At 48.0% G+C, this 276,109-nt stretch overlaps 2 protein-coding genes, 11 non-coding genes and 1 pseudogene across 14 annotated transcripts; 3 read left to right on the top strand and 11 right to left on the bottom strand.

Moving 5' to 3' along the window:
* Window positions 1-22,944: 22,944 nt before the first annotated feature.
* On the bottom strand, window positions 22,945-23,016 carry TRNAG-UCC (transfer RNA glycine (anticodon UCC)). Its single transcript has one exon. It is a non-coding gene; the product is annotated as a tRNA-Gly (tRNA).
* A 123-nt stretch (window positions 23,017-23,139) lies between these two features.
* Window positions 23,140-23,211, bottom strand: TRNAG-UCC (transfer RNA glycine (anticodon UCC)). The gene has a single exon. It is a non-coding gene; the product is annotated as a tRNA-Gly (tRNA).
* A 124-nt stretch (window positions 23,212-23,335) lies between these two features.
* TRNAG-UCC (transfer RNA glycine (anticodon UCC)) lies at window positions 23,336-23,407 on the bottom strand. The gene has a single exon. It is a non-coding gene; the product is annotated as a tRNA-Gly (tRNA).
* Window positions 23,408-23,490: 83 nt separating this feature from the next.
* LOC149328724 (uncharacterized) lies at window positions 23,491-24,540 on the bottom strand (annotated as a pseudogene).
* Window positions 24,541-29,646: 5,106 nt separating this feature from the next.
* TRNAG-UCC (transfer RNA glycine (anticodon UCC)) lies at window positions 29,647-29,718 on the bottom strand. The gene has a single exon. It is a non-coding gene; the product is annotated as a tRNA-Gly (tRNA).
* A 123-nt stretch (window positions 29,719-29,841) lies between these two features.
* On the bottom strand, window positions 29,842-29,913 carry TRNAG-UCC (transfer RNA glycine (anticodon UCC)). The gene has a single exon. It is a non-coding gene; the product is annotated as a tRNA-Gly (tRNA).
* Window positions 29,914-30,038: 125 nt separating this feature from the next.
* On the bottom strand, window positions 30,039-30,110 carry TRNAG-UCC (transfer RNA glycine (anticodon UCC)). Its single transcript has one exon. It is a non-coding gene; the product is annotated as a tRNA-Gly (tRNA).
* A 125-nt stretch (window positions 30,111-30,235) lies between these two features.
* On the bottom strand, window positions 30,236-30,307 carry TRNAG-UCC (transfer RNA glycine (anticodon UCC)). Its single transcript has one exon. It is a non-coding gene; the product is annotated as a tRNA-Gly (tRNA).
* A 123-nt stretch (window positions 30,308-30,430) lies between these two features.
* On the bottom strand, window positions 30,431-30,502 carry TRNAG-UCC (transfer RNA glycine (anticodon UCC)). Its single transcript has one exon. It is a non-coding gene; the product is annotated as a tRNA-Gly (tRNA).
* A 121-nt stretch (window positions 30,503-30,623) lies between these two features.
* Window positions 30,624-30,695, bottom strand: TRNAG-UCC (transfer RNA glycine (anticodon UCC)). Its single transcript has one exon. It is a non-coding gene; the product is annotated as a tRNA-Gly (tRNA).
* Window positions 30,696-70,090: 39,395 nt separating this feature from the next.
* Window positions 70,091-255,112, bottom strand: mri (BTB/POZ domain-containing protein mrityu). The gene is made up of 10 exons (XM_089559681.1): window positions 255,022-255,112; window positions 235,099-235,221; window positions 110,942-111,037; window positions 82,753-83,070; window positions 81,697-81,799; window positions 81,132-81,252; window positions 80,605-80,702; window positions 80,102-80,201; window positions 79,073-79,183; window positions 70,091-77,550 (listed from the first exon to the last, which is right to left on the bottom strand). Exons 2-10 carry the CDS (start codon window positions 235,206-235,208, stop codon window positions 77,126-77,128), a joined length of 1,482 nt encoding a protein of 493 aa, XP_089415807.1. The 5' UTR covers window positions 235,209-235,221; window positions 255,022-255,112; the 3' UTR covers window positions 70,091-77,125.
* On the top strand, window positions 125,217-125,289 carry TRNAS-CGA (transfer RNA serine (anticodon CGA)). Its single transcript has one exon. It is a non-coding gene; the product is annotated as a tRNA-Ser (tRNA).
* TRNAS-CGA (transfer RNA serine (anticodon CGA)) lies at window positions 125,499-125,571 on the top strand. Its single transcript has one exon. It is a non-coding gene; the product is annotated as a tRNA-Ser (tRNA).
* Samtor (S-adenosylmethionine sensor upstream of TORC1) lies at window positions 254,621-271,614 on the top strand. Of its 2 annotated transcripts, XM_089559684.1 has the most exons (6): window positions 254,621-254,882; window positions 255,492-255,605; window positions 256,151-256,289; window positions 258,184-258,282; window positions 259,674-259,791; window positions 270,607-271,614. In XM_089559684.1, the coding sequence occupies exons 2-6, from the start codon at window positions 255,527-255,529 to the stop codon at window positions 271,579-271,581; spliced, it is 1,410 nt and encodes a 469-aa protein (XP_089415810.1). In that variant the 5' UTR covers window positions 254,621-254,882; window positions 255,492-255,526; the 3' UTR covers window positions 271,582-271,614. The 2 variants fall into 2 exon arrangements, with proteins under 2 accessions (XP_089415810.1, XP_089415809.1); XM_089559683.1 differs by lacking the exon at window positions 254,621-254,882 and having other exon boundaries at window positions 255,312-255,605.
* The last annotated feature ends 4,495 nt before the right edge of the window (window positions 271,615-276,109 follow it).

Genomic DNA, 276,109 nt, shown 5'->3' with positions numbered 1-276,109 from the left:
ACGAAAATTGAAAGTGAGGAGGATACTGAGGTGGCCCTGCAGCCCTTTTTATCAGAATATAATGTTCTCGTAACGCATGCTGTGGGCTTGTCGGCGGGTTGTTGGTTGTTTCTGCGCAAGACACTCCCCTGTTCGGGCTTGACCTATAATGTCGATAATGAGGGCCGGTTGATATGCTGCGATTTTCTTCTCTATGGAAAGCCATGGCGACTAATGAATGTCTATGCATTTAATACTGTGCCACAGCGCATTACTCTTTTTGAATGCATTGCCAGCTTACTGGACTGTGACCGGCACGTTGTGCTAATGGGTGACTTTAATTGTGTGTGCGACCCAGCTGATCGTGCCGGTCCTGATACACCCAGCGATAGGAGCGGTGATTTTTTGTCTGTTGTTACGGAAGATGCAGGGCTCATTGATACCGGAAGTTCATGTCCTGGTTTCCGCTTATTCACACGCATTCAGGGCCATTCTCACGCTCGCCTAGATCGAATTTATGCATCTTTTTCACTTGTCTCCAGAGGATTGGTCTGTGAGACTGTACCAGTTTCGTTCTCTGATCACTGCATGGTGGTTGCTCGCCTCGGAGGCAGTGTTTGTTCAAAATTTAGGCCGAAATGGGCGCTTTGGAAGCTGAACTCTTCAGTAATTAATGATGAAGAGTTTGTCATTCGTGTCCGCTCGCAACTGGAATCCTGTCTCTCGAGCAAGATGCCGTTGTTCGCCGCTTGGGAAATGTTTAAGCAAGACGTACGTGCTACAGCTATAGAAATTGGTTCCGTGCGGTCCTTTCACAGGAAACATCAGGAGCAGACACTCAGGAAAAATTTGTACAATCTGTATGAAATGGAATGCGAAGCACCTGGTTTATATACGGATGAATTAGCTAGTATCAAAAGTGAGTTACAACGATTTGATGCAGAACGTTACCGGGGTGCCCGTGTTCGATCTCGTACCAAGCGTGATCTGCAATGTGAGCACCCGACACGACAGGCTTTGCTTGATGAGCGCCGTCATGCGACTGCGAAGTTTATTTCGGGGATGATGTCCAATGGCAGACTAGTGTCCAGTACAAATGAGGTGATGACCGTATTTGTAGATTATTACACAGACTTGTTTAGTGCTTCACCTGATGTGCATAATTCGGAAATTTTGGCGTATTTCAGCACCTTAGTGAGCCCTTTATCAGAAGATGATTGTTCTGTCATTAGCGGCTCTTTCACGCAGGAAGAGGTGGAACATGCAATTGATCAGTTACCTGTCTCAAAAACGCCTGGTCCTGACGGCATTTCAAGCGAATTTTACAAGGCTTTTAAATCTATTCTCACTCCTGTCCTGCTGCGGGTTTTCACAGTGGGGCTGGATATAGGAGCCCTTCCTCAGTCTTTTACAAAAAGCCACACAGTCCTAATTCCGAAAACTACTGATGAAGGAAAACTGCGCTCCGTAGAAGGTTATCGGCCCATTACATTGGCAAATGTGGATTACAAAATTTTTGCTAAAGTCTTGTCAAATCGCCTGCAATTTGCAATGTCGGTACTCATTGGATCTCACCAGACTTGCGGTTTGAGAGGCCGCTCCATTCAAAGTAATGTGCACATTGCGCGGACAATACTTGAATATTCCTCCAGCTGTCATGAGCAGCTTGCCCTCCTTCAGATTGACCTTGCGAAAGCATTTGACCGCGTACGCCATTCATTTCTGTTTTCACTTCTAGAGCGTGCAAACGTGGGTTCTACTGTACTTAAAGGGGTGCAACTTTGCTACAGCAACTGTTCAACACGATTGATCATTAATGGCCAGCTCTCGAACCCTGTGCCAATCCGCTCTTCTGTGAAGCAAGGCTGTCCGATGTCTCCTCTGCTTTTTGCTCTTTACCTGGAACCGCTTTGTTTGAGTGTTTTGCGTAACAGTAATATCTATGGGTTCCCTATTTTGGGTAATGAAGTCAAATTGCTGGCATATGCTGACGACCTTGCATTTTTCTGCATTGACAAGCCCAGCATTGATAATGTGTTGTCCACAATCGATCAATTCGGCATCGTTTCTGGTGCTCAAATGAATCGCTCCAAAAGTTCTGGCCTATGGTTTGGTTCATGGGGCACAACTCCACCTCTGTACGCTGGCATAGAATGGTCTTGTGTGCCTCCTAAATATCTTGGCGTTCCACTTCATGCCTACAAATCCAGTGCCCATTACTGGAGAGAGCGAGTTCCGGCTGTTGAGCGTTACGCTCAGACGTTTGTACCGCATCGCCTCTCAATTTTTGGTCGAGCCCAGGCTTGCAACACCTTTCTGGCAACAAGAATTTATTACGTACTCCAGGTCCTTCACTGCGCCAGACATTACATACAGCGTTTCCATCGTATATTTGCGACGTTTATTTGGTCCTCCAAATTTGAGCCCATGCGGCGTGATAACCTTTTCAGGCCTGTTTGTGCAGGAGGCCTGGGCCTAGAGCACCTGTATGTGAGACAGTTGGTTGCCCGTTTCTTCTTTTTTCGCGCTTGTTCCCTTCCGATTATTAGAGCATTCTTGCAGGTTAACTTCATGACTCTACTTCCGAACTTAGTAGTTTCTTCCAATTTTACTGAACGACCCCGTTTACTAGGCTTTATGCAGGAAGTTTATGCCTCCGTGCGTTTTTTGACAGTTCGGTTTTCAAATGAGTACTTATACTCTGTTTCGCGCAAAAATCTGTACAGGGATTTGATATCCATGCTCTTCCCGCCCCCACTGTATCGTTCCGTCTACGTTGGGCTCATGGGTCATGATGTTTTAAAGCGAGTGCGTAAAATGCCAATTTCTCCTTGCACCAAAACATTTTTCTATAAATTACACACTGAAACTCTACCTGTCAAGACGTGGCTCGATAGGAAAAACATTTTTGTGTCTTCTGTAAACTGTCGCTTGTGCAATGTGCCTGAAACAATTGAACATTGTTTTATAGACTGCAAAGACGCGATTTTGTTTTGGGATGTGTTGCAAAGGACGCTGCAGAAAGATTTCCTCCTAAATTCCTACAGTGTGCGCTACCTTGTTGTTTCCCAACCTGACTCGAATCCTTATGATATGATTCTTCTGATTGGACTTCATAGTCTTTGGAAAACGCGCATGCAAGATCGCAACGTTGAACCTGTTGTTTCGCCCAGAATTCACTTTAGCCGAATGTTGCTGCAGGTAACGGACATTTACAAAAAATCGGACTTTGTACCGGATTGGTTTCCTCTCCTGATGCGCTGTATATCTTTACCGGCCTTTTAGTTATAATATGTTACTATTATGTTTCTGCCACGTAGCGCCTACCTAGGTGCTCTGTAAATAGTTGTTTTTGTGTGTGTATATACACACACACACATGTATATATATGCTTTGTATACAAAACCATGTAAATAAATACCATGAAAGAAAAAAAAAAAAAAAAAAAAAATCGCCGCTATGGCGCAGTGGATTAGAGGCTCGTGTTTCGTATGGAAGGTCGGCCGTTCGACTCCGCTCTCTGTACTGTAATTTTATTGTTTTTTTTAATTTCATTTCTTAATTTTTTTCCCTTTTAGGTCGCAAATCGTGACGCTTAGTGGCATATAACGCCGTTTAAGATTTTCAAAACATTTTCTGCATACTTTTACATACATTATTCACCGCGTTTCAAGCCTTGTGGCTGTACAGGCTGCAGTTGGCGAATACGCAGCCGAGGGTGCCAGTCTTGCGTGGTGCGGAGATAAAAAAAAATCTGATGGCATCGGGCTGCCGAGGACAGCACAGGTCATTGTCGTCTAAAGGATACAAAATTTTTGCAGATTGTGACCAAAATTGTTGTTTTAGGTATGTTCCTTTTACCGTCAGTAAATGAGCCAACATGGCGCAAGGGTGGTAAGTCCAAGCCTATATGCGCAGTCACCACGACAACTAAGAATATACAGCGTTAGGGAAATCACACGTGGGGTGCAGAAGAGCGATCAGGACATAGTGCGAACGAGGGACTGAAGCGGAGTCACGGACAACGTAGAGACAAATAAAGGTAAAACTTTTAAAGCTGTTTCCCGCTCCAGCGACAAGGAGCGTATGCTGATTCGGTTCAATATATAACCCGCCCATAGCACGAGCACACGTCCAACTGAAGCAGCCTGAGCCCTCAAGCAAGAGCAATCCAGTTACTAGAGCAGCCAGAATACTCCAGCCAAGCAAGCATCCAGCGCCACAGCACCCAAGAGGCTGCAACATCTATGCGCCGACGACCCATCGCCTCTTCCTTTCTTCCGCACTTCAGGTCCCGGTAGTGGGACCTTTGATGAAGAACTCAGTGGAAAGAGAAGTGGCTCCATAATAGCTAGACGCCCGAGACTCATTAGTCTTCAAAGCAAGAAGACAGCCGATCTGAGAGAAAGAATGTGAAACAGAAATAAAAGGGGGTCGAGATAACGACCTCGGAAGGCGCACTTGGTAGAGGCCCCGGCGGAAATAGCTTCCGCACTCCTTTCTTCGCCAGACTTCACCTGCATAGTAATGAACGAGCGCGTACGTAGGTAAGACTCTTCTTTCTGTTGCCGGTGCAAGCGAGCGCTTTGTTCCACCCTGTGAACGCATATACAGGTCGGCTGAAAGGACCCAAGTTTCAATGGTGTGGGCTTCACGACGGCTGGGTCAGAAACTACACTGCCTGGCGCCAAAACAAAAGCGAGGCCCTCGGTGCTTGGGGTGCCGGCGGAACGCCCCGAGGAAGTATGTAGAGAACAAATCGGTCGTCGGCCAAACATATACGTGTGCCGCAAAGCTAACAACAGCGCGCCCCATTTATCCCTTCACTCGCTTCTTCCACCTCATCTCAGGGAAAATGGCGCGCCGAAACCGGCGAGTTTATACATTCGGTGAGGTGTGAGAACACACCGCCGGAGAATGCGCGGAAGGCTCAACAAAGCGGGCCTCCGACGCGTATACCTCTTGAGCTGCGAAAGCAGCTAAAGCGCAGAGTTGTGGGGGCAGTCTTCCGTCAACAAACTAGCAAACACTTACGAGCGCTGCGTGTCTCTACTGTGTACCGGTATACACATTGGTGTTTTTCCATCACTTGGGAACCAACCAATAGAATGGGTACAAAAAGTTCCGAGAACTCATAAAAGGCACTCAAGAAGGATGACTGACATTCAGACTGATTTTCTGGTGAACGCAGATGAACACCACGCACCGTTCAACTTTTAATCGTTGTCTGTAGAACGCATGTTAGCACAAGGAAACAAGCCTAGGCGAGAGGCCCGAGAGAGCGGGGATGGCTAAGGTAGCTTGGACAGCTTACGATGCATTGAAATCAGCTAGGAACCAAGCAAAGTACCAAGCCATAGGTTATCCAGTGTCTATAGCAGCAGCTGATCGCACATGTGGTAAATTTATAACACCAAGTGTAGCAAACAATGCCTTCTTCACCTGGGGCTATAGAGCCATGCTCTGAGATTGCATATACCATTGTGCTAACGCAAGGTTTAAAGAACTATTGAATTCAAGTAAATATTATGCTGCTGACTTACTAAATTAAATAACTTTCTGGCGTATACCACATCAGCTGAATATCAGCGATGCATGTGCAGGGGCAGGTTCACGTCCCCACGCGTGCGACAGCGCATGTGAAGCAAGTACCCGGTTGGTTACGGCCTGTTCCAGAGCACCACGTATCCATTACGGTTCCCATAGCATTTTAAAAGTGCATCATAAGGAGCTATATTAAAATCACTAACTACCTTCCGTTTCAGTCAACCTCACGAGCGAGATGCATGCCACTGAACTGGGCGTATTGTCGCGAGCAAAAATATTAACCCAAATCACTGGCGATCAGAATTTGTATATCTCACCACGCGGCGCTGCGGTTCGCAGACCTGCTTATCCGGCCGTTTCCATGTTTGCAGCCTAGGGGGGTATGGCAGGAAGTAAGCTTTATCAAGCGTGCGCCGCCCGAGCGTCGAAGTGCCGACCCTACGTGACTGTGCATGCGGCATTTATTTTGTCTTTTGTCTTGAGCAAAGATGGCTTCTTTCTATTACTGTTTTTTTTTTATGTCCGCGATGGTTTGTCAGAAGGACCTCGCGGGAACAATAGATGATAGCGCTGCTTTTAGCCAGTAATAACCCTGCCACACGGCAAATTTAATGTCATTCTCATCGAATGACATTTGTACGACTTAGTGTCATTTTTTCTGCGCGCTGCTACACGGCAAAAACTAATGTCATTTGCAAATGATGGCGATTGCGATGGAAAGAGAGTACAGCCTACAAAAATTTCGATGTATGCTTCAGTACGTTGCAAAAAGTGTTGCTTTGCTAATGGGAACCAATTTTAAAATTTCATCCTCATTTCAAAAACGTGTTGATCACTGCTATCCACCACGAAACCAAGCCAAGCCAAACATCAGCCAGCGGCGGCAGGCAAATGGTAGACGTCATTTAGTGAAATAAAATGCTCTCTATGGTGAAATTAGACAGTATTAGCTGTGCGCCCGCAAAAGCTTTACGCATGCTACGGGCGCACCTTGCGCGCACTGCCGCCCGTCCTCACAACAGTTTTAGTTGGGAGCACGGTGGTTGGGAGTGACTAGCGTAGCGCGCGAGAAGCATAACACACTGTGGCGCCATCTAGATGACAGCAAGTCAAACCTCCTGAACTGAGCGCCGAAGAAACGTTTTTCTCTTTTATTAACGACAGTAATGAATGCATTGGAAGGCTAAGTTTTTTTTCTAAATGTAAATCAATTGGATGAAATGAAAATGTAGATTCTAGTGCAAAGTTGGAGAAACTTTGCTCGGGTAGGGTCGGGGTCGTTGCTATGACGACAGTGTACGCCGTACATAGTTAAGCCTAGCATCAAGAAATTCTGAAGTTTATCTCAAAAGCGACTAATATTTCAAACCTATATTGTTACGGAGGAATGAGAATGCACAAAATAAAAGCGAATACAACCGTTTAGAGCAAGCTATCGCGTCGAAAAATGCAGCGGCGACGCAGTATTCGGTCCGAAGCGGGCGAGCTGGGCGTCGCCATGTTGTGAATGTTAACCATGCAAGGCTGGTAGCGAGAGTGAGTTTTATTTTTTTCCAATTCTATTTGGCATTTTTATATACAGAAATGAACGACCGCACAATCATACGGACGCGGAAATACGAGGTCTGTTAGAAAAGTATCCCACTTGATTTTTTTTACGAACACCTCATGGATTTGAAACAAGCACGCTTGCACCAGCCTACCTTGAACCTTCGTGCGCATGCACAAATTTTTTCTCGCCTGCCGATAGCGTCAGTCACTGGCACGCAGCGTTTGAGTGAGGCAGTGCGCAGTGCTCTCGTCGGTTTTTTATTGCAAGGAAAATGGCGGAGCGACAGGAGCAGCGCTGCTGCATCAAATTTTGCCAGAAACTAGGCGACACCCAAGTGGAAACCATTCGGAATATTCAGACGGCTTTCGGTGACAGTGCTATGAGCAGCACACAGATTAATCAGTGGTACAATTGGTTTAAAGATGGCCGCACATCGGTGGAAAACGAGCCACGCTCCAATCGGCCATCAACATGCCAAAATGACCAGGTCATTGCCGAACTGAACGCTATGGTGATGCGGGACTGTCGCGTGACTATCCGAGAAATTGAGGAAGAAGTGGACATGAGCAATTTCTCCGCACATTCCATTATCACCGAAGATTTGGCCATGGAGAAAGTTGCGGCGAAATTCGTGCGGAAGCTGCTCACGGTGGAGCAAAAGCAGCTTCGTGTTGAAGTCTCACAGGACATGCTGGATTTCGCAAACAGTGACGCCGACTTCATCAACATCATAATCACTAGTGACGAGTCTTGAGTGTACAGGTACGACCCGGAAACCAGGTCCCAGTCGTCAGAGTGGAAGCATTCCACGTCACCTAGACTTAAGAAGGCCCGCCAATTGCGCAGCAATGTGAAAGTGATGCTGACTGCTTTCTTTGACACCCTCTGTGTGGCACACCACGCGTACGCACCCCACAAAGTCAACATTGAGCGAAAGAATACTACAGGGATGTCCTCCGTCGCCTGCGTAATGCTTTGCGACGCAAGAGGCCGAAGTTGAGGTCAACAGGAAATTGGCGCATCCATCACGACAATGCTCCTGCACATTCCTCGCACTAAATTAACACTTTTTTCGCGAAAAACCAGACTGCTGTAGTTCAACAGACTCCTTACTCTCCTGATATGGCCTCCTGTGACTTCTGGCTGTTTCCCAAAATCAAGAGGCCATTGAAAGGAGCGCGATTTTAGACAAGAGAGGACATTATGGCTGCAACGACAGCTGAGCTAAACTCCATTCCGAAAGGGGCCTTTTCGGAATACTTCCAACCATGGCAGCACCACTGGTAGAAGTTTGTGGAGTCCCAAGGAGACTGCTTTGAAGATTATTAGGTTTCCAACGCTCCAGATACGCCAGTTTTTTTCTTCAGCAAAAGGTCGGATACTTTTCTAACAGACCTCGTATTACAGTGCTGATGACGTTTCTGTAATTATGTTTTTCGGTGTATATTCTCACCAAGTCTCTGGTGTCGAGGGAACACATTAGCTCGGAGATCGCTGGCTAATGAGTTCTGTAAACTCATTCGGTACCTAATGTCGTTTTCATCGAATGACATTATATTTTCTCGTGTGGCAGCAAACTAATGTCATTTTGAACGAACGTCATTCGATGGGAATGACATTAAATTTGCCGTGTGGCAGGGGTATAAGTTTGCTGGTCCGTGACAGTCCGCTGAACACCCCTAATACTGTAGAATTGGAACGGCCTGGCACTCTTGTTATCAGCCGCCGCGGTGGCTCAGTGGTTATGGTGCTCGGCTGCTGACCCGAAAGACGCGGGATCGATCCCGGCCGCGGCGGTGGAATTTCTTAGGAGGAGAAATTCTAGAGGCCCGTGTACTGTGCGATGTCAGTGCACGTTAAAGAATCCCAGGTGGTCGAAATTTCCGGAGCCCTCCACTACGGCGTCTGTTAGCCTAAGTCGCTTTGGGACGTTAAACCCCATAATCCAAACCATAAACCAAACTCTTGTTATCAGTCTCTTCATCACCCGCAGCGCCACGCGTTGTCATTCCGGCACTCCGGTGTTCCGTCATGTGTGCTGATCTTTTTTACTCGCGACTGTACGCTTAAGTTTCTTCATTCCAGATTAGATCTTAAAGCAGGCACGAACAACGTGGTTTCGATAACTATATTTAATCCCAGCTCAGAATTACTACATGAACGAAGCTGCAGTCCTTATAGTTGTCTAACTCCGCAACATAAAAACGCGCAGCTATAGTACCAGCCGCAGGAACTTAACTTGGTGCGCAGGGCAAAAATTCGAACTTTATCAGCAATTCGTCGCATTACTTTCTTCGCTGCGCCACCTAAGAACCTGGGGAGAGAGCAAACTGAATCGATGGCATACAGCTTCGCGGCGGCCGTACAGTTTTTCCCGCATAGCAGCAATGCTGACGAACAATACGTCCCTTCCTGTGTTCCCTCCTCCTATTTTTCTAATGCATATATTACGCCAGAAGCATTTGCTCCTTTCAATCACGCCTCTGAAGCCTCAAACTTTTTTTCTGATGAGAAAGAGAAGCAGTATCAAAAAGTAATCGGAGACTCTAAAAAGCAAAAAAAGAAAACCTAAAACACTCCCTCCTGCCGACGTTTCCTGTCAGGTCCTGTCATCGCCCGCTCTGTAGCTTCCGAGGTCAGATCGATGGCGCATTCTAATGACGACACTAGTGGCGTTAACGAGGAGCTCCCGCTGTATCAATATCGAGCCGCGCGGCAAATCGATGCACAAGAAGGGAGTCCCTTGCTCGAAGACTCAAGTCGCCAGCGCCCAAGCAGGACGACCAAGAAGTCTTCATCTCCGCGAATCTCTTGAAAGAGCAATAAAAGTTTTCTCTCTCTCTCTCTCTCCTGGCTTTCCCTCTACCAGGTGTCCCAGCTAAATGTAACCAAGCTTTTAAAAAACACAGGATGTCCTAGCCGTCTGAAACCAAATGAGGGTTGTTTAGAGTCGCGTGATCTAGTCTGCAGTATTTTTTTCGTTCTTCAAGATTGACTAATTAGTTAAGCTTAATTAACTAACTTTTTAATTATTGACCTGAGGGACAAAGTGTCAGTGGAAAAGTTGTAGATCGCTTTGAGAAACGGCTCACTGAGACATTTGAAGCAAAGTGATATTTACGTAAAGTAGTTTTTTTACCGGTCTTTAAGCTTCCACATGACAACTGTGCCACTTCAACGTCCCAAGACGCGCCTTAAAGAATAAAATCCGTTTTTTCTGAAGTCCTCTCCTCGGTGAGACTTTGGGTGCACACTGGGGCAGAGAAGTGAGCGAGCAGCTGGTCACGTGATAACTTTCTTTTAAGGCCTATAAATGAAGCTACGTAAATCGTAATTTGACAGAAACAGCACTACTAGAGGTTTTTCGAGGCGATCTAAAACTTTTTATTGACACTTCTTCCTGAAGTCAAAATTAAAAAGTTAGCTAATTAAACTTAACTACTTAATTAACTTTTAAGGGCGAAAAAATACTCAAGACTAGGCTACGCGACTATCAACAACCCTCAATTTATTTCACTGGACTAGGACACTTCGCCTTTTTTAAAAGTTTGGTTACATTTAGCTGGGACAGCCGGTATATGTATTTAACCCTTTTTCTGCCTGCGAATATTTCTACATGCCTTATCTCTCGGGAACTTTCAACTTCTATGCTCGTGGACAAAATATTCGGAAGGAAATTCAACCCGACATGTCGGCCAGGAAGAAACTATATGCGCATCAGATATTTTTAAAAAATAACTTCTGCTCTCAAGCTGGTAGCCTTTATATTTTTTTTTCATTCTCTAATGAAAACTACTCGGTTATCGAGAAGTTTTATTGGAGCTCATAATAACCTCTACGAACTGTTGGCCAATAAAACACGAGACAGCGACCCTAACAAATGCACGGCATCGCATATGACAAGAATATCGGATTTGTATACTTGGAACCAGTCATCAAAAAAAAAAAAAGTAAACCTGTTCACAAAACAACCCTTCCCGTCCCGTTCAACCAATTATAAAGAAAAAAAACTAAAAAGAAGTGTGCATGACGCACACTCAGATCATGGTTTGTCTACAAAGTGTGCATAGACAAACTACGGCGCTAAGGGAAACACAAACAACAGGGAACAATACAAAGGAACGAAGCATCGTCGACCAAAGGAAAAAAAAATGCTGGGGCTTAGCTTTGGTTAAGCCTAGGTAATTCCGAAAGCAAGTGGTGTAACTTGTAACATCTTCGATATACATAGCCTCCATCAGGTTAAACGTTAACACATCACAAGAATCTTGACTCGCATCCGAAGTCTTCCATAGCTATACCGAAGAACCGGCGAGCAGGCGCTACTTTTCTCTACACCTGATAGCGCCTGGAAGTCTATGGATGACGTCATACCACACGCTGCAACACACATACATCACCGCAGCAAAGCCTGCAAAATCTTGCAACTTGTATAAGGTGAATCATTTGCCGCCGTTCGCAGGTGGTCGACCGGCCGCGAAGTTCTAGCTGCGGGGCGCTGAAGAGCCGACTTGGTGCCCCATCTCTCGCTCTCGTATGACGTCAGTAGTCACATGACCGACCACTGACCGTGAAGGGTAGGCTGCGGTACCGCGAAGAGGTGACACCTGGCGTAGTATTGCTTTCGCAATAAAATGTATAGAAACTTAAAGAGTTCACAGGCATGTAAAATACGGGACGACAGAAAGACAGGACGAACACATCAAAGGCATCAATTGTAGGCTGTTTTCAGCTGGCTTCTCTGAGTCGGTCGTCATGGCAGTCGCGGAAACGCTCCTCAAGAAAAGGAATCCCGGTAAGCGCACGTTTGCTGCAAAAGCATTGGATGGTCAGCAAAAGCCTGAAGTGGTACCGTACCTGCAAAAAGTATCCCACGACCTGAAAAAGGCGGCTAATCGGTTTGGCGTGCCGATGTTCTTTTCAGCCCCTAAGAAACTTGCTCAGCTGAGCCGCCGCATTACTTGCGAAGTTGGAAAAAGGGGCTGTCAAAAGAACCATGAAAAACGTTTTGTGCAGCGCGCTATGAACGTCGTGTACAAGATTCCCCTGTCATGTGGCAAAGTGCACACCGGCCAGACAGGGCGCTGTACAAACGATCGGCTCCGGGAGCATACAAAAGATATCTACAATAAGGAACGTACTAATCTGGTTGACCACTGCATTGCTTGCACCAATTGTGAGCCGCATTTCCTTAGCGTTTCAATCCTTGGCAGAAGTGCTCAAAAAACAACCCGTGAAACCTTGGAAGCTTTCTTTATCAGGAAAGGGGGACAGCACTGGATTACTGACACGTCTATCGTTTTGTATAATGCCGAGAAAAATTTCCTATCGCGTCTTATATGATTTCTTATGTAATTCAAAGTTCCTTGGTAGGTAGCGCTGGTGCAGGCCAGAAGCGTATTTATATGCCTCGTTCTCGCTTCAATAAAGCAGTTGTCAGTAGCGCCTTTGTTCGTCGTGTCTTTCTGTCGTCCCGTATTTTGCGCTAAAATATGCCTCTGAAGCCTGAACACCAACTAGCCCAACATTTAACCCTTTTGAAACTTAAAGAGGGACACAAATTGCGCGAAGGCGCTAACGTTACTTGAGGCAAAAAAAATCGCTCTCCTATGCAAGTAAGTTTGAGAATATAAAAGCGAAGATCTGAAAGCTTTTCAGGGCCCTTGACAGTATTCATATCTGTCTTTCATCATATGACTTTCATCAGATATGACTTTCATCATATCTGAACCGACCCGCCGAAGCCCTACTCTCCTCCCCTCGTTCCCCCCGTACACTTCTTTTCCTTGCCCCACGTTTAGAATTACGAAGGCGCGTGCCACGTGTTGTCGCAAACACAGTGTCGCGAGGCATTTTATATTTCGCGCTCCGCGTAATACAGTTCTACAAGTCAATCTCAGACAATAAGCACGAAACCTGTGGCGCCGCAAATAGCATTGTGCGTGAGCTATCGTTTCGTCCAATCGCCCAGAAAGAACTTTGTGAAAGCTCGCAGATGCAGACGCCGTTACCCCGGCAGTTACTGCCGCAGCGAGTGCAGATCAACCTCCTTCTCCCCAGTTAACCGCGTATCCCACTGACGTAACTCCAAGATTTTTATTGCTTTTCGTAATCCCAACGCCTGTTGCCCCACCAGCTTATTTGACTTTTGAGGTCAGACACATTGCGGGGGCTGGCATGCCTTAAATGTCCATTGGAGGAATCTAAAAGCGCAGCGAACTGTCCGTCTGCCGCTAGCGCGATTCGCGACTGAACGCTTTTGCTCAACCACCCAACCACCCACGCAGCCAGGTTTTATGGCCTGTCTAAATCGGAATAGCATGTCTGTGACCGCACTCAGACCAATTAGTGTCCAGCGCAGTCATAGTACTTTACCTTTTCTGCCATGTTGTCTCAGCGGTTATGATGCTAGGCTCCTGACCCGAAAGATTCGGGTTCGATCCAGTCCAAGGCGGTTGCGTTTCGATGGAGGCGAAATGCTAGACACCTCTGTACTGTGCTACGCTATTACGCGTTAAGGAACCCCAGGTGGGCGGAACTATCCGAAGCCGTCTGCTATGAAGTTCGTCATTGCTCGAGTTGCTTTACGACGCTAGACCCCATAAACCGAACCAAATCAAACCTTTTACCTTTTCTATACCGACATCTTAGAGTGGTTATTTCTTTTTGTTCAAGTCGTCAACGTTTTTTGGGCGCATTAAAATGAACACCGAGACCGACTCCATCAAATTCCCGCTTAACTAAAAGTCAGTTCTTTGGATTTGTGTGTTTCTGCTCACATCGGTTCACTACCAAACGACATGTTTACTTCTGAGTTGCGTGGATGTGGAAATGCGACACTTTTTCTCGCCAGTTCGTAAAAACCCGCGTCGTTCATAAATACTTCGAGAGAATTATAGACTGCATAAAAGCGCTAGATTTTAATGGCAACGTGACCTAGCTTCACATATCCGAAACGAAAACGAAGCATTGACGTCGCCGCCATTTTGTTGCGGAAAAAACCACTGGCGGCGACACTTCCATTCAACTTTTCTGTTCATATCTGGCTTATAAAATGCGCCATTTTCAGTCAGAGCAGCCCGCTTGCCGTAATAATGTGGTAATTATTCTATATAGGCTAAGTACAGCCCAGAAAATGCCCAGCGAAACTACAGGCGCTAGTTTTGTGATCCCCATCTCTGTCCCACTACTTCTTCTTCTTCTTCTTCACCTCTTTATAATGGCACTGTCCCACTATTTCTGTGCTCCTTTTTCTCCTTCTCAACTATTTCGGTAACTTTTTAAACAAGTTCCCCTCGTCTTCTCTGCTCCCGGAAAAATATATATCATCCCAAAATACGCCTTGAAGAGGCAGAAGTGCAAGACAACTTGCGTTAGTTCTTGAACACGAATGCTAAGAACCCGCCAGAAAGCCCAAAATGAATCGAGAGCCAACATTACGAACTCCTCACTGCTTCAAAGATCTGAACGAACACCACAGAAGCAGTCTCCATCAGAGACCTGATTACTAAGCAAGAAACAATAAAAGCAGCCCTCGCACTCGATACACTGCGAAATATTAACCCATCATTATCAGATGAACTACGTCCACTGGTAGACGAAGGTCTCATCCGCACTCGTGCAATTACCTTGTCCAGTGCCAGCTGCGCCCACCATGTCACCGCAAACCTCGTAATCAGACCTGCTAACCTGACTCTCTTCATCTCTTGCTACGTTTGCCTTTTCTTGCGATCAACTCCACTAACCTTAATGACTAACGTTTATCTTGCCTTCGGATTACATGTCCTGCCTAACCCCACTTCTCGATTTTCACTAGAGTATCTTACCTGGCGCTGGTTCTCTCGCCCCTTTCGCTCCTTTCTTACCTCTGGACTTAACGTACTTTTTCCATTCTATAGCTGACACCGCTGTGCTCAATTTGAGCTCGAGCCTTCTCGTCAGCCTCCCTTTCTCTGCCCCACAGTGGAGACTCGCATGACAAAACTGTCCTGTAGTTTTCTCTTGAGGGATTCTCGTAAGCTGCTATTTGTAACGTGAAAGTGCATGTAAAATACACTACACCCCGTTTTTAGTCTTCTGGGCCTTACTTAAAATTCGATTAGGTAAAATTCTATTAAAAGTCTCCAAGGTACTGGTTTAAAATAAAAGCAGCGAAGCAACGCGCGGAATTCACTCAGCCGCCAGTGTACGTGTGCATGATGTCCGTGGTTATCCACAGGCTTTCTAGGGAGTCCGCTTGGGAGCCAGCGACAAATAGATTCCTTTTTTCGCTTGTCGGGAGTACGAAACACCACTCTAGTTTATGTAGGCTTCGTTCGAGAGCAGTAAAACAGAGTTCTTTCTCTGGCTCCAATATATCCTGTCTATCTAGAAAAATGGGCATCCCTGGCTGCTTCTGGACGGCAAAAAACTCTGTGGACTTGTTGCTCTGCCGCTAACATGGACGTCACTGAACACCAGGAGACGCATGCACTGACGATTCCTGACCCGCTCATCTGATACAACTGCGTATAAAATATTTCCAATGCCTTTATCCACATTTTGTGCACATGGAATCGCCTGTTGTATCGGAAATATTACGCTATCAATCTCAGAAGGTATTGACGAAATTACTTCGAAACTATTAAAGGAATACTCGGCACGTCTCTGAAGCATACTTATCTTTACTGTTCGCTTAATCACTTCACACAGGAAACATACCCAGCTACTAGAAAGTGGCGAAGGTTGTTCCGTTCTTCAAATCAGGTAGCAAATAATCGTCCCTTAACTAACATCCCATTTCTTTCACTAGTGTACCATGCAAAATCATGCAGCAAGTCATATTTTCCCACAAGATGCTTTTTCTTGATTAGAACTATGTTTTCCATCACTCTCAGCATGGATTGCGTAAGGGTTTGTCCTGCTAAAAACAATCAGCCATTTTCGTTCATCATCTGCATATAAATCTTGATTCTAACCTTCAAATCGACGCAATCTTTCTCGACTTCGTTAAAGCCTTTCACAAAATAGTGCAGGGTTTGACGGAATACCCTCTGGCGAGGAGCAAACATAGTGTAAATAACAAACATACACTCGCCAACAAATTCTTCACAAGTGAACACGACGTTTCAAGGCCGGTGCGGGTCCCTCGATCACATAGAGCGCTTCATAGAACGACAGTGGCTAATGTACGGTTAAACTAGCGTAGTGAGCGATTATAGACTTCTGGCAGATTACCACGTGTTCTATTAAGAGCATGCTTTGTGCAATTTATATGGAATGATTCCAAAAGGATGTGCGATGATAGATACTTCATCCTAATCAAGGGGATGTCCTGTTGGTTTGGTTTGGTTTATGGGGTTTAACTTCCCAAAGCGACTAAGGCTATGAGAGACGCCGTAGTGGAGGGCTCCGGAAATTTCGACCACCTGGGGTTCTTTAACGTGCACTGACATCGCACAGTACACGGGCCTCTAGAATTTCTCCTCCAAAGAAATTCTAGCCGCCGCGGCCGGGATCGAACCCGCGTCTTTTGGGTCAGCAGCCGAGCACCATAGCCGCTGAGCCACCGCGGCGGCTGTCCTGTTGATGCGTTGTGTTCCGCGAAAGCATTACATGCACAGCGGCCGCTCATGTCGTCATTTTGACGTTCTTTGAGCCTTCGTCTCAAGTTTCCAGCCTGCCTTGCCACATGTCCGCTTTCTCTCTCGCCACGTCTCTTCACTCCAGTGTGAGCTGTGATCGCGATAATAGTTCAGGAGCACACACCAAGGTAGCGCGTTGGCAAGCGAGACCACTGCAGTCGCAAAAAAACTTTCGGTGTAATGTCTCAGTACCCGTGCAAAAATCCAGAGCTTTTCTCCCAGTTGACCTCACTTCCAGTCTGGTCACAGAACTCTTCGACAACTGTCGTAACTTCAAGAATGCTGTCTCTGTTCGTGAAAAAGGCTGCTATGTCGTCCGCGTATGCAAAGAGTTTGACATGCACGGATTGCAGCTTTAAACGCGTGACATAATCACTGTTGAGAATGGTCAGGCATAACGGCTCGAGATACATTGCAAAAAGCAGCGGAGAAAGCGGGCACCCTTGCCTCACCGACGAGCGGACTGTCAGGCTGCCAGTAAGTTCGCCATTAACTACGATACGCGTCGTACAGTTTGCGTAAGTCATTTTCACACCTTCTACGATTACACTACCGAGGTTTGAATGTTAAAAGAGTAGAAAACTGAGCTAGTTGGTTCATACTTCTTGGTGGGAACAGCCGAAATAACAAAACGCGGACACAGAAAGGAATACAGAGAACGTAGACGAAGCTGACTGTCAACTAAAATTTTATTGGAAAACTCGCACTTTTTGTTTCCTTGTCAAAATTAACTTGCTTCTATCTCCCGAGGGGTTCACTTAAGAAGGAAATCTCTTTTCTTGATAGAGAGATGGATGGTGTACTAACGCACTGCTGTCCTGTTTCCCGTATCGCCATTGCTTCAAGGATCTCACGTGTCACTTGGTCTGCATACCTTTCCATGACTTGAACTTCATGCAACTTGGGCTCACACTTGCGCGCTTTTTTTGCCTTTTTTGTTTCCTTTACAATCTCTGCAATGCAGGGCTAGATTGCTGCTTGGGGCACCTGATAGCGATGATGCATGTTCTCTTATCCTATCATTGAGGCACCTTCCCGTCTGCCCTACATATTGTTTGCCGCAGGCCAGAGGGATATTATAAACCACACCTTTAACACACTCGCTGAGTCTTGTTCGGGTGCGATCTGGCATTGCTGCTTCTTTTGCCTGTTGACTCGAGCACACATGCTACTTGCCTTGTTCGGTGCAGAGCAAACAACCCGGACCCGTGCCTCTTGCCAATCTTCATGAGGTTGTGGGTCAATCCATGAACGTACGGAACCATTGCTACTTTCTCCCTTTCATTGCCTTCTTCAGGTCCACCTTTTCTTCCTTGCACTCTTTTTACTTTCCGCAGCAAGCCTTCAGCTACGCTGCTGAGCATCGAAACGGGGTAGTCCGCATTTTTTAGCCTATCAATCTGCCGCCGAAAACTTCTCTCCATCTGATGCTCACACGATTTCTTTAGAGCTGACAGGAGAGCAGCACTCGAAATTGCCCTTTTCACGGTCTTTGAATGGCTTGACGAAAAAGGGAGAAACTATTTATTCGCCCTAGGCTCGTACCTCCAAAATAGGTGTCCGGGTTGGAATTCAAGGCGTAAGTCCAGGAATTGCAGCGAATCTTTGGCTGGAAGCTCGTAGGTGAATTTCAACTCTGGGCAGATATGGCGAAAGGTCTCCAGAACGCTATCCTTGAGTCGCTCAAAGTCTGTTAAATCCTCTGTTCTGCACAGAACCAAGAAATCATCCACATAACGAAAAATCCGTGTGATGCGATTTTCTTTCCCAGATTCTTGTATTCTCTTCTCGCATGCAGCCCGGTACAGGTCACTGAGTAGTGGTGCTACTTTAGAGCCGATGCTGACCCCTCTTTTTTGGACCAACAGGGAATCCTCAATCCTCATGAGCGACGATTGTAGAGCCAGGATAGGCGCGCAGCAGCTCTAGGAACCCTTCCACCGACACTCCGGCCGAGTTTTGAAATGAAACGACTCCCTGCTCTTCAATGGTTTCTCTAAGTATGGTCATCAGTTTCTTGTGCGGAATTGAATAATACATTTCTTCGATGTCAATCGAGAACCCGTACATTTCGGTCGTTTTGAACCTTTTTATCTCAGACGTTACTTCTTCCGACTTCCATATTCTAAAAGGATCTTCTACCCTCAACAGGGAAAGTTGCCTGAACAGGTGCGCTGAAACCAATTTCTGCCACGTGTCTGATTCTGAAACGATGGCGCGGAAGGGGGTGCCGATTTTGTGTGTTTTTGCGTAGAAAAACACCGACAAGGTGCAATTCTTGGTAGATTCTACCTTGGTATACAATCGGCTCATATTATTCTGTTCAAGAAGCACCTTGACCCTTCTTTTAGCTTCCTTCAGTTCTTTCTTCTCGACCTTGCGGAAATTCATGTTGATGGCTTCTAATGCTCTTGTGTTGTAGCTGCCGGAATCAAGCACTACAAAGGCGCCCTCTTTATCTGAAAGACATAACTTTAAGTTATTCTTCTTAAGCTATTTTACAGTCTTTTCAAAACTATGCTTAGTGTCCGCGTTCCTTCGAACGGGACAAGACGTCTACACCTTCAGCCACAACCCGGCTAGCGTTCTCTTCATTCGCTCTTCTTGCGACACGTCTGAAAATGGCGAGCTTCTCTGCGGCGTGAAATTTTGGGGGTAAGGCAAATTTTGGACCAAGTTCCAGTACTTTTTTTGAAGGACGTGAAAGCTGCACAGCTCCTATTGTAACCGCTGGGTTCTTGCTTGTCGTAGCATGCTTCTTCTGGCCTTGCAAACGTATTTTCAAACTCGGTAGGAACCAAACATTCCACATGTGCTCCGTGCTAAACCTAGCTCTGGCCAAATAAAAACGATGACATTTTTCGTCATATCAAAAAAGTTGACGGTCAGCTTCGTCTACGTTCTGTGTGTTCCTTTCTGTGTCCGCGTTTTGTTATTTCGGCTGTTCCCACCAAGGAGGTTTGAATGCTCTAGAATGGAGAAAAGAATGCCGTGTGAAACGCGATCGAACGCTTTTGCCAAGTCTAGCTGTAGCATAGCAACCTGACTTCCAAGCGCGTCAACACATTCCAGTATTGTTCTTGCCACATGTATATTTGTGGCAATGCTGCGACCTCTGATGCCACAGGTTTGGCGTGGTCCAACTAATTTTTCGATTATGCTCTGCAGCCTTTTGGATAGAACCTTCATGTACACCTTCTAATCGACGTTGGCGAGACTGATAGGTCTATAGGAACCGACCAACATTCGTTTTTTTTTTGTCATCAAACTTTGCAATAAGAACAATGTGTGAAGTAGTGAACGACAACGGGACCTTTTTTCGTTCATAAGCTTCAGTTATGACATTCAGTAAAAACTGAGAAGCTTGGTTTTTAAAAGATTTATAGAAGCCAGCGTTCAGCCCATCTGGCCCAGGAGATTTCCCAGACAGTAGGTCATCTATTACCGTCTCAATCTCTTCCAAAGTAATAGGCAGCTCAAGACGCTTCTTAACATCGTCCTCTAGAGTTGGCATCAGTCGTAAAAAATTCTCTTCAAAGCCTTCAGTGCGCTCGCGCTAATTACTAAGAAGCTCAAAAAAGTGCTCCGTAATAGCGCGCTGAATACCTCTAGACTCGTTGACAATGTCCGCCTCGTGTCTTATTTGCAAGATTTCCTTCTGGCAAGCGTAGCGCTTTTCATCTGATAGCGCTCGCTTCGTAGGTGCTTCGCCTGCCCATAATCTGTCGTTCCTTCAGCGTACGACCGCCGCTGACATTTGACGTCTTTTATTTGTTACGCTACTCCTTTCTATTGCTTTAATCTTCACTCGTTCTTTGAAACTTTCCCATTCGACTGCAACGCTGTCTTCAGGCGCAGCTAGCGCACTGTCAAAGTCTTTCGTAATTTCCTTCACAAAATCTTCGTCATCTAAATGATTTTTGTTCAGCTTCCATAGATGCCAGTTAAAGCGTGATTTTCTTCCTTTCATTCCAAAAGTCGCACTCACAAGGCAGTGATCACTAAACGACACTGGCTTTACGTCGTATCCATTGCCGAGCGGCACGATATCAACCGATACATACAACCTGTCTAATCTTGCATGACTATCGCGCTGAAAATGCGTGTATTCAGAACGGGTTACGGCGGAAAACATATTTCCAACGTCTTCCAAGGAAAAGTCGCGAACAAAGGTATTCAACAGTTCCGCACTCTTTTCCTACAATGGTCTACATTCACGCGGTCAGCAGCAGCACACAAACAGTTGAAGTCTCCCATTAGAATCAAAACCTTGTCACAACTCATGTAAGGCTCAATGTAAGAAAAAACAACTGACGATCACTTTCAACATTAGGGGCATAAACGCAAACAGCGCGCCAAAGTAAATTTGAAAATGAAAAATTGACAACCAAGAGACGACCACTTTCACATGCAAGTACAGGCTCTACTACACTTATACCTAAAGTATTACGAATAAAAAGAAGGCATCCACCTTATGCACCGACACGCCACACATCGAAGTTTGCGCGAAAAGATGACATGCGGTCGGTCTGTTCTTCAGAATCTACCTTTGACTCTTGCACAGCTGTTAAGTCTAGTTCATTATCAAGCAGCAAGCGATTAAGTTGGCATTGCCGCCTTCGTTCTTCCAGCCCTCTAACATTCAAAATTGCGACACGCAATGGGGTTCCTAGTTTAATAGCCATGCGATTAAGCAAAGAAGAAACGCAATCCACTCCACAAGACACCTACCTCCTCAGTCGTGCGTGCGGCTCTCCTTGTTCCGCTGCGTTTGCACGCATATGCGGCCTCCCAACGATGCGTCTGGAAGGGCTATAAGCCCCTTCCCCACAGCAGCAGAGTCCCAGATGAGAACACACTACGTCGGACGACGCACAACCAACACTCCTGCCAACGAAACACATCAAAACTACGAAGGTGGTTTCTCCACCTGCCGTGTCGCAACTCCAACGTTCGGCCGCCGCTTAAAAGACGGACGTCGAGTCTCCACTGTTTTTGACGGTGGCTCGTCGCTGCTAACTCCGGCCTGCGGCTTCTCGCCGATGCTTTCCTCGTGGGACCTTTCGCAGCGGTTAGGACAGCCACTTCATCGCCGACTTCCATAGCGTCGGTATTTCGCGACTGCACGCTGCCTGGGGCTTGGAGCGTATGTTGTGGCGTGTCCACCGTTCTATCATCACCACCATGTTGGGACTCGTGCTCTACTTTTGGAGTAGATCATCATCTATGAGTCGCCGCTGCGGAGGCGGATGTCGTCTTCCTTACTAGAGGCGTCAACGTAGGCCCATCTTTTCTCGCTGGTTGCCCTGTTGTTTTGGCAGCCTCTTCCGCGTCCGCCTCGTCCATCAGGTGCTCCGAAGCATCTACACGCTTCCAGGAACGGCGATACTCGCGTAAGAATGGGAGCACTGACTGTCTTCATGGCCAAACAGTCGGCAGGTTCCGCACCGCGGGACCTTACACTCTCGACGAATGTGCCCCGTACTTCGGCAACGAAGACCCAACGGAGGCCTTCCTGGAACCACGACGACCGCAAACTCACCACCGATCTTCAGTTTGTGCGGCAAGTCGTCAAGTTTAACCCCTGCTTTCAACTTCAGCGTGACAAACCTGGTGGTCGAGCCCTTCTCTGACACGCCGTACACGTGCCAGCGCTCCCGAGTAACTTCGGACACCTTTCCACGGCGCAAGCGCGACCCGCACATCCTTGTCTGGCACGCTGTGCAGCAGCCAGTGAAGCTTGAGGCGCACATCTTGGTTGACCGGGTCAATCACCAGGCAGCGGCGTTTCTTCACAAGCAGCTCAGCGACGCCTGCAATCTTCTTCATCGCGTCCGCATCCTTCAAAGTGATGGCCCAAACGTGGCTCATGCCATACGCCCACAAGGCGATAACGTCTGGGAGCAGTGAATGCTGAGCCAACGCGTCACGGAAATCTTCAACCCGACACGGGCGGGCACTAATATTCGTGTGCAAAAAAAAACTGTATTTAAAACAAAACGCCCTGTAGAGAGACTTGGCAGTACAACCTGATAGTCGTTTTCCTGTTCCATGGCCCTGTTACCGCGGCCAGACATGGCCGCTGAAGCCGCTCCTGCGGAGCCCTGCATCCTGCGTCCGTTCACTGGCGTGGCCGGAAACAGAATCCTAAGGTATGCCCACTCGCAGCAGCCGTTCATTGCATGCGATCTTCTATAACGCTACTTCGGGGTAGTCCAGGCGAGAAAATAAAAAAAGAAATGATGCGTCGGCCGGGAATCGAACCCGGGTCAACTGCTTGGAAGGCAGCTATGCTAACCACTATACCACCGACGCCCGACGAGTGCCCCACATTTTACGCCGGGTTTTACTCTATGCCCACTCGCAGCAGCCGTTCATAGCATGCGATCTTCTATAACGCTACTTCGGGGTAGTCAAGGCGAGAAAATAAAAAAATGATGCGTCGGCCGGGAATCGAACCCGGGTCAACTGCTTGGAAGGCAGCTATGCTAACCACTATACTACCGACGCCCGACGAGTGCCCCGCATTTTACGCCGGGTTTTACGCTATGCCCACTCGCAGCAGCCGTTCATAGCATGCGATCTTCTATAACGCTACTTCGGGGTAGTCAAGGCGAGAAAATAAAAAAAATGATGCGCCGGCCGGGAATCGAACCCGGGTCAACTGCTTGGAAGGCAGCTATGCTAACCACTATACCACCGACGCCTTTTTTTGTCTTTATTACCGGTGTCATGACACTCAATATACAGTCAAAACACACCAGCCTGACTTCGGTTGGCGGAATACAGTCAAAATTTCTTCAGACACACCATTCCTCCATATACATTAACCCACTTAGGGGGTTCGGGTAACGCCTGATAGACTTCTCTCCTGTAGACCATATGCTGTATAAAATTTTCGCGTACAGACCGAACATTAACATCTGCATGGCGGACTGCCATTCTGGTTTGCCACAGACTGTGGAGGCCCAGTAGCATGAACATATCAAAGGGAATGCCTTCATCACACTTGACTGGGAGAAACCGGATCCCGTATGGCGTTATTGGAAGTTGTTTCTTTAGAGTTCGCTGCAGTATGTCCCAATGGAATATAGGGTCCCAACAGTCAATAAATACGTGTTCAATAGTTTGTTTTTTTGCAGAGTAAGCAGTTAATTGTCCAGGGTTCAAATATCCCTTTCTGATCTAGCCATGCTTTTACGGGTAGTGTGTTCGTGTGCAGCTTAAAGAAAAATGATTTCACTGAAGGTCTTACCGGCATTTTTTTAACCCGTTTTAAAACGTTCTTTCCTGGGCCCCCACAGTAAACAGACCTGTACATTGGTGTCGGCAGTAGATTTTCAATTAAGTCTGCATACAGTTGCTTTTTTTGTAACAGAGCATAGGTAATCCATGGAAAACCTTGAATGCAACATGCGGAGGGAAATAACAATTTCATGGAAGTAACCAGTCACACGGCGACATCTTATATCACTTGTAGTCACAATAAATTCAGGAAGCCCTTTCGCAAGTCGAACTTGTATGACTGTGCGCAAAAAACTGTCGCTTTGGTCGCGCAGAAAAAAAGAAACGTGACACAATCTGCCTAATAAACAAATGAGAAAGACCCAGGCCTCCATCGCGGACTGAGCGGAAAAGGTTTGTACGACTCACCCTCTCCCAAGTTGAGCCCCATATGAACACAGCAAAAACCCGATGCATTTTCTGCACATTTGCGCGGTTCATACACAGCACTTGCAACACATACCAAACTTTGGCAATCAAGAACAAATTGCAAGCAGAGGCACGCGCAAACATTGAAAGGCCGCGACCCTGCCAGTTTCCCGTCCTCTCCTTCATTCTCTCCGTTGCATCACTCCAGTACCTTGCGGGTTCCTGATAGTGCTCGAATGGCACACCAAGATACGTCGTAGGTGTGCCTGTCCATGTCGTACAAGCAAACCTTTCTGGCATGATGTCCCAGTTACCATGCCATATACCAACACTTTTTTCCCAGTTTATCTCTGAGCCCGTCAGCTTACAGAAAGCCTTAGCGAGGTTGACCACTTCCAACACACTCTCGCGATCTTGACAGAATACGGCTATGTCGTCAGCGTACGCCAACAGTTTTACCTAAGTAGAATGCATTCTGAAACCTCGTATTGCTGTTTGACGAATCACTGCTAAACAAAAAGGTTCGACATATATAGCAAACAGAAGAGGAGACCGTGGACATCCTTGTCTTACTGAAGATTGCACTAGAACCCTTTCCGTTAGTGACTTATTTATTATGAGCTGGGTACAACAATCGTGATAGGCCATCATTACACTGTCTAAAATTGTGCTGCCTACATTTGCATGCTTCAATATGCAGAAGAGGACTTCGTGTGACTCTCTGTCGAAAGCTTTAGCCAAATCGAGTTGCAACATGGCAACTTGGCCGTCCATGTCGTCGCAGCATTCTAACACATTTCTGGCTACGTGAGTGTTCGTGAAGATTGCTTCCGCATGTTTGATGCGGCCCAACTAAGTGCTTGATCACACCTTGCACCCGCTTCGCGAGCACTTTCATAAACACTTTGTAATCGGTGTTCGTAAGGCTGATAGGCCTGTATGAACCTACTGACAGCAGCTTGTCACGATCATCCGTCTTAGGAATCAAGACGATATGAGCAGCTCTGAAGGACGGTGGCACCCGCCTTGTTTTATACGCCTCATTGATAACGCGATGCAACACACATGCTAGTTGATGGGCGAACGCTTTGTAAAATGTGGCTCCTAAGCCATCTGGTCCAGGGGACTTTCCTGCCGGCAGTTCGCCGATAGCGGCCTCGATTTTGCGGACACTTATCTCTTCCTCAAGACTGTCTCTGACGTCATCTGCTATCTTTGGCATACCAGTCATGAATTCCGTGATGAAAGTGTCGTTGACACGAGTAACGTTGCTAAACAACTCGCGATAATATTCCACGAACGCCTGCTCTATCTTTTCCTGCTCACCCGTCACCTCGTTCTTATAGCGGATCTGTTTGATTTCATTTTTTGATGCATACCTTTTCTCGTCAGTAAGAGTGCGTTTATTCGGTGCTTCCCCAAGCCATAATCGTTCGCCTCGCGCACGAATCATGGCTGCCTTATATCTTTCATTGTCTATCACCTCAAGTTCACTTTTGGTTATTCTTATTTCGTCTGCCACTTTTTCAGGCTCCAAACTTACAGCGTTTAACAAGTATTCTAGCTGGCGCTGCAGAGCTTTTTCATTCTTCATCTCATTTCGACGCTTGATGCTTGCTCTTTCAATCGCAGCCATTTTAACTTCATTTTTAAATTGTTCCCAGGCAGCCGAGTAATTTTCGGGCTCATCATTCACAAGCCGCCCTAGTTTTCCTTCAACTCCTTTAACAAAGGGTTCATCATTGAGCAATTTAGCGTTCAACTTCCACAGGTGCCAGTTAAATCGTGGCTGCTTTTGCTTATTGCCAGTGACGAAACTTACGAGGCTGTGATCAGAGAATGAAACGGGTATCACATTGTAGCTATTGCAGTGGGGGATTAGAGCTACGGACACGTAAACTCTGTCAAGCCTTGCTTGACTCCCTTGCTGGGCGTGAGTGAATTGTGGCCGCCCGCCGCTTGTTATTGTGTGACCTACATCCTCCAAGTTATAGTCATCCACCAAGGACCTAAGTAAGTCGGCGCTTCGATCATGTACGTAGGCCACTTCCGATCTATCCTCCGAAAAGCATACACAATTAAAGTCTCCCAGCAGAATAACATTTCTTTCACAAGACAGATACTGATTAAGTTGCTCAAAGAAATTACATCTCTCATTGACATTGTTGGGGGCATAGACACAAACCAGACGCCACTTTTCCCCCGTCAACGAAAAGTCCAAGACGACGAGGCGACCATTTTCAGACACAGTAATCATTTCCTCAATAATCCCCACACTTTTGCGTATCAATACAGCACAGCCGGCAGATCTTCCTACGGCATGGCATACACTGACATTATAACACGTTGTGAAAGGTGACACCATACGATCAGTCTGCTCTTGTTCTTCCACCTTTGTTTCTTGTACCGCAATTAGGTCTAGCTCGTTTTCCATGCAAAGGCGGCTAAGCTGGTATTGCCGTCGTCTTGCAGCTAAGCCTCTGACATTAATTGCCGCTATGCGTAGGGAAGAATTTAAGTTATTCGCCATTTTGAATCAAGTAAATCAAGCAGAAAGATACGAATGGTGTCATTACAAACATTACTGGCACTGTTCTATCAATTCTAAGGTGAAAAATTACAAAATGACACAGTATAACCAAGTCCAGTGAAATCTTCAACCGTACCTCGAATGTGTTGCTCGAAGTTTCCGTTGTTTCTTCCATTTCGAATCAGAAGAAATCCGGCACCTTCGACGTCACCAAGCTTGTCCGCTAAGTGGGCGTTACCGCCGAACTTCTATCCGGCGGGATGTTCGGTTTCGGGCGTAGCGTCGCCCGTCGCACCCTCGGCGTCTTTGGCGGGGGTTCATCGTTATTCGGCTCGTTTGGTTGTCCATCCTGGGTAGCTAACTCATCATGAGTTCTCTTCACCACCACACTTGTGCCTTTCTCGCTCGCGTCCATTGCCTCAGCATCGTCTGTTGGAATTGTTCCGCCGTGCGAGCTTAGAGAGCTTGCACCCGCAGACGCGTTCGACGTAGCGTGCTCCGGTTTAGAAGTAGTGGGAGACGCAGAATCACTGGCCTTGGCCTTGTGGTCATCTCCGGACTTCTGTTCTGGAGACTTCGCGTCCTCGCCACTCTTCTCCTCTGCTCTTTTCAAAGATTCCTCAACTTCGGCTTCATCCATCAACAGGTAAATTGTAAATTGGTTTTTTGAGGAAAGGAAATGGCGCAGTATCTGTCTCACGTATATCGGCGGACACCTGAACCGCGCCGTAAGGGAAGGGAGGAAGGTAGGAGTGAAAGAAGAAAGAGAGAAAGAGGTGCCGTAGTGGAGGTCTCCGGAATAATTTCGACCACCTGGCGATCTTTAACGTGCACTGACATCGCACAGCACACGGGCGCCTCTTGCGTTTCGCCTCCATCGAAACGCGGCCGCCGCGGTCGGGTTCGAACCCGGGTACTCCGGCTCGGTAGTCGAGCGCCTTACCACTGAGCCACCGCGGCGGGTATCCATCAACAGGTCGTTGACGTCTAATTCCCTCGTAGCTTTCTGCGTGACAGAGGCATATGTCTTCTCGCACTGCTCTTCTCCGTGGCCGTATCGGTGGCATAGTGCGCAGCGTGGCACGCGGCAGTCACGTCGAATGTGGCCGGTATTGCGACAGCGCAAGCATAGCGGGGCCCTGCCGGGCAGCGTGTTCGCCAAATGCAGCCGGTACAGCCAGCGATGACAGCGCCGCCCACCGGCAGGTAGCAGCCACATTAAGGCTGGTTATAAATATTCATTCAGAACGACGGCTTGACATCGCCGCTATGGCGCAGTGAAAGAAACACCGACCTTGGCAGTGAAATTACACCGTACACTATTAGATTTCTGCCTGTTGACAAAAGCTCTGTTGTGCCTTATGATCTGTTTATGTTAATGGGACTATTCAGTCTTTGGAAAAGCCGTATGATGGACAGACATGCCGAGCCACCAAGATCGTCCAAATCTGTGTTTCGTGAGCAGTGTGCTTTGGTGAGGAGTGTATATGCTGCACGCGAAGAACCTCCAAGCTGGCTGCCGTGCCTAGATGCATGTGTGTGCCTCCCTGGATTTTGATGTTTTGATGGGGATGCAGTGTTGAGTTAGGGCAATGGCGGGCTCCTATTAAGCAGCCCGGCAACTTGAGACGCGATCTAGTCTGATTGAAGTTTTCCTCCTTTCTACGGATGTTCTTCCATGCAATAAAGGAAAAAAAAAAAGCCGCTATGGCGCAGTGGATTAGAGCCACGTGTTGCGTATGGAAGGTCGGCCGTTCGACTCCGCTCTCTGTACTGTGATTTTATTGTTTTTTTAATTTCATTTTTTTTTCCTTTTTTTTCCTTTTAGGTCGCAAATCGTGATGCTTAGTGGCATATAACGCCGTTTAAGAGGATTTATTATCCCTTTTAGGTAAGCCGTTGTGACAATCTTCAGTCACCGTGATCAATTCACCGTGGTTTCAAGCCATGTGGCTGTACAGGCTGCAGTTGGCGAATACGCTGCCGGGCACCACCACAAGCGCCAGTTCACCTGCAACACGGATCTGATGTGGCAAGTCGTCCACCGTCACGCCCGTCTTCAAATTTAAGGCCACCAAGCGCGTCGAGAACGCTTTGTCTTGCACACCTTGAGCACGCCACCGTTCCCGGGAGACGTCCGTCACTCTTCCGTACGGCAAGAGCGCCACACGTATGTCGTCGTCCAGTACGTTGTGAAGCATCCAGTGAAGCTTGATACGCAAGGCTTGGTTGTTAGGGTCTATCACAACGCACCGCCTTTCCTTCACAATCAATTCCTTCAAAGCCAAAAGCTTTTGCACGCCGTCTCCGTTTTTGAAGGTTACAGCCCATACATGACTCATCTGATACGCCCCCAGGGCAATAACTTCAGACAGCAGGCCTAGGCCAGCCAGGGTGTCACGGAAGTCTTCCACACGATATGGCCTTTCACGCACATCGGCATGCAAAAAAAAAGTGTTTAAAACAACTCGCCCTGTAGGTAGCTGAGGCAAAAGCACTTGATAATCCCGGTCATCGGACCCAGAAATCCTGTTACCGCGGCCCTGCTGGGCCGCTGAAGCCGCTCCTACGGAGCCCATGACACACACGTCCGTTCGCTTCGACGTCCGGAAATGGAATCCACTATACCACCGACGCCCGACGAGTGCCCCGCATGTTACGCCGGGTTTTACGCAATGCCCACTCGCAGCAGCCGTTCATAGCATGCGATCTTCTATAACGCTACTTCGGGGTAGTCAAGGCGAGAAAATAAAAAAAAATGATGCGTCGGCCGGGAATCGAACCCAGGTCAACTGCTTGGAAGGCAGCTATGCTAACCACTATACCACCGACGCCCGACGAGTGCCCCGCATTTTACGCCGGGTTTTACGCTATGCCCACTCGCAGCAGCCGTTCATAGCATGCGATCTTCTATAACGCTACTTCGGGGTAGTCAAGGCGAGAAAATAAAAAAGTGATGCGTCGGCCGGGAATCGAACCCGGGTCAACTGCTTGGAAGGCAGCTATGCCAACTACTATACCACCGACGCCCGACGGGTACCCCGCATTTTACGCCGGGTTTTACGCTATGCCCACTAGAAGCAGCCGTTCATAGCATGCGATCTTCTATAACGCTACTTCGGGGTAGTCAAGGCGAGAAAATAAAAAAAAATGATGCGTCGGCCGGGAATCGAACCCGGGTCAACTGCTTGGAAGGCAGCTATGTTAAACACTATACCACCGACGCCCGACGGGTACCCCGTATTTTACGCCGGGTTTTACGCTATGCCCACTAGAAGCAGCCGTTCATAGCATGCGATCTTCTATAACGCTACTTCGGGGTAGTCAAGGCGAGAAAATAAAAAAAAATGATGCGTCGGCCGGGAATCGAACCCGGGTCAACTGCTTGGAAGGCAGCTATGCTAACCACTATACCACCGACGCCCGACGGGTACCCCGTATTTTACGCCGGGTTTTACGCTATGCCCACTAGAAGCAGCCGTTCATAGCATGCGATCTTCTATAACGCTACTTCGGGGTAGTCAAGGCGAGAAAATAAAAAAGTGATGCGTCGGCCGGGAATCGAACCCGGGTCAACTGCTTGGAAGGCAGCTATGCCAACTACTATACCACCGACGCCCGACGGGTACCCCGTATTTTACGCCGGGTTTTACGCTATGCCCACTAGAAGCAGCCGTTCATAGCATGCGATCTTCCATAACGCTACTTCGGGGTAGTCAAGGCGAGAAAAAAAAAATGATGCGTCGGCCGGGAATCGAACCCGGGTCAACTGCTTGGAAGGCAGCTATGCTAACCACTATACCACCGACTCCCGACGGGTACCCCGCATTTTACGCCATGTTTTACGCTATGCCCACTCGGAGCAGCCGTGTTTGCGGACGAGCAACAATAGGCGCATTGACCACCGCAGGCAGCCCGTCCACGCTGTTTCAACCCGACAGCGCAGCTGCATCGAGGTATAAATACAATGTACAATGACAAGCCGTGTTCCCTTTTGGAACGCGAGTGACAATAGGAATTACCTCGTGGCACGGCTTCCATTGACGAGGTACGCGGAAACTCTCGTTTGCTATAAATAATAAACGGAACGGAGGAATGCAATATGACCGCATAAAAGTACTGAGCGGAAAGAGGAAAGCATGACAATGACATTGAATGTTTAAGAGCGCGCTCTCCAGCATTCAATTTTATATACTACTACTTTGTTTGTCATGCATTTTTGTATTATTTGGATTACCTGGCGTTAATTTCACGTCAAACTTCTTTTCGTTTTATTTCTATGCTGTTTTTTTATGTTCAGATGCTTTTGTATGACCGCTTTACACCACTGCCTCTTCCTCCACTTATGTAATGTCCCGAACGGGATCTTTAAGGGTACAATAAACAGTGGTGATGATGATGGTGATGGGATTTTTTTCCCCCAACAGGCTAATATAATACTTGTTTGTCATTTACGGAGAAGCACTGAAAGATGCTACAAAAGCTAAATATTCCCCAGGGACAAATATTGTGTTCGCACTAAGAAAGGAAGTTGAATAGCAATAATGCGATTTGCCCGTAAGGCAAGCGGCGACTGGCTTGATCTCCGGGATAAGTAATATGTTGGGAGCAAAGAAGAGTTTACAAATATTAGGTTCCCTAGGCGTCGCACAAATTATGACGGGCCTAGCTTTCAGGATCAGCTGAAATTTACCCCCGAAAAGCAATGCTCCTTAGGCAAAATTATTTGCTGTTTGTTCGGTTTTGCTTGGAAAAGCAACAAGCAAGTCGATAAAACTTTTAAAGAAATTTTGTTAACACTATCATTGCTTTTGAAGCCTTAGAAAAACACAGTATGCGGCAGGATACTGTTTCCTCATATTGCTTCCGGAAGCAATGCACGTTATACTTCCCTGAGGTGCTGTCTGGCAAAAGTCATCAAAATTTAAAACTATAGGCCCCTTGTATTTTATTCTTAGCACAGGAATAAAGGCATTCCGCGTATAGAATAGTTTAGTTGAGAGTGTTGATTAGGAGCAAGACACATAAGTGGATGTTGGTGCCTTTTCCCGTGTATGCATCAAGTTAACTTCTTCTCTGCTGGAGGGGGTTAAAAAGTACCGCCATCTCCGAAATTAACCAACTAGAGACGTTAAACGCGTTTATTTCAAACTGGCGGGCTTCCCTCGTCTAGTATACATATAAATTTGCAACTCAGCTTACAGCAGCCAGCAGTTAGTGACTTATTATAATGGTTTGCTGTTTCACATTCCAGCAGCATTTTGTGCTAACCACCGCGGTTTGTACTTTCTCATTGTAGCATTCACGACTCGCTCTTTCGTTTCCATACAGTTGTTCAGTTGTCCCTTCTGTAACGGTGCAGGCAAATGTCATTGCTTATTTAGCTGTCGATTGCTAATGGAGTCGCAAGTCAGAGTTACGAATGGTAGAAAAAAGGACAACGATCTTAGAAATGTGTCCTTAAAAAATAAGGCCTTTTAAACTTTTCGGGCAGCAGCTAAATGTTCAACCATCCAGATATATAAGGTACGTTAACACACTAAAACGATAACCTAAGCGATAAACTAACACAATTCCATTATAGGGCTGTCAAGCGGAAATGGCGATCGCTGTTATATGTGGCCACCTTTAATATAACAAGATTAGTCAATTTTAGTTAGGTGACGGGAAGCCCGAAAAAAAATTATAAATGAAAATTCTCTCCCGCACCGTTTATAGCGCAACGGCCAACTTATAAATTAGTGATTTATAGACCATATCTTTTTTAATTACCTTTTGCTTCTGAGATTACTGTGCTACAGCTTTGCTTTCTGCGCTTACACATGAGTGAGCGCGATAGGTTTTAAGCTATTCGGTATCGTTGTGTATACTAAAGGTTACTTTTATTTTGCTTCATATTACAATGCCAGTTTTCGTTCTTTTACACGCAGTATTCAATCAGCCACCTGTGAGAGACGCGAATAGTAAATAACGCTGATCTAGAGTATTTCTGTCCATACTAATGTAGCTTGATGTTCGCATCCAGAAAAACTTTTCATAAGCTGCACGAAAGGTCTGCCCTGTCCGGATGTGCTTGCAATATTGACGCCCGTAACTGTTGAGGACCAGATGTTCACAGAAATATCTGATTATTGTGCGTTACATATATAGCTGTATAACCTCGTTAGCAGGTAAGATAACGCTAAAGCTTGTGATCACATGATAACTGATGTCAGGGCGCAGGAACTTCGGTTTTCATAAGCGCACTTGATTGATCTTTGGGAAATTTCAAGTAAAAAAAATATCGGACGTTTTAGCTCCTTGCCTTTTCTGACACTGGTATCTAATGGCGATAAAACTTCATTTCCTATTACTCTCAAGGGGGATCAGAAATAGTACGTCCTCCTACACCGAGAAGTGTGTATTTTAGTAGTTAAATGGTTGCGGCGAATAGCACTCGAAAGGAACTGTAAGTCTTACGTTCGTTCTTTTGTTGTATTATTGAAGAACAATGCTGAACGTGAGACTTAGCTGCAGTGAAAATCTGCCACTATCTATGCGCAGCGCCTCATCATTTTGTGGCTCTCAGGCCCAATTCAATTCAAGCCCAATTCAAGCAGATAGAAAGCAAGGAACGCCTTTGGGCCAGTTCTCTGTTGTCCGTATTGAACACGTACATTTTGACGGCTAAGCCCGAAGTTCGCTCTATTCTAAAACGTTTCCAAACACCCTAGCGAGCGGTTAAGAAGCCGAGCTTGTGGCTGCGGCTTCTAAGCCTAACCTAATGCGATCTCCTCATGATTATTCTGACTGCGCCCACTGCAGGGCAAAGACCTCTCCCATTTCTCTGCAGTTAACCATGTCATTTGCCAGCTGCGGCCACTGTATCCGCGCAAACATGACATGAATGAAACATGACCGCAAGAAAGTTTAGTTTGTGAGTTTAACCTCCCAAAGCTACTCAGGCTATGAGGGACGCCGTAGTGAAGGGCTCCGGAAATTTCGACCACCTGGGGTTCTTTAACGTGCACTGGCTCCGCACAGTACAGGGGCGTCTACAATTTCGTCTCCATCGAAATGCGACCGCCACGGCCGGGATCTAACCTTCCTCTTTCGGGTCAGCAGCCGAGCACCATAACCACTGAGTCACCGCGGCGGCCGTTCACGGGTTTCCTTTTACTCTGAGTAGTAATATCAAAAGTTATGAACAAATCATTCCAAAAATCTCTTCTGGAGCGAAAGCTCTACTACTCGATGTGCAACTCAATTTCGCCTGGCTCTGCGCGTTTGACCTTGAAGCCTGACCAAGGTCAGCACTATGCACACATCCCCAAGACTAACAATGTACGACTATGTTTTGCTGCCCATAGCCATGATATGTGTGTATGGTTCGGTCAAAGCTAATGACCACCAACTACATGACCGATGACCAGTGGTCACTTAACCTTTGACTTTGGCCTTTGACCTTGACCTTTACAGCTGAGATTCGCATCGCCAGATGTGACGGCATGTGGCGACATAGCAATGACGTCGCACCATTCTTCGCTACAAATACCACCGGATTCGCTTTCGCTCGTCCACTAAACTCAGCCAGGTTGAACCTCAGCCAATTTTTTAAAACAAAATGTAACTGTCTTATAAGTAATCGGCGTGACGAGTGCAAAGTAAATCTTTCACTAAATTATTTATGCACATAGAGCATAAAAAGTGTCAAGGTTTGATGTGTCGCGGCAGCTTGCACTCATTGTGAAATTCACCAAAAAAAAACAATGAGTGCACTGCCATAAGTCCTTGAACAAATATGAGCAATGGAATGAAGGATGATCGTCCCATATGTGCCGAGAGGAGGCTCACTCAGTAGAGTGTTATGAGAAAACAAAGGGGTGAAAAGATGTATAGGGAGGAGGGAACGGTTGTAGCATACCCTTGCACTGTTTATGCGCTGGTATTGTTCATTGGCGACGGATGTAACAAAAACCCTAAAGGCATGACCGACGGATAGAGAACACACTACTCTAAAAAGCAATGATCCGTTCACCTCAATTGTGCAGATTGAGTAAGCGAGTGTTAGAGAAAACAAATGCGTCCTAAATTGTAGCTTTGTATGCCAAGGATATCACAGCCTCTCGACGTAAAATCCGGGGCTCGGCGTTGAATTTGTGTGCACCCCCAGAACGGCCGTGCCCGATATTATGCCGGCCGCGTAAGAACATACTCAGCAGCAAGCTACATCGAGGGTTCTATGGATGGGGAGTTCTTTTGAGCAGCGGCGTTTTTTTTTCCCCCCAGCAATAGATAAAAATGCCGCCTAGCCGAGAAAATTGGTAATATTGTTAGTGACAAGCAACGTGTAATATGGAAGTATGGGGAGCGTGTCGTCATTGCAGGAGCAGTGCACGCCTGTATGCGTGCATAATGCATTGGGTTGTTTTGGTACAGTCCCCTTATTTTATTATTTTTACTGTTTACATAAGCCCTTGCGCTTCCTACGCATACTCAAAAACTTGTCTGATCTTTATTTGTGCATTAGTTGATACAACAGATTGTCTACCTTTTCCAGCAAGTGTCTATGCTGACGGGAGAAGAAAACTACAAATTCTAAAGGAAACAGTTTGTACAGCCTGTCAAAAGTAACCCGGCTTCATGGTTTGCTTCTCATTCGTATAGTAGAGCCCTTACGGCTTCCCTTAAGATCAAAAAGTTATTGGAAGGTGAGGACAATGGGTTTCGTTACTAATACAGAGATTTAGAGCTTGAGCATTGGCATAGTACATTTAATATACGACTGAGAAGAAAAACGTGCAGCCTGGTTACTTTTGACAAAGGCTGTACAGAACCACGAAGGCAGTGCCTCTGTTTGAACTCATTTATTTATTCCATTTTTTTAGAATAGTGGCTGGTGAGTCGCAATTGGCACATTTGCCACAGTCAGAAAGATAGCTATTTGTTGCACTTGAGTCTATGCTCCTCTTCTCTGTACATTTTGAAGTCTAGTTTCTTACTCGGAAGTGGCGTGAGGTCGTTTCACGTGCCTCCATATCTGTGACACCACAAGGTGGGCTTGGACGCGCTTAACAGTTTAGCGAATGTGCTGACATGGGAACTTAGCAGCTGCGCTTTAGAATGACCCAACTCCGACTTCGAAAGCATGGAGCAGGCGTTGTGTTCTCTTTTCTCTCCTGAGACAAAAAAAAAAGTGAGAAAGAATTTGAGAGACACTTATGTTCCGCCTTTAAGGGTGTGATGCGACAGAGCTAGTGGCTCCCTTCAGCGGTTTGCCTTCGCACAGAGTCAATGTTCTTTGTTCACATTGGCTCGTTTACCGCACTTATTGCAATAGCATGCACATTCTTGTCAATGAACTTTTCCACAAAGCCGTTTGCAATTATTATATTGATCTAATTATTATCTCACCAATTAACATGTCTCTAGTTTGCTCCTCTAATTACCACATTATTATACCACACATTCAGCCAACCCCACACACACATCACCCTGCATTCCACCTCAGACAATTCAACGTTCCTACGGGTCCTCTCTTTTAAATCAGATTAATATTGGTTCACTTCTTCTACAGGGATATTCATTTCTTACAAAAACTGTTCGAGGCGGTTGATTGTAAATGGTTCTCTCTCACACCCAGTCCGCATCTAGTCCTTTGTGAAACAATATTGCCCACTGTCACCGCTCCGGCGCGCTGTATGCTTGGAGCCACTTTGCGTAAGTGTTATAAACTGTAGAACCTTCACCGGTTTTCATATTATGGGCCACGAACTTGAGGTATTATCTTATGCAGATGACTGCGCTGATAAGACAAGCATCGATGAGGTAACCAATTTAACGGAAGACTTCGGTTCGGTGTTAAGAGTCCGAATTGCTCGTTAGAAGAGTTGCGGCTTCTGATTTGGTGTGTGCATGGGGATCGACACCTGCTGCATATGCTTGTATACAAGAGACACGTACGCCACCAAAACGCTGTGCTCAGGCTTTTGTCCCCCATGTTCTCAATATATTGGCAGGACGACCACCTGTAATGTGTTTCTCGCCCCTAAAATTTACTGTGTATTTCAAATTATTCATTGCACAAGACTTTATATTCAGTGTGTTCACAGCTGTCGCTGCTTTTTAGTAGGATTCGTTTTTTGTTGGTATGAGGGGCTATAACCTTTTCTGGCCTGTAAGCGCCGGAAGCCTTGGTTTAGTCCACCTGTATTTCCGATAAATAGTGTCACGTTTCATGTTTTATTGTCGCACTACACACCAAATAGTGCGTGTATACTGTACACTATGAAGCTGACGAAGGAACGCTTTGGTTCAGTGTACTTCCTGCGCAAACAAAGTAAAGTCCGCCTTCGATTGTACACCTTTTGCAAAGTCATCCATTTGCTCCTTTGCGGAAAAGTGCAACGACAAACAACAATCCCAACATGTGGACTACGGCAGACATCACCGTGAGGCAACGTGCTCGAGGAACGCCGGTTTACATCGCCGACTGTTCTTTTCAATTCCAGTTATATTTCTTATTTTTGAGCAGAAGAAAAAAAAGGAAACAGAAAGGGCGCTCTGTATCTAAGCGTTCGTCATTACTTCTTCCTGGTGCCCCTATTTCTTTTCTCTTCGCTCTCTCTACGCTCTTTTCCCTTTCTCTTCTGCAGAGTAGAATAACAAGCCAGAAACGCCGCGGTGGCTCAGCGGTTATGGTGCTCGGCTGCTGACCCGAAAGACGCGGGTTCGATCCCGGCCGCGGCGGTCGAATTTCTTTGGAGGAGAAATTCTAGAGGCCCGTGTACTGTGCGATGTCAGTGCACGTCAAAGAACCCCAGGTGGTCGAAATTTCCGGAGCCCTCCACTACGGCGTCTCTCATAGCCTTAGTCGCTTTGGGACGTTAAACCCCATAAACCAAACCAAACCAAACTTTATTCGCTGGCCAACCTCTCCACTCTTCCTGGCATTAAACATTTATTTTTCGTTTTCTCTCTTTCAACCTTCAATCAACCATTTTCGCTGGCACGTTCACTTATTTCCTTCGAGGTTCTCGCTGCTCCACGCCCTTCCCCTCGCCTTTGGAATGCGTGCTTCACCATTCGCAAAACCATCAGAATGTTTCAATGCCATATTTGAGGAGCGCCACGTGTACTACAAACACAAAAAAAAAACACCTGGAGCTGCCGGCATTCTTCAAAGCGCTCCATGGTAAAATCAGCCGAGTACCTATAGGTGCCACTTAGAAACGGAACGTTAGCCTTAATTAAAGTTTTAATGGCCAAACGGAAGAAGTACACCAGCAGGGTTCGCGCGACGCAAGAGAAGCCAAAACTTCCGAAAAAGGGTAATTTTCAAGCCAAACAATGAAAATCTGAGAAGCCGATAAAGCTAAGGTTTGCAACATCGACCTCCTTCATGCCCGTATTATTACAAACGTCACCATGATGTTGCCATGGCTCTCAGTTTGGATGTCTTCGAACAGCAACGCATTTAAGAATTATCAAGAAGCGCAAAGGCTATCTTTGGTCGGAAAGTAAAAGATAAATAAAACGACTCCTGCTGAAGAGTTGCGACACCGTCACGCTGTTGCCTTTTGCCATAATTCTAATGGCATTCCGAAGAGCTGGAATAGCCGGAATGTCGTCTGTGTAGCAGCTGCACCTTTGTTTCCTTTTTATTCATACAAACGAGGTCCATCAAAGTAACCCGTGCTGAATATTCAAGCATGCATTGAAACGACTCTAGTTACGAAAGTTTAGTGGGGGTCATTTTAACTACTTTTGTTTAAATCTGTTTCTTACCATCAGGTTCACTTTTCAGCCCTTTCATTCAAGGCAAACCAATGAAATGCAAGATTTCGATGGCATATAATTTCCTTTTATTGGCACCTTGTGCGCTGATATACAAGACAGACTGTTCTAAAAAATCGGCTGGTGTGTAAGCAAAATACAGGCGCTCTTTCAAATTCAGGAACGTGCATGGAATTGTTTCTGTCGTCTTATGGTTGTGTTCGCTACAGAACGAAAGGTGGAAAAATTAAAAGCTGATTTCAAACTGGAGATAATTTTAAAAAAGAGAGGAAAGAATATTATTTAGAGGCTGCATGACAACCACTGTCGTCGGTTGGAGCCGGACCAACGATCTCCACTGTAAAATGCAGAGCTTAAAGAACTCATCTACAGTGCCGGCTCTTTTCCTTCTACTTTCAGAAGTGTATGTATATCAACTGCAGCCTAAACCTGAAGGCATTTATCCCGGTCAGTTACCAAAAAAAAGGACATTTTCGAGTGACACTACTCTCCATTCACTTAGATAACAGTTGATTGCAGCAAATATCGGTCACGACTAAGCACGATGCCGCCGTAGTTTTCTATTCCGAATATCAATTACCGAGCCATTGGCGCAGAAACTGTAACTGATGAAAACTAACTATTGGCAATGCACGCGGAAAATGTGTGTAGGAACGGAACCAAAAAATTAAAGAATTCAGCGCAGAAAACAGCGTCAAGAAAGGAGAATGAAGCCGCCGCGGTGGCTCAGTGGTTATGGTGCTCGGCTGCTGGCCCGAAAGACGCGGGTTCCATCCGGGCCGCGGCGGTCGAATTTCTATGTAGGCGAAATTCCAGAGGCCCGTGTACTGTGCGATGTCAGTGCACGTTAGAGAACCCCAGGTGGTCGATATTTCCGGAGCCCTCCACTACGGCGTCACTGATAGCCTGAGTCGCTTTGGCAGGTTAAACCCCATAAACCAACCAAACCAACCAGGAGAATGAAAATGCCCGGCGAGTGCGCATGCGCTCATATCTTCGAGGAAAACCGTCAGTTTCTCGTTAGCCCAGGAACAGACGGGGCCGTAATCGCGTTGCGTATAGCACGCCTCCCTTTCTCGCGTACGTCCTCCTTTTCAAGCTTGACATCAGCCCATTCAGAGACTTGATCTGCGGCGTGCATTCCTGTCTTCCTAGGCAGTTTTGCTTGGGCATTTTGTACCTTGCTATAGGATAACAGCAGTGCTTGCGAAACATGGTGGCTGTTAAAATTAATTGGAACCGTCACACAGGTACCAAGGGCATGGTTGCGATAGTGCATGGTCCGGATGTGCATACTGAGCAACAAATATATTCACACGTCCCAAAAAAGAAATAAAAAATCTAGAGTGCCGTCTATTGTTTGGGGTTGAGTAATGCAGAAACTAGCAGCGAACTCTACCTGATTTTTCAGAAAAAGCAGCGCAAAAAGAATACGTGGACAAATACGAGACGACAAGGACGGGCGCTGGACGTACAACAGCTTTTATTATGAAAGAATTCACTCTTATAAACATTCTTTACAGCCGTGGCTATCGTGCACGCATGCGCAAATAGGTGAGCTCTTTTTGGGAAAGGGTGATAGAGGCGGTGCTGACACAGAACTCCCCCAGACTACATACCTGATTAGATTCTACGATTTCTCTTGTTATGCGTTCTTTGCTCTTTCTGGTAACGGAGGTGGCATCAAGTGCAGGTGAACAATCCTGGCAAGTAAGACAGTGACTTGCGAGGAAACGTTCAATATATTTTCCCTCGCGCGCCAGGAACGTCAAAAATGCGCGCGAGAGAAAATATTTTGAAGGTTTCCACCACAGCAAAAAGACACAGTCGTAATAAAGCCAAGGTTAAGAGATTATTAGAAACTGTCGGCAGAACCTCAAGCAGTATTTGGGAAGCGAGTACAGAACAAAACCGATCAAAACAGGTCACAAGACTCAAATAAACGAGAAAGCACAATGAAACCTAATATAAATGACACCGAACTTAACCGGGGGAATTTTACAAAATAGAAGAGGGCGGTATATGCGCGGCCCCGCGAAAGATATTACTAGATTACTCTCCGCGCCGACGCAGACAAAAATCCGGGAACGATTCGTGGAGCGCTCCTGCAAAAAATGTTCATGGCAAGCTTGAAAACAACATTGCCGCATAAGCTTCCCAGTCAAAAACAAGGGCAACCTACGATAAAAGCCACTGGCTCAAGACATGAGGCTCGGATGAATAGGATACAAGGCGAAAACAAAACGTACACGGAAACAGCCATTTTCGAGGAATGCGAATTGTCGAGATAGTGAGGACGACTGGTGCGATAACACTAACTTCAACCAAAGCTCCTTGTCAACCTTTAGAGGACGTGAATGAGCTACTGAGGTTATGTGGGGACGAAGAGTGCGTACGTCACTGCTTAGTTATTTTGGATTATATAAGACGCCGGCTTCAGGCCTCCAGAATAAGTTATGTGCATGTCATGGAAAGCCATTCAGCAATGAAAAAGAGAAGATAAAAAGCAAAAGAATGTAGTATAAAACCATGACAGCAGTGTTAAAGCTCCACGAAAGCGCAGGTTAGTTCTGAACACCATTCCGGGCGAAGACCTGTCTCCCTCATAAAACCCCTCGTGAGGGCAATATTTGACAAGAACGCCAGAAAGACAACAGTTCTGATTCAGCGGAAAACTACAGGAAAGAGTGCCAGATTACTCTGGCACCTACGGAAGAATATTAGAAGGCCGAATGCTTGTTCTACGTGTGTACAGCACTGCCAATAGCGAGGAAGCAAGTATACGAAGACGAGTTTGTACAAGCTCTGCAAAGCCATCCAAATATACCGGCTGTTTCAGCGAACACTTTTAAAAATTTTCAAAAATAGGCTTTTGGGGCTAAAAATATGGTTTTGCGGTATATTATTACCAGTGCTGGCGGGCACCAGAAAACTGATAAATCGTCTCAAGTAATAATATGGTTAACCACTTTTTTAATAATCAACTTCTTAACTATTGGAGTTCGGCACCTTGTTGCAATCAGAGATTTGTAGCCGGTCGTTAGTATAATCGCCATATCAGTATTAGAATTTTGAAAAGGATATTACTCTCGCGCTCTGGCTCAACAAAATTTGGCTGCATCCTACGAAATACATGAGCTTTCGAAAGCATGCACGCAAAGCAACCCCTCCAATGCACGTAATTAATCGCAAAAGGAAAATTTTGCCGAGCCAAAGCGTCAAAGGTAACCAAGCGGTTACCCTTGGCGCTGAAAGAGGCTGCAAATAAGACTCCATATCGTCTTGAAAATAAGGCACAAAATATAAGATACGCAGAAGGAGTCAGAACAAGCGCAATTTTGCTTTCCTTGAGCGTCGGAGTGGCCGAAAGGTTATGTGGGGGTGACACACTCGGTCACCACAGCTGTCGAAAAAAAGTGCTAGAGTGAATCCATGCTCTCAAGAATGACATGACCTTGAACCGTAGAGGACAGACAGGGAACAAATACGCCCGTATCTCTCCCTCTCTCTCTCGTTCACAAGTATGGCCAAGATAATCAACATTCAGTGCTAAAATTCCTCCTTTTAATAAAAATTGCTTCGACTGCTCGATCTTTTCTCGTTAGGAGCATTGTTCACATTAATGAAAGCTGCTTCTGGCTGTGGCATAGAAGAATGACTAATGCACAAGTACGATTACAGCAAACGAGCATCCCACACACTAAGTGAAGAAGAAGCCCTATTGCGAAAAAGAAAACAAAGAGGAAATTGGGTGCAAGGAAGAATAATTATCTGCAAAGAAACGTCAAGACAACCTGGAAAGGTCTTTGGGGACCCCTTGAATATGATTCCCTTTGGTCGTCTTCGCTGGTCGTCCAAACGTGGAGTCATTACTAATGGTTATGAGCAGCAATGAAAGCACTGGGGAGAAAGAACAGGAGTTATTTGGTCTAAAGCAGCATGTCTCCAACTCTAGGAAGGAAACCCACACCGAAGCACCGGAACAATCAGCGTTTCTTGTAGATGTGCCTTCCCTCGACTAATTTTCCGGCTTTTCTATCAACGGCCGCCGCTGGCTTGGACGTTAGGTTAAAGAACTTTAGGGGTAATGGACGTCGTCATCTCAGCCATTCAAATCGATGATAAATTTCGCCAGAAGACGTAATATTTACGGGTATGTCAGTGAACCTGGAACTTCTTTTATTCGTTGCGGACACTGCACATTATGGTTTCAACTCCATATTAAAAGCTACATTATTGGTGCTTAGAGGGTCTTTCGATAGTTTTAAATAAACTTTTTAATAGTGACGCAATCGTTACTGTGCTAAACCAATATTCTTTGTTTTGCCACAAAATCGCACGAGCGGTCAATGTTCCTTATTACCACATTTATACAATCGTTTTGAATATTTCTGAACAGGTGTTCTATTTCTCCGAAACTGCAGACCAAATATCCCCCCCCCCCCCCCACACACACACACAATAGCTCATCGCTAGCATATGTGCCGTTTGCAAAGAAGCAATCAACAATAATTAAAACGCATAACTAGTAGGAAGAATTCACGAATGCTTTCTCCTGTTTTTCACAGCTCAAATCATGTTCGCAAGCCATCTCATCACAAGAATCCACAGTTTTAGCTGAATAAGAAAAATCGCATTGGAAAAGTTATTGCAAGGAACCGGGATGCATAGGTGGCCTAGCTAGCAGATAAACGGGTCGCAGGACCTCGGTGAACAAAGTGCAAATGCTGACTTATACCAAAAAAGAACATAGTGTGTATGTGCACGAATAGTAGGCCCTTTCTTGAAATGCAAGACGACACGAAAAAGATACTCACAAAAAAAGGAAAACACGCTCTCTTTTTACTATTTTTCTCCATTCTTACATTTTTTGTCCTTCCCCTTATGCAGAGTCACTGTTTATTCCTGCACAGACGGAGTGCATTCTTATTTCTGTGCCGGTGGTTGTGTTGTCTGCATTGGGCTCCTCCCTCCCCTTCTGGTGCTGTTATCCTTGTTTGAGTGAGAGAACGTCAGTGTGTGCAAAAGGCACTATGTTTGCACTGCCTGCGCGTAAGAAATATAGCCATTGTCCTTGAATCCTCGTCAGCGCAAGCTTTTGTGCACTCCTTCACGCTTAGGTTCAGTCAGTGAAGCTAGCAAGGGTATGCTCAAACACAACACCAAGCATACTTTTCTAAAGCCATATGCGCCATACTGCTGTTGTCACCGCTGTCTTGTAAACACGAACTATACTCACAGTGCCCCCCCCCCCGTTTTTATCGTACGGGGCTGTCCAGCGCGATGCACTTATCCTCATCATTGGAAGCTCGCGTTGCGACCGCCAGAAAGCGCTGCGGTTTTGCATTCAGACATCCGACGCAATAGCAGCTGTTGTCGAACAAGGAAAAAACTACGTATGATGAATATGGAGGAAAATAACAAAACTTAATCACACAATAAAGGAAATAAACACGTTCGAAGGGGAACACAAAAGCTGTCTTTAGTGGCGCACAACGGAATGTAGAGTAGTATTATAGTAAAAGAAATGTCATCGTGGGAAAGGATACAATTTTTAAATGTTCATTATTTAAATCTACTTTCAGAAGTCATTTCATCCGTTATTAATGGGTTATATTACAAGGGTTACTACAAGCGGAAAGGGCGAGCGCCCTCTGTCAGTGGCCAGTGGCAGCTAGGTAGCCCGCCTGCCACAGTGGCCAGCCGGCAACCTGCCCATCCCGCTATGAACGCAGTTATACTATGTGTACGAACTTAGTATACTACATATGAATAACGAACCTTAGCATGCTTGCTTGGCGTCAACTCGGGAAAGAACGGAAACACGTGTGGTAGGACGAAAGACAGTGCTACAGAATCTGAATCAATCGGTTCAGATTCAACCAGCCTTAGTGTGCCACATCGGATATAACGACCTTCCATGTTTTAACCTCGGGTATAACGCACCTTAGTGTGTTAGCTCGGATATAGCGAACTTTCGTGCGTTACATCTAATATAAACAGCAAGTATGCCTCGTCGGATATAGAGAATTATCGTGTCTGGACCTCGGATGTAACGAATTTAGTGCTTTGACCTCGGATGTAACGAACGCAAGTGTGTACCACCTAGGATATAATGAGCAGTAGTGCGTCAACCTCAGATATAATGAACGTTTGGCAGCTAACGAATTGAAACGATCCACCGATAATTAAGCTCGAAAACAAAGCAAACGTCACGAAAATTAATGAAAGCGACTCTGACGTGTGCACAGTGTTCTATATGCTGTGTAGTGCGTATTTTATGTTGTAGTTGTGTTTTGTTGAGGATTATGTCTTCAGCTGTTGTGATTTCTACCGTTATGTGAAAGCAGCCGGCGCCGCTGTCAGGCGCCAATCTCTTCTTCGATGTCCCTATAAATGAAAGAAAATAAAGGGGCACATATTCGCACATGTATTTTGGGAAAAGTGACAACATAATCCACGTTCAGCGCACACTGACGAACGAAAACAACACCTGTTTCCTCAAAATGAGTGGACGTAGTTTTTGCAACCGCTGGGAGACGGAAAGCAAACATGCACTGAGTACGAGCAGGACTCGTCGTCAAGCTTCTTTCGTTGGGAACGACGGGAAGATAGGTCGTTGACAGGCTCCCGTAGAACTGTGCAGGGGCCCCGCCGCGGTGGCTCAGTGGTTACGGCGCTCGGCTGCTGGCCCGAAAGACGCGGATTCGATCCCGGCCGCAGCGGCCGAATTTCGATGAAGGCGAAATTCTAGAGGCCCGTGCACTGTGCGAAGTCAGTGCACGTTAAAGAACCCCAGGTGGTCGAAATTTCCGGAGCCCTCCACTACGGCGTCTCTCATAGCCTCAGTTGCGTTGGGACGTTAAACCCCAATAAACCAAACCAAACCGAACTGTGCAGGGAACGAGTCCCTCCTCACGCCACTGTTGACATCAGCTTGTAAATAACATAGGTGGGAAGACTGCGATCTTTCCCTGCGTAGTTTTACGAGCTGCTGTCGGGGACGTATGTTAACAAGCGGTGTGCTTACTTATTTATTTTTCGGGCGGTTCTACGGAGTTTTTATATGCTGACACGCGAAATAATTTTTTTCTATCTCTAAACTGCAATGAGGAAAGAGATCTCAAGCAACCCAATGGCTCTCAGACGCCTTTGAGGAAAACGCAGGCCTGCGAACAATACACGAACTTCGGAGCTCCTCGAAGGGAGGAAAAAGATTTACAGGAAAAATTCTTTTTTCCAGCGCCCATAAATCTGCTGTTTTTTAAGACTCGCAGCACGGAAGCACTGCAAGGCCTTCGGGTGTCGAAGCTCAGGAAACGTACACACAAGCCATAAATAAATGCACCCACACATGCCATTGGATAAAAAATGGGCCACGCATCTACACTTTCTCTCAGTCTCTGGTTCGTCGTCGCTCAGTAACGATCGGCGCGCCAGCGTAGGCCGAAGGCTGCAGGCTTGAAAGCGCGCAGTTTATTTATGAGCCAAGCTCGCGCGACGATTGAACAACAAACGCCTCCGCGAAGCCCTGGCTTCCAATGGCCGGAGGATCGCGAGCGCAAAAACGAAACCACTCTGTGAGAATTCGCCCACGAAAGCCATTTTCGCGCCCTGTGCGCAGCGTGCGTCTACAACCCGCATAACAAAATAAACAAAGACGAGCATGAAAGAAAATCCCTAAACATTCGGGATGCGTAAGCATTGGGGGCCGTAGTATCACTGTACGATGTCTGTATATTATCATGAAACTTTCATACGAGACCTTGAATTTGTGATACAGCAGCTAGGAGAAAGCTTGATGGATGGCAGTGGCGATCGGATGGCCGTCTGTGTGAATGCATAATAAAAGCGTGCATTTTCATGCGCGCTTGGTGCGTCCTATGCGCGAACGCAGTTCGCGCAGTTTTGAACGGCTTGTACCGGATGCGGAGCAGAAAACAGTACACCAGTGCGTTCCGTCAAAACTTTGCAGAAATGCAAATAGCGCTGTGCATCCGAGAAGTGTGCAGTGAAACTTTTTAGCATTCCTTCAAAACCCCCGAAACCCTTTCACGGAAAGCAAAAACACCGCACAAAATTCTTTTAGCAGTGGCAGCAACGTCAAAAGTGCAATAGACAAGTGGAGCACAGTCAAGAGCAAAAGTAAGCGGGATCTGCCCAAGCATCGCAGGTAAATGGCGCAATACTGGAAATGAATGGTTTCATCAGACTTTGTCAATACATATCCCATATTTGGCCAATTAGCTGTGCTGCTAGTGTGGGTGTTCGAAAATTAATTTATCTTAGTGCTGCCTAGTGACCCGTTCCTTTAGTATTGATGACAATCGATGAAGCATATACGTCTCATAATACCTGAAAACAATATAGCCAAATGACGTTTATGCATCGCATACGCATTTTCTACCGGGTGCAAGTATTTCTTTCGCATTTACAACTCTTGTTTTGCAGTTCAGTGACATACCGACTGTCACAGTTTAAAACACCACAATATGAAATTTACAATTCTATGCCCACAGTAGTTTTCGGCAAGCAGACCTGTTCAAAAAAAAATGGTTTATTTCAGCGTTACTAACAGAGAAGAAATACGAGACAAGTGGATAGCAATTCACTCATATCTACAATAGGCGACCCGGTAGCGAATCAGGGCTGAAATACTTTTTTTTTTCTAGAATTCACTTCATTAGCCTTCGCTGGCGCCAAAGCCTCATTTGTAGTTTCATGGGCCGACGCGTTGCCCTGCGATATACGAGGGGGTACCCAAAAGAAACCGGACTTATTTTTGTTTGAACTTATTTGTTCACACTTTCAGCACAGACCTTCAATATCCTTCAAAGTACTCTCCACTTACAATGATACGTTTGTCGAATCTTTCATTCCATTTTTCAAAACATTGTTTCAATTCATCTTTTGTGAAGCTTGACAGTCCCTCCGTCGTTTTTTTCTTCGCCTCAGCAACATCTGCGAAACGCTTTCCATTCACCTGTCTTTTCATTCTAGGAAACAAAGAAAGTAGCACGTGGCAAGGTCGGGTGAGTATGAGGGTTGAAGAACAGAGGTCATGCCATTTTTGATCCGAATTTGTCGTAGAGACAGGGCTGTGTGAGCAGGGGCATTGCCATGGTGGAAAAACCAGTCATCCATCTGCCACAAATCATGCCGCTTCCACCGAACACTGTTGCCCAATCTTTTGAAAACATCCAAGCAGAAAGCCTGGTTAACTGTCTGACCCTGCGGAACAAATTCTGAATGGGCGACTCCTCTGACGTCGAAAAAACAAATCAGCATTGTTTTGTGGTTTGGTATCACCTGACGAGCTTTCTTGGGCCGAGGTGAATTTGAAGTTTCCCATTGGCATGACTGCTGCTTTGATTCAGGATTTAATTCAGGAACACTTGAGTTGTCCCCATAGCATCGTCCTTGAACGCCTTTCTGAATATTTCAAGAGTTTCCGTTCCACTTTTTCCGAGAAAAATCAGAATTTCACCGGCGCGCGCTGTTCACGAAAATCAGCCACTGCAAAAACGACACTCACACAAAACAGTCGTCACTCTAAAACTCTGCCTAAACTAGTCTGACCTCCTTCAGAAACGGCACTCGGCTTACTGACTCTGAAATGTTCGTTCTATGCACTCCTAGCGGCAAAACGCGGTACCACAGAAGCTGTGCCGATTCAAAAAATTAGTCTGGTTTCTTTTGGGTACCCCCTCGTACGTAAAAAAAGTGCACTGACAATTTTTGCAGCATGACGTAATGTTCCTCACTGGCTTTCACTAATATCGTACTTAGCCTTGACGGAATTTCTACTTCAGGCTCGATGGAAATGTACGCGTTCGTTCGGTTTACCATCACAAAATGCAAGAATTTTTTGATGAACTTAGAAAAAAATTACGGACGATTTAGCGTGGTTACACCAAATGCGAATAGGTGAACAAGCCGTTCAGTTTTAACTTCGGTTGAGGTTTCGTTTCAAGGTTGGCTTTTCAAGGTCAAGTAGTCTTCAGACAAGGTCGGTGAAACCTGTGAGTTGCTGCCTCAGTACTGTAGAAGATTTTTTGATGAAAATGGAAACCACATGCAGATGAAAGTGCAAATTCGCTACGATGTAGACGGAGACAATAGTACTGCTCTCACTCTATGAACGCGGATCCCAGGCACGAATCCTCTCAGTAAAATCTCACCACTGCAAGCCAAGTTCACCTCGCACGTTTAAGAGACCGGCGGCTGCTCTCTATCTGTTTTTCACGCGTACGCTCTAAGTCACCCAAACTGTTACTACATATGATCGACTAGTGCAGAGGACGTCCAACTGAAGGGCGAAAGGATAAGCGAACTTAGTGAGAATGAAAAAGTGAGAAGCACATGGCCATCAGAAATCTTCAATAGCTTTGCACTTTTTGTTAAAAAATTCCGCAAGAGATTACGATGCAGGAGCGTATTTAGCCTTCCCGGAACAACCGAAGCAAGCATTTCTAAAGAGATTTGTAATGGTCGAACAAAACATTTTTGTCTGATGTACAGAGGCTTTACTTGGAGTTTAGTCGTCATATTTGGCTTTCTATACGCCTAACATATCTGTACAACTTTGGTCACGTATATTTCATAAACGGGGATAGATATTGTAACGAGCACAGGACTGGCACAGATCACAGTTTCAGTGAAGTTCAGCGCACAGCAGAGAACTCACAAGATGGATGATGATGATGAATGATGATGATGTCCTCAAGCTGAATGGCACATACCCACGGCGGGGGATTGGCCAGGGTTACTGTCCGAACCACACGCACTTCGTCTTCGTCCACCGACACATGCACACTTCGTCTTCATCGTCGGCGCGCTCCCGTGAGCACGCGCCAATATAAAGGTGCGGCTTGCTGCTTACTGTTCACACGCACCTAAAGTTTTGGTAGCAGTTTGACGGAGTTCAGTGGGTGCGCCTTCTGTAGCACGCATGATACGTAAGCGATATTCCAGTTCCTGCCATATCCGGCACAGCCTGTCCTCATTAACGTGTGAAATTGCTGCTGTGATGCGAGCTCGCAGTTTCTAGCGGTCCTGCACCGCGGGATCTTGTAAACCGTATCCTTCACAAAGTCCCAAAGAAATAAAAATCTGTTGCGGCTGTGTCTGGAGACCTCGCAGCCCAGGGAATACAGCGACATGTACAGTTTTTGTCAAAAGTAACCAGGCTGCACGTTTTGCTTCTCAGTCGTATATTAAAGCTATTATGCCAGCCCTCAAGCTCTGAATCTCAGTATGGTAAGAAGAACCCCTCTTCTCGCCTTCAAAGAAATTTTTGACCTGTAGGGAAGCCGTGAGGACCCCACTATAAGAGTGAGAACCAAACCATGTAGCCTGGTTACTTTCGACAAAGACTTTACATGTGTCGTTCAATGCGTCTCGTTTACTGTTAGGCTGTTGCGAAGAATACCTATGTTAAAAAAAAATTAGGTGTGTGTGAACATACATGGTCTGTTCTGAAAGTAGTAGGACTGATTTTTTTAAACAAAATTTATTCAAGAGAATAGTACAAACGATTACACTTTTTCAAGGTAGCACCCTCCCGCACCTACACGCTGCTGCCAATGAGTTTTACAGTTTTCTTACGCCTCCAGGAACGCCTGGACCGGAATGCTGTTTAGCTCCCTCGTCACGGCCTGTTGAACCACCTCTACCGATCCGTGATGTTTCCCCTTGAGCGTCGATTTTATTCTCGGGAATAGAAAAAAGTCTGGCGGGGCCAAGTCGAGACTGTAGTGGGGCTGAGGCAGAGTTGCCGCCTTGTGCTGGGCAAAAAATTGGGGTCCTCATTCACATGATGAAGAAGATCCTACCGGTTGGCCGTTTCCTCCTCTGACAACACTCCCGGCACCAACTTCGCGCACGCTTTCCTCATGGATAAGTTTTCTGTCACGATCTCAAAAACTTGGGTTTGAGGAATGCTCAAGTCATCAGCAATCATTCTGATACTCATTCTACAATCACTGTTAAGTAAATGTTTCACTCGCTACACATTTTCGTTGGTCTTGCTGGCGGAAGGGCGTCTGGAGCGGTCGTCTTCCTCCGCTCTTTCCTTACCTTCTCAGAACAGCTTGTGCCACTCAAAAAACACCTGATCTACCCATGGAAGCGTCAACGTAGGCATCCTTAATCATGTTGTGAGTCTCTTTGCCCGTTTTACCAAGATTTACTCAAAATTTTATCGCGTATCGCTGATCCAGTAAACACTCGATGATTCTGCGTGACGAGACTTTTAGACAGGGGTTCACAGTACAAGCGACCTCCTCTCATTAACGGCCGAGAGCCGACTGCCTATTTTCCCCAGCATTCCCAATATCCCCCTTCAACGATCCTGCACGCGCATACCACCTCTCGTCCGCCGGTTCGCCCGGGAAAAAACCAGTCGTACTACTTTCAGAACAGACCCTGTATGCCGCAAGCCGCACCTTTCTACATATCCCCATTTCTGAAATACAGGTGGTCAAAGTTGTAAAGATTATTTCGGAACACCTTGTAAATATTAATCGGTCCAAGAAACCAATAGTGATTAGTCAAATATGTAGACAGTATTGGTCGTGTCGGTAAAATACGGACGTAGCTGCTGGTCGCATTGGTCTGATCCCAATATATCTGTAGGGCCTGTTTGACCAGTACAGCCATCCAATGATGATGCTTCTGCATATACGTTTGAAACACTCGAAAAACCAGTGTAAACTTTTTTTTACTCCTGTGAAACCATTGCTATTCTCCCACCTCTGCCTACCTTTACCCGCCGCAGAAATTCTGCTGCGCGTGTGTATCATCGGCTTCGAGTATCATTAGCGTGAAAGCGTTAAGGCTGCGATCTGCAGCAATGATGATGATGATGATGATGATGTCCTCGGGCTGAATAGCACATACCCACGGCGGGGGATTGGCCAGGGTGCATAGCGGATACAACCTAGGCGCCGTCTGCAGTGTCGTCCTCGTCGTCGTCGTCGGCGGCGGCGTTGTGACCGTAAAAGCGGATGATACATCTGCCATCCAGGTCACGTGACCTAAGCACGTCATCACAACCTGCCCACCGTGGCAGGCGGCCATTAAATTAAAAAAACTTTGACATCACCGCGGCGACCCGCATTGGAGCAATGCGGAAGCAAAACGTCCACATGCTATATCGATGTGCACCCAAAGTCTCATCGAGGAGAGGACTTCAGAAAAAACAGGATTTTATCCTTTAAGGCGCGCCTTGGGACGTTGAAGTGGCACAGTTGGCACAGCAAACCTCCAAGAATCAAGTAGTAGTAGTAGTAGTAGTAAAAGACTTTTATTCGACCAAAATTTATAGGCCGAGCATTTCGACCGCCTGGGCGACCAGAAGCCGCTGTTCTTCTTCCCCTTCAGCGCCAAGCCAGTCGAGACAGGTGGTGATGGATAGAGAGGGTGGGGGGAAGGAACCCGACTGCTGAGCAGCCGGGCAATAGAAGAGGCAATGGGCCAGGTCCGCATAGATACAGGGGCAGTTGGGACAGGAAGGGTCCGGTCGATAGCGATAGAGGAAGAGGCGGGACGGGGTGATAACTGCATTCATCTGAATGTGCCGAAGAAGGCGAGACTCCGGCACCGTGAGTGATGGATGAGGGGGAGGGTAAAGGCGTTTGTCGAGGCGGAGCTCAAGGTAGACCTCTTTTATGGTGCGGCGAAGGGTGAGTCTCCCACCGTCCTCCGAGGGCTTGGGCCAGGGGATCAACGGTGCCCGGAAAAGTGTGTCGCGGGCGAGCTGATGGGCCAGCTCATTGCCGTCAATCCCTCAATGCCCAGGGACCCAGCGGAGGAAAACGATGGAAGGCTGCAGTGCGGAGACCGCTCGTTCGACCTCCTGTTGGAGAGAAGGGGTCAGGGTGCGTTTCTGTATGTGGTGTATAGCGGCTTGTGAGTCTGGATAGACTGTGTACTCTTGGAGAGAGGGAAGGAGGGCAAATGACTGGAGGGCATGCGCAATGGCGAGAACCTCGAGGGACAATGCGTCTGGAGGGTGTAGATACGGCCCGCTGGTGTGGGTTTCAGGAGCAGGGAGGTGTGGATGGTACAGGGCGTAGCCGCAGGAACCTCGAGGAGCCACGAAAGAGGCATCCGTGTAAGCTACACCCTGGGTATCAAAGAGAGGGGAATGATGCTGCGCGGCCGCATGACGACGTCCAGCGCGCAGGACGGGGGACATGTTGGTCGGGAGGGGAAGGATACGAAGATTGGGGGCGGGGGTGGGCATAGGAGAGGTAAACAGGGAGATTGGAATGGGCGAGATCCTGCACGCGCATACTGCCTCTCGTCCGCCGGTTCGCCCAGGAAAAAACCAGTCCTACTACTTTCAGAACAGACCCTGTATGCCGCAAGCCGCACCTTTCTACATATCCCCATTTCTGAAATACAGGTGGTCGAAATACAGGTGGCCCAGTTGAGGATTTTGGGCCACGTCGTGTCAAAACAGGGTGTTCTTCCTGACCCAGCAAAGCTTCGTGCTGTCTCTGAGTTCCCGAAGCCCTCTACGATGAAGGAACTTCGCAGTTTCATCGGCTTATGTTCTTACTTCCGACGCTTTATCCGAAATTTCGCTTCTATCATCGCACCTCTGACTGGCCTTCTTCGTGGCAGTAGCGACTTATCAAGCTGGAGTCCTGCCTGTGAAGAAGCGTTCACCACGTTGCGCCGTCTACTTACTTCTCCACCCGTACTGCGCCACTTTGACCCTGATTCTCCAACTGAAATCCACACAGATGCCAGTGGCGTTGGTATCGGTGCTGTTCTTGCTCAACGGAAACCGGGGTGTGCGGAGTATGTTGTTGCATACGCGAGCCGCACCCTGACGAAGTCAGAGCAAAACTACTCCGTCACTGAAAAAGAGTGCTTGGCAATCGTTTGGGCAATCGGGAAATTTCGACCTTACGTATACGGCCGGCCTTTCGCGGTCGTCACGGACCATCATTCCCTATGTTGGCTGTCCTCCCTAAAAGACCCAAATGGCCGCCTCGCCCGATGGGCCTTACGCCTTCAGGAGTACGATATTCGTGTGATCTATCGCTCTGGCAGGAAGCATAACGACGCCGACGCTTTGTCTCGTTCACCTCTAGCCAATGAATGTGCCTCTCCTCCCGCCATCGACTGCGCCCCCTTGTCATTGGACGATATGCCCAACGAGCAGTCCAAGGACCCGTGGATCACTTCTCTTGTACGTTATCTTTCAGACCGTTCTGTCGTGTCGGTACCGCGTGCAATCCGCCGTCAGGCTGCCCACTTCACTATTCATGATGGGATTTTGTACCGCCGAAATTATCTCTCTGATGGCCGCAAATGGCTCCTAGTGATCCCTGGACATTTACGCTCAGAAATATGCGCAGCCTTTCATAGCGACCCGCAAGCTGGTCACGGCGGTGCTTTCAAGACCTACAACCGGCTTCGCCTCCGCTATTACTGGCGCGGCATGTACAACTACGTTCGAAAATTCGTCCGTTCCTGCCCCGATTGCCAGCGCCGCAAGCTCGGTCATCATCATTCGACCGGCCCTCTGCAGCCTTTGCCTTGCCCATCCAGGCCATTTGACCGAGTTGGCATTGACCTGTATGGACCCCTTCCGTACACTGCTGCAGGAAACCGCTGGGTTATCGTCGCTGTAGACCACCTGACACGGTACGCTGAAACAGCCGCCCTCCCAGCTGCTACAGCGCGGGATGTTGCCACCTTCCTCTTGCACCATTTCATACTTCGGCACGGAGCACCGCGTGAACTGTTGAGCGACCGTGGGCGGGTGTTTCTGTCAGACGTCGTTTCATCTCTCCTGCAGCAATGCAACATTACTCGCCGCACCACTACTGCCTATCATCCCCAGACGAACGGCTTGACTGAACGTTTCAATCGAACATTAGGTGACATGTTGTCAATGTACGTGGCGGCCGACCATACTAACTGGGACGTCGTCCTCCCCTTCGTCACGTATGCCTACAACACCGCTACGCAGAGCACTACTGGTTTCTCACCATTCTTCCTTCTGTACGGCCGTGAACCGTCCTCGCCGCTCGACGCTATTCTTCCTTATCATCCCGATTCGTCAGAAACCACAACCGTATCTGAAGCCTCCAGACACGCTGAAGAGTGCCGCCAGCTCGCCCGGTCATTCACGTCCGACGACCAAGGGCGCCAGAAATACCGCTTGGACCACTCCCATGGCACCGACACTTTTCAGCCGCAATCCCTTGTTTGGCTCCGTGTGCCTTCTGCTGCACCAGGTCTCTCTAGCAAGTTGCTACCGAACTACCAGGGACCCTACCGCGTCCTTGAGCGCACTTCTCCCGTCACTTACGTAGTTGAGCCCGTGACGCCATCACCCGATCTACGACGACGTGGGCGCGCGACCGTCCACGTTTCGCGTTTGAAGCCGCACTACGACCCCTGCGTCGTGTTGACCCCCGAAATAGCCAGGATGGCTCTTTTTCCCCCGGGGCCAAATGTAAAGAGGAAGATCATCAACAGTCAGAGCAGCAGAACCGAGGCGAGGCGCGAGACGAGAAGACGACGATCGGCAGCTGAAGCAGCAGAGCCGACGCGCGGCGCGAGACGAGAGCGTGAACTGTTCCGGGTCCGGACCTGTCCTTGCTCGCTCTAACCGGCCTTCACAACTGTCAATAAAGGCCGTTACATCTAGCCTGTTGATGCTCCGCAGGTGCAGGCTCTTTCTCATTCCACTTTATTTTTGCCGTTATTTTGATTTTAGCATGGAATGAGACTCCGACTGGGGCGAGATACCCGCTTGAGTCAATAACCACTGACCCTGACGGGTAAGGGAAAGCCGGGCAAGCTGCGAGTCACGATGGAGACTGAGAAGAGAACGAAGAGGATGGAAGAGGCCTGTGGCAAAGAGCTTAGTGGTAGAGGTAGTGATAGGGAGGTTGAGAGCTGCCTTGTAGAGGCCCACAAGGGCAGTCTCGAGAGCGTTAAGTTGAGTCTGAGTGAAGGAAGCGTAGGGTGCAAAGTACAAGACCATGTTGAGGGCCAGCGCGTGGGCAACTCGGCACGCGTGAGCCTCGTGGAGACCTGAGCGTCGAGTGACCACGCGCCGCAGGAGGTGAGTTACAGAGTGGCAGGTGGTGACAGCGCGGTGGAGGGCTTGCACATTCTTAGTCGCATGCAAAGGGAAGCCAAGAACTTTGCACTGTGTGACGACAGGAATGGGAGAGCCAGAAAGGTGGAGAGAGACGAAGTGGTTGTGTGAGCGCTGGTAGGAGGAATGGTTGAGAAGGAGAAGCTCGGATTTCTCAGGAGCAGGAGAGAGGCCAGCCGTGGTGAGAAAGGAGTCGATGAGATCTAGGCCACGTTGCAGGGTGTCCTGTACGTGACCGGGAGAGCCAGATGAACACCAGAGTGTGATGTCATCGGCGTAAAATATATGATGCAGGTCGGGAATTTCAGCTAGCTGGGAGGCGAGAGGGGCCATAGCGAGATTGAAAAGGGTAGGAGAGAGAACAGCACCTTGAGGAGTGCCACAGAAGAGGTGGTGTGGGTTAGACAAGTGGGTATCTACTCGAAAGCGAGCCACACGTTTAGAGAGGAATGAGCGGATATAGGAGTACATGCGGGAGCCACAATCCAAAGAGGCGAGTTGAGAAAGGATGTGATCGTGGCAAACACCGTCAAAAGCCTTGCGAACATCGACGGTCACAAGTGCGTAAATTTGAGTGGGTGTAGGGGACAGAAACGTTTGCTGGAGAATCAGAAACATGTCCTGTGCACAGACGCGGCGTCGAAAGCCAATGAGAGAATGGGGGAAGAACTCCCGTGCCTCAAGAAAATAAGAGAGGCGAGTCAGAGCCATTCGCTCAAGGGTCTTACCAACGCACGACGTCAGGGAGATTGGGCGGAGGTTAGAGAGAGAGGGAGGTTTGCCCGGCTTTGGAATCATAGAAATAAGAGAGGATGTCCAGGAGCTCGGCAAGCAGCCGCTCTGCCAGGCCTCATTGTAGGTTTGGAGGAGGAATTCTTTGGCGCAGTCAGGAAGGTTACGAAGTGTGGTGTATGTAATGGCATCCTCACCGGGAGCCGAGCGTGTAGCATTAGCAGCCAGAGCAGATTCGAGCTCCCGGAGAGTGAAGCATTGGTCCAGATCGGGGTTAGGTCCACCCGAGTACACCGGGTAGGAGGGTGCCAGAGGGGGCGGGAGGTAGAGAGAGGCGAGTTGATCAAAAACTTCGGAGGGAGTCCCCTGAGTGAGGGCTTTAGCTAGAGTGGGAGCAAGGGCAGGCTTAGTGCCAAGGAGGGATTTAAAGAGAGACCATGCGGATCGCGAGTGCAAGGAAGAATCAAGGCCATCACAAAGAGCACTCCAACGAGAGTGCTCGAGGGAGGCGCAGTGGGCGACGATCTCGGCCCGCAGAGCAGTGATCCGGGAGGAAAGTTGGGCATTGTGTGGTTGGGAGCGAAAGGAGCGTTGAAGACGTTTACGGCGACGCCATAAACGGAGAAGGTGAGGATCTGGGTCTTGGATTGGGTAACGAGAGCGAACGCGACGGCTACTGGACGTGAGCGCTGCAGAGATGCGCGACGTCCAGTCGTCGTAGGATTGAAAGGAGTCGGAGGCGAGATTAGTGCGTAAAGCATGCCAGTCAGTGTGAATAACCGGATGACAGCGAGGGATGTGGGAAAGAGAAGCGGTGATATGGATGAGAAAGTGGTCACTTAGAAGAGTTTCGGCTGTCACCTGCCAGTGAAAGGAAAGTGAACCCCGAGAGAAAGTGAGGTCGGGTGTCGTGGGGCGTTGTGAGGCAGTGCCCGCTCGAGTAGGAGAGCCAGGAGTATTAAGAAGGGTGAGGTGGCGTTCCTGGGACAGACAATAGAGGAGGCGGCCGGGTTTGAGGGTTTGTGGGTAGCCCCAGAATGTGTGAGGGGCATTAAAGTCACCACCAAAGAGGATATGGGAGGTAGAAGGAAGAGAGTGAAGGAATTTACCCAGAGCAGAGAATAAAGAGGAAGTGACAGGGGGGTTATAAAAAGACAAAAGGACGAGTGAGATGCGGGAAGAAGGGTGGAAATAAACCACACCAACTAAATATTTAAGGAGGGTGGAGGGAATGTCAATTTGCTCTACGAGCACGTCACTGCGTACATAAATAGACGCAAGTGGTGTGGCCGTAGTGGCATGGTAGGCGCGGTAGCCGGGGACATTGCGGGCCGTCCGGGTCTCCTGGAGAAGGAGAAAATGAGGCAGAGAGGGGCGGGTGAGTAGATACTGGTGGAGGGGGGTCTTATTGTGGCAAAGATTTCGGCAGTTCCACTGCACAATCTCGAGGTCCTCGCCAAACGCCATTATGATAGTGGAGAGGAACGCGATGGTACGCGTTCCTTCTTTTTGGCCGGGGGCAGTGACTCATGCAGGGATTGTAGCGTAGAAGTGAAGGATTCTAATTGTTTGGATTGTGCTTGGAGGGTGGTAAGGATCTGGAGAACCGAAGTTTCCAGCTGAACCAAGCGAGTGTGATGGGCCTGTGTGGTGGTTTCTACAAGGTCAGCCAAAGGGGCGACCTGGGCGCTGGAGGAAGGAGTGGTGAACGTGGCAAGGTGCTCATTTAGCTTGCTAAGCTGGGAGGTAAGAGAGGAGGTGGTTGTCTGGATGGTTTGAGTCAAGGCATGTATCTGCTGTTGTAGATCGTGGGAAATGCGCTGCTGCTCTCGCTGCTGGCGTTCCAGCATTGCCAGCCGGAGGTCGAAGGAGCGTCTCTCGTCAGTCAAGGATGGAGAGGGTGGTTTAGTGGAAGAGAGGGACGCTGGCACCGAGGATCCTTTAACTATGGCGGCATAGGAGCCTGGTGGTGACGTGATCGGAGCTGATGGAGATTCATGATTAGAGAAAGAGGAGGAGAGGGTGGTGGGTTGAGTGGCCCGGCGCAAAGCTAGGCGTCGGAGGTATGCAGTTTTAGCACACTCGCGTTGTTTAGCAAGGAGAAAGGGGCAAGTGGGGTCGAGGGAGGGGTGGGTGTTCACCTTGCAATGAACGCACCAGGGCTGGGCACACACATGAGCGGAAGGGTCAGCGGGTAGAGGAGCAGCACAGCGACGGCACTTGGCCGGAACGCTGTGCTGGGGGCATTGGTGGGCGCGGTGGCCTAGAGTGAGACAACGGGTGCAGGTGGGAGGCTTACGTTTATGAGGACGGCACCGGAAGGCAACGCGTTTGAAATAAACAAAGTGGGGGATGACGGTACCAGCGAACGTAATGAGCACTGACTGAGTGGATCCCATCATGCGAGCAGCGAGAATATCTGTTTTAAAAGACTCTAGATCATGCATGAGCTCATCAGGAGTGAAGTGGCCACCGACGTTATGGATGACGCCGAGGCATGAGATGGGAGGATGGGGAGAATAAGTGTTGATGCTGACAGGCTTACCGTGAAGGTGAAGGTGCGTGATCGAAAGTAGGAGGTGGGCGGTTAGAGGAGAATGAGTTTTTAAAAACACAAGGCTTTGGGCTGGCTTGGCCTGAAGGGTGATGTCTGCACTAGTCTTGGAGGAAAGTTGTGCAGCTGAGGTGACTGCGGCGAGCACGTCGTAGAGAGGCAGCTTGGGATTGAGGGTACCAGGAGGGAGTTGTATTCCAACAGTGATGAGCTCGGAGCGGGGTCGGGTGGCGGAAGCAGGCTTACGGCTTGGCACCGATGGTGCTCCAACCGATTTCCGGGGATGGAGTGTCGTCTACCGGGGACGCCATGAAGTCCATGTCTGCCGACGAATCGTCAGCCTGAGGCGCAATCTGCGACGCTGGTGCCGGGCTGCAGGTCTTGGTGTCAGCGGGTAATGTGGCAGGTGTAGGCGCGGCGGCACCGGCGGCGTCGACGAAAGCAGGCGGCTACGACGCGTCTATGGGCCCAAAGGTGTTGGCGTCCCTTAGAGCGTGGAGTTGGCTAGCAGTGGACGCTGCGGCGACGACGAACGCTGCCGGCTGCGCCGCGGCCGTCGATCCGGAGCTCCCAGCGTCGCTCACAGTGTTGGTTGCAACAGGATTTTGCGCGGTGACGTGGGCGGTTGGAGTAGGCCCCGCGGTGGCGGCATCAGTGGGTCTGGGCTGCAGGGGCTTCGTCAGACGCTGCATTGCAGAGGTGCAGGCGCGGCGCGTTAGGGTTAGCGAGGCGCCGCGCCGCATCAGACTTTTGGAGGCGCTTGGAGGGCCAGCTCGGCAGCGGGCCGTGATGACGATGGTATCCACGTGCTTCGGAAGCCTTCCTGAATCGATGGAGAGGAAATCCAGGGGCGGGCGAAGCCCTGGACTATGCCAGGGGCAGGTGAAAACGGAGCACGGTAGGCAGGCAGCCAGCTAACCAGGGCGGCGCCACCTAGATGATATCCCAAGAATCAAAATACACCTTACGTAAACACACAAGAAGAATACCGCTCACTAGGACCAATTATGGCAGACAGATCTTACATTTCCAAGTTCCTTATTTGCTGAATTTCATGGGAGAAGAAATTAAATTCCAAAAACCGGAGTTTAAGAAATATGTCAAATCGTATTTGTTAAAAAACCCATTTCTTTTCTTCAATAAGACATTGTTTGCATTCATTAATTTTCGGTGTAATCAAGGTGTATATATATTATCAGAGTACGGTGTGCTATGTGTCTGTAATCTATGCGTGTGTGTGTTTGCAATTACATGAGTTTTCCATAGTGCCGAGATGTGCATTTAGCGTTTCTTTTTTCCCTTAAATTCTACTAAGTGTTGTCTAATTCCGTATTTATATGCTCACTTTTATATGTTGAAATATTTATATGTTCAAATGTGTTTTTGTAATTGAGAGCTGTTTACCTGTCTATCTTTTCTTTTTATTAAGTGTGCACTGAAATGCCAAATTGTGCTACCTGGGGCAGGAGCCTCTGTCAGGTTATGAGCCTTTAGCTCCTGCTCCTTTTTCCTCTGTTGTGAGAAAATGAAATGAAATAAAGAAAGAAAGTTGTCATGTGGAAGCTTTTTCTTATTGTGGGGGTTATGGTTAAAGGCCGGTAAAAAAACTACTTTGCGTAAATAGTACTTTGCTGCAAACGTCTCAGTAAGCTGTTTCTCAAAGCGATCTACAACTTTTCCTTTGACACTTTGTTCCTCAAGTCAATAATTAAAAAGTTAGTTAATTAAGCTTGACTAATTAGTCAACCATGAAGAACGAAAAAAATACTGCATACTAGGTCACGCGACTGTACACAACCCTCATTTGGTTTCAGACGGCAAGGACACCCCGTGTTTTTTAAAAGCTTGGTTACATTTAGCTGGGACACCTGGTATATTGCTGACCACTGTGTGATGTTGCCAGTGCGGGGGCCTGTGGCCTTGTCAAGCTGCCATTGTGGCAGCTTTTTCCGCAGGCCTCCGGCATAATGTATGCATGATGTGAATAAAGTTATTATTCTTATTATTATTATCGCTATCACTGAATCGGCTTCAGCTCCCTCTCACAACCCAAAACTAACCGTTCCGGAATTTGGCTTCTAGACAGTGCTAGCACTCTAGCGGTAGCTCATATTTTCGACCGCGGTGCGCCGATAGTATGTTAGCGATAATTTGTTTTAACATGGCCACCTCAAAGTCGTCGTCAATATAGATGATATTAGGGCATTATGTCCGAAATACCAGCGTGCGTTTCAACGGAGAAGGCGGCATGGCACTTACGGCAAGAGAAAAACCAAAGCGATTTATACAGGGCGCAGAGCCGAAGACTGCTCGGTGCTGCATGCTTATATATGTAATATCCTCATGTAATACCCCATTCCTGGGGCATTTGAGGTATTGTTAATAAATAAATAAATAAATATGTTCGTATATCACACATATATTCCATGAAATGCTGCAGTTTATTTTAGGCACCACATAAGGCGAACAACAAAGGAAGCGGTCACCGATGCTGACAGCTAAGTCTGACAGTGACGATCATGACAGCTCGGAAGCGAGAAAAGACTCTCCAACTGAGGTCAAAACTTTTCTTGGCCCTTCAATCTGGGCTTGAAGTCTACATAAGATCTCGCCACCACTTAACCTTTAGCCCGCGTCCAAACCTACTTTGTCTCTCGATTGCTTCACCGTTCTGATCTACGCTGCGGTCGTGCTCGCTTTTTATTGGAAACTGGCTAAGCTTGCGTAAAGTAATAGTGGTTATATTTCGCGGTTCTCTGCCGCGGGGGAGCCATATAAACTGAGACTAGCTCACGCGAGCCCATAGTAAGTTTACTGTCTCTCTTTGGAAACGCAAGACAGTGAAAGAAATTTTGTAAATATGGCTGCATACAGACATCATTTCAGTGCACTCGAAAATTATTCCAAATTTCTTGAACATTTCCTTGAATGGCACGAAGATGCAATATAGTTGGTGGCCGTACCCTAGGTAAATCTATAGTAAATTCAAGGCATGCGCAAAAAACACCGGTACAATAGGCATCAACAAAACCGTTCAGGATATGATATCTCAGTCTTGAAAAGGCGGACCGACGTATCACTCACGCAATCTAATCCCCTCTTCCTAATGTGGAATCTTCCAAAAGCTCCCGCGCCTTCGTATCTCCACTCCTGCCCAGAATCTTTATCTCCCGAAGCTGTGGCTCACACTTCGTGCATTGCTGGCATCTTTTCTGGCCCGGCCTGGCCGGGGCGGTGCGTTAATGACCGCGCGGCTGAGCATGCACGATCGCTAACAAATCTAGGAGGTGAACATCTTTCGCAGCACTGCGCTGAGTGCTTCGTGTGTAATCGTGCGGCAGAACATGGGCCGGGGCAAAAAAGGTGCCAGCAATGCAAAAAGTATGAGCCACGGCTTCGGGAGATAATGATTCTGGGCAGGAGTGGAGATATGAAGGCGCGGGAGCTTTTGGAAGAATTCCACATTAGGCAGAGGGGATTAGATTACGCGAGTGATACCTCGGTCCGCCTTTTCAAGACTGCGATAGCATATCTTGAACGGTTTTGTTGATGCCTGTTGTACCGGTTTTTTTTTTGCGCATGCTTAAAATTGCTATATATTTGCTGGCTTTGAAGTAAATAAAATCAGATGAAGTTAGCGCATGACCTGCGTCAGTCTTTCTTGTGTACGTCTTGTTGCAGCGCTATTACCATTTCTGCCTAGGTAAATCATTTCAGTGTAAGGAAACGTAGATGCGGGACAACAAGGGAACGCTGCTGGCCAAATGGATTACTTCTACGTACTTCGTCTAACTTCGAATCCACTAAAGTTATATACCTAAGCTTTTTTTAATGCTTTAAATTTGTTGCTACGCAACATGAGAGCAACTATGTGATGCGGAAAGTATTGACGTTTTGCTTTTTTACCAACGACTCTAAACTGGACTTTCATTTAGTGACAGCTCTTGAGTGATTCCTGAGACACTTTGTGATAAGCCGCCGCGGTGGCTCAGTGGTTATGGTGCTCGGCTGCTGACCCGAAAGATGCGGGTTCGATCCCGGCAGCGGCGGTCGAATTTCGATGAAGGCGAAATTCTGTCTTGTTCCCACAAAAGACCTTACTTGGAGCCACGCGCTCGATCATTGTTCTAAACAATAGAGTCATCATCATCATCAGCCTAATTACGCCCACTGCAGGGCAAAGGCCTCTCCCATGCCTCTCCAATAAACCCTGTCCTGCGGCCACCGTATCCCCGCAAACTTCTTGTTCTCACCCGCCCACCTAACTCTCTGCCGCCTCCTGCAACGCTTGCCTTCTCTTGGGATCCACTCCGTTAACCTCAAGGACCAGCGGTCATCTTGCCTTCGCATTACATGCCCTGCCCAAGCGCATGTCTTCCTCTTGATTTCGACTTAGATGTCGTTAATCCGTGTTTGTTCCCTCACCCACTCTGCCCGCTTCCAATCTCTTAACATTACACCTATCATTTTCCTTTCCTCAGCTCGCTGCCAATACTGCCAGTAGAATATATTGTCACCTGAGCTCAGTGAATGATACATAGTTGTTCCGTTGCCTTAGGTAGTGCTATGAATGAAGTGTTCGCTCTTCAACCTCGCCCCAGCTGGACATCCATGAATAACGATGTGCGGCTGCTGGGTCCTGGGTGCTTTATGAGCGGCCGAAAGCAAGCGGTTCATCCTGTTGTGTTCTCCGTCTTTCACTGTTCAACCAAAAAACGCACGAGAAGGAATAAGGCCTTCAGTGAGAGATCCAACGTCTCAATGGTGTGCGCCAGTTTGTACAGTCGGGGACAAAAGTCTCTGGACCATGTGCTCCGTAAACGAAGCCCATACCTCTATTTTAGTAGCCGTCTAGAGAACACAGATGTGGAGGTGAAAGAGCAGCATTTTAACTTTTACCTCCACAAATGTAAACTTCAGCCGGCGGCTATTAATAGAGGTATACCCACTTTGTTTGCGCATCACGTGTTCCGGAGACTTTTGTCCCCGACTGTACATCGTCACCTCGAATACGCTACCAGAAGTACAGCAAGTCACGCCTCTGCATGTAGACCTTAGGAGCGCCGATCTGTTTATCCACCACCATTTAGCAGCGTTTCCTGTTACCTCTTCGCCCACTACTTTTGGGATCAGGCACTAATCTGAAAGGCATAGAGACCTGACGCTAATGACATTTGGGACAGGAAAAACAGTATACTTGACTGCGCTAATCCCAAAAGAAGTATGTTTAAATAACAAGCAAGAAGTGGTGTAAAAATAAAAGCTGCCGAAACATACGAAGTAGGAAAGGTTACGAGTCGGTTTAAGAAGGAGCTTAAGCAGGAAAGCCGGCTCAAAGTGCTTAGCGACTCTTAATACTCGTTGAGCGTTTCCAGGAACATGCAGCTATTTTCGTCTATTCCGCGAAAGCGACTCCAACTAGGCTTCCTGTGTTGCATTCGCTTCTCCTTACTTGCTTTCATGCCCTTCAGTTCTTTACGTCATTCGCAGTTTAGCTTCTTTAGAGAAAAATGATCGACCCTGCAGGCTGTTGCTAGCGTTGCTTTTGCAACATAAATGGATGTCGCTTGCAGAGCGCCGTTTCTGAAAGCATGTGGGTTTGAGTAGAGTTGTCCCAACTGTGAAGCTGCTTTTAAAAGCTGCGGGATGTCTCCATTAGAGGTAAAATAAAGTGGGTATTAGAAGCGCGGCACTGATGATGGAAAAACTCGCGGCGCGGGTTTCGTGTTCGTTGTCACACGGGTTAACTTAAGTTGGTCGAGTAAGACGCTAAATGTGAATTTTATGCTTAAAATACCTCTCAAAACATTATACCTCTTTCTCGCGCAGGAAGGTCAGCATAGCTGTAATGCTCGCCCGTCCACAGCTCTGACGCAAACAACCGCTAGCCCAGCGGGTAGTCGATCTAACAACTGTACTAACCAGGGAAGTCATAGTGAAAAGGTGAATCGGCTTGCGACTCAAAAAGGGAATGACGTGAATGGCAGTTTGCTTTTTTATATTTACTCTACACCCCTTCGCTTGTAGTATTAGCGCTTGCCTACTGGTCTGAAGTTTGGAGCCTATAGTGAACAGGCTTGAAACTAAATTCAGGACAGCGCAGTGAGCTATAAAACGAACATGACGGCGGTAGCGTTAAAAGAAAGAGAGTAGAGTGAGTCAAGGGACAAACAAGACGTAATGACATCCCAGCCAAAATCAAGACAAGAGAATTATGACAGGAGAGGCGCGTAATGCAGAGAACAGATTGCCGACTGTAGTTTACAGCAGCGGAGTGGATTTCGAAAGAAGGTAAACGTGGCAGCGGGCGGAAGAGAGCCAGGCAGACTGAGCTGATTACTTAGTTTGCGAGAATGGAAGGGTCTCAGCTGACGGAGGGGAGATTTAATTGGAGAGCATTGGGAGAGGCGTTCTTTTTCCTGCATATGGCCGCGTAACCGGGCTCTAAATAATAACGACGGCGACTGCAGCTTGCGGATGCTTCATGAAACACATTAGGTTAGAGTTGTTCGTGCTTCGAGTCTGAGTTTCATTTGACCTTGCCTTAGCAGCAACTAACAGTCATGGTTATCTCAACTTGCACAGTGACTGCCCGGAACAAACGCCGCCTCCTGGGTCAACTAAGTCTAAACACCGGTTTAAAGGAAAAGATATTAGCAGTAAGTGTGTTATTCACGGCAGACACCCCCTTCCGCGCCGTGGAAGAAGGGATGGAGGAAATGAAATATGGAAGACAAAAAGAGGAACTGTACTGAAGAGCTCAAGAGCTTTCTTTGGCAGCCATTTGGTGGCGCGAAGTGCCTACTTATGGCAGTCGTATGGGACTCCGAGGGCTCGTATTCCTCGAGTTCAGTTGAGTGGACGTTGTTGTAAGCTAGTGGTTTGTTATTTCTTCCGATACTGCTGACGGCAATAGCTCAACAGTAGCGACATTTAAACGTTAATACGCTCGGGAATTCCAGGCATGGACCTGGGACGTGGCAGATATACGTGGCCCTGCACACATCCACCGGAAAAGTCATCAACAGCTGTTTGGGTGCGAGCAGAATCCGTGCGAATGCGGTGTAGCAAATAGCTTTAGGTCTTTTTAGTCCAGTGCTCACACACGGCTGGTTGGGGGATACGGCAGGATCTGAAATGGCTGAACACCGCTTCTCCCAAGAATCTATATTATGAAGAACGGTTCTTGATCGACTGCTAGACAGCGCAACATGGGCCAGGCATACTGAGTTTCAAAATGGTCAAGTGCAAACGAACGCATTTCCGCCAAAGGAGTACTCCCCGTCGCACCAATGCCAGGAAGGGTGAACGTATCGCCTACAGTCTCAATTAAATGACCAAAGTTTCAAACCGCTGGTTTTATCTCCAGATGTTAGGACTTGGGGCACCAAGAGTGCTAAGTGCCAAGTAACCCCGGGACTGAGACATCTTTGGTAAACGCTGGAGAACACTTCGCCCCTCTACAATCTCTCCAAGGCGACAGAGATGTATTAATAACCTTTGTGAAGGCACAAGGATAAGAGGTTATGACAGTGACACATAAATCGCTTGGTTGCTCGCGGCCACCCGCGCAACTTGAACGGGTCTCCTTAGGCTCTTGCCGCGTAAATTTCTGGACATTCCAACTGAGATACAGATGGGGAAATTAAGGTAGTTGGTACAGTCGGGGACAAAAGACGGTAGACCACCTGTCCCTCAAAGGAAGTCGATAGCTTTATAATAACCGGTGGCTGGAGACCTGATTTGTGGAGATGAAAGAACAAAATTTTGACTTTTGCCTATGTGGTCTCCACCTGCCGGCTAGTAGAAGAGCTATCGGCCTCGTTTCCGGAACACGTGGTACACAGAATTTTGCTCCCCGACTGTACATTATGCAGCTCAATACCAAGTCTTCGTCGAATATGTCCATTCAAGAACGACTATTTCGCCATAGCACAACTGTGATTCTGCGGATCACATTGAGCCGCGACGACAGTGAGAAACAATCGAGAACTTGACGCTACGGTAGGCGGAGATCAAGAACGACCTCAAGAAAATGCATGTAGCTAATTAAGCGGATGCACAAGCTGCCGAGGTAAATCTTCGGCCGCGTATTAGGTTACCCTGTACCTAGGAGCGTTGGCTCCTTCGCTTATACACCAACGCTGTGCTTTTAATCCGGCTTTTAACGGGCAGTACCCGAATTGTGGTTGCGCGTTGTCGGAAGCGTACCACATGGTGTGGGCATGGACCTCTAACCTTACTTACCCCCTTCCCCTCACCTACCCGAGAGAGCCGGGAGGCTGCCCTGCTCGGCTGCTCTACGTTAGAGAGCCAACAAGCTCCCGTGACTAAGGCCCGAGCTGCAGTGGGTGCCACAGGGATCCCGGACTAGGGGCTCCACCTAGAATTCGTAAGGGACTGGCCCTCAAGGCCAGTCCCTACTCTCTCCTGTTAAGAGCCTCAATAAATGTTTTCCACCACCACCACACGAAAATAAAACAAGGCCTTTTCCGCTTATGTACATAATCCCACACCTTGAAGTTGATCTTGTACCAGAATTTAGATCTCAAGGCTAGCCGTTTTGTTGGCAGCGGGTATACCAAATGCAAATGCCGTCTGACTACATTAATACACGAACCTGCCTGCGATTTTTCGACGAGGCATCGGAAAGTCCAGTCATTGCAACGTCAAAGATCTAGGGGAACGAACACTTCCCTGAGGCAGACCCCACGGTGTTCTTTCAGCATCGTCGGACGCTTACTGGGATTGACGCTGGGAGTGCTTCACAGTAATAGCCTTTCAGCTCATGTTTCCGTCGCTTTCCCACACGTGCGGCAAAGGCTCAACGACGCCATCATCGATCGGCAACGTACGTGACCGACCCCAGCGGGCACCGCAGCACGTCAGCAGAGATTCCGAGCGTGATGCGAGCCCCTGATAAACTCTCGACGTGGACAGAATGGAAGGTGAGAGCACACTGTGGTATAATATACAGTCTCGCCAAGCCAGCACCAAACAAACCAACGCAGCTTTCGTGCCTTCAGAGCACGGGATCTTCATTACGGTAATGAGGCTACGTCACCCACCGAGGCCGAGAAAAAGTGTGGAAAGAGTACCAACGCCTCGGGGTCTCTTCGATTTGGGGACACATGGAGCTTCTCATTCTAGGTCATTTTTGCGAATCCTTTCCCACTGCCCCTGTTGATCTTTTTCTCCTAACTGAGCACGTTCTGTTTGTCCCAAGTGGCTTTCAAACAATTATCTTCAATGCTAAGGAACTTTGCTATCGGCGTGTTCGTAATCGTATCTGCCAGTGAGGTGGCACGCCACTAGTGCTAATCTTTTTTACACGCGACTGTATGTATCAAAGTTGATGAATGAGAAGCTATACAAAGCAGAGCGCGGTAGGCTGGCTGTGCAAGACGTGGAACGAAAGGCTGCGCCGATGAGCTAGTGGTCTAAAGCAGCGGCCAGCGAAGCTAATCTGTTACGCCCGCCTCTAGTTAACCCGTCCGGGGCTATAGCATGGAACTATTTAAAGCGTTAGCTCTATTACCCGATTCTTATTTCACGCCGTCCTCATCCACAGCGTGAATTGCCTCAGCTGGCAGGTGTCAAGAGTGGAGAGGGTGGGAGGCGACGGCGGCAGAATGGAGAAAAAATTCCCGCTTTTATTTCAGGGGAGAGCGGCGGCAGGCGACGTGTAGCCTAGTGATTTGGACGTATACCTCGGCTGCGGCAGCACGGCCGGTCTCGAGGCGCGCCACCCTCGAGACCGGCCGTGGCGGGAGGTCCTCGTTTTTTACGACATTGAGGGTCATACGACTACCCGGAGTTGTTGACCTTACATCAAAATACCAACGCAGGCTTTTCTTTTTCCGATTTGCCGCCGTTAAAACGCGGCTGCCATGCCCATGATAGAATAAGCTTCGCATTCTAGAAATCTCCACCATTTTATTCGCCGGAAAGAGCTTGGCAAGAGGTTGTGTCAAGTGGTCGAGAGTACATAGCCCTCGACGACTTTGTCAGCCCACTCCACCGCCAAAACTTGCGTTCTGGGGTCAGAGCTAGCCAGCACGGTCTCCCACCGCTCGAGAGGAGCTGTAACTCGATCACCCGGAGGTGGCTCTATTTTGCAGTCCCACAGGATGTGATCGTAGGTAGCACGTTGGCCACAGTGTTTACAGTTTGGGTTGTAAAGATCTGGATAAATGTGCGCGAGGAGTGATGGGGTGCGTATCAGTCTCGTCTGTAGACGACGCCACGTAACCTCTTGTTCTTTAGTAAGTCTTTTGTCTGGAGGGGGGAAAATTCTCCTCTCTAGTTTAAAATGATTGGTGAGATCATGATATGTGATCATGGAGTCCTTCGTGAAATTCAGGGAGCCAGACTCATCCACTGCCCGGTCGACGAAACCTCGGGCTTTATTGTGGGCTGCCTCGTTCCCCGGATTCCCCGAATGGGCTGGGACCCATATCAACTCGGAATAATTTGGTGAGAATTTGGTTGCGTTAAGGATTCTAAGGGAGGTGTTTGTAATTCGCCCTTTAGCGAAATTATTGATACCCATTTTGGAATCGCTGAGGATGATGCTCCCTTGAGTATGCGCTAGGGCGAGAGCTATAGCCGCCTCTTCTGCCGTTTCAGATGATTTAGTTTCGATTGTGGGCAAATGACCTGGGCTCAAATTGCCCGCGCTTTTTTTTTCCACCTAGTGACAGTTCACTAAATAACAAATTTACTCGCGACAGCATGAGCTGTTTCGCCCGGTATATGAGAGGAAAGAGAGGGAAGCTCTCGTCACGAAGCCGTCATTTCCGCTGTGGCAGCGTTACCCAACCAGCATAAAACCAGCATAAACTGAAGTGCACACTTCCGGAATTCGGGCCCTGCAGGTTTGTGCCCAGTAGATGAAGACCACAGACGCTAAGCCAAGGCGACGGTTAGCATACTTCACCTTAGATGGTGCCGCTTGAAATGAACACAGCTGCCGTAAGAGAACCAGACACACAATGACAAGGCCACGCACATGTACATGTGTAGATATATATATTAAAAACGTTTGTTTCTGTACAAAAGAGAGCGAGTCGTGCATATGCAACACCCTCGCACACACAAGTAGTGATTCGACACAGTCCGAAGTGTTAATTGCATAACACTGTATAAAACACAACAGCAATCGCACACGAGATTACACTTCAAAATATTACTGACGCGCAAGACGAAAACACTTGCCGCTCTGTCAGTGCAAACAACACACGAGTGCAAATACGATATTCTCCATGTGCACAAAAGGAAACTAGGCGTCCTGTTATCGCACGGAGCCTGGTATTTCAACGCGGGATTTCGGAGCACCATAGTGAGAACCCCGCGCAACGCAAAGTACGGCGAGATAGGGTTTAGTAGCTCGACATTGCACATCGCTTTGTTGACTCGACAAAAGAAGCGATGAAATCTGCCGTTCTGTGAGAGAAAGCCCTGCGGAGGTTACATGATATTACATCTGAACTCCTCCTTAAACGCATCGTGAAAAAATATTTGACACACACGTGTTCAGTAGCGCACCGTGCCTTACGCATACCAAGAACGAGTTATCAGAGACAGCGCAGGACGCTTGTGTTAACAGCGTGTAGCGTCCATAGTTAAAAAAACATTACTATGATGGTGCCGGGCAACAAAAACACAGACACAGGTTTGTGGTCGAACCTGCCCTAATGCTATCCATGTGATAGCGCGTTTACTTACTACTGATCAGTGTCTAACGATAGGTGCATCAACGTATGGGCACTGAAGAATAGCCCAAAAGTGTCTTGTGGCCTCGTCATTTAAATCATAAGCATTCAGGCCATATCTTTTCTTTTTCTTGCACTGAAAACCTTGCTTCTTTTAAAAAGTTTCTAAGCAAACCAGAGCAAAAAATAGGGCAAATATTACATATGCAGTTTACATAGAACAACTTAGAATCCATGCGAAATTCACTTCGAAGTTACGGCAACATGCGCGCGGTACTTCTTGAACCCTTGTCAATGGAATAAGCAGATAAAAATGCCGTTTTGCTGGCCGAAACAATCGCCTTTTAAAATTTATTACATGTGCTTACCCCAGCACCTTCTCCCGATGACAGGAACAGTGCCACTCAACCTAGTTGTCAGCATCGCTCCAAGAGTCAATTTGTACCCAGCCATAGTTTTGCAAATCACTTTCATGTGTTTAACACTGGCGCTAAAATAGGCGCCACACTTCAGCACGAACTGAAGATACATATAGCGTTCTTTGCTGGATAGTATTATATCGCCTAGCAGCGAATTAGAAATAGCATCTTGCAGGAAAACTGCCACCCTGCATATTCAGAGCCGTGAAGAAAATCTGGCTGAACGAAAATGACGAAAGTTCAGGTTTTGTTTGGCATGAAAAATGGGTAACGACCAGTAAGAAAAACAGCAGCAAAGACATTCGGAGCCATCAAATCAGCAAGCTGAAATGCTGCCGAACAGAAACGAGTACCAAATGTATATTGTGCTATCTGCCCTCCCTTGCAATACCTTAACATCGTCGGAAACAAAATTTAGCGGAACGGAACCGCCGCGCACTGTATTTCAGCTAGTTATAGAGCTGCGCAATCACCTCAGCAATCGCGGCACAGCCGAAACATCGGAATCTAAGCTTTCGTATACCAATAAGGTAGCGGCATTCTTTTAGCTTTGGCAGTCTTCCTCACCTTCACACCTACTCCCTACTTTATCTCTCCCTTGTGCCTCAGCTGGTTTTTATTCCACTTCGGGAGAAAAACAAAACTTCAGCGCATGCGCGAGGCAGAGCAGGATCGCAGCTGGTCGCACGAATAATCACCGAAAGAGTGGAAGAATGAGAGTTCAAAACTGATTACATTCAAGGCGGTAAAAACGGGAAATCTTCGTGCTTAATCTCCGCTCGTGTTTCCGCCATTACTGGGGACACCTCCATGAAGAAATTATGAGGCACGAGGTCCGAAACGGAAACCGGCAGAGAAAGGGAATGATGCTACCTTCTCAGTACACACGGATCTTACGAGTACCCAGAATGTCGCGCCATCTACTGGATGGAGTAACACCGACCGCCGCAGCAGCCCGTTAACCCTGCGGCGCTCTCCAGACGACACTGAAGCTTGCAGGTGGCGCCCCATTCACTGACGACTAATTGCGAGCATGGCATTTTAGAGCACAGTTTCGGAACTTGCACGACTTGGAAGCTGCACAGAACACTTCTCTGTCTAGCGAAGCTGCCAGCAACGAGAAAACTGAAATGCTGAAGCGGTTTGGAAGCAGACATCTTCCCTAAAGCCATAGATAGCACTAGCTTCCTCACTGAAGACGATTTTGGCGACATGTCCCAAACGCTGTGGCTGCTAGTGCAGTTCGTAAAGTTTCACTGCTACCACTACTCTGCTACCACGTGTCCGACCAGTATCTGCCCGTATGTTTAAAATTACTTTCTTTGTCCTCATCTTCACATTCAGTAACAGTACTTTTACATCCAGCCCACCTGGCACTACAGCATCCAGCAGGCACAGGCTGAGCTTTACTTGTGCAAGAACTGCAACTTATCACGAATCTTTCAAGATTTCTGTCTAAACATGGTGCAACAATATGTGCGAGTATTCTCGTCCACACAACACAAGTAGCTCGGCATATTTGTACACACGAAAACACGTACTGCAGTTACATATTTTGGTGAAAGCAAGGTGGCAATTTTGCTTGGAGTCTTGTTTTGTGCGGAACGCGTGAAGCCTATTTTCTTTTTGCTCTATGTTTCTCTTCACAAAACCCCACAAGGATCAGTAATGTGCCGCTCTCAAAATTCCAGTAGGCTGAACAAAATAACTGCTGTACTAGTTCCAGGCGATAAGAGATTGCCGAAATCAGCTGTGCTTTGATATACTACGTTTAGCCCTATAATGCCTGGCACATCCCACCAAATACAGTCTGGAAGAATACGAATGCAAACTAGATGCATTTAAATACATCTTGGTCCAATGTTTATTGAATCAGAATCAAAGTGCCAATGCCAAGGATGCAGCAGGCCTCCAGGAAGAAAACTCGTGCAAAAGCTAATCTTAATGACACCACAGCCTAAAATTTCTGGGTTTGTACTGTTCCACTGGAGATTTTGTATTCGCTTGAGTATTGGCGACAAGCTTTATTGTACTAAAGCACCAAGAAACTCGTTCCTAGTATGTTAGTGCAGGGATCAATTTTCTTAAATCTAGCTGTCCTTTAATTTCTGCAATCACTACCATCATCATCAGCTTTACTGCACCCAGAGCAGGACAAAAGCCTATCCAATATCTAATTAACCCAGCTCTGTGCCAGCTGCTGCCACCATATCCCCAAACTTCTTAATCTCATCCGCCCAGCTAACTTTCTGCTGCACCCTGTTACGCTTGCCCTTGCTTGGAATCCACTGTTACCCTTAAAGACCAGCGGTTATCTTGCCTTCGCGTTACATGCCCTGCCCCAAGCCCATTTCTTCCTCTTGATTTCGACTAAGATGTCATTAACCCATGTTTGAAATCTGACCTACTCTACCCTCTTCTTGTCTCATAATGTTACACCTATACTTTTTCTTTACACAGCTCGCTACGCTGTCCTTAATTTCAAACCTTTCCATTAGCAACCCCACGTTTTTGCCCCATAGAACAGCAGGAACCAAAATTAAAACAAAGCTTTAACACTTTCCTTCAAAGTTCTCTTTGCTTGGGCATTAGAGGTTTAATAAGCCTGTGTTGTTTACCCCATTTTATTCTTCCTGAAACAGTGCGACACCTAAAAGTGATATCTCTGAATGAACCAAATTAGGAACTATTTGTGTCAAAACTATGCTGTTTACAATGTTATCTACCAAACAAACGTATTTCTCAAAGCAGGAAGCTTGGTGGCACATGCTTGGATAAAACAGTATGCTATACTAAATTTGACACTCGGTCTCTCACACCGTCTGCTGCTAGAAAATAATCAGATAGTCACCGAACTATCTACTTATTTTTTTTTCACCACCATAGAAAGCTTGCTGTTTAAGCAGCTTGGTTCTGCAGTGGTTTTATTAGAAACTGCAGATTTTTACACAGAAATTTTTCATCTGTGCACACGCCTGTTTTGATGTAAGCTGACGCTGGAAACCATAATCAGCGAGCATACAGGTGATTGAATGTCAGCAAAAGTGATGTACCAAAAATTAATACAAACCTCCCCCTGCGAGTGTCTAATTCAATACCCAAATGGAAAGCCGTTACAGCACAGTTATGTACACCTTGTTACCGAAAGTTTCAGTGGATCGCAGTCACCGCTTCACCCAGCAAATGCAAAATATTGTAATGCCATCTACTGACGAAAGCTAAAGGCATATCTTCAGCAATGCAGAGAGAGCGCTGCTTTTCATCGAAGTGAACACTGGAGACAACGTAAACTAAGACAAACATGACGGGCACTCCAAAAAGAAAACACTGGTGCTTAAAAGAAATCAGTAATGTTTTACCGAGATGTGGTCACGTGGTGCAATGCAGGAATAATGGCAGTTTCACCACAAGATGCCATTTCATTTTTTAGATTTTCAAAGCAGAATTACAAAATTCTCATTTCTTACATACTGGAGCGCTGTATCCTTCCAAGATCAACCACAGCTAATTGGCTTCCTTTAGACCTGAGTAGGCTATTTAAGTTTAAAAAATATTACAGAACAGAAACAGCAAGAAGCATATGAAAGCACTAAGTCAGTGCACTCAAGCGTTATCCAAAATTAAAAGGGAGATATTATTTATTGCGAAGAATTCAAGTGATAAAAACGAAGGCCTGCATGGGTTCTGTGTGTTGCTTTATTTGATTAACAGATTAAAAGAGTATTCCTGGAAGTTGTAACTGCTTAAAACAGCCTCCTGAATTCGAAATCAACTGAATATACTACTTCGAAAGGCTGCTACAAGAGTTAGTTACATCATACTTCTCCAACAACATATTTCTAGAGCAAAACAGTACCAGTTATGACTCTAGTGCTACTCTCAGTTTGTTCATTAATCGATTACCTCCCAATAACTTTTTTTTGCTATATGTATCATTGACAGAATGAAGAAAAGTGCAATATTTGTTTTTCCACTTGCAATTTCAAAAGAAAAGGTGCCATATATAATTGTAACCTCATGCCCTGAGAGAAACTGGCACACCTAATGATCAGATCAATGAGTACAACTATGCTATTTTCGCGTTTAAGGTAACAAATCTTAGACTAAAAAAAAGCTTTCGGACCACAGCTTATTACAAAACAGTGTGTGCAGAACAGCCTATTTCTAAAGTGACCAATTCAACAAGAAACACTCCTCTCAACACCACAAAGTACTAGTCCTTAACAAAGCTGAGGTGTAAAAATGCTACCACGCACACCAACTTCTGTTTTATTTGTCCCCAGCAGGGTTGGCAGAACCGAAACTTGCACGCCACAGCTTGGGACGGAAAAACAAAGTCTTCTCTTCTCTCCAGGGCTTCCGAAGACGCAGATGAGCGCCGCTTCTGGTGTTTCGCATAAGACCAATCCGTGCGGCTCTGAGTTCACGTCTACTAAAGCAAGCACAGGCACCATCAGATGAACACACGAGTAATAAGTGCACTCAGAGGCAGTGCTGACCCTCTTCTTTGAGCTTTCTTTTTTTTTTCCAGTTCTTCAAATGCCCTTGCAAGGTGCTAGGGAAAAGAAATGCGTCAACGAAGCGGCAGCTTTCAGAAACAACGAACAAGCAAGAGTGGAGCAGCTGAAAAAGTTCAAACCCAGGGGAAGAGAGGCTACGGAACACCTTTCCTTAGCACACAACACAAATTATACAAAGTTAGAGTTCACTACTAACGGTGTTCTCGAGAAACCCCAAATACCCATGGGCTCAGTAGAACAGTAAAAACATTTTCAAAGTCACACGCATAACTACAAAATACGAACGACCCTTCTATGTTCTTTTTTTTTCCCACCGCAGCTTGTATGCCGCATCAAGTATGTCACAAGAGTCCGCACGCCAAGCACAGTATCTGCTAGAAACAACGCTCACTTTTTCTAGTGTAGACAGTCCAGGCCATCTTTGGAAAGGAAGTTAAAAAAACTCTCAGTACAACAACAAAAAGCCCCTTGTTGTTTAAAATGAACTGTGAAGTTCACAGAAACTTCTCTCACTCATACCGCTGCCAGCCCTGCTACTATGAGTACAGTAACAAACTTGCTTCGAATTTAGCAGTGCACGAAAATACAGGAAGGTCAAGTTCTTAGCATTTTCAAGCATGAACTAGCATGAAATTTCAAAACCCTTCTCTGAAAATGAAACTGTTAACTTGTAACAAAGTGCAAGACTGAGCTGTGAGGCATAGCATTCAAACAAGTGTGATTAATGCAAGCACTGCCTTGCTCGACGAAATAAAAGAACAGAGAAAAACATGAAAGGTGGTAGAAGTAGCATCAGGCACTTAAATGTACACACTGATTTCCATGGTAGTTTCACATTGTTGGCAATGAACTTTCATGCAAATCAATAAAAGCAAAGGACAGGTAGAAGCACTGATGCGGTAGTGCCCCATTTCAACAACCCAATGCCATCTGGCAACAGCTGTCTAGCATTAACAAGGAACCTTTTCAGCACTATGCCATGCCCGTGCCACGCACTAGAAAGATAAGATACACAACCTCACATCTCTTTCTGACACGGCAAACATCCCAGCGTGCTTCTCACGAAAGAAGAAAAAAAAGCTGAGGGGAACGAACAACGCACGAAACGTTGAACCCCACTTTTAGACCCTTCTCAGTTCCCAGCACAGCAAGCGAAACAAAGTGATCTGTGCCACAACAGAGTTCAATATAAAGCACATGACCTGCTTGAGGCATCTGTTACACACAAGTTGAACCTCCTTGTCCAGACGCCCCATGAACCAGCCACTTCACACGACGTGGGCTCCGAATGCCCCGAAGCACTTCTTCTCTGCCACAGCGTTGAAGAAACTTGGTACACAGGCGAACCCTAAGGAGCAAGGCCCAGAGCATCCTTGCAACGGTTCCCTGGTGCTCCCTAGGGCAGATCGTCCGGTGGGAAGAGCACTGTTGGATAAGACTCCTTAGGCAATGCGACGACGACCTCTTCCTGTGGCTGTATAGGTGCTTCCTCAGCCCCACCCACTGCACCGAGCTCCTGCTGATGCACATGTACGACGACAGGAGCGTTGGCAGCCGCGGCACCGCTACCCCCTCCAACAGCGGCGGCGGCGACTGCGGCCTGGTAGATGGCCGCCGGGTTGGCGACGGGCGGCGAGCCGTCGGTGGCCGCCGCCAGATTCGTCACCGACTTGCTCTTCACGCACTGGAAGTCGACGTGCCGGCTTTTGGCCTCTTCTTTCTCCCACGACATGCGCAGGAAAGGTCGCTGCACGTAGTTGTAGATGACCTCGGCGCGACCACCGGGCCGCCGCTTCACCTTTTCCTTGTGCGTCGGGTAGCCTGCGTGAAACGGTTTAATCAAAAATGCATGCATGGGCTATGCTAAACGTCAGGACTGACAATCGTGCGAACATTCTTCTCATACATGCCCAGGCCCTGTCCTCTGTCCAACACATATCCGCCAATATGTCAACTCACCATGTCCGTAACAAAGAACTGCAAGATTACCTTCATCATGGCTGGGGACAAGCAAGAAACTGTAGCTCTAGAAAGGTTTCAACCAGCCTTAAGCAAGCGGGCCACTGCCAGGAGGTCCCACATCCACTGTCTTTGAAAAGAATACAATATGTTTCCTATGAATGCACTAACCAGGTACTGCAGTTCATTCCTGCTCTCGGCGTTTCTTTTTATAAAGTTTCATTTGCAGCTCGTATCTTTTTTTTCCCTTATCGTAGAGATCTTTTCTCTGGCCTTGTTAGGATAACCTGTGAATAATGTTTCCATGAAATAAAATGCATTTCTCATCATTTTGTAAGCCATATAGAGAGTACACCCAGAGCCATCGTGCAAATAAGACCCATCCAGAAGTCACCAACTGAAGCTGCCAGGAGAGAAAGGTGAGATGATGAATGGAAAGGCGGCGATGGCAGAAAAAAGAGAAATAGGGGAACAAAATGATCGAACACTACTGCTCTATGAGTGGTTGAAAGAAGAGATCGGGAAGCCACGAATGCCATCGGCAATGTGAGCCAGCCTAACCGGTTCTGTTTAACTCTGCCCACGAGCGGCTGCAGCTCAGAAGCGAAGTGTTAGTCGCGAGGGAGCTCAGCCAAGATTGCCTATGGCAGCAGCGGGAGAATCAAATGAACCAAAAAGCCAGAGCAAGCGGAGATGTATCAGCTGCCCTTTTATTAGTCATCGCAAGAGACAAAAAAAAATTTTAAAAGAAAGGGAGAGGGAGTCCGGACCAACAAAGCTTTGCTGGACTCAAAGCTAACACAAAATGAATGAAACAGATGCTCGTGCTTATGACGTTCATCATCGACAAGACCCATTTGTGCTCGCTACCAAGTGAGAAGCCAATCAGCGGCGTAGCCATACCGTGGAACGGTGGACGAAGAGGACCTCACAGCAGCGAGAGCGGTGCTGGCGGCAACGCACAGAGGGTAAACCTTCAATTTACGGAACTGCCTTCTCAGACAAGGTTCGTGTTAGGTAAGCTCCATTGGGGCGAGAGCCAAGAAGTTTCACTGCTAAGGAGCCGCTGACGCTGTTACCCAGCCACTGGCTCATGCCAGTTGTCTGAATAGGCCACTGCAGAGTTTAGCGAACTTTTTCAATAAATACAACCATGCAAAGCAAGCATAACATACAGCCTGTAGCCAGAATTCTCCCAATAAGAGAAACATGATGCAAATTCCCAAGGTCTGAGAGGTGCAACGCGCTGGTTACAAGTAATGTGGAGTGTCCACACTTCCACACGTTGGATACAGGCAATGAAAAAGAGACTTCTGCCCTCTCTAACTGGTTGGAGTTTATCACAATTCTTCGCGGCCAACTGAACAATGGCCAAAGAGCTCACCTTCAATGCCAAGCCTAATCTTCTTCAGGCCACGTTCCTTGAGCACCTGCTTGGCAACATCACGATTCTCAATGTACTTGAAGAATCGGTACATGGCTGTACTGTGGATGACTGAAATAAAGTGAGGATACACAGAGAGGTTACCCAGTCTTGCTCACCATTGGCCCAGCACATGCAGTAAGTAAGAATTCTATTTTTTACGTTCCTCAAAAATGCGGCTTTCCCAACATTACATTTCACAACATCTGTCACCTATCCTGCTTACTGTGCACTTTTTTCCACGTATTCTGGAACCGCTGAACTTCACCAGCTATGTCATGTATCGCGTTCCAATCGCATGCCCCAAGGTTTCATCAGAACTTTCATCAAACTGCCATCACTATAGAACTTCCTGTGGCACTGAGTGCGGAATAACGAAATACTCCAAATGGTTGCAAGCCAGCCATGTTTTTCGTCAGCTGTGGTTGGCCTATCTCAGTAACTATAATTTGTTGGTTTTTGTTCTCTTTTCTCATTTTTTTTTTCCTTCTTCGTTTAGGCTTCCATGAATTGTTGAAATTTGTAATAACTCAGTGCAGTGAACAATATGTAGTCCTGTAACCTGTGATTGTATTCATTTTTTGTTATCTGTGCTTGTTCCACTCCCCTCAATAATGCCCTCAGGGCCATGAGGGTATTTGAAATAAATAAATAATTAAATAAATAAACCCTCAAAATTCGTTATCACACATGACTATCGGCCACCCATGCTATATCTGCCATCTTTTTTAAATTACTTTGTTACCCCAAAAGACTGTCTGTCAGTGCTGTGCTCTCCACATTAAAAGCCCTCTCGAGGAGTCCTATTCCTCTTTTTTATGTCTGCATATGTCACAATTAAAGAGTTTCCTTAACACCGGTTTCGAGCAAGTGGTTTCAAAATAAACACAAATATGTTACCTCACACAAGAGGGAACCAAAACCCCGCTGAATTAGGTTGTCAGAGCACCGAAGTTCCCCTACGAACACAGAAACGTATACAGTGCTCACTTTGGGAGTGCTCTTCGCCGGTTTGGGGTGGATACTCCTCATCCCAGTCAACTGTGTCGTCATCCAGAAGTACTACTATGTGGCACTCACGGTCACCCCTCTGCAAAGTGAAACAGCAGTAGTCGACACTTCCAAACCACGAGTTACAGACATCTTTGTAATAAAATGTCACATTCAGCTCTAATGCTGTTTTCCACACGGTTTTCTTTTTTTTTTTTTCATATATAACTGGTCCCAGAGGCATCAGCACTGCTTGCCTGGGCTAACAGCAATCAGACCAACACTCAAATGATTAACTGCCTTTCCTGGCTGTTAAACAACACCAAGAAGCTCAGTTAAATCTCAGCACCTTTCAAGAAATGAGTAGCCAAGGAGCTAGTGCTTTGCTTTACAACCAATGACAAGATATTGAATTTAATACATCAACCTTATTAGCAAAATATAACAACATATATCTTCTGACACTTTTGGACAAATGGAACTGAACAGTTTGAAGAGCTCACCTGAGCTGCATTGACCATTCTGCAGACTATCAGCTCTTCGAGGAATTTCTCAAACTGTTGGCGTGCTCCCTCATTGGAGAGCTCGTGAAGAAGGCCCCCTGGCAAAATGAAACACAAACACCAGCTACAACACCTCTGGCAAAGCGATCAATGCTACTGACACCCACAATTCACAGCAACCGCAGCCTGCAATCATGTTCTGAATTCCCAAGATATCAGGTGGAAAACACTGGGTATAATGCACTTTTGAAATGATGTGAAACATAAGCTATGCACCAAGGCAAACTACTCCTATTAGGATTGCTTTGCATGTGGTATGCAACAAAAAGATAAACCAATCACTTTTAAAAGTTAACGCTACTAAGGTGTGCCTGAAATAAGATTTAGGAGTGCAGCAGTCTCCCCGAAAACAGCATGCCGTTCAGTTTATTTCGTTCAGAAAATACAACCTGTATTGCTTTCTTGACAAAATCCGGAGTGAACACATTTTCTTGAACTATCAAACAACAATGGGTGAAAGGACGTACTGAGGTTGTGGCACTTGACAGTCTGGGCATCGAATGGGATGAGCAGGTAGTCACAGGCTTCTCGCAGCTCTGGCACTGTGACACTCGGAGGGCAGTATATGACGCCAGTCTTGTAGTAATCCTACCAGGAAAAGACATGCACACATGTTCAACAGCTCTGGCCCCATGCTAGCTGTCTGTACACCTTGCACCAGTTGTCACTGATATCAGCCTAACCATGTCTACTGCAGGACACAGTCCTTTCCCTTCACCCTCTAATTCACCCAATCCAGCTCCCGATGCGATTCAATTCTGCCCACAAACTTCCCAATTTCACCCACCCAACTGAATGAGCTGCCTCAATCTAGTTTGGCTTCTTTGCATTGCCTGCCCTCTCCAATGAAGAAGTCAACTCAATTAGACAAAAAATAGCTACGTGCAGTTCCTTAAGATGTGTTGCAACTAATTACCGTCACGAAAATTTTACAGCGCAAGTTCTTCATAGCAAAATCCTAAAGACAGGGGCAATCTCTGTTGTCCTTGGAGCATCCATGAAAAAAATGACAGAAACAAGTTTTGCACTTACCAAGATGGCCCTGAAGACGGTTGCAGACAAACCTTCCGCCACCTCATATTCGCCTCGCTCATTGGGCCTTGTGATGTTGTTCTCAAGTGACGAACCAAACATCCTGCATACAAGAAAAGTAGCAATGCTGAATGTGTAGTTGCTCAAGCAACTTTGGCAGTGCACTCGAAGGTTACAAAATGTACCGACAGGAAGCTTTTGCTAAGCGGTGACAGATGCTGCCTAGATGTCATTAAAGATGCAATAGCAGTAGGATAAACCAAAACAGGTACACTGACGTCCACTGCTAGAGTGAACACAAATGCATCGTATGTTGGAGACCTATGAACTAACAAACAGATGCAAGTATGACACATTGCCATTTAATAACTCTGGTTTATTCAAACAGAACATATTCTATCCCCAAAATTTCATGTTTTTGGTTCTTTTACTTACTCTTGAAATGTAATTTTAGTCTAATTACTACTCGCCAGACTAACACCTGAAAAACGTCCACTTATTGTGCACATGCAAGAATCCTGAGCAAAGAATCCCTTCAAGCCTACTGCTCCCATTCTGTACTATATACTGCACCCTGCAAGTTAGTTTAGAAACGTCTAGACAAACTGCTCTCATTTAGGGGCCACATAGACCACCATTACCAAGCACCATGAGAGCACCAAGCACACTATAGCCCATCTCCAAGAGTGAGCGACAAAGAAGGGAATGGTTAAAACTTATCACGATGCCTACAGAGTCTACATCTGAGAGAATCTTTTACACAACAACGTAAGCAAAAGCTGCTGTAATGTCATGCACCTCTTCTGACTAAAGTGCCACAGAAACTTAGACTTAAAAACCAGCAGCTTGAAAAACGAAGTTTGGAGCAAGCCCAAAAGCTTCAAGCACAGTGATGGCTCTCTACAGCATATCATAATCTGAGAAACGTCTTGCTAGTTTGGACTAAGCCCAATGCTTCAAGCATGGTGACGGCTCTCTATATAGCATGCCATAATCTGAGAATAGTCTTGCTGGGGGCCCGTTAACCAGAACAAAGATGTGTAGACAGTCACTCACCGTCCCAGCATTGTGTCCGGTTGGAGCGCAAACAGTGCAGGGTCGACAACGAAGCGTGTGTTGTCCACAATAAGAGTGACACGCTCGTCTGAGCCGGTCAGCGATAGTGCCGCCATGGCCGATGACGAGGGGACACAGTCTCCGTGGCCGCTCGCCATGGCGCCGGCACACAGCGCGGAGGAAGAGGAGGTCACGTGGCAGCTGGGCACACCGCTGCTCTCAGTGGAGCTGGAACCGCTGCCCGATGAGCTACCACCACCGCCGCCGCACCGGCTGCCGGCTGACTGGCTGCTGGACAACAGCTGGCCTCGACGGGACCTGCACCACACGCGCCAGGGCAACCAGCTCAGTTTCATTTCTTTGGTATTTGAGAAAATATGTACGGCCAACCAACCGAAAGGCACAGGAACCATGTATATAAGTGACTTCTATAATGGCTTCCACGTCATGTCACGGCTGCCATAATGGTGGACTACACATGGCTCACACAGTACAATAGAAGGATCTGTTGGAACTACTGTCGCACGTGAAAAAATGCGACAGCGAAATTAAAAAAAAAGTGTTCCTTCCTGTGTTGCCGCCTTCTTGTTGACTCTCCTCTGGCCATTTGAAGCCATCTGCTTGAGCGCAGCTCAAACCTGCCAGTAGTGCCAAATGGTAAGCATATACAGTAGAGCTGCAGTTAAGCCTGGACGCAACGAACCTCCATAGAGCAAATTCTCCGATATTCCGAAGTTTCGCAGTTTCCCGACGCCGCCCCCATTGAAGCACGCGTATCTGAGACCTCCGTGTAACGAAGGTGTTGCGGCGGTTAACCTTGATATAACGAACTGGCTACAAGATCTATATATTGCCTAGTGCTGAGTTACTCGAAATTTGGCAGAACCAGGCAAAGGTTTGGTGACGATAAAGCACAGACATGAGAGGAATGACCATCGCAATGAGCGACCGTAGCTGACAGAACGCGCCATGCACCGTCAGTGCATCTCCAGCGCTTCCTTTTGGAACGTCATACCACGTGGCATTAAATCACTTCAAGGTCATATGCAGCGAAAAATAATAGGGCGCAGCAAAAAAAAAAAAAAAAAATTCGCTGTGGCTTAGCTTGGTTAAGCCCGGTAATTGCGAAAGCAATATCCGTACGTACGCCATGGTACAGCTGGTAGTGTAGCTGGTGGTGGTGCTTGTGGTTAGACTTGTGGTGATGCATCGGTTATATAATCCAATCGAATCCAATGCAATCCAATCCATTTCAATCCAATCACCCACACCGCTAGGCGCGCCGCGGGCGCAGGAGTTAGGCAGCAGCCACCACGCGCGGCCTCGCCTCGCGACGGCATAAGTTGGAGCCCTGTGCAGCTGTGACGTCACACCGCTAGGTGCGCCGCGCGCGGCGGGCGCAGGAGTTAGGCAGCAGCTACCAAGCGCGGCCTCGCCTCGCGACGGCACAAGTTGCGCCCCTGGTTTTTGCGGCAGATGGCATGACGTCATAGCAGAGGTCAAGCTAAAGGTCAATGGTAGCTACCGCGGCCTCGCCACGCGAGGAGCTGAAAGTGAAAGTAGTATTGTTTCGCAATAAAAAAAACGACACCAGCAGTGCGCGGCCATCGCCGCCGCGTTGTTGCTCCCGTGATTACGGCGCCCATGGCTCCCGCGCACCGGGAGCGGGGACGGCGGAGAGCACCGGCGACGCAAGGTGAGGAGTCCGTTTCATGAGGCAACGGCGAGGGGAAGACCGAGAGAGGGAACATGCGGGTAGAAGCACACGCCTCCGCGGTCGGTCTACGGCGGCGGTGCGGCCGCCCCCCGCCTAAAGCCCCTCGATAATTTGAAAGTAGCGACACTCTCCTCCACTCCGGCGTTTTCCTCCTCGAATATCCTCGCCCGCCGGCTGCGCGCGCTGCACACGGCACGCTTTTTTGGGCGTCGCTCGCTCGCCGTCCGGGCAGTTGGCTTACACATGCGCGCGCTCTGAAGTTCGCGCTTTTTCCACGCTCTGTTATTGAATAAAAACACGAGAAAGACATGCGAACGCGTGACTACCACGAGACACATAAATTAGCGTCTCGTACGCGCAATGAAAGTGCCAATTACGAGCGCTTGCGGCACACAAAACCACTTGCTGCATACATCTCACATTCTTTTTGACTTTTGAATACCGTCATTCTCAACACGGCATAATATATGAAGCGTAATATTTACAATATATTTGAACATTCCTAAATATTTTCAGCATACCAATGTTTAGTTAAATGTAGATTCACTTCGAACTAATTATCGCGGAAGCACAGTTTATGAAGTTGTTCACGAGTGGAGTTTCAGAAGTGGGATGGTTGCTGGGAACAAGCTGGGGCATTTACTTCGATGTCCATCCTAAAATTTTTTATTAAGGTTCAGTCTGAGTTTGGCACCGCGCAGTGCACATGCAACGGCCTAATCGTTTTGAAAACGAATACGAGCTTTTTCTATTAAGCATGAAACGACTTCAGCTCCCGCTGTCGGCGACCTTGAGGTGATGTCGAGCCGAAGCCGAGAGCCAAAGATCCGCGCACCGATTTTCCGTCATCCAAGGAAAGTGTCCGCACCCCAAAATTTGGCCCTCTCAACCACCGAAATTTGACCTTGTCCGAATTTTATCGAAATTGGTGTCAAGCGTAATTTTAATATGACCAATTCAATGGTGAGATCCAAAATTAGGTGGGCTATCCCCAAAATTTGTCTCTCTGGAACCCATAACTTTGACGTCGTCCATATTTGACCAACATTGGGGTCCAACCGAATTTGACTATGGGAAACTCAGTGTTGGCTTCCAGATTTAGGTAGACCACCCCCAAAGTTTGGCACACTGGGGCATTTTCCGCCCACATTCTATTCCTTTTTAAATCCGCTTAAAGAGATGTTACGTTAGGAAAGAAAAAAACTGATAGCAACGACCGTGACAAAACCCAAGAGAAAGTTATAGGGTCTTAGCAATTTGGTCAGCCACAGTCAAGGCTATCCTAAAGCAAGTGCCTGACTAATGTAAGTCTTCAGTATAAATACAGTCACAATATGACACAGTTTTTCAGATGCAATGTTTATTACAGAGGAGTCGTGTAGTTTTAAGCCAAAAATACACATAAAAAACACGAATAAGCCAGCTGTGGACATCTGTCACCCGTTGGGTGCAGTCCTCAAAACAAAACACAGAAAACAAAAACATACTTAGGGAAATGAAACAGCTCAGATGTAGGCCTATAGTTTTTGAGCGGGTGATGTATTCAACAAAAGGCTACGCGACCATGCTCAACTAAAGCAAAATATCACAAACTGTAGCAATGAATATACAAAAATGGCATGCATTGCATATTTACAATACTTGAGTACATTCAGGTAACAATGCTAAGCACTGAAGTGATTAAAAAATGAATTATTTATGTGAATGCAATATGAGGTCTTTTCCGAGAATGTGGCATTGATAATCTCACCTGGTAGAAGCGTAACGGTTCAGCAAAACAACAAATAAGCGTAGATCGTTAGACAAGTTGCATTCATAAAAAAAATCTAGGTTAAATCTCGCTCGGGACATGCGCCGCATTACTGCGATGTGCACCATTGCCAGAGGTTCGGAAAATTATCGCACCGCGGATACCGCTGCACGCATACCAGCACTTTTGCTTCCACACTTGCTAACACATGCACACACATTGTATGCATCAGCCGCCGCTATTATAGCACGTCGAGCGTAACCATGAAGTGACAACTATAACACGCATAATGACGCAAAATGATCAGTGAATTAAGTGAGGTTGTTGGCTTTGTGGTGCGCATGCATGCAGTTTCAGTATACACAGTCGCTTGGAAGAAATGCACAGTTGCTCGCAGAGGTGGGCAGTCTTCGTCGGGATTCAAGTTCTTGCGGCCGATGTTGCGCAGCCGCTTTTTTTCTTCTAATGCTGTCTTTCTTGCCGCTCGGAATCGCGAAAAGAACAAAGGCTTTTTCAGGCCGGCTTGTGCACTGAAATGCGCAGCAACTCGGCATAGTGCTGCACTAAAAGAGCGCGAATAACGCGAAGTGCAAGCGCGCAATGCCAGGGAGCTCGGTCGCAGCAGCGACGGCTGGCCAAAAAATGGCGCCGACGAAAAATGAAAACACAAAAAGAGCGAACTTTCCGCGCGCTTTTCCTGGAGACCGCCCGCGGAGCCAATCACCGTTGAGAAAAGCGCCGATGGGAGAGGTGAGAGAGGAGGATCGGTGAGGGTGCGCGGCGCGGCGGCATAGTTCACAGAAAGACGCTACTTTCAAATTATCGAGGGGCTTTACCCCCGCCCCCCTCACCCTCCCCATCCCACCCGTAGCGGCGCTGCGCGAGCCGCGGCACGGCGGAGGTGGCGGCGGCTATCGTGAAACGTTTCTCCGCGTTCATGACTTCGAGTAACGCTCTTTTCTGCAAATATTATCAAGATGATTTCGCTTACATTTGTTTCTTATTGTGGTTTCCGTTCTGCAGCGTCCTTTCGACTCTTCTCGCGAGAACTGCATGTAATGAAAACCTCGACGTAACGACGAATGTCGTTCAATTTCGTTATAACCAGCTTTAACTGTAATTAAAATTCTCTAACAACCAGAGAAGTAAGGCACTGCCATGGTTTTAGTCAACATGAATTAAGTACACGAAGATTCGATACGAAGGCGATAAGTTGAAGCTTAAGGTGCACATATAAAGTATTCTACCACACTAGTTTATATTTCCAAGGAGACCAAAGAAAACAGCGTACAAGAGCAGGCCCTCTCCTTTCTGTGTACTTTACTACCACCTCTTACTGCAAGTTAGTGATCGTTACACTAAAAAAAAAGCGATTGGGCCTTGTCAGCCGACTCGAATCGATCACCTTCGTATTGGCGCTGACTGTACAAGGCGGAAAATTAGCCCGGACAAGCTTAGGCTAAGTGATTGACCCGATGGCCGACCCATTGGCGATGCAAAAAGTACAGGTCATCACCATTAACAGCACGCTTAACAGAGCGACCATGTAATGATTTCGATGGGCATAACCTAGTGCAACAGATCTGTAGAGGTGGTCTTTCTGGGCTTTCGAGTTAAATTTGAAAGCTGTGCATGAACCCTACAATTTATAAATAATTATTACAAATCGCTGCTCGCAGTACGCTCGCCCCGTCTGCCCACTGACGTCATAGGGGTAGGGGACGCGCGGTGGGGTGTGTCGCCCTAATCGGCTGCGACACATTCGCATTATACGCTCGTAACCATCCCGTGATTTCTTTTTCAATTCGATTACTTATTCCCTTTGCAGGATAGGTAAAATAATACCATTTCTTTAAAACACTATCCACGCAAAACGCATCCAGCACACTGTTTTCCGCGGGCTTTGCGTGGCTTGTTATCGTGATTGTTTTAGTTTGAAATGGCATACATCCACTGCACGGAGAGAAGAAAGCTGCAGCTACAAGAGCCAATGGCAGCGGAATGGGCACACACGTGACCAGAGCTATGGGCCCCGGAAAGGTCATTTGTTTGCAAAGAAAAGGCGGTGAAACAGAGAGGGGGGAGAGAACGGAAGGCAAAGACCGTGAGGCCGGGCCGTCTGTTCCTTCCGCGAGCCTGGGATGATCGATGGTCTCTCGAAGGGCCAGCAAGTACCAACGTACAATGGAAGTGATAGCATGCATCTCCACGGCTGCGCCATCAGGCACCGCACCGTTTTCAGAGAAAAGCCCAGGAAAAGCAGAGGCGACGAGGCGTTCGCCCTCAGAAGGCCATTACTGCCGCCAAGCGCCATGCGGATGGATGCAGGCGACGGTCGCTCTGAAGAAACAATGGCCCAGGCGGAGGGCAGTATACGTGGGGACAACGAGGGGGGGGGGGGGGGGGGGGGCTCTGGTTGTTAGCGCCAATGCCTTTGTTCAAACAAGAGAGCCCACTTACACCAGAGCGTCATATCAATGACGTTCGCCCGTAACATACTTGCACAAGACCGCAGCGGTGGACTTCGTGACTTGAACATCCAATTCGTGTGAGACCATATCTTTCCGAGATCCGACAATGATAAATTTATCATGTTTTGTGGCGAAAGCTACATTGACCACGAACTTGCGATTTCGCTGTGGCGGTGCTCCGAGGAGGCAGAGACCGAGCTTGAGCCGTCGCCTAGCAACCGCCGCGGCTGGCGGACGCCGCGCCATCTGGCATGACGTCACACCGCGCGCCTCGCCGCCGCCGCCATTTGGTATGACGTCACACCGCTTGCCTCGCCGTTGCGCTCGCCTCCGCTCGTTTCGCCAGCTGTGTCGCATGCCTGCTTTCGATAAGTATATCCTGGCATAGCCGGGCTAAGCCACTGATAATTTTTAGGCAACGAAATAGTAGACAAGAAAGCCGATGAAGGATAGACAGCGCCGCAAAAGCTGAGCTTTTAGAAGCTGCATTTTATGAATCTTGACAGTGTTGCGGAAGTCGTTTCATTACCCTCCTATTCAGTAGCTCTCAAAAAGGTGCAGTAAGCGCGAGCAACGAATACACCCATAAGCGGAGTACTGAGCGATGAAAGCTGTAATCTTTCTATCCGCTTCGGACATTTCATAATTTACGTCATATATCGCACCAAGCAGCCAAAAGTTCAACACGCAGCAAAGATATATCCCATGCAAATGTTTAAAACAAACACTCTGGGTGTCACAACATTACAACTGTTTCGTCCTTTTAATCTACACCTTTCACCACAGCTTGCGTAAACACAGCCTGAATGACAACGGACGAAATAAGCTCTAATATCGTTGCCTGTGTCTCACGTGAATTGAAATAATCTTCGACATGACACCCGTCGTCCAGATACAGTGATGCTCTTTGCCGTAACCGAAATACCCTCAAATAGACCGAAAAATCCCTATACTGGACCCTTTTTCCCTGCAGAAGCTTGAAGTGCTGCAGCTTTCCCCCATTCACATTGCAGCGGAAGGCAGTGTGAAAATAATTGATGGGCTTAAAACGTCGAAAGCACCAGGCCCTGACGGAATTCCTGCAAAATTTCTTAAGAGCGCTAAGGAAAGTTCTAGCCTATTCCTTCAAGTCATTTTCGAGCAGTCATTGTCTACGGGTTTGCTTCCGAAAGATTGGAAAATAAGCAAAGTTGTGCCGGTGTTTAAAGCAGGTAACAGATCAGATCCCTCCAATTATCGCCCAATCTCTCTTACATGCATTGCCTGTAAGCTTCTAGAGCACGTCATATATTCACATGTCGCATCACACCTCGATCAGAACAATTTCTTTTTTACTAAGCAGCATGGTTTTCGTTCCGGTTTTTCGTGTGAAACTCAGCTATTTGAATTTACCACTGACCTCCACTTAAATATGGACTCTTCATTCCAAACTGACATTATCTTTCTAGATTTTTCTAAAGCCTTCGATCGCGTGCCCCATCTTCGCCTCATGTCTAAACTCTCCGGACTGTCCATTGATCCTCTCGTTTTATCATGGATACATTGCTTTTTAACAGGTCGCTCCCAATACACAGTAATCGACAATCATCCTTCAGGCACTACTAACGTTATCTCTGGCGTTCCCCAAGGTTCCGTTCTTGGCCCACTTCTTTTTCTAATCTTCATTAATGACCTTCCTTCCGGTGTTTCATCCACTATTCGGCTTTTTGCGGATGATTGCATCCTTTATCGTCGCATTGTCACTAACAGGGATCAAATATCGCTTCAGAATGACTTACACATAATAGAACGGTGGTGTTCCGACTGGCTTATGCAGCTGAATGTCTCAAAGTGCCAATTCATGCGCAAGTATCGCGAAAACGTTCCAACATCAGATCTGCATATTCACTCCCGTCAAACACGGTAACCCAAGTCCAATCATATCGGTACCTTGGAATCACTATCTCCAGCAAATTAACCTGGTCGGAACACATCTTATATCTAGCATCTAGAGCATCAAAATCACTTGGCCTCATCCGAAGATCCCTGTACCTAGCCCCTCCTTCTGTTCGAAAATTAGCATACGAAACATTCACCCGTACCATACTTGATTATGCAGCGGCTATATGGAATCCTCACCAAGCATACTTAATTAACACCTTAGAAGCCGTTCAAAACCGAGCAGCCCGTTTTATATCCTCAAATTACAATAGACACAGCAATATCACCAGTATTAAATCTTCACTTAACATCCCGCCACTAGAGCTCCGACGGAAAATCGCACGACTCTGCCTCTTTCATAAGTTATATTACAATTTTCCTGATCTTCGTGACACATTATTACTAGCTCCCATCAGAACATCGCGCCGCCTGTTTAACCTCCTCAGCATTCAACGTATACATGGATCGACCTTGGCATTTAATAAATCTTTTCTTCCAACTGCAATAGAAAATTGGAACCTGCTACCCGACTACATTGTTAACGAGCGCGACGCTACTAAATTTCGACAGGCATTAATTAATCACTGTACTCAATAAAAGACACTTCACAAACTTCACCCAGTTACACTTATTCTTTTTCTTGTTGTTGTTGTTGTTACCGCCTAATTCAGCCTTGCGCCCTTCATTATTGACCAACGTTGTATTGTGATGTATCGTTTTTCATTTTATTGTATTGCATTATGTTTTGTTGTATTAACGTATTATTCTCAGTTGCATTTGCTTTGTCCCCCCCCCCCTTATGTAATGCCTCAACAGAGGCCTTTAAGGGTACAATAAATGATGATAAATGATGATGATGATGAAAGCTCCCTCAACATGGAAAAAGTGAGAAACAGCCGGTGCTTAATGTTTCAGAAAATTGCCACAAAATTTTCTTTCCACTGAAATATTTCTTCTCAAGTCCCCTGAAAAAATGCAAATTCCCCAAATGAAACATCACCAGGAAGGCCCACTTTCCAGCTCCACCCCGGCCCGTGTGGTACCTACAAGCGGTTTTGAGTGGACCGACCCATTTGGTCTATCCCATGTGCAAAATCCTACACAAGTGAAAACTTGTGGTGCGTCTCATGCAAGTACCCCACAAGGGACCCATGTGGGTAGCAAGCAGGGCTGCTTTCCAGGCCGGCCAGGCCCCTGAGGGACCGACAGGGGTTTTGTGCGGCCAGCTTCAATAGGGCTATAGGCCTGGTTCTTCCGCCATAAATCCCACACTTGCGTTCCAAGTCTCTTCACTTACCTTCCTTGGAATCCATGCGGGACTAATAGCACTTTTGTGCGGGCAGACGTATGTGGAGTAGCCAGACTTCTTCTGCACAAAGCCCACATTTGCGTTGCGGCGGCAATCAAGTACCCCACAAGAAGCCATGTAGGCTCGACGTAGGAATTTGGGATCAGCTAACCCTTGCAGAGCCGATATGAGCCCCATGTGCGATCAACAGGGCCAAGTCCAATCTGGGCTTACCCACTTATTCTCCACAGCAGGTCGATTTAAATATTAGAAATGCTGCCTCAGTCACACTTCCTCACGTGGGACCCACAAGGCCCCCAACATTCATATAGTCTCCTATGCTCGTCCAGCGAAACCGAGTCAGCGGTGAAACGGTCAACAAGCTCGCGGGCAAGGCGGCTGCGGCAATGAGACTCATCAAGAGGGTGTCCAACAGAAAAGCGGGGATGAAGGAGGAGAGCCTGACTAGGCTCGTTCAATCCTTCGCAGTTAGCCACATAACGTACGTGGCCGCCTTCCACAACTGGAGGCCGAGTGAACGTAACAAGATAGACGCCACCATACGCAAGGCGTATAAGGCGGCACTCGGTCTCCTCGGGGGCACGAGCACCGAAAAATTCATGGCGCTGGGAGTCCACAACACGCTGGACGAAATAGCCGAAGCACAGAGAACTCGAGCGTCTCTCCGAAACGAGAACCGGAAGACAGATACTGCGGGACCTTGGCCTCGAACCGAGGGAAGGCAAGCAGCAGAAAGACGTACCTATACCAGATAGCATCAACAGAAAGCTCAGGGTCTTCCCGATCCCGAAGAACGTGAACCCCGAGCACAACAGCGAGCGGAGGTTGGCGAGGGCCAGGGCTCTCGTGGACCTCCACGCCAGAGAAGAAGGCGCCGCCTACGTGGACGCGGCAGAGTATCAAGGGAGCACCGACGCATACGCGGCGGTGGTTGTCGGGGGCATCGACGGGTGCAACGAAGACCGCGGTGAGCGTCCGGACTCGAGAAGCGCACCGGGCGGAGGAGGTGGCCATCGCCTTGGCCGTTTCCGACCCCGGATGTACTACAGTGTTGTGTGACTCTAGAACGGCAGTGAAGAACTACGCCAAGGGTAGGGTATGTAGTGAGGCCGCGCGCATACTGCGCAAGGCCGAAGACATCGGACGCAACAGTCCTGTGGTGATCAAGTGGTTTCCGGCCCACATGGGCGGTGACGTGTCGGAACGCGGAAACGTGAACCACAACGAGACGGCCAACTTGGCCGCGCGAGGACTAACCAACCGCGCGGCTGAAAGCACGGCCGACTCGGAGTCCTGGTCGCGGCGCAGTGCCGAGGACAAGATGACCACCTTCGACGAAATATTGAAATGGTACAGACTGAACAGACAGACTATGCCACCACCTCACCCGGGGCTTACCCGGAAGGAGGCAGTGTTATGTAGACAGTTACAGACGGGGTCCCTGCTCACCCCGGTGCTAGCTAAGCACGTGTGTCCGAGTGTGCACGCGAGCGACATATGCAGACTGTGCGCGAAGGAGAGAGCCACTGCGGCTCACATCCTTTGGGACTGTTGCGTAAATCCGCGCGAAGCCAGCGAGAAGACGACGATCCCGCCGCAGCTAGAGGCTGCAACGAGGAGGTGTGATCAAAAGACACAACTCAAGGCCGTCCAGCAGGTCTCGGCCGCTCTCGAGAGGCAGCGACCGAGCGAAACCGAGGAGAGGGGGGCGGCGGCCCTCTCGAACCCGCGGAAGTAGCGAGGGACGTAACAAGACCTCAAGGAGCACAACGCACGAGATTGACGTAGTGGCTGCGTCGCGGTAAAAGCTTGTCCTCCCTGCTTGGAGGGAGCCTAACCGACTCTGCAGGCTTTCTAAATAAAAGTTGTTCTCTCTCTCTCTCTCCTATTGAGGTGGTTTGATTTTCAGCAGTGTAGCGGGGCAGTTCTCTTTAGACACCTAATTATTTCGGTTATAGTGAGGAGAAGCGGCGCCCTCCCACTTAGATACCTGCTCTCGGGATGTACAGCGAGTGGTACATGTACTATTCTGCTGAAAAGCACACCACGTCGCCTGAAGAGGGTCGACCAAGACTGTGCGCACGAATGTATACGCACAGAGGCAAAATCAACATCAACGTCACAGTCTTCGCGTCTGCCAGGAGAGACGAATAAGTATTTCCCGTCATAACAAACACTTGCTTTCTAATAAAGGCGACAGTGAGACACACCGACGAACCGAAGGGACAGCAGTGTTCAATACTTCATTCGGCACTCCCGTACAAATAAACCGCTGTTGCGTACGCTTTTGATTCCTGGTCGCGTAAGCCTGGAATGATTACCTTCAGACTGACTGCAAAGGCTGAGGACCTCGCCGAACACGCGCATTCATCATTCACGCTTATCCAGCTGGCGTCCTCGCGCGAGCCCCGCCAACTCTTATTAACAACCACAATAGTAATAAAGCCGCATTAGCCGCATAACGCAAGCAGCGTGTTGCGTTGCCACTTTGGATCGGACGTCGGCCCCTGTCACCTGCATTCCGCAACCGCCCCCAGAACCCCTGCCGTGCCGTGTCAACAAAAAGGAGGTGCGCAACCGGGCGACGCTAATCTCTCCCCGCCATCTTTACCGGGCAGAGCGCCCACGCGTCTCCTTTTCATATCGCGCACCCTCATCGTCTGGCAGGTTGCCCGTACACTAGTCCTCACGTGGCGCGGCTGTCCCGTGCAATACTCTCTCTGTAAGAGATATCTGCGACGCGTCGATGGCTTCGGTCCGACAGCGCCGGGCACGCATCGACGCGCACGGCGGCAGCGGTGCGCGGCGGGTAGTACTACGTGCTTGGCCCTGGAGCTGCCTCGCGTCGATCTCGTGAGCAGACTTGTCGCGCAGTGCCGCGGGTTGCAGTCGGTCGGTTCACTGGTTTGGTTTATTGGGGTTTAAACGTCCCGAAGCAACTCGGGCTCTGAGGGACGCCGTAATGGAGGGCTCGGGAAATTTCGACCACCTGGGGTTCTTCAACGTGCACTGACATCGCTCGGTCTACTAACGCAACGCCTAATCCGCGCATGTCGCCAGGTTTGACTGATGAGAGCGCTCGCTTCGCCTTATTACGAAGTGTGTAAATGAGCAGATACGAGTGTGGGGTCACACGAGACAATTACCTCTATCACGGATATTTGGAGTCTCCATCGTTTGTATGAGTGACTGGATGCGAGCGAGTTGCAAATGATTACTTAGTAATATATTGAAATGCGTGTTTACGCGCATCCGTCCAAAAACGCCAATTCGATGCGAAAAAGTTGTGAGTTGCTTACTGCGCGCAAACAGGCATTCAAGTTTACATGTTGACACGCTAACCATATTTCTATACAAAAAAGCAAGCCAGGAAAAAAAAACTGCAGCACTACACGCAAGACCCATTTCTCAAGACCCTTTCCATTAAAGGCTATAGCCTCCGTTCCCTTTGGTTACATTTTGGCTGAAAGTGATCGGTTGTCGACATCAGCACAGCGGTGCTGATACACACACGGCCGCTCCATACGGGGTTGTGCTCCGGCAGAAATCCGCTCAGGCCGTCAACCTGCACGTAGACGGCGGCGAAACGTGCGCAGTCACCACCGATGCCAACATCGGCTTCTTCACGAAAGGCTGGGCCGCGAAGGGAACAACAAACCGGCACGCGCGTTCGATATCACCCACGCTGCGTGGTACACACTAGAGCGAAACTTATTCGGAGAACCAAATGCGCACGTAAAGTGAACACGAAACGCGCGCCATGAAAAAAGGCAGTAAGGTCGACATCTCACAATTCGGGCTTAGGGTGTATGTCTAATGGGATGGGTGCAAACTCACTCGCGCTTAGGACAGCGGTGTCGCAGAGTACCACACGCCCATGGTGTTAGAATAGGTTCTAACACCATGCACACGCCTACCAAGAGAGAATGACCCCATACATAGAGGCGAAAAGTCTGGCTGCCACAAACGACTTGGGGCCAGCTGTAAACACTGCAGAGTTTATGCGAAACAATTAAAAGAAAAAAAGTTGCGAGGTCACTTCTGCACCCAAAGTGTTGAGAGGCGAAAGCCGAGGACACATAGTATGCCGTAACGACGTCCGGTGGATGCGACGTCACACCGTTCCCGTGGCTATATCGACGCCCGCGCTATTTCGACGCAATTTAGACATTGTTGCCTATAATTAATTAACTAATTAGCCTACAGTCCTCAAGCCTGGCTTCTAGGTTCATTTGTTCCTGCTCTATCTGAAGCAACCATTGCTTTTCTTCAATCTTTTTTAGTTCCCGAGTTAAACGCATGTGACACGATTTGTTAACGGACGACAGTATGAGCCATTAAAGGCTTTCGCTTTAAAATAGCATGGTCGATGTCAGCACGAACGGCAACGGTGGATAAAAACGTACGTTGAACTGAACTCGAAACGACTAATTAGCGTCCTTGGTGGTTACCCTGGTGCTCAGACAATTAGAACTTGTAACGCGATAAACGATCCCACCACCTTCGTAGCTATAACCCCAGCCGAAAATGACAGTGACTCATAACCACACTGGGAAAATTATGTGGAGGCAAAAAAAAAAAATGCAGGAAACTACTAATAAGTGCACAAGAGCATTTTCACACCCAGCTAACGCGCACACCCAGTACACATCTAAAGCTGAGTCCTAAAACTATTCCACCACAAAGCACTTATGCCACCCCGGTAACAACCACCTCCCCGCGAACATCACCCACACGCGACGCTCTCCGCTTTCTACTTTCCCAGAACTCTGCCTGCAGTAAGCTTTCGCGCTTCTAAAACTTCTAACGCCTCGCATAACGAAATGCGGCGTTAAGGTTGCCGTCGGGGAAAAAAAAATATAACTAAAGTGCTCAGAGAACCGCGGAAGAGCTATAACTTCGAAGGCAGACAAGACAAACCCAAAACAAACCATAACGGTTGCAAAACTTGGACGAAAACGCGTGGTGAAAACGGGATATGCGCGACAGCCCACCCCCCTCCTTTCCACTCCCCAGAAAGAAAAAGAAAAAAAAAACGTGATGAAACCAGAAGGTGCGCAAGAATCGAAGTCTTGGAGAAACGAGAAACAAAGTGGGGGTTTCAGGAGTCGAGATGAAAGAAAGCAACAAAGGACGTGCGCAAACAACAGCAAAGACCGCTAAATAGAGATAACTTCTATGCCGCTAGATACATGCAGAAAAAAAAAGTACAGCGAAGGCGAGCTGCAATAATAACGCCAAAACGCGGGAAGGTGTCCCCATATAGGCGAGGGACACAGGAAAAGCAGCACACGTATTCCGCCGTCATACCCTCGGCAAAACGATCGCTCGTCCCATAGGCCTAATGAAGCCTGCAGCTGCCGCATTTCCGGGAGGAGGCAGCTCAGGGATAGCACGTCGGGAAGCCACACCGCGCGGGGCCACCCTGCAATCCCGCTGTTCAACGTGGCAGCCGTTCCGCGGATCTTGGCTAGAAATATTTGCTGCTACCGCAAAACCAGCGGATAAAACGGGGGAGGGCCAGAGCGGGTTTTAAGGCGAAAGCCTTTAATGCCTCATCGTTGTCGACAGAAGGCTGTCAGCGAAGGTGTCACGCTTTTCGGTTGGTCTAAATGGTTTTGAAGTCAGAGTGCGCGGATTCGGAGTAATGAGGTCACCCACGGATGCCTGACGCCCCCTTTTGGAGCAGACGACAACTAATAAAATAGTTTTCGTTCGCTCCGACAGGGGGCGTAAGGCGTCCGTGGGTGACCTCATCACATACCTGATTACTGCGAACTGAGCCACGGATACAACCGAACTCATCGAAGCAGAGAGAGAGAGAGAGTCGTGCTGAAGAAGCAGTCAAAGTCGGCAGTCAAAGTGTGTAGTTGTAATGTGTAGTCGAAGTGTGTAGTCAAATAAAGCACTAGTGCAGCACAGTCAGTCTCGCAGTCAATGCCAAACAGTGCGCCAGGAAACTCTTTCGCCTTGCAGCACTGTAGAGAGCCAAATTGCCCCATGATTTTTTTTTTCCTGCACAGCTGACATCGACCCGACAAGGGGATGCTGCACGGTGTCCAGAAAAAATGTGAAACACGCCGTTGCCAAACCCCGCACTGCGAGTGTTTGTGCGTGCTGAATATTTATGCCATATAGAACGTGCAGGATACTGCGAGACCAGCTTTCCGGGAGAGCACGTTTGGCTTCTTGTCCAACAAGGAGTACAACAGCAACGAGTGCAGTTCATCTACATGAGCTCCAGTTTCCGATCTGTCCGCCAACAGACTTCGTTTTCGAACCGATCATATAGCTTTTGCTACGTTAGGTGTGGTTTTGGTAAATTATTCGTCTGACTTAACCATGTCTCCCAATCAACAGTTGGAGTTCACATGCGACAGGTTGTTCGGGAGAAGATGTCATGCTTGTTAGTTGAAAGAGTCGCGAGGATTTTACGATAATTAAGCGACACACGGGACACTGGAGGAGCACAGCTTACGAAATTCTAGAGGTCCGTGTACGGTGCGATGTCAGTGCACGTTAAAGAATCGTAGGTGGTCGAAATTTCCAGAGCCCTCCACTACGGCGTCCCTCATAGCCTGAGTGGCTTTGGGACGTTAAGCACCCATAAACCAAACCAAACCAAAAACGACGGAGAAGAAATTGAAGTCGCGACCAAGCACAAATAACAGATAACGGCGGGGAGACTTTCCCCAGAGTACGTGCGTTTCTGCGAGTGCGCGAATACATATATATAGCCCTTCCCGGAGAAAAAAAAAGAAGCAAAACACTTGTCCAAACACGCCCGCTTTCGCAGACAGCAGACGGGACCTAGCTGCAGGCAGGAGGAGTCGACGGCAACGCAATGAAGAAAGGCAGCCCCAGAATAAACCCAGGAATGTTAGCGAAAATTACGCACTGAAACGCGAAATGAAAAAAAAAAATTAAAAAAAAAAGGTTTGAGGTAGCGCTGCAAATAACACGCTACGAGGGCTGTCAGGGGCACCCAGGCAGTAAAGCAAAGAAAATGAAGTAGAAAGGAAACGGCCCAGAGAACGAACGGTGACGAGAATTGGGTCGAGACGACAGGCGCCGCATTAAAACTACTGTCCAAGGTTAAACGGGCGAAGGAAAGAAAGCTACATATAAAGAAGGTACCGGCGCCGAAAGCAAGAACGAAACACGCCCGCCTCTTGCCCCCCCCCCCCCCCCCCCCCTCGCTCCTCACCCCCCCCCCCCCCTGTCCATTTTTTTTTCTGTGCGCATATATCGTTTTTTTTTTTTTTTTTAATGAGGGTCTAACGTCCCAAAGCGAGTCAGACTATGAGGGACACGTGTGCATATAGTGTGTAACAGCGAAACAACACAAACGACAAATACCTCGAGAAAAACCGCACGGGGCCAGAGCATCGAAGTCTTACGCGTAAGCCTGAACCGCAACTGTGTATCGAGGTGCGCGGAGCGGCAAAGTCGATCAAGTGCACCGGCAAGAAAAACAAAAAAAAAGAAAAATGCGACGCGCATAACTAATTGCGTTTGCTCGCCGGGCGTGTTCGCTTGGCTTATACCGCGTCAGCGCATGCCATCGCCGTCGTTCTGAGAGGGCGGGAGAAGGGCACGACGGGACGGCGGCAAGTGAAAAAGCACAGGAGCAAGAGGCAGCCAAACGAAACCCAAACAACGGACACACGGCGAACGCATTGGCATTCCTTCCGGCAAAGAGGCGCACGTGTGCAGAGACGTGCGGTCGATCCCGAAAATCCCGCTGACGACAGCGACACACGAAAACGACCACACCGCGTGCTCCGTCCAGCGTGCATTCATGGCATGCGTGCGAAGATAAAAAAAAACACTGGGAAATAAAAACAAAGAACAGGAAGCAAAAAAAAACGCATGAGCCGCACGCGATACAAGAGGAGCGCCTCGCGGGGGCTTGTTGTTTGGCGGGGCTGGTTTCTGGTTTGGTCAGCGTGCTATCCACGCTGCTATTCTAAGGCACGGACTGACTAGCTGGCCCGTGACTAACTAGCTAGTCCGTTTATTATCACTAAAAAGCAAAGAACAGAACAGGAGTAGAAAAACGACCACCGCGGTGGAAAACGTGACGAGCTTTCCGCATGAAGGAACGTATTTTCACGAAGACAGTTCAAAAAGGCTTCCTGCCGCGCTCCAGCACATAGCGCGACAAGAGACCCGGCATTTGCCGACGGAAGATATCACCAAACTCGCGAGGAGGTCTGCGTATACTGTGACGGGAGCCATGAGAGGGGTCTGTTTCTTTCGAGTTTTATTCTTCAACTGAACGAGTGAAAAGCCTTTCAGAATTTTGGAGGGAAGCCCCGGTGCTAAAATCGCAATCAAAAAGACTTATCCCTAAAGGTGGAATAAAAAAAAAAAAAAACCTCCGGCGGTGCCCTTTTCTGGTTTCCCTTTCTCGGGGTATACGCTGGATTACAGATGGCTCTTCGTGTCGTGTGCGAGAACGACCGGGTCACTCGACAAACCACCCAGTCTAATGGCTAGAATTCCAGCCTATCTTCCCGCAGAATCTTCAAAACATTAAGGCCCGATGCGGAAAGAAACGCGTATACAATCCGACTTCCTGAACACACCGTTGCTGCGCAAAACAGGCCAGTCATAAGCAACTATTCTGGACAAACCCATTTTTGAACGGGAACGAGTTTATGAACGCAATATTTTCCTACATTGTAAGATTTGACTATAACTATCAATATATCCGCCGGTCTCCCGTCCACAGGCTTGAATTTCTTTGCTACTAACGATTTTGAGAGCGTCAAAAGCGTTCCCCCCACTGGTTTTCTATGGTAGTCTTAACTGCTCGATGCGAGCGGTGGAAAAATTTTAAAAGAAAGACTGTGCAGCACATCGGAAGAATGGACCATTATATTCGATATTTCCATAACAGTGCCTCCCAATTTTCCAATATTCAAAATTTTTGCCCAAAGATGTTGGACGTGGGCTTCGTTTGGGCACTCCGTATTTAAGGCACCTACTGCATCAAAACCGTGAATAGTCAGCACGCCGCGGCTTGTTCAATGAGGGTCGCTCGAGTGCGGTAAAACCCGAAGGGGTACCCGGAGCGGGAACACGACCCAGGACTAGTTCAGTGTTCGCTCTCTGCTACCAGCAAGAATGAAATGTTGCCATCCCATCCCACTCTCTTTCATGTGCTGAACATTCCCTCCCAAATGCCTCAGTTGAGACATTGTTTCACCACGCGAGGGCAAAAACAGGCCCGGTTCATTGCCCATAAAGCAACAAACGGTTTCCTCTTTCTATGCGTAGCATATTGCAATCACTGGCCGCATTTGTTTTTCCAGTCCCGGACTGCTTGCTGACAGGTCTCGGCTTCCGCTCTGACAGGAAACAGCCTCATGGTCACATGACCTACTTGCCATAGGCTGATTTCGAACTCGGCGCCAGAGCCGGGCTCCCCCTCGGTTACCGTACAAGGACGCTGTCATCTGCTAGCAGACGACGCAAGCCACGGCCACCACGACGCCGAAGCAACGCCGTGCGCTTGATCATGATACTGAGTCGGTTTAAAGACTCTACTGTAAGCTTAGCGTAGGTGCATTACAGAACTCAGCTTCGGAGGTATGCTCGCCGCTATACTGCTTGCGGCGAAGTTCGCACCAAGTAGCCCAACTCGTTGCGGATCGGCAGATAGACGAAAGCCTTCGCAAAAATGTTGACAACAAGCTCTACAGCTGCTCCAGTATACGAGTGGTTCACCTGCGATGCTTTCAGGTAAGCGTACAGACAGCAAGTCGCAAAACAAGCGAACGAGAACCTCTTGACGACACGAGCAAACAATACGCGCTCGCAGCTTCGAACGCGCGTCCGTGTGCGGTGGATTTCAAGAAAATAAACGAAGATGCAAGAACAAAAAGTATTGCGATGGCTCAGAGAGCAGCTACGGAGCTCATGTGAAGGTTTAACGCATGATATCGACCTCCAGGAACACGAAAAATACTCAAAATGCACACGGTGCCAGCGCGGCGCGCAGCTATCGTCTGCTGCCTTCTCAGCAGCCCCAAGCAGCCCGCGGACTGCCATAGGCTAAAAACGAACGCGTTGCTATGGCGATGCAGGCAGGTAGGCGGAGCTTTCTGGCTGCCCGAGAGAAACAAATACCGGACTCGAGTCCGCAAGTAGTCCCGGACAGTCCGGGACTGAAAAACAAATGCGCCCACTCAGTTCAGCCCTTGGGCGCGGCCGGGCAGCCACCAAACCACGTGACGTGACGTCACGTGGTTTGGTGACGTGACGTCACCAAACCACGTAAAAAAACAAGAAAATAAAAATAAAAAAGAACGGCTGAGCATGGTGGCGGTTGCGACCGCCCCGTTTCAAAGGGGGCGCTCCTATCCATCCATCCATCCATACGTGACGGAGGAAAAGCTGCTGAGAAAATCGAGTGCCTCCAAGCAATACCTCGCGCAAAAACACCGCGCAATATGCAACGCATTCTTGGCTTAACCAAGCTAAGCCTGGGCATTTTTCCCCCCCATTATACCAGTAATACTTCTCCGATGAATAACGGTCTACCACAAAATAAACAGAAAAAAAAGTTTTTACTTTTTTCCCGTCGATTACATGCCCGAGTAGAAATGCATTCAGCAAAGTTGCTTTTAAGCGATGACAGACATCATCTGAAAGCCGCGCATTGAGAACACAGGCAGTAGTATAGGCAACGGCATCACAAAGCGACATAAACCCATACATATAAAAGAAAATAACACAATCCCGGGACTTCTGAGGCAATTACCAGACGAAGCAGCACTGATTAAAACACGCTAAATATGCGGGCGAACGCTTGTCGTCTGCGCGTACGTTCAAGCCCTCAAAATGCGCATGCGCAATTGCGGCTGGCGTGCACGTGGCGCTACGGTCAAATCTAGCATCGCTTCATTCGTTTCCAGGTCGCCAGTCTCCGACGAGCGCTGAAAAAAGAACACGGTTAGTTCGTGAAATGCATTCCTCCGCTTTCTGTGCCACAACAACCTCAAGTCGGTTCCATAAATCAGAAAATAGAGCTAGCCTGTCTACACGTGTCCTAGAGGTCATATCGAGTTGGAGTGGTGGAAACCGGCGTCTCGCTAGCTGACCAATATTATCAAACCGGGCAGCAGTCAGTAACAGTTAAAGAAAGCAGGGGTGGCTTAACGTAAAAGCAATCTAATGCATCCCGACGGTCATAACATGAGCGGCGGTCAGCCAGGATATTTGCCGCCAGGGTTGAGCAACCACAGCACTGCGAGTTTCGAAAGTAGCGGTACAGGGAGAAACGGATCGTCGTATACCTTCTTTGATCCGCCACGACGAGAAGGGCCCGCTTTGAGACGGCTTTCGTCATACAGGTCGAAGCCTGAAGACGCAGCGCAATATTCCAACTACTCCCTATCCCCCTCAAAACTGACTTGGTTCGCCGAAATGGACAAGCACAGAAGGTTAACTCGTTAAATTCGCATAACTTAAGGGTGCAAAGTATAAGACCGCCAGTCACTGCAGCGCTTTTCATATGGGACAGTCATAGCAGCAAAAAATGCACCGCCTTTTGCCTCCAATATATATATATATATATATATATATATATATATATATATATATATATATATATATATATATATATATTATGCGGCCCTCAGCTGCATTACACATCGCGATTTCGTGTCACATAACGCCGACGCAGCTCGGTGAGGTAGTGGTTGCTTGTCCAAGAACACCCCGCCCATGTAACCAGGTCCCGTACTCTTATGAAAGCTCACGCCTCAAATTGAAAAAAAAAAACAAACAAACAAATAAATAAATAAAAAAGAAGATTATCACCGCTCTGCTTATAACTCGCTCTTCATCGTGCAATATGCGCGGTTGAGCTGAGCTGCCTCAGCAGGCGCCCAACACCGTCAGCCACGCGCAATGCTTTCGTTTGTCCTTTTTTTTTTCTAAAGCGACAACCACCATCTTCAGCAATGCAATCCTGGCCGACACGCGGCAGTGCTCTGGCGTTTCGACACTGGACTCTCCGAAACGTACCTCGCGTCCGCACATAGTTAGTCAAGCCCCTAAACTTTGTTTAAAGGAGTTCTTATTGCAACCTCATACTGCTCACTTCATTATAACCAGCCGATGCATGTCGTATGAGCTCTTCAAGCTGTGCGGGAGTTATTTGCCATTGCGTGTATTGGGCCGCATTTCTGGCCGCATCCACTTCAGGCGCCCGACTGCCATAACGCAAATGGCGGTCGGTCAGCTGGGTTGCGTGCCGGTCGCGTTGCCCAACCTCGGCATAGCGCGTTACGAAACGAGTGGTATACAGAGGAGAGAGGCCGACCGTCGTTTGCTCTCTATGATGCGTCAAGATGAAACAGGCACGCTTTTATGCGGTATTTGTCATACATAGCGCAGGCTCGGTTAGCAGTGCCGTTCGCTAAGCACTGCACCCTCCCGCAAATCCGGCCTGGCTCGCACAAATGAACCAGCACAGAAGATAACATGCATAACTAAATGGCGCGCCGCACAGGACCAAGCACCGTAGCTCTGCTCACGGAGGAAAAAAAAAAAAAAAAAAACTTTGCAATAGAAACCACACCCTGTCCTCAAACTTTTTTAAATATCCCTCTAAAATGCAGCGCATTGCGTTTTCGTAGGATGTAACGCCGACGCAGTGCACTCAAGCAGTGGTAGGTTGTGGTAGGTTGGCGCGCCGCCCACGTAACGCGGTCCCAAGATATTTCGTTATTCGAACGGCTCAAAACTTACAAAAAAGGTACAAAAAAGTAAGTATCTGCCGAATAAACCCACTCAAGACTCTGCCCTCTGCGGTTGATAGCTGTCGTTGTCTGATTTCTAAAAACATCACGAACCTGTTTTTGCGCCAGCGCCTTGATCTACGCGAAATTTCCTACTTATTTTTTTTTTTTCGCTGAAGCGACATCCGTCTTTCAGCGATGCAAACTTGGTCAGCAGCAAGTTTGCGTTTCGAGACGTGACTCGAAGCGTGCGCTTCAGCTGCGTCGATAAGAAACGGGAAGCCTTTCGAACCGCAACCTTGCATTGCTCACATGATTAACCAGTTGATGAATGTTTTACGCTCTTCAAGATATTCGGCAGTCAACAACCCTAGTTCGCGCTTGATTTTAACAAAAGCCGAGAACATTTCGGATAAGCTTCCCACATGCTATAGTCGTAGATAGCGGTTCCGGCCGCTACCTACGGCTATAGATAGCGGCCTGAGAACTATGTGGTCGCTTCCAGCCAGCAGACAACACACAACTTGTCCCGGGTGCCAAGCCAACAATGATATAAGAGAGCGCGCATGCCGGCGCTAAAAAAAGAAGAAAAAAAAAGAAAGCTTGCGGTTTCGAAAGTGAACGCAAACTAGCGGCAACGCTGCTTCGACCTGTACAATCGCGCAATAGCAAAACGCGAACGATATGCAGCTGGCCTTCTACCTTGCTAATTAACTAGTAATCACTTCTCTAGTTCGCGGCTTTAACCATTCTGGCCTAGTTATCACCAGCCCAGCTAGACCCACTGCAGGCCAAAAAGGCCTCTCGCATATTACGCCAATTAAACGTATCCTATGCTAGCTATGGCCACCTTATACAAACTGCGCAAGCCTCATAATCTCAAGCGCCCACCTACCTGCGCTATCCGCTCCAAGTATGCCTTCTCTTGCAATGCACGTCGTTACTCTAAAGGACCACTGGTTACCTTCCCTTAGCGTTACATGCCCCAACTACAGTCTTTTAGCATTTCATCTCAAATGCACATCCAGGAACATGGGTATCGCAGCAATCAAATATAACGGAGGGCGCTATACGACTGCTTACGTGCGTTCAATGCGAAAACAGTTTTATTTCCTGTTTATTTTCATTTAATTTAAATTTTGTCTTCTTTTGAATGATACGGCAATTTCCTCACTGGCGTCCCAGGACCCTCCTCGCAGCGCCGCCTCTCCTCCTCCGCTCTTTTCTCCCTTGTCCTCTTTTTTTCTTTCACGGCTGTTGCGCTCTTCGGTCTATTCCTCCGGCAAGTCTGCCTCCGCGCACCGCCGCCGCGAATCTGCGCGTCTTCTGAACCGCGGCGTGGTCAGCGCGCCTCTCAATGTGCTGACGCATGAACACGTAGGTGGTGGTGGAAACGTTTATTGCCAATGATGTAAATCGTAGGGGGCGCCTGGTTTGCCGCAAAAGTTTGCATGATTACGAGCATTGGTCTGGGTATCGGGCATGCAGCAGTATTGGGTATTGAGCAGTCCGGGTTTGTAGTTGTCGCCAATGTGCAGCCTGCGGAGTGGTGAGGGACGGAGCGGGGGGTGCGTATTCCCTTCTTTTGTCTCGGTAATACGAGAGAATATCACGGAAGGAGACCAGGTAGTGCATTCCCTGCTCACGACAGTATGAGGCATTAAAGGCTTTCGCCTTAATAAAGCGATTCTGCTCGTATTGTCTTTCACAGCTATTCTGCCCCTGGCGAGCTTCTAGGGCGGCCGGCTCGCGATTTTCGCGTTGCGCTTCGAGCCATTTGTGTGGCCGGCACGTTCCTCGCGCAAAGAAGGCGCGACTGCGCACGTACTTAAAATGGCGTTAAAGTGCGATTCACACGACGGTCCGTTCGCCCGCGGCCCGCGCACTACCTGGTCTCCTTCCGTGATATTCTCTCGTATTACCGAGACAAAAGAAGGGAATACGCACCCCCCGCTCCGTCCCTCACCATAGCGCAGGCTGCACATTGGCGACAACTACAAACCCGGACTGCTCAATACCCAATACTGCTGCATGCCCGATACCCAGACCAATTCTCTTAATCATGCAAACTTTTGCGGCAAACCAGGCGCCCCCTACGATTTACATCATTGGCAATAAACGTTTCCACCACCACCTACGTGTTCATGCGTCAGCACATTGAGAGGCGCGCTGACCAGGCCGCGGTTCAGAAGACGCGCAGATTCGCGGCGGCGGTGCACGGAGGCAGACTCGCCGGAGGAATAGACCGAAGAGCGCAACAGCCGTGAAAGAAAAAAAGAGGAGAAGGGAGAAAAGAGTGGAGGAGAAGAGGCGGCGCTGCGAGGAGGGTTCTGGGACGCCAGTGAGGAAATTGCCAATGATACATCTAGACAGTAGTAAAGCAAGGTATACACTAGCTTCACCTATGTTCCCCAATAAGCAAAGCAGTTTTGTGGCCTCTGTGGGTTGTGTGCTCGCCTGGCAATCTCAAAGTCACGGGTTCAATTCCCCGCACCTTCGGGTGAGATTTTATTTTTGTCTCATAACGCAGTTACGTCATCTGGGATTTCTGAGACCACTGCTGCAGGTCAACGCCGACGACGCGAGTTTCTCCGGGCATTGTTTCTCACGTTATACAATCCTTTCGCTTTCACCTTTACGCGCCCGCAAGGTTGACACTCACGTTACAATCATGGTGGCGTTATATTCGGGTAAGCGCATTATACCGGATCAGAATTATACCGGATCAGAATCAGAATCAGAATCATGTTTATTCAACATCATATCGATGTTGGGTGCGTCGACAAAAAGCCAGTGAAAGGCTTGACGAGGCCGACGCACCCCACAGAGGCATTGCAGTGGTACACAAACTTCGGAGCACTTCCGAAGAACAAACGAGCATACAAACAAACAAAATAAATAACAGATTTGGCATTAGCTATGCATCAATTCGGACTCCTTGTTTAATTGATGCGGGAGGGTGTAGCTCAGCATTTGATAGCCGTAATTGGTTCTCATCCTAGGCACATACCATTTGGGTGTCGCTCGTGTAGAGTACTTTGGCTCTTTACATTGTAAACCTGACAGCTTTGCCATAGGGCAATTATTTTTATTAACACTGGATTTATAACGCCATGCTGTTTCAGGCTTTCAGGATGTTTCAGGCTTCAGCGAAAATTTTCAAGAATAGGCTTTTTGGGGCAAAAATATGCCTTTTTCGGCATAGTATTACCCATGTTGGCGGAAACCAGAAAACCGGTGAATCGTCTCAAGTAGTAAGCTGATTAACTAACTTTCAGTAATTAACTAATAGAGTTAGGCGACTAGTTGCAATCAGATTTGTAGCCGGTCGTTAGGAATAGCCATATCAGTTTGTAGATCTTCGAAAACGCGATTACCCTCGCCCCTGTAGCCCAACCAAATCTGGCTGCTTCGGCCGAAAATGGTTGGTTGGTTGGTTTATGGGGTTTAACGTCCCAAAACGACTAAGGCTATGAGAGACGCCGTAGTGGAGGGCTCCGGAAATTTCGACCACCTGGGGTTCTTTAACGTGCACTGACATCGCACAGTACACGGACCTCCAGAATTTCTCCTCCAAAGAAATTCAACCGCCGCGCCCGGGATCGAACCCGCGTCTTTCGGGTCAGCAGCCGAGCACCATAACCACTGAGCCACCGCGGCGGCTCAGCCGAAAATGCATGCGCTTTCGAAAGCATGCAGGCAAAGCATCCCCTCCGGTGCACGCAACTAGTCGAAAAAACCAAATTGTGTCCAGCCAGAGCACCACGGGTAATCGCGTTTTCCAAATTCTACAAACGGATATCGCTACTACTAACCACTGGCTACAAATATCTAATTGGAGCTAGGTGCCTAACTCTACTAGTTCAAAAGTTAATCATTAAAAGTTAGTTAACCTGCTTACTACTTAAGAACTTAAGACGATTCACCTGTTTTCTGATGTCCGCCAACACTGATGTGTCCGCCGCAAAAACCATATTTTTACTCCAAAAAGCCTACATTTGAAAATTTTTGAAAGTGTTCGCCGAAAAACACGGGATATTTGCGCTTTAAAATTGCGGTGCGTATATTACACAAACGAATTATTCCTGCAAACAGGCAGGCCCGCGCTCACCAAATTTCCCTGGCGTCTGAAGTTCTTCGTTTGGTCCGGTCCGTGAGTAATCGTGCTCAGAACAACGCCGCCCGTTTCACTCTCAGCACTGCCGACCTGCGAGTGTTGCCCGCAGGGAAAGCAACGTCGCTCTACGGCGAACTCACAATTCCGAGCGGAGATAGTCGATCGATTAAACTTTCTTCCTACCAGCGAAGAGCGCAAACCGAAATGAGCTCGCTGCTATTAGAGACCACTGCATATCGTCACGGAAAAGCCACTTAGCGCAGATTTTTTTTTTTTTATCGTCACGATAAACATTTAGCCAGGTTCCTCTTTTAGTTTTGTCATTGTCAGGACATTGGCCCCAAGCCAAGTGGTACTCGCTTGCAAAGGGAGAGGAGGTGAGGATTGGTTACTTGTCTGGCCAAGCAACAGAAGTGTCTTTCCACGCCATTAGCGTCATTCGATACTTCCTATACTGGTCAACCTAAAAAGCATGGAAACACCTTACTGTCGACCACGTATCCACTTATGACGACAGCTTTAATCAGCCACGCTGATAACACTCGCCGATTGGCACGTGTTATGTGTAATATAACCGAATGCAATTCAGGGTTCACTGAATCAACGAATTATCGATTAGAAAATTTTACGAAGTGGTTTTGGGCCCGGAGGCATAACGTACCATGGCTATGACGACAAGCGCAGCTGTAGACGATACATAGGCGGGAGTAAATTTAACGGGTGAACCAGCGCACGCAACAAGATAACAATCTAGGTGCGGCGATAGCACTTAGAGCACTAGACGGTCGTCAGGTTAAAGTGATGAGGATTGCTGGCCACTGGTCAAAGTCAATAAAGATGGAAAGACGTTTCGGGAGCGCTACGGCTCCCTTGTTCACTATGAAGCAATCGGCGCACGGATCCCGCGAAAGAGCGAAATGAAGATAATAGAATCCGATCTGCGAAGAAACGGCTATCCTCTTTCCTTCATCAGGAACACCGAAAGAAGAATGCCAGCGAATCAGCCTGCCTCCGAAGAAATCGATAGCACAGAAAAACCAAAAGAAAAACGAGCTGCTGTCCCATACGTAGCGTGAATTAGCGAAGCGCTTGCACGTATTTTCCGCAAGCATGGTGTCAACATCGCGCACGTCCCCACTGGCAAGGTACGAACAGAACTGGTGAATGTGAAGGACAGGCTCCCTCGTGAAAGGTTTCTAGGCGTAGTGTTTGAAATTGACTGCGCCGATTGCTCATCAATATATATTGGTGAGACAAAGGACTTTAGGAGACGCCTGAGAGAGCACCAGAACGACGTCCGAAACCAGAAAGTAACATCTAACGCCATCGCCGAGCATGTGCAAGAATCCGGCCACGAGATTAACTGGGATCAAGCAAAGATATTGACAACAGAAAAGAACACATCAGCACGGCAGAATCTTGAGTCGCTTATCATACAGACATCGTCTAACACACTAAACAGGAATGACGGGACTCTACATCCTACCTATGCTATATCATTAAAAACGCTACTGAGTGCTACAAAAGGACGGATCCGTGCGCCGATTGCTTCATAGTGAACAAGGGAGCCGTAGCGCTCCCGAAACGTCTTTCCATCTTAATTGACTTTGGCCAGTGACCGGCAATCCTCATCACCATGATTCCGGCGTATAAAACACCGAGAACTGCCTCACACCTTGTAGAAACTAATGCGCGTGGTCACAATTAACTCCACAGGAATCCAGGCGTGTCTCGATTGGCGAAAGGGGTATGAGGCCGTTTGCTGGTGGTGATAAATCGAATGATAGAAGAATAAACAAAAAAATGGGGGTGGAGGCACTAGACTACAAGAAAAATGAGTGAATCAATGAACAAAACAGCGTAATTGCAAGAAAGAGGGCACTGACAGACAAGAGAGACGCCTCCTCGTTTTTGCCGCGCTTAATTTCGCGCCCTTGCCGACTCTCTCAGCGTGACGCACAGACAGGAGCAAGCCAACGCGTCATCTGTTCAGGTGCTGGGTTCGGCCGCCGAATTCGGTCACCCTGGAGAAGCTTGGGGGCACAGCGCCGACAGCGCGTCCTCTCCACACGTGTAGCGGATGCACTTCTCCCTTCCCCAGTATTCTAATTGCAGTTCAAATTCCCCCGGAGAGATGGGGCGACACTCACTTGATCCGGGCGGCCGCACTGTCCCGTCTGTCGGAGCCTTCCTCGTCGTCGAGTTTGCTCACCAGGCACGGCTTGAGCTTGGCACCACCGGAGAAGCTGCGAGTGAGGAAAAAATATAACAAAGGTGTTAATTTACTGCTTCAGGTTCTCAGTACAGCGGGGAAAGACAAACCGGAAGAACTACGAAAGCAGTAAGATGGGGTAGGTTAGTTTTGGTTAAGCGAGTGAAATTCACGCGACGAACAAAAACGTCAATGGGAGCTGCTCAAGTAAGGAAAGCATACAATGATCGTTGCCAAGCACTTCACTCAACGGAGCGCCGAAATGGTGATGGAGAATTGTTCGCCGAGTCATAAGTGGTGCGCTTTGTTTACGCGCCCGAGAGAAATGCGGCAATGGAAACATAGCTTCTCGCAGGTAAACTAATGTAAATTAAAGCAACGCTGAGAAGGTTTAGTAGAAATGCAAAAAAGAAAAACACATACCACCCCCTTTTCTTGCCGCTGAAGTAAGGATGATAACATTATGCAATACCGTTCAAAATTCACACTTATACCGATTCAATACGATATTAGAAACTTCTACTCATTAATTACTGCAAGTGCACTGTTTCTTGTGACACGCGCTCAAAGCATCCTTTACACTTCCTCTTATCCTTAAAACGACAATGAGGATAACTCCACCGAATTATTATCAGTGAAAATTGATTTGCTGTCTCTTTATGGGTATGTTGACGTTTGCACGGCCCCACAAGGCAATCTTGTGGCCGAGAAAGCAATAAAAAACACTCGGTCGAGGGTAGAAGTAAGCATTTTCATGCTCTGCAGTGCCGGCAGAGCCCATTCCGGAGAGTGGAATGTGCTCTAATGCTCCCATTACTCAAGGTCGCGTTAGAACGAAACGCAAGGTCATTCAAGTGGCACCGGTGGGTGGTACCATTGGTACACAGACAGTGAGCCACTTAATTGGCGCAGAATGTTCGGAGTGGCATCAAACGATTCAGCGCGTTACGGAGCATAAGAGTACTAGTCGAATCAAAACGTCACGCATCATACGGATTCGCACTGGCGACCTTTGGTTCACCAAACCGTGACTCCTTTTAAATTTCAAACGTCCATTACGGCCAAACTAATCGACGTAAGACATTCGAAGTGGTGCCAAACGATTTGGCTACTTGCGCTGTATACGTTGGCATCGAAAAAAGTAGATATACGGATATAACGAAAAACTTGTACCGGATGCTGCGAAGACGGCTAATGACGCAATATTCGTTCGGTATTGGTAACGCTCGATACTCATACGCTGCCTAAGCGTTTTGCTCTTTTCTCCTTAAAAAGTCGCACTGTATGCCTGTTCATTAGCCGTCGCACTTTGACGACAAAGCTGAGCGACGACTGATCGTTAGAATGAAAGCGGACATTGTACAGACAAACACCTCACTTCAGCCCCTTCAGTAGTGATGAGAAAAAAAAAGCTGATTATCGCATCTACACAGGCCAGCAAAGGCTAATGGACGAGTGGTAAACGGGAACAAAGAAACTCATCACTTTCAAGTTGCAAATAACGATTTTTTTTTTCAACCACGTATTCATGCTCCTTTATGCGCTGTAAATGATCGACGAAATGTTCAGGTGCGTGATCAAGCAAGGCAAAATTTCGGGCATCAAGGAGGTGAAAGGTATGAAAGGTTTGAGCAATCAAACCGGCGGTGCTAGGCGGCGCGGTATTTCACCCGAACCTTTGAAACTGTCCTTCTTCCAGCGGACACTCAAAGCACGAAATTGGAGCCCACGCTAAAGAGAATTTTTTTAAAAAAGTAATAAAACAGCACTCAAGTCACGCCCCACCGCGGTGATCAATCTTGACACGTGCGCTTTTTTTTTTTTTTTCGCCCATCAAGAGTCCCGCGGACGGCAGCGCACACAATGGAGCCTCGACGATCCCGTAGCCGAGATTAAATAGTGCAAAAAAACCTTTCAGCCCTGTTCTGAATTGGCTCCGCTTCGAATTGAAGTGCATAAAAGGCCGTGAAAAAGAAAATGAAGAAAAGCGCGCTTTTTTCTTTCGCGCGCTAGCTCGACACAATGGCCGCTGCGCGGCCAATAGAAATCGTCTTTTAAGCTGCCGCAGTGGAACTTAAACGCAAGGAAGCGGCGCGCGGTCTTTTGGAGATCCTGCTAGCCGAATTTTTTTTCTTGCACACGTACAGGCTGCATAGTTTTCTATTCAACTTCCGTTTGCTACGAGTATCCGCGTCTGTCTCATTCGCTTCAGCGGTTAGTGAATCGTCGGACGTCCCTTGAGTTGGGCGCCGGCGGACGGAATGACAAGTTAATTGCTTCGCGAAGTAGACAGTGCCTTCCTGTTGGCGGCTTTCGCTGTTCATTCGTCACGTCAGTGTTCCAGCTTCACTCTACACGTCTTTGCTGGGATTTTGCCACTTTTCCTTGTTTCTTTTATGGAGTTTGCTACTAACGCGCACTGACTTCGGCTTTTTGTTTTTCCGTGCTGGACGCTCTGAGACGCTGGTTTCTGCAGCTCACGACAAATCGCGACGTGAAATAACAGCAAACCTGATTTAATGGCGCTAAAATTAAATAAATCCTAGAACGGCTCCTCCTCCAGAGGCTGCAAATCTTCCAGGCTACCAACTAGTAGTACAATGTCGTCCGCATACATTAAACCAGGGACCCCCTGCTCTACGACCACTCCGCCTGATTTATACGAGATTATAACCTAGATTACATTCTTGTAAACTTCTTTCCAAGTTGATCACATAAATCGTGACGAGCAGCACTGATAACGAAAAACCCTGCCTTAGTCCCACGTGTACCTCGACTTTTTCTCACTTTTTATCCCCAGGGTTGCCAGATTGGGCTATTAATAGCCAATTTGGGCTACTTTTTGTCCGAGTTGGCGTCAGAAATTTCGTTTTGGCTATGTGGCTACTTTTTGGCTACATCTTTTTATGCGTGAAAAAAAATGTGCTCTGTTACAATAACGCAGGGACAGAAATAAAAGGCATGTTGGAATCAAATGCAGGCTATTGCAGGGTAAAGAAATTAAGCGCGTCTGCTACAAAATGACAATTTGTAAACGCTGTGTTCGAGAAAACTTGTGTGTGTCAGGCGGCCAGGGATCATGGCCTTTCGATTTCTTTTATAAACAGTGGACACTACGTGAAAGTTGCCCCCAGGAACCACTTCACGGCCTATAGATTACACTTAATTCGCGAACTAACCCCACCCACGCCCGCGCGACACCGAACATAGACTGTTGCCGTCTGCACACGTGAGCGTTCTCCCATTGACGGTGTACCACGGGTGACCATGGTACCAGAATAGAGCTAAAACACAAAGAGAAATTAAGTCTCTACGTGGTACGAATGCGTAAGCATTAAATGCTACTGTTTCGCTTCTGTTGCGTGGTTTCGTGATCATCACGTATTAATCGTTAACCGTAGACGTGGCCTAGTGGTTTGGGGGTCCGCTTCGGCTGCGGTAGGTGGCTGGTTGGAAACCCACCGCCAGGAATGTTCTTTTCTTGTATTGTTTATTCTGGTTCTGCGAACACATTCTGCTCAAGATACGCATGAGGAAAGTTATGCTTACGCATTAATAAGGTATTCTTCTGTTTCTTCCTAATCTCGTGGTGGACGCACCAAGCGCGCAACTCGCAAGAGCCTACGCTTTTTTTTCAGCCTCAGGCGGCACACGTGCAGCCCTCGATATTCATCGCGAACTACGCGAGAGCGCCGTGTCCGTTGCGTAATCCACGTGCACTGATACGGTGCCATGGCGTCATCCTTTGGAGCGGCGCGGAACCCACTGTAAGAGCGAAATTCAACAGGATAGTTAAGCGGGCGAGTTGGTGATACATTATGCAAAAAAAAAAACAGCGCGAACAGCGCGTCTCGTCCCCGTTTGTTCGCGCTGTTTTTTTTTGCATAATGTAAGAACGAGGACGGCGGAAGTTAGTGGCATGACATGGCATTAGATCCGTCGCTACGAGAACTTTAATCAGAATGGGCAGGTTGGCTATGTACATCCGGAACTACAAAAAGAAATGGAAAAAGGAGCCGGAATTCAAGGTTAAAATGTTTTTCTCATTATTGTGAACGTACTGTTAGACTGAAGATGAAATCGGCAGAGATTATCATCTAATGGCACATATCCTTAATTTATTCTGAGCTCATGCATATCGTGGAATGTAGCTTCAAGAAGGCGCATGCTATAGTCGGATACAACTTAAGTCTGCAGTGAAGCTCCGCCCACATTCAGCCTTCGCGCACAGAATTCCTCCACGACGAAAAAGTAGTCCGCTGCTTAAACGCTTCTTGTTACGTTAACAAGAAGCTTATGACAAGAAAAAAATTATGAGCTCTAGAATTTTTAATCACGAATTGTTTGATACAGTCAAACGTTAAAAAGCTGATTTCGTTTACACTTGCGATTGGCCAGCGGAGTAATACAAGACACCGCGGACCGCAGTCCAGTGTTAGCAACTGCTGTTTTTTTAAGTTGTATCCTACTATAGGTGCTTTGAGGTGACGCTCTCAGCGAGAACCTTTCTCTTAATGCATAAAATTGAAATGTGAGGCTGCGTAAGTATAGAGCAAGGTATTTTCACTGTCGATGTGTGTAATGTGCGCGCGATCATTTTAAGGTGAAATATTTATAAACCAGAGCTCCGATTGCGTTGTATAGCGCCGCCGTTCTTTTCCGCGTGCAGACTGGCTGTCGTAACCCGTTTCAGGTGATATGGCCTACTGCCGCACATGAAAAGTGGAACTGCGGCCCCATCTTGAGGACCTGGTTAGCGCACCTGGTTAGTCGTAGTGGTTAGCGCGCATGAGGGATGCGAAATGTAACTACGGAAAGAACACACCATGGGCACCACCTCAGACGGAAAAGAAATCTAATATGTAAATATTCTTGCCGAAAATTAATTTAATTGGCTTAAGAAATGTCGTCCCAAAAACAAACATTTTTGGCTACTTTTGGGCTACGCAAAATTTTCGCTTTTGGCTACGTTTGGGCTACTACGCAGGCCAATTTGGCTACCAGAGGCCGGAACCATCTGGCAACCCTGTAAATTATCCCCTCCCATGTAATTTCAGCTTTATTATCTCGGCCTAATTCCTTTTGCAATTCCATTACCTCAATGGACGATACTTTCCCCTTTAAGTATGAACCACAGGAGCTCCCGATTTACGTCGTAAGCTGTACTTAATGCCAGGAACACTTAAGAACACTGTTTTCCGAGAGAGCACGGGAACGGGACTTTCCAGCGCTGTATAGTTGAACTAGTGGGTTTCAGCACAATTTTTTCTGAATACTGTCGCGGAGTGGAATAGTCTTCCTTCGGGTCTATGTAAATCTAAGTATTTTGAGAAGGAGCTGGAGAAATTGTTTGGCTCCTAGTATCGTTGTTTGATGACTCTGGATTTGTGTCCTGTTCACTGACTTGCGATGTTGGAGCTGATGCTTTTATAGGTTTTTTTTTGTTGTATGCCCCTCCTGCTTGGGCCAACTCTGGTTTGCAGTATACTGAAATGAATAAAATAAATCATGAGAGAGAAGTCCCCATCGTGCTGTTAGCCAAAATAAGATGATTTGACCGGACTCGCAGGGCCCACGTGAATACGTGGCGCTGTTTCTTACGAAGCACCGCTGAGCAAACATGTCTACAGGGAAGATTTCAAGCACGCGTCTTTTTTTTTTTTTTTGCGTGACTGTCTGTGTAATACTTATGGAGCCCGCGTGTATGCTGCTACGGTACGGAATGGGGGGGGGGGGAGTGATATAATTATTAAATGCTAATTCCATTTCATTTGTTGTTGTTTTTTTACACTTCCCTGCCCCATACGAACGCTGCCACTGGGATCATTCAGCCAGGCTGAAGTGTGAACAGTAAAGAATTGAATCGAACGAGTAGAATTATGTAATACAGGCCTTACACTCTCACTGAAGCCCTTCCAACCACTGCTTGGGAGCAAACTGAGCGGACAAGGCGCAGTCAGTTAGTCCGAGGAGACGGTGCGCGCAAAATGGTGACCCTACTGGTCCCCGCTTTCCACCTTTACACAAGATTATAAATCTGCGTTCATATTCAGAGTAGCACACGGTTAATAAAACTTAGAACACCGAAAAGCCCGACCAGCGCAGCTTTACGAGTTCAAAGTTAATTAAAGGCCAAATACAATTTAGGTGCGCACGCAAGACAGTACGGCTTTGGGACGTTTGGAACCCATCATTGTGCCCGGCAAATCCTTGGCGGGAGCGCGAAAGGTGCCCACACAAAAGCGTCTCCTTCGCTCCCCAAACAGCTGGAAGACGAAGGAAGGAAAGAAGCAGGGAAGGAAGGAAGGAAAGGAGGAAGGAAATAAGGAGGGAAGGAAGGAAAGAAAAAAGGAAGGAAATAAGGAGGGAAGGAAGGAAAGAAGGAGGGAAGGAAGGAAGAAAAGAAGGAGGGAAGTAAGGAAGGAAAGAAGGAGGGAAGGAAGGAAGGAAGGAAAGAAAGAAGGAAGGAAGGAAAGCAGGAGGGAAGGAAGGAAGGAAAGAAGTAGGGAAGGAAAGAAGGAAGGAAAGAAGGAGGGAAGGAAGGAAGGAAAGAAGGAAGGAAAGGAGGGAAGGAAGGAAGGCGCTCCGCACTTTTCCCGCAGTCTTCCCTAAACAGTCCGCAGCTTCTCAGCCTTCTAAGCTGCGCTTTGCCCAACGTCCCCACCACCAGGCCTCAGCTCTCCCCTGGCTCGTGGAACCGCGAAGTTCGCGGCGCACGCGTCCGCACCGGCAGCAGGCAGGGGTATAAATGGGGAAGGAGTTAGGGCACGCCACAGCTCGGCCGGCGCCTAACCGGCGGCTTAATTAAGCACCCAAACACGCAGCCGCTTTCCTAATGAGCGCCACTCGAACGCCGGTCAAGACACCTGCGCTCACACGCCCTCTTATGGAAGGAAGCCCGGACAGCGCCGCCTAGTATTGGGAAGGAAGCGCATGATGACGATGCCCTTTTTCCCCAAAGTTTTCCCGCATAGCATGCGCTTTTATTATCGCCTGGCTCGAGCATTTACCGCCTTTCTGTTGCTTTCCACAAGAATTAGGCGGCGCAAAAAAAGTCTTCACACAAAGCTGTTTTCGTAAGGGGAATAAGAATCAACGGTAGGGTACTGTGAACGCACGAAGGACAGCAAGGCTAAAAGAGCGCTAGATGAGCCAGCCGACAAGATGCCAAAATGAAAGAAACACATTCAAATCAAAGAACTCTCATACAACAAAAAAAAAGCCGATTGAAAGCTAGAAAGCGAAGGTTGTAGAGCTCAACATCATTATGACAGCTCAACAGACTTCCGCTGAGATAAAGGTACGGAATAGTATATATAGCATGCAAATTTCCGAATCTGCATTTGGTTTGTTTTATGGGGTTTAACGCCCCAAAGCGACTCGGGCTATGAGAGACGCCGTAGTGGAGGGCTCCGGAAATTTCGACCACCTGGGGTTCTCTAACGTGCACTGACATCGCACAGTACACGGACCTCTAGAATTCCTCCTCCAAAAAAATTCTAGCCGCCGCGGCCGGGATCGAACCCGCGTCTTTTGGGTCAGCAGCCGAGCACCATAACCGCTGAGCCACCGCGGCGGCGAATTTGCATTTCCAGCAGTTTCGGAATCAAATGACGCTACAGGAGAATAATATTCTCACAGAGCAGCACCATGACAACGACCCCAACATATAAGTATCGCGTATTGCAACGACTGCGGTTCTGTTACATTTTGTTTCTTAAAATGTACAAACATAGCCGAATCAATACTTTTCACCGGCTCCTTCTCCCCGCCTCCGTCCAGCGCATTCACACCTACGCGCTCAACGTTTCCTGTCTTCCCTACAACAATCTTCGTCGTTATCAGATTTTTCCTTCCTTCCCTATGTTTTCCTTGATTACCGCAGCCGCAATGCCTAAAATTTCCTATTTCTTGCGCACACAACCACCATCATTACGGTGTCTCCCAATTCATCACTCACTACTTTCTTTCCGCTTCCTCCTCTTGCCCTTTCCCTCTTCCCGCCTCATCCCAACTTTTCCAACCCCCTCTCCAACACCTCGTTTCCCTACAACCTTACTTTTGCCACTGGCCCGAGTGCCAAGTTTCATCTGCCTTCCATCCAAATTAACTCCAGCTCCTCCACTCATTTCCCTTCCCTTTCCCCATTCTTCCCGAACACCGCACTCTCGCCGCCCAAACATCCCCACTTTTACCGGCTAACGCCGACTCAAGCCAACTGCGTTAAGATTGCGCCTACACTCTCCCCCTTTTTCAAAACCCCACTTCCCCATTCTCCTTGAGCGCCCCTGTGCCGTCCGGTCCTTTATTTTATAGCCAGCTTTTCTTTCTTAGCGCCGTCCTTTCCCTACATCCTCGGGAGTTTAAATTAATCACCGGCGCGGATAGAAGAACGCGGGGATATTGCATCGCAGAGGCAGCCTTCCCTAGACCCTCGCCCCTACTCTCCCCATCCACTCTCCCAGTCGCCCGAGGCTTCCCCGTACTTTCCCCAAACTCCCCACACTCTTTCTCCTCAACATCTTTGCGGCTTCTCGGCGCCAGCCATTAAGAAGAGCGAGGACCCGCGAAGCACTTGACTCGAAGGAAGCGGGCCGAAAAGAGAGGAGCGGGCCGAAAAGAGAGGAGCGGCCGACACCACAACAACATTCCTCCACAATTTAATACATGTATATATTCGGTGGGCCCCGGGGAAGCCTTCGTCGAATGAAAAGCACGCCGCGCTCATTAAAACCCTGGCTCCTTCACACGCGATGAATACGACGTGAAAGCTCAACAGACGCCTGGCGAATCCAAACGCCTTTCATCAAAACAGCAAAATCCGTTCAGCGCGAACAACATGTGAAATCGGCAGTACGCGAACAATATCTCGATGGCGATTTGCATCCTAGGAAGCATCAACTATGGACAAACTATTATTAACTGCCTCGATGGCTTTTGGAATTTCATTTCATTTTAACACCTCGAAGACCCGGCGAGGGGTATTACACAAGGGGTGGGTAAAAATAGCACGGGCAGCAATTATTTAACGCCGCGAAAGACGACTGGTGACATTTTCGGCGAAGTTCGATGAGCACGTGATGGCTTGCGTTGTTGTTGGGTAGGTCGTTCCATTCTGCAGCAGCCCGGGGTAAAAAAAACTCAGGGGCAAAATCATTTAGGCATGCCAGCCTACACCGCTACCGTAGCCGTCACGGGCCTAACTGGACACGCCCGTTCTTTCTAGGCTCGGCAGCGACAACTTAAAACGCCCGGGGCAGCTATCTATGTGCGGCGGGGCTATTCCTACCGCTTTTTCGCCTCGGAACAAGGTGAGAAGTCTGGGAGCTTTTTTCTATAAAGCGAAATAAACAGATTTTAGGGGTGCAGTGACATTTCCGAGTGCGCCTCCAAGCCAAACACGCCTTCAAGCAGTGAATACGTACACCCTCCCACTTTTTTAACCTGAACGCGCGAGCGTCGACTGTCCGGCGCTGCGGCACCGGAAGAAGAACGAGAGGAGAAAGCGAGCGAGGGAAACGGCGCGCCCACAATTCATGCTGCTGCACTAAGGGTCGTCTGCTAGGCTATTCTGATTAATGCGACGCAACCCCTTCCCATCATCGGCTGTTAAGCATCGGCGCCCTAAGCAGCTGAGAGCAATTGTTTTTAACCGCTGCCTATATATCGTGGGTGATTCTGAAAAGAGCATACGTTTGGGGACAGCCTAGCATTCCAAAAAACCAGTTTCAATCGTTACATACAAAAAAACTGACTGAAGGGGTTCCTCGCTTGAGCCGCGTTAATTTCGCTAAAGCAAACGCTCTCGAGGCACTACCGGCAAATGCAGCCAGGGCCTGGAGTCATGCTTGGAACTCTACGCGTTTCCACCAGCCCGGAGCCACAACACACAGCAGATAGAACGCGTAACAAAATCGCAGAACTCTGCCAAAAAACTTGCTTCGCAGGGGTTGCTTCGCACGAAACGGAATAGCCGAGCAGACGACGCTAGCTACAGAGGCACGATCAGCGCGCATGCTCGTTCCCTTTCCCAATTTCCGCTGTGCTTCGGCTCGGCACCGCTGCACCGGGCAGTCGACGCTCGTGCGTTCAGGTTAAAAAAGTGGGAGGGTGTACATTACTCATTACTGCCCTGCCTGATGACAATTAACTATTTTTTGCTGCTGTGCGGAATGTGCGGCGATGGTATGGTGTGGTATGCGCGACTTTAACATCACAAGGTTGCACATGGACTATGAGCGACGGCGTTGCGGAGAGCCCCGGATTGATTGAAAACACCTGAGGTTCTTGAACATGCGCTGGCATCGCACAGATCAGGGTAATTCGGTCTTCGAACCCCAGTCCCTATAGTTACACCCAAAGCGCCCATCCTTACTAACAACGACACACACCAACGCCGGCTGGTGGCAGCTTCTAAGCTCTCTAGTAGAAGGCATGAATCAAATGAGAGTAATGACAATAATTAACGAACGCCTAAACTGTGCCACGAAAAAAATCAGCCCCGGAGCAGCCGCCCAATACTCAAATGGCGAACAGGGCGCACTCCTAACTATATTTGTGAGATTATCATTCACCTCCTGAACACTAAGCTCATCGTCCTTCATTAAAGCGGAATATATCTGTTCTCCAGCGAGATCCTGAAATCCTGTACTTTCGAATCTACCGCTAGGTCATTGATGTGCTCTTTTCTTAACAGTTTTCACTGTACCTGATCAAACATATAGGATAATTCGAGACCTAGATTTCTAGAGGCAACTGCAAAAACTAGTAAAGGAAAAGCACAAGCTTGAAAAGAACAGAACCTTTTTTCGGAATCCCCGACCCTCTACGATATTAACGATCTGAAAAATTTCGGCATGCAATTAAATCTAGGTGAAGTTGTTCAGTGAGCTTATTTAGGAGCACACCATTCGACGCCGATTGTCCAGTATACCCCCGTCAAATGAAAAAAAAAAATTGCTTCCAGTTCAGAATACTGGAATTTTAAAGCACTCCCATCATTACCTACCACAGACCCCAGGGCTCAAGTAAGCTCCTTAATCTCAAATATTGCGGATTTAACAAAACAAGACTTATTTCCCTGTAAAAAGGCAGTCATGTTTTCCATAAAAACTTTGCTGGCGATACACATCGGTTATCTATCACAGACACACTTCAAGTCATTCCTGCTCCCCGGTCACTTCCCAGTAACGTTTTCGACGAATTTGTAAAAGCTTCCACACCGCTTCCGAAAAGTTACATCTCGTTAAACTTAGTAAACAAAGCCTACACAATCAGCTACTGGATTAACATGGATGATCTCTCAGCAATTTTTCGCAGCCTGTGCCCGCTACTAACTTAGCACTAAGTATAATCGATTGAGGCGTATCGATAGGGTTGTTTCAGGCGCTTGGATATATCCTATCTTCGTTACTGCCTTCCCGATTGAACACGCCGATCGCTGATCAGCACTGCTCTCGCGCAGACCCCAGTAGTTAGCGCGTTCCACTACTGAACCCGAGTAGTAGTGTCCAGTATCGGCCGCGGAGGCCACGTTTCCATAGAGTCGAAGCCGTAAAGCCGCCCCAGTGCTGTGCAAAGTCAGCTCACGTTGAATAATGCCAGGTGGCTGAATTTAATCCGGAACCCCTTCCCGGTATGGCGCCAATTTCTGTTCTTTCTTTTCCTACCTTTTTTAGTTCTTTCATCCCATCAGCACGAACCAGGTGTTCAAGATAAAAATTACTATGACTTTAATTTCCCGATAAGTAGTTATAATTATCATATCACTAAGCGCTAGTTATGTGTGCTCGTCCACAACGCTAAGGTAATTTCCTTTATCATGCCCTCCGAAACGCTGTACTTTGCGTTTCGTTGTTAACACTGCATATTCGAAACTGCTAAAAGACGAGCTTTTCGCTGCAGTGAGAAAAACCAAAGAAAGTCCTCCCACCCAATGCCTCTTGCTTTGCAAGTCCAATAACAAAAAGAATTCAGGCTCAAATGCTGTCACCCTCCAAGACGCCTAACGCCGCATATTTGAGCTATAACAGCCCGGACCGAGAGAACACATCGGGAACAGAAAAGAAGAAAAAAATAAGAAATAACGAAATGGAGGTAAAGATATTGCAGTAAGTTCGCGTTATTAGCCAAAAATGCGTAGCCTGCTGCGTGGTAACACCCCCCTTCCCCCCCCCCCCCCCTCCCGCTCAATCATCGGATGTGCAGACAGGTCAGGGGGGTGTTTTAATTTTTTTGAGGCTGCTCAATCAACGAACTTATCAGCTCCAGTACGCCTTATGGAGCACGCATCGCTCACAAAGAACACGGAGATGCGAAGATTAGTTTACTTCCCGCCACTACGCTTCTTTTTAATCACCTAACGTTTCACAAAGCCTCTGCCTTGCGGCGCGACTAACAAACCGAAGTCGCTGGAGGAGACGGAAACTCCCATTAGCGTGATGAGGCATCCATGCGATAAGATGAGCGGACAAGACAAGCTATTCCAATGAGGCTCCAAATTATGAGCCACATCGAATATACACCTTACTCTCTTCTTTCCTCCGACGGGAACAGATACGATGCCAATACGGACCTCCATGGGGAACTATTTGACGACTAGCCATTATCGAGACTGCTTCACAGTTATTGTTGGGCATTAAAATTTCTGACACTGATGGCAGCTGCATCGAAAATGGAAAAGGACGGAAAGGCCTAGCGACCTGGTACATCCCAAGAATATAAAACAAGCATCAAAGTTGTTTTCGTAAACGGCTGAACGGGCACCTAGCTCTAACTCTTTCCTGATAAGCATGCCGACAATGTGTGGTATGCCATCGAGGAAGCATGTGACGAAAAGCCATGTAATGTTCACAGCATGAACGACGGTAGTACTCAGGCAAAATGCTGCATTTATGAGAACTGTGCAGTATCGACCACGAATATAGAGACCCTCTGGTTTACGAACAAACGTCACGAGGACGTCTATCAAAAAGCTACCGCACTTTGATCAGCGACGTTCATACATTCGAGACAGCTGAATTCCTAGTTCTGCGAACTTTTATCGACTTCGGAAGTTAATGTCCCGCATGCGGTTAGCAAAGTCCAGCAAAAACCTCCACATCGGCAAACCATATTTGGCTGATACGTAGAGACCTTGTAAGTGGTTTGCAGGTATCGACTGAGCCCAAGCCACATTTTCAGTGTTTTCGACCACCCCGACCACCTATTCTAAAAAAGAAAGAAACGGGGCGTTCTACAAACCCTGCCTTGGTGCTTTTATCTGCAAACGACGAAGTACTGTTTTAAAATAACAACCCGCACACGTAACAAGAAACTAAGTACTTGGCTTATATCTTCCCGACCATTAATGACCAAGCACACGCACCGCTCGCACTAAGTTAATGACTCCCGGTAGCTCATTACGGCACAGGAGCAAAGCGCGGGGGGGGGGGGAAGCGAGCCTAATCGCTCTCAAGTTCTCTACGACCATTTGGGCGATCTAGAAGTGCGCACCTAAACCAGCGCAAAAAAAAAAAAAACGGTGACGGAAGGTATGTGTTGCGACATGATTAAACTCCGATGTTTACGGAAAAAGACGTTGGCAAGCAATCAAACTAAATAACGAGAAGGCAAGGATGGGAACAAGTGGGGCTCGTTTTCACATCCATATACAGGAAGCCAACAGACACCGAAACCAAGGGAAGCGTAAGGGAATGTTTCTACCTTTTTTCTTATTAATTTACGGTGTTAGTACATTGGGTAACTAATAGCATAACTATTTCATACCTGAAAGATAACTGATCGGAAGGTAGAAGAACCACATGCTGCGGGTGGGATCCGAACCCACAGCGTCCGAATTTCGCGTATTCACGCACTGTCATTGCTATTTATTCTAGTTACGAATCAATTCCCTTCGAGAGTTTTAAATAATTCCACTAACGCTTTCCCATATACCAACGCCCCAAAAGAATCAGATAAAAAAGGTACAAACACTCGCCAATGCTTTCTTTGGGTGCGGTAAGTGTTCGCTTCTTTTCTTAGTATGTACCTTACGCTGGTCTGGCCATTTAACGAAGCTTCGGTTCTATCGCTAGATCACGTTCCACATAACACTCGCGGTAGTGCAGACCGCACTACGTCCGCCGCTGTGGACGAGGGTGGCACTGGTCAACACTCTCAAGGTTCGGTTACAGGCAACACAAATAACCCGGAAAGTAGAAGACTGAACAGCCGCCGCCGTAGCTCAGTTGGTAGAGAACCGGACGCGAAATTCGGAGGTCGTGGGTTCGAATGCCACTGGCGGCATGTGGTTTTCCCTTCTGCTTCCTAATCAATTGTCTTCAGGTATAGAATGCATACTCTTAATCTCTCATGAACAAAAATTAATGAGAAAACTAAACATACAAACATATTCCCTTATCATTTTCTTGGTTTCGAGGGTGGCACTGGTCAACACTCTCAAGGTTCGGTTACAGGCAACACAAATAACCCGGAAAGTAGAAGACTGAACAGCCGCCGCCGTAGCTCAGTTGGTAGAGAACCGGACGCGAAATTCGGAGGTCGTGGGTTCGAATGCCACTGGCGGCATGTGGTTTTCCCTTCTGCTTCCTAATCAATTGTCTTTCAGGTATAGAATGCATACTCTTAATCTCTCATGAACAAAAATTAATGAGAAAACTAAACATACAAACATATTCCCTTATCATTTTCTTGGTTTCGAGGGTGGCACTGGTCAACACTCTCAAGGTTCGGTTACAGGCAACACAAATAACCCGGAAAGTAGAAGACTGAACAGCCGCCGCCGTAGCTCAGTTGGTAGAGAACCAAACGCGAAATTCGGAGGTCGTGGGTTCGAATGCCACTGGCGGCATGTGGTTTTCGCTTCTGCTTCCTAATCAATTGTCTTTCAGGTATAGAATGCATAATCTTAACCTCTCATGAACAAAAATTAATGAGAAAACAAACATAGAAACATATTCCCTTACCATTTTCTTGGTTTCGGTTAATGTTGGTTTCCTTCACATGTATAACAAGAAAGAAGTGCCACAGACACACTGGAAACGCGGTAAATGTGGCTCAAATACCTATTCGTGCCCGTAGGCGTGAACGCCATCCTGGATAAGCGTATCGACTTTCCCATTCATCCCACGTACAATCATGTGCAATTCTATTACTGTCGCTTACACCGGGTGATCCGGTAGAAAGTTTCTTGCTTGCGAGGAAGTCGGGACGAGTGTACGATGAGCACTAAACGTACGCCTTGACTCACCATTCTAGTGCCAGATTTGAGTGTGCCGTACTCGACCCTACCACCTTTCGGGCATGGTCGGTTGCTGCTGCTTGTAGATTTCCTTCCCGCCAGAAACTGCCAATAACGCAATCCGTACGAACTGCAGTTCATAGGGCGCTACTGAATGCTGTGAAAAAGGGCTGCCAGCTCGCAACGCAAATATTACGAACAAAGCGCGAGAAGTTCTTGCTGTCACAAACAATGAGTCCCCGCGATATTTTTTTTGTGTTTGTTTTTCAAACGCGTCTTTTGTCCTGTTTTCACTACAACAAACCACTTTGCTGCACCCACACTGAGCACAAGTTGGTTTGGTTAGGTTTATTAGGGTTTAACGTCCCAAAGCGACTAAGGCTATGAGAGACGCCGTAGTGGAGGGCTCCGGAAATCTCGACCACCTGGGGTTCTTTAACGTGCACTGACATCGCACAGTACTCGGGCCTCTAGAATTTAGCCTCCATCGAAATTCGGCCACCGCGGCCGGGATCGAACCCGCGTCTTTCGGGCCAGCAGCCGAGCACCGTAACCACTGAGCCACCGCGGCGGGTCACACTGAGCACAAGTAACTACAACGCTCTCTTACCACCATTCTTGGCACACTCGGGAACTAAAAAAGATAGAAGAAAACCCATGGTTGTTTCAGATAGAGGAGGAAGAAATAACCCAGAAGCCAAGATTGATGACTGTAGATTAATTAGTTAATGAATTATAGGCAGAACTGTCGAAATTATGTCGAAACAGCGCGGACGTCGTTATAGCCACGGGAACGGTGTGACGTCACATCCACCGGAAGTCGTCACGGCATAGTGAAGATTGTCACAGAATGGTCGGAAAAACGCCGGATTTGTGTCAAATTGGTTGAAACAATCTGTAATTAAGCGCAATTTACAGTTAAGATCCCCGAAAGATGTATAACTTGGGTATCGATATTGTCGCGGGAACAGTGTGACGTCACACCCATGGGAAGTCGTCACGGCATACTATGTGTCCTCAGCTTTCTCCTCTCAACGGTTTAGTTGCCAAAGTGTCCTCCCAACTTTTTTTACGAAGCAGACAAGTACACAAGGCATTATAATTCCTAAGACAACCATTGCCCATATACACACGCACGTACAGGTTTTGTCAAAAGTTTACAGCGCAGGAAGTTTGATTCTAAACCGTGTAGTGGGGTCCCTCTCGCATTCGTGGAAGTCGTACTCTTTGGAGGAGGGCAGGACCAAAATTGCTACCTCCGGGAGATCTGGATCACTAAGGAAGCATTACAAGCTATACGGTCTGGCTCAGAAGTAAAACACCCGAGTCTCTAAACTCTCGACAAAGGGGGGCACAGCAAAAAAGACGGCGATTAAAACAGAAGCGCTACAGTGAAGCTGCTTAACTCTCGGGCTCCCATCAACGACGGTGCACTGAACAAAGAACAACGCATCCTTTCACTAATAGTAATACCTGTACGAGGACGTGCCGGCCCACGAACTTACAGAATGAAAGAGTGAAAGAGGTGCCCCCACCCCCCCCCCCCCCCCCCCAAAAAAAAAAAAAGACTCGAAAGAGGGACAGCCAGGCAGGCAGCCCAGACATGGACGCCTGAGCGGACAATCCAATCTCTGACGCACCCGTCGCGCTGGCGCGGTTTCCACACCCCGGTGGGCGCCAGGAGACGGGCCATCGTCCTTCCTCTCTCCCCCTCCCCCCATTCCCCGGCACCGCCATCCTCCTCCTCCTCCTCTACGCGCAGGCTGCATCGCCGGACGTTGGCCCTCAAACAACGAGCGGCTCTCACTGATCCCTGTGACGCACGCAACGGCTCGCCTCTTCTCACCCACGCTGCGCGGAGTCCCCAAAAATAGTCCTTTTAAAATTTCCTCGCGTTTCCCCAACACTCCACGTCCACAAGGAGGCGCCACCGCGTTTGCTCGCACCGGTGTAGATGAAAAGAAATGGGTTTGGTTTGGTTTGGTTTGGTTTATGGGGTTTAACGTCCCAAAGCGGCTCAGGCTATGAGGGACGCCGTAGTGGAGGGCTCCGGAAATTTCGACCACCTGGGGTTCTTTAACGTGCACTGACATCGCACAGTACACGGGCCTCTAGAATTTCTCCTCCAAAGAGATTCAACGATTCAATAACAAAACAGCTTCCGTACAGTGCAACGCGGACACGGCAGAATCTCGTCAATTCGAACACCACGTAACAAATAATTTTCAGTTTCCTTCGCCTTAGAATTACCGAGAAGAGAACATATCACCAATAAGACAGCGTACAACAACAGCAACTAATTTTCAGCCTCTTTCGAGTTAGAATTATACCGGGTGTTTTATTTTTAACTGTTTAGAGATCGTTTTTTATTAACCCTGCGAGAGATACGTCGGTAGGGTCTGTGCAGGTGGATTTTACAGCAGGGCGGACATTATTGTGTATGTGACAAGGCTCAGCGATTAAAAGATTAACTAACTATAATTAACTGACGAAATTTTGCCTTTTCATTTTAGGGGCCCCATTATATTAAGAAACTGAAGGCCGTCAACATAAAAGCTGAGTCCGCTTTTCAGATTTTTTTTTTTTTGTCGGCAACGCCGTTCGAGATATTTAACGCCAAAATACGCATATTCTAGCTCGCAAAGATGGCTTCCCGCAATGCACATTTTTAAAATTGCGACGCTCGTGTTTTTAATAGAGCAAATACGAAAGCCAGTTGCCTATTTCATTATGTAGAAACAATTAACTGGATGTCCGCGACAATACTACACCCAGTGACGCCATCTTAAAAGGGTGAATTGCGGGAAGCAAGCTTTACGAGCTAAAAAATCAGTATTTTGACATTAAGTACTTCGAACTGCACTGCCGATAAAGAAAGTTTAGAAACTGGACTGAGCTTCTATGTTGACCACCTTGAATTTCCTAATATAAGTTGGCCCTTGAAATCAAAAGTAAAAAAGGTAATTAGTTAATTTTAGTTAATTGTTTACTCATTCAGCTCTATCATTAAGCGATGCCCACCCTGCTGTACAGATCGCACCGACGTATCTTTCGCGGGGTTCAAAAAAAACGATCTGTAAACAGTAAAAAGAACACCCGCTGTACAGAAGTGAACATACCAGGTAAATGTAAACCCAGCTAAATGTAACCAAGGTTTTAAAAAACACGGGGTGTCCCAACCGTCTGAAACCAAATGAGGGTTGTTCAGAGTCGCGTGACCTAGTCTGCAGTATTTTTTTCGTTCTTCAAGGTTGACTCATCAGTTCAGCTTAATTAACTAACTTTTTAATTATTTACTTGAGGAACAAAGTGTCAATGGAAAAGCTGTAGACCGCTTTGAGAAACAGCTTACTGAGACCTTTGCAGCAAAATAATATTTACGTAAAGTAGTTTCTTACCGTCCTTTAACCACAATCCGCACAATAAGAAAAAGCTTCCACATGACAACTGTGCCACTTCAACATCCCAAGACGCGCCTTAAAGAATAAAATCCGTTTTTTCTGAACTCCTCTCCTCGATGAGACTTTGGGTGCACATTTGGGCAGAGAAGTGAGCGAGCAGCTGGTCACGTGACAACTTCCTTTTAAGGCCAATAAATGAAGCCAAGTAAATCGTAACTTGACGGAAACAGCACTACTAGCGGTTTTTCGAGGTGATCTAAGACTTTTGCATTGACACTTTCTTCCTGAAGTCAATAATTAAAAAGTTAGCTAATTAAGCTTAACTAATTAATTAACTTTGAAGAGCGAAAAAAATACAAGACTAGGCCACGCGACTATGAACAACCCTGCGTTGGTTTCACTGGACTAGGACACATCGCCTTTTTTAAAAGTTTGATTACTTTTAGCTGGGACACCCGGTATAACCGACAGGATTCCGTAAAAAAAAAAAAAAAAGCCACGTGCTCTGCACTGCGCGCTCACCGGCGACTGGCTGAAACAGCCGTTCCGTATACAATCTGGTAAGCAAAGGTTTGCTTTTTTATTTCAGTTCAGCGTGCGTATTACGCATCGACGCAAGACCTGCGTACCTAGCATAGGCATGACCGTTTCGAGCAGGTCGGGGTCGCTTCGCATCACAGCAAATTCGTCGTTGCCAGCGCGTTCTTCCCTACACACTACAGTTGCCTATACCGGGTGTCCCAGCTAAATGTAACCAAACTTTTAAAAAAGGCGAAGTGTCCTAGTCCAGTGAAACCAACTTAGGGTTATTCATAGTCGCGTGGCCTAGTCTTGAGTTTATTTTTCGCTCTTCAAAGTTGATTAATTAGTTAAGTTTAATTAGCTAACTTTTTAATTATTGACTTCAGGAAGAAAGTGTCAATGCAAAAGTTTTAGATCATCTCGAAAAACCGCTAGTAGTGCTGTTTCCGTCAAGTTACGATTTACGTAGCTTCATTTATTGGCCTTAAAAGGAAGTTGTCACGTGACCAGCTGCTCGCTTACTTCTCTGCCCCAATGTGCACCCAAAGTCTCATCGAGGAGAGGACTTCAGAAAAAACGGATTTTATTCTTTAAGGCGCGTCGTGGGTCGTTGAAGTGGCACAGTTGTCATGTGGAAGCTTTTTCTTATTGTGCGGATTGTGGTTAAAGGCCGCTAAAATACTACTTTACGTAAATATTATTTTGCTGCAAAGGTCTCAGTAAGCTGTTTCTCAAAGCGGTCTACAGCTTTTCCATTGACACTTTGTTCCTCAAGTAAATAATTAAAAAGTTAGTTAATTAAGCTGAACTAATTAGTCAACCTTGAAGAACGAAAAAAATACTGCAGACTAGGTCACGCGACTCTAAACAACCCTCACTTGGTTTCAGACGGCTAGGACACCTCGTGTTCTTTAAAAGCTTGGTTACATTTAGCTGGGACACCCGGTATATCGCCGACAGGGATACCCCACAGAGGGAATGGTCCTCTTTACGTCTCACAACGCGAAAACTGAAGGACGACAACTGGCCAAAATCATTTCCCGCAGGGGAGCGCTGCCAGCGAGCTAGTTAGAGACCCACGTTAACGCAATAATTGCCGGACCAATACATGCATCGATTTAAGCAGAGGCCCCGGTAAAAAAAAAAAATCGCGAATAAGAAAGGGGCAGAGGAAACTCTACAATTACACGCCGGATGAGCCGACTCCTCGATGGGTCGGGGTCTGGCAGACTAAGCAGCGAGTTTCAACGAACTGGGACCCTCTCTTCGGACCAGTAAGCGACGAGTGCTAATGGGCTGCAATACCCTAGAGACACTCAAGTTTTTTCCCATAGAACACGCGGCACGGAGCGTATGCAATTAGTCGCGGTAGTCTATTCGTCACGGCAAAACACAAAAGACCGCCGGTTTCGTACGGTCGTGGCCGCCCGGTTACTCGCCGATATGAAACTAAACGCAAACGCGATATGGCATTCGTTACGAGAGTTAGCGCACGCGCCACGAAGCAGACTGGTCAGTGCCGGTGCTCATAAGCCAAACTTGGTAGCTGTCATAACCGCAACTTGACTTGACTTGATATCAATCAATAAATGTTCGCTAGAGTCCCCATAAACTGCCTGCCGGTCGCGGAGCCAGCTCACTAGTAAGAACGACAACAAAACAAAGATGAAATAAGCTGTACAAATTTTTCTTTTGAAGGACGCGCGACGTGCATCGTAGCGACCTCCGATATATCCGCGATAAAGTGAGGTTTCACGACGAATAATTAACTGATAGCAAGTAATTACATTAGCTAATCAACCGTTCCTTAGCTGCCCCTTATCACGGCCGTAGTTTACGATACGCAGTACAGATAGCCCGCAGAGGCGGCTAGTATTCAAGAGTTGCTTGGTTTCAATCTCGGTACCTTTGACAAACTATATACCGCTCTTTCTAAAAAGTGCATGCAAACGGTACACACGGCGACGTATTTACGGCTTTCCCCAAGACAAAAAGGTTCGGTAAAAAAGACGCACGGTGGCTGCCACGGTACCGGGCACTCAAGCTGACATCAACAGTTAATTGTTACTACGAGAGAGAGAGAGAGAGACTCTTTAATGAAATACAGAGAATTTAGCCCGCGTTTAAAAATCGCTGGCATGCTGCTCTGCGTAGGGAGGGGAATTTGGGAGATAAAGACAGAAGGAGAGCAGCGTGGAAGAGGTAAAAAAAAAGATAAAATGCGGCCATGAAAAGGGTACTAAGGATGCAACGGCGAGTATTGATGCAACCTATGGAATGATGGAGGGCATAGTCCGACAAATGGGCTGACGAAGTTCACTGCATGAAGAATGCATGAAGGTAACGAGCAAGTGAATTTAGAGCTTATCGAGAGCACGAACCTAACACACATCGATGGGGGACATAGTCAACAAGAACGAAAACTTGGCGACAGTATACCCTTCTATACAGTAAACACTACTGGAAGCTAACGAATTACACGAAATAAGTCACGGTACCAGCGCTGACCATGTGCAGAGGTTTCTATAGGAACAATGCTTTAGTTTCAGCTAGTTGGCTGTAACAACACATAACTATTATGCACGAATGCGAACCCCACACTAGCCTCTGGCTATGGGTTCAGTCAGTGTTTTGGTAATTTTTATGGCAAGAGTAGAAATAAAATGAATGAATGAATGAACTGGCGCGGAGAGACGACGACGAACGCACAGAGGCAGGACTGAGGCCAACTACCAACTGAGCTTATTATTCGGGAAAAGGGCCCTAATGATCCATCACTGAGCAAACCGTAGACTAACTTTCAGATCAAGGGACTTTTTTTTTAACGGATTATTGCCCACGTTTTATTCTCTGTTCATGTTGCTTTGAGAGATATCTGATCCTTGTTCACCCTCTTTTTTTGTTCTTCTGTATTGTGTTTTCTTGTCTGGTTTATTAGTAGCATTTTACGAAAAATAAACTCAGCCGGTAGTTAGAGCCAGTCTTGTCTCAGTGTGTTCGTCCTCATGCCTTCGCGTTATTAGCATTTGTGCAATTAAATGTCTACAGAAGGCATCGCACATACCTCGACGACAAAAACAATGGTATTTGGGCCCAGGTATTAGCTGCAAACTGTCTCTTCAAATGCCGAGTGCAACTAAGCACCGCTATTAGTGCCAAACCAGGCTTAGGAAGATATAGGCAGCGTGCGAATCCCATTGTTAAAACTACGCACCAACGCACTGCCCCCTTCCCTCCCCCCCCCCCCCCTCCCGTCAGGGTTCCAATGCAGAAAAATGCCCCTAGTTAGCCAACCCTTCCGCTCATTAACCGAATGGAGAACCGCGGTCTCCGAGATAGGCAATCTAGGAAAGTAAGTAGGTAGGGGAGGGTGGAAGCGTGTTCAAACCCTGAACTGACCTCGTTCGTGCGGAAAGTTTTCGACCCCGTGTTCAGATACGCAGTCCGTTGTTAACGAGTCGCACAGAGATCGCGATCTAGCGCAGCCGCGAGCCACAGAAGCCGTGCGCACCGGGTCAGATCCGCATAGCAACGAGTGCACAAACTGCTTTGTGAAAGCAGTACGTTCCCAAGCCCCGCTAACTTTCATTACGCGTTTCTTTCTTTTTTTTTTCTTCACCTGTATCTCTCTGGGCCTAACCAAGCACGATTCCCGCACACTGCCCGGCGAATCCGCGATGTCCGAACGCGCAGTCCCAATACGTCGACGTCTGCGCCGCTGTATTGTTTCATAATTTTCTCGGTTTCGTTGCACAGGCCGCAATCTGATAAAAGCCGCCGCCGTCGGGTCCTGCAGTCGGACTCGTCTGAAACCCTTCGGAAGAGAGGTGAGGGTGCCGTGGCTTTCGCTAATGCCCCTTTGCGGTGTTAAATTTAAAAACAAAATATGATTCTCGTTGTTCGCGCTCTAGAGTGTTTTTCATTCATTCATTCATTCATTCATTCATTCATTCATTCATTCATTCATTCATTCATTCATTCATTCATTCATTCATTTCATTTTATTTCTTCTTCACAACATGACGTACACATTGTGAAAGGGGCCAAGAAGAAAAGCCGTTCCTTTACGGCTTGAAAAAAATCTTGGTCCCCCTGGCATTGACGGCAACGAAGCAACACAATCCAGAAACAAATGTACAAAACAAAGTGTACAGAAGTATACAGAAAGAAACAAAATTATAACTAGATATTTTTATGAATGATATGGCGACAAGCGCATGTCACGGTCGGGGAATAAAGAAAGTTATAATGAAACAGTGGCGAAATATCTCTACAAGATGTTTTGTTTATGAAATGCGTGGTGTGTATTAGGGACATGCAGATAAATAAAACAATGCCTTCAGGTTCCGGAAATTTGGTTCTAAAATATCTGTTTCTGCTTTAATATGTTCATTTAGTAATCGAGGCAGGCTATTCCTAATACTCTGAAACCCATAGTTCGTATGGCATTTTGGCACTTTCCAACGGTCTGTTGTCCTCGTATTATAGGCCGCGTTGCCTATTAATTCTAAGTTCGATATGTCCAAAAACAGCCTTTGATTTCCTTGATCCTTGAAGTACTGTTACTGTTACTTAAAGGCATGTACGCGAAAACTCACGCGAACGCGACAGCGGCAAGCGACGAGCGACGCCGTCGCGCGAAGCGAAATGCCCGTGTCGCTTGTCGTGTCGCTCGGATCTGCACTCGCAGAAAATTTCGCTCGTCGCCCGGAAGTTGCTAACGCGATTAGCCAATAGCAGCTAATCCGGCAGCGTACGTAACTACCGGGCCTCTTGCCGGACCTCTTGCTTCACCACCGATTCGTCGTTGTCGCTACGCTGTGCCCCACGTTCACGGCAAACTAAATGCGCACGAAGCTTTCGCTTTGTCTGAACGTGCCTCAACCACAAAATTTCAGCGATAAAACACCCCAGATTTTCAGATTGCCTCTGTGTTTACAGTGCTGCTAGGCTTAGCAAGTGTTCGTTGTTTGACGTCAGAAACCGCGCGAGGTTCAAACAGGTGTGCGCCCCACGTTCAGGCAACATGGCGGCGCCCGTGACAATGATATGCAATGACAAAGCTGTAAACACATTTTATTTGGCATTTTTCTGCCCAAAATTTTAATCCTTGCAAATAATGTGACTCTTGTTATAGGCGCAAACAGCTTTGCGGTGTATTATGCCAGCAACATTGATCGTCGTCTCCATTTCGCGTTCGCGTTCTCGCAGCGCAAGGAGCTTGGCCGGTGGGCGACAGAGCGACAGCCAGCCGTCGTCGCCGCGCCGCCTCGTCGCGTCGCTTACTTTTTAGCGTGCATGGAGCTCAGGCTTAAGTTAGCCAAACTCGTGGCCTTTCTCGCGGGGGTGTTTCGAAAGAGCGAGACTGCGAAGAGACTGAGCATGTGGGCGGTGATTATTAAACCTGAATCGGAAGAAATTGTCCGTTTGGCCTATGCATTGCATTCGACAGTCGCCACACTCGAGGATTTAAACAAAGTTGCTGGAATCCGGCAGAGACATTGACTGGCTAAATCTAAAAACAAAAATCTAACAACATCATGGCAGAGCGCCTATTTATAAGGACATTACAAGCGGCTAACAAGTACATGATTGGTCTCTCTCGTAAAAGAAAAATAATAAATGCTGCTATACAATGCCACCAGCTAATAATCGATGTAAAAGTCAGCACTCACTAAGTATTGAATGGCACATATATTGTCTGTGCCTAGCCTAAACAAAAGCACTTTCCACCACGCCACAAAAAAAAAAAAAAAAACGAACACCAAAATGCCGCCCCTTTTCGGGAAGCTCAAAATAGGAGCGTGAAGAGAGAGAAAAAAAAAATAAGTATTGCCTTTGTCGCGTTTCTCAGTGCGCGAAACCGAACAAACACGGCCGCGGGCGAAACAGCCCATCTATTTTATTACCGTTAATCCGATACCACCCATCGCTAGATCCGCGTCGCTCATCCCCAACTTTACGAAAGTGAGCAATCGGCAAAAGTGTGTGCGTAGGGCTTAAAGTTTCATTCGCTGACGTCAAAGCGAAACTTAGGGGACGCGGACACGTATACGCCACCACGTGACAGACCGCAGAGAATGATGAAAAATATATAAATGGGAAGAAAAAAAACGGCGCGCATTACAAAAATAAAATGGACAATGCTGTAGAGGACAAGAACAGGGGAGAATTTCGACAACATGTAGGTGATCCGAAAGAGTTTTTTTTTTTTTTAATATCAACGAACCGCACATACGCAACCAATATAAGCGCAGGGAAACAACGAAAACTAAACCTCAGATAAAACCAATATGACTTTATACCCGATTCAGGATGCGCTCGAGTCCTTTCTCCAAGGAAAAAAAAAAAGGGGGGGGGGGGGGGGGCTGTGTAACCTCCCCAGGACATCCGGAGTAACTTTTCCATTTTTCGACAAAATACCGCGACCGACCCCGGTCATTTCCAATACTGCTAGGATTTCATACTAAACTCGAATAGCGACCAACTTAGTTTTCTGGTTTGATTCACATTCTTCTGCCCTCTAACGATGCGAGCGTGGTCCACCGTCCAGTCTTGGGGTTAATGAGTGGCGAAACTCTGAGCGCGCATTTGCAGCGGGCAAATGAGATCGGTGCACCCGCAAATAACCGCATCAGTTCTGTTTGAGGCAAAGACATTTCAATATCATTACGACAAACAGGGCCCACATGAGCAGTGTTACTCAGCATCAGTTTCTTTGCGGCAAAGGAACTTCAATACGATCAGGACAAATGGGGCAGCATGTGTAGCATTACTCGGGGCCCGTGTGCGTGCTAGTAAACATCAATTCCTTTGCGGCAAAGGAACTTCAACACGATTACGACGAACGGGGTCGCGTGTGGAGTGTTACACAAGCACCTGCACCATTTAATTATTTTTTTTTTCAGCAAACGGAATTCAATATTCCGGCTAGTCTTCGCAGTGTTCGTTCATTCTTCAAAGCTGCCGGCACGCCGCTTTATCGCTTTGTTTGTGATGCAAGACGCGACAAGACTTATCTCGACTGGCCGCCGCGGTGGCTCAGTGGTTATGGTGCTCGGCTGCTGACCCGAAAGACGCGGGTTCGATCCCGACAGCGGCGGTCGAATTTCTTTGGAGGAGAAATTCTAGAGTCCCGTGTACTGTGCGATGTCAGTGCACGTTAAAGAACCCCAGGTGGTCGAAATTCCCGGAGCCCTCCACTACGGCGTCTCTCATAGCCTCAGTCGCTTTGGGACGTCAAACACCATAAACCGAACCAAACCTGATCGCGTCCAGACGGAGCCGATTCTACGTCGTTCCGAAATGTTCCAGTAACTTTCCAAGCTTTATCTCGAAAGTTCGCAATGAGCTTTAAATTGAGCACGGCCGACAGCGGCGGGCATTCCGCTCGACGACCGCTGAGCACGCCTGTTGCTACGCCGCCGCCGAGGCATTCAGTGCTTTCCGGGCGCAATTCAGCCCAAATAAAGGGTTTCATTTGGAAGCCATTCTCCCTGTTCCCCTGCTCGGCGGACTGCCGTCACCACTACGTGAGAATACGATTATGAAGAACGAGGTCGCATGTGCAGTCCTTTCCTGATCATTTCGCGGCTAACCACTTTGGCTGGCACCTTCCTGAAAAGTGCGACAATAAAAAAGAGTCGGGACGCAATGCAGGTAGTCCTGCAGACTTACAGAGCCTGCGTTAAAAAAAGAATTAAGCAAGGCGTCGATGCTTTGACTGGCTGGGATAACTCGACTAAGCGACGTCCGCTGGCGCTGAATTCGAGCGAGAAGGTTCGACCACGTTTACCATGTTTAAAAAAAGTTCTCAGAGGCTTCCCGCCTATCCCGTGAGCGACGAAACAATACCGACAGCTGTACAGAGCCCACCCGGCATCCAGCCATACCCGCCTATTATAGATAAGTCTAGATAAGTCCCTACACACGCCCGCCTGAAACCCCAAACCTAAACATGACATGCAATCGAGGACGCCAACTCGGGCACCTTATGAAAATCGCTTGCCAACTGTCAACGGGGATAAGTTTCTTGTAAAATTTAAGACCATGAATACATACACTGTCTACTGCAAATCTAATAAACACCAATCTACAGACTGCATATAAACAGTTGACTGCTGAAGGATCTCGTATCCAGACACTCATACGCTGTCTACAGACCAGGGCCTAAGTGTAAAGCAATGTCTGTGCATCGTCTATAGAAGATTTATGGTTGGTTGGTTTCTGGGGTTTAACGTCCCAAAGCGACTAAGGCTATGAGAGACGCCGTAGTGGAGGGCTCCGGAAATTTGGACCACCTGGGGTTCTTTAACGTGCACTGACATCGCACAGTACACGAGCCTCTAGAATTTCTCCTCCAAAGAAATTCTAGCCGCCGCGGCCGGGATCGAACCCGCGTCTTTCGGGACAGCAGCCGAGCACCGTAACCGCTGAGCCACCGCGGCGGCAGAAGATTTATGGTTTAAGGCGCCTAACGCCCCAAAGCGACTGAGGCTATGAGGGACGCCGTGGTGAAGGGCTCCGGATAATTTCGACCACCTGGGTTGCTTTAACGTGCACTGACATCGCACAGTACACGGGCCTCTAGAATTTCTCCTCCAAAGAAATTCTAGCCGCCGCGGCCGGGATCGAACCCGCGTCTTTCGGGACAGCAGCCGAGCACCGTAACCGCTGAGCCACCGCGGCGGCAGAAGATTTATGGTTTAAGGCGCCTAACGCCCCAAAGCGACTGAGGCTATGAGGGACGCCGTGGTGAAGGGCTCCGGATAATTTCGACCACCTGGGTTGCTTTAACGTGCACTGACATAGCACGGTACTTCAGCATTTCACCTCCATCGAAATACGGCCGCCGTGGCGGGATCGAACCCGCGTCTTTCGGGACAGCAGCCGAGCACCGTAACCGCTGAGCCACCGCGGCGGCAGAAGATTTATGGTTTAAGGCGCCTAACGCCCCAAAGCGACTGAGGCTATGAGGGACGCCGTGGTGAAGGGCTCCGGATAATTTCGACCACCTGGGTTGCTTTAACGTGCACTGACATCGCACAGTACACGGGCCTCTAGAATTTCTCCTCCAAAGAAATTCTAGCCGCCGCGGCCGGGATCGAACCCGCGTCTTTCGGGACAGCAGCCGAGCACCGTAACCGCTGAGCCACCGCGGCGGCAGAAGATTTATGGTTTAAGGCGCCTAACGCCCCAAAGCGACTGAGGCTATGAGGGACGCCGTGGTGAAGGGCTCCGGATAATTTCGACCACCTGGGTTGCTTTAACGTGCACTGACATCGCACAGTACACGGGCCTCTAGAATTTCTCCTCCAAAGAAATTCTAGCCGCCGCGGCCGGGATCGAACCCGCGTCTTTCGGGACAGCAGCCGAGCACCGTAACCGCTGAGCCACCGCGGCGGCAGAAGATTTATGGTTTAAGGCGCCTAACGCCCCAAAGCGACTGAGGCTATGAGGGACACCGTGGTGAAGGGCTCCGGATAATTTCGACCACCTGGGTTGCTTTAACGTGCACTGACATAGCACGGTACTTCAGCATTTCACCTCCATCGAAATACGGCCGCCGTGGCCGGGATCGAACCCGCGTCTTTCGGGACAGCAGCCGAGCACCGTAACCGCTGAGCCACCGCGGCGGCAGAAGATTTATGGTTTAAGGCGCCTAACGCCCCAAAGCGACTGAGGCTATGAGGGACGCCGTGGTGAAGGGCTCCGGATAATTTCGACCACCTGGGTTGCTTTAACGTGCACTGACATCGCACAGTACACGGGCCTCTAGAATTTCTCCTCCAAAGAAATTCTAGCCGCCGCGGCCGGGATCGAACCCGCGTCTTTCGGGACAGCAGCCGAGCACCGTAACCGCTGAGCCACCGCGGCGGCAGAAGATTTATGGTTTAAGGCGCCTAACGCCCCAAAGCGACTGAGGCTATGAGGGACGCCGTGGTGAAGGGCTCCGGATAATTTCAACCACCTGGGTTGCTTTAACGTGCACTGACATAGCACGGTACTTCAGCATTTCACCTCCATCGAAATACGGCCGCCGTGGCCGGGATCGAACCCGCGTCTTTCGGGACAGCAGCCGAGCACCGTAACCGCTGAGCCACCGCGGCGGCAGAAGATTTATGGTTTAAGGCGCCTAACGCCCCAAAGCGACTGAGGCTATGAGGGACGCCGTGGTGAAGGGCTCCGGATAATTTCGACCACCTGGGTTGCTTTAACGTGCACTGACATAGCACGGTACTTCAGCATTTCACCTCCATCGAAATACGGCCGCCGCGGCCGGGATCGAACCCGCGTCTTTCGGGACAGCAGCCGAGCACCGTAACCGCTGAGCCACCGCGGCGGCAGAAGATTTATGGTTTAAGGCGCCTAACGCCCCAAAGCGACTGAGGCTATGAGGGACGCCGTGGTGAAGGGCTCCGGATAATTTCGACCACCTGGGTTGCTTTAACGTGCACTGACATAGCACGGTACTTCAGCATTTCACCTCCATCGAAATACGGCCGCCGTGGCCGGGATCGAACCCGCGTCTTTCGGGACAGCAGCCGAGCACCGTAACCGCTGAGCCACCGCGGCGGCAGGAGATTTATGGTTTAAGGCGCCTAACGCCCCAAAGCGACTGAGGCTATGAGGGACGCCGTGGTGAAGGGCTCCGGATAATTTCGACCACCTGGGTTGCTTTAACGTGCACTGACATAGCACGGTACTTCAGCATTTCACCTCCATCGAAATACGGCCGCCGTGGCCGGGATCGAACCCGCGTCTTTCGGGACAGCAGCCGAGCACCGTAACCGCTGAGCCACCGCGGCGGCAGAAGATTTATGGTTTAAGGCGCCTAACGCCCCAAAGCGACTGAGGCTATGAGGGACGCCGTGGTGAAGGGCTCCGGATAATTTCGACCACCTGGGTTGCTTTAACGTGCACTGACATAGCACGGTACTTCAGCATTTCACCTCCATCGAAATACGGCCGCCGTGGCCGGGATCGAACCCGCGTCTTTCGGGACAGCAGCCGAGCACCGTAACCGCTGAGCCACCGCGGCGGCAGAAGATTTATGGTTTAAGGCGCCTAACGCCCCAAAGCGACTGAGGCTATGAGGGACGCCGTGGTGAAGGGCTCCGGATAATTTCGACCACCTGGGTTGCTTTAACGTGCACTGACATAGCACGGTACTTCAGCATTTCACCTCCATCGAAATACGGCCGCCGTGGCCGGGATCGAGCACGCATCTTTCGGGTCAGCAGCCGAGCAACATATATAACCACTGAGCCACCGCGGCTGCTTCATGAACACAAGGTCTACAAGACAAGTCTGTAGACTGTATCTACACAAAAACCAACAGAAAATCCAAAGCCGTAAATCTATACATTCTGCCCAGTAAAAATGTAAGAAACGCGCCTACAGACAAGACAATGTTATGTATTATTTAATTCTGGGATTTACATCAAGGAACGACACATGGGCTATGAGAGACGCCGGAGTGGAGGTCTAGGAATTAATTGAATCACCCGGACTTCATTAGCGTGTGCTAAAATTGCACCCGCACCGAAATGCGCCCGCCGCGGTGCGGATGGAACCCGCGACCCCAGGTTCAGCTGCCAAACGTCAATGCCGCAGACCCACCGCGACGGTTGTTTAAGGCCGACTCACACGACGGTCCGTTCGCCCGCGGCCCGCGCACCACGTGTTCATGCGCCACCACATTGAGAGGCGCGCTTGTGGCCCGCGGACTGGTCAAGCAAGGAAGCCCAGGTGCCCCTCCCCTCGCGGGAATTAGAGGCGGCCCTTGAAGATGCGTGCGCTAGCTCTGGCAACTGGGCTAGCAAGAGGACCCAGGCCATTGAGGAATTGGACAAAGGGCCGCACCCTCTTCGATAATTCCTCTGCAGTTTAATAAAGTTTTTCTGTAGTAAAATGGTTTGGGCGAGTTCGTTATGTATCCTGTAATAAAACAGCGCAAAGACACAGGAAAAGAAAGGAGAGAAGACACAGACGGCGTTGATTTTATTTTTTTTTTTAAGCGCGCGCATGCGCTTTGTCAAATATACACTTGTCAGGCAATGATATGTCTCGTAATCGCACGTGTGATTATCGGAGCCAACCACTGTTTAGCAACTTCATTTCCTTAGAGGACAATGCTACTGAAGGCTGGCTGACGCATCTGTTTCCTTTTCTCAAGATATGAAACGCCTCTGCTACTTCCCTGGTGCTACGATCATTATGGATGAACAAGACTTCCGTCTCAACGAGAAACGGGGTACACTTGCACTCGAGACAATGCATAGCCAAGTTTGTTGAACGCTTTCCCAAAGAATTTTGGTGCTCCAAAAGCCGTACATTGATGCAACGGCCTGTCTGGCCAATATAAGTTCGGCCACATGACAGAGGAATCAGCGCCGTGTGTGTCATCTCTCCGTTCTTGTCCTGTGTCTTTGCGCTGTTTTATTACACAAAGTTTATCTTTCATTCAATCGCAGATGGGCCGGAAGGGAAAAACCGGTTCGACCAGCCTTTCCAAACACTTTAAAATAATCTGGCAACTGCGGTACACCCAGCGCGTCGCCTGCTGTTTTTTTTTTTGCCCCGTCGCACCCGCTTGACGTCATTGGATCGCAGGCCAGTGTTTAGTGGCGTATCATCACGTAATGCGCGGGCCGCGCGCGTCGTGTTAATCGGCCCTTACAGACAACTGTCAACTGATGGTCACAGAGAGACGCCTATAGGGAAGTCCAGTAAAGTGTAAGACAAAACCCTGAAGACTCTCAAGACAGTGTATCGACCTTATTGGAAGAGGTAAACAGACAGTCTAGACACCTTAAAGAAATTTTCGCAAGGCGGCCACCGGGATCGATAACATTCGCACTGGCCAGTAAAGCGTGCGGGCGTGATTTGTAAAGACGGACTACGCCCGGAAACACACGGACGCCATAGACACAATAGAAAGCATCTCCCCGTGCCGTCAGGCCTCACACAGGCACAACCCCAAAGACGTCATCACGACGGACTCAACGTTCGAGTAATAACCGCACCAGGCAGCGCAGAACTTGCGCAACCAGAGACGAACACCGCCCAATGCGCTGGATGATTACCGCCCGTCCAACGCCACTCGGCCGTGAAAGGACCGGGCAGTGGCAACAAAGTGACAACGGACAATCAATAATGGAAGCAGAAAGGAAAAAACAAAAAGAAACTAAATGCACCAACCGCATACATACGCACAATCACGAAAGCAACAGGGCCGACAAAATAAGGCCCGAGTTAAGAACTGACACATGCAGAAATATACACAAACTCCAGATGGAGGAACAAATGAGGTGCCAGTAAATCGGGCCTCCCGAGAAACAAGCGAAAGTAAGCACGTAACGAGAGGGCGAATACAACACAAAAAAAAGGGCAGAAATGAGCGCGCACGCCGAACGAAAGAGCCCAGTAAAGAGCGACGTGGCGAATTCGGAGTTGCGTAACGTACGTGAGACGAGTGCTTCGACTCTCGTTCGAGGAATGCCGGTGGAAGCGTGTGTGCGTGTGTGTGTGTGTGTGTGTGGGGGGGGGGGGGGGGGGGGCAGAAGCGAAAGGATAACAACGGCCAAGGCCAGCAGAGGCAGAGAGGCGGTGTTTGGAAACCGCACAACATCCCCCATTCGTCTTCCTTTGGCAACAGGGCGAAGCGAACGAGCAGGCGAGAAAGAGAAAGAACGATCGCGTGTGTCGTATAAACGGCACGAGATGGGGCCATCGTCGTTAAGGGGGCAACAACCAGAGCAACGCCGCCACCTTCCTGGAACGATCTGCGGCATGTGCACGCAGTTCGGCGAGCAAGCAAGAGAATTTCGGAGAAAGGACGCGTGCATCCCGGCTACCGCACGAAGAAAATTGGTTTACACTCGTAGTTTTTCAGCGCAACGACACACGGCCAAAGAAAAGAAGCAGGAAGAGAAGAAAGACGAACACAGCGCTGACTGTCAACTGTTTATTTAGGGAGGTACACACAGCTTAAATACACTGACCAGCGCAGGCGCACACCGTGCAAGGTAAACAGGAAAAAACTCATTTCACATCTTTATCGCAAAAACTTTGATAGGAACATCTCCGCAGCGTACAGATGAACTGAAGTATCGCTGACACATTCTGACCCTGCTCTCTCAACACAATATGCCTCTATCGTTTCACGGGTTGTTTTTGATTTGCTTGCGCTCAGAATCCTCACTCCCGAAAACACCGGTGTACAATCCTTGAAAGTAGCGCAGTGCTCGACAAGGTTAGCACCTTCCCCATTCCTTAGGTCTCTTGCGTGCTCCCTGAGCCGGTCGTTGACGCAGCGCCGAGTTTGCCCGATGTACGATCTGGCATAGAGGCATACTATATTCAGAGAGCAGGGTCATAATGAGTCAGCGATACTTCAGTTCATCTGTACGCTGCGGAAAACATGTTCCTACAAAGTTTTTGCGATAAAGATGTGAAATGAGTTTTTTTTCCTGTTTACCTTGCGCGGTGTGCACCTGCGCTGGTCTGAGTGTATTTACGCTGTGTGTGCGTCCCTAAATAAACAAGTGACAGTCAGCGCTGTGTTCGTCGTTCTTCTCTCCCTGCTTCTTTTCTTTGGCCGTGTGCCGTTGCGCTGAAAAACTATGAGTGTAAATCAAGTATACCAACTAGCCCAAGAACTAACTCTACTGAAGATAGTTGGGGCGGTGTACCAAGAAGCGCCCGCCAGACCTAAACACTAATACGCCTATGTGGGAGTAAACAAGGTAAGCCAGTCGAAGTTCTACTGGCTTTACACAGTGCAGTAGCCTCTGCCGCTTCGCTCTAGCGACATTTCAGTTGCGAGATCTTTAAAAGGGAGTATGTAAAGGGAGGACAACTACTCCGTTTTCACTCCCTTCGGCTTAGAGTGTAAGAACTCGCTGCGGAAAAGTCGCTGGAGCGAAACGGTTGCGGCAACTGCACAGTGTAAAACCAGTAAAACTTCCCGACTCCAGTCACACTCTCTGACTAAAATTAGATCGGCAGAAACAAACGGAAGCGCAGACGCTGGCAATATGCAGTTCCCAGAAAAGGTGTCAGCGCACTCGACGACGAACGCGCGCTTTCTGATGGGCCCTAACGTGAGTTACGACTTTATACTACGCGCTTAAAGCCGGAGTCAAGGTTTGAACAAGACGAACTAACGCTTCTTGGCCCGATGATTACTCGTATCCAAAAAAAAAAAAGATAAAGCGGCGAATAAGTATAATACAGCAAGGGAGCTAACCATGCTCATAATGTTGCTCGGCTGCGCTGGAGACAATGTGCGGCAGAGTGGTTCATCTAAGGAAGGGAAGGCTAAAAGGACAACGTTCACACAGAGTCCGACAGCAGGCGATAAATTCGACTCGAAAAGTTACGCTCGGAGCGTCATGCCAGCGGTGAACACAGCCAGTGCCGCGCAGCAACGTGTCCATTATAGACCCGTACCACAGTTCTACACAAACTTGATCGCTTCCGCATGATAAAGCTCCAGCTAAAATCTTCGCTCCGCATATTCTGTCTGCAGTGACACTCGTTTGTACAAACAACCACGCCGCACTGGGTTCTCGATGCAAATCGTCCTAGCAGTGCTTAGTACAACTGTTCAAAGTTGCGTGAAGCGCGCTTCTCGGGAATTCGCGAAGACTCCAGATGCGCGTTGCGGCAACACTTCAGACCCAAGCAACGACGACAGCTTTAGGGTGCGTCCGAGTGTCTCGGTAGTATCTCGTAGACTGCTCCCGCATATCGGTTCTCCCAAAGGAAGCCGACCTGATGCGTTCAGCGACTTTCTCCATCCACGCCCACACAAACGCTACTATATCACCCCCCCCCCCCCCCTCTCTCTCTATCTCTCTCTATTGACACCGCTTCACCATGGCCGACATGTGCAGAAACGGGCTGTTAGATTTAGATAAACTTTTGGCGAACATCCGTCTCTTAACCGGCAGTGAGAACATAAATTTAAAGACAACAAATAACACACACACAAAGCCGTTTTCTTGGCTTCGTTTTGTATACTTCTCCTTTTATCATTAGTAGAGGATAAACCTCACAGACCTAATTTATTACCCGTCACGTGCTATCAGAGAAAGGGACAGAAAAAACTACGCAGTTTTCCCACGCATATTTTTTTTTTCCCCGCCACTACAACCGGCACGAATAACACTACGCTGCAGTTTGGCAGCAGAACTTGACGCTATTTCCCTCCCGTCTAGCAGCATCTCACCCATAGACTAAATGACATTTTGCACCTACAGACACCGTCACCGTACGTATGTTTTCCCCAGTGTTCTGGAATCCCAAACTGGGGATTAAAACAGGGAAACGGATGCGCCGTACGGCACCAACCAAGCTCCGAGCGGCCGACTACGGATTTCGTCAGCCGGAGATGCCCCACGACCTACCCGCACGCACCGTCACAACCTCTTTCTTCACTGGACAATCTCTTCTGAAGCAACAAAGAATTAGAAGCCGCACTGCAGCTAAATCTTCTGAGCACGAGCCCATACACTCTGCAGCTACGCAGCCGCCGAAAAATAAAAATAAAAGCAGCATTATTTTTATTTTAGTACATACTGCTAGCCTCATGCCGAGGCTGTTGCAGAATTGGGGCATATTATACAAAGGGAGAAAACAACAGTAAGAAAAGTACACTTAAATTATTGTTATACAGTTCTAGTTGGCACAGTGGAACAAAAGAAAAAAAAACTACAGTCAGAGATCATAAGTCACAAAAAAACAAAAATTTTCAGGAGGGCAAAAGTAACGAATCGACAACATTCTGCAGTCAGGGTACAGTTGACAGCGTTGAAATAAAACTTTCCAGGGACGGGCACTTGACCACGTCATCAGGTAAGGCATTCCATTCACGGACTGCTTGGGAGAAAAATGAGTACTTAAAAGTGTTGCTGTGTGCCCGGAATTCGATTAAATGCTTGGAGTGTTGTGTTCTAGTGCTGCGGTGAGCTGAGCGGGAGATGTAACTCTCACTGTTGATCTTAAAAGCTCCAGACAAGAGAAGATACATACATTTGATGCGTGTATGCTTGGCGCGACTATTAATAGTACTGAGACCAGCCTGGGTGAGAAGTTCGGATGGTGACTCGTGGCGGCGATATTTGTTATAGGTGAACCTAACTGCCATTAGTGCCGCAGCTATGCTCTTACTGGTTTCAGCATCCACCAAGTGTTCGATATACGTGCAGGGTTCCATCCCCAGTAGCATTAGAGACTTTTAGAATAGGGTGACCCTGTCGGTTAGGGACACAGAGGAACAGCGGTGCGCCAGTGCGCAGGCGCAAGACAATAACGTCCTCCGGGTACTGTTCCGCGCATGCGCATCGCCGTTCCCCTATGTCCCTAACCGACAGAGACATTCTAAATGTGCCTATTGATCATTCACCGGCTCTTCAATGGGTACCAGCCTTCCCCTGGCTCCGTGCTAAGCTTCTCTAGGGTGAAATGATTGCGAAGAAAAGGCCCTTCGTCGGAACTCACGCAGACCAAAACACACGTCAGCCACGGCACTCTCCGAAGAAGCCGCCCTAGCGCCATTAAAAAACAAATCAAGACCGAAGGTTCAACGCCGCCATCGAACGAGACATTCAAATGGGCTCGCAACCGAGGCATCGTGAGCTAAGGGCTGTGGGACGATTAAAAGTAAGAATTCGCGCCCCGCACAAAACGGCGATGGCGCATCGACCGCTTCGCTTATATAAACTCGCGCTCTGAACGGCTGAATACGCCGTCCTCAGAAGTAATGCGCCGACAGCGTTCTCTGCTGGCTCGCGCCGCGAAGCTGAGCGAGCATTCGTACAAAGCCCGGGGCGAAACTCCGCGGCCCGACGTGATGAATGGCGCGTCAAAACGCGACGAAACCGGCCGCCACGCCCCACAATAGCGACGAATGTGCAATAAAATATGCACGGAGAATGAACCCTCTTTAAAAAAAAAATGAGGAAATAATCGGCGCTAAGCACCGGCGCCAAGATGACCCCCCCCCCCCCCCCCCCTCCTCCTCCTTTTCCCTCTTTTTTTCTCCTCCAGGAACTACTGGCGTCGCTGTTCATGAGGAGTGGAGCAGGCAACTTTCCCGAGAAGATCCCCGACCTCGGTGCCGAGTTGATCGAGACAGCAGGCAAGCGCTCCGAAGAAAAGAAAGCGGACCTTTAGTGCGAAAGCGCCCATACGCTCATCAGCATCGACCAAGGAATCTCGTCACCTACGTACGTAAGCAAAATAAAAACAATACAAATAAATATCAACGACTGGGAGTCGCAACAGCGGCGAAGCGAACAGATGAGCTTCGCAGGCCGCTGAACGAGAGCACGTTAGGCTATCGCCGAAACTGCAACGCACACTCTCGCGCTGTGCATGGCACATCGCCGTCTTGCATCTGCGGCGCGAACCCACCAGATCAGCTTAACCTCGATGAAAGCTTAACCTGAGTCTAATACCGTCGCCAGACGTGCCGACGACCCAGCAACCCCGTGGCTCAGTGGTTATAGCGCTCGGCTACTCGCTCGGCCCGGCCGCGGCGGTTGAATTTCGATGGAAGCGATATTCTAGAGGCCCCTGTAGTGCGATCTCAGTGCACGTTAAAGAACCCTAGAACTTTCCGGAGCCCTTCACTACGGCGTCCCTCATAGCCTGAGTCGCATTGGGACGTTAAACGATATAAAGCAAAGCAAAACCATGAGCCAAGAAAGCTGAACACACGCTTTCGACGTCTACTCGGTTGAACTACGTTAAAACCCTACCATTTTATTTAATGCTGCTCTACCTCGTCCTCAGCGAAGTGTGCCTAATGCGTAAGACCCCACACGAAAAAGGGCCCGGTGTGGCGTTGTTCGCATCGAGAGACATCGGCAAGAACAACAACAAAAATAACACGCCCGGGCCCCATGCATGATTTCCTCTAAATGAATCACGTAAACAGTGCATTTCTTTTGTGGCTGGATGAAATGGTTTGGTTTAGTTTGGTTTATTGGGGTTTAACGTCCCAAAGCGACTGAGGCTATGAGGGACGCCGTAGTGAAGGGCTCCGGAAATTTCGACCACCTGGGGTTCTTTAACGTGCACTGACATCGCACAGCACAGGGGCCTCTAGAATTTCGCCTCCATCGAAATTCAGCCGCCGCGGCCGGGATCGAACCCGCGTCTTTCGGGTCAGCAGCCGAGCGCCGTAGCCACTGAGCCACCACGGCGGCTTCTCACTAGAGGTGGCAGGACTATTCACCACAGAAACGAACCTGTGGCAGGCCAGAGCCATGCGGTCCATGTGCTCCGGGGAGGCATAGAAGAGAGTTCAATGGAAGTCAGTGACAGCAGACCGTTGTCCTAGAAAGGCTGATGATGATGACCCTCCGCGGACCGCATTCCCCCTAGGTTCACGGGCGACTGGATAATACTTACCCAATTTTCGCAAACGACATACAACACCGAAGGCGGTGTCGCTTACATGGGATACATCACCCTGTAAAAAGCTGCCGCGGCGGCTCAGTGGTTATGGTGCTCGGCTGCTGGCCCGAAAGACGCGGGTTCGATCCCGGCCGCGGCGGCTGAATTTCATTGGAGGAGAAATTCTAGGGGCCCGTGTACTGTGCGCTGTCAGTGCACGTTAAAGAAGCCCCAAGTGGTCGAAATATCCGGAGCCCTCCACTACGGCGTCCCTCATAGCCTTAGTCGCTTTGGGACGTTAAACCCCATAAACCATTAACCATCACGCCGTAAAAGCAACTCCGAATCCCACGCTCTATAACCCCGGGGTTGAAATACATCACAGCATACACCGGCAAAGCCACATGTCGCAAGCCGCAGACAAACCCTGTCGCTGGCAGCATACGCAAAGGGGAGACTATGGAACGGGAGAGAGAGTGAGAAAGAGCAGACACGTCCCAGCTTTTTCCTTTCATTCCCTTCCCTTTAGAGAGACTCTGAGATTCTAAAGGAGCGCGTCTCCCCCTTTTATGCGCACGGTATCCGAGAGCCCCGCGCACCACAGGGAAAACGCAGGCCCCTTTGGAGTTGGAATGAATGCACCACGCTGAATAAGGCGAGTGCAGAGGAGAGACTGGAAAAGTCAGCGGTAACAAACAGGGGGAAAAAAGAGCGCGTTTAAAGACCGCGGACGAGACAAAAACAAACAAACCAACAATAAAAAGATCAAGCAAGCAAGCAAGCGAAGACGCTGCATTCGTATTATCGCTGTACAAAAGAGCGCGCAGGCCTGTGGCCTTTCTCAGTCGCAGCCGCGGAGTCTTTAGAGAGGGAGCTCCGAGAAATGGGCGACTCGGGCGGCCGGGTGTCAGTGACCCTGTCAAGCTGTCTGGCTTCCCTTTTTCTTTTTAATGCCTGATTCCCGGGAGGACCGCACACAGGACACATGAGGTCCGCGAAGCTGCCATCCGAAGAGCGGCACATACGCTAGAAATACCCCTCACACAATTCTGCCCTGTTTCTTGCTTGTTTCACTATCGTTGCTTTTCCATCTCTCACCCTTTCTTGGCTTCCATTCCGATCTCTACCATTACCTCACTACATCTCTCTCCCCCCTTCTCCCCCCCCTCGTCCTCTTTCTACGCCTTTTCGCTCTATTTCCCGATTTCACCCTATTTCACTATTCGCCTTACTACATCCCTTCTCTTTTGCCCAAAGCCAGCTGCAGGATGCAAGGCCACTGTGCAACTACACAATGCTCTCACACAGGACATGTACTTTAGCTTCTCTAGTAAAACCATGGAGTCCTGTTTGGAGCCCACTGCCCTACACTAAACCTAAGGCATGGTCAAAAGTTTTCAAGGCCGCATGGTATGCATTTGAGGCGTTTAATGAAGCATCTAACACCACCTGTGAAGACCGAAATGTCTTCAAGCGTAAGGACTGGGGCTCTCCTCATCCAACAGACAGAACTTTCAGGGTGGAGGGGTTGGAGGGGTAGGGGGGCACCGAGTGCTTCCGCGCCCGAAAAGCAAATTAACATGGCCAAAACACTTTTAACCAAGGCTACCCGCCGGTTTTGCACGGCGGGATTCGTTTGCAGTCATTACTTTCCAGGGACAAGGTTCATTGAAGAGACAAGGGAGAGGCCCAGGCCCTGCAGTGGGCGTAGTCATGCTGATGATGATGATGACGTTCCCCAGCGGCGGCCGACAGGTTACGTTCGCCGGAAGCCAAAGGCCTCTCGCGCGACGGTTTCCAATATAGCCTGCCCAGGGCCACTCCCGGCCACTTTATATCGCACCGAATTTGAGTTCAGGATGTAAGAAGAGCGATAGTAGATGCGACTACAAAACGGCTTGATAACCTTTCCACTTCCCGAAAGGTTACAGCCTCATCCTCTTTAAACGATTGAAAGGAGGGGGGGGGGGGGGTTAGGGAGTTCAGGGAAAAGGCAAAAGCGAGGGAAAAAAGGGCACAAGCAAACACCACTCTTTCAGCACGCAAAGCGCGAAGGTCACGTCCGTCATCCTGGAAAGAAAAGGCGGACCGATAATTAATCCTCCGCTGCTTCTACGGCGACTGTGACCAAGCATGCATTATAACGCGGACTGCGCGAAAGCCGTAATGAATGCGCCTATCAGAGCAAGGAAGAAAAAAAAAAGACAAACGCATTAATTACGCTCACGTCCTCTTCCCGGGATTCTCCGCTTCCTATCCCATCATTTTTCCGAGCTTTAACTATAGCCCGTGTCTTTTTTTTTAGTAATTTACCCGTTTTCTGCTATTACGTTCTCCGCTGTGCTTCTTTCAGTTTCATCAGGATCAGTGGCCCGTCTTCAGAGGCGCGCTTTAATGACCACAGCTCTTAAGGGAAGGCAGAATGACTGCTGCACCAGTCCTCCTCCAAGCGGAAGGAGACCAGTCGTGAAATCGAGCCGGAATAGCAGTAGCGGAAGGGACAGAGACGTGTGCTTAAGATCTCGGCCTTTTAATTAGCGTTTTAATTGAACAGAAGCCTCCGAAAAGCCTCCATATAAGGAAAGAAAAATTTCGGCGCAACAACACGCGAACAAAAGCAAAAGAGACGCATACACGGCTATAGCAACGATCATCACTCAACAACACAAGGCTGCGACCAAAGCCGCGAAGACCAATTATCCACCTCCTCAGACTATGGTTTGAAAAGGTTTGGTTTGGCTCTACGAAGTTCAACGTCTCAAAGAGAATCAGGCTATGATGGTTTGATTTGGTTTGTGGGGTTTAAGGTCCCGAAGCGACTCCGGCTATGAGGGACGCCGTAGTGAAGGGCTCCGGAAATTTCGACCACCTGGGGTTCTTTAACGTGCACTGGCATCGCACAGCACACGGGCCTCTTGAATTTCGCCTCCATCAAAATTCGACCACTGCTGCCGGGATCGCACCCGCGTCTTTCGGGTCAGCAGCCGAGCGCCATAGCCACTGAGCCACCGCGGCGGCTATGGTTTGAAAAGGAGCGGCTGACGCCTACGGGGATAACGCGGCCTCGGATGCCTACTCGAGCACATGACACCGGTAGATGAAGCAGTTAAGAGGGAAACACCTGCCGCGGGATCCTCGATCACGAAGGCCATGGTAACATGCGGTTTAATAAAGACTTTTCCGCGGAGGTGCAAAAGTAAAGAAGGAAAAGAAGGTGTGCGGCGTTGGCAGTGATCAATTCCTGCCAGGGAGGAGTGGCATTGGTGTCCACTGCAGTAAACTAAATGTTCCCGGAAATGCCAGCAAAGCGTGTGAACACCCAATAAATAGAGGAACGCTGTCTTTCACGCACCGAGAAAGCACGTAAACGCTAGTTTCATTGAGATGAACTACTTGTAACCATCTTCGATGGCTTCTGGATGAATTTTTTACTGCATTTTGTCTCAGTAGCTTAGCTTCCCAAATATGTCCCCCACCAGCGTTACTGAAGTATAAGGCGCACCCAACAATCTCGCTCATTATGTCGTTGCTGGCTCGTCAGTAGTTTTTGCTAGTCGCTCTGTCATTTCGACTTAGTTCGTCCACGACTGCACATGCTCTCTGTCTAGTTTCCGCCCTGGTTACTTATGCAATAGCATGTGTGGAGAAAGGCTGCAGACAGGAAGTTTCTGCGATGAGCCTAATGAAGCCATCAGAAGCGAGACATCAGAAGTGAGACATAAAATATGAACACAGTTCTTTAGAAAACAGATGACTCTATCGTTTTAAGAAGGGAAGGGGGAGGGGGGGGGGGGGCGTGTTCTCGCTAGCCTTACTTCCGTAACGCTTCAATATAAGGCCTGAAAACTGCTTGTCCGGGCACTGCAGCTCATGAGTAAACACGAATATAACCGAGACCTTCAAAGCAGTGCTGACTCACGACGTCTACATCAACGACGCACCGAATATTGCATACTTTAGGGCAGGATCTCTTGCCGTTCAATCTCAGCGCAATTTTCCCGGAAGAACTGAGGCCTCGAAATCTACTAAAGGACAAGTCATAACTGGAGGGCATAAAATATGCTTCAAAATTTCTAGGTCAACCCATTTGCCCACGGGCCCCAAGATGCAGCCGGCATACCCCCTCCCCCCCTTCCCCCCGCCTCGCCCGCGCTGGAAATTTCTCGAGGGCGGCGAAGAATGAAAACTCAAGTCTTAGCCCCTCTAAAATATAGACGTGATAGAGCTCCTACTAGAACAGCGGTGCACAACATAGCGTCCAAAACCCGCGAAGGCAGGCGCTAACGCCACCCTCTCAAGCATGGTTATAGCAGCGACGAGATCCACTTACAACTGAACCGTTTTCTTTCTTTTCCAGAAAAATGCCATTCCGCAAAGTGCGGGCATTGAATGGACTGAAACGAAGCGGGCGGCACGAATTCACTGAAACGACCAGGCGCCCTTCTGGAGAAAATATTTGGACGGGAGGAGGAGCGGGGGGGGGGGGGGGGGGTGTTAAAGAAAAGGATGAAAAACAACACCGCTCTCACAGGATGGGGCTTCGGCTTCCCACTGCGGCGCAGTAATGCCCGCAATAGAGAGAAGGAGGCGATGGTGCTTACCTGGAAAGAAACAAACAAAGTAACACGTGAGTTAGAAACTGACAGCACGCGCACTTGAAGGGAAACTGCATAGGTTTTACAAATCAACGAGCTTAAGAGGGCCGAATGTGTGAAACTTGTAGGTAAAGCATGCGAAGTCTTTTTGGGCTAGCACTTGAAATAGTGAAGTAATCGCCGATTAAAATCCGAACGCCCTTCAAGCTTCTCCGCAGCACACAGCGACAAGTGGGGGGCGCATGATGACGTCATCGAAGGTATCGGCACATTTCCAACGCACAAACGCCTGCTTTGAACGAAAATAATCAACACCACCGAAGGCGAACCCTGCCGAGAGTTGTTTGGCAGCGTCTAACGCGTCAGGGCAGGGTGTGGCTGACGACAGCAGTAATTTGAAATCATACCTTCCGTGACGTCACTCTGAGTTTTCCTGCACTCCTCCGGTGCATTGAGGAGAAGCGGAAATTTCAATCGCCGATTACGTCACTATTTTAAATGCTAGTGCAAAAGCACTTGGCATGCTTTACCTACAGCCTACATAGATTTAAATCCTTGAATATCGCGAAATTCTCAGAAAAGTGCTGCAGTTGTCCTTTAACACAGCCTCATCGACGGCAGCCAAATCGCGTTTAAGAGGAATTCGCTGCCCACTGTTTTGATGCTTTGAGGATTACAATGCACTCCAACTGATGTCGTACGCAAGATAGAGATAGAGGAAGAAAAAAATAAACTAGGCTTCCCAGACTATCGTAGCTTAAAGCCAATCGAGGCGAAGGACTATTGCCAAACGTTTGTGTATTATGCACAGGTATTATATTTTTCCACCGTGGTTTATAGGTGTTATGTTTACTGTTAGCGTTTTCTTCCATTACTTGCGATTGTACCCTGAGGGTACGATAAATAACTTCTCGAAATTCAATCCTCCATCCAATCCCAAGTCGAGATTAGTCCCAAAACGTTTCGCCGTTCATCACCTTCGTTGTAAATGTCAATTGCATTCAGTGAGGCTTTCACCTGCACTGCAGTTAAAGATTGGAAATGTCTTTGCAAAACAAATGAGACAGCACGCTGGTCTCACGCCGTTCAAAAGCGTAAGCGCCCCCGGCTAAAGGCGCCCGAAGCATTAGTAGGAGCTGGAATTTCAATCACTCCACTGAACGTGATTTCGAGGAACGAGATATGCAAGCGAAGGCACGCGCCATGCAAGTACCATTCTATGCCTGGTTTACAGGGGAAAAAAAAGAAGCGGAGGGGGGGGGGGGGGGGGGGGTGACTTTAGAAACAGAAGTAAAACTGGAATCAGACGAAAAGAAAATGAAAAACAAGGCGCTCGTCTCTAAAGAATTAAAAAAATAACAGGTTAGGTCCCCTAAATTCAATAAAGCGGCGCAGGGCCCCACCTATGGAGAGCCACATTGTTTCCACACACCCCGCTGTCCACCTATACGTGCACGGTGCCATATTTTCTACTGACGCGGTTGGTGGCGGTGGTAGGTAGCGGTTCCGCAATCATGGCGCAATTCAATCCTACGGTGCAAGAATTAAAAAAAAACACAACAAAAGCAGAAAGAAATAAGACCGAAAGAATTCCACACGGAGGAACGTTGCCTCAGACGGGGCCCCATTGTATCCGAAGCACCGTCCGCGCTAACCTCCAGATCGCGAGCCCACGCAGAAAAGACACGGTGGGGGTCTTACTTCACATCCCGTCAACGTTTTCCCTCTCCGCTGTTTTCCCTTTCTTTATATTTTTGCCCTCCTCGCAAGTGGCCTTCTCTTTTCATGGGCTGAACCCTTTCTCCTCTCCCCTCCGCTCGGGTTCCATTATTCTGGTCGACGCCCAAATTAACGACTCGTACCAGACGCTCAACGGACTGTGACCAAGAGGAATAAAACTAACGCGTAAGGGCGAAATCAAAGCCAAAACAAACAGCGAAAATCCTGCGACGGCAGAGGCCAAGAGCCGGGCGGTCGGCTAAACAGAAAAGAAGAAACGCATTTCCAGCTCGCATAGCGCCGCTAAGTGCTACGGAGAGCCCGGCCCTGAACAAGGGCAGGGCGAGCGCTATCCTCTTCGGGAAAGCGAGCTTCTCCGCACGGCGAGTCTTTGAAAGGAGAAGCCGAACTATTTCGTCACCACTCGGGCTCGGAAGCGGCGTAGTGCGCGCGTACGAGGTAAAACGAAACAAGAGGGGGGAGTTGCCAATCTCTCTTCTCGTTTTCACTTGTCCTCGCTTAAAGGAACAATGACGGCAAGTATCAGCCTATTTGCGAAATGAGACGGCAATTACGGCGAAACAAAATTAAAAGAAGGGACGAGCAGGAATTGCGGAACCGTGACCTCGAAAGTTCCTCGGTGGATTGCAGTTACTGTTACAAAGAAAAAAAAATGAAGCTCTCGGCCTTTGACCTGAACGTGTAACGGCAGACCGAAGGAAAAGACAAAATAATACGGCCCCTTTTTTGAATTCGCTTTGTGAACGCAGACCTCAGCTGCATTGAGCGAAGAATTCCTGAACGCTGGCGAGGGACCGGCATTGCAAAGTGAACAACGGATTCCGTGCGTGTTTTAAGGCGAAAGCCTTTAATGCCTCATCGTTGTTGACAGGTTGTCAGCAGAGGTGTCACGCTTTTCGGTCGGTCGAAATGTTAATGACGTCAGAGTGCGCGGATTCGAAGTAATGAGGTCACCCACGGATGCCTGACACCCCCTTTCGGAGCAGACGACAACTAATAAATAATTGTCGTCCGCTCCTACAGGGGGCGTAAGGCGTCCGTGGGTGACCTCATTACATACCTCATTACTGCGAACACAGCCATGGATACAACAGAACCGAAAGAAGCCGTCAAAGTCGGCTGACAAAGTGTGTAGCTGTAATGTGCAGTCAAAGTGTGTAGTCAATTAAAGCGCTAGTACAGCACTAAAAGTCTCGCAGTCAATGCCAAACAGTGCGCCAGGAAAGGCTTTCGCCTTGCAGCACTTTACAGAGCCAAAGTTCCCCCCTAAATATTTGTTGGCCGTTACGCACAAGAAACACAGGCACATATACACACCGGCATAAAGAGCCATTACCAATAAGAAATGGCTAAATGTTTTTTTTTTTCGTACAGAAGTGTGTCGCAAATTACAAATAATCGCCGACAAGTAACGCAAAGGACCACATCATTCCGTGCAACCGTTTCCGTCGAACACGCCCGTTTGTATGTGATAAACACCTAAAACTACGCTGTCTTCCGGTTTCATCTTCCGACGTTTAACTAGAAGTTGACCCGCAGGAAAGGAGCACTGGCGGGCAAAGCGGAAGTAAACAGATTTCCGTAAACGCAGGGGCACCGCACTTCGATCTCCCGGGCCTCCGTGCGATCATCAGGTCGAAGAGCGTTTCCCAAAGCTGCGCTGCTGACAACATGAACTCCAGAAATGACCCAAAAGGCAACAAAAGGAACAAACCAAGCTCCAATCCACGCACACTGCCCGAAATCATTTTCGCGTGCACTCGCCCGAGCAAAGTGGCGTTCGCAACTCGCAGTCGCCCAGTGTGCGCTCGGCTTCGGAGAGCGCCAAGAACCGGAGATGGAAAAAGAGCGGGTCCACTTGGCGAAAGTTGCGGAAACGCAATTTCCCTGCGCCGCGGGCGAAAGAAAAAATAAAAGAAAGCGAAAGCCATAACAGTTCCCCACGCAACGCGAAAGAAAAAATACAAAAAAGCGAAAGTCATAACAGCACCCCACGCAACGCGAAAGGAAAAATAAAAGAAAGCCTAAGGCACAACAGCACCCCACACACAACGCGAAAGAAAAAATAAGAGAAAGCGAAAGTCATAACATCTCCCCACAGAATAGAAAAGTAAAAATAAAAGAAAGCGCAAGGCACAACATCATCCTGCATAACAACGCCTTGGCGCACGCCTCACGCGCCCTGGAAGTGTGCGATACATTACTAGAAGCCACCGCGCGCCTCGCACGACGTACGTGCCCGATGATGATCACCACAACAACCGAACAGCGAACGAGGGTGGCCGGGGAGGGAGACGTCCATCCACTCGCCAAGTCTGTCTTTAGCCCAAGCGTTTTCATGACGTCAAGAGGAAAGACGGGCACATACACATACAAAAAAATAAACAAAAAGAGAGTGCGCGGCGCCGAGGGATGGCCGGGGAAAACCGCTCGCCCATAACAGACAAAAATATATAATGAGTAGCAAAAAAATAGGCAATACACAACAGAAGTTTACTCTCGTCGGCAACGCTCGACGGATCTCGGAAGGCCAAGAACCCTCAAGACATCAACGGAGAAATGAGAGGGCGTCGCGAAACGAGGGGGGGGGGGGGGGGGAGGGGGGACGTAGGGCAGAAAAATAGAGCGGTAATAATGACCGGACAATAAGAACGGTAGTGGCGAAAGACAGCCGCCGCGATAAAGGGGGGGAGAGGGGGGGGGAAGAAGCACAAGGAGGAGAAAGAAAGCGAGAGAAAAAAAAGACGTCGCAACAGGCTCGGGTGATCAGAAGACGGCAAGTTAACACCGAGGAAAAGACATGAGTTTCAGAGGCAGGGAGTGAAGTCAGATGGAAAGACGAAAAAAAAAAGGGCGGTTTTCAGAAAGACGACTGAAAAAACGTGTCTAAGAACAACAAGTTCAGCGGATGGGGGAGGTGGGTGGGGGGGGGGGGGGGGGAGGAGGCTAAATGAGAAGGAGGTTGCTTAAAGAGGTGGATAACGGGACGGAAAAAACAAGCGATGGGGCCGGACCAAAACGACTAAAAACAAAAAATGAAAACGCGAGCCCTGGAAGAGCGAAGCAGAAACAAACCGAAATCCCAATTTCAGTCGCCTCTACTATATACGCCACATTTCTCTCTCCGTGCGCTGGCCCGTTTTTATGTGTGACGCGTAACGGGTCCCAATGCCGAACAACGAGGTGACTGGGCCGAAAGCTAACGCCGAAAAACAGAAAACAAGAAAGAGACTGACTAACTGCTGGATCAAGAGCGAAGAAACAAAGAAAAGGAAGCGCCACATAACGTGTACCTCCAGAAACAAATGCCGTAGTTGGAGTTGGAACAGAGCTCAGGGCTTTAAAGAGAAGTCGACTACCAACGCAGCGGCCGCTGCGGTGTAGCTGGCCGTTCAGTGTATGCGGCTCTGGAGAGATGAACGTAGTCTAAGGACGAAGGGGAGGGGTACCGAGCGCCGTACAGCGTCTACTACTGGCAACTAGGTAGTGACGAAAGAGGTTAAAAAAAATAGGAAAAAGCTGAGAAGAGGTGAAAAACAAGGAAATTACATTCGGAGCGAACCCGGTCAAAAATGGAAGCGAAAGCGAGGCGCATCAAGTTCTCTCCTGTCAATGTCGGTACACGCTAGGCTAAAGCAAAATTATCATTAATGCGAGAGCGTTATGTGGCTTGGTTACGTTAGCAAAAAGAGTCCGCAAATTTGTCCGCACGACTGCATCGTTCTCTTATGATAAATCCTTGAAAGTTTGGTTTATGGGTTTTAACGTCCCAAAGCGACTCAGGCTATGAGAGACGCCGTAGTGGAGGGCTCCGGAAATTTCGACCACCTGGGGTTCTTTAACGTGCACTGACATCGCACAGTACACGGGCCTCTAGAATTTCGCCTACATAGAAATTCAACCGTCGCGGCCGGGATCGAACCCGCGTCTTTTGGGTCAGCAGCCGAGCCCCATAACCACTGAGCCACCGCGGAGGCCAAAGGAGTGAGTGTGATTGTGATAGATAGGGTGTGATAAAATGTTGCTGCGGCAAATATTTGCTTTATGATGTGTAATGAGTTAATTAAACGAGAAAAAACACACTTAGACGTCACAATAGCCACGGACGTCGATATAGCACATGGAAGCCAGAACAGCCACGGACGTCGATATAGTACATGGAAGTTTTGCTTTCTCCTTGTTCCAATGCGGGTCGCCGCAGTGATGGCAAAGTGTTTTTTTTTCTTTTTTGTTTCCGGAAGGTGAAGGAAAAGACTGAGGCAATGTGAGACACTGAGGTTGCGAAGTCGCCGAAGAAGCGCCGCCGTTTACAGACCTTTATGCTCGAACGCTCGGAAGCTTACACCGCAACTAGCACGCTTCCCTCTCGAACCTGAAACGTACAAGCTCGGAGTGAAATCGGATTCGCAGTATCGTGCCTCAGTGGCACAGCGACGGATAGGGCTACCCGGGAAGCGTGCATCCCTCAGAGGGAGCTGGCAACGCGAAAACAATATCTGGGCTGAATAGATTACAAGAAAATGATTACCGAGTCACGGGCTAGCGAGAAGAAAGCGAAATGCACTAGGGGCGGTATAGTTCGGAGACGCCTCATCTGTAATCCGGTCTCGTCAACGCCAAAAGGTTTTCTCCCGGTATATTTTCTAGTACTGCTTTTGAATCTGCACACGCCAAAGACATCACCTAGGCTAGAATGTTAGAAAGAAAGCTAGATGTAATCGACAGAAAAACAGCACCAACTGAATCTTTATTTCTATGTTAATAGAGATTTTTCTGCCTGATGCGCAGCGCTCCAAGTTTTATTTTCGACTTTGCATCACGATGGTATATTACGGTGAAAGTAAAAAAAAAAATCAAATTTCAATACGATGTTATAAACGAAATTTCGGAAAGACTAAATTTCGACGACTGCGCCTTTTCCCGAATTCACTTTGAGAAAGTGAAGTTCGCAATTTACATTCATACTCTGCACGCCAAATCAGTGAATTTGAGATGGACAACAGAACAGCTCTTCGGGTTAGAGAAAAAAAAAATACAAGGTGTCAGTTCAGATTGCCCACATCACTTACCATGCGAACGTTTCTTACTGCGGTAAATTATCCCCCGACTTCAAATGAGTTACGATCTGTTTTTTGTTTGTTTTTTTTTTTTTACAACGAAAGTTCGCCGCTTAAAGCTCATTAAAGATAAAGCCCTGTGCACACATTTTTCTGCATGGCACCAACGTTTCACTGAATGCAAAAACCCGTCGGAGGATTCTCACAACGTTCCCACCTCCCCAAGAAAGATAAAAAATGGAACAGGGAAATAAGAATCAAACAAATGAGGAAAGAAAGGAAGCTCACAAAGAAGAAACGAAGAATGCGCGCTAGTAAGAAAGCGAAGAATGAGGAGAAACAGGCGAGGATGGCTGGTTTAGTAAAGAGAAGATCACAACAAAAAGCATAGCGAAGGCACAATGGGAAAAGAAAACAGAAAGTGTGCCTTTTAAGATAGAGAGAGAAAAAAAAAGAGAGGGAGAAAGGGAGCAAGGGGGGGGGGGGGGCGTTTCATTTGCCGACGCGTTCAAGTGTGGGCCTGGCTATGAGACGCCTCGATGCCCAGCGACTGAACGAAAAATAACACGTAAAAGAAAGCAAAGTTTCCTTCACTTTTTTTCGTGCGATGTTCGTGCTTCTATTTCCCGGTCTAATTCTCCCCTCGCAGTCTCTTCTCTGGCCCGGAGGAAGAAGAGCCAAAGAGGGAAAGTTTCAGCGTGTAGTAACGTAAGCTGAAATCATCCTCTCAAACTTTCGTTCTTGGCCCGAGTTCAACGGCACATTTTTTTCCCCCGATAAAGCGGCAGCCGCTTCCCCCCCCCCCCTCTCCCCCTTCTCTGCCCACCCGTAGACGTATGTCGCTTCTGCTGTTGCATCGCTGTCTCGAAGAACGCGCTGCTCGGAGATCTAGCGCCGACCCGAAACGGCTTAGACGCAGACCGATTGCGAGGGTAGAAGGCGTAGGAGCGCCCGAAGATAAACAAGATTAGGGAGAACGGACGGGAAGGGACGGAAGGGTATGAGGCAACGGGAAGGCGATGAAGAAAAGTGGGAGGGCCGAGTGAAGATACATTTTGCTTAAAGCAGCGCCAAAGTGACGTCCGGATTGCGGCGAGCCCCATTTCGGGGGATTGGTGTCGACCGAGATGAGATTTCCCCGGGACGATATTCGCGACGTAACGAACAGGCCGCCGGCGGCTATATCGCACCGTTGCCGGTTTTCGAAACGATTCGACGACCGCGGTTTAAAAAGGCGCGAGAAACAGCGAGAAACGCGCGTTGACGCTACGGGTTGCGAACATTAACGGATGTCGCCGCGATAAAAGCATAGGAGTTAGGGGGGGGGGGGGAGCCTACACATAAAGAAGCAGAAAAATTCCCTCCAAAGAGCCCCTTTACAAACGCCCCGCGGTTAACTTCTAAAACCGAATACCTGAGAACGTGTACAACGGCAAATGTTGCTGACGTCATGCCGTACGACGGGCGGGTATGCACTATATTTTTTTTTTTCGCTTCGTAAAACCGGATTTCCCAACCCTGAGAATATGGCTTTTTCAGCAAGATCGTTGTTGACAAATGCTACCCTCATGGGGTCGTACTATGGACAAAATGGACAAAATGATGATTGTAACGCCGGGCTTGCGTGCAGCTTCGCAACTGTCGCCGCAGTGTTCACACCTTCGCCTAAATTCCAGACTTCAGAACTACGAGCCGCCGCGGTGGCTCAGTGGTTATGGTGCTCGGCTGCTGACCCGAAAGACGCGGGTTCTATCCCGGCCGCGGCGGTTGAATTTCTTTGGAGGAGAAATTCCAGAGGCCCGTGTACTGTGCGATGTCAGTGCACGTTAAAGAACCCCAGGTGGTCGAAATTTCCGGAGCTCTCCACTACGGCGTCTCTCATAGCCTTAGTCGCTTTGGGACATTAAACCCCATAAACCAAACCAAACCAACCAGAACTACGAGGACGCTAAAGTCACCTTAAGATTGGAATGTGATGGCATTAAATTCCACAGCTTTCGCAGCTGCATTTTCAGCTTCTGGGTGTGTTTGCGTGAGGTTTATTTCCAACTCTAGTTCCATCAGCAGCCGTACTCCAACGGCTAATTGCAGTAGCAGATATGTACTATGATGTGACGGTGACGGCTTTCACATATATCACTTTATTTTTTGTTAATTTTTGGTTTAGATTCACTAGATTGCTGGCTAGTTCCTCACAACTCAATTGGTAGGTTGTGATGACGTCACAATATCACGTGACCTCAGTCGACTAATCAGCGAATTCCGCGACATCCAACATCTTCGGGGTTTCGGTGCGACATCTCCAGGTTGCCACCTGCCACAATGGGCAGATTGTTGTGACATCACAATATCACGTGACCTCGCTCGGCTAATCAGAGAATTCCGCGACACCTAACATCGGCGGGGTTTTGGTGCAACATCTCCAGGTTGCCACCTGCCACAATGGGCAGATTGTCGTGACATCACAATATCACGTGACCTCGCTCCGACTAATCAGCGAATTCCGCGACACCTAACATCGGCGGGGTTTTGGTGCAACGACATCTCCAGGTTGCCACCTGCCACAATGGGCAGATTGTCGTGACATCACAATATCACGTGACCTCGCTCGGCTAATCAGAGAATTCCGCGACACCTAACATCGGCGGGGTTTTGGTGCAACATCTCCAGGTTGCCACCTGCCACAATGGGCAGATTGTCGTGACATCACAATATCACGTGACCTCGCTCGACTAATCAGCGAATTCCGCGACACCTAACATCGGCGGGGTTTTGGTGCAACGACATCTCCAGGTTGCCACCTGCCACAATGGGCAGATTGTCGTGACATCACAATATCACGTGACCTCGCTCGACTAATCAGCGAATTCCGCGACACCTAACATCGGCGGGGTTTCGGTGCAACATCTCCAGGTTGCCACCTGCCACAATGGGCAGATTGTCGTGACATCACAAAATCACGTGACCTCGCTCGACTAATCAGCGAATTCCGCGACACCTAACATCGGCGGGGTTTTGGTGCAACGACATCTCCAGGTTGCCACCTGCCACAATGGGCAGATTGTCGTGACATCACAATATCACGTGACCTCGCTCGACTAATCAGCGAATTCCGCGACACCTAACATCGGCGGGGTTTTGGTGCAACGACATCTCCACCTTGCCACCTGCCACAATGGGCAGATTGTCGTGACATCACAATATCACGTGACCTCGCTCGACTAATCAGCGAATTCCGCGACACCTAACATCGGCGGGGTTTTGGTGCAACGACATCTCCAGGTTGCCACCTGCCACAATGGGCAGATTGTCGTGACATCACAATATCACGTGACCTCGCTCGACTAATCAGCGAATTCCGCGACACCTAACATCGGCGGGGTTTTGGTGCAACGACATCTCCAGGTTGCCACCTGCCACAATGGGCAGTGTCGTGACATCACAATATCACGTGACCTCGCTCGACTAATCAGCGAATTCCGCGACACCTAACATCGGCGGGGTTTTGGTGCAACATCTCCAGGTTGCCACCTGCCACAATGGGCCGATTGTCGTGACATCACAATATCACGTGACCTCGCTCGACTAATCAGCGAATTCCGCGACACCTAACATCGGCGGGGTTTTGGTGCAACGACATCTCCAGCTTGCCACCTGCCACGACGGACAGGTTGTCGTGACGGCGAAAGGTCACGTGACCTCTTTCGACCAATTAGGGTGACCCACAAGGCAGGTTGCAATGATGTCACACGATCACGAGACCTCTCTCGACCAATAAGCGAAATGCATGACACTGGGCATCGGCGTTGTTTCGGAATGACAACTCGAATGATATCGCACCAAAATAGCCAGTACTGAAACATACATTTCAAAACGTGGCGTTTAACCCTCTCGAGATCCAGTTTATATCGATGGGCGGCGAGCATGCGGTAGGCCGTTCGTCCAGCTACAGAAGCTTCTGTTAAAAATGATTCTAAAAGACAAGCACACAGAGTCACCCTCCAGTTTTCGCACACAGGTTCCTGTAAAGTGCCTCCGGAACAAGAAACGTCGAGCGCTCTCGCCGCGCCATCGCAAGCTCTGCTCCGCTTGCAGCATCGAGACTCTCCCGGCAGAATCCCGACGAACAGAGTAAGGGACCAACCAAGACGAAAACAAGCTCCTTTTCTTCAAACCACGAAGCGCCTTCCTTTGATGGAAAGCGCCTCCCACCGCTCCCGCCCCCCTTTTTCCCATCGCGCCGCACTGTCACCGGCAGCCCGCGCCAGCCCTATTACGGTAATGAAGATCCCCTGCCTTTTGAGCGCGTCTGAGGGAACTCCGCCAAGACAGCCACCTTCCTCTGGACGTTGAGAGAAAGGAGACGGGGGGGGGGAGAGGTGGGAAAGAACGTAGAAGCCATTGGTACGCCACCTTGCATGGAGTCCACGTCTAGCTGCCTGCCATGGAATGTACTATAGACGTACTACGTGCGTCCCAGCTAGGCTGTGGTGGTCGGGACGCGGCGGCCGTGGGGTGCTAGTGTATGGCGAGTCACGTTCTCGCCCGATGGCGCCATTATAGCCGACCGCGGCGCGTGGGAAGTGAGGATCAAGGGTTTTGTGGGGAGGCGCTGCGACTGTTTATTGAGACGGACACCGCGCTGTTGTCGCCACTGCTACCGTCGCAGCCGCCGAAACGCCTAAGAAGAATGGGGTGCGGTGCGGAACGCGACGACGACGAGGACGGCGACCGCGTCACGTCCTTTCGCCGAGCTCCAACTGGATATTTGACGCGGGCTTTGAGCCGCGCTGGGATGAGTTTATTCGCGTCGGACCGACGTAAGCTTCGGGCGAATGACCATCCACAAGTGTTAACGTATAGTGGACGGTTGCAGAAACTCCTTGCTGGAGAAGCCCCACGCTTGAAGGGACACCGAAAATAAACTGATGTTTATATCTCTGTCGAACGGCACTCCTTCCAAGGCCTTTCCAAAAGCGAAGGCGGCTCCTTTCACCAAACCAAACGAGCGAAACCACAAATGAGCCGCAATATCTGCAGTAAAGCCAAAAGGTTAAACAATCGTCCTCCAAAGCCTTTCCCACAAAGGCGCCTCTCGCCACCAAATCAAAGGAGCGAAACCTCAAATGAGCACCAAAGTAGCTACACAGTAAAGCCTAAAGATGAAACCATAGTTGAGCTATCGCATCCTCTGCTGTGCATTAGGTGGTTGTAGTGAGAGAACTTGACATTAAAGTTAAGTACTGTAGTCCCCCATTACACTTAAAAAAATTATATAGTCTCCCTCCACAAAAAAAAAAATCTGCAGACAGCTTCTCTCATTATCATCAGCAACAGCCGCAGCAGGTTCTCTTTACCGCCTTGGCTGCGATGACCACTCGGTGTTGCAGCCAGTTGCTGCAACATTTTTTCTGTCCCGACAAACATTTTGTTTTTCATACTTATAAAATGTTTTCAAGCAATGTTAGCGTTTTAGTTGTTTTCATCTTTGCTGTTACTTTTCTGCGCTGGATGGCGCTGCGATCGCAGGTTCTCGACGGCCTCTCCTTCGCACTCCAAAACAAAGGTCTCGGACGGGTGCCTTCGATTCCAAGACCCTTAGCATCAAAGGCGCGACAAAGGCGCGACAATTTAGTTGCCACCTTGCCCCCTTTGAACATAACTACATGGTTCTCAAAGCCATTAGAGGTGCCCGGGTAACAGGGGTATGACTTATGGGTAACCCCTTCCTAATCACAACGCGAGAGAGAGGGGGAAAGCAGTAGCTGTCGAAAGACGGAATAGCAATCGCCAACATGCAGCATGAAGAGCGTGCTTTAACTGTATAAACGTTACGTCACCGGCAAAGAAATATTCTCCTTTGCTCCGATGACGACAGCCAACACACGATGGCCAAATCTCAGTAGATTAGAAAGAGGAGAGTTTGAGCTGTAGCCATTGAAAGACAAGGAAGCTGGACAAGTTGGTGTTTTAGATGGGGAAGACATAGTACTATCGCTAAATCACAGGGACGTTGTGTTGCGTGCTCTCGCTTCTCCCTAGTAGTTAAGAGTTTGGGTATAAGGGGGTTTAACGTCCCAAAGCGACTCAGGCTATGAGGGACGCCGTAGTGGAGGGCTCCGGAAATTTCGACCACCTGACGTTCTTTAACGTGCACTTACATCGCAAAGTGCACGGGCCTCCAGAATTTCGCCTCCACCGAAATTCAACCGCCGCGGCCGGGATCGGAGCCGCGTCTTTCGGGTCAGCAGCCGAGTGCCATAACCACCGAGCCACCGTGGCGGTGCCTCGTGTTTAAGAGCTCATATACTGTCTTCCCCAAGCTATAGCCTCCTGTGTTAAAGGGAAACTGCACAGGTTTTAGGAATCAACGAGCTTAAGCGGGCCGAATGTGAGAAACATGCAGGTAAAGTATGCGAAGTCTTTTTGGGCTAGCGCTTGAAATAGTGAAGTAATCGCCGATTAAAATCGGGACGCCCTTCAAGCTTTTCCGCAGCGCACAACGCCAAGTGGGGGGCGCATGATGAAGTCATCGGAGATATTGGTACATTTCCAACAAACAAACGCCTGCTTTGAAGGAAAAAAACCAACGCCACCGACGGCGAACCCTGCCGAGAGTTGTTTGGCAGAGTCTAACAAGTCAGGGCTGGGTGTGGCTGACGACAACGGTAATTTAAAATCATACCTTCCGTGACGTCACGCTCAGTTTTCTTGCACTCCTCCGGTGCATTGAGGAGAAGCGCAAAATTCAATCGTCGATTACGTCACTATTTAAAATGCTAGTGCAAAAAAACTTGGCATGCTTTACCTACGGCCTACATAGATTTGAATCCTTGAATATCACGAAATTCTCAAAAAGTGCTGAAGTTGCCCTTTAAGCATGAAGGCAGGATTCCCTAAACCTGGCTCAACCCTGTCTCGTCTCCCCACTCTTGTAGGCCATCTGTATGAAGCATAATGCATGCCGCCAGACGAGTAGACCATGGCGCGCCGCACTGAGCGGCCTCGGAGGAATGTGCCCCAGTTATGAAACCGCCGTCGACAAAACTACGGCGCACCCTATTCGAAATACGATCTAGTTATTCGAAAACTCGAGAACAAATTCAATTCGCTGCAAAAAGATTTTGAGAATGCGCTGTTTAATCCCTTCATTCGATTCGCTACCGCAAAATTTCGAATATTCGCACACCCCGATAAAATATTGTCACGTGCTTCCACAGAACCTCGACGGAAGAAGCAGAAGATGAAGGACTGACCAGCAGAGAGAAAGGAAGAGAAAGAGCTGAAGGACGCTGGTAGGCTTCCTGCTTCCATCCTGCTCCGACCGATCCCCTCTGTGAATAAACCCCCGTGCGTGCTAAGCACGTAACAGTTTGGTGAGAGGTGCCGGGTATCGACCACGGAGCATTCCATCTACCGAAGGAGCCGTAGACTCGCAGGCTTCCCACCACTGCCATCGGACATGCCTGGAGACGACAATGCCGAGCAACCCGGGATATCCACAGCGAACAACTTGTCACATTATCGAGAGCCCCGCACATTGTTTGCAAAACCTGAAGAGGACGTTGACGAGTGGCTGAAACACTACGAGCGGGTGAGCAAATACAATCGCTGGAACGCTGCTACCAAACTGGCTAACGTGGTGTTTTTCCTTGCCGCCACTGCCCTTGACTGGTTCGACAATCATCAGGATACACTGAGTACATGGGCTACCTTTACTACCGAAATCAAGAAAAATTTTGGGGATGAATCGGCAAAGAAGAAGCGTGCGGAACAGACATTACTTCACCGCGCGCAAGTACCAGGAGAAACTTGCACGGCATACATCGAAGCCATCTTAAAGTTATGCAAGCTAGTTAACTCCAGTATGCTTGAAGAAGACAAAGTCGGCCACCTTCTAAAAGGAATTGCGGAAGATGTTTACAATTTCCTGATTAGTAAAGAGAGCCTGAGCACCACCGCTGACGTTATAAAACATTGCAGAACATTTGAAGCTCTTAAGCTGCGTCGAATTACCCCTAAATTCGGAAGATTGGCCAATGTCACCTCTATAGCCAGTGTTGAAGCCTGTCCTCCAAATTCTATGGCTGATATGATTCGAGAGATTGTGCGCGAGGAATTTTTCAGATCCCGGGACACCTTCTGCCGCACAGAATATCTGCGGCACAGTTCTGCACCGGAGGAAGATGTTGCCGCCCTGTCGACTCCGTGGGCTCAACCTAACGGCACTTTGCCCATGGACGATCGGAACATTTCCAAACCTTATGGCCACCAGCCGACGGAAAGGAGGCCCACCTACCCAGAAGACGTGGTTCGTCAGCAGCGAGATCCTGGCTACAGCCAACGTCGCGACTTTGTACGCCAGGACTTTTATGGCGGTCGCTGGCGTTCTCAACCTTTGTGCTACCGGTGTGGCATTGCAGGGCATATCGCTAGATATTGCCGCCGTCGTTTCCCGACTTCTCAAGACTGCCAACCACCGGCGCCTACTTACGGACAAGTGCACACCGCGCAGCAGCGACCCCCAACGTCCGCTTGGGACCCGTACCGTCCGAGCACTTTGCGGAGTTCATCACCTGCATCTGACCGCAGTGTGACGCCGCCACCTCAGCGCCAACGGCGGTCACCTTCTCCTCGACGTCGTGCATCCCCTCCGCCTCCGGGAAAACTAGGAGGCGCGGCCAATGGAGGTAAGGCCGCCGGCGAGTCGATGACGTCCAATATACCTCTGCCCGTGTTTATGTTGAAGAACAAACTGGAAGTGTTTATTGATGGTGTGAAAACAATGGCTCTTGTGGACACTGGTGCTACCGTATCCGTTATGAGTTTGAGGTTTAAGAACCGTTTAGGTAGGAAAGTGATGTTTAGTGGTGACCGTGCAGCGTTATTCCGTGGTGTCGGTGGTGAACCTTTGGTTCCACTTGGTGTGTGTGCTTCGGATGTTGTTATTGGTGGTCTAACGTTTAGAACAGAATTCGCAGTGCTACCACGGTCAACGCATGATGTGATTCTTGGGATTGATTTTCTGCAAGAGTGTGGTGCAACTTTAGACTGTCGTACGGGAGAAATTACTTTGAATTCTTCACTACTTTCAGCTCTTGTGGATAACTCGACACCGGATTTTGGAGCATTTGCGGTGGAAGAAGACACTATTGTAGCAGCTTTCTCCGCAGCATTCGTGCGGGTTTCCTCTATTCACAATCAGTGCGAATCTTTTGAAGCTGTGGTAGAGCCTACGACACTCGCCTGCTCTAAGAAGAGTACCGTCGTGCCTCGTTGCGTCGTTCCCGTGGTGAGAGGCCGTACCGAGCTGTGGACAGTGAACCACTCTGAAGAGCCAGCTGTGTTGCCCCGGGGCCTCAAACTCGCCCGTTTCGAGGAAGGTGTGTCAGGTTCCGTCGCGACGTTAACCAACCCTGTCAGTGAGCAGCACGTGAAAAGAGATATGGAGACCCAAGTTAAGGCTATGATTAATCAGGCTCTTCCCACAACCGAGCGTCGCACTCTAGTGGAACTCCTTCTGAAGCACGTGTTCGTGTTCGACTTTGCCAAAGACGATTCTACACCACCGCCTACCAGTCGTATTCATCACACGATCCACACCGGCTCCGCACCTCCTATACGCCAGAAGCCCTATCGAGTCTCAGCCACTGAACGTAAGTTAATAGATGACTAAGTTCAAGAGATGCTAAAGCGAGGCATAATTCGAGAGTCTTCCAGTCCTTGGGCAGCTCCAGTTATCCTTGTTAAGAAAAAAGATGGCACATGGAGGTTCTGTGTTGACTACCGTCGCTTAAATACGGCCACGAAGAAGGACGTCTACCCGCTTCCACGTATAGATGACGCAATTGATTGTCTGCACTCCGCTTCATACTATTCTATTGATTTGAGATCCGGCTACTGGCCAATCCCCATGCACGCTGCAGATAGGGAAAAAACGGCATTCATAACACCAGACGGACTTTACGAGTTTAACGTTATGCCTTTCGGATTATGTAACGCACCTGCAACATTCGAGCGGTTCATGGATACAATCCTGCGTGGCCTTAAGTGGCAAATTTGTTTATGTTATTTGGACGACGTTGTAATTTTTGGCAAAACGTTTAGTGAGCACAACAGCCGCCTGGATATTGTGCTTGATTGCATGGAACGAGCTGGCCTTATCCTCAATTCCAAGAAATGTCATTTTGGGAACCGTGAAACAATTGTTCTTGGTCATTTAGTTGATAAAGAAGGTGTTCGACCAGATCCAAAGAAAATTGAAGCTGTCAAAAGTTTTATGGTGCTTCAATCAGTGAAAGAGCTTCAGAGTTTTTTAGGGCTCTGCTCGTACTTTCGACGCTTTATAGCTAGGTTTGCGGACATCGCTTACCAACTGACGTGTTTGCTGCATAAAGATGCACCGTTCAATTGTACCAGCGAATGTGGCGCAGCTTTCCGACATCTGAAATTTCTTTTGACCTCGGGCCCCATCCTACGCCACTTCTGCCCATCTGCACCAATTGAAGTGCATACTGATGCAAGTGGTATCGGTATCGGCGCTGTACTTATACAACGCCATGGTCACGATCAGCACGTGGTAGCATATGCCAGCCGTTCATTGAGTAAGAGCGAAAGAAATTACACGGTTACTGAGCAAGAATGTCTCGCCGTTGTTTTCGCTGTACAGCGCTTCCGCTCCTATCTGTACGGGAATGCTTTCACCGTCGTGACCGACCACCACTCGCTTTGCTGGCTAGTGAGTCTTCGTGACCCCTGTGGCCGGCTTGCTCGATGGGCTTTGCGCCTACAAGATTTAATTTCACTGTGGTGCATAAAAGCGGCCGTAAACACTCAGATGCCGACTGTCTTTCCCGTTTGCCGCTTCAAATGACTGATGACGACGCAGACAACTTTGATGAATACTTGGCGTCACTTTCACAAGCCTTCCCCGATCTTCAAGTTTTCCGAACTGAGCAACGCAAAGACCAAACATTAACCTCTTTGTTTGATGCCGCTCAAGATTCTGTAAAGAATACTTTTTGCATTCGCGACGGTTTGCTTTATAAGAAGAATTTCGCTTCTGGAGGAGCACGCATGCTTCTTGTCGTACCCGAAAACCTACGCATCACAGTTCTTGAAATGATGCACGACGACGCCACGTCTGGGCACTTGGGAGTGACACGCACACTCCACCGCACACAACAACGATTTTACTGGCCTAACATGCGTTGAACCATCCAGCACTATGTAGCCAGCTGTGTGCAATGCCAGCGCTTTAAGCTGCCGACTTCAAGTCCACCGGGCAAACTGCGGCCAATCACACCTCCAACAGCCCCGTTTGAGCAAGTTGGCATTGACCTCCTTGGACCTTTCCCACGGTCCTCGAAAGGAAATCGATGGATTCTTGTGTGCGTAGACCACTTAACCCGTTATTGTGAGACAGCCGCGATACCAGCTGCTACTGCGTCTGAAGTATCCAACTTCTTACTTCGATTCGTCATTCTTCGGCACGGCCCTCCTGCAGTTCTCATTAGCGACCGTGGACGCCAATTTACAGAGGACGTTGTTGAAGAACTTCTCCGCCTCAGCAGCTGCAGTTTTTGCCACTCCACGCCATATCATCCCCAAACGAACGGTGTGGTAGAACGCACTAATCGGACGCTCACCACCATGCTTGCTATGTACGTCGCTGCAGATCATAAGGACTGGGATGGCGTCCTCCCGTTCATTACTCATGCATACAACACAGCGCAACATGAGACAACTGGCTACAGCCCCTTTTACCTGCTCTATGCTCGCTCGCCTCGCTGCGGCCTTGACACCATTCTACCATTTTTCATCCACGACGAACCTTCTCTTGCGACCACACTCTGCAGAGCTGAAGAAGCTCGCCAGCTTGCCCGCGTTCGAATTTTATCTTCGCAAGAGCGTTCCAAGAACCGCTACGACGTCCAACACCAAGAAGTTTCTTATGTTCCTGGTGACATTGTGTGGTTGTGGACCCCTCTACGCAAGCGTGGTCTGTGTCAGAAACTGCTATCCCACTACACTGGACCGTTTGTTGTGTTGGAGTGCATAAGTGACGTTAATTACGTTATATCACGACTAACTGCTAGTGGTCGACGGTCACGCCAGTCTCAGGTGGTGCATGTAGCCCGCCTCAAGCGATTCCATCCCAGACGGTCTATTTAACTCGCCCGACGGGCTTCGTCTGCGAGGAGGGAAATGTCACGTGCTTCCACAGAACCTCGACGGAAGAAGCAGAAGATGAAGGACTGACCAGCAGAGAGAAAGGAAGAAAAAGAGCTGAAGGACGCTGGTAGGCTTCCTGCTTCCATCCTGCTCCGACCGATCCCCTCTGTGAATAAACCCCCGTGCGTGCTAAGCACGTAACAATATCTTCAAAAAACGTCTTCAAAAAAAAAAAAAGAAAGAAAGGACCTTCAAGTTTTCCTACTTCAGGTTTCGCTAAATCTTTCATTCCCGAAACTATTACTGACTGGAACCGGCTGCCTTCTACAATCGCAGCTGAAATTAATCCGACGGTGTTTCACGAACACTTAAAAAGTGAAGTGACATTCCGTCTAGTTCAGTTCACCCTAATGCTTTAGATAATTTGTTTCGCGATGTTTATTCGTTGCCATTGTGTTCTTTTTGCGTGCTATTGTTCCGCCACATTTTAATACCTGTTACCTGTTCAGCGATTCTGCTTTTCTAGCTCTGTTAACTGTTCGGTTTGTCATGACTGCATTTTTACCACCCGCCTATGTGACACTGTCGTAGTGACGGCCTTTAGGGGTTTCCTGAAATAATTATACTAATAAGTGTCGCCATATACGGAAAGAGATGTGGGATTATGACAGCGTTGGACGCTAATTACTTTCCAGGACCGCGGACCTGCTATTAATATTTCGACAAGCCAGGAAAAGTAGCTGCGCTGGCGATTGTGCAAAAGCACCAAGTCGCGCACCTCCCAAGAAGCGTACAGACCGCTCACTACGCTCATTGATTCCTCCACGCGCGCATTATCGGCGCGTCAGCCATGACGCCCAGTATGAGCTCAAAGCTGGTGGGATATCTGCCGCGGCAGCAGCAGTCGGGACTAAGAGAAAGGTAAACAAAAAAATCTAACCTTTAGTGACGTCTATGACCTTAAATCTCCCGTGATCTGCCGTGGCAGGTGGTGGCAGCCGTCGGGATTACAGACAGCAGAAAAAAAAAGAACCTTCAGTGACGTCAGTGGTCCTCGATCAGCGGAGTCCATTGCGACAACTGCAGTTGCCGGGGATACGTGCGTGCGCGTCCTTTCATAAAGTTCTTTCTGCCGACTGGACTAAAGCGCCCACACACGGTGCTATTCGCGGCTCCGAAAGCTCCTTCGCTTGATATTTATTTATTTACCACCACAATATACATGGTGACAGGGTGCCCATAGTAAAAGCGGCCTCTTGGACCGCTTGACTTGGCCATGGACACCCAGCTGCGAGCTTTGGCAACAAAACCGTGGCACACTTTGAAACTAAATACAATATTGCAAAAAAAAAAAACGCGACAGGTACTTCCCACAAGAAAAACAAAATGACAAACAAAGCAATGAAGAGTGCAATACAGTAAATTCGGTTCACAGATTCAATGCAGTATCTGTAAATAAAAAATATTCTAAAAGCTTTCTGTGTGAGGTGGTTTTTAGGTCAATGTCATTGACACAAAGAGCATTTAGTAGACGCGGTAATATGTTTTCAAGTGTTTGACAGCCATATGTTGTTCTGTATGTTTTAATGTGCCACTGATCGACGTTTCTTGTGTTGTGTACTTTATAGCTTACTACAATGTTGGAGAGTTCATGAAGGAAGGACGTGTGATTAATAATTTCGCGCTTCAGTGCGTGGCTGAGGCGAAAGGTGTACAATTTAGTTACCGGGAGTATTTTGTATTTATAAAAAAGTTCTTGTGTATGGAATGTTCTAGGAACATTTTCAATTATTCTGATAAAATTTTTCTGTAATACGAGTAGCTTATTGATGTTTTCTTGCGAAGTTTTTCCCCACACTAAATTGCAGTAATTGAGGCGAGAACTAAAGAGTGAATGATATATGGCCAGCAATGCTCTTGTTGGCAGCAGTTGGCGATATCTGCAAATTAAACCAATAATTTGCGACAGTTTGCTGGAAATAAAAAAATAAAAAAGGCATGGTCATCCCAAGTCATTTTTTCATTAAATACAACGCCCAGTGTTTTAAATGTAGGTACTATATCTACATGAGCATTATTGAAGCAAATGTCTTTTACAAGTGTAACTTTCTTATTTTTTTAGCACGCGAGATTCGCTTAGAGAACGGTATAGGAGAGAGTGAGATTTTTGAAGGGTCTCGCGAGACACTGCGTTGGCAACCCACTTGGCACGCGCCTGTAATTGAGAGCGTGTGCAAAAAGAGCAAAGGCCCAGATTTCGAATACTTGCTTTTGTAAATCTTCAGCTGTCTTTCATAAGTGGGAGTTGTTTTTTTTTTCGCCCCGCGTAACATTGGCGCCTTTGTGAATATTCGCGTAGCGTTCTATCTTTACACAGCGTTTTTTTTTTTCGTTTCTTTCGCTCACGTCGCTTCCTTCATTTATACTTTTCCCTGCCGTTACTGATTCCTTTATCGTTCGGGGTCTATGTACACAGTGCTTTTACTTGTTCGCACTCTGCGTCATGCGCTCTGCTTTATTATATTTTCTCTTTGAAAGCGTGTGCTTGTAAGTGTGTGCGTGCGTGTGCGTGTGTGCGCGTGTGTAAGTGAGAGAGAGAGAGAGAGAGAGATAGAGAGAGAGAGAGAGGGGGGGGGCTACCAATGTACAGAGTATTTTTACTCGTTCAGACTCTGCGTCATGCGCACTGCTTTATGATTTATTCTTTTTAGGCGGGGAGTGTGGGGCGGGGAGGGTTTTTGCGACCGGATCTGGTTTCTTTTAGTTTATTTTCGTGACTGGCACGGAATATCGAAATCCGACGCCGCTGTGATAGGCGGTCTCGAGTTCCGATTTCTGTCGCTGTCTGGTGGTTCTTCGGTCAGCAATTTACACAGGCTACGAGCTGCAATAAAAACTGCTCGAGAGCCAAGTAGTGTTAGCTAGTGCATCGAAAAAACAAAAACAAATACATATAATGGTTGCCAAATGTCTGAGAGTACAGATATTTTTTTTTTTTTTGCCTGGTACGGATATCGTTTGTTCCTCGCCGATATGCCGGGTTGAACCTGGCGCGGAATATTTTGTCGTGGAGCACCGAATTTGAGGGTTCCCAAGAGATAAGGTATGTAGAGATATGCCCAGGTACAAAAAAAGGGGGGGGGGGGGGGGGGGGGGAGGAGGGGGTTCGATAAGCAAAGGAGAAGGAGGAGCCGGAAACTCACCTCTCGTGCATCGATCTCGGCGCACGGCTCGATATTGATACAGCGGGAGCTCCTCGTTAGCGCCAGGAGTTTTCCGTCATTAGAATGCGCTATCGATCTGCGCTCGGAAGCTGAGGAGCGGACGATGACGGGGCCTGACAGGAAACGTCGGCGCGAGGGTGCGCGTTTTAGGGACTTTCTTTTTTTTTTGCTTTTTGGAATCTCGGATTACTTTTTAAGACTGCTTCTCTTTCTTATCGGAGAGAAAAAAGTTTGGGGCCCCAAATCCGAGTATTGAAAGCAGCAAACGCTTCCGGCGTAATGTATGCATTTCAAAAAAAAAAAAAAATAGGAGGAGCGAAAGCAGAAAGGTCATAAGTGCTCTTCGGGCTGGCTGCTATGCGCGGAAAACTGCGCGGGCTCACCGAAGTTGTATGCCATCGATTTAGTTTCGTTTCTCACGCTGGTTCCCAAGCGGCGCAGCGACGAAAGTAGTGCGACGAAGTAGTTTTAAAATTGCAAATTTTAGCACCGCGCGCTAGGGTAAGTTCTTGCGGATGTAATTAGCTACGTGCTTTTACGTTGCAGAGGTTAGCGACCGACAAGGACTGAAGGTTCGTTGATGCAGTGAATTCTGAACTCGGTCTAAGTACGGTTAATTTAACCGTGCCGTTAGTGTCTCGCTTGAAAGCTGATCTTGAATGGAAAAAAAAAATGAAGGACCCGCCGCGGTGGCACAGTGGTTAAGGCGCTCGTCTACCGAGTCGGAGTTCCCGGGTTCGAACCCGACCGCGGCGGCCGCGTTTCGATGGAGCCGAAACGCAGAAGGTGCCCGTGTGCTGTGCGATGTGAGTGCACGTTAAAGATCCCCAGGTGGTCGAAATTATTCCGGATACCTCCACTACGGCACCTCTTCCTCTCTTTCTTCTTTCACTCCCACCTTCCTCCCTTCCCTTACGGCGCGGTTGGTTTGGTTGGTTTACTGGGGGTTAACGTCCCAAAGCGACTCAGGCTATGAGGGACGCCGTAGTGGAGGGCTCCGGAAATTTCCACCCCCTGGTGTTCTTTACCGTGCACTGACATCGCACAGAACACGGGCCTCAGGAATTTCGCTTCCATCGAAATTCTAGCCGCCGCGGCCGGGATCGAACCCGCGTCTTTCGGGCCAGCAGCCGAGCACCATAACCACTGAGCCACCGCGGCGGGTGCGGCTGATTTTGTCGACCATCTAAAAAGCAATGACTCTGAGGAAGCCTGCCCCATCACACGATTTTAGTTCAGAGATCGAAGAAAACCCCACGAACCAGCCCAGAATATCGAAGCGGTGGCCTTGTGGCACAGCATCCAACTCGGATTCGGAAGGTGCTAGGTTCGATCCCCAGTGCCGCCGGGTACCCACCGCTTTTCTAATGGGTACAAGATTGCCCCCGGCCTGGTTTTCGGCTTTTATAGGCTGAAATACTTGGGAAAAGGGTCTTGGACCAAGCAGTTGCATTGACAGGCCCGTGATTCGTTCCGCCGTCAAGGAAACCTAAATCCGCCTCGTGAGGTAAAAAGCCCACTCATGTATTTTGTTCGCATTTTGGCACATCATCTGGCCCGGGCTGCAAAGGGTTTTCTCGACTGTTCATCCCAATGATGTGCCCAATTATACGACCTAAGGCGATCTGTATTTTCTGAGAAGTATTTGCTATTGATATATGCAGGCATTTCGTATATTAGAATGTTTCTTTTCCTTTTTGGGCACAAGTAGATCTTTGCAAGTTAAGTTAAACTTTATATCTAGAAACGTTGGCATTGGAAAGAAATTTGATACTAAGGTAATAAACACTTTATAAAGAAGCACTCATTATTTAAAAAAGTCCGCTTATTTACTTCATTTTGATGTACAGAGGGCAAAACGCATTTCTAGAACACGCTCAGAGCGTGTTTCGGGCGTAACACGCGATAACTAGCGATAAGATTCGGTTAAATATGGTCTGGATGTAAACATGTGCAGTTAAACTCGTAGAATTTCATCGCCATTTTTTACCTTCTTGATCGCAGCGGCTTTGGGAGCTCCGGAACACACAGTTTGGTTGTTCTAGGCATGTGTTTTGCCCTCTGTACATTAAATTTTAACCTCATAAGTTCTCGGACCAAAGATGTTTAACGAAAACCGTCTTTATTACGGCAGGCAAACAGACTAACGGAAAAATGGCGCTTTAAAAGAGGACAACTAATGAAAAGTTTTAACACCGTGCTCACATACAGTCTTCGCCAAAAGTGACCAGGCTGCACAGTTTGCATCTCAGTCGTATATTAAAGCTGCCATGCCAGATCTCAAGCTCTGAATCTCTGTATGGTAAGGAAAACCCCTGTTCTCACCTTCAAAGAACTTTGATATTCAAAGAAGCCGTGAGGGCTCTACTACGCGAATGAGAAGCAAACCATGCAGCCTGGTTACTTTTGGCAAACACTGTACTAGTGTGTGGATGTGTACCGGTACCTGACATGGTATACGCCGCGTCGGCGGTGCATTTTCACACCGCGTCCAATTCATATACTCGCCGGCCGCAACGCGCCTCTTATCCCGAAAGAACGCGAGAGAGAGGACATGTGGGGAGCGGTATTTTTCACGTCTCTTTACATACTTCGGAATATCAGTCTGTCCTCGTGTCTGTCTGTCCTCGTGTCTGTCTGTCCTCGTGTCTGTCTGTCTGTCTTCGTGTCTGTCTGTCTTCGTGTCTGTCTGTCTGTCTTCGTGTCTGTCTGTCTTCGTGTCTGTCTGTCTTCGTGTCTGTCTGTCTGTATGTCTGTCTGTATATATACATATATATATTGTTGACCACATTCCTTCTAGGGGCGCTCCTCCGGCACCCCGAGCACCCTTTTGTTTCGACTCCTTGGCCGCTTCCAAAAGAGCCCTCGTTGGAGCCCCCTCCACTGAGGCTCGGGTCCTTTCAGCCAGCCCATATATGCAGGAACGGCTCGAAACAAAGCGGGCACTTGCGCATGCAAGACAAAGAACAGGTCGCACCTATGCACACGCGCTCGGTCATTGCTATGCAGATGGGAGCCGGGCGAAGAAAAAGGACTGCGGCAGCTCTCGCCTCCTAACGCCAGCATATACCTTCCGCGGCCTTTACCTCGACCTGCTTCCCGCTTTCCATTCTACATTCTTTGTTTCAAGGCGGCCAAGTGTCCTGCTTGCCGTTCGTCATTCCACATTCTTTCTCTGAGGGCGGCCAAGTGTTCTCGCCTTGAAGAATAACGAGTCACGGGCGTCTAGCTACTATGCGAGGCCCAACTTTTTCCACCGAGTTTCCGAGTCAAGAGTCCCACTACCGGGGCCTCGTGGAGTGGGGAAGAACGGAACAGGCGATGGCTCGGCGCGTTGACGAAGTCTATTCCGTGCTTTGAAGCTGCCTACGTACTTGACTGGAAGCTTCTGGCTGCGTCTGTATAGCTCCTGCTTGACGGCTGCCGGCTTCTTTCCTCGGCCGGGTCTTCGTTCCAGGGACGGGTTATATGCTTAACCTGATTAGCATACGCGCGTGGTCGCTGAAGCGGGAAACGGCGTCGCCGAGTTTCAGTTCCTCGCGCGCATTATGTCGCGATAGTTTTTGCGCACGGCCCGTTTGGTTTCCTACAAGCTGCGTATTCTTAGGTGCCGCGGCGACTGCGCATGCCGTCTTGGCCCTGCGATGATTACGTCCCACTTGGCTCCTTTGTTGACGGGAAAACGGATACTTAAAACGCACGATCATCATTATTCGCGCGCGCACGCACGCACGCACACACACACACACACCGAAGTATGTGAAGAGACGTGAAAATGCACCGCCAACGCTGGTTATTACCTCCGTCACACGACAGATGGTTACCTCCCGTCGGTCTCCAATCAACCCTAACTAAGCCACCCGGAGCCGAAACATCCCGTCAGATTTTCTTTATCCCCGCACCACATGATAACGCCCCCCCCCCCCCCCCCCCCCCGTTTCCCACCCTTGGAATTCCCAATGTTACCCTAAAAGGCTGTCGGTTTACCTGTTCTCTGGACTACCTGTCCCGCCAGAGTCCCCTTATTCCATTTCATTTGCACTATAGTCAATTGCTAACTAGAGTTTTTTTCCCTAATCCAAGTATTTGATGCTGTGTCTTCACGCTGAGAGCTTTACTGCCACGCACCACATGATGAAGTGCTACACCTTTTTTTTTTTTCGGAATCGCATGCAATTTGCAGGGAAGCCTATCTCGATTTGAACTCGGTGCGTCTAGTTCGAAGCAGTGCAGTCAGGGGTCTGCTTAGAACAAAACTGGTGGCTCGGCTGTCGACAGCGCCATCAGCGGGTAAGGCCACCAGTTTCCCTTAGTTTCCGCGACGGTTGCAATAGTCGGAAGCGGCAGACCCAACCCCGACTTCGTTATACCATTTTCGCCATCTGGCGAGCCGCTCCTCACAAGCTGTCGCCGCTGCATGGAGATTGGCTTCGCGGAAGACACCGGGCACCGTCTGCACTGGCGAACAATGCGTCGTCTGCTCACGCGTATAAACCCGGGAACAACACTACGGCTGACGCAATCTAAGCGGATACGCGGCGTATTGGGCATTAGTGCGGTATACAGCCGGGCCGATAGGTTCTCTCTCGTACATCGGTGGAGTCTTTTTTTTTTCTCCTTCAAGTATTTCCTTCCCGTCGCGTTTGTGTGGTTATGCTTTCGCGAGTTCATTTTCTGCACATCCCCTTCGGTTTGTGCCCACTCTTGCGTGCTAGTCGTCTGCTCCGTTGGGCAGGCGGGAAAAAGGCTTAATGAAGAAGCCTACGCGAACGAGTGGAGCGTGAGATATATATAAGCCTACAGTGTGCGTTCGTTAGGTGGCTTGATATCTTGTTCTCGCGCTTCTCATCTTTTTTTCCCCCCTTATCTCCCTGCACTCAGGAAGTTCCGCGTGTCTATGCCGGCGACGTAGGCGTCTGATAGACCAGTGCTAACAGCTCGGCGTTATCGCTGCCAAGCGCTTGTCATTTTCACCCGTCGCGTTGTCCCCACGTCGCCATTAGAGAGAGAAAATGAGAAAGTTTGATTTGGTTTAGTTAGGTTTAAGGGGGTTTAACGTCCCAAAGCAACTCAGGCTATGAGGGACGCCGTAATGAAGGGCTCCGTAAATTTCGGCCACTCGGGGTTCTCTAACGTGCACTGACATCGCACAGTACACAGGCCTCTGGAATTCCGCCTCCATCGAAATTCGCCCGCCGCGGCCGGGATCGAACCCGCGTCTTTCGGGTCAGCAGCCCTGCACCGTAACCACTGAGCCACCGCGGCGGCTAGAAAGTGAGAAATGAAAAGGAAAGTGTAGTACGGTTTTAACGCAGTGAAAGCATGTGGTTGGCTCGTCGTTTCGTTTTGCTCGGTCGACGACATGTCTGGCGACGATATTCGACTCAAATTAAGTTCCGATCGAGGTTAAGCTGATCTTATCTGATCTCTTCGAGCCGCAGATGGAAGTCGACGAAGATGACGATGTGCAGTGCACAGCGTGAGAGTGTGTTGCAGTTTTAACACGAGGCGTGATGGCTTGCGGCCATAGCATAGTGCCTTCGTGCAGCGGCCAGCCAAGCTGAACTGTTCGCCTCGCCGCGGGTTCGACTCCCAATCACGGCAATACCTGCATTTCTGCAGCCTCAAGTTCATGCAAGCCAGAAGATTCTTGGCTGGGTTTGACCCCGCGAAGTGTATTGCTTTCGCACTAAGAACAGAAAGGCCAAAATTGATCGACAGTGCAATTTGTTCGTGTCACACATTCAGTTCGGTGTCGCGGTTTTTATTGCGAAAGCAATACTACTTGCACTTTCACGCCTTTGCCGTGCCGCGGCGGTGACCACCATTGACCTTCATTTGACCATGATTGCATTAGATTGGATTGGACTGTATTGGAATGGACTGGATTGGATTACATTGGATTGAATAGGAGTGGATTGAATAGGAGTGGATTGGATTGCATTGGAATGGATTGGATTGCATAACCGATGCATCACCACAAGTCTAACCACAAGCATCACCACCAGCTACACTACCAGCTGTACCATGGCGTAGGTACGGATATTGCTTTCGCAATTACCGGGCTTAACCAAGCTAAGCCACAGCGAATTTTTTATTCTTTATATTGGCGAAGAAAGTCGCACAGGTTGTAAATGACCGTTGCTCCGGTTAACCTGCCTGCGTTTTCGTTAGCGGTTATCCTTTTCTGCATCGAGACGTCCTTGGCGTTTTCGTGAGAAGCAGCGCACTTGTTCGCATGTAGCAAAGTATTGCTTACAACGAACAGTTCTCTTCGTTCGGCTGGTTTTGTGCGAAAAGAAACATATCCTAATTGGCGATGCCTGCCAGGGGCTCACATTTTTCCATTCATATCCACGTTCAGTGAAAACAATTCGCAGCGCCTCGCTGAAGGCGAAGGTTTAAGATAAATTGCTGTTCAAAGATACAAGCAAAAACAAAAACTGTGGCAAGAAAAGCTCTCCGCTTCGCGCGGGAAAATAACGGTTATTTGTTGACATAAATCAGAGCGTCCTGTTAGTCTGCGTCTAGGAAAAATTATACGAATTCGACCCAAACCTGTCGGATTGCCGTCATTCGCTGCGACACTCCTGTCACGAGCCCCGTTTTAGTGCGAGAGGAAGAAAAAAACATACATGTACATATACATGTTCTTTCCGTTCGTTTTCACACACCCAATTACAAAGCAAGCATTCGCGCACTGTCTGGCGATTGAGTTTGTTATGCCTTTTGTTTTCTTCTAATCCTGCCGGATCGCAGTGGTGGCGCTGGCAACAATGTCTGCGTAGCTATAACAGCAGTACGTCCGCTCCGTTTAAGTGGTTTGTTCATGATTCGTTATTACTGTTATGATATTTTTTATTTTCCTTGATTTTTTCATGGTGACACATGTAATAAAGCCTGGCACAGGAATTTCTGTTCTGGTGATCGGCTAGCGTGCTCCTATAGCGAGCGGCTCTAATTCCTTTCTCTTTACTGTTAAAATTCTTCAATACTAATTTGCATACGTCTCGTTCATTCTGTCAGACAAGTTCGAGAAATTGCGAGCGGTATAATTTACTACCTGCTCGTTACGGCAGACATGAAAAATCTAGTGCTGCGGAACGACCTTTCTAAAGGAAAATGGCAGGTGCAACGTTAAGAGGCAGGTCGAGAGCAGAGTTCGTCAGGGTGGAAAGCAGTTTTTCAAAAAGAACAGAAAAAGCAAAGAAAGAAAAGAAGCGGGAGAGGGGGAAAGAACGGGAAGACACTGCATGCGCCGGTTGGCAACTGAATGCTTATTGCAAAGGTGGAGGGATATAGATGCAGGTAACCCCACAGGAAACTGCGCACCTCACAAGCGCGTCGAAAAAAGAACCAAGCGCGGGGTAAACTCCGTCACGCAAGAAATTACTACAAACAGGAAAAGGAAGACGCCGTTTGTCTAAGTACGTTCCTTAGTATTAACAGGAGCGAGAGCTCTGCTCCTCGGTGTACAACTTTCGATTTCGATGTGTATGAGACAATGACCTTCAGTGCCTCACAAGGTCAAACCACTCTTGAGTGCGTAGTGGTATGGCCCAAACTATGGTAGTACGACTATGACTATTGGGCACCTGACCTTGACCTCGAACTTGACCTTGGCATTTAATTTGAGACCGTGGGCACCACATTCGCAATGACCTTCAATGCCTCACAAGGTCAAGCCGAATTTAACTGTGCGGTGCTATGGCTCAAGCTACGGTAGTACGACTATGACCATTGGGTACCTGACCTTGACTTTCAAACTTGACCTTGACATTTGATTTGACATATGGCACCACATTCGCATGGCCTCCAATGCCTCACAAGGTCAAACCGAACTTAACTGCGTGGTGGTATGGCCCAAGCTATGGCAATACGGATATGACCATTGGGTACCTGACCTTGACTTTCGAACTTGACCTTGACATTTGATTTGAGACAGTGGGCACCACATCGACAATGACCTTCAACACCTCACAAGGTCAAGCCGAATTTAACTGTGCGGTGCTATGGCTCAAGCTGTAGCAGTACGACTATGACCATTGGGTACCTGACCTTGACTTTCAAACTTGACCTTGACATTTGATTTGAGACAGTGGGCACCACATCGACAATGACCTTCAATGCCTCACAAGGTCAAGCCGAATTTAACTGTGCGGTGCTACGGCTCAAGCTACGGTAGTACGACTATGACCATTGGGTACCTGACCTTGACTTTCGAACTTGACCTTGACATTTGATTTGAGACAGTGGGCACCACATCGACAATGACCTTCAATGCCTCACAAGGTCAAGCCGAATTTAACTGTGCGGTGCTATGGCTCAAGCTACGGTAGTACGACTATGACCATTGGGTACCTGACCTTGACTTTCAAACTTGACCTTGACATTTGATTTGAGACAGTGGGCACCACATCGACAATGACCTTCAATGCCTCACAAGGTCAAGCCGAATTTAACTGTGCGGTGCTACGGCTCAAGCTACGGTAGTACGACTATGACCATTGGGTACCTGACCTTGACTTTCGAACTTGACCTTGACATTTGATTTGAGACAGTGGGCACCACATCGACAATGACCTTCAATGCCTCACAAGGTCAAGCCGAATTTAACTGTGCGGTGCTATGGCTCAAGCTACGGTAGTACGACTATGACCATTGGGTACCTGACCTTGACTTTCAAACTTGACCTTGACATTTGATTTGACATATGGCACCACATTCGCATGGCCTCCAATGCCTCACAAGGTCAAACCGAACTTAACTGCGTGGTGGTATGGCCCAAGCTATGGCAATACGGATATGACCATTGGGTACCTGACCTTGACTTTCGAACTTGACCTTGACATTTGATTTGAGACAGTGGGCACCACATCGACAATGACCTTCAATGCCTCGCAAGGTCAAAACGAATTTAACTGCACGCTGGTATAGCCCCAGCTATGGTAGTATGAGCACGTGATCATATATATAACTATGACCATGGAGCCAATTTGATTTGATGCAGTGGAGACCACGCTTGACAGAGCTTTCGCTTGTATATAACTAAACTCAAGCCACTTTGAACCACAGCCATTTCTTTTACTAGCGCCGTTCGCTCTAGAGGTAGAGCTCGCGCCAAATACCTCCTTGTTGTCGGACGCAGCGAAGCACTCAGAACACCCCCGCCCCCTCCCCGTCACGGGAATTCGACCTATCGACCCCGTCTTTCTCTTTCTACCTGTACCTGCAAACTGTAATCTGCGCCGGCCGGCAACGCACTCATTTTACCTGCCGAACCGAAACAACAACCGTCCTCGTTCTCCGTGCCCCCTGTCACGTTCCACACATTGTCTCCGTTCCTTTCCGCAGTGTGTGTGGTTCACAACTCCTATCGGCTGCAGGCCAAGGGGTGAGGAGAGCAGAGGAGGTCCGAGATGACGGGTATGAAGAGGGAGTGCAGGGTAGAAGTGGTGTTGGTAGAAGAGGCCGTGCCAAAACAAAAACATCAAGAGAAAGAAGGGCGTCGTATATTATATATAGTGGCGGCGTTGCCAGCCCTTGTGTTGCTCCATCTGCGGCGCTGCAATAACGGCCCCAGCGGTGGTCGCCGCCTCATTACGTAATTGACGCGGCGAAGGGACGCTCTTTCCCAATTGCTTTTTCTCCCTTTCTTCGTTTCTGTAGCCTCTCTTTCCCTTGTCTTGCGTACCTTTCGTTTGCTTCCATCATCGCCAATCTCCCGTCCCAACCTCCTCCTCCTCTTCCTCGAGGGCAGCGTAATAAGGACCTTGAGGAAAGCACTACCCTCTCCCCGTTGCGGCGGCGATGGAGCGCGGCGCCTGTTTTCCCGTTTTCCGAGGCCCGTGCCTTAACCTGGCAGTGGCCTTCCACACATACCCGCTAAGGCTGCAAGCAGCGTTCTTTCTTCGCTTGCTTCGGACCTTCTCAATGCTTTTGTTTGCGAAGAGGCGTGCGTGCCACCTCTTGGAGCACCCCTTCCTTTTCCTCATTTTCCCCTATTTTGTCTTCCCTTTTTTCCTCTTCCGGCGCCTGCTGGTGTTTAGAAGCGCTGCATGCCGCGTACGCTATGATGTGCTAGGCGCGCCAAATGCCGCCGCTCTGACGGGTTGGTGTTTACCGCTCCCGCCTGGCCCCGCGTTCCATTGTCGGTCCCTTAGTATTGGCCTACCTCGTTGCTTTGCGTTCCCCGATAATTCCCAGTTTCACATCTACTATACTTTCCTTTTCTTCTTTCTATCTCATGTACTATCTTTTTCTTTTCTTCTTTCTATCTCCTCCACAGCGCGTTGTTTTCCTGAGCTGCGGTCCAGGCATTCCTCTTCCTCATACCACTCGGTTCGCCGCGTAAGCTGGGCGGAAAATGAGCGAAGTAGCGGCCGGACACTCTGTCAGTCCTTTCCGCTTTTTTTGAGTTTTTTTTTTTTGTTTTCGCACTTGCCTTGCGGCGTGGCTCGCTTTGTTGCTGGCACGTGACCAATGAGCGCTTTCCACTTTTGTTACTCTATTGCCCGCTTTGGGAGCACTTGGGGAGCGCCTTTCATCGGGAGTATAGCAGGCCCACGGAGAGACCCTGTTGTTTCGTCGCGGATCGCTTAAGGCCGATTCACACGACGGACCTTTCGCCCGCGGCCCGCGCACTACGTGTTCATGCGTCAGCACATTTAGAGGCGCGCTGCCGGCCGTGAGAGGCCGCGGCCGGCAGAGCGCCTCTCAAATTGCTGACGTATTAACACGTAGTGCGCGGGCCGCGGGCGAACGGTCCGTCGTGTGAATCGGCCTTTACCGACCAAACAAAGGAGCTGTTCCATCGGACGCGGTTTGGTCCACTGTATACGGTAAACGGCCTTCGGCACGTGTTAGGACCTGCCTGCCTGCCGCTTCGCATTGTGTAAGAGCGGAAAAGTTTACTGACAAAACCAGAGTTATTAGTAAAATGAAGCTGAAGAAGTGTTTTATGCTCATTACCGAGTTAAAAAACGCTTAAGGTATGTATTCGACAAACCGTCTTTCTGGTCAGGGGGCTTCTTTGCGGGAATAAAAACGATTCGGAAGCCAATGGAGCGCTGTAGGTACGACGCAAGAAGGCATCGGACTCAACAGGCGTCGCATTCGTTCGATAACGACCCCACTAAAGGCGTCAACGTCTGCTTGGTAATTAAGTTATACGACATTATCCAAACAATACCATATAATCAAAGACCATATGATGACATAATGACCACGGAATGACATGTCATATGAGACCAGCTGTGACAATGCCACAGCATAAGAACTCTTTCCACCGCTATCCAAACAAAAAAGAACATTTTGTGATTCATAGTAGCAGTTTTTTCTTTCACGCTTTTTTTTTCGTGCGCATGACAATTCACCTGTACATTTTAAGGCGGAAGCCTTTAATGTCTCATCGTCGTAAGCAGCAGTTGTCGACAGAAAATGTCACGCTTTTCAATTGGTGGAAACGGTCGTGACGTCACAGTGCGCGAATTTCAAACGAAGCCAATAGCACTTTGGCTAGTAACCATACAACCAATTGAAGGGATCGTATAGTGATGCTCCAAGTAAGTGGGACTGAGCTTAGTTAATTGCTTAATTACCCAATTAGCCTAATTAGCTTTACTAGTCAGGCCATATAAATAAATAAAAGCGATTAAGAAATTGGTCGAGCTCAGGAATCGAACCCCGGTCTTCGGCGTGAGAGACGAGCACGCTATCCACTCCGCCATGCAAGCTCGATGGTTTGGAATGAACAAAGGCGCGTCTAGTGAATACGGTGTCTTCACTCACTGTCATCCTCCTCCATTCCCTTCCGACGAGGTTTAGGTGTCCACCGACAAATGAGAGACAGATACATTTCCTTTCCTCAAAAACCAATTTACCGACGAGCGAGGCGTAGAACCGAATGGGCGATGGCGTTCTATGGACTCCTTGGCAGCGTTGCAAGACGCTGTCGCGTTCCACTCTTAGGGGCGAAGCTTAACATCTTAACCACACATTAGTGACCACAATTTAGGTCAAAAAAGTGCCCCCCTGAATTTTGACGGGTGTCCACCGAGATATGTGAGACAGTCACTGCGTAATGTCCTTTCCTCAAATACAATTTTCATTTTCTTCATTACGGCTCCTCTTTATCTATCTTCTTTCACTCCCACCTCCCTTCCTCTACGGTGCGGTTCAGGTGTCCACCGAGATGACAGAGAATTACTGCGCCATTTCCTTTCCTCAAAAATCGTTGCGTTCAAAGGGCAAGGCATCGCGCCGAACGGGTGGTGGCGTTCCGTGGACTCCCTGGCAGCGCTACAACGCGCTGTCGCGTTCCACTCCTAAAGGCGAAGCTTAAGCGTCATTAATTAGCACTTAATTAGCATTCAGGCATAAATCAGTAATTAACAATTAATTAGTGATTTGCCATCACTTAGTAATTAGTACTCAAATATATGTGACGCCACCAGTGCCACAGAAACAGCGAAGGTGGTGCGGAAAACGCTTCCGCCTCTACCCACTTTAGACAGTCAAAGTGCCCCCTGAATTTTTTGTTCCTCGTTGATTAACACGTTCATTAACATTTGTTCCTCTTTCATTAACAGGTGCCACGAAGAGAGCAGAGGAATGGGCAAACCGAAGGTGGCTGCCACGGGAATATCCAAGAGGGCGGCTAGCAGCGTAACACAGCACCTGCCAACGGTGGGCAGGTGGCGTGTACTAGCGAACAACTTTTTCATTTGGCCTAGTAATCTAAATCGGCTGTAAATTTTTGCGAGCGGTGCAGTGGACACTTCTGACAGCGCAGAAGGTCTAAAACTCTGCATGATGATGCCGACTCTCATCGTGCCCATATTTTCCGAGACATTTTGCTCTTTAGGGGTACCGTTAAGCGCTCCATTATGCTGCCTAAAAGAAAACCGTGCAGACTTTGGCATTTAACCTATCATGTATACAAGTACATCGCATCACCTGCAGACCGCCGCACCATGTGCAGTCTTGGCGTGACCTGTCACAAACTGCGCATCGGTTCCAGCGCGCCATCAATCACCGGCTCGGAGTACTACCAATTCGAAGTCCCGATGCGAAAGTTTAGGGGCGCCGGAAGAGGACATTCCATCGCCGAAGTTCAAAACACATAAACCTCCGCTCCAAACGCCGCTGGCTTCGCTCGCAGTTGAGACTGCAACCCCGCGGGCTCACCGCGTGCATTTGTCGTTATGTTTGCGAGCAACGCCATTCTGTACAGCCTCCGCGCGCGCTTCCCCGGAGTTTGGTTTGTCACGGAAATGCGCACGCTCCGTCGACGAACGTCTCTCCAGCTATCCTCCCGTTCGTTCGGCTTCCGCTTTCGGCGACGGCAAAACCGTATCGGAGAAGAGATATTGGGGGGGGGACCCACGCTCTCCAATCTAGTGGCCGCCCTAAGTCCGTGCGTTAAAATAGCCTGTGTACCTGTGTTCCGAGGGACCTAGCTGGCACGCGATGCCAGCTGGCAGTGCGTAGTTTTTTTTTATTTTTGTTTTTCGTTGAGCCAGTCCCGTGGGGCGCTTCCCTTGTTTTCATTGTTGTCTTCAGCTCCTCGGAACGCGGCGCGCTGTCGTACACGGAGCTCCTGACGTCCTTGTTTTTGCAGCGTGCTCGAGCAGAATAAAGCACCAAGATTTTGAGGCAATTGTTGATGCGTCCGAGAAATGAATGGTTGTTGTTCCTGCACCGACGCTACATTACTTTTCCTGTCGCTTGGTTGTCTGCTATCCCCGGGGCAATCTCAGTTGGGAGAAGAACAGGAAGACGAAAGCAGCCTTTCTCCCGTAACGCGCAGCGTTAAGCCTTTGAAGCGACCTTGAGCTGCTGGAGGCCACCGATTCTCGGCGACGTTGCTCGGAGTGCCCCCGTAGCTATGGTCCGCGTGTACGCTGTCCAATTTATTGATGTGTTTATTCCAGGTACCTTAGAGCCGCTCTTTGGAGGGTACTGCATAAGGAAGCTGTCCTTAATGTTATCTGCCTTGCTGGGTCAGCGTGGCAGTGATCTTCACTGTACCGAGCACATGTCTGAGGGCTCGAGTCGGTCTTAGTCGCTCAGGTACAGGGTGATACTCCCGACTGGACCGTCTCGCATGACTGGCTACTGCACCTAGCAGCCCGAATATGGCGGCTGACGGACCAAAAGAAGTAAATAAACTGAAGCAAACACACACAAAAGTTGCAACCGCAGATGCGAAAAATGTGAAACTGCACTCTGAAAGCGATTTGAGCTTCCGCGTAGTTTTTCTCATAATACAATGGCATTGAAAGATGTTACGTTGGAACGCGCAAAGTTTAGAGTTTCCTCCATCGGGCGATGATTTTCCATCAGCGATATTGCAAGCTGTAACCAAAAATTCTCTAATTAGACCCAAAAATCTCTACTTCAGGTCCTTTTTCCCCTGTAGCTGCTTGAAAACTCCTCGAGTTATGAAAAGAGAGACGATTTCGGTTCCTACAGTTCTCTGATACTCCGTAAAAACTCCCTCTTCACTAATTTTAGTGCTCAAGTTGCCTGAAAAAGGGGAAACTCCTTCGATTTAAAATCACTGCTTTTCATACAGAGGGCGCCACTGACATCGAGACACTAGCCGCACGATAGGGTTATTTGCAGAGCACTGACAAAGGCTTTCGTCCTGCAGTCTCGTAGATTGCACTTCAGGTTGTTTCTTTTGCGTTCCCAACTGCAGCTTACTAGGCGTTTGGTTTATGGTTTATAGGGTTTAACGTCCCAAAGCGACTGAGGCTATGAGAGACGCCGTAGTGGAGGGCTCCGGAAATTTCGACCACCTGGGGTTCTTTAACGTGCACTGACATCGCACAGTACACGGGCCTCTAGAATTTCTCCTCCAAAGAAATTCCAGCCGCCGCGGCCGGGATCGAACCCGCGTCTTTTGGGTCAGCAGCCGAGCACCATAGCCACTGAGCCACCGCGGCGGCCCACTTTCTCTCTTCCCATGGTAGAAAGAGGTGCCGGGTGCAAGTCTTCCCCTCAAGAACTTTAAATTAAATTCCGCGCTATTCATTTGCATCGCATTTACGGCAAATACGGCCCCCATGACAGCACGGTGAAGGATGTCCGCCGTATCCGCTCACAGGGGACGGGAAAGGGAGTGAACTTTGAGAACCGGAAGCTAAGTGAGATACGGTGATTGATTCTTAAGTTGGAAAATCAAGACCAAAAGGGAGTTTTTCGGCCTCTGCTCGTCTACTTATCGTCTTTGCTTTTATATACGCGTGAAAAAATCGTTTTGGGGCGTTAAACGCCATATACTATAGATCATACTATGCTTGTTCGCCGCCACTTTTCTATTCCCACTTGCTTGTCACTGGCTCATTGCTGCATATGCACTGGACCTTGGTTTTTTCCACTCCTTTGCTGACAATTCTTTACAGGCACTCAGTAACTGCCATTTCTTTGGTGCCGCTTTTTTCCGTCAACTTCTACGCTGCAAGCTTTTCTACTTCTTTGTTTCCACTTCATGTTTCTTGTCTGTCGCTGTTTCGTTTGCTATTGTTTGTTGCCCTTATTTCCGCCACTTCTTTGCTGGCACTTGTTCACTGCCACAATTGTTTGTTGCCACTTCATTACGCACTGGCACATCTTTGCAGCCATGTGCTTCTTGCCACTTCTTTTTCTCTGCACTTCATTGCTGCATGCCACTTGTTTGCTGTGACTTGTTCGTTACCGCTTGTTTGGCGCCCCTTATTTGCTGCCAGTTCACTGGCACATCTATGCTGTCATTTATTTGCAATCACTTGTTCGTCTCCTTCTGTACACCAGTTCGTTCCCACGTGCGCGTTTGCACTTGTTTGATGCTGCTGTTTTACCTGGACTTGTTTGTTGTCCCTTCTTTGCTGTCACTTATTTGCTGCCACTTGTTCGTGCACTTGCTTGTCGCTTGTTCGGAACTACTGCTTTCTTGCCACTTCGTTGCTGTCAATGCAGCACTGCCACTTGTTCATACCACTTATCTGTCCACGTGTTTGTTGCTTGTTTGTAGACACTGCTTTGCTGTCGCTTGTTTGTCCCTGTTCATTGCCAGTTCTTTAGTGGCACTTATGTCCTGACTTTTACTTCCAGCCACTTGTTTAATTTATCATCTTTGGTTGCACTAGATGGTTTCTAATTGTTTTTCGCGTGTTCCTAGCCACATGTTTCTTGTAAAATCCCTCCTGGCACTTGTCCGAGTCCGCTTGTTAGTTGCGACTGTTTACTGACACTTCGTTGTTCCCACTTCTTTACTGCTACCTAACTGCTGCTATTTACTTGCCCCCACTCCTTTACTGCATATATTCCCATTCCTTTACTTCAGTCACTCCCACTCTTTTACTGCATATATTTGTTTCCACATGTTGCACTCCTTAGTTGCCTCTTGTTTGTTACTATTTGTTTGGTATCACTAGCTTCTCCGCTAGTGTACACAACGAGCCTTCAATGACTACAATATCTGCATTGGGAATCGGACACTGAAACCCAATACTGGCCGGCTAGTGATCCTAGACAAAGATTGCCGAAACATAGTCCCACGATGAGCACGCGAAAAGCGACCAATACCACCGTCAAATGCTGCTTTCATTACGCCCACGGCCGTCGCTTTGCTTCAGTCGGCCCGAAATAGTTTTTGCCGTGGATTTCAGCAGACAGCCCACGTGGCGTTTTCATATCCGTTGTGCGTACACCCAAAATAACATACACGAGGACTTTTGAAGATCCGCTTCTGCTAGGGCGAGTACTGTAATATAAGCTCGCTGTATACGAGCCTGTCTCGTCGGCGTAGTAGAGCCAGCCAAGGTTGAACTGGCTGGCTGGATTAGGTTACTACTTTTAAAATACCGTCGGGCGAAGTTTATGAGCTTTCAATAGCGGCGTAAAAGCAAAATTTCACATTTGTGGACGAACTGGAGACTCGACTACAGCTTTCCACATCCCGCTGACGTGGCTTAGAAATTCTGAATTCCTTTTTTTTCTGTTTGGTGGGCGCTTTTCTTTGTTATGTGCTATCGTGGACGACGGCGTGATTTCACTGCTTCTCCGGTTTTCGGGAGGTTATCATTGAAGCACAAAATCACTGCGTGTGTGTGTCGCAAGCCCGCCTTTGCTGAATCCGTTCAGGGCGAAGCATCCACTTCGCTATGCAGCTATAAAGCGGACAGGAGTCGTGCTCCTTTGTTGTTCGCTTCCCTCTAGTAACAGAAAAAGGCCACCGAAGTGGGAAAAAAAAAGAACATGAAGTGTTGACAGTGGCGTTCGGATCCCACCGGCGGCATATGCGGCCGTCTTCTGTCCTGCTTTCAAATACCGGGTACAAAACTACACCAATGCTCCTCTACTTTCCTTGATTTCAATAACCACTGCGGCGTTCATTGAATACATGTCTCATAGAGCCGCCCATTTCCCCACAAGTCTGCGATCCAGATAAAGCGGCTGCAGCCATAGCAACACAGCTAGAGATACAGAGCTCGTATAGCGGGTCGTTTTTTTTTTTTTTTTCAACGGAAACTTTATTGCGACAACAGGAGATAAAAACAAACACTGTTTGGACCGATAGCTACAAAGCCTAGTGGCTGGTCCAATAAAAAAAATTAGTTGCAGTTCAGCCGCAGAGTGCGGAAGACTAAAGAGTTAATCATGATATACACATATATAAGCAGACAAGGGAAGTGGAATGAGGGGCTCGTTATACATATGAGAGAAGCCAACAGCAGCAGAAACTAAGGAACACAGGGGATTTTTTTATTTTGTGGTGTTGATCAATAGAGAACATTACTGAATATGCTATACCTTAAAGATAATTGATTAGAAAAGAAGAAGGAAAACAACCACATGCCGCCGGTGGCAACCGAACCCCCGGCCTCCGAATTGCGCTGGTACCATTTTCATTGCAATTAACGCGCATCCCGACGACGCGTTAGCCACCCGCCGTCGGGTGCGCCAGTGGAGTTCCTGAAACAGCTTTAACTGAGCTCACTGGTAAAGTTAACGGGTAGAGATACAAGGTCAACCCACACGCCAGACCAGCATACTGCTGGCTGTGTTCACTTTGCCTCCTATGAGTATTTTTTTTTCTACTCTGACAAAATTCGCGCAGTGTAGTTTGCTACTTATGCCTGTTGACGACGGTAAACCTTAGATTACCACCACGAAAAAAGAATAAGCGGCCGATCGATATTCACATCTGATGCAACCGAGATGCGATGAAACCTCTGATGAAGGCAGAAAGGGTAGAACGCGGCCAGAAAAAAATAAAAGTGATCTGAAATGCGAACTCGAACTTTTGCGCACCAGCCGGGCGCCCCCAAAAGCGCCCAGCCCAGATCGAAGACAGGTTTCGATTTTGGATGCAAAATCAAGTGGAGTCGCCACCTGGCGGCGAGGCGGCGAACCCTCTTTCCAGTGGACGTATTCTCGCGTCGTCTCCTAGCTGTTAACTGCTGTTTTGGGGCTTCAGTAAACCACTATCGCCTGTCTGCATCTTACGAAGTAAACCTAACAAGCTCTAATTCTTCGCTGCAATGAAGCCAGTAATATTGTCCATATAAAGTCCGATCACATCATCTGCACTTGGGATCTTTGTCGCACGGCCTTTCAAACACAGCGACGATTGTCTTGGTGCCTTGGCAGCGCAACCGACCAGGTCGCAGCTGTCCATACAGCTAGTGCAGCCGCCAAGCAGTTGTTATGCTTGCGATTCCACAGGCACTCACAAACTCACCGGCTTCAGGGTGCAATACAGTTTGAACTAACCAACTTTATACCCTCTTTGCACGACCAAATAGTTTCAGTACAATCTCCTCACTATGTGAACCGTTTCTAAAGGTATACCTAAGGCTTTTATATGCTATGTTAGTGCGCAAAGAACCTATACAGTGGCCCCGTTGTGCGCTTCTTTGTGTCTGAAGCGTGCTTTGTTACAGGCAGACCACCTGTCCACCGGGTTATAAGCAACTAGCCCACGTGTGTGTGTGTGTTCGCGCGTGCATGAGTGCGCATATGCGAGCGTGCGTGCGTGTGTGTGTTTGCGCGTGCGTGAGTGTGTGTGTGTACGCGTGAGCAGTGTAAATGTTGCTGGAAAAGAAGTACATTCCGAATGGCACTTATCATCCTAGTGCAGGTGACATTTCCAAAAGCTAAATTCCCTCGTTGGAAGTCCCATTATATTTTCCATCAATCCGAATCACACAGGCACTCTTTCGCCCATAGGCGAACAACGAACAAGAAACGAAACTGCCGTTAGGCTAGTGTGATGCAATAAAAATATCAAAACCACTAGCGGGGCCGGTACAAAGCAAACGCATGCAAATCCACGTGAACAGTCTTTGGCGCGGTCCTGCCGCCCCGGTAGACGCGGTCGCCATTCGGACTTTGCCGATCGGGCGCGGTGACAAAACGGTAGCAGTGTGCTAGCCAGTTTCCAGACAATGCACGTTCTTCTTTTGCGAAGCGTTTGACGATTGGTCACGCTTTTGCACCAAATTTCAAGGGGTTGGAACTCATCCGCTGATGACAGCACGTTCCCTTCGGTAGAAAACGCTCCGTAAACCTCAAAGCCAACTCTCGGCTACCTATCCACACTAGAGAGATTTGTGCAGCTCGATTCGTTTCCGCGGGAAGCCCCGGCGCATAAGCTGTTCGCCCTGAAATCAACAGATGGCGCTAGGTGTAGGGCGACTGCTTGCACGCCTGCCGAAAGCGTCGGTACCAATCAGGGCGTGCGCACCGGCGGTGCGCGGAAGCGGCCACGGATCGCGCTATGGTAAATCGGAGCGAAGGTCCAACCACCTACACACCTTCCCAACCTGGCTTCTTCCATATTATTGCGAAAGCAATACTACTTGCACTTTCACGCATTTGCCGTGCCGCGGCGGTGACCACCATCGTGTCGCGGCGGTGACCACCATTGACCTTTGCGAAAGCAATACTACTTGCACTTTCACGCCTTTGCCGTGCCGCGGCGGTGACCACCATTGACCTTCATTTGACCTTGATTGCATTACATTGGATTAGATTGGATTGGATTAGATTACACTGGATTGGATAGGAGTGGATTGGATTGCAGTGGATTGGATTGAATTGGATTGCAATGGAATGGATGGGATTGGATTGTATAACCGATGCATCACCACAAGTCTAACCACAAGCACCACCACCAGCTACACTACCAGCTGAACCATGGCGTAGGTACGGATATTGCTTTCGCAATTACCGGGCTTAACCAAGCTAAGCCACAGCCAATTTATGTTCACTGGACTGCTTTTTACGCGACAGCGTAAGGGCCCCGTCCAACAGAAAAGCCGTCGTCGACGTTCCCGAATGGGTCAAAAAATTGGCTGTTACTAGAGGCTCCCATAGATGGCACCAGCCCCGCCAGCGACGCATCGAATCTTCAGCGATCGGAGCAACCGCCAACCACGCGCCAGGCGTAGGCGCCGTACGCCGCCGTCTTCCTCCTCACCCTCATACAAACACGCAGCAGACGATGACTGACGTTACTGGCGTAACGTCCAACGCAGCCCATGCAGGCACGTTCGTACGACTTGGTTAAAGCGGGGCTTTATATGTATGTCGTGTAGTCTTTTACATAATGATTTTGACTGCGCAATAGGGAACAGTGTTTGTGTCCACGTGGGCAAGAGGACCCCCTGTCGCGTCATACCTGGGGTGGTATTCTCCCGGTTTCGCTTTTTGCGACATGTCGCATTAGGGCGGGGCCTAAAAAAGTGCGTACAGTTGCTCGAAGAAACGCAAAACGCCGCCGGCACTTCCGCCGGCGGTGCTTTCATTCCCTCCGAGAAGCGACAATTTATCACTGCTGACTCACTAGCAGCAGTAGTAGTAAAAAAAAAAAAACAAAAAAAGTAGTTTCGTATCTTTGATAAGTAGTTGTTAATTATAGCAGAGATGTTAATTTTTTTATTTCAAGCAGCATTAATGTACGTACTACAGCCAATGAGTATTTACAAAGCAAGACTGATGGCACTGATTTCAATTTATCATTCGTTTTACGAACGCAAGTGCGGTTTAAGCCGTGAAGAAAATGGCGCTTTTCATGTCGGTGTCTGAAACACATGAACGACAACACTGAGGTGTTAAAATTCAGTTGTATGTTTGTAAAAGTTGTCACTTAGCTTTAAATCCTCTTTGGCTCGTGCGGACACTGTTTCGTTGCACTAACGTGCATTAAAACGCCTTGAAGGGCCATGTAGCCGCGAGCGGAAACGCTGCCAAGGCCATCCCGTCTCAGCGGGCAACGTCTGCTTCGTCGTCTGTTTACGACGGTGCAAAGTAAGTTCGCATGGCGAGCGGCAGCCCGGCTCAGCATACGGTAATCTGGCCGCGCTGCAAGAATCCCTGCTTCACTGCTGCTCGCTCCGATGGAGTGCGAGGGAAGGAGATCCAGTGTTGTGTGCTGACTCGCACGATTGCCGTGGCGACATCGTGTATGCAGCGGCTCACGGACGCCTGCGATAGCGGGATGGTTTCTTCGCTGCCGACCGAAGACTGAAAACTGCCCGTAGCGAAGAAGCGCTGGGCACAAACCGCTTGATCAGCGACGCTCAGACCATGCCCCTGCCTTTCGAGCAACTCCGCAAGCTGCTCGCACAGCCACAGTGCTGTGCTCTTCGGCAGCCGGTAATGCCGCCGAAAAGCTTCGTCGGGCAAGGCAAACGGGTCGCGATGTCCGCGGACACGGCACTCTTCTTCACGGCTCAGAAACCAGGCAAGGAGAGTGGGACCCATGGCGTCTAGTATCAATTTCCTGGCTTCAGCGCATTCCGTTGTTCGACGAAGCTTATTAAATGGAGGCGACGTCACGATGACGTAGCAGGAAGGCGGATCCGTTGTCGTCACGCCGACGTCACCGCGGCTCGAGCCAAAAAATTCGCTGTGGCTTAGCTTGGTTAAGCCCGGTAATTGCGAAAGCAATATCCATACGCCATGGTACAGCTGGTAGTGTAGCTGGTGGTGGTGCTTGTGGTTAGACTTGTGGTGATGCATCGGTTATACAATCCAATCCAACCCAATCCCATCCAATCCATTAAAATCCAATCCCTTACAATTCAATCCAATCCAATCTAATGTAATCCAATCGAATGAAATCTAATCCAACTAATGCAATCAAGGTCAAATGAAGGTCAATGGTGGTCACCGCCGCGGCACGATGGTGGTCACCCTGCAAAGTGCAAGTAGTATTGCTTTCGCAATAAAAGCGAAGAGTGAAGTGGACATGTCGGAAAAGGCGGCACCGGGAGAATACCACCCCTGTAAAGGCGGAGTTTACGTGGCCCTCCATTTTTTTCCACCTGGCGCTACCAACCAAAGCGCCACAGGTAAAAGGCCCAGTATTGGAAATGTATTGGCAAAGGCCAGACCTACAAAGGGCCAGAGTGAAACCATCCATACAGGGCCGACTACCCGTGTTTCTTGGGAACTGCTCCCTGGACGTAGCCTTATTAGAGAGCTATAGCATATCGCGATCAGCTACCGTGCTCTGCTTCCGCGGCCCGCCAGTGGGCACGCGCTGATTGGTCCCCACACGCCAGGCGTGCGCTCTGCTTGGGGGCCGCACGGCGACATCTGGAACCCTCCACGCTATCTGCGCATGCGCAGTCGCGCCCCGCCGAAACGGACTGCATCATGCGAAAAATCTTTACTGCTCAGTAATCCGCTGTGCGCCCCTGCCGCAGGCGCGAAGGGCTGCTAGCGCCAGGTGCAAAAAGCAGTCCAACGAGCAATATGGCCGCAACCAGGCCGGAAAGGTTAAACGCAGAACTCGCAGTCTCCAGATATGAATAGCAAAACGGCTGACTGGCTCCAAGTCAAAGTTCAAGGGTCGCACAAGCCTGACTTTTGAAAGGAATCAATGCTACAATTCCAAGCAGTTATTACCTTCACTAATTACCACCCAAGAAAATACAGGTAGAAGCAACATTAGAGGGAACACGGGAGCGTGTGGCCTCCCACTTCGCAAAGCGCTGCCGGCGACAGAAGACGAGAATGGGCGGCACCAGGGGCATGCACTGAAAGCTGCCGGCCATGCTTACATGGCTTACGAATTTGCCGCCGATTCTCGCCGCCTCTCGGCCACAGCGGTCCGCAAAGTGCGGCGGCCCTGCGCTCCCTTGTTCACTCTAATATTGCTTCTGCCTGTACGTGTCCTAGCTCCTTCACAGAGGCAAGCAACTACACTGTTTTTCTTTTTTCACAAATACTCGCCAGCATTCGTAAAACACTTCTGCCTTCCCCAAGCCTTTCAGAAAACAGTATCTGCTGTTATCTCGAGAGTAACGTTTGATATTAAGTTGGCACTGTGCCCGAGAACATGCCAATGGCGTAAGACGTCAACGTTCCCCGGGTGTTATGACCCAGAACACCAAACACCGACTTCCACCTAACTGAAAAACAATATACCGCTGGATTCCATTGTAAAATGCCCCCGACCTCCACTAGCTCCCCCCAGCGCCGAGGAGCGCAAGCTTCATCGAGCACCATGACCGCAAAAAGAGTTGAGTTGAAGCGTCACTGCCATTAAACAGACAGCCTTTTCAGGCCATCATAAGAAGGCACCGTCAGTCGCGAACAATGAATGACACGGACACAGCAGTCGATATCCAGAGACTTTCTCAATGTATTCCAGGAAGGGTTTAATAATCCGTGGTAGTTCGTCCCGAGGGCGCTGGTCACCACTTAACGGGACGAGCACTGCTTCGGCGTGTAGAGTCACTCTGAGTCACTACTCACCAGTCACACACACAGACATGATTTTAGCCAGTGGTCGTCACTCCTCACACTACAATGAGTCGGATGCCTTGGACACCGTGGCGCACCAAGCGGTACAAGCGCGATGAACAGTCTGTGGAGAAATCATCACCTCTCGTCACCGCGCACACAACAGTCACTGCGTAACAGTCACGCATTCCGGAGATGCTTCAAAGCTGCCGTCTGTCGACGGGCCAAAACACTGGGAGGCGGAACTACAGCCACGAGCGGACGGCAGTAGTACGTAGACGCGACTTCGACCACTACTAAACGAGAACCGCTTGATTACTCCTCACGTAGCCTGGTGGCTACTTCGCGCGCAACTTCCCAGAGACTACACTTCGTGCCTTCCTCGCAAAAAAAACGCCGACTCCGAAATGTGCTCGACTGGATCTTAATGAATACCGCGTCGAGCAAATAACAAAAGGGTTTCCCGGGGGCGGGGACCCTAAACACGTCGCGAACACGTCATTCAGGTCCCTGTGAAAGAACGATACAGAAGCACCGCCTGTCTACCACGTTCACTCGAGAGATGCAACCAAGCATTTCAGGGCTCGCTCGAACGCTCTTCGTGACCTCGCGCTAAATGGCACACTGAATTCTCCACAACACGAAGGTGAAAAAAAAAGAAAAAAACTCCAGAAACTCGACACACAGCAGCCAACCGACGCAGTGGCTAAGCGCTTCTTGCAATAATTTTTTCCACACTTCTATTTGTGTCTGTCTTTATTCCTATTCTCCTAATTCCAATGCTTATGGGTTTATGGGGGTTTAATGTCCCAAAGCGACTAAGGCTATGAGGGACGTCGTAGTGGAGGGCTCCGGAAATTTCGACCACTTGGGGTTCTGTAACGTGCACTGACATCGCACAGTACACGGGCCTCTAGAATTTCTCCTCCAAAGAAATTCCAGCCGCCGCGGCCGGGATCGAACCCGCGTCCTTCGGGTCAGCAGCCGAGCGCCGTAACTACTGAGCCACCGCGGCGGGTCCAATTCCAATGCTAGTACTTATTAATTTGTTATGGCAAAATTCAGCCCAACCTACACTCAGATTGCATCGATCATCACGCAACAAACCCGAAGCTGGGCTCTGGGTTCCAGGGCCAAACCGCGCATCCACAGGAGAGAAAGCTTATATAACGTAACCCGAAGACCCGGTAGCTGCGGCTGCCTCGCTCCGCACCAAATGACAAACGCGGAACGCGAACAATTTCGAAAGCTTCGCTACGGCAAAAGTGAGGCCGACTACCAAATGGGGGCGAGACGGGCGGTAAAGCACTGTTCGCCTCTGCTTCCAAACCTCGCGAAACTGATCACAGCGGAAGAACAGAACAAGAGAACAAACGTAATAAACAAGCCCGAGAGCGAAACGGTGCCCGAGCAGCACACGTAACCGGCCCAATATTGGAAAGCATGTTTCATTCTGGTCCTTTGCAGGACCGACCCGTTGCTAATGCGTTTCTAATATTGGAACAATACTGGAATGGGTGGTCTCACTGCTTGTAAATCTTACCCGGTGCCTATAGTCATCCACTGGGTTCAAGCTCGCATAGATGTCCATCGCATCGCACCTGACATGATATCTCGTTCGACTGACGTTCCACAAGCTCCACCTGCCTCTTTGCCACCAGAACCACTTCTGACACATCTAACACCTTCAGCCTCCCTCAGGCAGCGTACACGTGCTCTTATTCCCTCGTGTACCTACCCCCTTCCCCCCAACATATCAAGGGTAGAGGAGGTCTCTCTGAGGCGGGCTGCGTGTCGGAGTGGCCCTTACGCCTGCAGTTCGCAACAAGTGGCAAAATGACAAGATTACTTCGTCGGAAAATGCCCTCACTGCGAAGCACCCGCCTCCGACACCAATGTCCACCACCTACAGTGGACTAGCCCAGGAACTTCGCTGGTGCTGGCTCGTGTTCTTCAAGAGGCACGCCTGTCTTCAAACAATGACTCCAATTAGCACTTGCGGCTAACGAAAAACATTTACGCCCGAACCTTATGTGACTTTTTGCATACAACCGGGCTCCATGCTTTTTTGTAACGTATTATACCGTTCGTTACTAACATCACGTTTTATGCCATGCGGCACACTTAGTGTCACAAATAAATAACAACACTGTGGTCCTTTGTAGAATAGGCCACTGCCAATACGCTTCCAATATTGGGCCAATTACGCGTGCTGCATGGGTGTAACGCAGACAGCTGGCAACTGCCGCAAGTGCAGCCAACAAAGACACTGCACAAAGACGCACACGGCAATAACTGCACGTCAATGACGACGACAGAAGTGGCCTCGTGATCCGACAAAGAGCTGCAGAACTGAAGTCGTCGCGATTGCCCTCAACTAACAGTACATCTTCCTGTTTCCCAAACAAAAGACACATGAAAAAGTCACGGTACGCAAAACTCTCGCTTCGAACAGCAAAACGACTAGTGCACGCAGACGTCGCACGACAATCGAGGAACCAGAAACGGTTCGACCGTCGCCGGCAAAGAAAACCTCCCACGGCCACGGCAAGCACATTCGTGTGCTAAGCCTACGACTTGAGAGTCGAAAACGAACACAGTCCCGTCAGGATACGTATAAAACACTTTGAACAAAAAACAACGCTTCCGTAGAGTAATGATCTTTCGAACTGGTGATTATGGTTCAACTACGCAAAGCGCGGCGCGGGAGCGTGTTAACAGGCGCTACAGAATAAGAAACAAAAGAACCACAATCATCAGCTAGCAAGGGTGTTTCTAGATGCTCAGCTAAAATTGAAGCAGTCTACATGCCTTTCAACGGGCGCTAGAAGCGACAATTCTTGCTATCCAAAAAGCATGCAAATTTGTAAGCTAACGCCTGGAGAACTAAAATTCCTACGCGTTCTCGTTCGAAATGCACTACTAAAGAAAGGCCGGGCAGGACAGCTGTTCCTTCTCAGAAACTCCGCCGTACCTCTGCCTATGCAGACACCACGCAGAAAGGCAAGCGGTATCTCGCACCGGAAGCTGCGCCCTCGTGAAGCTGGACGTAACCGCAGTAGCACAGCAGCCTCTTCATGAGTACAGGCGCCTGCAACGGATAGCTGCCACAAGCGTCCGCTGGGCGATCCTTTCAAGAACGTGTCAGGCGCAACGCCGACCGGAGACATCGGGAAGGATATCCGCCTTCAAACGACGTCCATTTCCACAAATCTGGAGATAAGCTCAAGCTGAGGAAGCTTTCACACTGTCGCCGCAACGAGTTGGCAAAATCCATCGGTGACGAAGGTATGGAACACAAACGTCTTCCCAGCAACAGCGTCGTTCACATGTAGCAGTGGAAGAGCGGCGACAGCACGACAAAGCCGACCACGGTGAAGGCGATGACGAGGATCACCAGAAGCCGTAGGCGCACGAACGGCCGACGCGACGTCCACGCCAGGAGGTCTCCCGACGACGCACCATTGTCGTCGTCCTCGTCGCCATTCACGGCGACCACCGCGTCCGGAGGTGCGCCGCCGGGACCGGCCGACGACACCGAGGAATGTCTCTCCACGGGCTCTCCCCAGAAGCCCGACGGCGCCCGGCGACACGTGGGCGTGGACGCCGACGAGACGGCGGCCACGGCACCCGAGACGTCGCCAGCGCACGGCTCGACCGACTCCGAGGCGAGGGCGGCGGCGTGGAAGGCGCACACGGAGGGCAGCGAGCCCGTGAAGGTCGCCGGCGGCGGCGGGCACGGGCTCGACGAGGCGGCGGCGACGACGCAGCCGAAGTCCGGCGCCGAGGACGGGGGGCCCCGGTCGCAGTGCAGCGAGGACAGCGCGACCGGGGCCAGCGGTCGTAGGGCGCGCGGCACGGGGGGCACCGCGGCCAGGGGCGCCGTGGCGCGCGGGGTCGTGGCGGCGCGGCGGGGGTTCCTCAGCGCGACGACCTCAACGAGCGTGAGGTCGCCGCTGCGAGAGGGGCCGCGGCCGCCGGCCAAGGTGCCCAAGATGTCCAGGAGAGTGGACGGCGCGACGATGCGTCCCTGACGCTGACGCCCTTGACGCTGCTGCTGCTATGCCGATCCGGGTTGTCAGACCGCGGCCGCGTCACCCGACCGCGGGGCATCACACGCTGGCCACGGCTGCACCGCGGGCCCCTAGGTTTGTCCGTGGTTGTCACAGGCTCTTGGAACGGGGTTGACCCGCAGTCCCTTTCCAGCCACCACCACTTATCGATGAGGGAAAGTCCAAGAAGAGAACGATGGAGCACGTCTATCAGCAGAGGTCCACAACGAAGGGAGCTACTCAAGGAAAGCTCGGACAACAGAACGCGAGAAGAGGGGTCTCGCTCCTCTCGAGTCCTTGCTGGCAGTTTTAGAGGGTAACTTTCCTGCGAGTCAATCTATGAAGAAGCAGACGTTTTGGCGGGAAAATAAAGGCGCAGCTTGCAGAGGCAGAGACGCACGATATTCATTACACTGTCTCTACATCGAATACCGTGAAACTCACGAGTCCTGAGCACACTGCCTAGTCAACTGCTCTTTCTCGGAAATCAGACGATGGAAATGCGCTACACTATGTCGCTGGTCGAGGGACCAGTACCAGTCTTAGCCTTCAGGTCCCAGAGTAACGTAACGGCGTTCGAAGGAAACAACAGCGCACGACGCTCTATGAAACGAATGCGAACAAACAGAGAGCAATGCCCTAGTTCACCACGGGAGGCCCGCTGCCTGATGGCTGGAGAGGCGACAAGTAATTAAGAGGCTGATTTACTGCCTAGAGACAGGCAGCTTCATAAAACATTTGTGCCATCAACCTATATCTAAGATAAAGCCAGCGTATGCAATGGCGCTCAGTGTTTCCGACGCCGCTTCATTGAGATCGGCCGGAAGCAGGAACGCAATCGAAAAACGAAGTCACGCAGGCAGGGAACCACGTTTACGACCCTTGCTCAGTTATCCTGGTCTGAGAACGTCATCTACAGGCCACCATTACTCGCAAGCATCCCCTGACAGTCCGTACTCTACACATCCAGTACGCGAATCGAATCTGCAGCAAATCCAGGAGCAAGACCTAGGCGCCCACTACATCGGGCCGTCTAGACTCCTCTGGACACAAAGTTCTCGCCATAGCACCGAGAGCAATATCAAACTTGTGAAGCTACAAAAATCGTCGAACCGTTATTTCACACCACAAAACTGCTGTCCCCAAGCCGAGACGAAAGCTTCGTTCGTTTTTCGAACAGCGCCAGCGGGTTTGCCCACAGAACCTGTGAGAAACCAAACAAGATCGTAGCAAGAACGAGATCCGCCACAGTCTGGCCAACTTCCCTGCCGCTGTTTGATCTCAACAACGTCGATGCCCGACGACCATGCCGCCACAAACAGAATACACTGTTTTCCTTGCAAGAAGGTCGGCGCCGTGAACTTTGTACAGCTTTGTGACAACAAAGCCACAAGAGGATCCCTGAAGCGTGCAAGGGAGACGAGAAAAAAACTCCCCCCTTACGGTCAAGACCGACGGCAAGTAAGCCTGAGACCGAGGGCTCGGACAACCGCACACGCTGCGAAAGACACCGTGTCTCCGCCAGACGTCATCCCTGGTACCCACACTCCCCAACACCGACAGCGAAGACACCCCGCACACTAAGGGCAGATCCGTCTTCTCCCGTAAGCCGCGCCCTGTTGGTAACTCGCGGGACTCGCCGCGACGTCGTCGTCCAACCAGGTGGCGCACCGGAACGCGGCCACGAAGAAGCACGCCGGCGTGTGCAAGAGCAGAAGCACGCTGAAGAGGAACAGCAGTTCGGGCGAGGCGTCCGTTCGCGGCAGGCACATATCACGCGACGAGCGGCAACCAGGTACACCTGCGCGCTAGTCGAGGCGACGAGAGGCCTGACCCAGACACGGGACAGAAATGTCCGCACGGACGCGTACTGGTCGTCCTCGAGACACACTGTGGTGTGTTTACAAAGGAAAAGCGCATTATGTTGACCTCTACAGTGATAAACCCCGCGCTTCTGCAACGCTGCCAGGCCGCGCAACCTGCCTCAAAGTGTCCACGAAGACCCGAAGCACGGTGATAAAGAAAGGTCGAACACGTAAAAGAATAACAAGAAATGCTGCTTTCGAAACAACTAAAGCGAACTAATTTGATCTGAAATGGAAAAAGCGCTACAGAGCACTATGAACACTACCGTTCGTGGAACAGGCAATCGGCAAGTTCCACGACGTGTGCCACGAGGAAAGGCCGATGTGATGTTTGTACGAGATCTTGCAGAGAAGACTGCAGCGCTTCACGGGCGGCTCTGGAAAGCTATGGTGACGCACAAAGGCAGTATCAACAGCAATACGAACAGCCAGAGGACGTTGTAGAAATGAACTCTCGGCGTCCTGATGGAAGCTCCTCAAGGAAGCAGATAAGGCTTCAACAAATGAACTCGTGCACCCAGGCTGTTATGACGGAACAGAATTCCGATCGCGCAGCAAAAGTGGCACTAGGTTTTCCAGGTCCCACTGTCCAGGTTCCACTGGAACACTTTTGTTCTGTTCCGCTTTGTTAATGCCCCCTTGTCTTGTTCATGCTTGAACCAACTCCACGAAACTACGTCAGAAATTAGGCTTGGGGACGTATTGCGTTCGTACGCTTCCTCAACTATGAAGATTAAAACAAATGGAAACCTACGTAGAGCTGCAAACATCTGAAACTGTTCGCATGATTTTTCGATTCGCTGAAATTACAACGTTGTGTTTCAGACAACCTGGGAACTTCAGAATTGTAACCAACAAAAAGCAGGGGACAAAGGGCTGCGTACTTAGCGGTGTAACAAAAACAGGGAACTGCTAGGCTTTAACAGAATCCGGAAGTCGAGCGGCGTTCTGGCGCCAACGGAGACAACAGGTTAGAACCGAAACATGCACCCCACAGAAACGAAGCGCAAACGCACAACAGACGACAGGGCTGTAAACTTTGTTTTCAGACGTATCCGAGCGCGCCTTCAGAGCGCGAAGAACATTACTCTCCTCTTAGACCGCTCGAACGAGCACAGCTTCTAAGCAGAACGCGAGTGAACCATAGCCGACGCAGATTTTTCTGAGTCTCAACAGCGGTAGGGGCCGCGGAATAAGAAGTCAAAGACGGCGAAAACCCAGAACTTCGAGTTTGACTAATAGAGGACAAGCTGCGCCAGTTCCTTCCGGAGTCTGGCCGGGCTGCCTCGGATGCACTGCAATGTCTCACAGTAGATTCCTTCTCAATTCTCGCACCGCACCTGTGAACCACGCTCTCTGCACTCCTTCTTGATGAAAGCCGGCGCAACGGAACGCATCCTGTGGTGGCACCAGTATCGCCTGTCCAGCCCCGGGAGCAAGCAACTACGAAGGACTGGCGACACAGCAGCAGGTGACTGTGTCGACGCACTAACTGCAGCTGGCCCGTACTTCCTGTACAACACCTCGAGGAATCCCAACGACGTATGTCCCAGGACAGGTCACAAGACGCAACAAGTGAACCTTACTATTCAGCTCGAAGTAAATGCCACTTCATGCACTGCCGAACAAGCTACCGCTCATTCGGCGCACCACGAACCCGCTCACAGAACGCGACGCAACGAACAATCTTGAAGAGCACTCCTGCACCAATGTACCCGTAGCACGTATGCAGCACTGCCGTTGCCAACAAGCTCTGGCACCGGCCACAAGGCGACTGCAAACTTCACGTAGAAACAGCGGCCGATGCGGCGTCAAATCTGCGAGGCACTGTGCTCCTGCATTAGCACCGAGACACCGAAAAGCACTAAAAAATATCCAACTGCGCGTTGCGTCGAACCAGTGGGTGTTTGTTTCCGTCCTCCTGCAGCGGTCAGTTCCAGTCCGGAAAGTAAATTCCCCGGTGATATCAAGCCGTCCGCGGATACGAGTTCACCGGTTCGCACAAAGTTGAAGCCGCACAAACCGTCGGCCAGCAAAAGTGCTCGCACGCTTTTAAGTCACTCTCCTCACCGTCGTTGCTGGTCTAGTTCGAAAGACGCGCGCACCCGCGGCAGATTTGTCGAAGAGAGGAAGAGCCGAGCGTCCCGAAGCGTTGCCCACTCGCTCGACGCGCGCGCACGGCTCATCGGCACGCGCGCGCAGTTTCACGGCGCGCACGCACGCGACAGCGGACACAGCGCGGCACGCCTGGGCTGACAGAGGACGCGCCGCGAGCGAGCCCAAGGAGGAGACCCGCTGGCCCACGCTCGAACGTAGTACGGCCTGGGGAACCACTGGCCACGTCGGCGACGGCCAGTGGCCCGGCGGCTCCCCCCTTCGACGACCCCGAGAGTGATACTCCCCTGGCGGCAGCACGCAGAAGCACGGTTCCCGGGAGCTACGAGCCGAATAGTGCAGCCGGAGCGGAGTCGTGCTCAAGTGCACATACGTACGTCGAGAGTGGCGTCCTCGACAGGATGCCGTGATAGTTTGCTATAAGGGAGCTAATTAGGACCAGTGGCGTCCTCGACAGGATACAGTGATAGTTTGCTATAAGGGCGCAAATGTGGACCAGTGGCGTCCTCGACAGGATGCAGTGGTAGTTTGCTATAAGGGAGCTAATGTGGACCAGTGGCGTCCTCGACAGGATGCAGTGGTAGTTTGCTATAAGGGAGCTAATGTGGACCAGTGGAGTCCTCGACAGGATGCAGTGGTAGTTTGCTATAAGGGAGCTAATGTGGACCAGTGGCGTCCTCGACAGGATGCCGTGATAGTTTGCTATAAGGGAGCTAATTAGGACCAGTGGCGTCCTCGACAGGATGCAGTGATAGTTTGCTATAAGGGCGCAAATGTGGACCAGTGGCGTCCTCGACAGGATGCAGTGGTAGTTTGCTATAAGGGAGCTAATGTGGACCAGTGGCGTTCTCGACAGGATGCTCAGAGAGGCTGCAACAAGCAATGAAACGGGGGTCTCAACCAGACTGAAAACGCTCTAATAATCGGTATAAGGCGTGTAGGACATTATTCTTAGTGGTGATCTGAATCACCAATTTTTTTATCAGACGGCCTACAAATGACTTAAATACCTGAACTGAGCTTCTCTGTGTCATCAAAAAGCAATGAGAGCAGATAGTACAAGACAGTTAAAGTATACCGAGGACAAATAGAATTTTCCTGCATCGTCAAGGTACTGCGTCTCGCCCTCTCACCGAAAACGAAGATTTCATAAACTCGAAAAAATGAATAACAGGTGTCGCCTTCACCGGCCGATTTCGCAAAACGCGACCATCGACACAGATGTTTTGTCACGGATCTTGCCCGATTTTTTTTTCGCACGCTACACTTAAGACCGGGGGCAACCCTTCCTTTTCGGTAAGGATATCGTGAGTTTGAATCGACTGGCGGCAAGATTTTTACCTGCTTCTCGCCGGTAAATACAGATAAATGCTTTTTGTGCTGGAAAAGCTTCAACACAACCAGATGCAGCCAAAAAATAATTTTTTGATAATATTATTGAATGAAGATCTCCTCAGATATACTTTGATGAAATTCGACAACAGAGAAGCTTTATTAAGAGACCTCAGGCCTCCAATGGTTTTTGTGCATACCATACACAAGCCAGGTAAGCTTTAACAAGACGCAACTCACGTCTCCCAAGTTTTTTGTCGTGCATACCACATGCAAGCCAAATAGCAACCATGTCATATTTTTTCACGGGATTGACGGGAGATGACGCAGAGCGAGAGCACCCTACGGGTACACCACAACGCACAACCTCTAAAGAAATGCCTCCGTTAAGTAGCATACGACCGACGTGTCACCGTTTTATATAAATGAAACTCCAATAAATCATTCATCGCGGTAGAAAGCCCACGCGCTTTCGACTCTTTATTCCACTGATGTACTCTACAAAGTTCCGGCTACATACAGCCTGCCGAAAACGCAAGCGCACGCCACCTGGACCTCGGACGGTCAATATGTGGCACGAACGAATTTTTTCGCCAATGTGCAAACGTGTGCGCATAAACGGCATTGCTAGTATATAAACGGGAGCACATTTACAGTTCACAAACGTCTACACACCAAATACTGCTAACACAGCGCCGCTATCAAGTATCCGTTCAGTCCTGAGCCTAAACCTGTTGCGATCCAACACCTCCGAAAGAACACTGAGGTCTCAGAAAAGTGAAGCACAGACCCAGGGGCTGCGGTTGGCAGCCCCCAAGGTTACCCCTTTGACCGCCAGCGAGCCTCATTCCAACGCAAGGTTCTGCATACCACAGCGACACTTGAGCCATCTAAAGCACATGCCATCTCTTATTCCTAATGAACCAGGGTCACAGAATTCGCCAAGTTTGCACATACCGGCATGGGTCAGCATAAAAAATTCTGCATAATGGGGAAAACAAAATTCTCTATATTTATGTCCGTGTCAAACTTCCATCAACCATCAAGCAGAATGGTAACCACTATGTTTTCACTCGATACATCAACGACACTGGAAACAAACAGTGAGAGAGTCGGATAAAGTGACCATGAACAGGTGTGTTCACGGACGCCACCCTGTTGTATCCCTGCTACAGCCACTCCGTTCGGAGAAACTCCAATCTTATCCCAGTCCCCTGGCTGTCGCTCCCCTGAGAGAATCTACCCTCTCCGTCAGAAACCACTTTCCAAAGCGTCTAGGGGAAAACAGGGAGAGGAGGAACGCACCGGAGAAGCTTCGCCCTCTTCCCCAAATCCCTCACTCCATCCCGCCCTCTCCGCCGCTCGCAGATGTCGCCACCAGTCGAGCAGACGACGCGCTCACTCGAGCAGACGTGGAGTGCACTCTTTTCACAGGCCAGTGGCGGTGACATTTCAAACTGCTGCGCTCCCGAAACGGGAGCTTTTAGCGAGAGGGGGAAAAAAGGTGGGCAGCAAAGGAAGCAGGACCGCTTCAAGGAAAAGATTATCCCCGCTCGCGTTGACAAGACCAAAGGATAACAACGACGAAGAGAAACGGCGGCGGGGCCTGCGTTCGACGGCACGTCACACGCGGAACGAAAGGGGGAAGAGAGAGGAAGATGGGAACGTAAGGTTCGGACCGGGAAACGCGTGACAGCCTACACAACGACCAGTGTTCCCTAATGGGGAAGTAAGGTTGACGCGTAGCGAAATTCGGGCAGGATGAAGACGAGGGAAGAAGGGTGAGAGAGAGGGGGGAGCGTCGAAGACAAACGCAATCGCGTCGCGGGAAATTTCCGATTACTGGGAAACGTCGGAACGAAGTGGGAAAACGCCGCCTGTTCCCACTCCATTTCCCCGTCTCCCCTCTCACGTCCCGGCGGCACCTGCTAGGCAACCTCACTTGCGAGCGACGGCGCTTCGCGCGCCCGCCGCGGTGTGCCGTCACGGGGATTCGGGGAAAAGCCACCCTTTGCGCAACCGGCGTAACTAATTGTGCGTCGGAGGTCGGAGGCGCCCGGGAGACCTTTTCACTGCGGGTATATATTGCACACGTCGCTAACACGTTCGCATCGCTCTCTGGCGGGTGCTTTCTACGTAACACGCCAAGGTTGCCCTTTCGGCCGACCACTCTTCCATCCCACCGCTTCTCTCGTCTTCTTTAACGCATTTTTCTCAGCCAGTTTTGGCTTTACATAGTGGCGAATTAATGAATGTTCATAACTTCGGGTCGAACGTTTTCGCGCAGTGGACATCGCAGTATTAAGTGCATTGACTCCAAGGCTACAGCATCGCGTGGATGATTTCGCACTGAAATAGCCAAGATGTGCCCTTATCCACGCACTGAAAGTCTTGCAAGAAGTGTGCGCGCCAGAATGAGCCAGCCCAAACACTCATGGTGACAGTAAAGGTCAGACTGCACGAGAACTGATGGACGCTTACCATACGAAGAAATAGGGGCACTGACTAAGGGGTGCTTCGACTGCGATGTACAGATCGGAAACGACCTTTTCTATCTGCCAGAAGATAAGATGTTGCACGGTGCGTATCGGATCTACCACTGCCTTCGGCACACGTCCTCAGTGCTTGGTTCTTATTTGTCCGCGCAGTGCGACGCGAGTCTTATATTCAGCATGCCTTCCCGCAATAAATCAGTTGAGTGCAGCGCCCGTCCGTGTGATAACATATTCAGTAGTATTCTAAATTGATCAACAGCACAAAATAAATAAATAAAATAAAAAAATCACCTGTTCCCCTTGGTTTCTGTGGCTGTTGGCTTCTCTCATTCCTACAGCGAAAGTGGTTTTTCCGGTGCTGTCGCGTTAAAGGGACCGTGAAATGACATTTACCGAGGTTAGGAAAAGCGCACGAGCGATCGGTATTTCATCACTCGTCAACCCACCGCAAAAATTTCCAAACCAGCTTCATTAACACCGATGGTATTAGCGATTAGAAACGATGCTCCTCCTCGCTGCCCTCAAACACACGGGCGCGCCAGGAAAAAAAATGGCTGAGGCTTAGCTAAGGTTAAGCCTAGTCAGATGCGAAGCATATTGATGGCTAGGCTTGGTAATAGACACTTTTAGTTGCTGCGTACGTAGAGACATTGCGTACGAAACGCTCACTACGTTCCGTACGCTGTAAAGGACACCCCCGTCACACTTATAGTTGGCCGCACCGCCGCAGAGCAGTCGCGTAGCGCGTTGTGTCGCCATCTAGTGACGAACACTGAAAGCGCTGTAGCGCTCGGCTGAACATTTTTCAGTTTCTGACAATATGAATAGTATATTACAGTTTTTAATGGAAGAAAAAATGTATAATGTTTAATGAAGTGCAAAAGTAGGCACATGATTAAAAAAAAATATTCGACAGGTGCGGTTGCTATGACGATAAACGTACACAACCTTAGTTAGGCTTGAAAGGTCAAAAATCGCCTCATTATCTGAAAAACAAGGGGCATTTGTCCCTAATATTTTCGCGTGTGGGTGAGAGTAGACAAAATAAAAGCTAACAGCACAGTTTAGAGCGAGCCATCGCGTTGAAGAAAGCAGCGGCAAAGTGAAATCGGTCCGAAGCGGGCGAGATGGTCGCCGCCATGTTCTCTACGCAGCACGTAGCGTCCCGCGTTGCGTACGCTACGCTATGCTTTACAGCGGGCGGGCGTCCGCAACGCGCGGCTAGATACGTTGCGTTCTGCGCATGCGCATTCGTTACCCGCTGTGTCGTTGCGTGCGCAAGCTCACTGCGTACGTCCAACTAAAAGTGTCTAATACATGGCTTTCCTTGGTTGGCGTTCATCCCGCTCTTCATCGGTCTCTGTGGCACGCTGAAGCTTTCGCTTCTCGTTCAAATAAGCCCTGCTTCTAGGCGCCATCCCAACACCTGGCCGCCTCGCAAGTGCCCGGAGAGCGAGGCAAGCTCAGCTTTATACCGCTGCTGTAGCGTCACGTGGTCAGCTGCAGCGCCTCTTATGTGGAGCCTCCACCGCCGCGGCCTACCGCGCGAGCTGGCAGCCCATCTCTCCTCTGCTGTGACGTCATGTTGTCACGTGGTGTCACGTGGTCACGCTAAAGGTCAATGGTAGCTCCACCACCGCGCTCGACGGGCTGTAGTGTAGCTCTAGTAATATGCTTCGCATAAAAATAAGAAAACAGGTCGGGACTGTGCCCCTCCGCGACCCATCTCGCCCACGCCGCCTGGGCACGCCCAGTGAGAGGGTTCGTCCAGACTGCACACTGACGTCATCGGCGTAGTGATTTGTGATGAGGAGTCACCTTAATCGGTTTCGAGCTACTGCGAGCAGCAATCTTAAAACTATTTGTAAAATATAGGTTTGGTTTGGTTTAAGGGGTTTAACGTCCCAAAGCAACTAAGGCTATGAGAGACGCCGCAGTGAAGGGCTCCGGAAATTTGTAAAACCTGCGGTTCTTTAACGTGCACTGACATCGCACAGCACACGGGCCTCCAGAATTTCTCCTCCAAAGAAATTCTAGCCGCCGCGGCCGGGATCGAACCCGCGTCTTTCGGGTCAGCAGCCAAGCACCATCACTGAGCCACCGAGGCGGCTATTTGTGAAATATAGTGCCCACAGCCAGCTTTTAAAGTTCACTCGAATACTCATAAAGGTCACCTCTAAATATTAAATCTAAGGTATGACAAAATCTCGTCTGGTAGGGGAATTAGTTCGTTTTGCAGCGGATCTGTAGAGGTGATCCACTTTCCACCATGAAAGGTTACCGCCGACCAAAGGTTTGGGTCAGTAGGTGGCGTTTAGGCGTTTAACCTTTCATGGTTTGCTTTGGTTTAAGGGGATTTAAAGGTGCACTGAAGAGGATTCTGAACTTGTCTTTTTGCCGCGGGAACTCGATCTACACGTTCCTAGCATTCTTAGAAACTGCAACTTATTGCCCTGTATGGCCGATTTCCCTAATTAAATCGAATTAACGTCCGGCTCCCGCCCTTTTTTTTTTGAATTCTGCCTCGTACGATGGGCGGAGTCGACCAACGCGTGAAGTTCCTTTCAGCCAGCTCCATGGAGGCTTTGCTTTCCCTTTATTTTGTTTTTAGGTTTCCATGAATAAATAGTTTCATTCGCAGATAATATAGCCGCAAAATAAGCCCGCAGAAATAAAAATACGCGCGGACTATTTGTTACTACGGACTACTACGTATTACTCCGCCGGTGGCAGAGCGGCAAGCCGCCACGGGACTGGGTGAAAGGCACTCCACGCGTTGGTCGACTCCGCCCATCGTACGAGGCAGAATTCAAAAAAAGGGCGGGAGCCGGCCGTTAATTCGATTTAATTTGGGAAATCGGCCATACAGCAATAAGTCGCAGTTTCTAAGAATGCTAGGAACGTGTAGATCGAGTTCCCGCGGCAAAAAGACAAGTTCAGATTCCTCTTCAGTGCACCTTTAAAGTTCCAAAGCGACTCAGGCTATGAGGGACGCCGTAGCGAAGGGCTCCGGAAATTTCGACCACCTGGGGTTCTTTAACGTGCACTGGCATCGTGTACTAAGCGCTGTGGCTACCTGTACCTACCACTATGTTAACAACAGTGTAGTACGTCGTGCAACATGGTGTACTCCTCGTGTAACGAGTGTACAGCCATTGACCAAAAAAAATGTTTGCGGGACGCGGATGCGCGGGAAAAAAATTTATCCCTGCGTTGCGTCGCTCGCCAGTCAGTTTGTATTTACTGAAGTGGAGGAGAACGCATGTCCCCTTATGATTCGATGCTTTCCACTGACCACGTTAGCCCCACCTCAAAAAAATATTCCCCGATACGGCCCACAATTATGAAGCGTCCCGAAAGCTCATCCCTTTTAAAGGCTCTAAACGGAAAAAAGTAAAACGACACACCCTTTTAAAAAGGGAGTAAAAGGCAGCTTACTCCGATATAGGCGTATTAATGTTCAGAGTATAGGAAGAGCCTTCACTCAACCACAGCACAATTTATGGCTCCCCGTTGAGTCCACCTCCAATACGTTAAATTTGCAATGAGCCACCCTCCTCGCCACATATTCAGGGGACTACAGCCGGATACAACTTAAGTCTGCAGTGAAGCTCCGCCCACATTTACGACCGCCGCACAGGATTCCTCCGCAACGGAAAAGTAGTCCGTTGTTGAAACTTTTCTTGTTACCTAAACAAAAGGCTTAGCACAGCACAAAAAAAAATAAGCTTCAGAGTTTCGATACGTCACTTGTTTAATATAGTCAAACATTAAAAACCTGATTTCGTTTGCAGTTGCGATTGGCCAGCGGAGTAATACAGGACGCCGCGGACCGTCGCCCAGTGTTGGCAACTGCTGTTTATTTTTTAGTTTTATCCTACTATAGTTTGGTTGGCTTATTGGGGTTTAACGTCCCAAAGCAACTCAGGCTATGAGGGACGCCGTAGTGAAGGGCTCCGGAAATTTCGACCACCTGGGGTTCTTTAACGTGCACTGACATCACACAGTACAAGGGCCTCTAGAATTTCGCCTCCATCGAAATTCGGCCGCCGCGGCCGGGATCGAACCCGCGACTTTCGGGCCAGCAGCCGAGCGCCGTAACCACCGAGCCACAGCGGCGGGGTTTATCCTACTATACTCGCATCGCCGAAATCAAGAACAAAAATGTTCGTCTTCGGACTGGCTGACGTCAAAGGTATCAAAGCAGTTAATTCAATTAAAACACCCCCCCAAAAAAGCAACTACACTCGGACACGAGTTGCAAGGAGAACCTGGACATGAGGTCTCTCAAGAGGTCAACTATTAAATAAAATTTTCTTCGCACAGCATCCGTCTTTTCCGCTGTTTCTAGCCTCCTGCTTTGACCAAAGCATTGGCCTGCAGTATGTCCAAATAAATAAATAACCGTAAGACGTTAGAGGTCGATTTGGAGTTCCACCGATCGTGACACCGCATAGCAGCCAACCAGACTCAACCTGTAAGCTATGTAAACGCCCGTTCACACGCCGTAAAGACGCAGACTCACCAGTTAGCAGCATCGACGACCGGCGCACAGCCGTTCGCTCCCGCTTGCTTGATGCAGCTCCGCCTCCACATCGGCTTCATAATCGCGGCGTCGATATATCGCCGGCGCTTCACTATACCAAACGCAACAGTCTCGCCCAACTAACCCCAAAAGCAACCGACCTCTCACCGTGGTCTTTCTCCCACGAGAAATGACACCCTGCGCGGTGTTTACAAGTCCACACATGCACTTTTCACAACCCCACAAAACACGAGTTTTAAAAAGAGCGGATGGCGCCCAAGTAGTGCCCGCAATGTTTTCGTGCCGTCATCAATCAGTACGCATCAAGATAAACGGACAGTGTTTATCGCTGCCGCACATATGATAATCTCCCCATCCCCCCCACCGCTCAAAACCAGACCGTGCCCGCCTTTTAAGTGCGCTTATCGGAACTCTCCAAACCCAGTTCCCAAAAGCGCGCTCTTCTCAACAGACGACGACGACGACGATCCCAAAAGCGGGCAGTGTGCTCTGAATCGATAACGGCAACAACAAAAAAGAGATAAAAGTGAAAAGCAAAAAAAAAAATGAACGCTGCACTTTTCGCGATAAAAGCCCAAACACGAGAGCGGAGAAAACCAGCGCTCCAGAAAAGAGGGGGCGCGCGCATCGATTACGACGTCATTTGCGGTCGTCTGCTTTCGTACCCTACTCCCTTCGGAACAGAATACAAGCAGGCGGAAACGATAAGGGCTCAGGCAACACGGCCGCAATTTCGTCTGCGCTCGAGTCCATTCCAAAGCGTGCATTTTTTGTTTGTTTTTACTGCTAATCTCCCTATGAAAAAAAAAATTATCACTCACTCCTTTTGCAGCTCAGATCGGTATAACGCATTACAAACTCAGAGATCGTTACAAAAACAAAATAAACGAAAAGGCGTCGTCCTCCAAAAAAAAAAGCCGACGGTCAACTTCGATGACAGGCTTTAATCCGCAGTGATGCGAGCAGGGCCGTATAGCCTGCAATCCAGGCGGAAAATGCGGGCAAGCGAAAAACGAAAGTACGGGCGCGGATATGGAAATTCTCAAAAAAAAGAAAGAAACATTCAAAGCTCGCCGCATTAAGAAGGTCCGACGGGCTAACTACGCGAAAAGACGAGGATGATGATCGGGGATCAACGTGTATAGCCCTTCTAAATTGCGAAACCGGGAAGGAAGCAAAAAATTTAATGAGAGAAAAAGCGCGCGCTGCTCGAGCTGCTAAATCCGCCATATTATCGTCGGCCTTCTCCATTTCCATTAATCGCCCGCTTTAAAAAATAATATCCCACAGCTATATGAACGCGTACAACCCATGCGCCGACAGCAGGACCGCAGCGAATAAAAAGCTGCAGACGACATACGGTCGCTGGGCGCAGACGATAACCCGTCGGAAAGCTTGATTCTCGTCTGCGATGTTTTCGCGGGGAGGGGGGGGGGGGGGGGGGGGGGAATAAAGGAATCGGTCGATAACCGCCTCGCCGAGTCGCCAATGTATCGTGCGCTGCAATGTTTTGACAGACGCATCGACTCTGAAAACCCTAACGCTACGTGCTCCGAGAAATGTCCAGGAACCGGCGCGGAATAATATTTGCCATCACTCACACTCGGCACAGGGTCACCATAAACAGATATTAAGCACGCTGACACGAAAATCAGATACGTGCTGTCGTCCGCAGACCTGTCTAGAGCGCTCGAAGTCTCCGTGCCGTCTGCGCTCCGCAGCGCGCACAGCGAAGTCTAGCGGCGGCGCCTGGTTCGAGATAGTGCACGTCGATGCTCAGACCATACTAAGTGGTGGTGCTCTATTTGCTTTGCTTTATGTTTATTTGATCTATTTTCCAGAGGTTTTTGCGGCTTCAGATGGAGTCTTCCATCTTCTCTTCAGGGTCGGTTCCCCTAGTCCAGGGCTCCGCCGAGCGTAGCTGCCCTGCGTGCACGCCTTACTAGTCCTTCTTGGACTTTCAGGATGTCGCTGGATAGCATCCTCTCCCACTGTTCCGCACTCGGGTTTTCTATTATGTCAAAGAGATGCGCTATCTCGAACCACGCGCCACCGCTAGACGTCGCTCTGTGCGCTGCAGAGCGCAGACGGCACGGGGACTTCGAGCGCTCTAGACAGGTCTGTGGACGATTGTACTAGACTTCTCGCTCGCACTCTGCACTATGGAGGCTTTGAAGTATGATGACTACAAGCTCAACAGCAGCCTTGGACTTGCTTCCCTTGTTGACATATGCTAAAATGCATATATCAACCAAACCAAAAACAAATGCGAATAGATTACATGTGCACTTGATGCTACTGTTTCGGTACTCCATAGAAAGTAGTCATGACATTACCCAATTCCTTGCACTAGAGATTTGAACCCCATTTCCTTGTGCTTAGCAATGCAACACAAAAGGCAATTAACCACTGCGGCAGATGAATTACAGGGCATGCTTGGGTGCTGGGACATAGGAAGCTAAATGATAGGCCTACAAGTAAATACGAAGTGCAACAAACACTACAACCAACAAACACCCCTTTTAAAACCCCAGTCGTTACAACTAAAATAAAGCTTCGGCCAATTCATGGAGCTATTTAAAAACTACTGTCTGCATATGCTGTGAAAAAAGCAATCCAGAACTTGAAAACATGGATGAGCTAGTGTTGTTGAAAGCAATAAAGCTGCAGCATGTTGGGCCACAATGATCAGCTAGGTACCCCAGGGATGCTTTCAGCAGGGCTGGGCACACATAATCTTGGCTCGCCCAAACCTTGATCTGCTTAATCCCTTTCACGGAAAAAAAAGCAGCTGGTCCTTTTGTTCCTTGTAAGGACATCAAGCCCTTACAAGGCATCCCACATAGCGACTAGCATGGCTTATGACAAATTTGGCTGAGCAAGAGTGGCATCTCACTGGCCATAATGTGAAATGAAGTTTTAATGATTTTGAAAAACTAGCCGTTATGCGCTGCTGACTACCATAACTCTCACAAAATGACAATTTTAATTACCTCGACAATGCTTGCAACTATGCTCACGCATGCATTAAACATGCCACTACCATAACTACCTATCAAATAAGCTACTGTTACTGGGTGAGAGACAGCATGCCTCACTCCACTGACAAAGTCCCCAGCTGTTAGTACATCAAAACTCGACCCACAACACCGGTAGCAATGTTCCCCTGCAGGCATCGCTATGCACTTGATCTAAAGCCCATCAGTTAGATCTGACAAAATTTAGGTTTAAAAGGCGGGGTCAGTTACGAGTTTTCAAAAAGTGCTTATATCTTATCATGCTTACTCTGTAACTGTGTGTGTGTGCGTGTGCATGTCGGACATGAAGCTCAGACAGACTGAGCCCATTTTGAGTTGCTGGAGGCTGGACTGCTACAGAAATGTACAAGCTTTTCCTCTACTGAAAACCACCACCACCTCCTCACTCAACGCTAAACCCAACCTAGCAGGAAGGAGTTGATGATTGCTTTGCATGAAATTAAACTGTCCTTTCCTCTGCTCAAGGCACTAAGCCCAACCGAGTGCAAACGCTCCAGTTACCACAAATTTCCTCTCTATGACAGCTATGGCTACGGATGATGGCCGACTTTTCTGCTCCGACTAAAGTCCGAATCACCGGACGTTGCTGGTAAAGGTGAACAGGAACTCTTATTTTCTCACGGTGGTGTCTATACTTTAGATTCCGCAACTGAAGTTCCAGCGCATGGTTGCAAATCACAGGCCGGAACCAAGGGGTCAGTGAGTGGTATACTATCTAGCAGCGTGCCGTCAACAAAATCCCTACACTGCAACCTGATCTGTAGTATATAGCTAGCGCTGCAGCCTCTCTATATGTTTCCAGTCCACTGCACTAGAGCTGCCCTTCAAACATTTGTAGAAACAGTGCAAAGAGCTAGCATGACCTTACTTCACATTTTCACAGCCCCTTATTTTATTAGGGTCCGAAAATGAGTAAAAACGTAGGATATTTGCACATCACTGGTCAGACCTACTCTGGGATGCATGTAGGTGTAGCACGCTGCCAACTTTGTTGAGATTTTCAATGAGTATTGAATGAAACCTACAGTAAGCTCCCTAGAAATGATGTAATTAGGAGCATGATGCAATGACAGGAACCAGAGGGGACACTTGGGCTCTGCTTAAGGTTGGTTTGGTTTATTGGGGTTTAACATCCCAAAGCAACTCAGGCTATGAGGGATGCCGTAGTGAAGGGCTCCAGAAATTTCGACCATCTGGGATTCTTTAATGTGCACTGACATCGCACAGTACACGGGCCTCAAGAATTTCGCCTTCATCGAAATTCAACTGCCACGGCCAGGATTGAGCCCGCGTCTTTCAGGTCAATGAAGTCGAGAGTGTGACGGAATCCCGTCTGGCCGGGGGGATACATTTCAAAAAGTAGAGACGCCGACCAGTAAAATTGAAATCTGAAATTGAAATTTCAATTTCACTGGTCGGTGTCTGTGTTTTTTGGAAAGTCTTTCAAGGTCAGCAGCTGAGTGCCATAACCACTGAACCATCATGGCTGCTTCCGCTTAAGGGTACGGCCCAATAGTGTTCACATATAAATGCACACAAATACAGAATTGGTCATTCTCTACTTTAGAGTCACAGATTCCTTGCACTCCTTACATGATTCCTGGTGCAATGGCGCAGCAGTTAAGCGACGCACCACTGCCCCGGCAGGTGGTTGTTTCAAACACAGCCACTGGTGGGCCTTGTGAGACCCAGGTTCTTCTTCCCGAGGAACCTCTTGCGACCAATCATTCATTTAACGGCCATCTGCCATGGTGGGCAGGTCGTGATAATGTCACAGTCACGTGACCTGGGAGGCAGGCGGGGCACCCGCTGTTTTGCTCACAATGCTGCCGTCGCAGACACCAGATTTTCTGCAGAACAAGAGCCTTAACGCTATTTCACTAAAATTTTGATGCGACTACCTCCCCAGCTCACATGCAAAAAAATTCAGGGGGGCACTTTGTTGACCTAAAGTGGGGTGAAGCGGAAGCCTTTTGCACGGTGTTGTTGCTTGTGTCACTGACGTGTGGTTAAGGTGTTAAAGGGGCTGCGAAACACTGCTTGGGGGGATACCGGCTATACTTCAGGTGGCTTCTTTATGCCACACAGATGCTGACTTAAAAAGAATTACAAGAATCGATGCACAGGAACGGGAGTTATTCAGTGAAGAAATTTGAAAATACAAGCAAACAAAACGCTGCCCTCAACTCGATTTTGGCGGGGCTTCCCACTCCTATTTCGCTCTCCCTATGACGGCACCTGGCGCAACCAATCAAAACAGCCAGCCAGAGCACGTCGCGGAAGTTTGCACTCCATGGTTGCCTGCTCTTTGTAACTCGTTCTTGCTGAGACTGGCAGCATCGTTTCCATGCCAGAGCGCCCCTGGTGGTGTATTTTTATTTTACTTGCTTTGCAGGGCTTTTATCTAAGACAAACAAGTTGTTTTTGTTGATCTACTATAAAACGCAGACAGGTGACAAAATGTTTCTCTATTTATTCACACAATTTGCAGTATATTTACTGTTTGTCCGATCATCAAGCTCGTGCCAGGTGATGTCATATCCGCTGCTAAAAACCCGCCACTGTGTGGCGACACCATCAGAGCCATGAAGTTGTTTTTGGGAGGACATTAAAATATTAAAAAACGGCATATACGCGGTATTACCGATGCTAGTAGCACCATTATAACTCACTGTATGCAATCAGCAGGCAGAACAGTTAACTAAGATTGTGTTTCTGGGCCCCTTTAAGCTTCGCCCCTAAGAGTGGAACACGACAGCATCTTGCAACGCTGCCAGGGAGTCCACAGAACGCCATCGCCCGTTAGGCTCTACGCCTTGCTCGTCGGTAAATTGGTTTTTGAGGAAAGGAAATGTATCTGTCTCAAATATCTCCGTGGACACCTGAGCCTCGCCATAACGGGAAGGGAGGAAGATGGGAGTGAACGAAGATACCCTTTTGTTCATTCGAAGCCATCGAGCTGGCATGGCAGAGTGCTTAGCGTGCTTGTCTCACTCGACCAATTCCCTACTCCATTTTATTTATCTGGTCTGACTAGAAAGGTTAATTAGGCTAATTGGTTACTTAAGCAATTAACTAAACTCAGTCCCACTTACTTGAAGCATCACTATACGATCCCTTTAGCTGGTTGCATGGTTACTAGCCAACGTACAATTGGCCCCGTCTAAAATTCGCGCACTGTGATGTCACTACCATTTCGACCAATTGAAACAAGGTCAGCGTAGCTATGGCTCGACGGCGGCCACCCAAGGTCTCGTTTTGGCTGTCGGAGTGTTGCTTTCGCAACAAAATCTGAACCGTGGCGCTATCTTTCACACCCATAGAAATGTACGTTCTGGTGCTGCAGTTTACAAGCCCAGAAAGGAATGCCCCACACGATCAAGCAAAGAGTGGCACGGTGGTTGCCAAAACTGCTCAGGCGGATTCATGAAACTACAGCTATCAGAACGCACAAGCTGAGACCTTTGAGATAGTGCACAACAACCTTCCTGAACATCAAAAGTGCTGCAGTTATTCTGTACCATGAACAAGAAAGTTTGCGTGATACAAATCATAAAACACATTCTGGAACCATTCATTTTGTTTTCCTTTCATTTGGTCGGGCCACCACCGGTGGCTCAGTGGCTATGGCGCTCGGCTGCTGACCCGAAAGACGCGGGTTCGATCCCGGCCACGGCGGTATAATTCCGATGGAGGCGAAATTCTGGGGCCCGTGTGCTGTGCGATGTCAGCGCACGTTAAGGAACCCAAGGTGGTCGAATTTACGGAGCCCTTCACGACAAAGTCTCTCATAGCCTGAGTCGCTTTGGGACGTTAAACCCCATAAACCAAACCAAAATTTGGTCGCGATGTCAATTGTGATAAACGCAATAGGAGGTACATGCAAGCAAGCAATCACAGGCACGGCTGGTCTGATGATGGCACTGCCACGAGTGTGCGTATGTGCACACGCGTATGTGCATGCGTGTGCGACCATGGATCTTTTGTTGCAGTTACATCTGATGTAACAAACCAATTCTGCTAAAAGCTCGTTTTACATACTACTAAGAAGAGGTCTACTGTAAGGCCTGTTCTGGCGATTTTCAGTTTGGGCCAAAAATGGGAGGTGCAAACCGACACCATTAAAGATGGCATAGGTGCAACACCTCTGCAAGAAGAAGCAGGTCAACAGCTTCACCTCATCATCGGCCCGAGCAATATACAAGTGCACGCAATCATCAGCAAACCACAATGATAAATACCACTTGTACGATCCAAAAACGTCTGTAGAATTATGGGTGCCAGAAAAGTTCCAAAGGCATCCCGATGATACAAAGTGCAAAGTAGCCAGACTACCCCACGGTATCAGCAATGATGAGCATCAGGACTCTCTTGCCACATCTTGGCAGATGGTGACTAAACTGCAAAGCTTCACCTTCAACATGGAATATCAAAAATGGACACTGATGGCACACAATGTACTGAGCCACTCCACAATGAGACCCTCCTAATATGAACACACTGTCTGCAGTCTCCATGTTCCTGCTGCGAACACAGCCATGCAAGATGGCTTTTCCGCCGCTCAGCAGAATTACCTGAAGGCTTATTGCTTATCGGGCCGCTCTTGTCAGTCCGACAATGTTGTGTAGCTTTCTCCACAATAGGCTACCCCTTTCCATGCCGGTTGATTCCATGTAATCATGCCAAGTCATGTTCCTTGTCAAAGGACTGATTGTGCACATTCCCTGTGCATGCTTGCCTTCCCTTGCAACTCTCAGCACACTACAAGCGCCAAACGGATTGAAATAAGCTCATGGAAGAAACTGCACTACAAGAAAAGTGCCTTTGCATTCCCTGTGGCCCCCAATGGCCTTAAAGTTCACATGTCATTATAATCTGAAGCTAACCAAGCCCTTTCAAGCAGACAGATACAAAGTCTCCCCTGCAAAACAGTTGTGAGGCTAAAAGCGAAAAGTAACATGAGGGGAAGGCGACTTAAGGACAGAAACATAAGGATGGGTACCTGCCCTTGTCTTTGTAACCTTAAAAAGTTTTCTCATAACGCTACTTTCCACCATGAAGGTGCACTTAAATGGGGTGCGATGACGTCATCAAAAGCTTCTTAAGCTATTTCAAATGGCTTCAACACCAGTAAGTTGCCACTCTCATCGGCGGAGCTCATTTGCGGCAATAATGAACACACCGGCAAGGCAGAGATAGGGATGCCTTGGCGGCAGGCAGATCAGCAGATATGCTGGCAACATCACTGGGGAGACCTTTGAACTGGGGAGTCTAGGGAGAAGAACTCCTCATGATCACTAAGCAGAACAGTCACACACTTGCCCGTCTTGTGGAGGACACGATATGGAACATCGTAGGCAGGTGCGAGAGACACCTTTACAGCATCTCACCACCAATGAAAAACGTGTGTCGGAGATACAGTAAACCCTCATTAACTTGAATTCGTATATCTCGAAATATCGGTTAAGTCGAAAGTTTTCTACGCCGCGCCTTCACCCCCCATACGTGCTATGTATTGGCTACCCTTTATCTCGAAGTATTTTTCAGGAGTAGTACGGATATCTCGAAATTTTGATTGGGAGGATTGAAGGCAAAGGCCAATGCCAAAAGGTGAAACGGGCTCCGAGTGAGCGCTTGGTTCCTGCTAAGTGCCGAACGAGGTAACAATCGAAGTGCAAATACAAAATTCCCACGGACACAGCGGTTTTCCGTCAACCGCGTCAAGAAACATTGGGAGAAGTCACGTGCACGCCGCTAGCGCGCGAGGAAAGCCTCATGGGCCTTATCGGGTAGTCTGTCCAGTCTGCTGCCCTTCTCGTGGGTGCACTAGTGCTCTAGCGGTTCCGTTTCGTCGAGCTACGCGTTGACTTCGATTTTGTCGTGTGTGTGTTTGTGTGTGGTGTGCGCAACGGACGACGATGTCTCGCCCCAAGCAGTGCAAATCCCTGACGCTGGAGAAAAAAGTGGACAAAGCAGTTAGGTCCAAAACAAGCATCGCCAAAGAATTCCGCATTCCTTTGTCGACGCTATCGACAGTACTGAAGAACAGGCAGAAGGTCTTGGATGGCTTCGAGCAAAGCTTCTCTAGCAAGCGGAAGTGGATTCGGGCCTCGAAATTCCCGGACATCGAAGCAGCACTCATGTTGTGGCTCCAGAATGTCAGGGCAGCCAACCTTCCCGTGACGACCCAAATGATGATGGAGAAGGCAGACGCTCTGGCATTGCAGATGGACCACACAGACTTCAGCTGCAGCAGTGGCTGGTTTGAACGATTTAAGAAGCCAAATAACGTGGCCTCGAAGCCTATCCACGGCAAAAGCGGGCCTTCGATGAAGGAGCGGCAGACACCTGGCGCAACCACCGCCTCGCCGAGCTGCAAAAGGCTTACGCGGACAAAGACATCTTCAACCTCGACGAAGCAGCCCTCTTTTATAAGATGCTGCCCAGCCGCACATACATGCCCAAGGCAGAAGCGTGCTCAGGCGCTAAGCAGCGCAAAGACAGAGTGACTATACTTTTCGGAGCCAACTCCACCGGTGATGAAAAGCTGCCACTGCTCGTTATCTGTAAGTCACTCAACCCGAGGTGCGTTAGAAATGCACGGCTCCCGAGAGATTTGACCTACTGCGCCAACAAAACGGCATGGATCACGGCAGCGCTTTTTGAAGAGTATGTCCGTGCTCTTGACCGCAAAATGGCACAGGACGGCCGGAAAGTGCTGTTGATCGTGGACAACTGTCCCGGTCACGGGAAAATTGACAACTTGGAGGCAGTCGCGCTGGAGTTCCTGCCGGCCAATATGACATCCGTGATACAGCCGATGGACCAAGGAATCATTGAGACTGCTCGGAAGTTCTATAGGAAGAGCCTGCTGCACCGAATTTTGTGTTCTTATGACAGCAGTAAGAATTACGAGACAGATTTGCTGGGTGCAGTCCACCTCATCGCCGAAGCCTGGCGTCAAGTCCGTCCATTGACAATTGCAAATTGTTTCAAGCACGCAGGATTTTCTCGGGCCAAGATATCGCTCGAACCGGACACTGACGAGTTCAGTGGTTGCGATGAACTTTGCGACGAAGTTCGCAAGGCAACTGGCTGCGCCAGCGATGCCAAAGATGACGAGGTCACTTTTGAAGAATACGCTCTATACGAGCTAGACGTGCCCGTCACCAGAAAGCTGTCCGACGCCGATAACGTTGAAATGGCAGTGAACGACGGAGATAGTTATGTTGACAAAGAAGAGCCTCGGGAGGTGCCGACAGCTGCAGAAACGAGGAACATGCTACGCTTGCTCCGCAACAAAGCTGAATGCAGCGGCGGCGACGAAAGGCTCATGCGATGCATTCGCCAGCTCGAAGACTCTTTTCTCGGGCCAAATGCGAACGCGAAGCAGGCAAGCACCACCCAGTTCTTCTTTCCAAAATAAAAAAATTCAGTTCTTTCTGCGAATTCTTTTGCATTTATTAAAAATGGTCCCATTGCGCAGTGTAGCATTTGTCAGCAATACTGGTTGTTACGGTCTTTCTCAGTGACCCGGGCACTGAGATTTTCGGCATTTTGCTTAACTTGAAACTCCGCTTATCCCGAAATTTTTCCCGGATTTTACAACTTCGAGTTAACGAGTGTTTACGGTACAAAGTCAAGATGCACGAAGATGCTGCAATAAGACGATCAAGGGTTGGACCACGCGCCGGTGCTGAATGCGGTATACAGTTAAAGCTTGTTAATTCAACCCTTCTTAATTCGGAAATCTGCATAATTTGGACTCCGGCTCGGTCCTACCAATGCCCATGTAAGTCTACGGCATCGGATGCTAAGGGGCTCAGACCAGTTAATTCATACGGGCTCCCCAAGGGATGCCACGTCCCGGTATGAACAGCATGGCAATGTTGAAATAGCCCTCCTCAAACTTGAATCCCGTGCTGCATTTGCCGCTCCCGCACCTCTGACGTATGCCAGAAGCAGGCGTCATGACTAGGGCCCGGAAATTTAGGCACTAACGAACCCCAAAATAGGCAGGCATCTAGGCTCTAAACAATACTTAAATAGGCGCTATAAAGCAAAAATAGGCGCTTTGAATAATACGCTTCAGTCATAAGTACAAGATTTATAAGTTAAGCACGGAGCGTACGCAGTCCTCAACAGATGCAGTAAAGCACATTCTCAGGTTATCGAACTTGAAGCTCCTTCGGTTTTCGCTAAGCTTAGCTTTGTACTTTAAAAGGGTTCTTTTGACATCACATGAACTTAGTGGCGCGAACCTAGAACATGAGAGTTGATAAAGGCTTAGGCCTTCAGGTGATGTGGCCGTGTCGTCTCCGCGTAGAAAGTCTCCGATTTGGGAAATTGTTTCTAGCATCTATTTTTTCTACCCATTGTTGCATCTTCGTAGAAGCAGTAGCGCTCTTTCCATCCAGTCCCCTTTAACAATTCATCTATTGAGAGTACAGCCTTTTCCAACTATGTCGTCCTTTCCGTCATTGTTGACAAGTTTGCACTAATATATGTCAGGTCTCTTTCCAAACTCCCCTCTTGCTACACTTCGAGATAAACACTTCGTTACACTACGTTCAAGTTACAATTTGAGAAAAACGTTCGGTGAGACCTGCGCCTTTTGTGCGTGCATCGGCGCGCGCCTTTCACCATACATAGATGTTTCAAAATTCAAAAACGGCACCGAGGACCGAAGTGCCGGGCATTTATAGGCAAAAAGTGCGGTTAAATAGGTAGTATTTCCTAAAAAATGACAAAAAGGCAGGCAAGTGCAAAAACCCCGCGTTTAGGCATTTATAGGCATGTTTAGGCAAATGCCTAAAGTTCCGGGCCCTAGTTATGACGAACGGGCGGCCCCGTATTCGAGAACACTCTGATCGCTTAGCTTCGGTAAACCTTTTCTGAGGTTTGCACCAGACCGCAGTGATGATCGCTGGACCAGCCAGCATAAGCCAGCCAACCTTAGCTAGCTGAGCACAGTTTTGGACCTGAGTGGCAGTCACTGGTTTTTTTGCTTCCCAATTTTTTTTCTCGCCGCTTTGGTGCAGTTTCCTTTGCTTGTGGCAGCGTGGTTTCATTCTTCCAGTGCACCAAAACTGCGTGCTCATCACATGCCATTCGCTGTTCGTGCAGTGAAACATCCCCACACACGACAGTGCCACTTATGATGGGTGTGGCAGGATAGCGGTGAAGCTCCACCACGTCGCACCGGGCACGATGTCGGGGGAGGCCCTTATGATTTTGGTGCTGTTCTACTATGATGCTCCCAAAAGTAGGCACACAGTAAAGCTTTGATGAAAATGTGAAAAACAGTCACTGCCACACTGTTCTCATCTTAAAATCAAGCAACCACAGCCCAGTCTCTCAACAAATAAATTTTATTGCTGCCAGCAATTACTGATAGCTTTGTGGTGACATTCAATGATTCAAACCTTCAGATAATTCAAACATTTTTTTCCGGTCCCTTGAAGTTCAAATTTATGAGCTTTTACTGTAGTAGGTATAGGAGGCACTGCTAAAGCGGGAGTGAGGGAGTCCAAGTGGCAAACAAGCCTCCGAGAAGCACAGGGGTGCACCAAAGAAGAGTTCCAATGCTGGGCAGCTAACGTCTCTGCACAGGTCAGCCCACAGACCTAGCAACACAGCACAAAGCAGGTTAAGCTAGTGATCTCTGAGAAGACATGCAGTAAGGGCAGCCTCGAGCTGGCGATGAAGCTACTGGTAAAAGTTTGGTTTGGTTCGGTTTCGTTTACAGGGTTTAACATCCCAAAGCGACTAGGCTATGAGGGACGCCGTAGTGAAGGGCTCCGGAATAATTTGGACCACCTGGGGTTCTGTAACGTGCACTGACATCGCACAGCACACGGGCCTCTAGAATTTCTCCTCCAAAGAAATTCCAGCCGCCGCGGCCGGGATCGAACCCGCGTCTTTCGGGTCAGCAGCCGAGCACCATAACCGCTGAGCCAGCATGGCGGCCTACTGGTAAAGGTAAAGGGATGGTATGTGGTGGTGCAGCAATGCTTGGTACCAAGCAGATGACCGAACGAAATTAAGAAGGCACATTGAAACTGCACGCGACAGTCTATAAAAACAATACCAGGCAGACAAAGTGCAAAACCAAGGAGGAAACGAATGCTTTTGCAACTATCTCCACAGTGACATCAGGAATGGGCACAGTTTTGGACCAGTGGGTGAAATGGTCAATCATGGTGCACATACACCAGCAGCCATGGAACAGAAGCAGCGGCCGAACCATGGCGAGACTGATGTGGTCATCAAAGTGTCAGCTGTGCAGGAGTCTTAGTGTGTAACTTTGGCCAACTGGCAAGCGAGACACAAGCGGGTCCACAGTGCTTGACCAGACATACAGGTGTGTGACAAGGCCCAAAATGGCTTAGAAGCAGGGGTGGCAGATGTCATGAAGAGTACGAAAAAGAGCGCGAAAGAAGGCAACGGGAAGAAAAATGTAGGGGGACAATAAGCTCTGCCTTTAAGGGTATGATGCAACAGTGGTTCGTCTTGCTCACGCAGATACGGACACTGTTTCCTCTTTCACAATCACGATCACCAAGGGAAAGATCACACAACGTACACATAAAGGTCCGCTTCAACCAAGCCGTACAAATGTGCCTGTGTGGCATAGCGGTACCATGTCTGACTCACAACCCAAGCATCAGGGGACCGATTCCTGTGTAGGCGACATAGTGTTGTGACTCTTGTGTCACAACACCATGTCCCCCCCCCCCCTTGTGTGTTCCCGCCACAGCCGTCTTCACTGACACCATTCCCAGAGGCAGTGCGGGGTTCTGCTACAGTGGTGCTTCTCCGAGTATGCGCTCCCATGCAACCACCTGAAAAGAAAGCCGGCAGCCGACACGATGGACGGAGACACAGAGTCCAGACGATTCCTTTCCTCCTCGTGCCTCCACTGGAGCATAACTGCCACCACCTGCTTTCCCGACTTAAGGAGTTCCCCTTAAGCAGCACCCAACCAGCAGTAATGACCCTGCGAACATGTACGTACATCCGCCAGGGAAACGTCCCTCAACGCCTGCCACCACGCACAGAGACGAGCAGCTGTCATTCATCCACGCTTTGCTCTTTTGTAGATGGCGCGTGTGCCGCCGCTGCAGGTGTTTGCCTTCAAGCGTTTCCTTGAACCAAGACATGGGAACCCCCTAGCCGGCTTCCTGAAGGGTCATCAGCTGAAAGCTGCGTCTGATTAACTGCGCGTCCAGTTGTGGCTGAGGAGGTGACCTGAGCAAAGGACACTTTCGGGAGATTTATCCAACTGGCCCAGCCAAGGAAGACGATGGAGAGGGGAGCGCCGTTAATGATTATGCGATTTCGACAAGATGGCAAAGCCAGCCAATGAGCGTCGTTGGCTCCACTCAGAGGCGGCACCCAAGACGGAGTCCCTCTGATTGGACGAAAAAGGCGGGAAGACCACAGGAGAGACTGTTTAAAGCACTCGACATGTACATCAAGCAGCGATTCCCTGAGACTCTTCTCAGCTGTTACTTTGCTTGTCTCTGTTTGTAAATAATGTTGTAAATATGTGAATATAGTTATCCCTCGTTTCTCCTACTTCCAGTCTCCGGCCCACGTTCCTTCCTCCATCGGCACAGCGGTGGTGTTCCTGGACCCGATGCCTGGTGAAACACGCTACTAGCACGGCAAAACATATCAATAGGTGCTGTTACTAGGAATAGAGCAATGGGTCTGCCGCGCAGCAGCTTGAGGCAATGCTTGCAAATGTAAGATATCTGCTCCATGTTTACATGAGGGTGCAGAGGAAGACGGTCGCCAACACCCCCGTGCACTTGGCACTTCACTCACGACTGCTCCGATCGCTGGAGATCCGAGGTGCAGTAGGTGCAGCTGACGCCATCTATGGGAGCCTCTTGTAACAGTCCCCTTTCCGACCAATTTGGATTTCTTAGCTATGCTTATGGCAACACCGACACAGGGAACTTACGCTGTTGCGCAAAAAGTGAGGAAAAGCCACTGACACGCCACACCCGAGCGATCCGTGCAAAAGAACGGATGAGGCAGAAGTGGCAAACTGAGGGAACGGGAAACTGTGGTCATGCTTCGCTTGTTGTTTAGGGTCTTCAAGCTGCGCTTGGGCCGTACACCCAGTCTAGGGCAGACGGAAAAGAGCCAATTGGTGGTGATGCGAGAAAGTGTGTCCGCTACTTCATTGTTGGAGCCGTTTACGTGACAGACCTCTGTGCAGTATCAAGATAAAAAGCCAGGTGACGAAGTCTGTGTGTGACATACTTGGAGATGTTCACATGGAATAACATCCGCCAAGGGATTGTGATCCATAAGGAAGTAAAATTCCCAGCTTTACAAGAAGTGCTGGAAGAGCTGGATCATGCAACAGATGGGAAGCAAATCAGTTCGTGGCCGAAAAACAGTAGCCAACCTCAGCAGGTTGCAGCTGCCGAAGCAAGAAACCCAAGGGGTGCCACTTGGAGTTGATTCACTGTTGGAAGACAGCGTCGATTGCCACGCTGGAAGCATCCACCATGATGCGAGTGGGCGTGTGTCAGTCCTCAGATGGATCAGGAGGACAATACATTTCAAACTGCTTATTTAGCAGCCACACAAGCAGCCGGAGCTTAGGGAGATCAATGACGACCCCTCTGTAGTGCGAAGAAGGTCGGTTAATGGGCGCAAGAGGTCTGCATAGTGGGGAATATAAAGTGCTGTGAGAAACTGACGAGGCACGGGAATTCCCTAACTTGCAGAGGCTGGGGGGGCGCTGGGTTAGTCTTTCACAGCCTGGACTTGGAGCGGGCAAAGGAAGACGCTTCCTATGGATTATGCACCGAACAAGGAGTGGATGACATCAGAAATTTTGGGGGGTTGGATAATCAAACTAGATTACAGCTTTGCTTCCCCGAACCTCAAGGTGTTGTTTCTTGTGGACCAATGAGGTGCACACGTGAACGTGACAATCTTGAATGCTATATGCCTGGCATTCTTGCCGGCACATCCGTTTCGCAGCCAATGGACCAGGGCATCATCAAGAATGTTAAGATCCTATACAGGTAGCACCTCCTCGAGCAAATGATTTTGTGTGTGGATCAAAATATGCGGTGAATCTACTGAGTGCTATTCATATGCCAGCATGAGCACATGGGATCACGTCAAACAAGGCACCATTGCCAATTGCTTCAGGATATGCGGTTCTGTGATAACTACTTCAGAAGCCGCCTCTGCTAGTTCACTGGCAAAAGCGCGACCAAGTGATCCCAATGGCACAGATTTCGGCAAAGTTCTCAGTGAGGTCCGCTTTGAAGATTACATTACTACCGACGCCGCAGTTGAAGCTAGCGGCGGTGCTGACGGACAGCGAGCTTCTGGAGATTGTTCGACCCCGCGACGAAACAAGTCAGGAAAGCGGCATTGACACCAATGTTGAAGACAAGCCACAGCCGATGGCTGCCGATGGAGCTGCCGCCCTTGCTCTTGCGAAGCACTTCTCTTTCACTGAAGGTAACGCGGAAGAAGTGTAAGGCATATCTACAGAGTACAGAACTTTCTTTCAGCAGCGCTATTCGGAGAGAAAAAACAGAGCATGATGACCGAATGTTTTTCTTAAAAAACATCGCAACTAATAAAGATGCCGTCTTTGTGCTTGCTCTGAAGTTTCGTTAATTTGAAGCTTTTTTGCACTCCCTGTGAACTTCGTATTGATGGGAGTCAACAGTATAACAGAATGCGAGGAGGCAAGCGTAGCATAGCGTGGCATAGAGTCAGATGAGATCGGGAAGCATGTGTGAATAAGGTGGCCACGGCTGGCACGAGAGAGGGTCAGTTGGAGGGATATGGAAGAGGCCTGTCCTGCAGTGGGCGCAGCTGACGATAAGGGCAACGTCAACATTTATATCTGTATCAAACAGTGTCCTCGCTCTATGCAACCAAAAATTCAGGGGGGCACTTTGTTGAGCTAAAGTGCGGTGAGGCGACAGCCTTAAGCTGCTTGTGTCACTGCTTGTGTCGCTGCTTGTGTCACTGATGTGTGGTTAAGATGTTACCGTCAAATTCCGAACAAGCGCCCCCCCCCCCCCCCCCCATGCAAGGGCCCCCCTAAATGCACTATTAATTTCACATTTCCGCACCGTTCCGAGAAAGAGCCCCCTCCCCCCCCCTCCCCCCCCCAGCCAGCTCCGCGCCCTTATCACGCACCGCACCCACGCAACACTAGCCTGCCCCCTACAGTCCAAGAATCCAATCCAATCCAATCCTGCTTTTCAAGCCATTCGCGTGCCCATTCGTCACGTGTCATTTGTCTTGTTTTGGCACTTTCAAGTCGGCAATGCATTCGTAAACAGTTGCGAAGAGACTTAGGTCATAAAATGGCACCGGGAAAATGGAAAGAACATTCACCAAACGTCTCGAGACTTCAAGTTCGACCGGAAACAGATATGAGAATGGGACAAGAATTTCGAGAAGTTGCTACAGCAAAACTACAGGAAAGCAAAACTTCAAAGAAAGTTGAGTAACGGCGCGCCGGTGTTTAGTGAATACGTGGACGATGCGCACTTTCAAGTTCTTCAAGCATTGAAGAACGTCAGGACGTTTTAATCCATGTGCACTATGGTTGTTTTTTTTCTGGCGGGAAAATGTTGCCACCATCTTGAATTCATGTTCCATTTCGGGATACCGCTCCCTCCTATTTGCCAGTAATTTCGACTTGCGGGGTTAGGAGCGCTTGCTCGGAATTTTACGGTAATCAAGTACATAACTGTTTGAGAATCTTAAATGCTGGAGACACTGGAGGGCATTTGAGAGGCATCCGTCTGATTCAACGCCTTTCTGCAAACACTCTCCAGCGTACTAGACAAGAGGAACTACATATGCGTTGGCAGGAAGTAGCGTAGCCATTAGCACGCTCCGCTGCGGAACAGAAGGATGGTGGTTCGAATCCCATCGTGCACAAAGATTTTTTTTCTGGTCTGACTAGAAAAACCGTGACACCTCTGCTGACAACCTACTGCTGACAACGATGAGGCATTCTTGGCCTTAACAGCCAAGAAGCCACGTGAATGCAATGCAAAGATGTGAGAATTATACATAACCACAGATATTAAAACGCAGTCAGACAAAAACATTTCAACTTAACCTTTTTTTTTTTCACACATCAGAACCCGCCTACTGGTAGTCACTTCCTGTGCCTAAGGTATTAGTAGAGGCTGTACAACCACACACAATTATTCAGCGTAATTCCGCCTGATGTGCCTATTCTTGTATTGTAACCACTCCCTTTTGTAATTGTCTTCTGACCATAAAGAAACCACACATTACTTAAAATCACCTATCAAAGACAGTGGATGCCCCACACCTCCACCTAATACAGCACAGTTCCATTTATACACTAAGAACGCTGAGGGAAAAAGTGTAAACAGAAGCAGACTGATTGTGGAACGTCAAACCAAACCACTGCAGCTAGAATTCATCCTGCACACTAGCCTGCATCACCAGCAAGCCAGCCGCCTTCATCGTCCTTCCTGAAAGAGACGAGCGAGCAGACCTCACCTGTCTGAGTCGCGCCGGGTCGCCGCGCGGTCCTCTGGGGAGGCGTCCTCAGTGTCGCTGCTGCTGTTGTCGTAGTTGCTGCTCCGACTGAGTCCCTTCCGAAAGGACATGGCGCACCAACCACTGTGCAGAGCCAGGAGAGAGGGAACCGACAACATGAGACAATGGAGTGCATATTGCAACCGCGCAAAACGACGAGGGACGAAGAGAGAAAAGCACAGGACAAGACGCGGAACTTCAACTAAGGTTTACTGCAAGGAAAAGCCACATTTATACATGATTCGTAATCACACCCGATAAACAGCTGACACCATCACATTATACAAACATGGGCGCGCGTGGCACAAGTTAGCATCTAGATAGTCGAATTCTTTCTTGACCCACTGTCAACCACCAACTAGCCCGCCTTCACTAGTTACATGAGACACCGACTGGGAAACCAGCTTAACCCTGTCAGGAGCCATTTTTTGTTTTGACTGAAACCAATTATTTTTATTGCGAGAGCAATACTAGTTGCACTTTCAGCCCATCGCGTAGCGAGACCGGTAGCTACCATATTAGCATATTGGATTGGATTGGATTGCATAACCGATGCATCACCACAAGTCTAACCACAAGCACCACCACCAGCTGTACCATGGCGTACGTACGGATATTGCTTTCGCAATTACCGGGCTTAACCAAGCTAAGCCACAGCGAATTTTTTCACCTAAGTAGTATATTCAGGCGTCAAGAAAGGAAATTTGTTAGTTTTCAAACGAGAAAGGCCAGCAGGTAAATTTTTACAACGATGTGGAGAATTCCGCACTAAGTGTCAGATTTGTTAGAAATGGTAACATCGAAATGTTCTCGTGTGTCAGGTAAACACCTTGGGGATTGTGGCATCGCTTTGTGTTTCGAAGATTCACATTACGCTTGAAATTGAGCAAAAACCATCGATGTTTTCACTCGCGGCAAAATCTTTTCTGCACAAAAACGGCGGACAAAGTGCTACCTAGCTCACTCTTATGCGAAACATTATTTACTGCATTCGCTACATGGTACAAGAAAGCAACTTATTTGCAAGAAGAAGGGTGCTCAATTTCACTGAAATAATGAAATCACTGTTAAGTGCTCCAGTTTCTCAGAAAAAGGTGCAAGTTTACCGCTGACACAATTGTGTACAAAGCGCCTGAAAGGGTTAAAAATCGCATGCCTGCTACTACTGCAGACTACTACTAACGTTACTCATACACTATTCCCAAACATTACACACTTTTTTTTTCTCGCAGTTTCACACAGCGCCATCTTGTGCATACCTTAAGCACCAAGGTTGCGGCCGCATACACTCCTGAAATTGGTTTGGTTTTATGGGGTTTAACGTCCCAAAGCGACTAAGGCTATGAGAGACGCCATAGTGGAGGGCTCCGGAAATTTCGACCACCTGGGGTTCTTTAACGTGCACTGACATCGCACAGTACACGGGCCTCTAGAATTTCTCCTCCAAAGAAATTCCAGCCGCCGCGGCCGGGATCGAACCCGCGTCTTTCGGGTCAGCAGCCGAGCACCATAACCGCTAAGCCACCGCGGCGGGGTCAATAGGAAGGTGGCATCGAATGTTGGAAAAGATAGAAGAAGGAAACAAAAGCACAGAGTGGTGTACACACCCACTTCTTATGCCCTTGTTCATTTATTAAGCTTCCACCCACTGCGGCGGGGTCAATAGGAAGGTGGCATCGAATGTTGAAAAAGACAGAAGAAGGAAACAAAAGCACAGAGTGGTGTACACACCCACTTCTTATGCCCTTGTTCATTTATTAAGCTTCCACCCACTGCGGCGGGGTCAATAGGAAGGTGGCATCGAATGTTGGAAAAGATAGAAGAAGGAAACAAAAGCACAGAGTGGTGTACACACCCACTTCTTATGCCCTTGTTCATTTATTAAGCTTCCACCCACTGCGGCGGGGTCAATAGGAAGGTGGCATCGAATGTTGGAAAAGACAGAAGAAGGAAACAAAAGCACAGAGTGGTGTACACACCCACTTCTTATGCCCTTGTTCATTTATTAAGCTTCCAAGTTTCCCTGAGCTTCCGACTTCAGCTTCATTCGTTAGGTTTTCTGTCATCAATGACCGCTTAAAAGCCACATGGGTCACAAGACCCACGTCATTGCAACTATCAATTTCTTTTCCCCTTTCTGTACATTTCATATTCATTCTCGAATAATTTCCTCACTGTACTGAAGCGTCACTTTTCATCGCTGCACACAACTCAGCAGGGGCATTTAGGATACATAGGACGAGAAAAACAAAACAAGCCTAATTCAAAGTGTCTTTTCACTCTTCTGAGAAAACAACAACACCTGTGAGGTGGAATACTTTGCTTCTGGATAACTCAAGTCAGCTGCATACCTACATTATTTCTCGTATCTTCCCTCAATGTCCACACCTGAATTCATTGTGCAAGCATCCTTTTTGCATGCCACCAAGAAAAGCGCAGTTTTGTTTAATAACTGGCACTAGGTGGAGCAGCTAGAATGTTCCAACAATGCTTGAACATGGTGTGCATGTCCTCATTTTGGCAAAATGGAAACAAAAAGAAAGCGTGACAAAGTACAACGCACATATAAGAACACGGAAGAAGAGAAGGCTGGCACACCACAGCTCAAGTGTCACACCACCCTGCACAAGACAGCCAAAGTTGTGAACTTAAGGTGGGGTGAGACTTTGTTTGGTCAAAAAATTCAGTTTTGAGATTTTTCAGTCATCTGATAGAGACCTTCTTTATCTTTCAGAAAATTTATTACACTTGGGTATCCGCTGTTTCAAAAATATTTTTTTGCCCTTTTTCTTCGACACGTTGACAGGAAAAGTGGATGTATCTCGACCACTGATCTCCACTGTGATCTCGACGCAATCTCTTCGTTTCCGATACATGAAGAAAGTCAATGCTCTGAAGGTTTCGGTTTCGGTTTTGAATTTATTCTTGTGAGTAGTTCATTTTTAAGCCACTAGGGCTCCTTCTGTTGCTCTTCTATTTATGGCTGCGTGCTAATCTTTGACGCTGTCCCCTTGTGCTGTCGATGTACTAACAATTAATCTGGGTGAGGTGTCCTGAAACCATCTTTGCCAGTCTCAAAACAGCTGAGAAAGCTGTCGATGATACAATTACGTTCTTTAATGATGGAAATGTAGCACGAGCAAGGGTGCTGAAACATTTGGGAGCCACCCCTGGACCTCGGTGTGTGTCAATGCTAGCATCTATAGACGGACGGAGGGTAAAAGAAAAGATTTCAAGCTGAGATTTGAAGCAAAACAGGAAAGAAAGCACCGAAGAAACAAAGAGAAAGGGCATGGCGATGCAGCCACTTCAAAATACTACAGCCCAGGGAATTTTTGAAGAATAAAAATGCTTTCAAGGACTTTACCGGCGTTTTTCTCAAAACAACATTTTTGGATCTTTGTGTACCTTTTTCTCGGGAACTATAAAGCACAAGGAAACAAAATTTTTCTGAGGTGTTAATTAGTGGCAGTTACATAACTGGAACTAGAATAAATAGTCTAGGTGCATTTTTATTTTTTCTAGCATAAAAAGACCGGTGATAAGTGGCAATTTTCATGCATCGACAAAAGCAAAAAAACGTAATAAATCTAGTTTTTGCTTTAGGAACATAATTCTAGTTCCACTTCTGTGAAGTATTTGTTGCTACCTTTGTACAAAATTGGAATACTCTGTGGCTAGCAGATCCTAAATAAAAGGCACAAACGTATAAAAAAAGTAAAAAACAAAAATAAAAATACTGATTCAAAATTGAAAACTAACTCTACTGCAAGCTGCGTCTATCTTTAATATCCCTTTCAATTCTTATGGCCATAGCTTTTATTGCTACTGCTGTACAGCCAAATTTTGAAACTCGACTTCGAAGTCTCACCCCACCTTAAGCATTCTTCATCTTTCACCTTAACACTGTAATCAGATTTATTATTTATAAATGCCATCAAATTTCAGAAGCACATGCCACAAGCTTGAATGAAGGATGAAGACAGGACCACAGAGCACCATTAAAGGTGCACTGAAGAGGAATCTGAACTTGTCTTTTTGGCGCGGGAACTCGACCTACACGTTCCGAGCATTCTTACAAACTTCGATTTATTGCTCTGTGAGGCTGATTTTCCTAATTAAATCGAATTAACGTCCGGCTCCCGCCTTTTTTTTTTTAATTCTCCCTCGTACAGTGGGCGGAGTCTACCAACGCGTGGAGTGCCTTTCAGCCAGTCCCGTGGCGGCTTGCCGCTCTGCCATCGGCGGAGTAATATGTAGTAGTCCGTAGTAGAAAATAGTCTGCGCGTATTTTTATTTCTGCGGGCTTATTTTGCAGCTATATTATCTGCGAATGAAACTATTTATTCACGGAAACCTAAGAAACAAAATAAAGCGAAAACAAAGCCTCCACGGGACTGAGTGAAAGGCACTCCACACGTTGGTCGACTCCGCCCACCGTACGAGGGAGAATTCAAAAAGAAAGGCAGGAGCCGGACGTTAATTCGATTTAATTAGGAAAATCAGCCACACAGGGCAATAAAATCGAAGTTCCTAAGAAAGCTGGGAACGTATAGATTGAGTTCCCGCGGCAAAAAGACGAGTTCGGATTCCTCTTCAGTGCAGCTTTAAAGAGACACCGAGGAGAGCTCCATGCAATTATTGTTTTTGCAGTAAAAATTGATCTCACTCTTTCCAGCAATGTTGACATCCATCCGGCAACAAAGGACACATTCATCAGAGAGAAAATTTGGCCTAAAAATCTTGCTGTCAGTCTATTAGAACTCGCGACGTATAAACCGAAAAGGATGGGCTGCCACCATTCTGAATTGTGATCCACGCCCAAAAAATGGTATAGACGCACGCGTTTCAAATGCAAAATCTGCCAGTGATGGCAACACCCGTAGTTCGTTTTTCTGTCTCTTCTAGCTTGTAGAAGCTCCGTTTTTGTATGAGAATGGTTTCTTTGTGATTAGGACACCCAGCCGACACAAGACAACTTCTAACTGCCCTATGTGTTCTTTAAAATACTCCGCCCCTAACTAAATGCATCTGTTTCCTCTCTTCGAGCATACACAAGCCTCCTGTTCCCTAGTCGACCTCAGCAACGCACACACCAGTAAGCAATGTTAAGAGAGCAACTGCTCTGAGCTTCTTGAGACAGGCACACAAACAAGAACAAGAAATAAAACAAATAAAAGAAGAACGGTCAGCTGACAGCCATTATCCTTCAAACCCGGAGACCGTGAAAAAAAAAAAGCCCATGGCCTCTTTGGACACCAAAAAAGTGCGTTCAAACAGGCTCGTAACAATGAGCCATGGTGCAGTGTTTAGTTGACATGACGCCAAATTCTGAATTCTGAAACCAGAGCTTAAATGCCACACAGGCTTCAAACAGACAAGAACTTTGACCGTAGGATGACAGAGATAGGAGCTCAGTAATGAGGAACAGAGCATGGCAAAAGGAGAAAGGTGTGGAAAGTAGTAAAGTAAAAGTATTAAAAAACAAAAATAGGTGGCCACTGAAAAATGGAGTAGAAAAAAAAGACATCAAAGGAATGTGAGATGTTTTACAGTTTGCAAAAGAAGGCAAAAAGAAAGAAATTGCAAAGTATGGACCTCAAACTGGCTTAGCTCATCACCTTGAATACAACCGGCCAGCTATAAAGATAATGCGCGGCCAACTCTCAGGACACCTGGACTGCGTCATCACCAGACTGTGGGCCTGCATGACAGCTGACGCGAGGAGGAAGCGACGGAAAGGTGATAAAAGAAAAGCCCGTGATTCTAGGATGCCCTCGGCTGAACCCACGCCAGCTCTCACGGGGGGAGACAAGGTGCAGAGGCAAAAGGAAAGCGAAGTTGCAACAAGGTGGGGTCAACGACCCTTGCCAGCCACCCCTGCCAACTTCCTGCCGCCAGACTTACTCAAGACGTGACGAAACTGCCAAAACCTGGCTAGCACCTCTAAAGCTGGCAAGCACACTTTTCAAGCCCTTCACAAAGAGACTGACAGCAGACCAAAACATGTTATGAAATAAAGGTGGAGGTAAAAAGACTGGCTTCATACTAGTACATAACACATTAAACATAGATGCTTTGTTATATACAGGGTGTTTCACCTAATACTTTGCTCAATTTTTAAAAATCGGCTTTCTGATTTAGAAGAGCGCTTTCCTCCACATAGCATTGTCAGTGGTGCAGTGCATCAGAATACAGCTAAGACATTCTAAGTATCAGGCTGGTTAACTAATATTGCATAGTTAAATTTTCAACTATTACTGTTAGGCAACTTATTACTGAAAAGCGTGTAGCACACCATAAGTAACACCCATATCAGTTTTTAGAATTTTGACAACACGGTTGCCCTCGGCGCTGTGGCCCAGCAAATTTTCACTGTTTCAACGAGTTACGTGCACTGTAGAGGGTGCTTTGCCTGCGAGCTTCTCGAAAAAGCATGTATTTTGGCGCAATGTTGCCGAAATTTGTTGGGACACTGCACCGAGGGTAACCGCGTTTTCGAAATTCTAGAAACTGATATGGATATTAATTACGGCAGGCTACACATCTCTCGATAATTGAAATTGAAATTGAACTTTATTCCATCGAGGCGGAAAGGGACTCGAACAAAAGTGAAAACATATCACTTGACGTGGTTCGAGCCCCCATTCACAAGGCATACAGCAGTTGACATTTACATGTATAGCAGCATAGTTACGAGAACATACACACATAGAAAATGAGTCAAGACCTTCTTGTCTGAAAAGAAAAAAATCGCATTTTACACAACAATAAGATATCCCCATCACATCAAGACCAGCATAATACACCTGAGAAAAGAAAAACATCATTATACAATTATAGCGAGCATAACCATCACTCTTGTTGTGTAAAAAAATTCTTCAGAGTTTGGGTGCTAACACTTTGGATATTAATATCGTGTTTATGGAGATAATTTAACAGGGCTGGAAGTGAATATTCGAGCATTTGACGGCTGATGGTTGTGCGTATGAACGGAATTTTCCAAATTTCAGGTGACCGCGATGTAGATCTACCTTCTCTTAAACTTAGATTTGATATTGTTTGAATGAGGACCTCATTGTTTTGGACATCCTGTTTATATCTTTTGGCTAAAATATAAGAGTAGAGCCGATGCACAGAAAGTACTTTGAATTGCATAAACAGGCTTCTAGTGTGTGCATAAGGATCTACCCCTGCGATAAGGCGAACTGCTTTTTTTTTGTAGCATGTGAATCTGTTGTAAATTTGTAAATGTTGTGCTTCCCCATACCAGAAAACAATAGTTTACATGTGACTGAAACAATGCATTGAACAAAAGTAACTTAATTGGGGTCGGTAGAAAATATTTGAATTTCGCTAGTAAGCCGACGCTTTTGGCAATTCGGGAAACAATATTGTTAACGTGAGTGTCCCATAACATGTGTTTATGAAAATGTACACCAAGTATTTTTATTGTATCCATGACTTCTATTGTGTCACCGAAGGTTAAATTAATATGTTGCGCTGATGACTGCTTTGGAGTGAAGATAACGAATTGGGAGCCTAACAGCAATAGTTAAAAAGTTAACTATTCAATATTAGTTAACCAGCCTGCTTATTAACACGTGTTAGATGCGCTCTGATGTACGACAACGCTGACAGTACAATGCTGAAAAAAGCGCTCTTCTAGCTCCAAAAGCCCATTTTTAAAAATTGTGCAGTCTTAGGTGAAACACTCTGTATTTCCGTAGATGAATCCACACCATCCCAGCATAAGCACCCATTAACCCTTAGAGAGTACGAATTCCGAACCGACTGTTTTGAGATAGTCATTTTTCCCACTTGCCATAAAAGAAGAACAGTTTGAATCCCTCTATCACTACTAATATATCTTTGCAGAAATTTCTAACTCTGGTAGAAGAACAGTTGCACGATAATTAACACATAATTATACAAGTACAACAGACCCCTCAGATCACTGCATATAACAGCATCTGTATGAACACATTACTTACAGCGTACAAAGTTGCACCCTTTTCTGTGAAAACTGCTTTATCTTTTTATGTTTTATTTCCTGTTATCTGTTTATTTTTCCCCATACTCATGTAGTTATTTGCAACCAACAGTGTTTCATAATGTATTCCATCTCATTTGTATTCGATTTGTACCTTCTTGCTATGTGCCCGTCCTGTAAAGATCCCAATGGGATTGACAGTATCTGAAATAAATAAACATAACAAGGCGTAATACCTTCCAAAAAAATATTCATAAACTGCTATGAAAATTTGATGCAAAGCCTGAACTGACATTTTGCAGTGAAAATTCTGTACTAAAAGCGTATTTCACAAGGCTCTATAGAGCAAGATACAACTCAAGATCAGCCGCTGCGGTGGCTCAGCGGTTATGGTGCTCGGCTGCTGACCCAAAAGACGCGGGTTCGATCCCGGCCGCGGCGGTTGAATTTCTTTGGAGGAGAAATTCTAGAGGCCCGTGTGCTGTGCGATGTCAGTACACGTTAAAGAACCCCTGGTGGTCGAAATTTCGGGAGCCCTCCACTGCGGCGTCTCTCATAGCCTTAGTCGCTTTGGGACGTTAAACCCCATAAAAAAAAAAAAAAAAACTCAAGATCAAAGCGGCAAGTGTCTCTCAAAAGAGCCACTCCAGCTAATGGTGTAGACCGATTCTCCCCCATGACCGATCCCTTTGAGCCTGCCAGTGTGAAATTGCAGGGGATGGCAGATAAAAGAAAGGGGAGTAACCACGGTGCAATCGGATTACCCCAGCACCACGAAAATCAGTCAACGTGATTGGCCGGAAGGCCTCCTTTGCGGGGCATCCGCTGCTTCGTTCTTGAGTTGTGTCCAACTACAGTTGAGTGCCAAATCATTTTCTCAAGGAGGGCTTATTTAGTTAGAGCACGCATTCTCACTCTTTTCCATGAGAGCCTTGGGGAACCCCACTGGCATTGCAAAGGTGCTGAAGAGTTCCACATGTTCTGGCTTATGTCCTTTCCTGCCCAAAAAAATGGCTGTGGCTTAGCTTGGTTAAGCCCGGTAATAGCGAAAGCAAAATTCAGGGGGGCGCTTTGTTGACCTAAAGTGCGGTGAGGCAAAAGCCTTAGGCGCGGTGTTGCTGCTTGTGTCACTGAAGCGTTGTTAAGACATTAAGCTTCGCCTCTAAGAGCGGAACGCGACAGCGTCTTGCAACACTGCCAGAGAGTCCATAGAACACCATCGCCCGTTCGGTTCTACGCCTTGCTCGTCGATAAATTGGTTTTTGAGGAAAGGAAATGTATCTGTCTCGCATATCTCGGTGGACACCTAAACCTCCCCATAACGGGAAGGGAGGAAGATGGGAGTGAACGAAGACACCGTATTCACTAGACGCGCCTTTGTTCATTCCAAACCATCGAGGTGGCATGGCGGAGTGGTAGCGTGCTCGTCTCGCACTCCGGAGACCGGGGTTCGATTCCCGAGCTCGGCCAGTTTCCTACTCGGTTTTATTTATTTATCTGGTCTGACTAGAAAGGTCAATTAGGCTAATTGGTTAAGTAAGCAATTAACTATACGATCCCTTTAATTGGTTGCATGGTTAGTAGCCAAAGTACAATTGGCCGCGTTTGAAATTTGCGCACTATGACGTCACGACTGTTTCGACCAATTGAAAAGCGTGACATTTCTGTCGACAACTGCTGCTTACAACGATGCATACATTAAAGGCTTCCGCCTTAATATGCATGCAACTAAGGGCATGCACACACACAGCGCTCATCAAAAAAAGTGGTCGAATTCAGTTAGAGAGACCCCCAGGACACATTTATGCACACCCGTATCGATACATTACCGTGTTCTAATGACATAAACACTACTTTCATGGAAAACGAAGCTTTAACATGCACAAAAAGCACAAAAAATAATAATTACGAAGTCTCCATCAATGGCCGATTCGACAAGTAAAATGTGGTGTGTCAACTGAGTTATAAACAGAATAGTGTTAAGAGTCCTGTGTCGTAGAAAAGCCAGCGCCAGCGTTGTTCTTCACATCACTGTCCGTGAGCGAAAAATCCCGATGGAAGCAAAAAATTAATCAAATTCAGGAACAGGTCAAAGAATGTTCGGAGTGACGCGAAATTTCTCGGGGAGATTCCTGAAACCGGAGGAAAGTAACTGAGCTGAAAAGAAAATTGGATTAACTAGGGATTAGGTGGAAACTAAACCCAGGACCTTCAGACTGCCAGATGGGCAGGCTACCCACAAGCCACGAAGGCTTGTTGGTTCAAGCTAAATAAAGATTGACCTATTGAATGCATTGTGGTCTTTGACTTAGTGAACTGTCTTGCAGGCATGTACTGATGCATACATGAGTAAATATGAGTACGCTAATTAGGAATTAGGTCGTTAGATGTGTGTTCAGTGACAGGGTGATACGACAAGCAAAAAAATTTTAGGACGATTATGATTCCCCTAATGGGAAATTTGTGCGCTCCTGTGTAGGTGTCTCAGGCTCCGTAGGCTCATTGTTTTGTTTTGCTCGGTAGTCGGCATATCTGGCGACGATATCAGTTCGATAGTAGTATTAGTAGATGAAGGCGACAGCGTGCGAAAATATGTTTGGTTGGTTTATTGGGGTTTAACGTCCCAAAGCGACTAAGGCTATGAGAGACGCCGTAGTGGAGGGGGCTCCGGAAATTTCGACCACCTGGGGTTCTTTAACGTGTACTGACATCGCACAGCACATGGGCCTCTAGAATTTCGCCTTCATCGAAATTCAGCCGCCGCGGCCGGGATCGAACCCGCGTCTTTCGGGCCAGCAGCCGAGCACCATAGCCACTGAGCCACTGCAGCGGGGCAAGAATATGTGTATTAGTCCAATATAAGTATTAGTTGAAGGCAACAACGTGCAATGCACTGCCCAATGTGCAATGTGCTGGCCACTGCATGAGAGAATAGTGCTCTCATGCAGTGGCCAGCGAAGTTGATCTGTTTGTGGCACCATGGATTCAAATCCCAGTTGTGGCAATGTTTATTTTCATTTGTTTATTCATTTATGGTTTGACTCGGCAACACCTACTGTGGCAATGCGGCTGAACCCACAAACGGGCGCTTAATAGCCACACTCAAGAAAGGGGGACATAAAATTTTGGGTAGGCACCATAGCTCATTCTAAAAATCAAAAATTGTGAAGGGCACTTACGGAGGAAGACTACTTACATGCTGTGAATAAGAAAGCATGCACACGGGGTGCTGTGCTGTGGTGATGACATACTACTAATTGCAGTGGCCAGCGAAGCTGATCTGTTTGCACCGTCTGAATGGAACTTGATGAAGACAATGATACCCAAACCAGTCTCTCTAATGAAGTGGCCAGTGAAGCATATCTGTTCGCGCCGGCCTGGGCTCGAAACCCACTCGGGGGAAATTTTATTTCATACATCTTTCTTTCTCTCCCAATGAAGTAGTGTTCTAGCCAGCGTCTTCGCTTCGGCGGACGCGGTTGTTGCGACACGCGTCTTTTTTTTCCACTCTTTTCTCTCATCTCTTAACTCTCCTCTATCTGCATGTGGCAGTGGTGGTGACTCGACTCAAGCCAGTCGGCAGGCCCGTGCACTTTCCTTTTCATCCTTCTCTCAGTCGCAACAACACAACCCAATGATGTAGAGGTCACGTGGGTTTCGGACAGTCTGGCATGGACAACTACAGCACCTGATTTTCCGCCTCATGATCCATATGATGCTCTCGCAATAATAAATGAACAACATGATGTGTGCCCCCGTAGGCGGTGGTAGCCACCATATGGGATGGTGTCCACCACCCCTCGCCTCCCCTAGCGCTGCCACCGGTAAGCACCAAATCATGCATTTCCCTGCTGCTCTTAATTTCAAACTCAAGGAGTTGAAACAAAAGCAGTGACATTACACTGGCACGTTGTAAAGCAGGAAGCCAAGGAAGCTGAACAGGACCTATACTTATTGGGCAAATCTATGCCCACAAAAGAAACCAAGCGGCAGCAATAGGAACATGTGTAGTCAGCAGACTGCTGGATGGGGGACCGAGGTCAACAACATGAAATTTTTCTTTTGTTGGTAAAAACTGACTCCAATGTAAAGACGAAGGCGAACATTCTGTTTAGCGGTGGCATTACCATCGCTGCGCGTGCTGTGTGCTTGCCTTGGCTGACCACAGACTGTTGCCGCCCTGATCCCGAGGTCCCACTGCCTTCATAAACCCTCATCTTACATTTGGTGGAGGTGCCAGGTATCAATCCCAGTACCTCTCGCCCGGCATGGCAAAGACTGTCGCTGCATCGCCCGTGCTCTCACGACTGACACCCAGTGCAGAGAGGAATCCCACCATGACCTCAGTCAAACAACGCCACACTTCCCCAATGGCTCCCTTGTGTGGCTCTGGACTCCGACAAATACTCCGGGCCGGTAGTGAAAATTTCTTGCCAAGTACCACGGCCCATACCGTGTCCTGGAGCGCACATCTCCAGTTATTTACACTGCAGAACCTCTCATCTCCATCTTCTGATCGCCGCTGCCATGGACGCGAGACTGTTCACGTCCAGCGTCTCAAGCCATTCTAGGACCCAGCCATCCTGCCTGTGCCCTAACTCACCAGGTTGGCTCCTTTTCTTCCCAGGGGCAATTGTAAAGACGAAGAACATCATTTTGTTTAGCGGCGGCATTGCGATCGCTGAGCGTGCTGTGTGCTCGCCTTGGCTAACCACGGACTGTTGCTGCCCTGCTCCTGAGGTCCCAGTGCCTTCATAAACCCCCATCTTACACCAATGATTATCCATGCCATAACCAAAAATTCTCTCGATTACAGGCAAAACTCCCTAATTCAGGCTGCTTTTCCCTACAATATCTTGAAAACTTCCGACATTTTAAAAACAGTGAGACAATTTCAGTTTCAGTGCTACAACACTAGATGCCTCTCTAGCCAATAAAAGATCTGTTTCCAGTGAAAATAACCTCTCTGCCATTAAAACGTGCTAATAAATGCACACGGGCCAACGTCCATTCGCCCTCAAATGTCCCTTTAGAAACACCTCGACTTCCGGCCATGCACTATTTATGAATGACAGAGAGGTTCCCGAATAACTGCCGTACATCATTTGCAAACAATCCCAAGCATTTCAGAATGAAGTACACATGATCCTTATCTCCTGCAGGCAAAATAGGTGCAGCGCATGGCATATGTCGGATAAGTTGCCCCATGTAGTAAACAAAAGTAATAAGACCATGTGATAAAGATAAAGGCAACGAGGAAGCACTCACATTCCAAACAATGGTCGCTGTAATACGAATCTCAAAAAAGAGGAAAAAATCTTGCAGACAGCCATTTTACATCCTGGTCAATGTCGAAGTAACTGAATTGAACTGAAGTTGATTTGCACCATATCACACAACACTGGAAGCGCGAGGAGAAAGCTTTCTCAAGGACAACTTGACAGAGGCCCATGCTCTCATAGTGGCATAACGCAACAGTGGCAAAAAATTCAGGGGGGCACTTTGTTGACCTAAAGTGCAGTGAGGCGAAAGCCTTAAAGGTGCACTGAAGAGGAATCTGAACTTGTCTCTTTGCCGCGGGAACTCAATCTACACGTTCCGAGCTTTCTTAGAAACATCGATTTATTGCCCTGTGTGGCCGATTTCCCTAATTAAATCGAATTAGCGTCCGGCTCCCGCCTTTTTTTTTTAATTCTCCCACGTACGGTGGGCGGAGTCGACCAACGCGTGGAGCGCCTTTCACCCAGTCCCGTGGCAGCTTGCCGCTCTGCCATCAGCGGAGTAATACGTAGTAGTCCGTAGTAGCAAATAGTCCGTGCGTATTTTTATTTCTTCGGGCTTATTTTGCGGCTATATTATCTGCGAATGAAACTATTTATTCACGGAAACCTAAAAAACAAAATAAAGCGAAAGCAAAGCCTCCACGGAGCTGGCTGAAAGGCACTTCACGCGTTGGTCGACTCCGCCCACCGTACGCGGAGAATTAAAAAAATAAAGGTGGGAGCCGGACGTTAATTCGATTTAATTAGGGAAATCGGCCACAGAGGGCAATAAGTCGCAGTTTCTAAGCATGCTAGGAACGTGTAGATCGAGTACCCGCGGCAAAAAGACAAGTTCAGAATCCTCTTCAGTGCACCTTTAAGCACGGCATTGCTGCTTGTGTCACTGATGTGTGGTTAAGATGTTAAGCTACGCCTCTAAGAGTGGAACGCGACAGCGTCTTGCAACGCTGCCAGAGAGTCCATGCCTTGCTAGTCGTTAAATTGGTTTTTGAGGAAAGGAAATGTATCTCTCTCACAAATCTCGGTGGACACCTGAACCTTGCTGTAGCGGGCAGGGAGGAAGATGGGAGTGAACGAAGACGCTGCATTAGCTAAACAGCTAGACGCGCCTTTGTTCATTCCAAACCATCGAGCTGGCATGGCGGAGTGGTTAGCGTGCTCGTCTTGCACTCGGTAGACCATGGTTCGATTCCCCAACTTGACCAATTCCCTACTCGGTTTTATTTATTTTTTCTGGTCTGACTAGAAAAGCATGACATCTCTGCTGACAACCTTCTGTCAACAACGATGAGGCATTAAAAGGCTTTCGCCTTAAAAACAATTACAACAGCATCCTCCGACGTCACAGCAAGGGGAAACGAACTACGGTAAAAAAGCGGACCTACAACAAAATTACTTAAAGGTGCACTGAAGAGGATTCTGAACTTGTCTTTTTGCCACGGGAACTCCATCTACACGTTCCGAGCATTCTTAGAAACTGCAGCTTATTGCCCTGTATGGCCGATTTCCCTAATTAAATCGAATTAACGTCCGGCTCCCGCCTTTTTTTTTTTAATTCTCCCTCGTATGATGGGCGGAGTCGACCAACGCGTGGAGCGTCTTTCACCCAGTCCCGTGGAGGCTTTGCTTTCGCTTTATTTTGTTTTTTAGGTTTCCATGAATAAATAGTTTCATTCGCAGATAATATAGCCGCAAAATAAGCCCGAAGAAATAAAAATACGCACGGACTATTTGCTACTACGGACTACTATGTATTACTCCACCGATGGCAGAGCGGCAAGCCGCCACGGGACTGGGTGAAAGGCGCTCCACGCGTTGCTCGACTCCACCCACCGTACGAGGGAGAATGAAAAAAAAAAGGCGGGAGCCGGACGTTAATTCGATTTAATTAGGGAAATCGGCCACACAGGGCAATAAATCGAAGTTTCTAAGAAAGCTCGGAACATGTAGATCGAGTTCCCGCAGCAAAAAGACAAATTCGGATTCCTCTTCAGTGCACCTTTAAAGCACACTTGGACATATCTTTTCTGTTCTTTCTAAAACCCTATGCACCACTCGCAGCAAAAAGATGAGGAGGACATGGAAACTTGATGTCTATATTGCTTTAAAACAATTAAAAACTCTGGAAAGCATAACGCTTAGACACACTGATTGCCTTCCAACCATGTAAAATAAATGTATGTGTGTTGGATTCTATGGTGCATAAACAGCTGAGGCTATCATGCACCCAACACAGGGTCGCTAAGATCTCCCTGTTGTGCTGGCAGGCTAGTTCCTAAAAAAAAAAGTACAATTTTGTGATGAGATTTTCTTCTTTTAAGAATCTAACTACTCGTGGTAAGTCTACTACTGCATTCTCTCCTAAGAGCAAGCTAGGATGAAAAGAGATGCGCTTGTCGTAAAATATTGTGAAATGCTTTTTTCTTAGTTTTTTAGTTTTCTGCAAGAAAATAAAATACAGTTGACAGCTACCACTTCACCAACTCCACAAAGAGGATTTTCTTGTTTCACGAGTATGAAGTTATGTGTAAGACGTGCACGTCTAACGCGAAAGTGACATAAGATGACTTGAATAAAGCGTTCTTCATGCTGACACGACCCCCATTCACCAAGGCTCGCCTTCACCAGGTGAAGTTTTTTGTTGATTTCATCATCCCACGTGGACTTCCAGTTCTTGATTATTTTACTCTCGAGCAGTTTAAGCCATCTTTGTATGGAATATTTACTTTCTGTACTTCGCTTTGGTGAGCTCGTGTTTCACCAATTCCGGCCTCATTAAGGAAGGAAATGGACTAGTGTAAACACCACACACCTGCAGCGACAACACACATTTCTGGACTAAGAGAAACAACAATTCTATCTCAGGGATAGGAAAACGAGAGTGCAATAGAAGAAGACACCCTGCAGCAGTAGCAAAATGCTAAAACCCTCAGAACCACTACGAAAAGCCCGTAGTGTTATCTAATTAACACTTAGCTAGGAATCAAACATAATATTGGACTAGTATTTAGCTGCAATCAACACTCTTTAAAAGGAACACGGGGGACGACTCCATCTAAGTGCAGTTCATTGTAACAATTAGTCCTCCGCTTGATGCTAATGTTTGTCCAGCAACAAAAAAAAACCCGCTCATGGCTAAAAAAATTTATATTTTTCACCCAACTCTATGCAAACTAACGAAGTCCACACCGAAAGGGACTAGCTGTTGTTTTGAAGTGAATGGTACTAAATAGACACTGAGCACCGTGCAGAGAAATCGGTGTCGACACATGCTGTTTACTTGTGCAATCAGCCGGTGACGATAACACTTGTACTTTGGTTTGGTTTATTGGGGTTTAACGTCCCGAAGCAACTTAGGCTATGAGGGACGCCGTAGTGAAGGGCTCCGGGAATTTCGACCACCTGGGGTTCTTTAACGTGCACTGACATCGCACAGCCCACGGGCCTCTAGAATTTCTCCTTCATCGAAATTCAGCCGCCGCGGCCGGGGTCGAACCCGCATCTTTCGGGTCAGCAGCCAAGCACCATAGCCACTGAGCCACCGCGGCGGGGTACCTGTACTTTGTTTTTTGGGCTTTTCTTGCTTATAAAGCCTCCTTTTTCATGACAGTGGGTTTTGTCATAAGATTGGCATAGTCTAATGATACAGGCCAAATTAAATTTATCCGCAGGGTCCATTCACGGTACTATCGCGTGTTGCGTAAATCAGAGAAAATCTAAAAAAATTCTCTCGGCCTAACCGCACGTTTGTTCGGGCTCAAATTTCGCCCAGAGGTTGCATTTGGTAGTCAGTTTTGTTTTATACTACATTTAGATGGGGTACTTGCCTGATTTGGTCAGAATTATTTGGAAATTCCCATCGTCTGTGGCGACGAGGAACCAAAACCGAAAGGCTTCGCAGCAATGGTACCCGTGGCACCATCTCGCACCCACCGGAGAAACCCAGCTGTGCTAAGTTGAACAAATTACCTTTGCTCGGAGCTCTCCGCTGCGAAGCAGCGCAAGACATCACCGAAAAATGCGGTCTTACAGCGATCAAGAGAAGGCCATGCCCGTGACTTGGCTATGCGAGTCCAACTCCTCCCCTGCGGCCTCCACGGTCGAAGGCTTGTTTCTCCGGTGGGTGCGAGATGGCGCCACAAGTACCAGTGCTGCGAAGTCTTTTGGTTTTGGTTCTTCGCCGCCACAGACGATGGGGATTTCCAAATAATTCTGACCGAATCAGGCAAGTACCCCATCTAAATGTAGTATAGAACAAAACTGACCACCAAATGCAACCTCTGTGCGAAATTTCAGCCCGAACAAGCGTGTGTTTAAGCCGAGAGAATTTTTTTTTGATTTTCTCTGATTTATGCAACAGTCGGCATAGCGACCTCTGTGAAGTACGCTATATTCACACCTAGTGGAGCTTGACAGCTAGGAGGCCAAATTCCTCAATCAATGGTGACTCGGACCACGTAACAGCACCTTGCATTCAAACAGGTCAATGCATGTTGAGCTTAATGATAACTGGAAGTCTGTATGCAACGCGACAAGAAACTATGACGCCAGGCTCAACAGTTTAATTTGCGGCTGATGCGGAAAACTTCCAACTCTTATCCTATCTGAAAGAGTTCAAGTGCCAGAGATAACAAACCTCACTTTCAACAAACCTCACCTTTCAAGAAAAACACTCGCGGTTCGAATTGGGCAGCACGCCAAAATCTACGCAACAGTTCCTAAGCACAAAATGCGGTAGTGCCGATAGCTGACTACAAGTGCCACTCGAGACTAGATTCCCCCTATTTGCAGTTAACAAAAAATTTTGTGAACATCATGGATATACCGGACGAAGTATTCCTAGAAAAACGGACACCTCGCCATCCACAGACCACGTGTTTCCATGCAAGACATCTTTTAGTAGTGATAGGCCACCGAATCAAGGGCGTGATTCAAGAAGCAATATAAAAACCACACTGCCATACTAGTGCCAGGAGAGAGTGACCTCCTCAACAAGCTTTGTGCAAGGCATCCTGTAATAGCTAGAGAGCTGATATGATATGTCCAGGCGTTTACAGAAAAGATGAGTGCATTTTTTGTCGACAACATACAGTTGATACTTTTCAACAAGAAGGTGACAGTTTAAAGAAACAAATACAACAAATAGCGCCGCCAACAATGCGATCGCTGCTCTGGCGATTCCACTAGAGTGAATGCCCTTCCACGCTTTGTCTGAGGAGCTCGCTGAAAGCCGCACAGCTGATCTATAATATCCCTTTAAAAAAGGGGGGGGGGGGTGGGGGGGATGGGGGGGGACTATCGATCTAAACAGCTACACAACACGAGCTGCTCGCTAGCTTCCGTCGCACTTTCGCGGGCCCTGTTGACGCAAGCGAGTCGTCTTTCCTAGGCGTAAACAACATCCCACGGCTGGCGGGGGCACGTCGTCGAGCGCGCATTAGCGTCAAAAGCATCTGAAGTTCGGAAAACGGGAAGAAGCGGGGGGAGGGGGGGGGGGGGGGGGGGAGGGTAGCATGTACGAACAACACGCGCACCTTCACGTCCACATCCACAGAGTCCATTTCTTTTTTGTTGTTTGCCAACGCTCGCGAAAAGAAAACCAAGAAGCCAACGCGCGGCGCGATCCTGAGTAGAGCGTCGTAACGCCGACGAAAGCTAGCGCGGGCGGCGCACGCAGTCGCCTAACCCACATACTTTCGAATCTTTTTCTTAGCTGGAAGAAAAGTAAAAAAAAAAAGGCACAGTTGCACAGCAGCACACGATTAAGAAAAGGCGAGGGGGATGTGGGCCTGCAAAGCGCACTGGAAACTCGCGGCCCGTCTCTGAAAGCACAAGAAAACACAGCGCGCACGCCCGAGTTTCTGTCTCCCCAAACCCGCTAGATGTAATTAGGTCCCCGAGTGTATTGTAGACGCCGCAAAGACTGGGAGCCCCCGAAAGGAGAGAAGTCTGTCGGGGCGGCGCAAAAATGGAACGGTTGCCGCTCGTTGCTGTTGTTGCGTTCAGCGACCATTCACGAGCGTGTCCGTGTCGTAGTAGACGACATGCACCAACAAGAACTCGATCGTAGCGGTTGCTACATGACTCACACGCGTGGGTAGACTTTTGGGCGCAGGACCCCTAGCTACAAAAAAGTAAGGGGGGTTCCCGAACCACCATCACGTGTCCAACAGAATTGGGCAAGACGTACGCAAGTGGCCGTTTTGTTTTCGTGGTAGCGGGCCGTGGAGCTCGAAGTAGCAGCTCTGATCAGGTCGGTTCCACTCTTCCGTCGGAACGTAACTGCTACAACGCCCGCCGATGTCTACACTTGAGAACACGAACGACACAGGGAACGAAGAATGACCAGAAATCGAGGCTTTACTTCGACGAAGGCCCGAAACCGAAGTAAAAGGGGGCGAAGACTTTCGGATAGGGTCCGATTGCGAAGCGCCCAGACGGTTCTTGGGAGGTTTTCGAACTTTGAAAAGGTACCCGACTCCGCCGTGGGCCGACCGTTAGCCGGTGCGCCCGGTACGGCAGGTTCCCGGGTAGCAAAAGCACGCGCGCGCTCTAAGACAGGGCCAAAGGACGCTCTGGTAATAGCGATAAAGGATATTAATTACTTACCATACCACTCGCAAATGTCAGCCTCTGCTGTTGAACACACCGATCAGTGCTCCAACGGCGGTGACGGGAGGAAACTGTTGCATATATTCAAAAGTTTCGTATTTACGTAAACAGTGCCGTTTTAACCTTTTAACGCCTAATGTGGCTAATACTTCAAAATTGAATTTAAAATAAAATTTGTAACTTTTTTTTATTAGTTTGCAGTAGAGTTCTTACTTTAAAATGCAGCTTACGAAAATGCGACGCAGGACGGCCATTTTCTTTAGCGAAACCATAGCAACTCTGTCAACATGCCGTAAACGTAGCACGATGGCTACGTCGTGGCCTCTTGAAACTGCTTTCTGAACAGTTTTTAGAATCGTGCTGCGTGTGTAGCAGCTTGTAATAAGTTTTTAAGGATAACTCGGGTTTGGAACATTCTGTGATCGTCCGTCGAGTGCTTGCCGACGGCTTTCTGTTCATCCTAACAGCGGACTGGGTCACGCCATTCGATACAACGTTCGCCATGACTCGTGAGGATCAGCAAGAACTTGTCGCTGTCATCCGAGGCGTTCACGAGAAGCTCAGACACGATTACCAGACGAGTGAGTGTTCCTAATCTTCGAATTCGTATAGCTGCGCATCTTCAAGTATTGCATAGCAGCGCTCAAAGCTGCTTCGGTGGAAATGTTTGCATGCGGTCGCCAGCAAACTGGTTGGAATATCTGCCTTCCTGCCCACAGCGGTAATCCTATACTGCACAGATTTTTTTACCCTCTTGCCCAGCCACCGTCGCACACTACCAACTCTTCTGCTTCATTTATTTTTTTAAGCACCAACGGACTGTAACGGCCTACCCCGAGACATCGTCTACATCGTCTTCATCATCTACTTTTCAAGAACTTGTTACCGATCAGCTCCAATACTAAATAAGTGTCGCTGTTTGCTCATTTCAATAAAATCGCACCCTCTGTGTAATACCCCTGACAAAAGGAGGCCTTTAAGGTAATAAACTGAACTGAGCTGAACTTAGGCTGAAGGTTTTAATGCACTACCTCTGGAAAGCTTCACACAGGACATAGACCAAGACCATAAGGCCAGCGAGCTGTCGAGTTGTTAGTTATGATAAATGCTCCTGGTTTCATTCCAGATGGTGATGGTGACCAGGTGTGGAGGGATCACTGCGAAGATGTACAAACCAGGAAGAGATATGCCGAGAGTATGCTGCAACTGGCGACAAGCGTCTGGCCTTACAAAGATCGGATTGAGTGGTGTCACCAGACTATGAGGCGAGTGTAGGCTGGAAATGGAGCATCACTTGAAAAGTTCTATCTCGTAGACTGCCAGATTTTCATTTAACAACTCAGTTGAAATTATATTGAAGGCATGCGAAATAGACACCATCTTACACAGTTTAGCTTGAAGAACTGTACACATTTAGGAGACGTAAAAGGTGTATACTAGGGTGATAGGGCTAAAATCTATTCTCAGAAGTTGAATAGATCAGTTATATCTGCAGTCTTTGTCAAAAGTAACCAGGCTGCACGTTTTTTTCTTCTCATTCGTATATTAAAGCTATTAATTCCAGCCATCAAGCTCTAAATCTCTGTATGGCAAGAAGAACCCCTGTTCTCACCTTCAAAAAACTTTTCGATCCTTACGGAAGCCGTGAGGGCTCTGTTATACAAATGAGAAGCAAACCATGGAGCCTGGTTACTTTTGACAAAGGCTGTACATTCTGGTGTAGATATGAAAATCTGGGTTACAGTGGAAAGCACATGCTATTACTATTGGGTGCAAAATTAACGTACCCCCCTTCCATGTGCACCAGTAGGTGTCACCCGCATGCAGTGTGGTATGGTTTGGAACTTAAAAAAGGGGTTCAGTTGCTTTTATCCCCAGTAGTTCATTACCGGAGCGATTAAACGACTGTGCATGCTCTAGCAGCATGCTAAGATATCTGTGTTTAATGGCTTGTGTTTAATGGCTTCACTTTTCATGCAACAAAAGACCACTGAAGACTAATTGAAGTGGGTCATATCAATTTATTACCATCTTTTAACTAGAGGTAGACTTCTTTCATTGAGTACAGAGATTTTATAAGCTATAAAAGACAAAAAAAGTTAACTGCCGGTATCACTGTTAAACGCCACTTCCACTGGCAAACTTTGAAGACTTCAGGTGCAGTCTTTGGTAGGCTTTTAATTCTAGACCACATTACTCCCCCCTTGGTGCAGTTAACCATTTGTGGAAATCTGTAAGTCAGCTTCTCTGCAAGGCTTGTTTTCCAGCCAAAGGTGTCGAACCCAGACGGCATTCTCGCATTCTTCGTGGAAATGAAAACTCCGGATCGTCGTACGCTGCCTGTAGGAGAGCCTAGGCAGGCGAAGGAGAGAGACAAGCTTTTGTCCCCGTGCTGTTGGGAAGGAGGTTTTCGCTGTTCGGACTAGGTGTGCGGAGATGTGAAGGGAGGAAGTTAGATGGACGATGCAGGGTCAGTCTAATGTCAACAGAAAATTGTAAGAAAGTTTTCTATGAGGTATCCCTCTCCTCAGAGTGCAAAAACAAAGGCCCGTCTCCTTCCATTTCCTGCCTAGCTTCTGCTGCAGTGCTGCAGAAGGTTAACCACAACCCCCTCTTCTATACTGTAGCACTGTACTCTTTTGACTGCACTCTCGGAGCCATCTTGAAGTAAACTGGTGACATCCCTGAGTTCATTCTTTTTGTAACTCTTTATTTGCTTGTAACTCTTGTCTCCAGTTTATGCAGCTTATTAATAATAATTGGATGTGATGAAAAGAAAAGCACAGTAACTGTCTCAGTCAGGGTGTCCACCCTAACTGAGACAGTCAGCTCACCATAACACAGAACCTTAACGCAAAGGTGGGGCTGTAAGTGAGGAGAGAAAAAGATTCACATTGCTAGAGGGCTGTTGAATAGCTTTAGCCACCTGGTATCCTAGAACATGTACTGACATTGCTCAGCATGCAGGCATTTTTTCCATTACACCTCCATTGAAATGCAGCCAATCCAGCCAGGATTTTCCAGATGACAGTATGATGAATGCTTATTTGGATCAGCCAGTTATTGGAGTTACTACAATGGCCGCTATAGGAAGATGCTTACAGCTTGAGGTATGACAGGGGAGTGTGTTAACTGGCATGCTTTTGTTTTTCATGGCAGTGAGTATTTCTTCGGAGGCGGTCTCGAGCGCAGCTTACGAAGGCATCACAGGAAGATGGGTGCCTCATGTCCGAACTCTGCCCTTGACGAAACCAGGCGGTGAGCAGAATACTTCCATACATTCTAACTTTGCACTTTCAGGTGATGATGTTTTTCGCCAGGAAACATAAGTGTACCATGAAAGTCCACATTGAATGTGTTTTCGGAGCAATCAGAGAATGATTAGCACTACAAGTGCAGTTTACGACGTTTAACATTAGCCTTCAGAGTAAACTATTACTACTCTGAAAGGTGTAAAGAAATCAAATTTTTAATTCACCCCCATGGTTCATTTACTTTTCCAGCTGGTAGTGTATCATAGAGCTTATAAAGGCCTGCTACAAATAGCATAATAACGTTAGGTGGAAAATGACCACAGTGCAATGCACTGCGTGGTATCACTCAGTCCAATAATGCATAAATGCATTGCACCTAAAGATCTGTCCTGTATATTTGCCGGATTCTAGCATGCACCTTTTTTTTTTCATGAAAGTTTAGCCTGAAAACAGCATGAGCATTATGCTCAAACCCAAAACTGACACATTGCTTGAAACAGCTCATTTGTCATTACATAATTGCTAGCATATTGGATATCCTTGCTGTTTTTCACGTGCAAGAACGGCTACAGAATCTATGGAGGCTTGTTGCTTTCATTATGAGGCTGATTTCAAGAAAAAAACGTTTTTGAACATTTAATGGTGTCAACACAAAACAGAGTCATCCCACATGCCCTTGCTGCGCAGGAAAGATGCGTTCAGGCTACAAGAAACCTTTAGAGGCAAAATCTAGACACAACTCAACCCAGAAGGTTTTTCTGGTTTCGCAAAGTCAAACATACCCTAGTTGAAAAAAAAACGTTTATAGTGACCTCGTTAAAGGATATGTAAATATTAATGTGGACTTCTTTCTCCAGTTTTTTATTTTCAGTTTTTGTAAATGTGAAAACTGGGTGCATGTTAGAAGCGGTTCTTCTACATCAAACTTCAGAAAATAGCCAAAGTTTTAATTTTTAAGAACAAGACATTTTAGTAGCCCTTGACACGTGATAGTGAAACAAGCTCGGGAGTCATTGTTTTACGAATACCGAGGCATTTCATGTCACATTAGACCACAGTGTACTCTAATTTTCTGCACAAATGGCACTGATGAGAGTTGCTGGGTAGGAAAATTATTGGGTAGAGTTGGCTGCTGCAAGTTTCATTATGTTATTCATTGGATGGTCTCAAGTTGAAGTGGCTAAAGGTGCTACAATTCCTGAAAAAACAAATGCTTTGTTATGTACAAAGCATATTCTTTACTTTGTATCAGTCAGTACATGCAGAGTAGTTAAAGGTACTCTAAAGTGCATTCTGGGCTGGTCCTTTTACCGCGGGAACTCGATATCTACACGCTTCAATTATTCTTAGGCATTTTCGCAGTTGCTGCACGTGTGTGAAACTTTGTGCTTTCAGAAACCTGGCACTCGCAGACGGAAAGGTGCGTCTCCTCGACGTCGGAAGCTGCTACAACCCCTTCAGTGCTTACAGCGACGTTGATGCACTCGCCATCGACCTGACGCCTGCGACAGAGGTGGGTAGCCACACAACGTTCAACAGACTCTTCTCAAAAAAGCTCTAAGGTGACATTTCCGAGACTTTCGCAGTTGGTAATGTGTGTGGCAGTGAAAACAAGGAGTGCTTGTCGGCTGAAAACCTACGCATAAATAATAAAAAAAAAATGTTAGTCTCAAACAAACCTGTAGCATGCAGTAGCTCTTAGTGCTTATCTCTGAGTCAACAGATAAACATGCAGTAATCTCCCACACAAGTTGTGAATAGTGCACAAAGTGGCATAGCAATTGGGAAGGTGAATACGAGTGCCACTTTTCATGTGTTGATGTATTTGCTTCAATCTCCACGCTAGTCATAACCTTATGTATTAGGACGGATGTTCAATAATTTGCAAGCCTGACATAGAAATGGACTGCCACGTGGTATTCTCCTACGACTGCTAAACAATTTATAATCAAATTTCTTTCTCGTGTTGTTTGGGCTTCAACAGCCGAACGATGACTGTGACGTCAACGAGTGCTTATAGGTTGCGTGAGACGTCAAAAAACTGCAGTATAATGACTTATTCATCAATTACAAAGCTAAAACCAGCCTTCCTCAAGAGACGGAATGATAACGAATCTAGAAACAGTGATTATGTTGCAGTTTTTTCATGCCTCACATAACTTATAAGCACACATTGACGTTAGTCATCATTTGTCTGTTAAAACTGAAACGAAAACAGCATGATACGAAAATTTGATTTTAAATTATTTAGTGTTCATTGGCGCATACCATGTGGTGATTTATGCGTAGTAGTGTCTTCCACATCGTTGTAGAGGAGAAAACATGCCAGCCAATTTAGGTGTCTGTGCTCCTTCAACTCTCCTTACCGTGGCTAAACAGACACTTTCAGAGCGGTGTTCGTAAAAATGTTTTTCGCCCCATAAATTTATACCTTCTCTTTTGTGCAGCACATCGAAGTGTAGCTAACAGAATTTTATCTTTCATGACATAAAGAAAAGATAAAACTATATTTTGCATTGCTCACGAAGGAAAAAGTCTTCGCCAAAATTTGAGTGACTTTCTCAAAAAAGCTCGAAAATATTAAATATATCCAGTCAAAAAATAGAAGAATAAAAGATCTAGGGTATATGTTTTTTGCGTTCCTATGTTAAAGGCAAGTATTCAAAATTACAGAACTCCTCGTACTAAACTTTTCGTTCCCGGTCTTACACACACAAAAAAAATCAGTTGCTCGTGAGCAGCACTTCGGGCTACTCCGCAGTACAGTGCCAAGGTTGACCACGAGTTGTCTTGCTGAAAGTTGTGACCACTACACTGCTGGTGGCACGAAATAGCTCAGAATATGCTCGACACCTTCAGAGAGGCTCAGAGAGCACTGAATCTCCTCAGAAATGACGGAAAAGAGAAGTTAGAAATAGGCACCTGTCGATAACCCAGGCTGGACACAGCAGTCATCTCTGTACGAACTAGAATAAGACGAATGGACATCATCTTTTCAGACAAAGCTGCTGTTTGTGCCTACAAAATCAAGCGTCGTTGCTGCGAAATCATGAGAACACTGTTGTTGCTGATCAGGGTCAGTGCGAGACGAAGATGCTACCCTGAACATCATGCTTGCTGTGCTCGCTCGGCCTTGACAGCTTTCGTTAAAAGTTTAGAAATACTCCCTTATTCGGCTGACAGAATAACCAATTCCGAAACTGGAGTCCTTTAGCAATATAGTGAATGGTGATACCTGTCCAAAAGGGACCCAGATTGCTCAGAATGGGGCATTTGAATAGGCGTGGTAAGGAAAGAGTTAAGCATACTCATATTTCCATGTGGGATTGTTCCTATAGACCCAGTGCTGATGCTCAACTTCTAAGTAAGCCAAAGAAACCTTCTGTACCTGCGCACTAGACCGCGTCTTTCATTTTCGGGCATATTTTCCTCAGCGGTAACTACATCTGGCTGGCTGGCCCTGGGGTCACCTTCTGTCCTCTTCCTGCCATGCTTAAAGGTGCACTGAAGAGGAATCTGAACTCGTCTTTTTGCCGCGGGAACTCGATCTACACGTTCCTAGCATACTTAGAAACTTCGACTTATTGCCCTATGTGGCCGATTTCCCTAATTAAATCGCATTAACGTCCGACTCCCACCTTTTTTTTTTAATTCTCCCTCGTACGGTGGGCGGAGTCGACCAACGCGGGGAGTGCCTTTCACCCAGTCCCGTGGCGGCTGGCCGCTCTGCCATCGGCGGAGTAATACGTAGTAGTCCGTAGAAGCAAATAGTCCGCGCATATTTTTATTTCTGCGGGCTTATTTTGCGGCTATATTATCTGCGAATGAACCTATTTATTCACGGAAACCTAAAAAACAAAATAAAGCGCAAGCAAGCCTCCACGGGACTGGGTGAAAGGCACTCCACGCGTTGGTCGACTCCGCCCACCATACGAGGCAGAATTTAAAAAAAAAGGCGGGAGCCGGACGTTAACTCGATTTAATTAGGGAAATCGGCCACACAGGGCAAGAAATCGAAGTTTCTAAGAATGCTCAGAACGTGTAGATCGAGTTCCAGCGGCAAAAAGACGAGTTCAGATTCCTCTTCAGTGCACCTTTAAACAAAGCTATCCACCATTTGACAAGCGCGTATGACTGCGATCAGTTGTCATTGCTCCCTCTTTCATCAAAAATTGAATTACTGCACCATGCCTGATACTGCCTTTTACATCAGCTACTGTCACCTGGCAGCGTCCGACAAGCAAAACATAAAATTGAATGATAGAGGAAAGACAGATGTTCTACATTTATTACATGCAACATCGTTGGCACTTCCATCACATCAAGCTTATACTCAGAATTCATTCAGTTCCCCTCATATTCATGTTTACGACCTAGTATAAATGTTTCATCAGTATCGCCTCTCAGAATATTTCGCATGAAACATCCGTATGGCCCTACATGGGACTGTCTGAATTAGTTCATAATTCGCTACCTTCCTAAAGGTGGCTACCCCAAAAATGTACTCCCTACAAAGTACTTTCTTTCTCCATGTCTTACATTCTACTTGCCTCCTTTGTAGCAATTGACCACATTTGCGGTCATTTGATGGCATCGTCCAGGCCAGGCATTCTCAAGCTGCGTCCCACAGAACTCTCAAGTTCCTTGGGGTGCCTTTTTGGTCCCCCCAAGCACCTAAATTCATGCATGCCTCAACTCTAACCTTCCATTTACCTACCTCGTTTGGGCACTAATCATGCTGTGGCTCCCATAACATGCTGCTTCTTCATAGAGCCACTCATTATTAATTAAAAAATTCAGGGGGCACTTTGTTGACCTAAAGTGCGGTGAGGCGAAAGCCTTAAGTGCGGTGTTGCTGCTTGTGTCACTGATGTGTTGTTAAGATGTTAAGCTTCGACTCTAAGAGTGAAACGCGACAGCGTTTTGCAACGCTGCCAGGGAGTCCATAGAACGCCATCACCCGTTCGGTTCTACCCCTCGCTCATCGATAAATTGGTTTTTGAGGAAAGGAAACGTATCTGGCTCGCATATCTCGGTGGACACCTGAACCTCACCGTAACGGGAAGGGAGGAAGATGGGAGTGAGCGAAGACATGGTACGCGCCTTTGTTCATTCCAAACCATCGAGCTGGCATGGCGGAGAGGTAGCGTGCTCGTCTCGCACTCCGGAGACCGGGATTCTCGAACTCGACCAATTTCCTATTTGGTTTTATTGATTTTTCTGGCCTGACTAGAAAGGTTAATTAGGCTAATCGGGTAATTAAGCAATTAACTAAACTCATTCCCACTTACTTGGAGCATCACTATATGATCCCTTCAATTGGTTGCATGGTTACTAGCCAAAGTACAATTGGCCCCGTTTGAAATTGCCGCACTGTGACGTCACGACCGTTTCGACCAACTGAAAAGCGTGACATTTCCTCGACAACTCCTGCTTACAACGATGAGGCTTTAAAGGCTTCCGCCTTAATTTGGGCATTTTTTCGACACACAGGGTTACTCAGCACGTTTTGAAAGCCGGAAGGGGGTGGGTCCCTGAGGCTGAGAACCTTGTGATATTTTCGAAGGTGGGTCAGACTCCAGCCATCCCGATACACACATAACCCATTTATTTAAACATACAAACATATATATAACAAAGAACAGAAGCGCCCCCTGGGGAATGAAGAACTGAAAATGAAAACGAAACTGAATACAACAAACCTCTGATGCAAGCACATGGAGTCAATCTCTGGGCGTCCTTGAACAATTTGCAAGGGATTAGGCGTGTCTGCTTCAATGGCATTCAGCTCACAGGTTTCACTGTGCCTCCACTGTCAGCCTCCATTGCTGGATGACAATGTAACCCTCACATGCTGATAAAGTGTGTGCGCTAAGTGATAGGCAAGTGCCCCTTCTCATGTTCAGGAGGTCATAATTAGCATTCTTAGGGCAGAACAGGCCCCTTGTTGACATTCAGGGGGGATGATACTTAAATCAAATCAAGCTTTATTTTAACATCGTGATGTTGGGTGGGCACATACAAAAAGCCAAAAAGAGGCTTGACGGGGAATGTGTCCCCCTGTACAGGGCATCATCGTCATCATCATCGGCCTGACTACGCCCACTGCAGGGCAAAGGCCTCTCCCATGTCTCTCTACAATTAACCCTGTCCGTTGCCAGTTGCAGCCAGCGTAGTACCCCCGCCAACTTCTTAATCTCATCCGCCCACCTAACTTTCTGCCGCCCCCTGCTACGTTTGCCTTCTCTTGGAATCCACTCCATTACTCCTAAGGACCAGCGGTTATCTTGCCTTCGCATTACATGGCCTGCCCAAGCCCACTTCTTCCCCAGTTTAAACCAGTGTTACTGACAAATGGTTAATGTATGTAGGGCAAATTTACTTAAACCTTCTGGAACGCACAAGACAGCAGGTAGCTCGAGAGTGGAAGACAAATGCCTCTCGCCCCTAGAGTGCCCAAGGCTTGCCAAGTCCCAGATATGACAGTTCGGCTGCGGTACCACACCACCAGAGGAGTTAGTAGTGTGGCAGTATGCTAATGACTAAGATTGCGAAAGGCATTGTGATTGTGAGGATTTTTCAGACACACAGGTGGGAGCAGGCTTCATCCCTATACAGTGCTATCGCATGACATATTGTGTATTTAAAGGTGCACTGAAGAGGAATCTGAACTCGTCTTTTTGCCGCGGGAACTCGATCTGCGCGTTCCGAGCGTTCTTAGACACTGCAACTTATTGCCCTGTGTGGCCGATTTCCCTAATTCAATCGAATTAACGTCCGGCTCCCGCCTTTTATTTTTAATTCTCCCTCGTACGGTGGCCGGAGTCAACCAACGCTTGGAGTGCCCTTCAGCCAGCTCCGTGGAGGCTTTGCTTTCGCTTCATTTTGTTTTTTACGTTTCCGTAAATAAATAGTTTCATTTGCAGATAATATAGCCGCAAAATAAGCCCGCAGAAATAAAAATACGCGCGGACTATTTGCTACTACGGACTACTACGTATTACTCCGCCGATGGCAGAGCGGCAAGCCGCCACGGGACTGGGTGAAAGGCACTCCCTGCGTTGGTCGACTCCGCCCACCGTACGAGGGAGAATTAAAAAAAAAAGGTGGGAGCCAGACGTTAATCCGATTTAATTAGAGAAATCGGCCACTCAGGGCAATAAGTCGCAGTTTCTAAGAATGCTCGGATTGAGTTCCCGCGACAAAAAGACGAGTTCTGATTCCTCTTCAGTGCACCTTTAAACTCGCAGCATCCCTGTGTCGAGGAGACTGGGAACAGGGAACTGGTTTCAGGGTTCAGGTCTCAGATAGCATCTTTTCTGCTTGGTCACTGACCACAAATGTATTTTCATTTAAGAATGCACGCAATTCTTTCACTGTTTAGTGGCCACAGGTAAAAGAAAGCACCTGATTTCCGATAATGTGCGGGCTAACATGCTCACATTGGGAACTGAAGTTCAAAAGTTACTTTGCGTTTACTGAAATTTGGGAAATCGGTATCTCCTAAATGCTGACAGTGGGCAAATGGTCCATTTTATACAGTATCCAAATTGCACGGAAGGAAATTCAGAAAGCTTTTATTCGTGGTGAATGTTGTACAAACAGTTGGTCTTGCTCAAACAGATATGGAGATGAAATATTTAGCAACCTTTCAAATCAAATCAAATCAAAATTTTATTCGTCTGTATACGTACACATTCATAAATTCTGATCTGCCTAAGCACATTTTGCTTGTTGGCTGATCAGGCAGCAGGTGGAGAAATACCTCCATATGCATACATTACTTGTCTAAACACTCATACTAACAGAAAAAAAAAACTAAACAAAAACTAACAAAAATTTTGAACACAAAATTGCACATACGAAAGAACTCAAGCTATACACAGGGAACCTATGTGACGTTTTAGGGCAGTCAGTTTCTGTTCCTTGGCAAGACGAGGCTTTCGAAGCCATGTGTGAAGTATAAGTAGCAAAGTATAAAGTAGCAATGACAGACAGCACAATCAATCATACGCAGTGGGCTGAACCTCTCTGCTCTCATTCCTCTGTTGAAGTTACTGGAGAAGTAAGCCGTCAAGGCTCTCTTTTCATCAGTGTCAAAGCAATTAAAGGCCATCAGATACCTCGGCACTGGCTTGAGCTGGAGAATATGGCTTCTGTCTGTGTGTTCGTCTTGTGTTCTCGTGAAGTATGACCCTCACAAGCAGGCTTCCCTACTGTGCTCTGATCATCGATTCCTCTTATCTCTCTCCCTTCATACTCCTCTTCACATGTAGAGTAGCAAACCGGACATTGCATAGTTTACTCCCTGCCTTCCCATTATTCTGCCTCCTTCTCTATATATATATGTACGAGGAGGTACCCAAAAGAAACCGGACTAAATTTTTTGGTCGGCAAAGCTTCTGTGGTACTGCGTTTTGCCACTAGGAGCGCATAGAACGAGCATTCCAGAGTCAGTAAGCCGAGTGCCGCCGTTGAAGGAGATCAGACTAGTTTAGGCAGAGTTTTAGAGTGACGACTGTTTTTTGTGAATGTCGTTTTTGCAATGGATGATTTTTGTGAACAGCTGCGCCGGTGAAATTCTGATTTTTGCTCGGAAAAAGTTGAATGGAAACTCTTGAAATATTAAGAAAGACGTACAAGGACGATGCTATGGGGACAACTCAGGTGTTTCTGAATCGAATCTTGAATCAAAGCAACAATCGTGCCAATGGAAAACTTCAAATTCACCTCGCCTCAAGAAAGCTCGTCAGGTGAAACCAAACCTCAAAACAATGCTGATTTGTTTTTTCGACGTGAGAGGAGTCGTCCATTGAGAATTTGTTCCGCAGGGTCAGACAGTTAGCCACTTTCTACTTGGATGTTTTGAAAAGATTGGGCAACAGTGTGCGGTGGAAGCGGCCAGATTTGTGGCGGTCGGGTGACTGGTTTTTCCATCATGGCAATGCCCCTGCTCACACAGCCCTGTCTCTACGAAAAGTTTGGACCAAAAATGGCATAACCCCTATTCCTCAACCCTCATACTCTCCCGACCTTGCCCCGTGCTACTTTCTTTGTTTCCTAGAATGAAAAAAATAGGTGAATGGAAAGCGTTTCGCTGATGTTGCTGAGGTGAAGAAAAAAACGACGGAGGCACTGTCAAGCATCACAAAAGATGAATTTAAACAGTGTTTTGAAAAATGGAATGAACGATTCGACAAGCGTATCATTGCAAGTGGGGAATACTTTGAAGGAGATTGAAGGTCTGTGCTTAAAATGTGAACAAATAAGTTCAAACAAAAATAAGTCCGGTTTCTTTTGTGTACCCCCTCGTATAGTAGTTTGTGCAGCGGTTGTTATGGTAATTTCTGACAAAACATGTGTTCAGTAGCCCTACTGCACTCGTAACATGTTATGCTATACAGTATGTGTCAGGAGAAATGCTATTGTTCTCCAGCGAATTCAGATCCAGTAAATCTTGCCAAACTTGCACATAGTAGTGCAAATGCCCCCAGGGTCACAAATTCATGACAGATGAAAAATGAGCCATTTACCATATGAACGCGTGTAAAGGCCTCACCCGTGTATGGGTTGCACCCTGTTTTCCCAAAGGAAATATTAAAAAAAAAAAAAGATTTGTGTAAGGGCCACACGCAAACTTTGCGTGACCCTCTCGAGAATAGCCTTCGAAATGCACGCGCACAGGAGCATCCAAGTGCCGCCCACGGATGGGGCCCAGGGCCGCAGGTCATCATCATCATCGTCAACTTCTTCCTCTGTCACAACCTCCTGCTATGCATTTTGGTATCAGTATCACCAGCTCCAGCTTTTCGCGGCTGTCAAAAACATGGTCAAAGGCTCAGTCGCACGGGAGTTGTGGTGGCGTGTGCATTCACTGTAGTTGCGGCTTTCGTGTGCTGTCACCGAGCGTTGCAATTTTAGCACGATGGGCAAGCACCTTAAAGCTTAATAAGCACCTTAATAGGTATGTTTTTACATTTTAAAAAAAAATTTTGCGCGCATCGCATATATGGGCCGCATCCCAAAAATTGGCCCCTCGAATCTGGAAAAAAAAGTGTGGCCCTTACACATGTTTATACGGCATTTACCGCGAAATACCCTTTCAGTCGTCTGATTTCAATGCAAGATATCTTCAAGTCGTCAGGGAGAATGCTGTATAGTATTTCATCCAATAAACTTCTTATTCTACCCATAACAGTTCTCTCAAAATGGGACTTTTTTCAGACTTTATTTCAGCATCAGACGAAACACAGAGCCTGATGCAGGAACAGAAGCTAAAGGCTAATGGCGCCTGACGAGGCCTCTGACCCTACACAGCTCACAGCGGTACAGATACAGTACGCATCTTAGAAACAAAAGAATGAATTGTGCCTCCCAGCTGTAGTCACAAAAGATTAAAAAAAAACGCAACATTTGACACCTGTACATAAACGTATTGCATATACAGGTGCACACACAAACAACAAGTCACACATAATAGGACGTTACACAAATAACATGAATAAATTAGCACAAATAGCTGCTCTACAAAATAATACAAAAATGCATAATGCACTTTTTAAATTGTCAGTGAAAACTTCATAATACGGTTTGAAAGGACACAAAAGCAAGATAAAAGCAACTGATAAAGTCATTTTGAGTTGTACAGAGTTTTGTGTTTCTTTTATGAGACGACAGGAAAACATGAAAAACAGTGTTCAATTATGACTATACTTAATTTGACAGCATAACAATAGCTACCTAAGTTGGCATTTAAATCCTTTTAATTTGCATTCAAAGTTTAGCTTGCCTTCAAATTTGTTTAAGATGGTAGGTATTTGATATGCCATTGTCTGTCTTCCATAATGTTTTCGGTTTCCATAGTGTTTTCGGTGCCTCAAAAGGTATTCAGCGTTTTCGGAGGCAATAATTCCGTACAGTTTCTCCTGGTGTATTAGAGTCGTTGAACTTTTGCTGGCAGTTACACATTTGTGTCCCCTTTTTCTTCACGCAGTTTTTTCCGGGTGGAGCCAGGCAGTTTCACCAGAAGCCACTGGCTGCTGGGAACATATTGAAATGAGGTGTTTTATGGAAGCTTCAAATATAATAGAGCACACTGTGTGCAGTCGGTAGGTCATGAATTCCTGAAATATTCATGAGGAAAAGCACGCAAGCAGCACGGGGCTTAATACCCAGCACCTCCACAAAGATGTTGCGAGGCTGAAGACGGTCACAGCATGTAGAACCACTGAACTCACAACACAAGGCACAGGCCACCATGCTTTGTGCCAGCGAGCTTGCACTAAGCACACAAAACTTCACCCACGTCATCGCCATTCGCTGGGTTCGTAGCAGTATTAAGCGGCTAAGCATCGACAGCACTGCTGATTACCTTAAACATCTAGCACCCAAGTTCCTTGATGGGGAGCGCTCTTAGCAGAAAAACAGCTTGCTTATGTATTTAATGATCTTACTGTAGATTTCGTGTTCTGTCATATGGTAGTCTATGAGGTTTTTCAAGCGAACTACATGTTAGATATTTTGGCTTGTCGTAAAGGCTGCTAAATTTGTATAAGCCTTATTCTAAAAATACTGTATGCCCTGTCTCTTTTATTTGTAGTCTTCCACAAAAAAAATTCACTTATTAACTCAAGAGCTGCTGTCAGCATTAAACAAACATGAAGCATATTACTGCTCAGGCCTTTCACTTTGCATGTATTCTTGCGTTTGACCTGTTGGAAATGAAATAGAAATTCTGCATAAACATATGCTGGTAAGCCTGTGCAAATATTCCATAATTTCAGATATTCGGTCGAAAAGTACAGTATTTGTTATTCAATTCGATCTGAATGTTTGCTATAATTCCAACTGTCGGAGCTATTCGTCGAACTATTCACTCACTGGGCACGTTAGCGTACGTCTAGCAGGCATCCACGGAGTCACTGCATAAAAGCAACCATTTAACGATGCGATCGCCATTAAGACCAGCAGTTGGAGTTTCTAATAGGTCCCATACCTCGCACATATGTCTGGTGCGTGTGTATCTTGACTTGTCCAATTTGCATTAGTCATTTTTGCACAAAGTCAACACTTCAATGAACATGACAAAAATTCACTGCACTGTGTGTTAAAAAAATATACGTGATTTTGAAAGTGCCTATTGTGCCGTTAGCCATTTTTGCCTGCCACAAGTAATCGAGATATTCGCTTCGAAATTATTAGAAGAAAATTACTATCCGCTTCAATTCGCTTCAAACTAAACAAACACTTTTTGGACAGACCTGATGCTTGGCAATTCTGGGGCTGTTTAAACATGCATTTCATGCACAGTCTTTTCCTCACTTTGCAGGATGTCATGGAGTGCGACTTTCTGAAGCTCGAAGTCGTCCCTGGAAATCATGAAAACCCGGCTGAAAACGTGCGTCACCCCCTGAAGTCGCTGCCTGAGAACAGCTTCCAAGCAGTCGTCTTCTGCCTAGTCCTCGAGTACCTGCCGTCTTGCTCACAACGATGGTCGTTCTGCAAGAAGGCAGCATCCCTCCTTAAGCCTAACGGGCTACTGTTCATCATCACGCCAGACTCGAAGCATCAGCAGCGAAACGCCGCCATGATTGCAAGCTGGCGCAAGGCTCTCGAGCACATTGGACTGCTCAGAGTGCAATACGAGAAGAGACAACACCTGCATTGCATGGCTTTTCGGAAAGAAGTTCACTGGAAGTCCAGTGTAGATGAAGCCTTAGCATTCAAGGCTTCAGATAATCTTACAGAAAATTGTCAGCAGAATGAAGCATGCGCAGGTGGAGAAGAAGAAACCAGGCCATTCCCTGATATGGTAACAGAAAGCAGGGAAATTAACACACCCCGTACGGATTCCTTAAATGCAATGTTGGGCAAGCATTCTGAAGACGGTGCAACAGAAAGTCAGCAGGCAATATCTACAATAATTAACAGCTCTAACGAATCTGGTAAAAGAGCACAAAGCGAGAATGTTGATGAGGTTTCAGACAGAAAAAACGTGACTGATGCATCAGCGAGTGACATTCAAATGGCTGGAGACCACTGGAAAGGACAGAATGGTATCTGCAGTGTATCCAGAACCAACAATTATCCACCGTACCCTAGCGCTGTTCTGAACGTGGGTGATGATGGTGGCATGAATAATTTTGTCAGGCAGGATGATGAGCTAGCACAGCTGATGTATATTCCCCAGGATTCACGGGACTATGTTGCTTTGTTCACCAAGAACGTCATTGACGAAAGGACTAGTGCCGAAGACGAGTCCTTGAAGGATGCTTTCCTGGAGCTTCCCGGTCTTGAAGACTAATAAAAAATAAAATAAAAGGTGCATAAGAAATTACTAAGCTGCCTTGGATCATACTGCCGCAAAGTTTAAATGCTCATATAGAATCTTTCAGGCTGTTAGGTAAATGTGCTAAGTTTAATTTGGGAAATGAATATCCGGGTAATGAAAACCAGAAATTCATACCAGACTTCTAGCAGTTTTTGGACAGGTATATGTAGAGGGCTTTCCGCAGGTAAAGCGCCTTTGCTGACTGCATTGTTTATTATGCATGAAATTCCTGCATTCACATAGTGGCAAGTCCGTGCAGTGGCTCAGAGGCTATGGTGCTCAGCTGCTGACCTGAAGGACACAGGTTCGATCCCGGCCACGCCAGTCGAATTTCGATGGAGGCAAAATTCTAGAGGCTCGTGTGCTGTGCGATGTCAGCGCACTGGTAATCTTAGTGTCTTACGTCTGCAGTGTGATCAGGGCCTTCATACTCGACGAAGGCAAATGAAATTCCTGTATTGGGAAGCGCTCTGGTCCATCCCCATATTTCACTGTCCCATACGGTTCTAGGAACCATGCTGTCCTGACTGCGGATGTTCGATATCGACTGAGCTTGTGCTCACAAAACCCTACACGTCACGTATACAGTCCACCCCTTCTGCAAGTTCAAAGGTCGTCTATACTTGAAGGATTTATTTGAAATGTCGAAGATTTTCTCTTGACTCGTCAAGTTGTACCCCATCAGATCATGCTGATTGAAGACTACCTCTCCGGTCAAGCAGATGGTGCCTCCAAGGGTATCCTTCAGATACCCACGTTGGTGTCTAGTCAGCTACTTCTGACCCCGTCGTCATCCTCATCACTGTCTATTGGAAGTGAAAAAGACACCCAAAAACAAACAGGTCTATCCGTGCCCTTGCCAGGAAACAAAAATTAATAGGCACTTATCGGTGCCACAGTGTCCCCAATGAATCAAAATATTTCACTTCCTGACTCTTGTATTACCTCTCTCTTTTCCTGATGCCACGAGTAGAAGGCGCTCTAAGACGTCGTCAAGTACAAGTAAAACCTGGTTGACTAACCTTATATCGGTGTTTAAGAGCCAAATACGTCACATCGATGGCTGAAGTAACAAGCACACTGGTACGGTAATCAATATCGCCACTAGCGGTGGTCGATGACTATGGTCATTTCCCAGTCCTTGCTCACCAGTTGATTCGCCTTCGAATGTTTGTCAATGTTGCCAATTGGTACGTGGTCAGGTACTGAACGCAAAATGGCGGCTTTCTCTCCGTCATTTTGAGGCAGCAGTGGTAGGGACACCTCACTATTGTGCCCTGCTCCTCATGGTGAACACGGAATGGCACTTTCTGGAAAATATCTGCACTCCCCGTGAGAGAATACACATCTCACTTACATTATCACCATGACCACGAGAACAGACCGATGGATCTGATAATGCAAAAGGCGAGGACCTAATGGCTTTGTCCACATCACACTAAAACATGGTGAGAATGGGCTCGCGACGCATCATCTTTCAAGCAAAGCATTCAACCCACTAATACTGAGGCAGCTGGCCAGGAAAGCTTCAATTTCTGAGTAAAAGAAAAGTGTGCTTGGACATGCACTTTATCTTGGCTTGGCTGTTACCTGTTGCTTACGGATCGGCCGGTTATCTTTTGGATGGCATGAACTCAAGTCTGAATATACTAGTTCACGTGATTCAATGCTGCATCGTGTAATATTTTATTTACGAGGAGCCGGTTGTGAGAACATATATTGTTAGCTGAAGCACCCTTACTGTCTTCGTGCCAGGGATATTCCTTACACACTTTTTCCTCTGTATGGTGCCCTACCTAGTGTTTCGGTGCAGGATTAAAAATGTCTCGAGGAAGAGGAAGAAGTTTCATGAACATGAAGAGGAAATGGGTCATTTCGTCAGTAAATTAAAATAGTATTGTCAATTCATGTCGTGCGCAGCCCAAAAGTCATTGCTGATATTTCTACAAATCCTGCGTTTTGTTTCACAGGCTTCCTTGGGAAGTGTCACCGAATTGAAGGGAGACACTTCCCATTCACTTCGGCGGCAATAAGAATATAAAAGTGCTTAAAATGCATAGGCTGTCAGTTGGCAAGTTTATTCATTTATTTACTGAACCCTCAGAACCGAAGGCTTCGAAAAGGGGGACTGAAATGCAATGCATGTTACAGTTGTCATCCTACAGCTGTATAATGTTAGCTTGTGTGGTTGAAAAATTCTGCTTATCAATGATGTCAACAATTTCTGCAGGAAGGTGGTTTCACTCACATGATACACGAGGTAAAAACGACTGAAATGTAGGTGTGGTGTTGCAAATTTCATTTAGTATCACGTAGTGGGATGATGGTACATCTAATGAAAAAGGCTCAGATGAGTTATCTTCTGGCAGGATGGTAAGAGGGGTAAGGAAATGATGGCTTTTATAAGCGTTACACTCGGAGTGCAGTTAAATCTGGACAAAATAAGATGAACATCATTATTGTGTACCAGTTCCAGTGAGGTAACTAGCTTTTCATTGTGGGGATCTCACATAGTAGCGCCATATTCCCGTTTAGAGCTTATTAGTGTTTTGTAAAGTAACAATTTCAAGAAATATGTGTTTTAGAAAAGTTACGGCGTATATAGCACAACATGCGGTTAGAACAGCTGGTAATATATGCTCAGTATGGCACGTCCTGGTGTGGGCGGGAGAGGTTTGGGCATCGAAGTATTTAGTGGCCGCTTCTAAGGGAAAGTTATTTAGGTTGTACACAGGCAGAGTGTTAGTGCGTCTTGATACTCATATAATTTTACACTTATGAGTACTGAGTTTTATAAATCACTCTTTACACCGAAGAAAAATCTAATGAGACCACATTAGAGAAGGTTAGCATCATCAAGTGATTTTATTTCATGAGAAACTATGCCGTCTTCAGCGAGCCGTTGATTGTCAGACGACACAATAGAAGGTTGGTCAATGATGTAAAAATAAAAAAGAGGTCCATGCACTGACCTTTGATGTGCGCCCGAGTAAACTTTACTGAAAGGTGAGTTACGACTGTTAGCAGAAACGAACTATGATCGGTTAAGACGGAAACGCCGAATTAATTTCAGCTAATTGTAGTCAATATTCAGTTTAGTCAGCTTAAAAGATAATAAATGATGGCTTACCTTGTCGAATGATTCAGAGTAATCAAGGAAAATTCAGTCAGCTTCTTATGTGCCATATAAAACATGGTGAGGTTTGTTAGTGTCGCAGGCAAGTTGAGTAACGCAAGGAAATGACTTTCAAAAACCATGCTGTTCAAGAAAATGAACTAGACTCTAGGAAGTTACTAAGGTTTGCAAAAACTACATAAAACAAGGTGCAGCAAGTATTGGTAAGCGAGATGGGGTGATAATTCATAGCGCAGGTTTTTTTAGCCGCTTTGAATAATGAAACCACCTTTCGGATTTTCCACTGTGTTGACAGAACGGAACTATCGAGTGTTTTCCGAAAAATCTTGGTCCTGGTGGCGCATTTGCACTTACTCTGGGTACAAGACTTGTCCGCCATGAAAGGCGTGGTGGTTTACCCAGAGGAGGAGGCCATATGGACCAGAACCATTGCTCCGTATCCCGCTTGTTTCGGCTCTTCGTAGTGGCAGACGATGAATATTTTTGATAACTTTGATCTAAACACTACTCCACTCAAACATTATATGAACAAAAAGGAACCACAAAAGGCTATCTCACGCGTCAAATTACAGCATGAATGTGACAGCGGTGTAGCCGAAAAGAACTTTTTACAAGGTGAATTTAGCAATGCAACACCAGAGCCAGTTAAAGATTTGGCAGGGTTTACATGTGTAAATTGGCAAAGACAAGCTAGTTCGAGTTCAGAAGCGGGCAGCAAGGTTCGTAACTGGGAATTACAATTTTAAGGTTAGAAGTTCTGAACTTCGGGAAGCTCTTGGTTGGAAGTTATTATCCCACCGAAGAAAAGTTTTTAGGATAAAGTTTTTGTACGACATTTACAATAATAAAACAGGAATTAATAAAAGCCTCTATTTAAGGCAACCTCACTACATTTCGAGTAGAAGGGACAATACCATGAAAATTAGAGGGTATAACTGCCGGATTAATACATTTAAATATTCATTTTTTCCCAACACAATAAGTGACTGGAATCTGCTGCTTAATGAAGTGTCTGAGAGCGAGAATTTCCAGGCCGCAATTGACCACGCAATAATCTGATTATGCTGTTGTCAGTGTTGGTCCTGCGTGTCGGGTGCAATCAAAATGCTTTTATCTTTTTGGAAGTTCTTAACATTTTTCTGTAACTTTTCTTTCTGTTTTGTTCTCTTGTGCTGTATTGAATTTTACTGTTAATGTACTTACACCCCCCTACAATAATGCCTCTCAAGGTGCTGTAGGTACCTTGAATAAAATAAATAAATAAATCAGCGATGAAAAAAATAAGACGCACATAACTGGCTGCGTGGGTCAGTCTACACCTCAATGGTGCTTTCAGATACATTGCAGTGGTGTCCACCTGGAACA

Source organism: Amblyomma mixtum, chromosome 9 (genome assembly GCF_055824585.1).
Source record: "Amblyomma mixtum isolate Tamu chromosome 9, ASM5582458v1, whole genome shotgun sequence".
NCBI classification, from domain to species: domain Eukaryota; kingdom Metazoa; phylum Arthropoda; class Arachnida; order Ixodida; family Ixodidae; genus Amblyomma; species Amblyomma mixtum.
The sequence above is the reverse complement of the archived record's forward strand: the minus strand, read 5'-3'. Positions and strand labels throughout refer to the sequence as shown.

Coding starts and splice junctions, on each gene's coding strand:
- Samtor (XM_089559684.1), top strand. CDS start 255,527: ATGACTCGTGAGGATCAGCAAGAACTTGTCGCTGTCATCCGAGGCGTT. Junction 256,290..258,183: donor TGGTGTCACCAGACTATGAG/GCGAGTGTAGGC, acceptor TTTTCATGGCAG/TGAGTATTTCTTCGGAGGCG. Junction 258,283..259,673: donor GCCCTTGACGAAACCAGGCG/GTGAGCAGAATA, acceptor TTGTGCTTTCAG/AAACCTGGCACTCGCAGACG.
- mri (XM_089559681.1), bottom strand. CDS start 235,208: ATGTCCTTTCGGAAGGGACTCAGTCGGAGCAGCAACTACGACAACAGC. Junction 111,038..235,098: donor ACCCGGCGCGACTCAGACAG/GTGAGGTCTGCT, acceptor CCTCACTCGCAG/CTTCTCCGGTGGTGCCAAGC. Junction 80,202..80,604: donor GAATGGTCAATGCAGCTCAG/GTGAGCTCTTCA, acceptor TTCACTTTGCAG/AGGGGTGACCGTGAGTGCCA.